This window comes from Balaenoptera musculus, chromosome 21 (assembly GCF_009873245.2).
Source record: "Balaenoptera musculus isolate JJ_BM4_2016_0621 chromosome 21, mBalMus1.pri.v3, whole genome shotgun sequence".
NCBI lineage: Eukaryota > Metazoa > Chordata > Mammalia > Artiodactyla > Balaenopteridae > Balaenoptera > Balaenoptera musculus.
The window spans coordinates 19,431,276-19,719,633 of NC_045805.1; the positions used below are offsets into that span (position 1 = coordinate 19,431,276).

General features: G+C 35.7%; 1 protein-coding gene across 3 annotated transcripts; it reads right to left on the minus strand.

Moving 5' to 3' along the window:
• Nucleotides 1-44,415: 44,415 nt before the first annotated feature.
• On the minus strand, nucleotides 44,416-237,038 carry TUSC3 (tumor suppressor candidate 3). 3 transcript variants are annotated; one of them, XM_036838911.1, is made up of 11 exons: nucleotides 236,689-237,038; nucleotides 169,283-169,452; nucleotides 152,939-153,056; nucleotides 148,916-149,056; nucleotides 144,870-145,010; nucleotides 123,787-123,876; nucleotides 75,139-75,202; nucleotides 64,184-64,258; nucleotides 60,543-60,633; nucleotides 53,734-53,796; nucleotides 47,040-47,333 (listed from the first exon to the last, which is right to left on the minus strand). In XM_036838911.1, exons 1-10 carry the CDS (start codon nucleotides 236,824-236,826, stop codon nucleotides 53,778-53,780), a joined length of 1,047 nt encoding a protein of 348 aa, XP_036694806.1. In that variant the 5' UTR covers nucleotides 236,827-237,038; the 3' UTR covers nucleotides 47,040-47,333; nucleotides 53,734-53,777. The 3 variants fall into 3 exon arrangements, with proteins under 3 accessions (XP_036694808.1, XP_036694807.1, XP_036694806.1); XM_036838912.1 differs by lacking the exon at nucleotides 53,734-53,796 and having other exon boundaries at nucleotides 46,863-47,333; nucleotides 236,689-237,037; XM_036838913.1 differs by lacking the exons at nucleotides 53,734-53,796; nucleotides 60,543-60,633 and having other exon boundaries at nucleotides 44,416-47,333; nucleotides 236,689-237,037.
• Between the last annotated feature and the right edge of the window lie 51,320 nt (nucleotides 237,039-288,358).

Here is a 288,358-nt window from a genome sequence, read left to right on the forward strand (position 1 = left end):
CGATTCTGTTTCCTTGAAATGGCAGGAGCTTTATTAGACAAGCATATGTGAGGCTAAGCCTGAGGGTAGAAACTCCTGGCAGCTGAGGGAAAGAGGAGGCTTGGTTTGCCAATGCCATCTGCTTAATTTTCCCAATAATCTAACACCTGCCAGCGAGACTCATCTCGTCTCCCCAAATAGCTGAAAATTGTAGAAACACCCAACAACAGCTTCTTTCAGGCCCCTCACTCTCTTGGAGGAGACTGACTTTCCAACTTACCTATTTGCTTTAAAACGAGGATGCCTATCTCTCAGCGTTTCCTGGGAGCCTACAGCATTCTTGGCACACTCTGAAATCAGTTTAATTAAACAACAGGCATCTGAGAGAAATAAACCTTTGACCTGGTAGAAACGTCAGTGAAGGTTACTATCCGTTTCCAGATAGGCGGCCTGGGTAAGAGCTGATTTGCTTTTAACCAGCTTTAAAATTTAACTCCCAAGTAAGCATTTGCCTCCCCCGCAAGAGTGGAAGGAGGCCTAGTGTAAAAGTCATCATGATTTAGGTTAGGGTCTAGTTTATTTGGATTTAGTGGAGTTAGTTTAGACTAAGTTCTTTCAAATCAGAATTTTCTCCCACGTATTCCCAACTGGTTTTCAAAGGTCCCCGCAGCCACGGTCTGTTCAAGCCGTCATCATCCTGTGAAGGCGGGTACTGGATAGGACAGAAGGGGACAGGTCAGACGGTTCAGGGGAGTTTGGAAGTGTTCTCCTGGAAGGTACGTACCCCTCCTGAGTTAACGCTTTATAAAAGAGAGAAAAGGAACATTCGAGGAACAGTGATTTACCTGTTGTGACTATATAACTCCATTCATCTCTCTGAATGGTAATTGGTGACCTTCCTTAACAAATGCTAGGGCTTATGAGTAAAATTCAACCTAGCAAGCATTAATTCTTGGAAGAATGAGAAGGAATTATATGAACTGTGTTTTTAGTATTAAGCCTGGGAAGTGGGTTCTATTTTCAGACACTCTCAGTCTGGCATAAAGGGGAATGACCAGTCTAGTGAGCGACATCTTTCGGTCAGATTGATTTTTGTTGTGTGTGAAGATCCAATGCAGGAAGCAGCTCTTACGAGATGAAAGCGTCAAATTCTAATATTTTGGAAATACATATTACAAGAGAAAGAAGTGATTGGTTATAGTGAGAAAAATACACAGCAGTCACTGATACTGGTCTCATTATTCTAAGAAAGGGTTTCATTGGCAGTATAAAATCCTTTAATGTATTTTCTCGACAGTTTTTATAAGACTTTGACCCAAATACAACAGGAAATATAATCAATGATAAATATATAATCTGGCAGGATTTCACACAGACCAAATCACCATCTACTTTGTCCATTGCCTTTCATACTTCTTGCCTAGTTTCATTGTCAAGGACTGGTTCTAATCCATTATTAACCAGTGCATTGATATTTCATTGTTCTGTAATTAGCGTGTATGATGCTGATAATGAAAACAACTTGCTTAGCTTACTTTTAAAACCACGTTGAAAAAATATCTCAGAATTTAACATTACCTGAATTAAAACAATAATTTCTAAGGTAATTTATTTTTCTGAGACATAACTGATAGCCTAATTTTCCCTCAGGAAAATAATAAATTAAGCCACAGAAGGATGAAATAAAAATTACATGAAATCTGAAATATCTGGAGAATGCCAAAGTTCGAAATCTTGAGATGCAGTGTGGTGGGGTGACTGGATAAAAAGACAAGCAAAACATAAGAATGTAGCAAATAACAAGAGACCAAAATCCATTAAGCTTCATGACTCCTATTCCACCTTCTCTGAATTCCATACCATATCTTTCTACCCTAGTCTAATCTGTAACTGGTTTCTAGTATATTTTGAGTGTATTTATATGTGTTTGTGTGTGTGAAGACTAGTCTATTCATGATATATATAGAAGTATATCATGCTTTTTTCTCTTTTTATAAATCAACAAAGAAAGAAGAAATTGTTACTCTTGGAAATCCTTGTGATGAAACAGGAATCACCTATTTTCTTATCATCCTTCTGAATATCTTCTATCCATTTTTAACTTCTACATTCTATTATCTTTCATCTTAAAGACATTAAAATATTTTTCCCTAAAGGTGATCTGCACAGGGACATAGTATGCCTTTAAGATAAATGTTTCCAGTTCATAAACATTTTGGGGGTAACATTTAGTAACTTACTCTTTCATTAAGATTGCGTCATAAGGTCTGAGTAAGTTTTGTTTCCAAAGATAGTTCACTTTTATCAGGGCCTACATTGGCTCTTGATAAAACCTGGCTCAAAAATATGATATGCATGAAGAAACATTTTAGACATGGTATGAAGACAGAGATGTTTTCAATTTAGGATATAAAAGACGTTATAAATAGTATGAGAATAACTTGAAGTACCAGATAAATGTGCTGCGTAAATACCAGTCAGGAGTTTAAAAATAGAACAGTATCATTTTTCCGAAAAAGTTTCAGGAGTCCAGCAGAGCTAGACTGTGTGCTGTCTCCTCATCCCATTTAATAATGCATTAAAAATTTTTGGAAGCTTATTCTGAATCATACGAGAAAGCAAGTTTAGAGCTAGAAGGGACCTTCACTATTACCCAACGAAATCTTTCCTTTTACAGATTAGATCAATGGCTTCTCAAATGTCTATCTGATTTTTTTTCCAAGGTCACATGTGTCTGGTTGTGGTAGAAATATGATTAAAGTTTTTTAACCTCTAGTCTAGAGTTGAATTGGTGGTGGTGGATTTTCTTATTATTACTATTCTAAAGATACTGTCCAGTAAAACACACTTAGCATTTTGGAATTATCTTTACAGGTTCTCTTTGCATAGATGCTTTGTTATTTCTGTTTACTTGGTTGTAATAATTATGCACATATAATTTTTTACTTTAATCCTTTTTCATCTAGCAGAGTTATTGAACATATTTCACATCATTATATCTTTATGAGGTTTTCTCTTTTTTTAATGAAAATCTATTTCTACAAGCATTGTAAAAGTAATATGAATGTGCATTGAAAAAAATCAGGTAGGATACCCACCAAACTATCAACAAGGGCTACCTAGTGAAGGGGAGTAGTAAGCGGGAGAGGATTTCACTCCTCACTACAAGTTGCTCTGCATTGACGGGACTCTACATGAGAATTTAGTACATTTGCAAATGGAAAGATAGCTAGGTAAACACATAAAAATTATTCTCCTTGTAACAATTTCAGCCAATTCAAAAATGGACGCAACTAACCATTATCAACTACCTGGTAGGTGTACACCTTCCCAAACCTTTGAAAAATATATTTAGGTGTAATATTTAAGTTATTACTTTAGAGTAGCAAAAGAATTTGGCAAAAACCCATCCAGACAATGAATAGTATTAAAAAATGTAAAATTTCTCCTACTCTCCTTCCCCTGTCAACCTTCACCCTGTGTCCCAAGTATCATTCCCATTAAAATCCTTTAATCATTGCCTGTTGAATTTTTTTTTTTTCCCCCTGATTACCACCATGTTTCTAAATGAGTTTATTTTCTAGTTCTTGATTGGTCATCTTGAGGTAGTATCAAGAGAAAAGCTCCCCCCACTTCTGAACTGTCTTTGCTCTTGTTAATCTAGTAAGATCCTGACAACTTTCTGTCTTACTGAAATCAATTTTTAAATATTTCTCTGTTGTTGGTGACATCATTTCTGGTTATCAAGCCTGTCTCAGATTTATTTTTTTCTGCATGTAATGAAGTTTCAGGGGTCTTTTGAGAGATGTGAAAGACATGCTTAGTCCACTATCATAAACTGGAGTACAATATTAATTTTTTAAACTATAACCATTTTATTGTATTAAAAGCTTATTAGTGCTGGTGGCCAGTGTAATTACAGTAATAGTTAATACAGAAATAATTATGTGTTAATTAAAATACGTATATTTTTAAAAAGCTCAAGAATATGTAAAGAATTAACACTTAATTACCACTGAAATTAGATTGTAATTCATGTAGTAACGTTAAATATTTTAGCTACTGGTGTTGGAAATTAGATCTTTACTAGATTAACACAGCATTATCCTTTTTTGGGAATGGTATAAAATAGTGCTAATTTGGTGTGAGGTAGTAAAATGAAGAGAATTCAAGGAACATTGAGGGTTTGGGGTCCCTCCCCCAGCCCCAGGGGCAGGTGGTGGTGGTGGTAGTTGTTATTGTTGTTTTTAGAAAATCCAAATTTACCCTCTAAAAATAATGTTCCTGACTGTCATACAGAGTGAAGTAAGTCAGAAAGAGAAAAACAAATATCGTATATTAAGGCATGTATGTGGAACCTAGAAAAATGGTACAGATGAGCCGGTTTGCAGGGCAGAAGTTGAGACACAGATGTAGAGAATGGACATATGGACACCAAGGGGGGAAAACTGCGGTGGGGTGGGGATGGTGCTGTGCTGAATTGGGCGATTGGGATTGACATGTATACACTGATGTGTATAAAATTGATGCCTAATAAGAACCTGCAGTATAAAAAAAGAAACAAACAAAACAACTAATACTAAACTTTCATTGGGTTATTTGTATGGAAATATGTTAATATAAATGTTTCAGACATTACATGAAATTTCTAAAAATCTTGTATTTGTATGGAAATATGTATGGAAATATGTTAATATAAATGTTTCAGACATTAAAAAAAATAAAAATAAAAAAAAAATAAAAATAATGTTCCTTAGTTGTTCCATGTTCTCTCCTTAGAAGGTAGAAACTATGCTCTTTGTAATGTTAATCACAACAAACATTAACTAAAATTGAAATATTGTAACTCTTTACATTTTTCTACAGAAATAGTACTAGATAAGTTTATTAGTGTTTTCTTTCATCTTGGTTATGCCACTTGAGAATGCAGCTTTCTTTGATAGTAGGATAAAAATGAGTATAATTAAAGGGAAATTCCATAAAATGGTAATTTTAATTAAACACTTCTGCTTGTGTAATATTTGGGGTAGAGGAATGGTTGAAGTTTACAGTAAAAATGCCAGGCAGCCTTAGTGTTGTAAGCAAAATTTTATATTTGAATTAGAAAAACTCCTTATAAAAATTCAGATCCTCATATTTTAGTATCAACTTTTCACCTGTTCTTTTATTCTAATACTAGAATGCCAAAAAAGATGTAGACAGTAAATTGAACAACCTGAATTCTAGGAGTTCTAACTCATTTAGTCATTAAATGTTGAAGTACCTACTGTATGCCAGGCACATGAGATTTACTGTGTACATACTACAATGATAAGTAAAAATATCTGTAGAGAGAATTAGGGATGGACAGTGGTATATAGATTAGGGAGCCATTTATCAAGGACTAGGTGACTGACTGGATGTGGCCACCCCATCTGCTTTTATACGTGGAAAATGGTGATATTTAGTGAGATATAATCACAAGGGCTCACAGATTAATACATATATTTTAAATATTTCAAGGTATATTATATATTTACAATATGTACAATATTTATACAATATTTATATCAACACATATCCTTTTATTTTGAAGAGTATCATTCTAAACTGTCAGAATGTTTACTTTCTTCTTAAGCCATGGAGATTATTTTGGGTTTTACATTAAATTTTTGCCATATACTAATTTTGAAGTCAGTAATTTAGGTGCCTTTTAGAAACAGCATCTACTAGGTCTATTGAAGCACCTTAAAACAGAGGAATTACTACTCTGTAGATCAATGAACTATAACAGAACTTTGTTCAAAGAGCTTCTGTAATAAAATGTCTTACTCAGTTGCAACAACAAACCCAGGATCTAAAAGTCACTATGTCTTCATTTCTTATCCTTCATAGTCATGGCTTTGTTTCTTTCCAAACACATGATCTCTTCCTTGACTGCACTCTTGCATTTATTCTATTTGCCTCTCTCAGGCATTCTTAAAATCCGCTTTGGGTATGTTGTCTTGCACTCAGATGACAGTTGAAGCCTGTGTGGATGGGATGCAGGAGAACACGGTCTTTTCCTTTCAGTAAACCTCAGGGTCATCAGATCTTCACCAGAGTACTGCTTGCTTTAGCTGTATGTGTCTGTGCCCTTTGACACTTGGCTCTTTTAGTCCCCAGTACATCTGAGCCAAAATAATTCAAGGGCTGATTTTGAGAGACTGTGGTCTAAAAAGTAGTTCTATAAAAATTGGTATTTTGTGGTATGATTGAAGTAATCCTTTTATCATTAAATAGTACTGTGATCTTGAGCATCTTAAAAAAAAAAAAAACTAAGTAAAAAACGTATTATAAAAGAGAACAAAAAATCATCCTAATTCCATTACTCTGTGACAATTATTTAACATCTTCATCTATTTCCTTTTTTTTTTTTTGCATATGTGCGTATGGACAACTCTCTTGTTAAATGCTTTAAAGAAATTCTTAAATATTAATCGAAGTGAATGCTCCATTATCCTTTATATTAAAAATAATCTAATTATAATTTTAGTTGGAATTAGGAATAACTGACTTCTCTATATTGCCCACTCTTCCTAGCCAGGAACAAGGGCTCTCCATTTATTCTCCTATAATTTCTCCTTACAAAGGACCCACATAATTCTGTTTAGGATCAAGTCCAAGTGTTCTTTTAAATTTTAATTTGGCATGGATAAATTTATTTTATTGAAGTATGGTTGATGTACAATATTATGTAAGTTACAGGTATACAGTTTAGTGATTCACAATTTTTAAAGTTTATACTGCATTTATAGGTATTATAAAATATTGGCTATTTACCCTGTATTGTACAATATATCCTTGTAGCTAAATTTTTTTGAATTTTTGAATTTTATTTTATTTATTTTTTTATACAGCAGGTTCTTATTATCCATTTTATACACATCAGTGTATACATGTCAATCCCAATCTCCCAATTCATCACGCCCCCCCCCCACCGCTTTCCCCCCTTGGTGTCCATACGTTTGTTCTCTACAACTGTGTCTCTATTTGTGCCCTGCAAACCAGTTCCTCTGTACCATTTTTCTAGGTTCCACATACCTGCGTTAATATACAATATTTGCTTTTCTCTTTCTGACTTACTTCACTCTGTATGACAGTCTCTAGATCCATCCACATCTCAACAAATGACCGAATTTTGTTCCTTTTTATGGCTGAGTAATATTCCATTGCATATATGTACCACATCTTCTTTATCCATTCGTCTCTTGATGGGCATTTAGGTTGCTTCCATGACCTGGCTGTTGTAAATAGTGCTGCAATGAACATTGGGGTGCATGTGTCTTTTTGAATTATGGTTTTCTCAGGGTGTATGCCCAGTAATGGGATTGCTGGGTTATGTGATAGTATTTTTAGTTTTTTAAGGAACCTCCATACTGTTCTCCATAGTGGCTGTATCGATTTGCATTCCCACCAACAGTGCAAGAGGGTTCCCTTTTCTCCACACCCTCTCCAGCATTTGTTGTTTGTAGATTTTCTGATGATGCCCATTCTAACTGTGTGAGGTGATACCACATTGTACTTTTGATTTGCATTTCTCTAATAATTAGTGATGTTGAGCAGCTTTTCATGTGCTTCTTGGCCATCTGTATGTCTTCTTTGGAGAAATGTCTATTTAGGTCTTCTGCCCATTTTTGGATTGGGTTGTTTGTTTTTTTAATATTGAGCTGCATGAGCTGTTTATATATTTTGGAGATTAATCCTTTGTCCGTTGATTCGTTTGAGAATATTTTCTCCCATTCTGAGGGTTGTCTTTTCGTCTTGTTTGAGGTTTCCGTTGCTTTCCAAAAGCTTTTAAGTTTCATTAGGTCCCATTTGTTTATTTTTGTTTTTATTTCCATTACTCTAGGAGGTGGATCAAAAAGATCTTGCTGTGATTTCTGTCAAAGAGTGTTCTTCCTACGTTTCCTCTAAGAGTTTTATAGAGTCCAGTTTTACATTTAGGTCTCTAATCCATTTTGAGTTTATTTTCAGTGTGGTGTTAGGGAGTGTTCTAATTTCATTCTTTTACATGTAGCTGTCCAGTTTTCCCAGCACCACTTACTGAAGAGACTGTCTTTTCTCCATTGTATATCCTTGCCTCTTTTGTCATAGATTAGTTGACCATAGGTGCGTGGATTTATCTCTGGGCTTTCTATTCTATTCCATTGATCTATATTTCTGTTTTTGTGCCAATACCATATTGTCTTGATTAGTGTAGCTTTGTAGTATAGTCTGAAGTCAGGGAGTCTGATTCCTCCAGCTCCATTTTTTTTCCCTCAAGATTGCTTTGGCTCTTCAGGGTCTTTTGTGTCTCCATACAGATTTTAAGATTTGTTCTAGTTCTGTAAAAAATGCCATTGGTAATTTGATAGGTATTGCATTGAATCTGTAGATTGCTTTGGGTAGTATAGTCATTTTCACAATATTGATTCTTTCAATCCAAGAACATGGTATATCTTTCCATCTGTTGGTATCATCTTTAATTTCTTTCATCAGTGTCTTATAGTTTTCTGCTTACAGGTCTTTTGTCACCCTAGGTAGGTTTATTCCTAGGTATTTTATTCTTTTTGTTGCAGTGCTAAATGGGAGTGTTTCCTTAATTTCTCTTTCAGATTTTTCATCATTAGCATATAGGAATGCAAGAGATTTCTGTGCATTAATTTTGAATCCTGCAACTTTACCAAATTCATTGATTAGCTCTAGTAGTTTTCTGGTGACATCTTCAGGATTCTCTATGTATAGTATCATGTCATCTGCAAAACAGTGACAGTTTTACTTCTTCTTTTCCAATTTGTATTCCTTTTATTTCTTTTTCTTCTCTGATTGCCGTGGCTAGGACTTCCAAAACTATGTTGAATAATAGTGGTGAGAGTGGACATCCTTGTCTTGTTCCTGATCTTAGAGGAAATGCTTTCAGTTTTTCACCATTGAGGATGATGTTTGTTGTGGGTTTGTCATATATGGCCTTTATTATGTTGAAGTAGGTTCTCTCTATGCCCACTTTCTGGAGAGTTTTTATCATCAATCGGTGTTGAATTTTGTCAAAAGCTTTTTCTGCATCTATTGACATGATCATATGGTTTTTATTCTTCAATTTGTTAATATGGTGTATCACATTGATTGATTTGTATATATTGAAGAATCCTTGCATCCCTGGGATAAATCCCACTTGATCATTGTGTATGATCCTTTGAATGTGTTGTTGGATTCTGTTTGATAGTATTTTGTTGAGGATTTTTGCATCTATATTCATCAGTGATATTGGTCTGTAATTTTCTTTTTTTGTAGTATCTTTGTCTGGTTTTGGTATCAGGGTAATGGTGGCCTCATAGAATGAGTTTGGGAGTGTTCCTTCCTCTGCAATTTTTTGGAAGAGTTTGAGAAGGATGGGTGTTAGCTCTTCTCTAAATGTTTGATAGAATTCACCTGTGAAGCCATCTGGTCCTGGGCTTTTGTTTGTTGGAAGATTTTTAATCAGTTTCAATTTCATTACTTGTGATTGGTCTGTTCATATTTTCTATTTCTTCCTGGTTCAGTCTTGGAAGGTTATATCTTTCTAAGAATTTGTCCATTTCTTCCAGGTTGTCCATTTTATTGGCATAGAGTTGCTTGTAGTAGTCTCTTAAGATGCTTTGTATTTCTGCAGTGTCTGTTGTAACTTCTCCTTTTTCATTTCTAATTTTATTGATTTGAGTCCTCTCCCTCTTTTTCTTGATGAGTCTGGCTAATGGCTTATCAATTTTGTTTATCTTCTCAAAGAACCAGCTTTTAGTTTTATTGATCTTTGCTATTGTTTTCTTTGTTTCTATTTCATTTATTTCTGCTCTGATCTTTATGATTTCTTTCCTTCTGCTAACTTTGGGTTTTGTTTGTTCTTCTTTCTCTAGTTCTTTTAGGTGTAAGATTAGATTATTTGAGATTTTTCTTGTTTCTTGAGGTAGGCTTGTATTGCTCTAAACTTCCCTCTTAGAACTGCTTTTGCTGCATCCCATAGGTTTTGGATCGTCATGTTTTTGTTGTCATTTGTCTCTAGGTAGTTTATTTTTTATTTTTAAAAATTTATTTATTTTTGGCTGTGGTGGGTCTTCGTTGCTGTGTGCGGGCTTTCTCTAGGTGTGGTGAGCGTGGGCTACTCTTCATTTTGGTGTGCGGGCTTCTCATTTCTGTGGCTACTCTTGTTGCGGAGCATGGGCTCTAGGTGCACGGGCTCAGTAGTTGTGGCTCACACGCTCTAGAGCACAGGCTCTGTAGTTGTGGCACATGGGCTTAGTTGCTCCGTGGCATGTGGGATCTTCCTGGACCAGGGATCGAACCCGTGTCCCCTGCATTGGGAGGCAGATTCTTAACCACTGTGCCACCAGGGAAGTCCTCTATGTATTTTTTAATTTCCTCTTTGATTTCTTCAGTGATCTCTTGGTTATTTAGTAATGTATTGTTTAGCCTCCATGTGTTTGTGTTTTTTAAGTTTTTTTCCCTGTAATTTCTAATCTCTTAGCGCTGTGGTCAGAAAAGATGCTTGATAGGATTTCTGTTTTCTTAAATTTACTGAGACTTGATTTGTGACCCAAGATGTGATCTATCCTGGAGAATGTTCCATGTGCACTTGAGGAGAAAGTGTAATCTGCTGTTTATGGATGCAATGTCCTATAAATGTCAATTAAATCTATCCAGTCTGTTGTGTCATTTAAAGCTTGTGTATCCTTATTAATTTTCTGTTTGGATGATCTGTCCATTGGTGTAAGTGAGTTGTTAAAGTCCCCCACTATTATTGTGTTACTGTCGATTTCCTCTTTTAGAGCTGTTAGCAGTTGCCTTATGTATTGAGGTGCTCCTATGTTGGGTGCGTATATATTTATAATTGTTATATCTTCTTCTTGGATTGATCCCTTAATCATTATATATATGTGTCCTTCCTTGTCTCTTGTAACATTCTTTATTTTAAAGTCTATTTTATCTGATATGAGTATTGCTACTCCAGCTTTCTTTTGATTTCCATTTGCATGGAATATCTTTTTCCATCCCCTCACTTTCAGTCTGTATGTGTCCCTAGGTCTGAAGTGGTTCTCTTGTAGACAGCATACATGTGGGTCTTGTTTTTGTATCCATTCATCAAGCCTGTGTCTTTTGGTTGGAGCATTTAATCCATTCACGTTTAAGGTAATTATTGAAATGTATGTTCTTATTACTATTTTCTTAATTGTTATGGTTTTGTTTTTGTAGGTCCTTTTCTTCTCTTGTGTTTCCCACTTAGAGAAGTTCCTTTAGCATTTGTTGTAGAGCTGGTGTGGTGGTGCTGAATTCTCTTAGCTTTTGCTTGTCTGTAAAGGTTTTAATTTTTCCATTGAATCTGAATGAGATCTTTGCCAGGTTGAGTAATCTTGGTTGTAGATTCTTCCCTTTCATCATTTTAAATATATCATGCCACTCCCTTCTGGCTTGCAGAGTTTCTGCTGAACGATCAACTGTTAACTTTATGGGAGTTCCCTTGTATGTTATTTGTCATTTTTCCCTTGCTGCTTTCAATAATTTTTGTTTGTCTTTAATTTTTGTCAGTTTGATTACTGTGTGTCTCGGCGTGTTTCTCCTTGGGTTTATCCTGCCTGGGACTCTATGTGCTTCCTGCATTTGGGTGGCTATTTCCTTACCCATGTTAGGGAAGTTTTTGACTATAATCTCTTCAGATATTTTCTCAGGTCCTTTCTCTCTCTTCTTCTTCTTCTGGGACCCCTATAATGTGAATGTTGTTGCATTTAATGTTGTCCCATAGGTCTCTTAGGCTGTCTTCATTTCTTTTCATATCTTTTTCTTTATTCTGTTCTGCAGCAGTGAATTCCACCATTCTGTCTTACAGTTCACTTGTCCGTTCTTCTGCCTCAGTTATTCTGCTATTGATTCCTTCTAGTGTAGTTTTCATTTCAGTTATTGTATTGTTCATCTCTGTTTGTTTGTTCTTTAATTCTTCTAGGTCTTTGTTAAACACTTCTTGCATCTTCTCGATCTTTGCCTCCATTCTTTTTCTCAGGTCCTGGATCATCTTCACTATCATTATTCTGAATTCTTTTTCTGAAAGGTTGCCTATTTCCACTTCATTTAGTTGTTTTTCTGGGGTTTTATCTTGTTCCTTCATCTGGTACATAGCCCTCTGCCTTTTCATCTTGTCTGTCTTTCTGTGAATGTGGTTTTTGTTCCACAGGCTGCAGGATTGTAGTTCTTCTTGCTTCTGTTGTCTGCCCTCTGGTGGATGAGGCTATCTAAGAGGCTTGTGCAAGTTTCCTGATGGGAGGGACTGGTGGTAGGTAGAGCTGGCTGTTGCTCTGGTGGGCAGAGCTCAGTAAAACTTTAATCTGCTTGTCTGCTGATGGGTGGGGCTGGGTTCCCTCCCTGTTGCTTGTTTGGCCTGAGGTGACCCAACACTGGAGCCTACCCAGCTCTTTGGTGGGGCTAATGGTGGACTCTGGGAGGGCTCATGCCAAGGAGTACTTCCCAGAACTTCTGCTGCCAGTGTCCTTGTCCTCACGGTGAACCACAGCTGCCCCTCGCCTCTGCAGGAGACCCTCCAATACTAGCACGTGGGTCTTGTTCAGTCTCCTATGGGGTCACTGCTCCTTCCCCTGGGTCCCAGTGTGCACACTACTTTGTGTGTGCCCTCCAGGAGTGGAGTCTCTGTTTTCCCCAGTCCTGTCGGAATCCTGCAGTCAAATCCCACTAGCCTTCAAAGTCCGATTCTCTAGGAATTCGTCCTCCCATTGCCAGATCCCCAGGTTGGGAAGCCTGACGTGGGGCTCAGAACCTTCACTCCAGTGCATGGACTTCTGTGGTATAAGTGTTCTCCAGTTTGTGAGTCACCCACCCAGCAGTTATGGGAATTGATTCTGTTGTGATTGTGCCCCTCCTACTGTCTCGCTGTGGCTTCTCCTTTGTCTTTGGATGTGGGGTATCCAAAAAATCATTGCCAAGACCTATGTCAAGCAATTATTTTTCCTCAGTGTTTTCATCTAGGAGTTTTTGGAATCATGTTTTATGATTAAGCCTCTGATCTATTTTGAGTTAAATTTGTGGGTGATGTAAGCTAAGGGTCCAATTTCATTCTTTTGCATGTGTTTACAAGTTGTTCCAGCACTTGTTGAAGAGACTATTCTTTTCCTTTTGGATGTTCTTGGATCCCTTGTCAAATATTATTTGAATCTAAATTCTGGGCTGTCTTCTGTTCCATTGTTCTATGTGTCTGTTTTTATGCCAGTACCATACTGTCTTAATTACTGTAGTTTTGTAGTATAGTTTGAAATCAGGAAGTATGATGCCTCCAGCTTTGTTCTTCTTTGTCAGGATTGCTTTGTCTTTTCAGGGTCTTTTGTGGTTACATACAAATCTTAGGATTTTTTTTCTATTTCTGTGAAGAATGCCATTGGAATTTTGATTGAACATAATCCCTATCTATGGATGGCTTTGCATAATACGAACATTGTAACAATATTAACTCTTCCAGTCCATGAACACAAAATGTTTTTTAATTTGTGTGTATCTTCTTCATTTTTTTCAGCAAAGCCTTGTAGTTTTTGTTAGTATACAGATTTTTCACTTACTTGGTTAAATTTATTCCTAGGCAGTTTATTATTTTGATGCTGTTGTGAAATGAGATAGTTTTCTTTATTTCCTTTTCAGATGTGTTGATAGCATATAGAAATACAAATAATTTCTGCATGTTGATACTTATATCCCGCAATTTTACTGAGTTGTTGCTTTAGTTCCAACAGTATTTTGGTTGAGTCTTTGAGATTTTCAATGTAAATAAATCATATCATTTGCAAACAAAGATAGTTTTACTTCTTCCCTTTTGATATGGATTTTTTTCTTTTTCTTGCCTGATAGCTCTGGCTCGGACTTCCAGTACTGTGTTGAATAAGAGTGATGAGAGTGTACATCCTTATCTTGTTCCTGATCTTAGAGGAAAAGCTTTCAATTTTTCACCATTAAATATAATGTTAGCTGTGGGTTTATTTTATGTGGAGTTTATATGTTGAGGTATGTTCTCTCCATATCTCATTTGTAGAGGGTTTTTGTAATGAAAAGATGTATTTTGTGAAATGCTCTTTCTGTATCTATTGACATGATTATGTGATATTTGTCTTTTGTTAGTGTAGTGTATCACAATTAATAATTTGCATATTTTGAACTATCCTTGCATCTCAGAGATGAAACTCACTTGATGGTGGTGTATGATCCTTTTAATGTGCTGTTGAATTCAGTTTACTAGTATTTTATTGAGAATTTTTGCATATATATCCATCAGGGATGTTAGTCTGTAATTTTTTTCTCATAGTTTCCTTATATGGTTTTCATATGAGAGTAGTACTGGTCTCATAAAATGACTTTTGAAGTGTTGCCTCCTCTTCAGTTTTTGGAGGAGTTGGAGAAGAATTGGCATTAATTATTTTAAAATTTGGTAGAATTCATCCATGAAACCATTTGGTCCTGGTGTTTTCTCTCTTGGGAGTTTTTTATTTTTTTACTACTTTGATTTCTTTGACCCACTGGTTATTAAGTAACATGTTTAATCTTCACATTTTTGTGTTTTTCTTCCCATTTTTTTCTTGTGATTTATTTGTACTTTCATATTTATTATGGTTGAAGAAGATGCTTGATATGATTTTATTCTTCTTGAGTTTGTTGAGACTTGTTTGGTAACCTAGCTTGCGATCTATTCTGGAGAACATACTGTGTAAACTTGAAGAATGTGTATTCTGATGCTTTTGGATGACATGTACTGTATATGTCTATTAAGTCAGTCTGATCTAATGAGTCATTTAAATCTGTTATTTATTTTCTGTCTGGATGATCTATCCATTGATGTAAGTGGGGTGTTAATGTCTCCTACTATTGTTGTATTGCTTTCAATTTCTCATTTTAAGTCCATTAATATTTGCTTCATTTTTCTTGGTGGTCTTCTGTTGGATAAATATACATTTATACATACGATATCTTCTTGGTGAATTGACCCCTTCATGATTATGTAATGCCTTCTTTCTCCTTTATGATTATGTAATTCCGTCTTTGTCTTTTGTTAAAGATTCTGTTTTAAAGTCTATTTTGTCTGATATGAATATTGCTACCTTAGCTTTATTTTTATTGCCGTTTGCATGGCGTATCTTTTCCCATCTCTTCACTTTCAGTCTGTGTGTGTCTTTTTCTCTGAAGTGGATCTCTTGTAGGCAGCATATAGATGGGTTTTGCTTTTTTGTCCATTCAGCCACCCTATGGCTTTTGATTGGAGTATTTAGTTCATTTACATTTAAAGTGATTATTGATGGGTATGTAGCTTTTGGCCATTTTGTTACTTGTTTTCTGGTTTTTTGCAGTTCTTCTCTGTTCTTCTTTCAGTCTCTTTCCTTGTGATTTGAGTTTTCTTTAGTGTTATAGTTGGGTTTCCTTCTCTTTGTTTATTGTATTTCTATTATAGGTTTTTGGCTTGGTTACAATGAGGGGTGTGTATATATGTATTATGTACATACATATAATCTACCTGTTTTAAACAGTTAGTTATTTAAGTTCAAACACATTCTAAAAGTGCTACATTTTTTACTAACTTCCCCCCACACCCATTTTGTTTGTGTCATATTTTGCATCTTTATTTGTATCCCTTAACTGTTGACTGTAGTTATAGTTGATTTTTACAATTTTCATCTTTCAACCTGTGTACCAGCTTAAGTGATTGATCCACTGTCTTTACCAGTGAGATTTTTTCCTTCATCTGTTAAAGCCTTTTCCTTTTCACTTAAAGAACACCCTTTAACATTTCTTGTAAGGCCAGTTTGATGGTGATGAACTCTTTTAGTTCTTGTTTGTCTGGGAAATTCAATATCTCCTTCAATTCTGAATGATAACTTTGCCAGTAGTGTATACTTGGTTGTGGGTTTTTTCCTTTGAGCACTTTAAATATATAATGTCACTGTCTCTGGTTTGTAAAATTTCTGTGGAAAAATCAGCTGATGGCCTTATGGGTGCTCCCTTATATGTGACTCTTCGTGTTTTGCTGTCTTTAAAATTATCTCTTTATCTTTCACTTTTGCCATTTTAACTATGATATGTCTTGTCATGGATCTCTTTGGGTTCATCTTGTTTGGGACTCTGGCTTCCTGGGCTTGGTATATTTTCTTTGGTTAGGGAAATTTTAGCCATTATCTCATCAAATACGTTTTCTGCCCTTTCCTCTCTTCTCCTTCTGGGACCCCTATAATGCAAACATTAGTACACTTGATGTTATCCCACAGATCATTTAAACTACCATTAAAGGAGAAAACAAACCTTTATTTTTGCTATTCTGATGGAGTGATTTCACTATTTTATCTTCCAGTTTGCGTATGTGTTCTTCTGTATCACCTAATGTGCTATTAATGCTTTCTGGTGTATTTCTCATTTCACTTACTGTGTTCTTCATCTCTGACTGGTTCTTTCTTATATTTTCAAGTTCTTTGTTAGAGTTCTCACTGTGTTCCTCTATTCTTTTTCTAAGCTCAATGAGTATTTTTACGACAATTTTTTGATTTCTTTTATCAAGCAAATTACTTACCTCCATTTCATTGGGTTTTTTTCCTGAGGTTTTATCTTGTTTATTTTGTTTGTAACATATACCTCTGACTTCTCGTTTTGTTTGACGTTTTCCTTTGTCTCTATTAAATTAAGCAAAGCAATTACCTATCCCACTCTTGAACGCATGTCTTTGTGTGGGAGCATCCTTATATAGTCTCTGTGTGCCCAGTAGCTTTGGTGGGAGAGCTGGATCTAAAGTGAGCATGGGCTGCATCTTTCCCCAGGGTGTGCTGGTGGCCACCACCTTGGTAAAGTGTAAGCTGGAGCCACAGGGGCTAGAGCCAGAACCTGTTGCAACCCAGGGCTTCTCCTTTGATATGATGGTGATCATTGCCCTATTGGGGGTAGTGACGAGGCAACAATCAGGAGCAAGCTGCAGCTTCTCCCCAGTGCAAAAGCAGTCTTCACCTTGTCCTGAGTGAACTCCTCTTCTCCCTGGCACAATGGTAGTTGCTGCCTTGGCCAAGGGCAGAGCCAGGGCCCAAGGAGCTGGAGCCAGAACCCAGTGCAGGCTTGGGGTGCACTGGGGTAGTCCTGGCAGGCCAACCAGAGAACCAGGCAGTTTTTAATCTGCTGCCTCTGTGCTAAAACTGGGAGCAAGCAAGTCTGTGTGTGTACTCAAGAGCAGAATCTCAGTTTCCTGCAATCCTCCTGTAAGTGTCACTGGTTTTCAAACCAACCAAGGAGGCTTGTCTCTCCAGTGCTGGATCTCAGGGCTGGGGTGCCCAACGTGGAGCTTGAACCCCTTGCTCCTTAGGGAGGATCCCTGAGGCTGTGATATTCTCCTCCTCTTCCAGATCGCCCACTGGGGATGTGGGTCTCAACTATATTACTTTTTCTCTCTTACCAGACTCCGTGTGGTTCTCTCTTTATAACCTTGGTTGTAGAAGAGCTGTTCTGCTAGTCTTTATGTTGATTTCAATGAGACTCAATATATGTATAGTTGTAGTTTTGATGTTTGTTGAGGGAGGTGAGCTCAGTGTCTTCCTACTCTACCATCTTTATCCCACCCCTCTTAATGAGTTTTAAGAGTTCTTCATGTATTCTAGGTTCAGGTCCTTTATCAGATACATGCTTTGCAGAGACTTTTTTTCTGGTCTATGACTTATGTTTTCACTCTCTAAAGTATCTTTTGAAGAGTAGACATAGTTTTTCTGTTTTTTCTTAGTATTAATAAATAAAAATAAATCTTTATTTTTTTATTGAAGTATAGTTGATTTACAGTGTTGTGTTAGTTTCTGGTATATAGTGGAGTTGATTCAGTTATATATTATATATATCTATATCTACACATATATATATATTCTTTTTCAGATTCTTTTCCATTATAGGTTATTAAGGTATTGAATATAGTTCCCTGTGCTATACAGTAGGACCTTGTTGTTTTATCTATTTTATACATAGTAGTGTGTATCTGCTAATCCCAAACTCCTAATTTATTCCTACCCCTCCTTTCCCCTTTGGTAACCATAAGTTTGTTTTCTATGTCTGTGAGTCTGTGTTTTGTAAGTAAGTTCATTTGTATCATATTTTAGATTCCACACATAAGTGAAATCATATGATATTTATCTTTGTCTGACTTACTTCACTAGGTCCATCCATGTTGCTGCAAATGGCATTATTTCATTCTTTTTTATGGCTGAATAGTATTCCATTGTGTTGATGGACCATTTAGGTTGCTAGCATGTCTTGGCTATTGTATATAGTGCTGCTATGAATGTTGGGGCTCATGTCTTTTTGAATTAGTTTTCTCTGGATATATGTCCAGGAGTGGGATTGCTAGATCATATGGTAGTTCTATTTTTAGTTTTTTGAAGAACCTCCATACCATTCTCCATAGTGGCTGTACTAATTTACATTGCCATCAACAGTGTAGGAGGGTTCCCTTTTCTCCACACCTTCTCCAGCATTTATTGTTTGTGGACATTTTAATGATGGCCATTCTGACTGTGTGAGGTGATACCTCTTTGTAGTTTTGATTTGCATATCTCTGATAATTAGCGATGTTGAGCATCTTTTCATGTACCTATTGGCCATCTATATGTTTTCTTTGGAGAAATGTCTGTGTAGGTTTTCTGCCCACTTTTTTGATTGGGTGGTTTGTTTTTTTGTTATTGAGTTGTATGAGCTATTTGTATATTTTGGAAATTAAGCCTTTGCTGGTTGCATTGTTTGCAAATATTTTCTGCCAATCTGTAAATTCTTTTCATTTTGTTCATGATTTCCTAGACATTAATTTTAAATGAAGTCCAAGTTATTAATTTGGTTTTTTGCAGATCATACTTAGTGCAATATCTATGAAATTGTTGTTTAACCCAAAATTACAAAGATTTTTTCCTAAAAGAGTTATATTTTAGGTTTTAAGTTTAGGCCTATGATCCACTTTAAGTTAACTTTGATCCATACTTCACACCCTACATATAAATTAATTTTTAGACGTATGGATATCCAGTTGTTCAAGCAACATTTGCTGAGACTATCCTTTCTCCACTCTGTTGCCTTTGCACTTTTGTCAAAAATCAGCTGTTCATATCTGTGGCCCTAATTATAGACTCCATTCTGTTCTGTTGATACATATCTTTATCTTTGTCCAAATATGTCACTATTTTGATTACTGTAGTTTTATATTAAGTGTTAGAATCAATACTTTTTTTTTCTTTACAGTTGTTTTGGCTATTTTAGGTCCTTTGCATTTTCATACCAATTTTGTAATTAGCTTGTCAATTTCTACCAAAAAAAATAGCCTCCTGGAATTCTGATTCAGATTGCATTGAATTTATAGATATCTGGAGAGAAATGACATCTTAACAACATTAAGTCTTCCAATCTGTGAATGCAGTGTATCTCTTTAGATTTTCTTTAATTTCTCTCAGCAACATTTTAGGGTTTTTAGTGTAAAAATCTTATATTCCTTTCATAAGATATATTCATAAGTATTTCATGATTTGATAGTATTGTAAATGGCCTTTTGCCTCATTTCTGATGTCTTTTTTTATTGCTTATATGTAGAAGTACAACTGATTTTGGTATATTGGTCTTGCATTCTACGGCTCTATTAAGCTCATTAGTTCTAATAACTTTTTTGTGGTAAATTTTCTGGATTTCTACCTAGGCAATTATATGATCTTTGGAGATAGTTTCATTTAATCCTTTCTAATCTGAATGCCTTTTTATTTCATTTTCTCGCCTAATGGTATTGGATAAGACCTCTTTCTAGTGTATTGTTGAAGATAAATGGTGGGAAAGACCATTCTTGTTTGTTTCTGATCTTACCAGGAAAGCATTAAAACTTTAACTGTAAGTATGACATTGACTGTATGGTTTCTATAGATGCTCTTGACCAGGTTGAGGAGGTTCTCTTCAGCCTAGTTTGGTGAGAGTTCTAATCAGAAGTAGGTGTGATTTTTTTTTTCCCCAGTGATCTTGAATTTACAGATGTTAAAACATACAATGACTTTTTTTAAAATAATTTTTTCTAAGATTTTTTTTTTTTTGATGTGGACCATTTTTTTAAAGTCTTTATTGAATTTGTTACAATGTTGCTCCTGTTTTGTTCTGGGTTTCTGGCCACGGGGCATGTGGGATCTTAGCTCCCTGACCAGGGATCGAAACTGCAACCCCTGTACTGGAAGGCGAAGTTTCAACCACTGGACTGCCAGGAAAGTCCCATATATAGTGACTTTTATGTTTTTCAAAAATCATATTATCTTTTAAAAAAATATTGAATTTAAAAAATAAGGTTTTTAAATACCATTTTATCTAACCCTGGGAGTTGAGCACTTTTTATTTCTCCGCCTCTTCTTAGTCATTACCAATGTGAATTGTAGGGATAATGTATTAAGATTGTGATTACTAAAATTTTAATGTACTTACTGAAATTTTAAATGTATTAAGGATTTTTAAAAATCAATTGGTTTACTTATTTACAACAATGATTACACAACTTTTTACATTGCACTGGTATCAATATTTATTGATCTCTTGTGCCTTCTTGTTCAAGTTCTTATATTTGATTAATCATATGGTTGAATAAAGAATATTTTTTGAGTAATTTTTTCCATGAAAAGTAATAGGCAATACATTTTGCCCTCAGAAATTAAAGCTGTCATACAATTAGATAGACATAGAATTTAGGGTAACTACATGTTCCTTAAAACTCTAGAGTGATACTAGTTCAATTTAATCTCTTACTTAATGTTATCAGGTCTTAAAATTCTTTGCAGTTATCTGTTCATTTTAATTAGTTTTCTTTTCAGGCTATAGAATTCCGCCCCCCACGTTTGTCTTGAAATTAATGATTTCTTGAGGATGTATCTTGGGATTAGTTTCTTCTATTAGCTTATTCTGTAACATGTTAAATCATTTAGTCTTCAAACTCAGATTATTTATTTAAAGTCTTTTTTTTTTTTTTTTTTTGGCTGCATTGGGTCTTTGCTGTATGCGGGCTTTCCCTAGTTGCGGTGAGCAGGGGCTGCTCTTTGCGGAGCACGGGCTCTAGGCGCGCGGGCTTCAGTAATTGTGGCACATGGGCTTAGTAGTTGTGGCTTGCAGGCTCTAGAGCACAGGCTCAGTAGTTGTGGTGCACAGGCTTAGTTGCTCCGTGGCATGTGGGATCTTCCCGGACCAGGGCTCGAACCCGTGTCCCCTGCATTGGCAGGCAGACTCTTAACCACTGCACCACCAGGGAAGCCCCAGATTATTTATTTAGTACAGGAAAGCTTTCTTTTATGATATATTTGATTACTACTTCAATTTCAGTTATGATAATCTTCCTTAAGAGTGTCTATTATTTTTTGACTGAATATTCATTTCTTTTTATGTCTTTGCTCACTGTTTTAATGTCTTCATTCCCCTTGGGAATTCTTACAGTCTCAAATTTTTCTCTACCACACTGAGTTAATTTCCTACAGATTTGCCTCTATTAATCTCTTTAATTTAGTTTATAATTGTTTTTTTCAATTTTTTTCCTACATAGTCTCACCACTGCCATCTCCTTTTGATCCTATACTCTATCTTAATCATGTCCCCTTTCATCTTACTTTACACTGCTATGGACATGATCCTTTTTGTTGTCTGCATCTTATCGAAAACACAAATCAGCTTTCATTTTTCTATTTTTATTTACTAGTGAACATATTGGACAGTATAGCATGAAAATTCAATTAATAAATTGACTAAGTTGAAATTTGGGGCATTTGTGCAGCTCTTTAGACAAATTCCTTGAGTATGTCAAGGATCTGGCTAGTGTCAGAGTGTAATCTACAACAATATCATGAAAGTTTTTACTACCACTCTTAAATTCCAGAAGATCCATCAGCATGTCACTGAAATAATGAATCCCCTATTCAAGAATCTGCACCACTACTTCCATTCTTTATGCCTCTAATCTCTGTCTCATAATCTGTCTAGGGGATGCTGAGATTCCAGGTTCAGAGTAGTCTATACCTGTTAGTGTACAAAGAAGAGTGGCAAAAGGCCAAGATTGATGGAAATATATGGAAGGCAAAGATACTTCTTCTATCTCTTGAAACTCTTCCAGAAATGTTCCCTCCCAACTCCTGAGAGAAATTCTTGGACCGATAGAGACCAAGAATTCCAAAACAAAGTTGGTGCTCACTAGACACTTGCATTCAAGTATAAATAGGAATAGGAGACAAAAGACAGACCATTCGAACAATTTTTAGCATCTGGAAAGCAAACTTTATTAAGGAAAATTGATTGCACATGGATAAGAAAAGACTGGAAGGGAATTTAATAATTAGAAAGAAATGATTTATTCTCCCTTGCCGTTGAGAACAAGGGTAAAAGAAATTGGCTTAGATAATAAAATGTTTTGTTTAAATATCACAACCTACTTTTTTATGTGTGGCTTTTATTACATCTTTCCAATATAAAAGTGACTCTTCTGAATATCTTTAAAAATAGATGATAGTTGTATGTGTTTGGAATTGCTTATCTAAAGGTGAGTAATAATACTTTATATAAACTACTACTCCCAGTGTTTCAATATAGCCTTTTCACTTTTTTGTGATAATATACTTCTTAATGGACAGTTTTGTCTTGTAAATTTGATGTAATAGTTCTTTCTATGTAACAGAAACTATTCATAGGCTCCATATTATTAAATATTATTAAATTTCTACTGATTTAATAATAGAAATCAAGGTTCTTTATTGGCAGTACATTTTCTAATTACAGGGCTTTGCTAGGGTTGCTACCCTATTCTTCTCCATCCTTTTCACACTCCAAGGATATAGCCTTTATCCAAGGTCCTGGTTTCTCACGCTGGAGATATATGGGTTTTTTCCTTGATCCCATGGATCATGGTATTTCTTTATGGAAAACCTCAAATAGTATATACCATTACTCTTTTTCTACAAGTATTATGGAGAAAAGATAATGCTAAGGGTGGACTACTCCTAGTAACTTCGCAGGATGCATATGAGCATAACTGAAACAGAATATCCCAACCCCAGCCCTACTCCTGAAACATTATTAAAACTAGCTTTTTGGAGAGGTAATGTTCTAGAGCCCTGGGGGTTTAATATTCAAATAGAAGTAATGTAAACTCAGAAAAACAAAACTTTTAAATGCCTCATTCTTTATTCATTGTTTGATATCTAACAACCCAAAGCAGAGTAACATGCATAAAAAGTTTCTTGCTATAACTTGCATTCCCAGATAATCACCTTTTGAGGCCACTTATAGTCCCCTTTCTATAAGGTGAAGTTATATTTTGGGAAAAGTACTTTTGGAAATACACACGTCTCTTTTTTAGTATAAAAATCTAGGTAAATAATGATTTTTTAGATGAATGGCATAAGGTACCTTTTATACTGTGCTCAGTGTGGTAATGATAAATGTTGGCAGCAGAATAAAAGAGAAAAGATGGTTGCATTTATAAAATCTTTGTTCATAGTTTTCTTCTTTGAGTCAGACCTGAATTTAGTCCCCTGGTGTAGTAGATAATTAGTCAGTAACATCTAATACAGTATTAGAGCCCAAAGATTTCTGCCTTGTCTTTTTGTCTGTTATTCCCAGCACCCTAAAAAGACACCATTATCGAGGAAGATGGTTTGTTACTGGCAACACTTTCTCTTTCTCACTTAAGGTTGTTACCTTAGTGCTAATTATAGTTTCCAGAATGAATACAGTAAACCGACTTTTTATGGAAATCAGTAGCTTTGGTACCTGAGCAGTGACTCTTAATTGGGTGGGAGCAAGAGTTTTGTTAGCCAAATTTTTTTGCCTGATTGTATTGGGCTCTGAATCTCCGAAGTGAGGACACATTGGGATTGGTGGGTAAGGAGAAGGAAATGGTGTTCTTCAAATGCTCTTTTTGTTTGAGATTTAAATGCTGTTTTTGTTTGAGATTTAAGCACAGACTCCTTGCTGATCATTTCTAATCTGGTCCATCTACACTGAAGTTAGGTGAATTCCTTCAAGAAACTGACAAAACTGTATATCAGTAGCTTTACTTTTTCAGAACTTTCATGAATTTATACTTTCTGTGTCCTTATATATGTGTGTATGTGATACTTTAAAAGGGAATTTCAGAGAGAAGAAAAGAGGATGAATCGGGAACAGTTAGCCAGTAGGCATCACAGCCCATCCATCTTGGAGCATTTATTTTCCTCTGTGCTGTAGGCAACTATCAATACAAAATCTGTAGTTATACTTGCCGTATCAACTATAAGAAGCTGAAAGGCTCAAATAAGATAATATATGTGCAAAAATTTCAGAGTTAGAGGCGCCATATAAAAAGTTAGTATTATTTATTTATTATAAATTTATTTATTTATTTATTTTTGGTTGTGTTGAGTCTTCATTGTTGCGCACGGGCTTTCTCTAGTTGCGGCGAGCGGGGGCTACTCTTCATTGTGGTGCGTGGGCTTCTCATTGCGGTGGCTTCTCCTGTTGCAGAGCACAGGCTCTAGGTGCACGGGCTTCAGTAGTTGCAGCATTTGGGCTCAGTAGTTGTGGCACACGGGCTCTAGAGCGCAGGCTCAGTAGTTGTGGCCCACGGCCTTAGTTGCTCTGAGGCATGTGGGATCTTCCCGGATCAGGGCTCGAACCCATGTCCCCTGCATTGGCAGGCAGATTCTTAGCCACCGTGCCACCAGGGAAGTCCCGAAAGTTAGTATTATTTATATACTTTGAATCTGCTCGAGTTGTGGGACTCTGTGTTTCCTCCTTGACCCACTAACATCTAGCACAGCACAAGACTAAATTTACATATTCAAGCTTATATTTAAGCAGCATACGTAGAGATGTAAGATCTTCTACCCATTAATTTTTGTGCCCTGTCACCAAGATAGGAGAAAATTAAATCTCCCTTCATAAGTAATGAGGATTGAAGTAAAGGGAATAGGGACTATGGGAAAGCCAGAGGCAAGTTATGCCTTTTTTCATGTTGGGAACAGCTTGGTAACACCTCTCACCCTGCAATAAGTGTGTGATGGTAATCATATTACCTTGATTTTTTTCACACAATAAAGGCTTAATCTCACAGAGATTTATAAAATTCTTTTGGAAGACATCACTTTAAATGATCATAATATCCAAAGAAGGCCTTAAAATAACGTATTTTGCAATGGTAGAGTGTAAGACCATTAAGAAGAAATATTTAAATGATAATATAGCTCATTGCCAATTAGAGACAATAGGAATGTGGCAAAAAATACTACTAAAAGGCCCCCGAAGAATGTTAAAAATGGATTTGAATATCTAGCACAGTGACACTAAATGTTAAAATTTCTTAAACACCAAATAATGATAATACAGAGAAGGTTAAAAAGCTGCATTGAACCTTGCAAATATGAATTCATGGGCAAATAACAAATCTAAATCCATGCGTTTTGAGATAGGACTGAAATTTGAAAACAGCATATTGACACATCAAGTATTGCAAAGATGCTTCAGAAATAGTATTCCCTAAGTATCAAGCAACAGTCTTCTCTCCCAGAGGAATGGCAAGCCACGTGCTCACACTTTCAGGAATTCGTCCTTTCATAAAGGAATCTAAAAACATGTGCTAAATATAGCAGTGCCTTCTTCCTTAGGGGTCATAGAAAAAAGTGTAGCTACATGATCATAGGTGAAAATGAGGCACCAGAAATTAAAAAGCTTTATGAGAACTTTTAAAAGCTTCTCTTTATGAGAATGAATTTTTTTCATAATCAGCTGAAAAGATGCTGATATAAAAGCAATCACCAGTGAAGATATTCTTCAAGGCTACTGTCCCTTGCGTAGTGATACACTAAATGTGCTGTACAATGCAGAAACTACCAGGCATTTGAAAAGCAGTGAATTAGAGAGGCACATCTTTTCTATATCTAAAAACCGTATAGTAAAATTTCAGAAGAAATAAAGAAAAAGAATCGAAAAACAATCTCACACCCCTCCCCACCATTTAACTTGATTTCCTTTTTCTACATTGGTTTATCTTGTTTTCTGCCCATTTTTCTCATGTTTTCCACACTGATCAACCTCTTTACTCCTATACAAAGGCACAATACAACAGGGAAAAAAAAGGCACATTCATAAGCAATGCCTCTTTTCTATAAAAGAATTTTGCCTTTTTACCATTAAGAATATTTTATTTATATATACATATGTGTATATCTGTAAATCTACCTTTTTGGTCATTACGTACCTAATTTAGACTCTGAAAGTCCAGATGACGGGACCATGTCTTCTTGAATAGCACTGGTTTTAGGTTGCCAAAAAAAATTTTTTTTTTTTTTTTTTTTTTTTCACACACACACACACACTGTATTTTATTTTTACAAGAGATAAATAGACTGACACCAAGCATTGTACATGGATGACCACAACAAAAGCAACAATGATTGCAATTACCAAACATGAAACACACTCATACTATGTCATAATATTGACATTCAGTCCAGTAATCCTCCACTGTAACAGCTCCTTTACTTTGCAGTGAAAATTGATTTGTATATTCTTTGCCTCTGAGTCCTTGTGGGATTTTTTTTTTTTTTTAATTCAGACAGAAAGTCACAAAAATTATACTCATCCTCATCAGTTCACTCAGTCCCATGTAATTAATTTTTTTTTCATCTTGATCTTTTGTTAGCACTTTTATGAGTTCATCAGTTTTTCATTAGAGTTCTGAAAATGCTTATTCATTCAGTTCAGCAGTACAGTCAGTTACCAGAAACCTGTACTTGTCAGAGTCTTTTCCATGAATTTCTTGAAGATGAAACCCTTTTATAGGAACATATTTGCAAAATCATCAGAGTACACCCAGAACTGTGTGTAAATGACAAAAGACTTAAAAATGACCACGGTTAAAGATTTGATGAAAGTTCATAATAATGCAGTTGACAAGAAAATTAGTTATTTCTGAGATATACATTTTAAAGTAATAACTAGGATTATGACTTATAACATTATACCAGAACATATAAGATTTTTAGAAATTTCATGTAATGTCTGAAACATTTATATTAACATATTTCCATACATATTTCCATACAAATACAAATATAAGATTTTTAGAAATTTCATGTAATGTCTGAAACATTTATATTAACATATTTCCATACAAATAACCCAATGAAAGTTTAGTATTAGTTGTTTTGTTTGTTTTTTTATACTGCAGGTTCTTATTAGGCATCAATTTTATACACATCAGTGTATACATGTCAATCCCAATCGCCCAATTCAGCACACCACCATCCCCACCCCACCGCAGTTTTCCCCCCTTGGTGTCCATATGTCCATTCTCTACATCTGTGTCTCAACTTCTGCCCTGCAAACTGGCTCATCTGTACCATTTTTCTAGGTTCCACATACATGCATTAATATACGATATTTGTTTTTCTCTTTCTGACTTACTTCACTCTGTATGACAGTCTCTAGATCCATCCACGTCTCAACAAATGACTCAATTTCGTTCCTTTTTATGGCTGAGTAATATTCCATTGTATATATGTATCACAACTTCTTTATCCATTCGTCTGTTGATGGGCATTTAGGTTGCTTCCATGACCTGGCTATTGTAAATAGTGCTGCAATGAACATTGGGGTGCATGTGTCTTTTTGAATTACGGTTTTCTCTGGGTATATGCCCAGTAGTGGGATTGCTGGGTCATATGGTAATTCTATTTTTAGTTTTTTAAGGAACCTCCATATTGTTCTCCATAGTGGCTGTATCAATTTACATTCCCACCAACAGTGCAGGAGGTTTCCCTTTTCTCCACACCCTCTCCAGCATTTGTTGTTTGTAGATTTTCTGATGATGCCCATTCTAACAGGAGTGAGGTGATACCTCATTGTAGTTTTGATTTGCATTTCTCTAATAATTAGTGATGTTGAGCATCTTTTCATGTGCTTTGTGGCCGTCTGTATGTCTTCTTTGGAGAAATGTCTATTTAGGTCTTCTGCCCATTTTTGGATTGGGGTGTTTGTTTCTTTGATATTGAGCTGAATGAGCTGTTTATATATTTTGGAGATTAATCCTTTGTCCGTTGATTCGTTTGCAAATATTTTCTCCCATTCTGAGGGTTGTCTTTTCGTCTTGTTTATGGTTTCCTTTGCTGTGCAAAAGCTTTGAAGTTTCATTAGGTCCCACTTGTTTATTTTTGTTTTTATTTCCATTACTCTAGGAGGTGGATCAAAAAAGATCTTGCTGTGATTTATGTCAAAGAGTGTTCTTCCTATGTTTTCCTCTAAGAGTTTTATAGTGTCCAGTCTTACATTTAGGTCTCGAATCCATTTTGAGTTTATTTTTGTGTATGGTGTTAGGGAGTATTCTAATTTCATTCTTTTACATGTAGCTGTCCAGTTTTCCCAGCACCACTTATTGAAGAGACTGTCTTTTCTCCATTGTATATCTTTGCCTCCTTTGTCATAGATTAGTTGACCATAGGTGCGTGGGTTAATCTCTGGGCTTTCTATCTTGTTCCATTGATCTATGTTTCTGTTTTTGTGCCAGTACCATATTGTCTTGATTACTGTAGCTTTGTAGTATAGTCTGAAGTCAGGGAGTCTGATTCCTCCAGCTCCATTTTTTTCCCTCAAGACTGCTTTGGCTATTCGGGGTCTTTTGTGTCTCCATACAAATTTTAAGATGATTTGTTCTAGCTCCGTAAAAAATGCCATTGGTAATTTGATAGGGATTGCATTGAATCTGTAGATTGCTTTGGGTAGTATAGTCATTTTCACAATGTTGATTCTTCCAATCCAAGAACATGGTATATCTCTCCATCTGTTGGTATCATCCTTAATTTCTTTCATCAGTGTCTTATAGTTTTCTGCATACAGGTCTTTTGTCTCCCTAGGTAGGTTTATTCCTAGGTATTTTATTCTTTTTGTTGCAATGGTAAATGGGAGTGTTTCCATAATTTCTCTTTTAGATTTTTCATCATTAGTGTATAGGAATGCAAGAGATTTCTGTGCATTAATTTTGTATCCTGCAACTTTACCATATTCATTAATTAGCTCTAGCAGTTTTCTGGTGGCAGTTTTAGGATTCTCTATGTATAGTATCATGTCATCCACAAACAGTGACAGTTTTACTTCTTCTTTTCCAGTTTGTATTCCTTTTATTTCTTTTTCTTCTCTGATTGCCGTGGCTAGGACTTCCAGAACTATGTTGAATAATAGTGGTGAGAGTGGACATCCTTGTCTCGTTCCTGATCTTAGAGGAAATGCTTTCAGTTTTTCACCATTGAGAATGATGTTTGCTGTGGGTTTGTCATAGATGGCCTTTATTATGGTGAGGTAGGTTCCCTCTATGCCCACTTTCTGGAGAGTTTTTATCAGAAATCAGTGTTGAATTTTGTCAAAAGCTTTTTCTGCATCTATTGAGATGATCATATGGTTTTTATTCTTCAGTTTGCTAATATGGTGTATCACATTGATTGATTTGCGTATATTGAAGAATCCTTGCATCCCTGGGATAAATCCCACTTGATCGTGGTGTATGATCCTTTTAATGTGTTGTTGGATTCTGTTTGCTAGTATTTTGTTGAGGATTTTTGCATCTATATTCATCAGTGATATTGGTCTGTAATTTTCTTTTTTTGTAGTATCTTTGTCTGGTTTTGGTATCAGGGTGATGGTGGCCTCATAGAATGAGTTTGGGAGTGTTCCTTCCTCTGCAATTTTTTGGAAGAGTTTGAGAAGGATGGGTGTTAGCTCTTCTCTAAATGTTTGATAGAATTCACCTGTGAAGGCATCTGGTCCTGGACTTTTGTTTGTTGGAAGATTTTTAATCACAGTTTCAATTTCATTACTTGTGATTGGTCTGTTCATATTTTCTGTTTCTTCCTGGTTCAGTCTTGGAAGGTTATACCTTTCTAAGAATTTGTCCATTTCTTCCAGGTTGTCCATTTTATTGGCATAAAGTTGCTTGTAGTAGTCTCTTAGGATGCTTTGTATTTCTGCGGTGTCTGTTGTAACTTCTCCTTTTTCATTTCTGATTTTATTGATTTGAGTCCTCTCCCTCTTTTTCTTGATGAGTCTGGCTAATGGCTTATCAATTTTGTTTATCTTCTCAAAGAACCAACTTTTAGTTTTATTGATCTTTGCTATTGTTTTCTTTGTTTCTATTTCATTTATTTCAGCTCTGATCTTTATGATTTCTTTCCTTCTGCTACCTTTGGGTTTTGTTTGTTCTTCTTTCTCTAGTTTCTTTAGGTGTAAGGTTAGATTGTTTACTTGAGATTTTTCTTGTTTCTTTAGGTAGGCTTGTATAGCTATAAACTTCCCTCTTAGAACTGCTTTTGCTGCATCCCATAGGTTTTGGGTCGTCGTGTTTTCATTGTCATTTGTCTCTAGGTATTTTTTTATTTCCTCTTTGATTTCTTCAGTGATCTCTTGGTTATTTAGTAACGTATTGTTTAGCCTCCATGTGTTTGTCTTTTTTACGTTTTTTCCCCTGTAATTTATTTCTAATCTCCTAGCGTTGTGGTCAGAAAAGATGCTTGATATGATTTCAATTTTCTTAAATTTACTGAGGCTTGATTTGTGACCCAAGATGTGATCTATCCTGGAGAATGTTCCGTGCGCACTTGAGAAGAACGTGTAATCTGCTGTTTTTGGATGGAATGTCCTATATATATCAATTAAATCTATCTGGTCTATTGTGTCATTTAAAGCTTCTGTTTCCTTATTTATTTTCATTTTGGATGATCTGTCCATTGGTGTAAGTGAGGTGTTAAAGTCCCCCACTATTATTGTGTTACTGTCGATTTCCTCTTTTATAGCTGTTAACAGTTGCCTTATGTATTGAGGTGCTCCTGTGTTGGGTGCATATATATTTATAATTGTTATATCTTCTTCTTGGATTGATCCCTTGATCATTATGTAGTGTCCTTCCTTGTCTCTTGTAACATTCTTTATTTTAAAGTCTATTTTATCTGATATGAGTATAGCTACTCCAGCTTTCTTTTGATTTCCATTTGCATGGAATATCTTTTTCAGTCCCCTCACTTTCAGTCTGTATGTGTCCCTAGGTCTAAAGTGGGTCTCTTGTAGACAGCATATATATGGGTCTTGTTTTTGTATCCATTCAGCCAGTCTATGTCTTTTGGTTGGGGCATTTAATCCATTCACGTTTAAGGTAATTATCGATATGTATGTTCCTATGACCATTTTCTTAATTGTTTTGGGTTTGTTTTTGTAGGTCCTTTTCTTCTCTTGTGTTTCCCACTTAGAGAAGTTCCTTTAGCATTTGTTGTAGAGCTGGTTTGGTGGTGCTGAATTCTCTTAGCTTTTGCTTGTCTGTAAAGCTTTTGATTTCTCCATCAAATCTAAATGAGATCCTTGCCGGGTAGAGTAATCTTGGTTGTAGGTTCTTCCCTTTCATCACTTCAAGTATATCATGCCACTCCCTTCTGGCTTGTAGAGTTTCTGCTGAGAAATCAGCTGTTAACCTTATAGGAGTTCCCTTGTATGTTATTTGTCGTTTTTCCCTTGCTGCTTTCAATAATTTTTCTTTGTCTTTAATTTTTGCCACTTTGATTACTATGTGTCTCGGCGTGTTTCTCCTTGGCTTTATTCTGTATGGGACTCTCTGTGCTTCCTGGACTTGGGTGGCTATTTCCCTTCCCATGTTAGGGAAGTTTTCGACTATAATCTCTTCAAATATTTTCTCTGGTCCTTTCTCTCTCTCTTCTCCTTCTGGGACCCCTATAATGCGAATGTTGTTGCGTTTAATGTTGTCCCAGAGGTCTCTTAGGCTGTCTTCATTTCTTTTCATTCTTTTTTCTTTAGTCTGTTCCGCAGCAGTGAATTCCACCATTCTGTCTTCCAGGTCACTTATCCGTTCTTCTGCCTCAGTTATTCTGCTATTGATTCCTTCTAGTGTAGTTTTCATTTCAGTTATTGTATTGGTCATCTCTGTTTGTTTGTTCTTTAATTCTTCTAGGTCTTTGTTAATCATTTCTTGCATCTTCTCAATCTTTGCCTCCATTCTTATTCCGAGGTCCTGGATCATCTTCACTATCATTATTCTGAATTCTTTTTCTGGAAGGTTGCCTATCTCCACTTCATTTAGTTGTTTTTCTGGGGTTTTTTCTTGTTCCTTCATCTGGTACATAGCCCTCTGCCTTTTCATCTTGTCTATCTTTCTGTAACTGTGGTTTTTGGTCCACAGGCTGCAGGATTGTAGTTTTTCTTGCTTCTGCTGTCTGCCCTCTGGTGGTTGAGGCTATCTAAGAGGCTTGATGGGAGGCTCTGGTGGTGGGAAGAGCTGACTGTTGCTGTGGCGGTCAGAGCTCAGTAAAACCTTAATCAAAAATTTTTTTTAAAATAGTTACATGTGTAATTTCTTTGTGGTGGTAAAAAAAAAAAAAACCATAAAATTTACCATTTTAACCATTTTAATGAGTATATTCAGTGTATTAATTACATCACAATGTTGTTCAACAATCATCACTACCTAGTTCCAGAATATTCGTCACCCCAAAAGAAAACCCTAAACCCATTATGTAGTCACGCCCCATGTTTCTCCTGCCCCCCGGCTTCTGGCTACCACTAATCTGCTCTCTATCTCTATAGATTTTTCTGTTGTTGGCATTTCATATAAATGGAATTGGCTTTTTGTGTCTGGATCCTTTCACTTAACATAATGTTTTCAAGGTTCATATGTTTTAGCGTGTATCAGCAATTCATTCCTTTTTATGGCTGAGTAATGTTTCATTGCATGGATACACCCATTTTGTTTATTCATTCATCAGCTAATGGCCATTTGGGTTGTTCCATCTGTTGACAATTATTAATAGTGCTGCTATGTACCTTCATGTACACATTTTTGTTTGAACATCTGTTTTCAGTTCTTTGGGGTATATACTTAGGAGTGGAATTGCTGGGTCATATGGTAATTATATGTTTAATTCATTGAGAAACCATTAAATTGTTTCCAAAGCAGCTTATTCATTTGACATTCACACTAGTAATGTGTGAATGTGCGCTCCCACTTTTCCACATGCTTGCTAACACTTGTTCTTTTTCTTTTTAAATTGCAGCCTTTCTGGTAGGTGTGAAATGGTATCTCATTTTGATTTTGATTTAGCATTTGCCTAATAACTAATGACATTGAGCATCTTTTCATGTGTTTGTTGGCTGGTTTTGTATCTTTGTCCTAATGTTTACTAAAGTCTTTGCCTATTGTATTAGATTCTTAGGGCTCCTGCAACAAAGTACCACAAACTGGATGGCAAAAAATGACAGAAATTCATGGCCTCCATGTTCTGGAGGTTAGAAGTCTAAAATGATGGTGTTGGCAGGGCCATGTTCCCCCCGAAATCTTCACGGGAATCCATCCTTGTCTCTTCTTAGCTTCTGGTGGTTTGCTGGCATGCTTAGCATTCTTTGACTTGTAGCTGCATCCCGCCAATCCTCCATATGGAATTCTTCCTTTGTCTGTCTTCACATACTTGCCTTTGTCTAAGGACACCAGTCTTACTGTATTAGGGGTCCACCCTATTACAGTATGACCTCATATTAACAAATTACATCTGCAGAAACTCTATTTCCAAACCAGCCCTTCCGAGGTACTGTTCTTAGCACTTTCATGTATCTTTCTTGGGTGGAACACAGTTCAACCCACAACATCCATTTTTATTTGGGACTTTATCTTTTTGTTATTGACTTGTAAAATTCTTTATATATTCTAGATATTAGATCCTTATTAGATTTGATATGCAGATATTTTCTCCCATTCTGTGGATTGTCTCTTCACTCTCTTGAAAATGTCTTTTGCACAAAAGTTTTTAATTTTGCTGAAGTCCAATTTATTTTTCTTGCTTGTGTTTTTGGTGTCATATCCAAGAAACCATTGCCAAATCTAAGATCATGAAGATTTAATGCCTATGCTTTCTTCTAAGAGTTTCAAGTTTTAGCTCTTATATTTAGGTCTTTGATTCATTTTGAGTTAGTTTTTTGTAAATGGCATGAGGTAAGTGTCCAACTTCATTCTTTTGCCTGTGGGAATCCAGCTGTCCCATTATCACTTCTTGAAGAGATTATTCTTTCTTCATTGAAAGATCTTGGCACCCTTGTCAAAAACTAAAAGAACAGAGACTAGAGGTATATTTTGGGGCTCTCAATTTTGTTCTATTCATCTGCATGTTTATCCTTATGCCAGTGCCTATTTTGGGGACCTTGTAGTTGTCAGTACCAATATTTCCATTACTGAAGCATTGAAGTAAGTTTCAAAATTGGGACATGTGAGTCTTCCAACTTTGTTCCTCTTTTTCAACGTTGTTTTGGCTATTGAGGGCCCCTTGCAATTCCATGTGAATTTTGGAATCAGCTTGCTTATTTTTGCAAAAAGCCCACTGGACTTTAATAGGGATTGTATTAAATCTGCAGATTGCTTTGGAGAATATTGTTGTCTTAACAATATTGTTTTCCAATACATGAACACAGGATGTTTTTCCATTATTTAGGTCTTCTTTAATTTGTCACAGCAAAGTTTTATATTTTTAGGTCCTTGATTAAAATTTATTCGAAAGTATCTTACTCTCCTTGATGCTACCTTAAATGGAACTTTTATTAATTTCCATTTCAGATTGTTCATTGTTAATGTATAGAAATAACTGCTGATTTTTGCATGTTGATCATGTATCCTGTAACTCTGAAATCATTTACTTTTTAAAAATTCTTTAGGATATTTTTAATATATAAAGATCATGTCATCTGTTAATAGTTTTATGTCTTCATTTCAAATTTTGTTGTCTCATTTCTTTTTCTTGCTGAATTGTTCTGGCTAGAACATCTAGTACAGTGTTGAATAGAAGTGGTGAAAGGGGGTGTTCTCATGTTCCTTAAGGCGAAAGCTTTAATTAAGTCTTTCATTATTCAGTATGATGCTACTGTATATTTTTCACAAATGTCCTTTATCAAGCTGAAGAAGTTCTCTTCTAACTTGTAGTTTGTTGAGACTTTTTTTTTTTTCAAACTGTCACAGATAGTAACATTTTTTTTTTTAATTTTTAAGTTGAACCTAACTTCTTTTTTTTTTTTTAATTAATTTATTTTATTTATGGCTGTGTTGGGTCTTCGTTTCTGTGCGAGGGCTTTCTCTAGTTGTGGCAAGCGGGGGCCACTCTTCATCGCGGTGTGTGGGCCTCTCACTATCGCGGCCTCTCTTGTTGTGGAGCACAGGCTCCAGACGCGCAGGCTCAGTAATTGTGGCTCACGGGCCTAGTTGCTCTGTGGCATGTGGGATCTTCCCAGACCAGGGCTCGAATCCCTGTCCCCTGCATTGGCAGGCAGATTCTCAACCACTGCACCACCAGGGAAGCCCGAGACTTTTTAAGAATGAAAGTGTATTGAATTTTGCCAAATGATTTTTCTTCATCAACTAGTAATACTGTGTAGCTTTCCTGCCTTCATTCTATTAATGTAGTCTGTTACACTGAATTTTTTTTTATCAGTTAAACCACCTTTACATTGCTGGAATAAACCCCACTTGGTCATGCTGTATAAAACTTTTAATATGCTGCTGGATTAGATTTGCTAATACTTTGTTGAGGATTTCTGCATGCAGTCATAAGGGATACTGGTCTATAATTTTATTATAGTGTCTTTTCCTGGTTTTAGTATCAGAGTAAACACTGGCCACATAAAATTAGTTAGGAAGTATTCCATCATCCATTTTTTGGGGAAGAGCTTAAGAAGGATTAGTGTTCATTCTTCTTCATTGGTGAATTCTACCAAATGTTTGAAGCCATCTGGTATTGCGTTTTTATTTATTGGGAGCTTTTTAAAAACTGATTTGATTTTCTTGTTATAGGTCTGTTCAGATTTTCTGTTATCTTCTTGATTCACTTTTGGTAGTTATGTTTCTATGAATTTATATCATCTAGGTTATCTAATTTGTAGTTGTACAGTTGTTTATAGTACTCTATAATTTCTGTAGGGTGTTAACGCTCTCAATTTCATTTCTGATTTTAGTAATTAGAATTTTTTTTTTTTTTTTTTTTTTACTTAGTGAGTCTGAAAAGGTCATCAAAATTGACAAACCTTTAGCTAAAGAATCAAGCTTTGGTTTCCTTGACTTTTTCAATTGTTTCTCTATTCTCTATTTTGTTTGTTTCTCCTCTAGTTCTTTTATTATTTCATTTCTTCTGCTACATTTCGACTTAGATTGCTATTCTTTCCCTAGTTCCTTAAGATCTAAGGTTACGGTACTGATTTAAGATTTTAAAAAATATAGGCATTATTGCTATAAATATCCCTCTGAGTATTATTTTCACTGCATCCCATAAGTTTTGGCATAAAGTGTTTTTTCTTCTATTCATCTCCAGGTATTCTCTAATTTCCCTTGTAATATTTTTTTCCTTTGACCCATTGGTTGCTTAACAGTGTGCTGTTTAATTCCACATAGAGTTGACCCTTGAACAATGTAGGTTTGAACTGCACAAATTGACTTATACACAGATTTTTCCAGAGTAAATAGTAAACAGTACTACATGGCCTGTGGTTGGTTGAATCCATGGATGCAGAGGAACTGTGGATACAGAGAGCTAACTATAAGTTATATGCAGATTAACCCTGGCTTGTTCAAGTGTCAACTGTACTTGTGAGTTTTCCTTCTGTTACTGATTTTTTTTTTTTTTTTTTTAGTTTCATTCCATTGTGGTTGGAGAAGTTACTTTGTATTATTTTGATATTTTAAAAGTTACTGAGACTTTCTAAAATAGTCTGTACTGGAGAATGTTAACATGTGAACTGGTGAAGAATGTGTATCATGCTGGTATTGGTGGAGTGTTGTATATATGTTAGAATTTACTGGCTTATAGCATTGTTTTTGTCCTCTATTTGCCTTTTTCTCTTTGGTTACCATTTGCATGGAATATCTTTTTCCACGTATTCATTTTAGTATATTTGTGTCTTTGGAGATAAAGTGAGTTTCTTATAGACAGCATATAGTTGGCTATATTTTTTTAAATATTAAAAACATTTTATGGACAAAGGTATACATGAATGAACAACATTTTTATGTCTCTCAAACCTTTCTGAATATATTGGGTTATATATATAAACTTGGTGCCTCTAAGTAGAAGAATATTAGCTATCAGTCTCAGAAAAGTACTTTTCTGCATGTACCATACCTTTTTAAAAAAAAAAACAAGGTAACATTGGTTTCTAACATTATATAATGTACACAAAAAACTTATAAATCAACTTTTATATACATTGCAGCGTGGTTACCACCAAAAGTTTAGTTTCCATCCATCACCATACAGTTGACCCCATTTCACCCTCCCCCACCCTGCTCCCTCCTTTCCTCTGGGAAGCATTAATCTGTTCTCTGTATCTATGTGTTTGTTTTGTTTATTCATTTATTTTTTATATTCCACATATGAGTGAAATTATATGGTATTTGACTTACTCTGTTGGACTTATTTCACTTAGCATAATAGTCTCAAGCTCCATGTCATAAATGTCAAGATTTTATGCTTTTTATGGTTGATTAGTATTCTATTGTATATAGGCATGTATATATGTGTGTGTGTATACACACACAAACACACACACACATCTTTATCCATTCATCCATCAATGGGTACTTGGATTGTGTCCATATCTTTCCATATTTTGGCTGTTGTAAATAATGCTGCAATGAACATAGAGGTGCATATGTCTTTTCAAGTTAGTGGTTTTGTATCTTTGGATAAATACCCAAAAGTTGAATATCTCGATCATATAGTAGTTCTGTTCTTACTTTTTTGAGGGACCTCCATAATGTTTTCCATAGCGGCTGCACCAATTTACATTCCCACTAACAGTATGTTTATGAGGGTTCCCTTTTCTCCACGTTCTTGCCAACACTTGTTATTTCTTGCGTTTTTGATAATAGCCACTCTGATGGGTGTGTGGTGATATCTCATTGTGGTTCTGATTTGCATTTTCCTAATAATTAGTGATGAACATCTTTTCATGTGCCTGTTAGCCATCTGTGTCTTTGGAAAAATGTTTATTCAGATCTTCTGCCCATTTTTTTGATTGAATTGTTTTTTGTTATGAGTTCTTTATATATTTGGAACATTAACTCCTTATCAGATATGACTTGCAAATATCTTCTCCCATTGGTAGATCTTTTAATTTTGTTGGTGATTTCCTTTACTGTGCAGAAGTTTTTAATTTGATGTAGTCCCATTTGTTTATTTTTGCTTTTGCTTCCCTTGCCTAAGGAGACATATCCAGAAAGATATTGCTGAGACCTAAGTCAAAGAGCATACTGCCTATGTTTTCTTCTAGGAATTTTATATGGTTTTAGGTCTTATATTCAACTTTAATCCATTTTGAGTTAATTTTTGTGTATGGTACAAAAAAATGTCTTTTCCTTCTTTATCATGTGGCTGTCCAGTTTTTCAACACCATTTATTGAAGAGGTAATCCTTTCTACACTGTATGTTCTTTGTTCCTTTGTTGTAAATTAATTGTCCTGCTGTATGTCTGGGCTTATTTCTGAGCTCTCAATTCTGTTCCATTGATCTTTATGTCTGGTTTTTTTTTTTTTTGCTAATACCATGCTGTGTTGATTGCTATAGCTTTGTAGTATAATTTGCAATCAGGGAGTGTGATATCTCCAGCTTTCTTTTTTCTCAGAATTCCTTTAGCTATTCAAGTTCTTTTGTGGTTCCATACACATTTTAGGATTTTTGGTTTTAAATCTGTAAAAAATGTCATTGGGATTTTGATAGGGATTTCACAGAATTTGTAGATTGCTTCAGGTAATAGGGACATTTTAGTAATGTTAATTCTTCCAATCCATGAGCACAAAATATCTTCCTCCTTCTTCGTGTCTTCAGTTTCTTTCAACAGTGTCTTAGAGTTTTTAGTGGACAGGTCTTTTACCACCTTTGTCCAATTTATTTTATTCTTTTTTGCTGTGACTGTAAATTGGATTGTTTTCTTAGTTTCTCTTTCAGTGAGTTCATTTTTAGTGTATAGAAGAGCAACATCTTTTTGTATATTGATTTTTATACCCTGAAACTTTGTATCCTTTTATTATTTTTATTGGTTTTTTGGTGGAGTCTTTATGGTTTTTTTATAGATAAGATCATGTCATCTTTAGTGACAATTTTACTACTTTCTTTCCAATTTCAATGTTTATTTCTCTGTCTTGCCTAATTGGCCTGGCTAGTACTTCCAATACTATGTTGAAAAAGAGTGGCAAGGGTGGGCATCCTTGTCTTGTCCCTGATCTTAGAGGGACAGCTTTCAGTTTTTCACTGTTGAGTGTGATAGCTGTGGTTTGTCATATATGGCCTTTATATGTTTAGGTACTCTTCTATACCTCTTGTGAGTTTTTTAATCATAAATAAGTGTTGAATCTTGTCAAAAGCTTTTTCTGCATTACTGAGATGATCATACGCTTTTGTTTCATTTTGTGGTATATCTTGTTGGTTGATTTGCAAGTGTTGAACCATTCTTACATCACTGGAATAAATCCCACTTGATCATGGCGTATGATCTTTTAAATTTATTGTTGGCTTTTGTTTGCTAATTTTTTTGAGTATTTTTGCATCGGTGTTGATGTCTGTGTTGTCCTTTTTCGGTTTTGGTACAAGGTAATGTTGGCCTTGTGAGATGAGTAGGAAGCATTCCCTCCTCTTCAATTTTTTGAAAGCATTTGAGAAGGATAGGTAGTAAACCGTCTTTGAATGTTTGCTAGAATTCACCTGTGAAGCTGTCTGATCTTGGACTTTAATGTTTGGGGAGGTTTTTGATTAGTCTTTCAATCTCTTTACTAGTAATTGGTCTAGTCAGGTTTTCTATTCCTTCTTGATTTAGTTTTGGAAATTTGTATGATTCTAAGAATTTATCCATTTCTTCCAGGTTGTCCAATTTGTTGGTGTATAGTTCATAGTATTCTTCATAATCTTTCATGTTACTTTTTTATCCACTATAATTTCTCCTCTACTGTTTCTGATTTTTATTTATGAGCCTTCTCTCATTTTTTTCTTAGTGAGTCTAGCTAAAACTTTGTCAATTTTATCTTTTCAAAGAAACAGCACTTAGTTTCACTGATCTTTTATATTATATGTTTCGTCTCTGTTTCATTCTTTTCTGCTCTGATCTTTATTTCCTTCTTCTAGTAACTCTGGGCTTTTTGTTGGTGGTGGTGGTTCTTTTTCTAGTTCCTTTAGATGTAAGGTTAGATTGTTGAGATCTTCTTGTTTCATGAGGTACGTCTGTATAGCTATAAACTTTCCTCTTAGTGCCACTTATGCTGTATCTCATAGATTTTGGTACCACAATTTCATTTTCACTTGTCTTCTGGTACTTTTAAAATTCTACTTTGACTTCTTTGAGCTCATAGTTGTTCAGTAGTGTATTGTTCAGTTTCCAGATTTGTGATTTTTTTCCCCAGCTTTCTTTATGCAGTTGATTTCTAGTTTTATTGGAAAAGATGCTTGATATAATTTCAATCATATTAAATTTATTGAGACTTGTTTTGTGTCTCAACATATGGTTTATCCTTGAATGTTCCATGTGTACTTGAGAAGAATGTGTATTCTACTGCATTTGGACAAAATGTTGTGTATAAGTCTATTAAGTCAATCTGGTCTAATGTTTCATTTAAGGCCACTGTTTCCTTGTTGACTTTCTGTCTGGATCATCTGTCCACTGATTTAAGTGGGGTGTCAAAGTCCCCTACTATTATTTTGTTGCTGCCAGTGTCTCCTTTAAGACTGTTAATAATTGCATTATATATTTTGATGCTCCTATGTTAGGTGCATATATGGTAATAAATGCTACATTTTCCTGATAAATTGTCCCTTTTATCATTATATAATGTCCTTCTTTGTCTATTGTTAGCTTTTTTGGCTTGAAGTCTATCTTGTCTGATATGAGTATGGCTACACCTGCTTTCTTTTGGCTGCTATTTGTTTGGAGGATCACCTTCCATCCCTTCACTTTGAGCCAATGTTTGTCTTTATAGCTGAGATTAGTCTCGTAGAGGCAGCTTATAGTTGGGTCTAATTTTTTTTCAATCCATAAAGACACCCTGTGTCTTTTGATTGGCAAGTTCAACTCATGTACATTTAGGGTGATTACTGATAAATGAGGACTTAGTACTGTTATTTTACTTTTTATTTTATGGTTGCTCTAAAACTCCATTGTTTTTCTTTGTGTTTCTGCCATTTTAGTTTGGTGGTTTTCTGTTTTTTGTCAGTTTCTTCTTTTTAATATGTTGTGCCTCTGCTCTAAGTGTGTTTTGTGGTTATTATGAGGTTTGTATAAAATGATAAACTAGCCCTTTGTCTGCTGATAGCATCTTCATTTGCCTATACGACTTCAGTCCTTTTCTTCCCCTTATGTTTTTGTTGTTTCAAACGATCCCTTTTTATTTTGTGAGTTTGTTACCAAATTGAAGTAGCTGTAGTTATTTTTATAGCTTTTTTTCTTTAATTTTTATGCTATAATTGTTTAACAACCTATCCTGATACAGAGTTTCAATTTTCTGAATCTGTCCATCTATGACTTTACTCAAAGTTTTATGTACTTTTGCCTTTTCGTTTCAGGTAGAACTGCTTTCAATACTTCTTTATAGGGCAGGTCTAGTGGAGATTAACTCCTTCAGCTTTTGTTCATCTGGGAAATCCTCTGTTTCCCCTTCACATCTGAAGGATAACTTTGCTGGACAGAGTATTATTGGCTGATGGGTTTTTCTTTCGATACTTCAAGTCTGTCACTCCATTCTCTCCTGGCCTGTAGAGTTTCTGCTGGGAAATCAGCTGATAGCCTAATGGGGATTCCTTCATAGGTTACTGTCTTTTTTTCTCTGGCTGCTTTAAAATTTTTTTCTATGCCATTGACTTTTGCCAGTTGTAATGTGTATCGGAGAAGGTCTTTTTTGTGTTGAGATAATGAGGTGTTCTCTTAGCTTCATGGATTTTATATACAGTTACTTCCCCAAGATTGGGAAGTTATCAGCGAATATTTCCTTAACTCTCTGTGCTCTTCTTCTCCCTCTCTTTTCCTTCTGGGATATCCATTATTCTCATCTTGTCTTTCCTAATAGAGTCAAACAGTTTATACAAAACTTCATTTAAAAAAAAAATACTCTCTTCTTCTACCTGAATCATTTCTGGAGTTCTGTCTTAGAGCAGACCTTGTGAAAGACAAAATTAGCAAACTCAAATTTCCAGTGCTTTCAAATATGTTCTTCATCTCATTTATTGAGTTCTTCAGCTCCAGAATTTATGTTTGGTTCTTCTTTTTAGAGTTTCAATCTCTTTGGTAAAGTGTTCCTTCTGTTAATCTGATTCTTGAGCTCACTGAACTGCCTTTCTAACTTTTTTTTGTAGCTTGTTTCTTCATGACAGCTATTTTGAATTCTCTCTGGTTGCAGTGTTCTGTGACTTGAAGTTTGGTTTCTGGAGAATTGTCATTTTCTTTTTGTGACTCTGTTACCATGGTTTTTCATGGTGCTTGATGAGTTGTTCCTCTACTGGCACATTTTGAAGTAGCAAATACCTTTCTTCTTTAGGTAAAGCTTGTCTTTTACTTTGATTCTAACAGTTTAACAGGTTGGTAGTTAGAGGCCTTTGTTTTTCAGTAGGTGGCCCTATAGCACAAGTTACTTGTTTCCTTTACCTGGTCTGCCTCTGGCTATATTTGAGAATCAGTACTTTTTATTTCATGGTGTCTGACAGGTCTCTTAGGTCTCATAGGCATTGCCCATTTTTCCTTCATTCTTTTTGTTTTGTTTTTTTTCCTCAGACTGGATCATTTCAATTGATGTAGTTTCAAGTTCACTGATTCTTACATTTCTTTTCTACTGTTGATTCCCTCTAATGAAGTTTTCAATTCAGTTACGGTATTTTTTAGCTTCAGAGTTTGTATTTGATTCCTTTTATAATTTCTATTTCTTTACTGATAGTCTCCATTTGAGACATTGTTTCAAATAGTTGTTTCCTTTAGTTGTTTATGGTTTTATTTAGCTCTTTGAGTATATTAAAGACAGTTATAGTCTTTATCTAGTAAGTCCAATGTCTGTGCTTCCTCAGGGATAGTTTTCTGCTAATTTTTTTCTTTCCTGTGAACAGACTATGTTTTTTTTGTTGTATGCTTTTATTTTTTGAAACTGGTCATTCTTAATACTACAATATGGCAACTCTGGAAATTGAATTCTGCTCCCTCTTCAGAGTTTTTGTTGCTTGTTGTGGGTTGTAGTTGTTTGGTGACTTTTCAAAATTGTTTTTGTAAAAACTCTATTCTTTATCATGTGTGGCCTATGAAGTTTCTATTTCATTAGCTTAGTGGTCAGATAGTGGTGTGATAGCTTTCCTTAAATGCCTAGAGACAAAAAGAAATAAAAGGAAACAAAAGAAAATACTATTCTGGTCTTTGCAGATGGACTCTGTGTTGTGGTGCCCCTTCACCACTTACCTAGGGTGTTTACAGTTCTGCTTTAGCCTTCACTTCCTGCTTGGGCTTGGGTGTAAAGATCAGCAAGAGGTGAAAGCTTAAGGTCTTTCCAGATTTTTTTATGAGGATGCATCCTGCCCTGGGTTATTGGCAGGTCCTTTTAGATTCCTTAGAATATGTGGGTACTTTTCAAAGCCCTTATTCCCCAAAGTATGCCACTCTCCAGTTTTCCTCTCAGGCTTTCAGCTCTGTGTCTGTTGTTTATCCCAGCTATTATCTTTTGCCCAGGCAGCAGCATGTTCATTTACCTTCAGAGTTTTAGAGAAACACCCTCTGTGTGTATCCTTTTTGCTACCCTGAGTTGGGTGAAACAAAGGCAAGACCCTTGCATCAGTTCTCCCAGGACCCTCCAGATAGGTCAGAACAAACACTGTTCTTTGGGAACAAGGTCTGTTCTGTTTCCTCCAGAACCCGGCACCCACACTAGGAACACAGGCTGCCATTTTTAAGAGGCTGACTGAGGAGGAGTGGAGGAAAAGTAAGATGAAATGCCATTAAGCTCTCCTCCTGGGTTTCAGTTGTTTTATGTTTGCTTGTTTGTTTGTTTGTTTTTTAGCATTTATTTGGTTCCTGTAAGCCTTTAACTATTTTCCAGACTGAACAAAACTGACTTCTATCAGTTTTTGCCAGTTTTTTTAGTGTTTCTATGGAGGGGGCAGGCCCCTAGAGTTCTTCATTCTGCCATTTTTGTTGACATATATGCATATTTTTAATGGAAGTAATGCACTAACATTTGGGTGAATGTGAAATGATTTTCCTATTATAGTCTGAATATGTGATCTTTATTAAAACTTTGTGTACTTACACTCTAGTTATGATATAAACGTTTGCATATATTTTAGAAATATAAGTAGATAAAGAATATGGAAAATTTAAAAATGACAGATGCTCATGAATTATATAAGGAAATTTAGGGGCTTATATGTACATACTTCTGCCCTTTGAGTGTAACTAGCTACTATGCTCATCCTTTCCCACTATTAGAAAAAGTACTATTAGATTATTGGTCAGACCCAGTATAGCTTCCTGCTGGCGTATGAAAAGCATCTTGTTTTAATGTTTTAAACTTAATGTTCCTCAGAGCCCACGGAGTTCATTAAGTTTCCGAGAGGCCACTCAAATGTTTTGTGCCTAAATGCTACAGCTAATGTGTTTGCCCCTGTCACCAGTCCTTCTTAAAACATGATGTTTATCATCTTTGGTATGTCATGCCTTATTTAGAATAACCACTCCCTTCATGTATCCTTAGAGAGGTTCTCATGACAGCAAGAAAGGGAATACTTGGCAAGCTCTTTGGTGACAAGATCTCATCTCCCCAAATTACCATGCTTGCTGAACTGTAACTGACAAGGATATTACTTCATGTGCTAAAAAAAAAAAAAAAATTATAGTAAACACACAGCACTATTGGGCTTATTCTTGTGAATATCTGATGCAAGGAAGAGTGTGCTAAGGAAAATGGAACACTTTATTCATCAGATGTTATTATAGATGAAATTTTTATATTAAGATTTAAATGGAATTTTACTCCTTTAGATGGAATTTTATATTAAGATTTTTCTCTCCAACTAAGTAGGAAAGTTAATTCCTCTTATTCTAACTGGAGATCGTTAAACATATAATACATTTTTAAGGGAGTCTTGCATGCAGTGAATCTAGCTGAAGTGACATTGGAGGATATAACATAGCACATACAAATTAATTTTTCAATTTAAAATATTTGGGAAAGGTAAAGATAATATATTTTGTATGTGATTTTCCACATGCTACATTCTGAAAGCAAACTACATTTGAGCCACTCTCTGTAGCACTTTCCAGTAACAACTTATTTTAAGGCAGATTTTTCCCTTTCCCTAATGCAACAATTGTCTATAGAGAAGCCACATCTTTTTAAACTGAAATTCTGAAAAAAAAATTGTTTTCATAGTTGGCGTATTTTTAATATTTGGAGAAAATTACAGAATGTAGGCTAGAATTTTTTTTACTAATCTGAGATAGGGAAGTTTTCCTTACCTCAGTCACAGTGTCTGAGAACTCTCTGTGGTCATGATTAAACATTTTATTAGGCTTTATACAGAGAGATTAGATGTGTGTTGTTAATAAGAATTTTGAGCTTTAAGGGGACAGACATAAGCAACTGTAATTAATAAACATTTACTCGACGTAAAACTTGGCCTCAAACTCCAATTTTGATGTTTGTACTGAATAAACTTTAGAAAACAGAAAAGTACTAAATGGATTAAGATTTATAGGTCAAATGCTCCCTAGGTGTAGACATTAAACAAATTATTATGATCACTTAATGGCTTTTCCATAAATGCCATTCCAATACTGAATTTATCAATCTGTGAACAGGAACTAGGGGAATGAATGTGATTTTTAATAATAGATTTTGGGAATATGTAATAGCGTTTAGTTCAGAATTTACTTCGTAATTTTTGCTGAATATAATTGTGTTTTGAAAAGATAGCTTTCTTCCTGCTAGCACACATACTGCCCTGGGATTTAACTTCATATACCCTTGTAGGCTTTTATATTTCCAATTCTTTACTGAATTTCATAGATACACAATGGGTAGGGTCACTGGATATACACCTGGGTCCTGGTTTGAGACTACATAGGTGGAACTCTCAACTAACAAAGTTCTCCATGGTCTATTACTAAGATCTTAATGAAAATTAGATAACGAAGCCTAAAAAAAAAGTTTATTGAGCTTACTAAATAACTGTTTCTAAATCCTTCTTTAGGAAGCACCACAGAAAATAGAAATTCAGGTTTGAGAGTTTGAAAGCCCAGTTACAAGCTCTATTTTTTCTTTGCGGTTTTCAGCTTCCAGTACTTAAATAAGTCAGATAAAATTTACATTTCCTGTCTAAATTCCTGTCCAGTTTACAGGGTTGATGTGAAGAAAAAACTACCGTAACATATGGGAAAGTGCTTTATAAACTAAAATACAATATACAAACATAATAATGGTTACACTCCTATATTTGATTTTCAAGAACGCGTCATTGAGTCCCTCATATTAGGATAACTAATCTATATCTGGGTTCGGGAATAAGGTTTTGATGGCAAGCTTCTTCCATATAACACAAGGGGAAAATGTCCATAGTGAGTTAGTTTTGTGGTTGTAAGTCTGGATTCTTGGGTGACACTTCTAAAGTTGGAGAAGAATTAATTCCTAGTTGTGGTGTGTTGCTTTCGTTGCCTGATGCCTTGAGGCATGTTGATTTAGTCATGTTGGCTTTACATTTATATTCTGGGAAGGACCTCCATGTCCCAGCGTAGGCATCTGAGCTGTTCATCCAGCTCCCTGTCCTATCTCCTTTATCTAGTTATGATGAATAAGAACAAAACACTATTTGTAACCATACATGTCCTTTATACTGAAACTGCAGAAAGTATAATTTTTCAGTACATCACATATTTTCATGCATACACCTGTCTCTGTACAATCCCAAGAATTAAGATACATTTCATAGTTTTCCTTTACTAACATTGTGGTTTTCTTTACTAGTGAGTGAACAGTTTAAAAGCATGAATTCATAACTGCACTGTCATTTATTTCAACCTATCGCATACAGTGAATATAATATGCTTGAAAAACACTTCAATGATGCCTTTGTTCTTTTCATATTAAATTTAACCATCCATGTCTATGAATTAAGTTTACTAGGAAAACTCACGTTTAAAAAAATTGTACAAGAAACAGCTGGATTATCACAATCAGCAAGGAAATGAACTCAAGTATTTGAACTAGTATGTCAGGAACACTTTGTCTTCATGGTAAACATTCACTTTATGCAAATCCCACTCGGCTTCATTTAATTAAAAAGCTGAAAAAGAAAGAAAATTCTGTGCTGAAAATAAAGAAAACACCATGTGCTTTTTATTCCATTCTAAATTAGTACATGTAAATATAAAATAAAAATGTCATAGTTACATTATTTCACCTCATTCTAATTTTTATATCAGGGCAATTTCTCTGAACTAGTTCCTGTAATGGGATCAGGCTTGTGGTAAGAATAGGTCAGGGGTGGAAGCAGTTGTTGATAAGAACTTGAACTTGTGGTGTTTAAGTTTGAGTAAATTCTTCTTCTTCTTTTTTTTTTTTTTTAATAGTTGATTAACAATGTTGTGTTAGTTTCAGGTGTACAGCAAGATGGTTCAATTATACATATACATCTATCTCTACTTTTTCAAATTCTTTTCCCATTTAGGTTATTACAGAATATTGAGCAGAGTTCCCTGTGCTATACAGTAGATCCTTGTTGGTTATCTATTTTAAATATAGCAGTGTGTACATGTCAATCCTAATCTCCCAGTGGGTAACTTCTGTGAGCCATTCTCATTGTTAGCTAGACCATTAGTTAAATCGGCATTTAAACTGACAGTGTAGGGGAAGAAAAGGGAATGGATTGAAACACATATTTGGAGTGGGCCATTTCAACGTCCTAAACAAAATATTTTTTTCTGGTTATTTAATCTATAATGCATTTCTTAAAATAACTAAAGACTTTTAAGGATTTTATAATTTCATTATATTGAACAGCCAAAAAAGAATGTATTATAAATCATAATAAAAATATCATCAGATTCTGATGAAACAACACAAATATGTATTTCTATATGTACATATAGAAATACAAGTAAAAAGTAACTATTTTTCCTTTCTTAACTTCCCTAAGCAAAACTTTAACCTATGAAAAGAAATTTAAGTTTGTAAAATCGTGAGTCAATTTAAATAACATTCTTTAAGCTTTTGTTGGTTATTCGTACCTTTCTGCTAACAGGTAGCAACTTTTTTTTCTAAAGTCTTGACAATATAACTTTAGGACAACCAGAGATGAACCAATTCTTAACTAAATATTAAAAAAATATATTAATGGTTACTATAGTTGAAAAGCCATGTAGTTGGGAAACTGTTCAAACTAGTAAGTTTAATACTTGAACATTTAAATTATAATATCCTAGGCATATGTTACTTCGTCTTTCTGAACCTCGGTTTCCTCATTAGTGAAAAGAACGGTTGTTTTGGATGATTTCTAAAGTTCTTTCCAGTGCTAATATTTTATAATTCTGGTGATACTGTATGCTAATATTTTGTAATCCTGGTGATACTATATGCTAAAAGTAAATATATGTATTATAAAACATTATATAAAATATTTAAACATATATTTTAAATATATGTTATCTATATTGGTTTACATTATATAATAAAGTAATTATGTAATACAAACTAAACTTTTTATTACTCTGTATCTGTTTCTGAGGAATTACTAAATTACAAGACAGAAATCATTGTGCTGATATCTAGATGCAACAAGACATTGCTTCTATTTTTTGAGATAATAAGTTATGACTTAAGTACTGCCAGGGTAACCAATGCCATGAAGAGTCAGAAGTAAAATTCCTCAGAACATTAAGATACAGATGCTGTTCAATCCACATAATCCTTAACAACACTGGTGGCAAAGCGGGTACATATGTCATGTGTAGATGAACACTTCGGCTTTCTCTGTCCTCAATTAAAAGACTGCCCTGAAGATAAAGCTGACTGAAGAATAAGGGTTAATGAAAAAAGAAAACCTGATCATAAAATATTTAAAACTGTGATTAAAGTTGAAAAATTTATAACTTAAAAGAAACTGAGAATTTATAGTTTCTTTTTTTGTGTGAAAAATAGTCTGCAAATTTCCAGCGAGGGAATACTAAAGATCACCTTTTAGCACTGCTAAAAGTATCACCACCATAAAAGCAAGAATAGTAATATGACCTTTATGGTCATTTTTTACTTGCTACCTTTCTGGTGCTGGAAAGGTTAAAAAGGTTCTACAACGTTTTATATGTTGCTACACTCACAGAGTAAAAGGATCTTTGTATTTTCTTAATATTGAAATAGACTAAGAATCCTTATTTACCAAGGTATTTGTTTACGCCAGGGTTTTTTCCAAACTGAAATATTTTTAGAAAACTGTTAAAATAATCTTTTTTTATATATTATTATGAAATGAGAAATACATATTTAATCTTGAACTGATCATTCTATTAATTGTACTAAAATAAAAGTTTAATCTAGCAGAGTACTATCTAATTTATATTTAAAATAATCTTTTTCATAAAGAGTTATAAGCATTTGTTCAAGACACCGGAAATACCTGAGGCACAAAAGTGTCAAATATTTTAAGATGTTTCTTAGAAAAGTATGAACTATTATTCTCCAGGTAATCATTCAATAGTTCATGTTTGATTTTTTTATTATATAAATGTCCAAGTTGTGTTCCAGTATGAATGTTTTATACTGATTTCATCACTCAAGAAATAAGTTCCCTCATTTCTATGTATCAGGGTCTGACATACTTTTTGCTCTTCTCACATTTACCTGTCTAATGTTGATGTATCATCTAACGGTTCTCATAGATTCATGCTTCTAATACTGTTTGGATATTAACTTTCCTAATAAGGCTTATTATAAAACATATACAATGCTTTTGTATCATACTTAAAAACTGCTGAATGCTAAAAACTGAATATATTCCTCTTATTTGGAATGTATTTTTCAGTGTTGCAGTCTGTTTCCTCAGAGGGAGAAGCTGCCTTGGGTGCCATAATCAACTTCTGTCCACCCGCCGTCATGAATGAATCTCATGACAATTCATGGTAGTCTATACATGCGTAACACTGCCTACCGTGGCTGGCTTATTCTCAAGTGAATACATGCATGGTCAGCCCTAACTCAGGTAGCAGTATAAGACGGATGCTACTTGGCAAGGGTATCGACCTGTACCCAGGAAGAACAGGTAGAGGCCAGGACCAGCAAATATGCCCCAGAAGCTCCCCTTCTCCTAGCCTAAAGGGATGCAAATATCCCCTTCTAGTGTGTAACTTTATTATCGCTTCAAGTACATCAGGGATGCCGAGGGGCCTTGTATATACAAAGTCAAAGCACTCCTCCCTTTAAGCCTGGCTCTCTGCTAATGCCCCCTCACAGTAGCAAATATTCAGGATGTAGATAAAAATGCAGTCCCTGACTTGCTGGGAGTGATATTCCAAAAGTTCATAAACAAGCTTATTATTTGAAATCAAGTTTTTCTAGAGAAAGATTATTTAAAGTAGTAACTATTTCCTCAAATTCAGGGCCCCCAGAAGTCAGCTTCAATCAGTATTCAACAAGACTTACTGATCATCTACTGTATAGAAGAATATTATGAATAGAAGGGTGTTGCAAGAAAAGGAATGATTGAAAGTCATGGCCGTTATGTTTCTTCTCTAGAGGAGAGAGACCTGGATACAATAAAATACAACACAGTGACGCACTTGATAAGATGGCAAAGAACAATTTAAACAAGCAAACGAAGGAAAAAACTGGGAACAAGTGAAATGAAGGGATAACAGCCTAAGCGAAAGGAGCTGATAGAGGAAAGATGAATTATGAGAACAGATTCCGTGTGTGCCTTACGGCTAAACCAGGAGTCCGCACACTGTGAAAGGCCTGGAAGTCAATATTTTAAACTATGCGGGCCGTAGGTCTCTCTCTCGGAACTACTAAATTAAGCTGCTCTAGGGCAAAAGCAGCCAAAGACAAGGCATAAACAAATGAATCTGGCTATGTGCCAATACAACTCTATTCATGGACACTGAAGTTTGAATTTTATATAATTGCCACATCACAATATTCCCTTTTTTCCAGTGATTTAAACCTTTCTTTGGCAGTGGGCTAGACTTGGCCCAAAGGCAGTAGTTGCTAACCCTGCTGTAAACCACAGGGTGCAGTGAAGGCTGTGCTGGAGGATGAAACAGATGGAACCGAACTTTAACATACCCCTTCCCTAGGTTCAAAATATATACAAGTCAAACTGCTGACATCCCAACTTGAGTGTTGGGATTATAAAACATTTTATTTTATTCAGTTTCTTGATATTTTCTAGAAGGAACCTGTATGAACTTTTCCTTCTTTCTGGTTAGCCATCACTGGATTTTGATGAAGCAGCAGCATAATCTGTGCATATCTTAAAAAAAATTCTGCATTACTCTCGAGTAAGTGATGGCTTATCGATGGTAACGACTAAACACGGAGATAAATTAGGAGGCTGGGTGATATTCTGAAAAAGATACTAGGTATATAAATTAGGACAGCAGCAGGGGGAATAGAAAGTGATGGAGGCCAAACTGACTCCAAGGTTTCTATCTTGTATGATTATGAGAATAACAGTGTCGTAGGGAAAATGGGCAGGGCAGGAGACACAGGTTTGGAGCAGAGAGTTTGAGCTTGGCTTTGGGGTTGAGGGTGAGGGGTTAATGTGGTATTAAGGTCTGTTTCTAGATCTCAGGAGAAAGATCAGGATTTAACATGTATATTGGGGACTGAGAAGTAATCTAAAAGGAAAAAGGAAGGTCCAAGAGTGCCATGTTACCAAATCCAGGGCATAACATGTCCAAGAGGAGCTAGTTAACTAAAGTCCTAGAAAGGTTACACGGGTTGCAGAATGAGAAGAGACATCTGGATTTGGTTATTGGGTGGCTACTGGAGACCCACATTACATGTAATATGTAATGTTTGTTCCTTTTCTCTTCCTGTGAAATATCTGAACAGGCACCAAATAGTGGTTTGCACTTTGTTTTGACTTCTCTTAATTAATTTATCTGCTCCCCAATGTTTTAAAAAACCAGAATGTATGCGGTGCTCTTGAATGAATGAATTCTGTCCAATTGGGAGCAGGTTAAATTCTCTACCAAGATCTTCAGCTGGACAGAATTTTCTTGTCTAATGTTCTCACTTCCTGTTCTCAAACTGGGAAAGAAGTCAGAAACCTCATGGTTATGTAATGGCACTCGGTCGCACAGAAATCACTTCTGTGGATAAGGGGCAGCGGCTCCGATTTCATCTTGGAGCCAAAGAAGTGCAGAAGGGAGGAAAAGCCTTGGTTCTTTACTCAGAACAAGGACAGGCCACTAGTGAACTCACTCCTGTTCCCCTGGCCTTGTAGCTAGTAGAACTTAATGAGTCACTGTTCTCAGGATTTTCTAACCTTTATATTCACAAGTGTTCTAAGGGGATGCAGGGAGAAGTAGTTATGGCTGTCAGCCAGGCCTCTTCAGCCAAAAGCCCTGGGGCTCTCTTCTTTGTAACAGAAAATTACCAAATCCAGAAGTCTTCAGGTCTGAAGTACATGATCTAAAATAAAGCCCTAAAGAAATTCAGGACTTTATTAGGAGTTGGGAAAGGGATCTTTGGGAATGGAAACCTTTCTATTGATATACCTACAGTTACGCAGGGTGAGAGCTGTCAAGTTTAACGACTGTTGAGGCCTCTTCTCTACAGCCTACAGAGCGGGGCGCTTCGGAAGAGTCTGGATAACATTATTGTTACTATAACTAGGTGTGGTCAGAGACGTGGATGCTAGGTCTGGGGGGAAAAGACCAATAAAGCTAGCATGTGGGGTAAGGTTGAGGGACAGGTGAACAACAGAACTTCTAGATCACAGGAGCTTCCTACTCTTTCCCTCCTTTCGGGGGTTGCTGAAGGGTGGAGTTTCTGCCGGCGTAAGAAAGTTGTGTTTGCACAGTGGAAATAACCCTCTAGAGCTTCCTTTGCTGTGTGTGTCTCTGCTCAGACCATGTGTTCTGAGGTCTGAGGGACTGCAGTGCAAAATCAAAAAGCCTGGGCTCTGAGTTTTCTATAAAAATCACTTTGGATTTATACACAGGTTCCTAGTATCTATTTCTGAATTACCAAATGTTGATTAAAAAATCAGTGCGTGTTTAGAAGACTTGTATTTTATTCTTCTGGATATTAAGGCTTATATTGTTTGTTAGTGGGAAAAGGCATTTGACTATGTTTTTCCTCAGCAGAATTAAACATATTTCTGTCAGTTGTTCTGCTTTCCTCCCTCAACTAATAAAACAGAAGTAACCAAATAGAATTATATTTTGTTTGAAGTGGTGGGCATATGCATGCATATGAATATTATTGTTTAAAAAAACATACTGTGTTTGTCAGTGGTTAATTCCATGGGTCAAAGTCTATTGCTGGAAAGTTTTATCTGAGGGCTTGTCCCTGTAGCAGCTAAGTACAACAGCGTAAGGCTGGGATACGAGCTCGCATAGTTCTAAGTTATCTTGCATTTGTAAAACAATAGTTGGCCACAACTTGTCTTACTTATGAGATAAATATTATGGTTGTTATCCGAAAGATGAGGAAAACTGAGGCTCAGAGAAGATGAAAAGACTTGCCTGAGGTTACAGTTTTAAAGTGCCATGGTCCAAATCACATCTTCTCACTCAAAGTCCAGATCACTTTCCAATACACCACAGTGAAATACAACAATATGGAGAAAATAGTCCTTAAGATTCGATTTCCATTTGTACAATAGTATTACAAAGATTTAGAACTGTATTCTTTATGTAGATAAGATAGGACACACACAGCGGTGCCGCTATAGCACTCCAGCTCTTCTCTGAACCACCTCTAAGTCTTTGGTCCTTTACGTCATTCTTCAAAGCTGGAACTCAGCATCAGAAAGGCAATCCCAGTGAAATTCTTATCAATGATACATATTGTGGATTGATCACCACACCATTTCTGTATTTTCTTTTGGTATGGCTCAAGATTGTGTTTTATATTTTCCCTACAGATGAAAGATCTACATCTAAGTAAGATGTAGAAAGGAAAGTGATATTGTTACATAGTGTACGTCCTGGGATTTTTTGCCTTGCTGTGCTTGTTCACTAGCATACTTTTCTCAAAATTCATTAGGAATATCTTTCATGTCTAGCTTTTATTCTGTACTTTCCCTTACTGAATGTCAACCCTTTTTTTGATTATTCATCATCTCTCAAAGTAACCAAAGCCATCATGAATTACAAGTATCTTGTTAAGACAATGGAATAGTTTCTATGTCCACTGTAAGCTTAATTAATACATATTTTTATATTTACTTTTGATGCCAGCCAGCTCAGGATCATTTTGAGGTTACAATAAGTATCTTTAGAGCCCAGGTTTCTGGAATAATGTTTACACACTCCACACACCCCTCTAGGTGTGTGGAACAACCCAACAACTCCATGGGGTATCATGTGATGTGAATTCCACCTTCTGGAGTTGTGCAATGTGGCAAACTAGTACTCTTCTCTCCACTATGTTTCTATCTTAATGGTTCCTGTTGCAGTTAGATAAGGAATAAATAAAAAATGTTTTTGAATAAACACATTCAATTAACAAGTATATGATGAGCACCTACTATGTGCACAACACTTTGGAGATATAAAAAAGGCATTTCCAAGGACCTTCTCTAAAATACCTTACGATACTCTAGGATGAAAAGAACTGCAACACACACAAGTTATATATGAATACTTAATGACAAATGTAACATGGTAAGGTGCTACTGAATAACCAAGTGCTGAAATGGCTAGTACAGGCAAGAGGTAGGTTAAGTAATTACTTCTGAGAACCCACTACTTTTCAGGCACTACAAATTGATTATATAATTTATCCCCTCAAAATTCTCAGATAGGTATTAATTATTATGCCAAGTTTACAGACGAAGAAACAAGCTTAACAAAGCTGTTATCCAACCCCATAACACTACTTTTAGAGGTGAAGAAAAATGAGACTCAAAAGTTAAGTAACTCCAAGTCCCAAAGTTAGTGAAGAGAACGGAAGATTCAAACTTGGATCCGTGTGACTGCAGAGCCAGAGTTCTTAACTAACATACAAAATTACATACTGAATTTCAACTCAGATCTTGTGATTCTAAACATTATTTTTCCATTATACCATACTACCTCTCAAAGACAACCAAAGATTTGTAAACAGGAAGCAAAGTGACAGAATTAGTAGAGAATGTTTCATGCTGTTTTCCTACTAAAACAGAGACTTGATATGTCAAATAGTTTTATAGAAATTTTTTGAAGAAAACTTTGAATCAAAGTGTGTCAGTGGAAAACAGTGGGAAAGTAATTACCCATAATGGAAGACTCTCATGTATGACCACTAGCACTTTACTCTTCTTAGAAAATGGAATAAGCCCTAAAGTTAATCTTTATTTAATACACAAGATGAATTCAGTGCTATCACTAGAATAAAATTCCTTCTTTTTCTGAACTATGGCTCAGATGGTAATTACATCAAATTCTTAATAATCTTTGATATTTCACTGATAATTTCAAGGGATTCGAGAGCCCAATGAAGTTCATCAAAAGGTTCAGGGAAAATCTGTTCTTCACCCAACTGAACCATGCAAATAAAAAACAACAGTTGCCAATCCCAAACTCTCTAACAACAACAACAACAACAAAAAGACAAAAAATAATTGTAAATCACTATATTGTACACCTGTAACTTATATGATATTGTACATCAACTATACATCAAAAAGAAAGTGAAAAAAAAAAAAAAACCCCAAAACAACAACAACAAAAAACCCCCAAAACAACAGTCGCTTAATCTTTAGCGTAAAAAAATCGTGCTTAGGAAAAATTAAATATAAATGTGTAAAATCTTTATATCAGAACTAATGAGAATAATTAGTATCAAAGAGTTATTGAGTAATTAATACTATGTACCCTTTACTAAGTACCAGGCAATGTGCTAAGTGATTTACATCATGTAATCTTTACAAATATCGAAGTATGTAAACATTTCCCATTTACAAATGAGAAAACCAAGGTTTAGAAAAGTTACTTAACTTTCCCAAAGTCACTGAGCTAGTAACAGGTAGATCAGGGATTTAAATGAGGGAAGTTTGCTTATTGAAACTTAAAGATGATCAGGGAGAATTTAGTGATGGCATGAAACATGTTGATACTGTGGGAAAAAACCCTTAAGACTAAAATGGGGGGAAGATTTAAGGAAATAGAGTAAACATGTAACAGACTTTTATCCCTTTCAGCAAGTACATAGACCAAAACCAAAAAATATAGCAGTGTGAAGTACTCAGAAAATAGGAAGCACATGAATGTTTAAGGTTTTGTGATGTTTAAAATTAAAATAAAAATGAAAAGCAAAAAGATCATTCCATATAGAAGAAATTAAAGGTTGTATATCAGACAATTCAAAATTGTGAGGAAATAAAAAATTAGTTTTAAAATAAATCTGGACATAGTTCTGTGCATCAGAGGCATTTCTTGGTACAAAGGTTATAATTCACAAACCTAAAACACAGATATCAAAGCCTACCAAAGGCTGGGACATTACACCCAAGAGAGTACTTTGGCATTGGAGCCAAAGCCCCTGGCTAAAGGTGTTTTTCAGTTAGTAGATGGTGTTATGTTCAAATATGCATTTTCAGTAAAGGACATCTCTCGTCTTATCCAAAGTACTGGTATTATCTAAAGTAGGTAGAAGTGGGAGGTTTTTCCATTCTTTTTGAAGAAAACTGTTTATTTGTCCTGGCAGCTCATCTCAAAGTCAAGGAAATGGTCTTGGTTGAGAAAGTCTTCTTTTTTTTTTTTTTTTTTGCAAGCCTACTTCAATGTATGTCTGGCACAAAGGATTGGATTGATTTAGCTCTTGGTCACCAGGGTTTATGATTCATTATACTAGGCACTCGCTCTCATTGAAGATGGACATCCACAATGTCTTTTCAGAAGTACCCAGGCCAGGACATACCTCTGGAATATGGAATACCTTTCCTCTTGCTATAATGATGGTGTCCAGTATCTCATTTTCTCATTCCCTACAAACTACTTTTATCCGATAGGAGCAATATTTGGTTTGTTTTTTATTTATCAAATACTATAATGCTGGTGCCACAGACACGTGCTTCTGGGAATGCAAAGTGTTCCTTCAGAATGTGGTACTATGTTCATAACTGACCAAACCTCTCCCATAGGATAATTCAGTGGGAAATCGTCTCTTTTCCTTTTTTATTAACATGTCATCTTTCAACTATTCCCAGAATTATTTCTCTTGTCCTTTCTTTCATTTATTCCCTCTCTCACTCTGGCTTTTGCTATCACCTTTGCTTTCTCTCCAGTGAACTAGTTGGACAGAAATTTTTTTCACTATACTGCCAGGTTTTTAGAACTTAGCTCAGGATTTATCCAAATCCCTGGTATATATACTCTCTCCAGTCCTTTTGGCAACACTTGCTCTTGATGTTAATCACCTATTTATTATCATAGTCATTCGTAAGAGAACTGATAAAATTTCTGAGAAAAAACCTTATTCTGAAGGACAATGATGCAGTGGATTAAAAACAAACCCCAAAGCGATACCTACCATTACTAAAGTAACTCTGGCATATATCCACGTGTTAGACTAATAAGAGAATAAAGCTTTTCAGATGCAAAGTTAGTATTTTTTGCTCATAATGCTCCCCTCTGCCATATTTTGTTAGCTCAGAGGGATGCTGTAAATGTAATGAAGGGAACACATATAACCTATTCTATCAACCTGACAAGGCAAGAGAATTTGATGATGAATGATTGGACAGGTATGAGCTAGGAGGGCTAGAAGGATTTATGGAAGCGTGATGAACGACACATCACTATATCCATGGAAAAGACAGAATGCAGAAAAGCAGATACAAACAGAAGTTCTTAAGAGGCTGAAGAGGAATATTAGAAAGCTTTGAAGTGATATGGGAAGAGATGAATAAACTAAAAGAATGATTTAAACTGGGCAGTGAAAGAGCTGGATGGCTAAGTCCTGCAACAGCGCAGCAGACAGTGGAGCTTGCAAGAGTGGAGGCCAAAGCCAGGATCCTGCCTTCACGTCTCTGTAATGACATGTCACAGTCTTTCAGCGCACTGGGTTTCCCAGGCTTTTTTGCTGAGCTCTGTTCTGATTCTGTTTCTTGGCAGCTCCTTTTAGGGGTTTTCATCTAAACTATGTCAAATTTCATATTCACCAGCCACTCTTGGGCGTGATTTCCATCTGACCTCTTACATCTCCACTTCCAGCCCCGTGAGGCCAGCTAACGGCAAGCCCAGTCCTTGTTTAGCCTGGTGGGCCCTCGACAGGGAGTGTGACTGTGGCCCAGTAAGAATGGTCGATGCCACACTCATAAAGAAATAAGCGTATACTCTGGTTCAGAAATGCTTACTATGAATATCTAGGGTGAGGCCTGGAATAGGTATTTTGAAAAGCTTCCCAGGTGATTTACATGTCCACTCCTGGTAAAGAATCAGAGGATTAGTGACTTATACTACTAAATGACAATTACTTCTTGGGAAAAAAGTACAAACTTAAACTCTTCATATCATAACAAAATAGTGCTGTCAAATGTAACATTATTCTATGGAATGAGAAAAACAACTTTTCTCTACTTGTTCTAATATAGCGATATAATGACTAGGAAAATCTAGATAGGGGATGATATTCTTGTTAGATTTTGATGCTCTGATGTATAAGGGAAGCTGGGATTCGCTCTTTACCTTCCCCTGTTTTCTGACCGTCAACTACATAGGTTTTTTAAGAATCGCACAACATCCCTTACTATACTTTACCTTTTATTAAAATAGACGCCTTTCATGGACACTGTAAATGCTGTAGGTTGAAATGAATTAACTGTTTTTGGCACCCTGAATAAAAACTTAAGAGAAATAGAAATACTGTTCTACAGATTCCATCAACAGAAAACATGCAAGTCAAACTAAGACTCCAGTCATACAGAACTGTGATTCTCAGTCTTAGGGTAGGGGAAAAAGAAGAACATAAACTGCATCTTTCTTGGGCGTACTTAATCTGGGATTTGATTAGTCTGATTTCACATTTTCAAAACCAAAATTAGATAGCCAGCCAATGTCAAGAATAAAATCAAGAAACTGAAGGCTTTAATTGCCTTTCTTATTACTCTTCTTGCCCTCAGAACTAATGTTTTTTAAAAATTCACTTACGCTGCAGGCAGGATTAAAGGTAGATGGCCTCACAGCTCAGATCTGATACTCACATTTCTTCCACTCCTTTAGTACATTTATTTTTAATGGGTGTGAGAAGCAGAGATTGGAAATGTGCCTCTGTCTATATAAGAAAACAGAGAGGTGGGGTTGAAGCATCTTACTCTTCATTATAAGCCCATAATCAGATCTCTGTCACGGGAATAGTTCTGTGCCCCAGAAAAAGCTATACATTGCTGCCATCACCTGTGTAGAAACATTCTCTTAATATAATTGCTCAGTTCACATGCAAAAGGGATGTAAGGTATGAGATTTTATTTCCTATCAATATATCATTAGTTCTACTATCTCAACAGAAAAGAGTTTTCAAAATCTCTGAGAAAAGAAATACAGCACATTTACTTATTAATTAGAGAGAAGGATGGGTTATTAGAAGGACTCCCTAGAGAAAGAGAAAGTGGAATATTGATTCCTTTGTGAGAAGCTGAGGAAGGAGTGTGGTCAAGAAATGAATCTGCCTAATTCATGACCTGGACGACTCTAATCTGATCTAATCATCAGTTGTATTTTGCTTTAGTGAAAAGTATAGTTTGGTTATAATACCATCATTTTGGAACGAATTTTCAACATCTTTCCATCCCCAATTATGAAAATATGTTGGTGAAAATCTTAGGAGATATTCATTATACAACTTCCAGTGACCAGACATTATTTTATCATTTAATTTTCCCTTTCAAGTTTGCTTTTCTTATTTGAAAAAAAGCTAAAACTTTGCAGAATTCAAAAGATGATGCAGTTTATTGGACACTGAACAGCAGATTTTATGAGAAAAAAATATTGCAAATGAAGTAAAAATCATGATGGACAGGCAAACCAAGACAAGAAGAAATTCTGATAAATTCCACAAAATTTAAAACATTTTGTTATATGTTTATGTACATATGTAATATGCATATAACATGCATCTCTAAAATAAAACTATACTATGCTAGGGAGCAGGAACCATGCCTTATATCTCCTCCATATAGTCTATGCGGAACACATGGCAGGTGCTCAAAAACTTGCTTAACAGAGTTTAAAGTCACTTGGCAAATAAGTTAGCTACTTTATATTAATCCTTAAATATATATTAACCATTGAAATTCTATTTATTCTATTAGTTAAAAATGAAAACAGTCACATTAGTATAATGATATTACCTGTAAGGGTAGCCGTGGTACTTGGAACGAAATATTGAAAGTAGAAAACTGAAGAAGAAGACCACCAGGCCTAATCCCACTAGACAAATGACTAGAAAGAGACAGAAAACTCCATTGGTCTAGACACACACAACCCAAATGTTTATATTTTTTAAATGCATTCAGTTAATTACAGTATACTTACATGTAACAGTTCATGGCACATACAGGTACAACAAACCAGATAATCATTATTTTCCACATTCTTCTCAATGAAAATGTACTATTTGGGGTATGAAAACAACAAAAGTGACTGATCTAAGTCTTCTGGTGGTTTTCTTCTCTTACAGAATTCCTACAAGTACTTAAATGCCCCCAGAGGGATCAAAGCAAAACACAACAAAATATGTGATAAACCGCAAACAAGATTATCAGCCCCTGCATTGTGAAGTACTGGCTATATTAGCAGAGACATTTGCATTATTAGAATGTGCAATATAATTTTATTTTCAGATGCCATGGAATATTTACAAAGAAATGTAATTTTAGGTTATTGGCTAGATTATTGCCTCAGTAAAAGCCTGTTACTTACAAATAACAGTTCGTCCCAGCGCGCTGAAGGCTAGGAACAAAAGCTTGGGGAGTGAGAAAATATGAACTCTGTGACAGTCAAAGCAGGAGAAAATCCCCCTAAATTGCTGGTCATAGTGTCACGGTATTACTGTTTGTTTGTTTTACAAAGGAACACACGGTATATGTTACAGCAGAATGTGCTTAGGCTGTGGTCTAGGTTTTCAGTATCACTTTGTCCAAGGCAAGTTGACAACAGGGAAATTTCTTTTCCTTTCTGTTATGGTTAGGAAGATTTTACTCTAAAGTAGATGACTAATCAAATATATATAATGTATATAATAAAAATGTATGCAAATACATATATTGGATTTTAATTAAATAAGATACATTGCTATTAGTAAAATAAAACATAAATGCTTAAAAATCTGAGCCAATTAAATGCAGGTATGTTTAGAATAAAAGAAAACATAGGTATATTTAGAGAAATAGAAATTTATTTAAATCTGTTCTGTAAATAAGTAGAAATTAGTTCTCTTAATAAGAAATAGCTAACCGTTTCTTAAGAATAAAACATTTGCGCGATACTTGTATCCTTTCGTTACTTTCAGGGAATTCTTTAAAAACACTGAAATATCTAATATAATTAATTATAAAAGAAAGGGGAAGACAAAAGAGATTAAACACACTAAGACAGAAGGAAACAAGGAAGATTAAACGGTTCTATATGCTGCTATAGTGATGAAATACGATTTTTAAAATATAATCTAGCATATAAATTAGACCAGGTTTAGTTACAATCCTGGAAATCAGGGAGTAGATAAGGTATGGCATTGTTAAAACATGGTCTAGAAATCTGTCAGTTTTCTTTCAACTCTGTAGGAATACCATTCTCTCAGTTTTGAGAACAAATTGCGAAAAGTCCTAAGTGCTTAATAGCATTGAGCTGCAGCCTCTGTGGCATTTCATTTCAGATAACACTCATGGAGGTGAACTTCAAATGAATATTGGCAGAAAGCAAAGCAAAAACAGTTGCCGAATACCACAAAAATGAAAAACACCTTTTTTTCCTTAAATTATGGAATGTCCAAGTATGACAGACACTAGCCACTAGACATAGCAACTGTGCTTAAAATAATCTTAGTAAACCCAGAATTAATGACATGATGCTTTACTTTATACCTTCCTACATTTGGCATTACCAAATACTTCTTCCTTTCCCCTGTCTTCTTCTCCAGAAGCTGAGTAAAACACTTTTTCACTCCCTTTGCCGCTTTTGGTAGCCTCATCTGATTGTGTTCGATGGGAAATAAGCCTCAAAATGTGATCAAGTAAGACAGAGTATATTACTTGATTCTATGCAGTGGAACAAAATAATGCTGCTCAAGTACTCGCACGTGGGGCAGAGGACCCAAGACAGGAGTCAGTAATGACCCAACAAACCACTGCAGCCCGTACGAGATAACATACTTGTGAGAAGAAAATGCTATGACGACACAGATGCATTCTGACTTGGGCAATAATAATCACAGTACTTGTATTATATCAAAAATAAAAATCACACTGGAATCAAAAGGGATTATTTAAAAATATATTTCCCATTCCCCCACCCCTTCTGTCTCTCCCCCCCCACTCACACACACTCACACACACACACATTCACGCACACACGAATAAATAAACTGGCAGTGGGTGGGGGCTGGAGTGATTATTTATATATATATATAATTATAGACCTGCGATTAAAAAATTACATATTTCTTACTATTTTAATATGAAGGATACATGATAAATATAGAAACACATAAGAATTTGTCCTTATAAATATTACTTGTCAGTCCCAAGAAAGTCACATTCATTATTCAAAACAAAAATCACAAAATGATGTTCTGAACAATGATTAACTAAAGAAAGTAATGCATTCGTCGCTTGTGTGGTTTCTTTCTAACAGTGTATAGATGGCATCATGGGAAAACAGAGGGTAGACTTAAGTGTCTTACATCCAAAACATTTCAACACTTAAGATACCTAAGAATTATATTTAAAAATCACTATGACTGACTTACATACATGTCGCCATAACTAAAATTCCCATAAAAAAATAAGTCTGGATTTTTATTTTAAACTTCTTAATAAATTATGAGTCTTTTCCAGATGCCTGTGTTCCTCACACATACTTTCTGGGTTTTAAAAAGGGTTCAGAAATGCAAAGCATATTGGGAAAAATCTTAATTATAGGTTTCTGGAAGCATAATCATAAACTCACATAGGGACTTTATATTAATTATAGAAAGATCTGTGGCAGGAAATACTGAATTTAAGGCTGTCTGTCCTTTCCTAACCTATGCTCCTCAAGGCAGAAGATTTTTCCCATGTGTTTTTTCCCTTTTCCTGCCAAAAATATGTTACTTTATAAACATGTATTCTTTTTCTACAACTCCCTGAGAGGAACAGTTCTGTCAAAGGATAAAACGTAGTCACCTTGTTAAGACATAGTGCTGGAACTTGGTAGAGTTGTAAATCTTGGAATATCATTGGAAAAGGCAAAGGCAGTGGAAAACATGGTATCATGAAATGCCCCCTTTCTAAATGTTGCTAAAAGGAGGTTTCGGAGGTAATCGGAAGTATAATATTTCAGGGTACAAGACCTATGCAAAAACTTCTCTGTCTGAGTCAGTCCTTGAATCCATACCTGATTCTTGTGGCACAGGGAACATATCATTAGCCAGTAAAACCTCTGAAGACTCTGCCCGCAGAATTTTCCACCTCTTCTTGTACAGTGGACATGACTACAGAGACTACAGCTTCAGCAGAGATGCGTCATAGCACCCCAACCAAGGGTGAATAAGAGCTCTTCTTTATATCCAGTTCCAAAGAAAATCACCCAGTCCCATTTTGGAAGAAATGTATTTTTAAGTATTTGCACACACACATCCAAGAAACAGAAAAAAGTAAGAAACACCACAACTGTCTTCAAACCAGAACATTTCTTTAGAAGTTCATTTACAGAGGACTTTTATCTATTTCCCATTTGATTTAAATGAAGCTTAAGACTAAAACAAACTTAGAAAAATACCAACACAGAGACTTACTCCGTCTTTTTCCAACATCGCCTTTGGATGTTGCCGCTTCATTTAGAAGAACCATCCCCATGGTGATAGCAGCATCTATAGTAGTTGTCAAGGAAACAGTAGAAATAGATGCAAATAAAATCTATTAATTTTTCTGGATCTGAACACAATGTGTTCTGTCCCAGAATGATTAAATTACAAACGCACACAGAGGTAAATGCAATTTATTCTCTTTATATAAGATTACCGCTCTTTGTGTATTTAATTAAATATGCCTTAATTTTTAGACTATATAACCTGAAACTTTGAGATTTTCAAGGTCTAATTCTAAATGCCCTTAAATTCCAGAACTTTCATAGTGCATAGGAATTTTAAACTCTCAAAACCAATAATGGTATTTCACATTATACATAAAGATATACACCAGTTACAATTAGAATGACAATTTATTGGCAATCATAGAAAATTAGAATATATTCAGCATGGGTCCAACCAACCAACCTCGGCTGGACGCCTCATGCATACAGGAGAAAAAGCCACTACCAGCCCCATGCAATACCATCCCCCTGCCCGACACACATGTATACCACTAAACTTTGAGGGAATCCACAATAACACAGAGGTTTGAAAACCTCTGAAATTTAGTTAATTACTAAGTTCTTTGTGTTTCAATCATGTCGTCATGGCCTGAAAGGACAAGGTAAGAGAATGAATGTTTTGCAGTAGCAGTATGTTAGTTTGTGGACTTTAAGGATTCATTATTCTTAAGGTGTTTTGGACAATTTACTGATATAAACTCTCTCGAGTCCAGAGTCATAGGAGGTTACCAATAATAAAATGATCGAAAAATTAAAAGCTTGTATCACTCAAACTGCTGATACACAGGGAATTTCGACTGCTTAAACTTAGTTCTGTGGAGCAGACTGATAGGACTGATGTAGATCCTTAATAAGGAATTAAATTAGGGTTCTCCTTTCATCTTTCTTTGGCAACACCCTTTTATATTCATGTAGAATTCTAATCTATACATTTATGTACATACTTGATCTACTGAAAATTCATAGAGTTCTGGATTATTTTAACTATCACAAAAACATTTTTTATAAATATTCAAAATATAAATGACACTTAAAAATGATTTTATATAGATAATATAAATGAAACAAATATTTCTTTTATGACACCATCTGCTCAGTAGTTTCCAAAATTCCTTTATAAAACAGGGGAAATCACAGTATGTTTATTTCTGGGGAAAACAAGTTTTAAAAATTTAAATGCTTTAAAATTTTAATGAGAGTAAAGCCATATAGTCAATATTCTCAGGATAAAACTGAATACATGAACATAATATACGTGTGTATGTGTCTTATTAGCACACACAGACATAAATATGCACTTAGGGAGAAGTTATTTTATTAAGCAAATTATATTTTATTGGATATTAACTATGGTCACTCAAGTGTAATATATCCCTGTTAATATATCTTCATACGTGTTATTTTTACTACTGTCCCTCTGTAAATTGCTGCATTATTATGTCATAAACTATGTGACCTACATGCTGCTCATTTGATTGCTTTTGAACTTCACACAAATTCAAACAATGTTGTTACATAATTGTAAGATTTGCATAAGAGTGTACCACATGTTATTGCTTCATCTTACTGATGGGCATTTGTTTCCAAATGTTTGCTATTTTAAATACTCCTACAAAGACTGTCTTTTTATATGTACACGTGCAATATTTTTTTCTAGGGTCTACACCTAGAGGTAGAGTCTTTGAGAGGCTGATATGTGTATTTTCAAATTTACTAGGTATGATCATATTCTGTAAAACAAGTAGTGTTAAGAGTTTCCATTTTTCTTACGTTGCCGAAGAAACGTTACGTTGGTATTGCTGAACTATTGATTTTATCAAATTGTTGAGTGGGGATGTGTATCAATAGTGAGTCTGAGTATCTTTCGATATGTTAATTCTTTTTTGTTTAATCTTTTGTATAGTGCTTATTTATTTGTCCATTTTTCCATAAGCATACTTGCCTTTTCTTATTAACTTAGAAAATGCTTCACTTTTTTCTGGATATGAATTGATTAAAGTGTTGCATATAGATTCTTCTACTTGTCTTCTAAATTGTTTAGTTATGCAGAAGGTTTTCATTTTAGTATGGTCAAAATTATTATTCTTTTGTGAGCTTTGGTTATTGTTTCTTGCTTATGAAATTAATTCCTACCCCTAAGTCTTAGAAATATTCTCTAGCTTTTCTTAATTGAAATATACAATATTATGTTAGTTTCAGGTATACAACGTAGTATCTGGACACTTAAATACACTAGGAAATGATCGCCACCGTAAGTCTAGTAACCATCTCTCCCATACAAAGTTACTACAATATTATCAATCATACTCCTTATGTTGTGTATTACATCCCCATGACTATTTTAAAACTGTAAGCTTGTACCTCCTAATCTCCTTCACCTGTTTTGCCCAACCCGTCACCCACCTGCCCTCTGGCAACCACCCTGTTCTCTGTATCTATGAGTCTGTTTTTGATTTGTTCTGTTTTGTTTTGTTCATTTGTTTTTTAGATTCTGCATACAAATGAGATCAAAAGGTATTTGTCTTTCTCTGACTTATTTCACTTAGCGTGATACTCTTCAGATCCATCCATGTTGTTGCAAATGGCAAGATTTCTTTTTATTTAATGGTTGAGTAATATGCCATTGTGTATATATATGTATATATATATGTGCATATATATGTGTGTGTGTATATACACACACACACACACACACACCATATCTTCTTTATCCATTCATCCATTGATGGTCACTTTGGTTGCTTCCATATCTTGCTTATTGTAAATAATGCTACAATGAACACAGAGGTGCATATATATTTCAGAATTAGTGTTTTTGTTTTCTTCAAGTAAATAAAATATCCAGAAGTAAAACTGCTGAATCATATGCTGGTTCTATTTTCAATTTTTTTGAGGAACTTCCATACTGTTTTCCATGGTGGCTGTGCCAAATTAGATTCCCACCAACAGTGCACAAGGGTTCTGTTTTCTCCACATCCTCGCCAACACTTGTTATTTATTAAGTTCTTGATGCTAGCCATTCTGATGGGTGTGAGGTGGTATCTTATTGTGGATTTGCGGTTTCTTGATGATTAGCGATGTAGAGCATCTTTTCATGTGTCTGTTGGCCATCATATGTCTTCCTTAGAAAAGAGGAAGTCCTCTTCAAGTCCTCTGCCCATTTTTTAATTAGGTTGTTTGCTTTTTGATACTGAGTTGTATGAGTTCTTTATTATGATATTACCCCTTATTGGATATATGATTTGCAAATATCTTCTCCCATTCAGTAGGCTACCTTTTCATTTTGTTGACGTTTTTTTTCGATGTGCAAAAGATTTTTAGTTTGATGCAGTCCCACTTGTTTGCTTTTGTTTCCCTTGCCTGAGGAGACAGATCCAAAAAATTATCGCTAAGACCTATGTCAAAGAGCGTACTGCCTATGTTTTCTTCTAGGAGTTTTATAGTTTCAGGTCTTTAATCCATTTTGAATCTATTTTTGTATATCGTGTGAGAAACTGGTCCAGTTTTCCCAACACCATTTATTAAAGGGGTAGTCTTTTCCCCATTGTACATTCTTGCCTCCTTTGTTGTAGATTAATTGACCATAAGTGCACAGGTTTATTTCTGGGCTCCCTAGTCTGTTCCATTGATCTATGTGTCTGTTTTTGTGCTTATACCACACTGTTTTTATAATATTACCATAGCTTTTTAATATAGTTTGAAATCAGGGAGCATGATACCTCCAGCTTTGTTGTTCTTTCTCAAGGTCGCTTTGGTTAATCAGGGCCTTTTGCAGTTCCATGCAAATTTTAGGATTATTTGTTCTAGCTCTGTGAAAAAATGCTATTAGTATTTTGAAAGGAATTGCATTGAATCTGTAGATTGCCTTAGGTAGTACGGACTTTCTAATATATCGTTAAAGTCAGTCAGGTAATGCCATTCTTCTCCTCAGAGCACTCTAATAGCTTTCCATCTCTCTCTCAGTAAAATCTAAAGACCTCAGAATGACCCCAAGGCTGTACCTGATTTATATCCTGACCCACTTCCTACACTTCTCTGCCCTTGATTGCTCTGACTCATGTCCTTGGTATTCTTCCAACAAGAGGAACCCCTCTGCCTCAGGATCTTTGCAATTGCTATCCCACTGCTTGAACACTCTTTCCCCCCAATGTCTATGTAACTCACTCCCTCACCTCCTTCAGGTTTTTGCTCCAATGACATCAGAGAAGCCTCCCCTGAACTCTGTACTTCTTTATCCTGCTTTGTTTTTCTCTGTTAACATTGTTTTTTAAAGAAATTTTAGATTCTGTATCTTTTTTATTCACTTATTGTCTCTGTCCTGTCACTACAAATGCTAGCCCCCAAAGGGTAGGAACTTTGTTTTGTTCACTATCTTACCCAGTACCAACTACTCTTTGAACTACTCTTTGATGTAGATACTGTAATATCATTATTATCCTCGGTTTACAAATAAGGAAACTGAAGCCACCAGAGAGATCCAAATAACTTGTGCAAAGCCACAAAAGTTGTGACTAAAAGTTGCAAACCAAAACAACAGAAGGAATGAAGTAGGATGATGAGAGGGTTAGATGAAAACGATGAGGGAGAAGCAAAGGAACAAAATAGCTAAATCTATTTTAACATAATGTGTAAGCATAAAATTTTATGTCAAGTGAAAATGTACATAAACAATATAATCTCATCTCTTTAAAAACAAATAATAAGAGAAATGCAGGGAAAGAAAGATAATAAGTTGAAAGCAACTGTCTTGGGGTAGTGAGGTTGTTGTGGGTTTTTGTTTTCTATTATTCATATTCTACATAGCAGTAGTTTGCAAACTTTTTCTCTAAAGGGCCAGAAAGTAAATATTTTGGGCTATGCAAGCTGTATGGTGTATTGTTACTACTCAACTCTCCTATTGTAGTGCAAAGTAATCATAGACAATACATAAATGAAAAGGTGTGGCTGTGTTCCAATAAAACTTTATTTATAAAAATAGTAGACAGGCTGGATTTGGCCCTTGCTGGTCCTAGTTTGCCAACCCTTGCTATAGAGGATCTAAGACCATGCCAAAGATACTATAAACTATTATGTCTGAGAGGAAGTTAGCTTTGCTCTTACGTGAAAATAAAGAAATGAAAAACTTAGTAAACCCTTGTGTTATGATCTTGAAGTAGAAATTTTAAAGCAAAGGGATTACTAGATACAGGTGTTATGTACAACTCCAAGATAAAATATTTTATTAGAAAGCAGCAGGGTCAGGAACCAAGTGTGAGTTTGTGCTCAGAATGTTTTCTGCTAAAGTAAATTTTCTAGGCTTTAGCAAGGAATGAGCTGTGAACCTACTTTAAACTTGATGGCTGTAATTAAGATACATGAATTAAACTAAAATGGCTTTACACTTGTCAACCCTCCTCTTTTATTTAAAGATACTTTTAAACTTAAGGACTTTGAGTATTGAGAATTATTTAGCTTAAGTTCTACTGTATCACTGAAAACAGTTTTGGCTAAAAGAAAGCCTACATAATACTTATCATTTCGGGAAAAAAATCACATTGGTAACATAAACATTCTTAGATAAAGGACTGATTTATAGACAGAGGAAGAAGCTTGAAGATTATTTGTCAGAGTTAATGTGTAGGTCTTCTTTCATTGGGTGGAAGGCTGAATGACTAATGAAAGGTCCTACAAATCTCTAAGAGATTCTATGTCTGACTCTGGAATAACAGATGCTTTTCTGTCATTAAACTGATGGGTGTAACCATTTGGCTATGCCTTATTAAAGAGTCTCAACATTAAAAGAGAATAAAAGAGATGTAAATATACACTAGATAAATTATAATGTTCCTGAGACTTTTTCTATTGTTCTGAGATTGTTAATGCCTATGCCTACACACACACACAAACACACACACACACACACACGCCCTTGTTCTACTTCATGTATTACTTTGCACATTTGCATTGATTAATATCATAGCAATATACACTCAACTACTGTGTACTCTCCAGTTTCTCTTTATCCTGTCAATCACCTTCTTACCACGAAAAAAGTCAAAATATTAATATGATCCTACATAAAACAGAAGCTGCTGTTTGTGTAAATTATATACAAAACCCAGAGGCAATGAGCATCCTACTGAACTGGTAACACATACATTTGCATTACATTATAATCCATTCTCAATTGCACATGATGTTGGGTTTACTGTTGCTCCTAGGAAGAGAATCAGGACTGTCAATTTAAAGATAAATGCAAACAAATGTTGAAAAAAAGTCAGCACATTATAGAAGACTTGGTCTTCTATCTAAATATAAAATATCAACTTGATTCCGTCATTAATTTTCTTCTATAGTATGTTTCTCCTAGGATATAACACATTAAAATAAAAGAAATATTTGCTCTCTATCATAGATTGAAAACAAATCAGAGTAAAATCATATTCTTTCATAATAAATGGAAAACAAATATTTTTCTCATAGGAAAAGCAAATATGAACCGTGTAAGAATACATATGTTTTTAAATATTTTAAAACTGTTACTATTGCTAGTAAAACCTCTGCCTTTTATTTCAGAACTTTTACTTCCAATTGACACTAATTTCATGTCATCTTCTTGAGATTCCAGAACTTAGAGGATATGCAGAATTAAGGGACAGGTCAGAATTTGTATACTTGGCAATAAAGCCAATCCTGGAACTCATGTGTCTTGTTTCAACTAGCACATATAACATATCTTGGTGACTGAAATTTCTTAGCAAGGTATGGGAAGATATTCATTATCCAGCCAACTAACCTTTCATCAATCTGCCCTTCACAGTTTGAGAATGCTCTCTCATTTTATGTTTTTGTACCTGTTGCACCTTCCACTGGAATATTCTCGCTCACTCATTCTCCACCTGGGGAGAAACCCTTTTTCTGCTGTATCGAAACCCAGCTGAAAAGTCCGTTCAACTTCTCCAGGCATCAAGTTGCTCCTTCCAAGCACTGATTATAGGATCTGTCATACCAGATTAAAATTATTTCTCTATCAGTCTACCTTCTTGCAAACAGCAAATATCTTATATTTTCATTACATAACTAAATGAAAAATTAAAAAAATATTTTACTCGGAAAAATATAAAGGATTATATGAGTTAGTCTTAGTTCATATATTCCTTATTAAAATGTCATAACATTTTTTATTCCTTTTTAAAATAGTTTTCTCTCAAAGACTACTTAGGACTGTTCCCCGCCCCCCCCCCCCAATAAGGTACTGAAATAAAACACTACTAAAAGGGAGAAAAATCTTACTAAATGTGAATCAATAACCTATGACATCAAATGACTCCATCTGTTCTTTCTTAGGTTTTTTTCAATAAAATTTTGTATATAGCAATTGCATCTAATGATCTCGCTTACTAAATTAGGAAGAGAAAACCAAAAGGCAGAAATGTTCTCTAAACAAAAAGCAACCACCTGGAATTTACCTTTTTTGTTCTTGTTGTTTAAAGAGAAAAAATATACATGCAAATTACAAAAAAATTACATGATAAGTTTAAAAAATATCAGTAGACTCTGCCAAGGAAAAGTAAATTCAGAAATTATTATATATAAAAAAAATTATTATATACTGGCTTCTAAACTTTTATTGATAATTTTAATGAGTCCACCATTTTAAAAGACATTTTCTCTTTTCATAGATATCTGTAAATAAAAATAACGAGCAATAAAGCAACAAATAGTTACTAGTAGCAGAAAGAAAATAGGGGCTTTTAATTCTATGTGTTACTGTTAAAGCAATTATACTCCAATAAGGACATTAAAAAAAAAAAAAAAAAAAACTACATGGAGGACTTCATACTGTTTGTGGAATTTCTTTGCATCCTAAATCTCAGCTTGATGCCAATGAGCCAGGAAATGAAACCTTGGGGAATTCCTGCCATACAATGGAATGACGGTCTCAACACACCTTTTCATTCCTTTTGCTAGGTACTCCTGATGTATTTAATAGGCTAACTGTTTGGAATAAAGTATACTGCTAAAATGCCAGCATGGATTGAAATCAGATAGAAAAGAAAAAAAGAGTCCATACAAATAAGTACCAAAAAGTTACCTCCAACACATATTCCCCCTTTTCTGCAGGTTCACTTCTGTGGTTTCAGTTACCCACAGTCCAAAAACATCATATGGAAAATTCCAAAATAATTCGTTAGTTTTAAATTGAGATTTAAATGTCATTCTGAGTAGCATGATGCAATCTCAGCTTCCTGCCCTGTCCCACCCGGATGTCAATCATCCCTTTGTCCAGAGTATCCACGCTGTATTCACTACGCATTCATTAGTCACTTGGTAGCCATCTTGTTACCAGATAAACTGTCGTGGGATCACAGTGCTTGTGTTCAAGTGACCCTTTTAACTTAATAATGGCCTCAAAGCACAGGAGTAGTGATGCTGGCAGTTTGGATACTCTCTTACTGTGCCTGATCTATAAATGAACCTTTATCATAGGTATGTATGTATAGGAAAAAATATAGTATATGTAGGGTTTGGTACTATCCACAGTTTCAGGCATCCACTGGGGGTGGTCTTGGAACGTATTTCCTGTGGAATTTGGGGGGGGATTACTGTACTGTGTTTTAACACAAATGTGTTTTACTTCATAAATTAACTTACATAATTAAAAGATAAATTAAGAGCAAATATGGCATTACCCTTATTATTTTTAATAAGGATGAGATGTTCCTAGAAATGTATTTGCACATATTTTATTTTCTCACCTAAATTCCCTCTAAATGTGCAGAAAGTATTAATCTCTTATCATATGAAAGTTGGAAAAGAGAAACCAAGTAGTTAACTTATCAAGATCACAAAATTTGAGAATGGAATTGGAAATACCTACATTTAAGTAAACAATCTGAGACAGACTAGAGCAAAAAATACTCAGTACCTTCTTAATTGTGAAGCCACAAAGCACATAGGTAATTAAGTAAATGCAAGGAATGGGTTACAGATGTGCACAGTTCCATGAAATGCACTCAAGTGTGAGTAGCCAAGGATGAAAGGAATAAAAATGTTGAGAACTGATACAGAGGAAGAAGATGGTTGATGTTGTTTGGTGAATTTCAAAAAGATAGTGTTTAGTTCCCCTCTAATAGAAAATGGAGTCTTATAATCTCATTTAAAGCTTCATTTCCAAGATCAAATCTTCCAAAGGTGTCATTTTACTATCTTGTTAATTACACATGATTAATGGGCTCAGTGAATCACACTCCAGAAAAATTAATCCATTGTGTTCCCAGTGTAACCTTTAGAATTCTGATAAATACCATAGGACTATGTTTTTGTTTTGTTTGTTTTGTTTCTGGTCATCTACGCCTTTGCCAAATGTTAAAAGAATCAACCAGTAAATGTTTATGCATGGTATCTGTGACCAGCAAAGTTCTGAGTGAGAAAGATGGGAAAATATAACGGGAAAAACCAAAGCCTTTAGTGAGTACTAGATGTTTTCTTTGTGCCAGCTATCTCATATTCCACAGAGAAGTGCCATGTGGTTAGTTTACTAACCCTGGTTTTACAAATGAGGAAGTTTGTGAGCTTCCTGAGAATTGGGAGTGCTTTTAAGAACCTCCCACTCCTTTCCTCCAGTATAGTTAACACAAGTCTCAGTATATCCTGGCACCTGATGCACTGCCCAGAACATATTATGCAAGTAAAAGAGAACTAAAGGTGGCATATATATATTTGCTAGGTGGATTAAAGAGTGCACTGTTATAGCACAACAAAGTAATAAAATACAAAGCTTTAATGCTATTAAAAGATAGTCTTTTCCATCCAGAATAAAATTAAAAACTTCAAGATGTCACGACTGACACTTATTCATGAAATCCTATAAATAATAATATAATATATAAAACCTGTACAACCAGTAGACTATTAAAAAAAAAAAGAAAACTGAATTCTAATCCTAGTTCTTCCTCCAACCTAAGGCAAGTCCATTAAATCTTGTGGGTTTTAGTTTTCCTAGCTATAAAATAAAGTTTTGGCCTAGGTGAGTTCTACGAATCCTTAAAGGTTTAAATAGTTATGGTTACATCAAATACTGGAAAATTTGGTCTAGACTGCTTCATTTGAATATGAATCTCAGTAACCAGGAGAATAATCAAATTTTATAAATGACACTATAAGCCACACTCTAAATCCCGATAATGACTCAATACTTTCAACACTAAATTTAACATACAGATATTTCCACGGGACTCACACAAATGTCAATGTTCCCCCAAAGTAGTTTTTTGCCCCAGAAGTAACCTTACTTCATTCTAGTAATATTTAGTTTGTTTTTAGATACATGAAAAGTATCCTATCCTCTCTTCTTTACCCTTCCACCTCTTTCCTATCCTGCTATCTTCTTTACCCTTCCACCTCTAAACCATAAATTGTACTGTGTTATCTGATTCATAACATTTAGTCTGCCATGTTCCAAAAAGATGTCGAATTATCCTAAATCTCCCTCTTCTCACTTACTATAATATTTAAGGGAACCAGTACTAAGATAGTTTTTTTATCCTGCTTTTTATATTATAGGACACTTTTTTCTCCCCATTAAGATCCTAAAGGGGAAAACCATACAAAGGTCACAAAAAACTCTAGCCAGAGATAATCAATGCAGAGCAAAAGCTATTCTTCAAAATTCAGTAGTCAGTTAAAAAAAAAAAAAGAAAATTACAGTCTATTAATGATTCAGAATTTAAAAAATTACAATGCAAGAAAAAATAATCAGCATAGGAATTAGAAAATTAGTCAAATGGTAAAGTTTAGAATTTAATGTCTTGAAAGTCTTGATATTAGAAAAAAATCAATTTGATAGCATGCAGCTTTGCTTTGTCCTTTTCAGTCCATCTGTGTTTTAAAGGATACTTAGTAGCAGAATAATGTGTGACTCTGCCACGAATTGAGCCTGGCTGCTCCCATGGATGTAGCTCTATAAAACAAGACAGAGAAGCGCAAATTACAATCCGGGCAAAAGCAGATGTTGGGTAGTTTTTTTCTTTGTATTGTATAGTTTTATGCCTTGAAGATAAACAATGGATGAATCTATGAATTAAGCCCTTATTTATAGTTTTGGAATAAAATAATGATTAGTTATTTTTGAATAAAATATTGATTAGTTAACTAGAAATAACAGATGAAAATGTTGGTGGCTGATATAACTGGAAACTGTAGAAAGCAACCTAACATCAGAAGTAAACTTAATATAATTTGTTAAAAGGTTTTACCACAAACACATATGCACAATGTAATGATTCTTCCAGAGTTACCGTAAAATGTACTTAATATAAGCATAAGGTACAAATTAGAGCAACTAAGTTTAATGACTCTCCATCCTTCAAAGTAAGTAGAAAATGACCTATCAAAAGTTATATGACTCTTTTCCACATTATCAAAGTTTTAAAAATAAGGAGATAGCTTTATCAATGCATTCATTTTATTAGAGAATTTCATAACCCCATTGAGAAATGTACAGTGTCCTATACCTAGTTAGAACTCTATTAGTTGATACCAGTCAGTTATAGAAATGTGACAAAAATCTCCATGCAGGATATTTTGCTGATTCCCACAGTATTTCTGCTTTAATGGAAAGAGTATTTAACTAGGAGTCAGAAAGTTATTCCATCTTGTCCTCAACCCTGGGCATGTCACCAAATCTCTCAGATATTCAATATCCCCTCATCTATAAAACTAGGAACTGGATTAGATGATTCCTACGATCTTGTGGAAGCATATACAGTCTTGTGTACATTGTCATCAATTCTGTCTTGGTATCTCTGCGCAAAGGCTGCTGTTGACACTCTGATCTAAACTGTCTTTGTTTCCATCTCTAATTTCTCAGTCATTTGTAGTGCAGCTGCCTCATCCAAAGGTGTGTTTGGATATATTTTTAAATCACAGCTTCAAGCAAACTGACTAAAAAATAGCCATTTCTGGTTTATTCACATTATAGCTTCTGAGGAATCCTATCATGTGTGTTTTCTTTTTATTCTATTAAATATTTACCAGTGAATGACAATAGTGTAGCAAAACAAATACAAATACTATAAGCCATGTGCCTGACATTACTTCATCTGATTAGAAACTAAGATCTTCAGAACTAAGAAATGAAGGTTTTATTATTCTAATAACTGTAACAGCATAGATAATAACAAATACAACCATACCAAGTACTAATAACAGCTACCATTATCAAGCACTCATTTTGTGTTTAACACAAGCTCTACATGCAATATCTCATTTAATTCTAATAACTGTAACAAAGTAGGTATGCTTTGGCATAAGTTCCTTACAAGAAAAAAAAAAGGTGCTCACACCAATCCCAGAGAGATGTGATTTTGAATTGTGATCACTGAAAAAAATGTAACTTATTTAAAAAGAAGCATTTATGACACCAAGAAAATGGCAAATGAAAACTAAGGTTTGATAGTGCCTGGTGTTACCCAAATGACAGTTTCAGTTCAAGGTCAAATCCACAAAAGCACTTTTGGTCCCTTCTTTCATTTTTAAAGTACATGATTGCAGAATGAACCAAGAGCTTGTCAACAGCTAAAGGAAACGCTGTTGTGATTATAATTTACCATCTACATGAATTCTTTTTGTCCAGTCTTTTCATGCAGTTTGACTCAAATTAGTTATGAAATTTTATTTGCTATTTTCTTTCCCCCTTCTTGCATGCGTCATGAAAAATTACCTGTGTGAATCCTTTCAGCTTTTTTCAGTCCCTTATTTACTATCTCCCAGTACAGGAAGAGCAGACACTTGAAATTTAAGAAAATATTTAAATGATAATCTCTCATTTGTCTAGCATATGACTCTCATTCTTTGCAACAGAAGTACTACAATAGCAAAAAAAAGAAAACATGATGATTTATTATCAACATAAAATCAGAATGTAGGATGAAAATCTTGTATTTTCTTTGGCAACACTTCCAAGAAGTCAAGAGTTGCCTCATTGCTCTTAATTACTTTAACCTTAAAGACATAAGTTTATTTAATTCTCATCCCTCCCACAAAAAAAAAAAAAAACACTTCTAAATAACAAATGGGTTAAAGAAGAAATCTCAAGAGACATTTTAAAATATTTCGACTAAATGAAAATGAAAAACAACTTATCAAAATTGTGGAATGTAATGAAAAGAGTGCTTGGGGGATATTCATAGCACTGAATGCATATATTAGAAAAGAAGAAAGATCTGAAATCAGTAATCTAAGTTTCCACCCATAGAATGTACACCACCAAGAGTGAACTCTAAGGTAAACTATACACTTTGGGTGATTATGATGTCAGTGTAGGTTTGTCCTTGGTTAAAAAAAAAAAAAACAACAAAAAAAAAACCATTTTGGTGAGTGATATTGATAATGGGAGAGACTATAAATGTGTGAGGTCAGGGGATATATAAGCAATCTCAGTACCTTCCTCTCAACTTTGTTGTAAACCTAAAACTGATCTTAAGAAAATAAAGTCTTTTAAAAAGAAAGAAAGAAAAAAAGTTAATCTTGGCTATTTAAGATTTGCCAGTAGAAGAGCCACTGCTTTCCTGATCAAAGCCTATAGACAATGAGGGATCCGTTTTTTATATATGATAGAATCAATATTTTTTTTTTTTTAACCATGTAACTCTAAATAAAGAAGATGCTATTTTAAGATATATTAGTTAGTAGGAGTGCAGTAATGACACGCTAGGCCTGAGTCTCCTTGGTATGCCCAGGTACCCAGAACTAAAATGAAATCATCTTTATTATTTCCTTCTCAGTTTCTTTCTGAGAATACTAACATCCAGGAAGAGATTCTTTTGAACTATTAAGATATACTATCTTATTTAGTGTTAAATTTAATAGAAGTACTTAAAGGCATTCTATGATCTTCCCACTGTATGGTACTACAATCTTGCTTAAGGTGGAACCAATTACTTGAGTCTTATAGTAAAAACAAAGTGTGAGAGCAGGCAGGTAGGCAGACGGGCAGGCAGGGGGGCTTCTGTTGGCAAATGGGAGTATCTGGGTCACCTGCTGGTGCACAAAACGAGTGGAAATCCCGAGGTACTTAGCACTCTGACATCCTAATAAAAGATTTCTCTATTTCTTGACAGTTACATATTCCTAGCCCTTTCCTTAGGGGTCCTCTTTTTATTCATCAAACTACATAAACTTCTCTGAGGTAGCACTAGTTCTTGCTAGGCTGCTACACCAAATGGCAGATGTGATATAGATCATACAATAGCTAGGCCAAGTCCTCCTGGATTTACCTAAAAGAAGAGATATAAATAGGTATTATCTATATCCAGGTGGCAAAGAATGCCACTGTGTTTGATTTCCCTAGGCTAGGAAGGGTATGATTGGTTTTAATCAAACCCTTCTCTACAAAAAGTTGTCAGCCCTGCTAGTACAGTGGCTGTCCTTATGAGCTTTACCTGAATTACAGTGCCAATAAGACTGGTAGTTCACATAATATAAAGGGGGGAGGGGAGGGGGAGAAAAAGTAACAAAACAGAACACCAAAAACAAAAAGCTCCAGTCAATACTAAGGAAATCCTCAGCAGAATATGCTGAAATAGTTCATTGTAATTGGCCCTCCCTAGAAGGTCAGCCAATGAGAACACAGAGTGCAGGGCTGGAAGACTCTGCAGATACTATAAAACAACCCTAAGCCCCAGACACTAGTAAGACAGCTACTGGGGTAAACTATGTTTGGAGAAGCACCTTGTACTTTTTGAACAAAACTGATAATATGACTGATGAGAGAGCTTCTCATATTCACTGTGCTTTCAAAATGTTGAGAGGTAAAAAATGTGACAACACAGTAAGACTAAGTTTCTTCCAAGTGTACGGCAAAAACTTAAAAGGGCCTACCTATGACTCAGCTTCTAAGTAATTTTAGTAATTAATATTTTCCTGAGAACACATTTCTAGACTTATTATAGATTTTCTTTTATTCACTAATGAAAGAAAACTTGAAATGCACAGTATAATTACTCTCATAGAATTTTTTTGGTAACTAAAGTAGTAAGTTCAAAATGAAGTTATGTTATATTCTTCATTTTAAAATCCAACAGAACAGCTTTTGATGTGAGATGAACTGAATATGTAAATCTACAATGCAAAAGTTTTGGTAACTGTCATATCAGATATATATGAAAAGTATAATTTAATAAAAATATGTGGGCTTTTCTCCTTTTTATCCTTGGAAAAAAAATCAACCATCAAGGAACATTACTATTCTCATGTCATTATTGTAAATGTAATCTAAAATGCAAGAACAACAACAACAAAACAACTAATGTAGCTTAAAATTTACATGATTCTGTGTTAAAAATAAAATCACTCATTTCATATCACTGAATATTTTGCATCTGTGATTGGTGTAAGAAATGCATTAGGAACAGAGTTTCTCTTTTGCCCTATCCTAGCTTTGCAAATAAATGATTTCCCCCAGGAAAGCCATTTAACCTCTCTTTAATTCATTTCCCTGGTACGGATCATTTTTTGTTACTTATGGGGCTACTAGGTGATAAAAAGATGCTATTATCAAGAAAAATCTATAAAATGCATTTTAAACAAGAAAAGGACCACTGTCTTTTGAAGCATAGTCTCTTATATTTTTCCTCTTTTTTGGCTTATCTGTGAAAATGGACATTCACATCTTCACTCTCAGTGCTCACATGATAATCTTTGATAATCCTATATATGGAAGCATCTTCACATGGATGAAAGTACCCTGGGTGGCTAGGCAATTACTTCTTAATAATGAATCTTTTAGCATATCTATTAGATCATCCTTTGATCACTGTTTGTACTTAGTATTTTTTCCTGTCACTGCCTCACTGATTGCAACATGAGTAAAACACTGCTCAGTCTGGGTCCCATTACATCATGCTGGACTACCTGCTGTGACAGTTTTTCTAGTCCAGTTCTTCAGATAGCTTTAGTCCTTGAAACTTCTCTTATATTGTCTTAAGAATGATACTCTCTCTAAAGTTCACCTAATGCAAACTGCTTTAAAAGTCCAGTGTCATCCATTTTCTCCGAATGTCCAGGATCACTGCATTCTGATGAGCAAGTCTGGAAAATCACTGCCTCTATATCTTTGACATCAGAGACTTTATCTTGACATTTGATGTGAAATATAGCACAATGGTATGATAAATGAAACCCATCTAAAAAATGAAAATGACGCTGATAAGGATTCAGATATTAGATGCATATAACACTGTTGACAGTACCACGGCTCTCCAGGCCTTGAGACTGGCTTTAACTAATGATGGGTGCTACTGGTTGAGCCTGCTCATCTGCCAAATGAGACATCAAATTCTTGGTGTGATTCTCTATTTCTTTAAGCTTAATATTTGAAGGCTTCAAATTAACGGCATTCATCTGTATATTTAATCAGTATACTAGCAACGTGAATCCAGGTATATGAGAAGTATTTTGCATGTAGAGGCTAATATACAACTTCTGGTTCTTCCATAAAAACTTTAGAGCACCAAACACAGCAGTCATCTTCAACAGAAGTACCACGCTGATGGCTGGGAACTCTGGCTAGAAACCAGGCTGCTAGCGGTGTGGGGTGGGGTGTGTTACGTAACCGACCTGTGGTTCCGTTTCCATATCAGTAAAGCAAGGATGTTGTAGTAATTTAAAGCTTTAGAAAAGTATGACATGAAGTAAGCCTTCACTAAGTGTTGGCTATTGTTGGCTATTTATTTATTCAACTGGTATTTATTGAATGTCTAATATGTGATAGGTACATTTCTAGGCACTTGAGATAAGAGTGAACAGAGCAAATATCCCTGGCCTCACGGGGTTTATAGTCTAGTGTTTGTGCACACATGTGTGTGTTGGGGGAGAGAGCCAGAGAAAGACAAAAAAACAATGAACATAAATAAGTACATAATACATATATGTATATATAGATAATATAAAATTAATTGTATACAGAGAACAGTATCAGCCATACTGATTTTGAGGGACGCACACACCAGGCAGAGGGAAATCATGGCCGGCGCGAAGGCCTTAAGGTAGAAATATGTTCAGGGAACAGAGAGGTCAGTGTATTGGTGAGGCCTTAGATTTTACTCTGAGTCACATGGGAAGCCTTAATAGGTAAGTTCTGAGCAGAAGAGTAATGTGAGCTGTGCTGAGAATAGACTAAAATGGAGTAAGGATAAAAGCAAAGAGATGAGATGGAGGTTACTACAGTAATCCAGACAGCAGATGCTGGTAGTTTAAAGCAGGTTGATGGTAGATGGTAACAAGTGATCTGACCCTGGATATATTTTGAAGGAAGAACAACAGCATTTCTTGTTTGCTGTGTGTTCTTACACAAAAGGAGATCAAAACTTTATAACAGATAGAATGTGTAGTAAAAATTTAGTTATTTCAAAGTTCAAATTCATAGTAAATATTATATATTACAGTATTTATACTAATATATAGAACATTCACATTCAATTGGGAATACATGAATTTAAAACAAAATCTAGGTATTCATGGGTTTATTAAAATAAAGAGGTCATTAAAAATGGTAACATGTACTTTAATTAGTAAGGACTCTATAATTGATATATAGAAAAGTTACGTTATTTGTCCATGACATTCTATTCTCTTTTCACATTTTCTCCTTTGGATGATTCATACTCTTAAATTCAACAGCTCTTTTGTATGAAAGACTCCTTCTCACACAGGTCTATAGTGTCACATTTTATGGAGTAACTACTAATTGGATATATCTACTTGAATATCCCACTTGAATGTCCTAACACTCGAAAACCAAAATTTTTTCAAACAAATATCAGTGTTCTCCGCACAAAATAATTTACCTTTGCCAGACTTGCTAGACTTCTATGTTCCTGTCAATAATGCAACCATTCTTCTAACGACCAGGTTTCAACTTTAGCATTTATGTCTGCATCAATCATAGAGCCAGTGAACACTTCCTATTCTACATTTGCCATTTTTCTGTTACCTTGACACAACTGATTGTGTCTGAATGTTTATTATATCATGCTTGGATTACAGATGCTCTAATCTTTACACTCCAATCTCTCACTTCTAGCTAAATCTTCGAAAATCACCACTTTCATCAGTCTACTGCCCACAAACCTTTGAAAATTTAAAATTGCTTAGAGGCCAAAGCCCTTGGCAATTAAGTCAAACACTTTTGAATCAATCAATTAATAAATCAAGCCAGAAACTATCTACTCAGTACTTAAGAGAGATACTGTATTCCATAAAATGAGAAAACAAGTAAATATAAAATGTGTTTTTTTTGCTCAAAAGGAAACATAGTAACATTTGCATAAAGAGATCTCTAACCATATAGACAAAATAAAATGAGGGCAGTGTACTTAAAACACTCTAGAATTAGTAGACCAAGATTTGAGTCTGGGCTTGAGTTGCCTCCTTTGTAAATGGGGATAATAATAGAATCTTTCTTACTGAGGACTGCTATAGGATTGAACAGATCAGAAGTTAATAAAGTTAGCTACTAAATTACATGGTATTTAGTAAGGACTATAATTTTGGCTGTCAGTTTAGCTATGTGTTCAGCGAGTTCTAGAGAAATATAAAAGGTGAAATTACTGTAGGGTGAAATGGAAGGAAAAGACTCCAAAGATGGTTAACTGTAAACAGGGTATTTCGATGGAGATTATGTTGAGATAAATTAGGAACACTGGGAGAGGATTTTAATCAGGTAGACTGTGACAAGGAAATTAACAGAGGATGGGAAGGAGTTTAATCTTACTGGGAAGGGGTATGGAAGTAGACATGATTGGGATGCCACATTAAGTCCATTTATTCTCACACTATTTCTATTAAAAAAGATTACAACTCAATGGAAAAAAAAATTATGGCCCCCAAACATCCTATCCTCGTTTCCACCTCTCTATGGGTTCTTAAGGCTGTTCCATTTTTTTTTCCCTGACCCATATCAAGGAATGATCTTTATTCTTACTGGGTAACCAAAATTCAGCTTGATTTAATGCCAACTCAAATTCTACCTCTTTTAATAAAATTTAATAATTAATTAATAAACAGTTAGTGCTCTTAAACTATAATACTTACTGTCTATAACATTTAATCTGTATCTTAATCACATATGGATTTAGAATGTTAGGATTCTGGACTTAAAACTCACATGAATAACACTGTATCAGGAAAAAGCATATATCATTTATAGAATACAGAATATTATTTTTCAAAAAGAGAACAGGCTTCAAATACTTGCTTCTACATATTTTAAAGCAATTTAAATACAAAACATATTTAAACCCTAAAGCGAAGTGTAAAATGATTGTAGAACTCTGTATATGTAGTGTAATTCAGGAATTTTTTAAAAATCTAGAGCATCTATTAATAACTCCATATTTTTTAACATCTTAGATGAAGCTAACATATGAAGTTAAATTCCTCAAAATAGCATAAAGAACAGTTAAACTCGGGAAATTTTATATATAAATCTTAGAGAAAAAGTGATGCTTGATGCTTTAAACAGCTATGAAGCGTGAATGTTATTTAAAATTAATAAAATCAGAGTTTACTCTTTTCAGATTGAGACTGAGCTCATTAAATAATGATTTTATTTTTAATAAGCAGTTTCTTGCCAATAAAATTTTTAACAAGTAAGTATTGATATTTGGTGGTTATCAGTATGTACTATAAGCATATAATTAAAAAAATCATATTTCTCCAGAGATTTCAAAAGTGTATTCCATCATTAGTAATTAATGTATTACAAATGTACTTGTGTATTAGTATTACAAGGGAGTATTTGTATGCACTTAATGAATTTTTTACATATAAATTGGTTTTTTTGTATATAATTCCATTTTAAAAACATTGGCTTTTTCTTTATAGATTTAAAAAATCTTACATGAGAGCTTGCAAATATCAAAATGCGAACTTACCTTCACATATTGAGAGTTTGTGACACTATAAATATATACATTATATAAAGACTAAAGCTTCTTTTAACTGTGCTTTCTCTCTCTTTTTTTAAAAACTGGCTAATTCATAAGAAATTCTTCAGATTTGTTCTTAATCAGAAATACACAATAGGGGGAAAAAGGCACTCACAAATTTTGTATTTGGATATTTAAGGCCAGTCAAAACTCATCTTATAGATTTAAGACTTTTGCACTTTTCTGTCAATTCTAAAGAGGTATATTTTCAAAGAAATATTATCTGGAAAAAATAAGCAGAAACAAATGAGAGTCTTTCCATCGTATCTGTAATAAAATTCTTCCATGAGTTTTCCACTTATAATCAGGAAGTACTTTTTTTCAAAAACAGCCAGCACTGCTGGGAGAAATTTGAAATGACTTTTTACAAACACAAATTATATACACACACATATATATATATATATATATATATATATATATATTTTTTTTTTTTTTTTTTTTTTTTTACAAGTGGACATGTGTGGAAAAGCTTAGAAAAGCAACTGGAAAGATCTGCACAAAATTGTAAACCACTGTTAACTGTGGAACAAATTTTACAAGTTGAGAGAGGAGTATTGAAAAAGGAGGCTTACATGTTTTCTTTTACATAGTTCTGTATTATTTGAATCTTTTACAACGTTTACAAAAATATTTGTGGATTATTTGGGGAACAACATGTTCTTTTAAAGAAAGGCAAAATTTTACTCTTACCATCAAGTAGTTTATAATATTCTAGAAAAGTAAGAATTGCTTGCAAATGCTGTGGACAAATCAGATTTTAAAAATGACTGGAAAATGTCCATGTGATTTAACAACATGGAAAGCCCTGGTGAACTTGGTGTGATTTTGAGGGGAGTGATGGGTGTACAGGAGCCAGACAGAAGGACACTGGAAGTGACCAGAAATGAAGTGAGTTCATGGGCACAGACAACCTAAGAGAATAGAAGAAACCAAATTCAATGATACTAATTTCAAGTTTGAGAGCTTGGTTTTGGGAAATGTTACAAGTTTTGATGAGGTTTCAAGTAAATAGTTCCCAAATGGGCAGTTTAAGTGGAATGAATAGGTAGGTTATAGAATTTAAAGAGAAAAAAATGATCATAGGAGGCCAGTGTGCTAAAAGAATAGACAGCATAGGTGTTCTGAACAAAGGGACTGAAAAAAAAAAAAAAGATTTCATCACGTCTGAAGACAGAAGAATAAATTAGATAACGTTTGAAGTCTTTTAAGACCCTCTAATCTTATTTTTCAATGAAGTTACTACGTGGTTGTCTTCAATATTGTAAAAAATATTTTCCAAAAAGAATATCAATGACACAAAGAATATTCAATCCTAAAAAATAAAAATGTAACATCATTTACATAAGTGCTGCAAATCAACTTAATGGAATTTTTTTCCTCTTGAAAATATTAAAAAAATCAAGGGCTGCACAGTTCTAATTTATACTACTTAAATGGAATTAATATATCATCTGGTGGCTATTGCAATGTTTTCTTTCACAAATCACAACAACATGTATTCATAAAGTTAGTTTCTTATTTATGGTTTCCTCTCAGTTCCTAAAAAAATAGTGAAAACCTGACTGTATCAAACTGGGGGGAGAAGGAAGGTATAAATTTAAAAACAAATTCTCAAATAGAATAACTCTGTCAAGTAAAATTTCGAAAGCAGAAAACCTACTCAGTAAAAGATAAAATATATTAGCAATTAGCATCATCTTTATGGATATGAACAATCAAGGTACTATTGTCCACTTAAAGATATTTTCTTGAACAATCTAAACAAAACTCAGTCAAAACTGTTTACAGATTTAATTTGCTTAGTAAACCAGGCCTGCACCATACAATAGTGTACTTATCTAAAGTTAAATTATCACAAACTCTAAAATTGAGTCCTTCTTTTAGTGAAGTATAGTTGACTTACAATACTGTTAGTTTCAGGTATACAGCATAATGATTCAGGGTTTTTGCAGATTATATTCCATTATAGGTTATTAAAAGATATTGGATATAATTCCTTGTGCTATACAGTAAATCCTTGTTGCTTATCTATTTTATGTAGTTTGTATATATGAATTCCATATATATTGAGTTCTTAATTAATGCTTAAAGCAATTAAAAAATATATGTACCTTTCTTTTCTTTAAAATGTAGTAAGGTGTTTTATAAGATAACCTTTTGGTTTAGAAAAAATAAATTATCAATGGCAAAATGCTTTGAGATTTTTATCCTTTCAATCTTCCAAATAATGTTTGAGAAAAAAAAAAAAAAAGCAGAATCTTCTATGCCTAGTGGACTAATTCTGGAACCCTACAATAGAAGGGGGAGACTCCCAAAATATGATCTTAGGGCTTAAGGAGTTCAACACCGAGGAGAAACTTACAAGAATTCTTCAGAAGAAAACTTTTATGAATTTTTATTATGAAGGAGAAAGCTGGTAGGGAGGGAAGATGACAAGAAAACAAAGGGAGAGAGAAGAAAAAGGAGGAAGTACCTTGGGAAATAATGCTTGTTACATCTGCATGACCAGGAGCAGGCCTGGACTGAGGCAGAAGTTCTGAAACTTCCTGTACATAAAACTCAGGAAACCCTTGACGGGTGGATTGAGGTGGATTAACTAGTGAATAAGGGGAGTGTGGAGCAGCTTCTGAAATGCAGGCTACACTATATTTCTTGATCTGGGGCTGATTATGTAGGTGTGTTCTCTTCATGAAAATTAAGCCACACACTTATGATCTGTGCACTTTCTTAAATTTATGTAATGTTTCTATTTAAAAAATCTAAGATGAACAAATAAGTAAATAAATTGGGAATCTTGCTACAAGGTACATTTCTGGATACCATTTTCTGGAATCTGCATTTTAACAAGTACCCTGGGGGTCTGTGCAGCCATTCCAGAACATAACTGGCAAAACAATAGCTGAGAGGTTCAAAAGTAATTTCTTCATCCTCTCAGCAACTGCTTTCTCCAGCCACAGGCATTTCTGGGTATTCAGCAAACCCGCTGATTTGAAACCCTTCTACTCTAGTTGGCCAGGAAGCAGCTGGATTACTGACTATAGACGTGGGGTCAGAACTCATTTCCATCCTTACTCTTTACTTATCTAGGCTTAAGGTGCACCTGGCCCTGTACTAGATACCAGAGAAATGAGAAAATCATAGTTTCTGCCTTCAAGAAGTTTATAATCTAGTTTAAATAACTAAACATTACCTAAAATACAAAACAAGCAAAAAATTAAGTGGCGTAAGTAGCAGCAAACAAAGCACTATAAAAGTAAGAGGAAGGATGGAGAAGCAAACAAGGCCTCTTGGAAGATAGCATCAAAACTAGATAAAACCTAAAGTAAAATGCCAACAGACAAGAGAAAAAAGAGGAAACGCTCCTGAAAGGGCAGGTGGGGAGCACTGTGGTAAAGACAGCACGGACTGGATATGGGCTACTGGGAAGAAAGTAGATAAAGATGAGGCTAGAAATGCAGGCGGTCCCTACCTTTAGAGGGGTCTTGGATAAAACGCAGAAATAACTATGCCTAATTTTAATTTTATAGGAATAAGAAAGTCACAGAGGACTTTTGAACAGAAAGGAGACGTGATTGTAAGTCACTTCAGGAAGCTGAATCCAGAAGCCACAGATTTAATGTACCGCGACAAGATGAAGGTAAGTCAACATGCTGTATCACGGTGACCGTAAATCAAGGCTACACAGAGAGATCTGGGTTCTCTTGCTGCTCTACTTGATCAAGCTGCTTAACCTCTCTGAGTCACAGTTTCCACTTGTGATTAGGGGATAATAGTGACTACTTCATATAAGGGTACTGTATACACTGAAGGAGGTAACATGTAAAGTTCCTAACATTAGAGATAGTTCGTTATTGTGGTCCTCGTCGTCATCCACTTTTTCACATCACTCAAGTTTTTCCTGTGCTCTTAGATATGGTATTTTTGGGTGGCTCACATGAGTTTGCCTGGAGCTAAATTCTGATGAGGAAAATAAAGGGTAAGGTAAAAGGGGGTAAAGTGAAGAAGGTATATAAGATACATGTAAGAAGTTCAGTATGCCAAAGAACTAAGACATATGTGAAATAGCCAAAAATATACAAAATACAACTTTTCTAGTAGTACTTGTTCTCATCCTCTCATACTTGGATTTGGGTAAAAGCTTCCAGATTGGCTTTGATCCCTCTAATAAAATAACAGAACTGTATATTGCTGTCAAGATAATACAACTAAAAGAAAACGTGCTTTCCCTCCCCCCGACCCCCAGCGGTAACCAATCTGCCTACCTGATGTTCCAAGATAGCTTACGTTGGTTTTACATATCCTAGATTTTTACGTATGCCTTTCCAAATTTAACACAGTCTAGTATTTGGTTGCCCTCTCTTTTCTAGTCAGGCTATATATCCTCTTTTGAACCAACTTAAATATGACTTATCAAATCTAAATTCAGTACCACTTTCTTTCTTTTTTTTGTTTTTGAATTTTATTTATTTTTTTATACAGCAGGTTCTTATTCGTTATCTATTTTATACATATTAGTGTATATATGTCAGTCCCAATCTCCCAATTCATCCCACCACCACCCCCAGTATCACTTTCTAAGTGAGGCTTCTTATAGCACTCAACTTGACATAGATCTTTTTCTAATCTTAAACTCTGTGGTATGTTTAAGTCAGAACTACTAAGTTTATACCTGATTATATGTTGATTTGAATTATTTTCTGCTTCACTTTTATTAGTCTCATGACTCCAAATGTCTGGTAAAGTTCTTGAAACAGGACCACGGTTGTGCATATTTATCTCCAAAATACCTAGGATAATGTTAGAAAGTGTTCCTAAAAAACTGCTGATGGAGACTTCCCTGGAGGTCCAGTGGTTGGGACTTTGCCTTCCAGTGCAGGGGTTTGGGTTTGATCCCTGGTCAGGGGGCTGGGATCCCACATGCCTCTGGGCCAGGAAACCAAAACAGAGAGCAGAAGCAATGTTGTAACAAATTCAATAAAGACTTTAAAAATGGTCCACATCCAAAAAAAAAAAAGTTAAAAAAAAAAACAACCTGCTGATTGACTGCTCAATGAAATTCTCCATCTAAAAATGTAATGTTATACCTCTCCTCTCCCATGAACATTCTTAGTCACGTCATAGGCTATCAACTTGCCTCCCAAGCCAATCTCAAAATAACCCCAGTCCTCTCTTCTTAATTCTACTCATTTTACCAGGTATAAAATTCTGTCATTACCAGTCTAGAGTCACTACCACACTTTTTGTTCAGGAACCCACCATCTGTTACCTCAGTCTTCAAACTAGTCTTCCAACCAACAGTTTTACATATCACTTCCCTAAAAAATACAAATCTACCCCTGGCCACTCAAAGACTTATAGGTTTCTAGTAGCCAAATGCCTACAGAAGACTGTCTAAACATCTTAGTGTAGCACACAAGGCTTTTCCAAATCTGTACCAAATCAAACTTCTTAGAATCACCTGAACAGTACTCAAAATTCACTCCATTTACTCTAAATTGATTACCTTGAGCCACCTAATAACTTTTCATGCCTCTGTGCCTTCAGGCATTTTCTTTATTATTGTACTTTGCCCACTGTAGTGGGTTGAATAGCGTTCCCACACAATTCGTGGCCACCCAGAAACTCACCACATGACCTTATTTGGAAATAGTGTCCTTGAAGATGTAATTAGCTAGGACTGGGATCATACTGGATTAGGGTGGGCCCTAAATCCAAAGAGTATCCTTAGACAGAGAAACAGAAGGAGGTGATGTGAAGGTGAAGACAGAGACTGAAGTGATGCCTCCACAAGTCATGGAAGGCCAAGACTTGCCAGGAATCACCAGAAGCAAGGAGAGGGGCATGGAGTGGTTTATCTCTCAGAAACTCCAGAAGGGAACCAACTCTGCCAATATCTTGGTTGCAGACTTTTGGTCTCCTGAACTGTGAGAGAACAAATTTCTGTTGTTTTAAGCTACCCAGTTTGATGTACTTTGTTATGGTAGTTCTAGAAAATGAATTCACTCAGTTATCCACTTGTCGAAATCCTACTGTAAACTTAAAGATCTGGGCTCTTTCATTTCTCTCTCCTCATCTCCTATAGATTCATCCAAGCAGTAAGCTGTTGCTCCATCTTTGCTCCCATAGAAATATATTGAAGCTTATGTCTGTCACTGAGTTGCATGGCTGTTGTCTATTTATGTCATTTCCCCTGTGGCTCTGGGAGCATGTCAAGATTGATTTCCAGTATTTAGTGGTGCTTGACATAATAGAAACTTTATGCTAAAAAGTACAGGCTGCTAAAAGTATAGGTTTTAAGAAATAACATAAGCCCTACAACTTATAAATTTTATATTGTATTCAATACTGTCATTACAATGCTTATTACAGAAGTTCAGGGTAGATAAAGCCCAACACCTTAAACCTAATTTCAGATTTTTTAACATGTAAATATAAAGCTTTTGAGAATAGCTTGGCAAAAGCATTTTTCAGCTGTATATGCATTACATTAACCTATTATCTAGGTTCAGTTACTCTGTGCACACACTGTGAAAGTAGCTGAATCTCAAAGAAAATAACACCATCTTATGTAAAATTAGGTTAGTCTGACAGACTTTTAGTGTAATAGTAAACAGTGGTGCTAAAGCTTTCAGAGACATAACTTGAAAACAAAATTAGTATTCAGAAAAAATATGGAGTCTAAAATTCATGAAATACACTTCTCTTATACTTCACAAATGAGGATTTATAATTCATACGATTCAACGATCAGGACTAGCGTTCTTCTAGTTATCACTGTTTAACGTTTGGACGGCTGAATCAATTTCGTGACTTCACCTACGGCCTAATTTAGTGGACTAAAGAGTAGAACAAAGATGATGACCATATATGCTTCTCTAGAAGTACTTTTGTTTCATGAAATGTTGAAGTGGTTGTACAGTGCAAGCAAGGGTGTTCCGAAGATGTTCATGAACAGATTTTTGCACAATCAAGGGTTCAATGTGGTTTGTGTTGCATCCATGCAAAAGACGTAATTATGATTTTACTGTCAAGTTATGAAATATTTATCATTGTATTAACATCATATTACCAACCACATTTCATAATATAAGCAATGTAAAATTGCTTACACTGTAAAAACAGTGGTAATAGTGATATCTTTTCTCCACTTCTGCAAACATAATTGCAGAATGGAAGCTTCTTCTACTGACATTTCAAATGCTTTTTAAGTATTCACATGATGATTCTGATATCTGTTTGATAAGTACAATGTCATGAAGAAAGTTTGAAGAATAATTTCTTTATAAGCTTACTTGGGAACCAGTATTTTATTACATAATTAAATGTTTTTGTTAGAATATATATCATGAGAAATCTTTGTTCCATTTCCTGAGGAAAAAGCACCCCAAAATAGAATGCTGTTTATAAGAAATAACATTTTCTTCTTTTCATTTGCTTCCTTAACTGATGTATTGATAAAATAAATGCAAAGAATAATACACTAAGTTCTAAAATGAAAATAAGCAGCAGATATACAATTATACATCAGAAGATACCATAAATATATGGTATAAGGTATATACATGGTATCTTTTTAAAATTTTTATTTTATACTGGAGTATAGTTCATTAACAATGTTGTGTTAGTTTCAGGTGTACAGCAAAGTGATTCAATTACACATATATATGTATCTATTCTTTTTCACATTTTTTTCCCATTTAGGTTATTACAGAATATTGAGCAAAATTCCCTATGTTATACAATAGGTCCTGGTTGGTTATCTATTTTAAATATAGTAGTGTGTATATGTCAATCTCAAACTCCCAATTTATCCCTCCCCATCACCTTTCCCCTTTGGTAACTGTTAAGTTTTTTTCCAAAGTCTGAGAGTCTGTTTCTGTTTTGAAAATAAGTTCATTTGTGTCTTTTTTTTTTTTTTTAGATTCCACACATAAGCCATATCATATGATATTTGTCTTTCTCTGTCTGACTTGAAGTTCACTTAGTATGATAATCCCCAGGTCCATCCATGTTGCTGCAAATGGCATTATTTCATTCTTTTTAATGGCTGAGTAATATTCCACAGTATATATGTACCACATCTTCTTTATCCATTCCTCTGTCTGTGGACATTTAGCTTGCTTCCATTTCTTGGCTATTGTAAACAGCACTGCAATGAACACTGGGGTTCATGTATCCTTTCAAACCATGGTTTTCTCCAGATATATGCCCAGGAGTAGGATTTCTGGATCATATGGTAGCTCTATTTTTAGTCTTTTAAGGAACCTCCATACTGTTCTCCATAGTGATTGTACCAATTTACATTCCCACCAACAGTGTAGGAGGATTCCCTTTTCTCCACACCCTCTCCAGTATTTATTGTTTGTAGACATTTTGATGATGTGATTCTGACTGGTGTGGTAATATCTCATTGTAGTTTTGATTTGCATTTCTCTAGTAATTAGCAACGTTGAGCATCTTTTCCATGTGCCTTTTAGCCATCTGTATGTCTTCTTTGGAGAAATCTCTGTTTAGGTCTTCTGCCCATTTTTTGAATGGCTTTTTTTTTTTTTGATATTGAGCTGCATGAGCTGTTTGTAAATTTTGGAGATTAATCCCTAGTCAGTCATATCATTTGCAAATATTTGCTCCCATTCTGTGGGGTTGTCTTTTCATTTTGTTTGTGGTTTCCTTTGCTGTGCAAAAGCTTTTAAGTTTAATTAGGTCCCATTTATTTATTTTTGTTTTTATTTCCATTATTCTGAGACATGGATTGAAAAAGACATTGGTGTGATTTATGTCAAAGAGTGTTCTTCCTGTGTTTTCCTCTAAGAGTTTTATAGTATCAGGTCTTACATTCAGGTCTTTAATCCATTTTGAGTTTATCGTTGTGTATGGTGTTAAAGAATGTAGTTTCATTGTTTTACATGTAGCTGTCCAGTTTTCCCAGCACCATTTATTGAAGAGACTGTCTTTTCTCCATTGTATAGTCTTGCCTCCTTTTTCATAGATTAATTGACCATAGATGTGTGGGTTTATTTCTGGGCTTTCTATCCTGTTCCACTGATCTCTATTTCTGTTTTTGTGCCAGTACCATACTGTTTTGATGACTGTAGCTTTGTAGTATGCTCTGAACTCAGGGAGTCTGATTCCTCCAACTCCGTTTTTCTTTTTTAATATTGCTTTGGCTATTCAGGGTCTTTTCTGTTTCCATACAAATTTTAAGATTCTTTTATTCCAGATCTGCAAAAAATTGCCATTGGTAATTTGATAGAGATTGCACTGAATCTGTAGGTTGCCTTGGGTAGTACAGTCATTTTGACAGTATTGACTCTTCTGATCCAAGAACATGGTATATTGTGCCATCTGTTTGCATCATCTTTGATTTCTTTCATTAGTGTCTTATAGTTTTTGGAGTACAGGTCTTTTGCCTCCCTAGGTAGGTTTATTCCTAGGTATCTTATTCTTTTTGATACGATGGTAAATGGGATTGTTTCCTTAATTTCTCTTTCTGATCTTTGTTGTTAGTGTATAGAAATGCAACAGATTTTGGTGTATTAATTTTGTATCCTGAAACTTTACTGAATTCATTGATGAGCTCTAGTAGTTTTCTGGTAGCATCTATATTTTCTGTGTATAGTATCATGTCATCTGCAGTGACAGTTTAACTTCTTTTCCAATTTGGATTCCTTTTATTTCTTTTTCTTCTCTGATTGCCGTAGCTAGGACTTCCAAAACTATGTTGAATAAAAGTGGCTAGAGTGGACATCCTTGTCTTCTTCTTGATCTTAGAGGAAATGCTTTCAGTTTTTCACCACTGAGAATGATGTTTGCTGTGGGTCTGTCATATATGGTCTTTATTATGTTGAAGTATGTTCCCTCTATGCCCACTTTCTGGAGAGTTATCATAAATGGGTGTTGAATTTTGTCAAAAGCTTTTTCTGCATCTATTGAGATGATCATATGGTTTTTATTCTTTAATTTGTTAATATGGTGTATCACATTGATTGATTTGCATATATTGAAGAATCCTTGCATCCCTGGGATAAATCCCACTTGATCATGGTGTATGATCCTTTTAATGTGTTGGATTCTGTTTACTGGTATTTTGTTGAGGACTTTTGCATCTATGTTCATCAGTGATACTGGTCTGTAATTTTCTTTTTTTGTGATATCTTTGTCTGGTTTTATTATGAGGGTGATAGTGGCCTCACAGAATGAGCTTGGGAGTATTCCTTCCTCTGCAATTTTTTGGAAGAGTTTGAGAAGGATGGGTGTTAGCTCTTCTCTAAATGTTGGATAGAATTCATCTGTTGAAGCCATCTGGTCCTGGACTTCTGTTTGTTGGAAGATTTTTAATTGCAGTTTCAATTTCATTACTTGTGATTGGTCTGTTTATATTTTCTATTTCTTCCTGGTTCAGTCTTGGAAGGTTGTACCTTTCTTAAAATTTGTCCATTTCTTCCAGGTTGTCCATTTTATTGGCATATAGTTGCTTGTAGTAGTCTCTTATGATCCTTTGTATTTCTGTGGTGTCAGTTCTAACTTCTCCTTTATCATTTCTAATTTTATTGATTTTAGCCCTCTCCCTTTTCTTGATGAGTCTGGCTAAAGGTTTATCAATTTTGTTTATCTTAAAAAAAAAAAAAACAGCTTTTAGTTTCATTGGTCTTTTCTATTGTTTTCTTTGTCTCTTTCATTTATTTCTGCTCTGATCCTTATGATTTCTTTCCTTCTACTAACTTTGGATTTTCTTTGTTCTTTCTCTAGTTGCTTTAAGTGTAAGGTTAGGTTGTTTACTTGAGATTTTTCTTATTTCCTGAGGTAAGATTGTATTGGTATAAACTTCCCTCTTAGAACTGCTTTTGCTGCGTCCCATAGGTTTTGGATCATTATGCTTTCATTTTCATTTGTCTGTAGGTATTTTTTGATTCCCCCTTTGATTTCTTCAGTGATCCATTGGTTGTTTAGTAGAATACTGTTTAGTCTCCAAGTGTTTTTTGTTTTGTTTTGTTTTTTAGTGTATGTCTGTATTATTTTAAATTTTTATTTATTTATTTATTTTTGGCTGTGTTGGGTCTTCGTTTATGTGCAAGGGCTTTCTCTAGTTGCGGCAAGCGGGGGCCACTCTTCATCGCGGTGCGTGGGCCTCTCACTATCGTGGCCTCTCTTGTTGTGGAGCACAGGCTTCAGTCACGCAGGCTCAGTAGTTGTGGCTCATGGGCCTAGTTGCTCCGTGGCATGTGGGATCCTCCCAGATCAGGGCTCGAACCCGTGTCCCCTGCGTTGGCAGGCAGATTCTCAACCACTGCGCCACCAGGGAAGCCCCACATGTTTGTTTTTTATAGTTTTTTTTTTCTTGCAGTTGATTTCTAATCTCATAGCATTGTGGTCAGAAAAAAAGCCTGATATGGTTTCAATTTCCGTAAATTTACCGAGGCTCGCTTTGTGGTCCAGCATGTGATCAATCCTGGAGAATGTTCCGTGTGCACTTGAAAAGAATGTGTATTCTGCTGCTTTTGGATGGAATACTCTATAAATGTCAGTTAAGTCCACAGGAGACCCTCCAACACCAGCAGGTAGTTCTGGCCCAGGCTCTTATGAGGTCACTGCTTTTTCCCTTGGGTCCTGGTGCACAGAAGACCTTGTGTGTGCTCTCCAAGAGTGCAGTTTCTGTTTCCCCCAGCCCTGTGAAATTCCTTCAGTCTAACCCCACTGGCCTTCAAAGCCAGATTCTCTGGGGGCTCCTCCCCCCATCAGGCTGGGGAGCCTGATGTGGGGCTCAGAACTTTCACTCCAGCGGGAGAACCTCTGTGATATAATTATTTTCCAGTTTGTGGGTCACCCACCTGGTGGGTATGGGACTTGATTTTATCGCGGTTGCATTCCTCCTACTGTCTTGTTGTGACTTCTTTGTCTTTAGATGTAGGATATCTTTTTAGTAGGTTCCAGCATTTTTTGTCGATGGTTGTTTAGCAGTTAGTTGTGATTTTGGTGGGGTTTTTTTGTAAAAAGAGGTGAGTTCATGTCCTTCTACTCCGCCATCTTGTCCTTATCAGCTATGTGGTATCTTTTAATAGTCATCCCTGATTTCCTGAAAATTCAGAGGCACACTGTGTACTCCTATGCTCAGTCAGGGGAATTGAGACAATAGGAGGTAATGCTCCTGTCTCTAGACGAGAATCCAGTTCAGTTAGGTACAAAAGATAACTATTTCTGTTAGACTCAGTACTGAAATCTGGGAGAGATTCAACCATGTACAATATGAGCATCTGAAAAAAGTGTACTTAATTGTCATCTAAAATTTAAGTTAATGACATTTAAGAAAACAGAGAGTAGGCAATGGAATGCCTTGAAGTTCATCTCTGTTGAGTCACAGCATAGGGATTCAAGCTTTATGAGCAAGAAAGGGCATATGGAGTTTTACCTGATTATAAATAAGATGTGGAACACGACAAAGGGGATGACAGCAGAAAGAGAAGCTATAATATCTAAGAAATATGACTGACTGAACATGACCCACCTGCCATCACCACTGGAGTGAAGCAGTACTACACAGAGAAGAGGCATGAAGACCCTGTTTTTCCTAATCTATCACACAGTCACACTCAAGGAGGTCAGAGTGCAGTCTTCTGAGAAGGATTTACCAGAACAGGCTATCAACACTTGAAGGCAGTTTGGCAGTTCTATCATATTACCCCAAGAAATGGTTACATGAAGACTTTGTTCAAAGTTTATGTAAATTAATATATATGGCAGTAGTGTTAGGTGATCAAATCTAATGTAACAAATATTCATCTTGATTTCTAAAAATAGTTTCACAAAAATGAATAAATTCTGGATTACTTTTCTACAACCATTTAAGACGACTTCTTAAATATTAATGTTTAGAATATTTAAACATTTATAGTTTGCTTTTGTTCAAAGTAAATCTTTTCTTTTTTAAAACATGTACACCACCATGAAGCTCTACTCACCATAAAAGCCAAAGAAAATATTCCAGCAATATTGCTTTATATCATCAAAATACTGTCTCTGCCCTCCTTCTTTGGAATAATTATTTTGATGATTATGGCTCTAATCCCTGCCTCTAAGAAGGAACGCATGACTCTGAGAAAAAAGTCAGGCAACCAGGACATTTTAAATGATCTCTGGAGAGATGGGTCATGAAAATATAAAGATGTAAATAATACACTAATGAAATAAAGCCATAAACTATGAGATGTCAACTTGCTATGTGGCTTTGGGCAAATTATTTAACGTCTTTGGTTCCCAGATTCTTACCTAAAATTTAAATGACTGGAGTAAGGATTCTTCCCATTACAGAATTCTATGGTAAAAGAGTTAAATCACATAGGAACAAACAATGTTCATTCTCTCTATTCCTAAGCATCATAAATCTGCAAAAGAAAAAGAGAAGGATAGAGGATGAGAGGAAGAGGGACAGATTGGGATAGAGGGTGAGTGCGATAAGAAAAAGGAAGGAGCAAAGGGGAAGAGGAAGGAAAGGAAAGGAGATTTCCTCTAGCTGGCATTCATGCCTATCTCGGTACTGTTCTTGGAGTGTTTCTGAATGAAGGCGCACCATTTGTGATGGGAAAATTCTGATTGTTAGTGTCCTACACGCTGCAGAGCGTTTTGCTTCTCTGATCCCTAGTCACTGTGAAACCAAAAATACCACCCTATACTTCCAAAGTGCACTTCTGTGTGGGGGAGGAGGACACATTTCTGCATGTGTCTTGTGGAGGACCAATATTAGAATCCACTTTATTAGCAGCCCTAAAGTGAATGAAAACTAAGAACCAGTAAAGCTGCATGGCTGTCTTTTCAAAAAAAGTGATTCTTTTAAAATGTCAGTTCATCTCACCCCTCTGCTTAATATCCTCCAGTGGCTTCCACCCCACTTAGATGGAAGTCCAGAGTCCTCGCCATGGCTCACATATCCCTACAAGGGTACGTACAAGGTCTGCGAGCCAACCCACACCCCCAGGCCTACCCCTGCTATCACTCCAACCTCAGCCATCATGCTCTCCTTCACTCTCATCACTATAACCGCACTGGCTTCCTTGCTAGTCCAGAAAAGTGTTAAACATGTTTCCACCCCAGGGCCTTTATATTTGCCGTTCCTCCTTCCAGTATTAGTATAAATCACTTTCTCACTTCTTTCAGGTCTCTGCTTAAATGACCCCTTTTCAGACAGGCCTTCTCAGAATGCTATGTAAAAAAGCATTCCCCCCAACCTCCTATTGCTTGGCTTTATTTTTCTCAAAGGGCTTATTACCACCTGACACATTTGCTTTTTACTGTCTGTTTCCCCCAACTAAGTGGAAAGCTTTTGGAGGTCAGGAGCTTCATCTCTTTTGTTCGCCACTTAACTGTAGTGAGTAGCCAAGATCACTTAGCAGCCTGATTAGAACAGTATTAGTAGACACTCCTTAAACTTCTGTTGAATGAATAAACAAGTGAACAAATGGATATGAGGCTGCCAAAAACTTATTTTCAGTATCACTAATATAAAATACACAATGTTAAAAACAAGACTGAAACTTCAAACTCTCCAACTCAAGTGCAACCCACAGTATGCGAAATTTGAAGAAATTCCCATTTAAAATAGATCAGAAAAAGAATGAGTAGTGTAGGGTAGTTGGAATACATTATTTATTTTAACCCCTATTTCGATTGTACTATATCCTGTAATTAATTAGGCTCCAGTCACATATCTCTTTAAAGTTTACAGCTATACTAGTGTCCCCTGCTATTCCTTCTACAAAGTCCTTGAATTCAAAAAGAGTTTAGAAAGATGCTTCCTTCCCTAATAACAGCAAGCCAAGCAAGGAGAATGACATTTTGCCATCATCTGGGGAATCAACAAGCAAGAATCTCAGCAGTTCTTCCTGGTACTAGGGTCTGAATGGAGCAAAAATAATAAGAGCATCAGTGCTCCTGCCTTTGCACAGCTGTTTTCAAAGAAGGACTAGCAGAGTCAGATGTGTGGTATCTCTCCCTGCCTAAGAGTTAATCACTGAAGAACAGAGATTTCTTTAAAAATATAAGAAATCCAAACACCACCTATTCATTTGGGCTTCTACTGACAATGCTTTCTAATCTCTCTTTCTCAAACCACTAACTCTTTGAGGGGGCATTCCTTCAGAAATACAACTAGATTTTCTTTTTCATCTTGCAGAAGCATGGTTTTTACCATGGTTTTTCCTTACACCAACTCATTACAAAAACGTCCATTCACTTTTAGATGGTACAGATCTGAAGCAAAGAGTAGCTATTCTCTTTTCAGTTAGTAACTAGGGACAGTGTACTTCCAAGTATCATGCACATAAACAGGTAGTTTCAACTCATCTCTCTGGAACCCCATTACCTGTCATCCTCAACTGTCCCTAGTAATGCTGCAACCAAATGAGCCGTGAGTTTAAGTGTGATGAAGCTGTTACTGTTAGAAAGCTCTGAGAAAGTTAGTTTTGTTTTTGTTGTTGTTCTTTAAGTATGTAAGTCTGGTACCCAGAAATAAATACTTCTCCTCCTCCCTGTTCAGAACATATTCAAACTTGAACACCACAGTTAAGAGCAGCACTGACAAACGAGAGTAAAACAGAGGACAGTAATTAGGACAGTGAAGACTTACACTCTGCCCCATGGTAACAGCTGAAGGAACTGGAAATAGGTTGCCTAGAAAAGAGTCCAGAATGATAACCCACCTCACATTTGTTCAGCTGATATACAGAACTTAGAAGGCACTTATTCTGTGAGATTTCAGCAGGTGGGGCGGTGAGTATTAGTATTAGGCATTTCAAAGGAGCAGTCTTCAAACCAATATAAGAAATACCTTCCCAACAAATAAAGCTAAAATTGGTTGTCTCATGAGAAAGTTAAGTTCCCTCTCATCTAAATTGTTTAAGAGGAGGCTCAAAAACTATGATTTAATATGGATCTTATAAAAGGGATTCTTACTCAGAGAATTCTGGCCTTGATAAACTTCTAGAATCCCTTCCATCTATAAGATCTATAAAAAGTCTGAAAATTAAATGCCAATGTGAAAAGTCTACAAAAATAAGCCCCATCAGCCCCTGAAAACAAAATCTCTTTATTTTTACTCCAAATATACCATATTGATTCCTTACCTAACGGTTCTCCCGTTCTCATCACATCACTATTACTGTGGTTGCAGCCTTAATAACTTGAAATTCATCAACAAACTTTTAACTTATCCCTGAGAACTGAGACCATCTGTGTCAACATGACTTAGTAGTTTGTTCAAAGAAATCTTTGCCTGGCAAAGATAAGACTATAAACCAAAAAAAACAACCTCACTGTTTGCTTCAGGTAGTTCTTACAGATCAATTTATCAGAGACAGTAGTCTGCACACCTGAACAAACAGCTTAAAGATTTTCACCTCTAATTAATGCACAGAAATCTCTTGCATTCCTATACACTAATGATGAAAAATCTGAAAGTGAAATTAAGGAAACTCTCCCATTTACCATTGCAACAAAAAGAATAAAATACCTAGGAATAAACCTACCTAAGGAGACAAAAGACCTGTGTGCAGAAAACTATAAGACACTGATGAAAGAAATTAAAGATGATACAAACAGATGGAGAGATATACCATGTTCTTGGATTGGAAGAATCAATATTGTGAAAATGACTATACTACCCAAAGCAATCTACAGATTCAATGCAATCCCTATCAAACTACCAATGGCATTTTTCACAGAACTAGAACAAAAAATTTCACAATTTGTATGGAAACACAAAAGACCCTGAATAGCCAAAGCAGTCTTGAGAAAGAAAAACTGAGCTGGAGGAATCAGGCTCCCTGACTTCAGACTATACTACAAAACTACAGTAATCAAGACAGTATGGTACTGGCACAAAAACAGAAATATAGATCAATGGAACACGATAGAAAGCCCAGAGATAAACCCACGCACATATGGTCACCTTATCTTTGATAAAGGAGGCAAGAATATACAGTGGAAAAAAGACAGCCTCTTCAATAAGTGGTGCTGGGAAAACTGGACAGCTACATTTAAAAGAATGAAATTAGAACACTCCGTAACACCATACACGAAAATAAACTCCAAATGGATTAAAGACCTAAATGTAAGGCCAGGCACTATAAAACTCTTAGAGGAAAACATAGAACACTCTATGGCATAAATCACAGCAAGATCCTTTTTGACCCAGCTCCTAGAGAAATGGAAATAAAAACAAAAACAAATGGGACCTAATGAAACTTAAAAGCATTTGCACAGCAAAGGAAACCATAAACAAGACAAAAAGACAACCCTTAGAATGGGATAAAATATTTGCAAACGAGGCAACTGACAAAGGATTAATCTCCAAAATATACAAGCAGCTCATGCAGCTCAATATCCAAAAAACAAATAAATCCAAAAATGGGCAGAAGACCTAAATAGACATTACTGCAAAGAAGATATACAGATTGCCAACAAACACAGGAAAGGATGCTCAACATCACTAATCATTAGAGAAGTGCAAATCAAAACTACAATGAGGTATCACCTCACACCGGTCAGAATGGCCATCATCAAAAAATCTACAAACAATAAATTTTGGAGAGGGTGTGGAGGAAGGGGAACCCTCTTGTACTGTTGGTGGGAATGTGAACTGATACAGCCACTATGGAAAACAGTATGGAGGTTCCTTAAAAAACTAAAAATAGAACTACCATATGACCCAGCAATCCCACTCCTGGGCATATACCCTGAGAAAACCATAATTCAAAAAGAGTCATGTACCACAATGTTCACTGCAGCGCTATTTACAGTAGCCAGGACATGGAAGCAACCTAAGTGTCCATCGACAGATGAATGGATAAAGATGTGGCACCTATATACAATGGAATATTACTCAGCCATAAAAAGAAACGAAATTGAGTTATTTTTAGTGAAGTGGATGGACCTAGAGTCTGTCATACAGAGTGAAGTAAGTCAGAAAGAGAAAAACAAACACCGTATGCTAACATATATATATGGGATCTAAAAAAAAAAAAAAAAAAAGGTTCTGAAGAACCTAGGGGTAGGACAGGAATAAAGATGTAGATGTAGATGAAAGACTTGAGGACATAGGGAGGGGGAAGGGTAAGCTGGGACAAAGTGAGAGAGTGGTAGTGTATATATGGACATATATACACTACCAAATGTAGAACAGATAGCTAGTGTGAAGCAGTCGCATAGCACAGGGAGATCAGCTCGGTGCTTTGTGACCACCTAGAGGGGTGGGATAGGGAGAGTAGGAGGGAGACGTAAGAGGGAGGGGATATGGGGATATATGTATACGTAGAGCTGATTCACTTTGTTATACAGCAGAAACTAACACAACATTGTAAAGCAATTACAATGCAATAAAGATGTTAAAAAAAAATTTAAAAAAAGATTTTCACCTCTAGGTGTCCAGTAAACCTAAACTATTCTGTAATAATTTTGCCTAATTCAAATCAGCCACCTGCCTGGAAAAGCCCACCCTAAACCATTTGAGTTCAGATCGCAAGATCCTATAAATAGCCTACTTCTACTTCCTACTTCCGAGATACTGCAAAGGGATTCTTACTGCAGCAAGTTCTGATACATTTAGCTTTGCTTTATTAACGGTTGTCTGATGACACTGTGGGGGGTTATGCATCTCCATGCACCAACCATCCCTTCACCCCCAAAACACCTACTGTACAACTAACTTCCTTCTTAAAACATTACTTTTTAAGAAACGATTTATTTATTTATTTATTTTGGCTGCGTTGGGTCTTCATTGCTAAGCACAGGCTTTCTCTAGTTGCGTTGAGCGGGGGCTACTCTTCGTTGCGGTGCGCAGGCTTCTCATTGCGGTGGCTTCTCTTGTTGCAGAGCACGGGCTCTAGGTGCACGGGCTTCAGTAGTTGTGGCTCACAGGCTCTACAGCGCAGGCTCAGTAGTTTTGACGCATGGGCTTAGTTGCTCCGTGGCATGTGGGATCTTCCTAGACCAGGGCTCGAACCCATGTCCCCTGCATTGGCAGGCAGATTCTTAACCACTGTGCCACCAGGGAAGTCCCTAAAACATTACTTTTAATATATTGTTCTATAGCTTAAAAATTTTAATAGTAAAACTATATACACACACACAGACGCTCATAAATCATCTTCAATCTCAAAAACACTGTTAAGTAAGACTATATATATTACAGATATATACTCTGTAATTTTTTTCTTAAATTTTTAAGCACAGGCAAATTAATCTACGGCAATGGAAATCAGAACAGTGGCATCCTATGAGGGACTGGGGTGTAAATGGAAGCAGGCCTGAAGAAACCCACGGGGGGATACCAATAGTCTGTATTTTGATTGTTACAGGAATACATCCATGTATGAAAGCTTATCAAGTTGTACATTTAAGATCTGTATATTACATTGTACACTTTACTTCCATAAAAAATTTGTAAAAGTCAATTTTAAAACTTGTGGTTATGGACGAGATGGAGTGGATGTACTTCTCCTCATTCCTCGTGCCAACTACTGCCCCAAACCCTGGATGTTACTTACATATAAAACAAACATAAGAAGACTCTGAAAGGTAGGGAGAAGAACACATACAGGCTAGGGACCTCAGGAACCAAAGAACAATACAAGTTCCTTGGGGTTTCTTTGTACTTCTTACGTCCTGGAGAAGCCGGGAAGCCAGAAACATTAATGGCCCAGACAGAACAAAAGCCTGCTCCTTCTAGCTAAAAAAAACCCAACAACCAGGAAAGGGGCAGCCTCACAGTGCAAAATCATTTAGACAGACAGTCTCATGCCATGTCACACCACTCTTTCTGCACAACCTCCCATGATTTCCTATTGCTCTTATGATTAAGAACAAATTACTACAAGGCTTTTAAGGTCCTTCATGATACAGCACCAAGGTATCTTTATAGGCTCAGTTCTCAACATTCACAGACACTAATCACATCAAATTACTTTCTCTTCTCTGAATAAGGCATATGGCCTTTGTTCACTCTGTCCTCTCTATCCTGAATATATTTTCCACTTGTCCTTTAACTGATAAAATTTTATTTTTCCTACAATACTCAGCCTGAGGGGAAAGGTCTGTCATTCCTTCTTACTCCCTGCTCACATATCACTTTGCCTTTATCATGATTATAGCTCTTGTCACACTGTATACGAAATGGACTCTATATTTTCCTGCATCCTTGACTAAATTGTGAAACTCGAGAATGCGAGAATTAAGCCCAGAATATTGTTACAATGCCAGAGCAACAGAGAGTGAAAAGCACACAGAAGTTATTTGTTGAACTGAACTGAAATGATTGAAATGTAAATATTTCTGTGGTATCACATGATAACTTCAATTTTTTCTGACTCAGTGCCACTGGTTTCCTAGACTTCGAGTTTATTTGGATCTGAGTGGATTTGGATACTTAAAATACCGTCACGTAGGCTTACTGCTGTCACTGCAATCTTGTCCTTTTTTTTGATCTCAGGAACATGCAAAGGACAAGGTATTCGATTTCTACAACTGATAATGGATTCTGTTAAATTGTACACTATAAGTAGATTGTGATGTAGAATGCCCTTTATGCTGACCCAAATCCTGCTTATAAAGAATGAGCTGGGATGATCTTTTATATGGGCTTTGTTGTTTGTGTAACTCTTGCTTCTATGCTATTTGTTGCAAGGACAACCATTTGGTAAAGAAAAAACAAAAAACAAACACCCATTTTATAAGTTCTATTTCTCCTCTAAGTGCTTTATAAAACACAGAATTAGCTTTTCCTACTGCCTTAGTTACTAATAGAAAGACTATACTCTGAAAACCGCACTAAATCTAACAAGCCACAAAGTATTCCAGTGATGTGTCACACTAGTCCAAGAGAGGGAAAAAAGCCATGCATTATCACTATCTAAAATTCATTAGAAAATCCAACCTTAATTAATAAGGAAGTAAGTTTTATTCTGAATTTAATCTTCTTTCTGGAGTAAGTAGCACTAAGTATTTTCTCTGCAGTATTTTTTCCAGCTTTACTGAGATATTAATTGACATATAACATTGTATAAGTTTTAAGATGTTCAACCTGTTGATTTGATACACTTATACTGCAAAATGATTAACACTATAGCATTAGCTAATAACTCCATCACATCACATAATTACCATTTCTTCTCTGTGGTGAGAACATTTAAGATCTTCTTTCTTCGCAATATTTAGTTATATAATACGGTATTGTTAAGTATGTTCATTTCACTCTGCTGTAAATGATATCCCCAGGATATAAGATATTCTTATAAGGTAGACATATAAGATACATACCTTATAACTGAAAGGTTATAACCTTTGACCAGTATCTCTGTATTTCTCCCACCTTCAACCCCTGGTAACCACCACTCTACTCTGTTTCTCTAGGTTTGGCTTTTTTAGATTCCACATATATGTTATACCATACTGTATTTGTCTTTATCTGTCTGGCTTACTGCACTAAGCATTGTACCCTCAAGGTTAATTCAAGTTTTCAAAAGTGGCAGGATGTTCTCATGGCGGAATACTATTCCATTTTATATATATACATATGTATATCACATTTTAGTTATTCATTCATCCACTGACATACATGCAGGTTGTTTCCCTATCTAGGCTTTTGCAGATGTATACCCAGAAGTGAAGTTGCTGGATCATATGGTAGTTCTGCTTTTCATTCTTTGAGGAAACCCCATACTGTTTTCCATAGTGGCTGCACCAATTTACATCCCCACCGAAAGTACACAAGGATGCCTTTTTCTCCACATACCTCGCCAAAAACTTATCTCTTTTATTTCTGATGATAGCTATCCTGACAGGTGTGAGGTAATATCTCATCGTGGTTTTGATTTGCATTCCCCTGATGAGTAGTGATACTGAGCCATCTCTTCACGTACCTTTAGGTCATTTGTATGCCTTCTTTGGAAAAATGTCTGTTCAGTTCCTCTGCTCATTTTTTAATCAGGTTGTTTATGTTTTTGCTGTTAAGTTGTATGAATTCTTTATACATTTTGGATATTAACCCCTTATTGGATATAGAATTTGCAAATATTTTTCCCATTCTGTAGGTTGTCTTTCCATTTTGTTGATGATTTCTTTTGCAGAAACTCTTTAGTTTGATGTAGTCCCACTTACTCTGCTTTTGTTTCTTGTGATTTTGGTATTACATCCAGAAAATCATTGCAAAGATCATTGTCAAGGATCTTTTTCCCAGTGTTTATTCTAGGAGTTTTATGGTTTCAGGCCTTAGGTTTAAGTCTTTAATCTGCTTCGTTTAATTTTTGTGAGTGGTGTAAGAAAGGGGTCCAATTTCATTTTTCTGCCTGTGCTTATCTAGTTTTTCCAACACCATTTATTGAAGAGACTATCCATTCCCCTCTGAGTATTCTTGGGTCCCTTGTCAAATGTTAGCTGATCGTATTTTCAGGGTTTTATTTATGGGCTCTCAAATTCTATTCTATTGATCTATGTGTCTGTTTTTATGCCAGTATCATACTGGCATAAAATTACTATAGCTTTGTAGTATAGTTTGAAATCAGGAAGTGTGATGTCTCCTGTTTTGTTCTCCTTTCTCAGAATTGCTTTGGCTATTCAGGGTCTTTCACAGTTCCACATAAATTTTAGGATTTTTCTATTTTGTGAAAAATGCCATTGGAATTTTAAAAGGTATTGCATTGACTCTATAGATGGCTTTGGATAGTATGGACATTATAATATTAATTCTTCTGGTCCATGGCCATGGAATATCTATTTCTTATGCTTTCTTCAATTTCTTTCATCAACGTCTTCAGTTTTCAGTATACTGTGTATATAGATCTTTCATTTCTTTGGTTAAATTTATTCACAAAGTTTTTTGATAGTATTGTTAATAGGATTGTTTTCTTTCTTTCTCAGATATTTTATTGTGAATATATAGAAATGCAACTGATTTTTATATGTTGATTTTCTATCCTGCAGTTATACTGAATTTGTTTATTAGTTATAACAGTTTTTTTGGCAGAGTCATTAGTATTTTCTATACACTTTCTATACATTTTCATACCATTGACAAAGAGTTTTACTTCCTCCTTTCTGATTTGGATGCTTTTATATTTCCCTTTCTTGACTGATTACTGGCTAGGCCTTCCAGTACTACACTGAACAGGAGTGATGAGAGTGGGCACCCTCATCTTGCTCCTGATCTTAGAGAAAAAGCTTTGAATATCTCACTGTTGAGTACGATACTGGTTATTAGTCATATGTGACCTTTTCCAGGTTTTTTCCTGTTATTAATAGTTTCACAGCACTGTAGTCAGAAAAGATACTTGGTATGATTTCAGTATTCTTAAGTTTGCAAAGACTAGTTTTCTGACGTATCATATGGTCTCTCCTGGAGAATGTTCCATGTGTGCTTGACAAGAATGTGTATTCTACTGCTGTTGGATGGAATGTTCTATATATGTCTGTTAGGTCCATTTGGTATAATGTATGGCTCAAGCCCAATGTTCCCTTCTTGATTTTCTGTCTGGATGATCTATCCACTGTTGAAAGTGGGGTACTGAAGTCCCCTACTATTACTGTACTTTTGTCTACTTCTTCCTTCAGATCTGTTTACTAATATACTGCTTCAAATATTAGTAAACTTAATGATCCCCTTATCATTATATTGATATAAAGACCTTCTTGTCTCGTTACTGTTTTTGGCTTAAAGTCTGTTTTGTCTGATATAACTACCCCTGTTCTCTTTTGCTTTCTAATTTCATGCTATACCTTTTCTCCATCCCTTCATGTTTAGCCTGTGTCCTTAAAGCTAAAGTGCATCTTTTGTAGGCTGCATATAGTTGGTGTTTTATTTTAACCATGCAGCCACTCTATGTTTTTTGATTATTCAATACATTTATATTAAAAGTAATTATTGATAGGTAAGGACTCACTAATGTCATCTTCCTGTTTTCTGGCTGTTTTGTTTTTTCTTTGTCCTTTTCTTTGTCTTGCTGCCTTCCTTTGTGAATTGATGGTTTTCCATAATGATATGCTTTGATTCCCTTCTCTTTATCTTTTGTAAATCTAATGTAGGTTTTTGCTTTCTGGTTACCATGAGGCTTATATAAAACATTTTATATATATATATATATATATAATTATATATATATATATGTCCATTTTACACTGATGACAATTTTACTTTGATCACATACAAAAACTCTAATCTTTTACTCCCCCTTTTGTTTTTGATGTCACATTTACATCTTTTTATATTATTTATACATTAACAAATTGTTAAAGCTATAGCTATTTTTAATACTCTTGTCCTTTAACCTTTATACTAGGGTTAAGTATCTAACACATCACCATATTACAGTGTGATTCTGAATCTGACTATATGTTTTCTTTTACCAATGTGTTGTACATTTTCATATGTTTTCATGTTACTAATTAGTGTTCTTTTGGCGAAGCTTGATGAACTCCTCTCAGTATTTCTGTAAGGTAGGTCTAGGGATGATCAATGCCCTGAATTGTTTATTAGGAAAAGTCTTTATCTTGCCTTCATTTATGAAAAACAACTTTGGTGGGTAAAGTATTCTTGGTTGGCAGTTTCTTTCTTGTGCACTTTGCATATGTCACTCTTTTTTCTCCTGGACTGCAAGGTCTTTGTTGACAAATCTCTGATAGTCTTCTGGGGCTTACCATGTATAAGAAAATTTTTTTCTTACTACTTTTAAAATTCTTTGTCTCTGATTTCAGATAGTTTTGTTACAATGCATCTTAGAGAAGATCTTTTAAATTGAAATTTTGGGTTTACCTGTTAGCTACAGAACTTGGAAGTCCAAGTATCTTCCTGTATTTGGGAAGTTCTAAGCCATTCTTTTTTTTTTTTTTGGCCACACTGCGTGGCTTGTGAGAACTTAGTTCCCCAACCAGGGAACCTGAACCTGGACCCTCAGCAGTGAAAGCATGCAGTTGTAACCACTGGACTGCCAGGGAATTCCCTATTATTTCTTTAAATAAGCTTTCTATCCCTTTCTTCTCCTTCTGGGACTTCAATGATGCATACATCATTTCTCTTCATGGTGTTCCCTCAGTCCCATAAGTTCTTTATTCCTTTTCATTCTTTTTTCTTTTTGTTCCTCTGACTTGATAATTAAAATTGATGTGTCTTCTAGCTCACTGATTCTTCTGTTTGGTCAAGTCTACATTTGAAGCTCTCTACTGAATTCTTCAGCATTGTATTCTTCAGCTCCAACATTTCTGTTTGGTTCTACTTAATGTTTTCTATCTCATTGTTGAACTTCTCATTTTGTTCTTGTATCATTTTCCTGGTATTGTTAAATTATCTGTGTTCTCTTCTAGCTCTTTGAGCATCTTTAGAGCAATTATTCTGAATTCTTTGTTGGCAATTGCTGGATCTCTATTTCTCTGGGGCCAGTTACAGAGGTTTACTGTATTCTTTGGTGGGGCCATGTTTCCCTGATTCTTTGTGATCCCTGTAGACTTACAAAGGTGTCTAAGTATTTTAAGAAGCAGTCACTCTTCCAGGCTTTATGAACTAACTTTGATAAGGGAAGCTTTTCACCTGTGGGTGGGGCATAATAGAGCATGCTGTCATCCTGGGTCTAGTGGTCCAGACCACCAGGTGCGGGGCATGTGGTGGCACCAGGTATGCATGTGTGCGTGCACATGTGTGTGTGTGTCTGTGGTGGGACTCAGGCATAATACCGCTTCTGCTCAGGTTGCCGGACATGGAGGTTGGGGTTAGCAGGGAATCTAGGCTTGCATCTTGCCTCACAGAGCCCTGAACTAACTGCCACCGTGGCTCCCAGGTTCCTGTGAAGGTGGGGAGGGACTCAGACGGCTGGTGTCTTACACTTGTGCAGATGCAGAGGACTGTGATGGCTGCTGGTGCAGTTCTGGGGCTACAGCAGGGGTGGGGAGGAACTCACGTGGCTAGTGTCAGCAAACATAAATACCTGTGGAGTGAAACATGGCAAAATTTGATGGGGGTCCCTGGTGGCTGTGCTGGCCATTGGCTTCATCAGTGGCAAAATCTGCTGAGCCTGTCCTCAGAGCAGGCCTCTGTGAAATGCAATTATTAGCACTGCATTTGTGCTAATAATAGTCCCTGCTCGTCCTCCTTGATCCTAGTTGGCTCTGTAAGTCTCAGCTTTGTTGGTGTGGGTGGTGTGAAGCTGAAGTTGCACAGGGCCCCAAAAGGATGAAGAAGCTGTTTGCTCACCCCACTCTTCCTTTTTAGGCAAGGGGAATTCTTTCTAGCTAGGAAGTTCCTTCCTGGTGCTGAACACTGCCAGCATGGGGGTGGGATGATGCAGGCAAAACAAAGCTGTTTTCCTTCTCTTCTCATGAGATTATTTACAGGTGTTTTGTTCCACTGTGTTGCTAAAACTTCCTAAGTGGACTTTCTAGGTTTTTATTTGTGGATAGCAGTCCAATAATTGATTTTTATGAGGTGCATGGGGGACTGGGAGCCTAGGATCTCCTATGTTGCCATTAGCACTTTTAAGTCATTAATTATCTCAGATCATATTATCCCTATTAATGCTAGATTTTATGATAGACTTTGATTACTGACAGCTGGAGACTTAAACACCAAACAACTTGGATTTTTTTTAATAGCATTAATGAAATAGAAAAAATAAGGGAGCTATGAAGGTTTGAAACTTTCCAGAACCATGGTGAACGTAGGAAGTGTTTGGAAAAAAATACAAAGAAAAAAATTTCTCTAAGATGAGGATGTCTTGGGACTTCCCTGGCCGTCCAGTGGTTAAGACTTTGCCTTCCAATGCAGGGGGTGTGGGTTCGATCCCTGGTCGGGGAGCTAAGATCCCACATGTCTCATGGCCGAAAAACCAAAAACATAAAACAGAAGCAATACCGTAACAAATTCAATAAAGACTTTAAAAATGGTCCACATCAAAAAAAAGATTAAAATGAGAATGTCTTTAGTAATGACTTAATAATCAGTAATGAAGTATAGATTATAACTCGGTGAGGAGTTATTATAATTAAATGATTGCTAGTTATATTTACAGTGTCTTTTAATAAACCTGTTTTTAAAAATACGTTGAAGATGATCCATGCTTTCAGAACTTAATATATTAACCAATAAGCAAATTTATTGGTTATTACAGGAATCATGGTTTCTAGTCAACAAAGCTAAAATATAAACAATATAAGAATATCATGAAGACGTAACATGACAACAGATTCTTGTGAGACTTGATGTAGGACACAATAATTTTGTTTCTTGGCAGAAATAAAACGTGGCTTTTCAGAGTAATTGCTTCTTTGGGAGAGAATTAAAGCAGCTTTGCATTATTAACACAGCAGCTCTGCTAGTACATCCATTATAAAATTCATTTTAGGCATGAGGCTTATTTAGAATATTATAAATTCAACAGTTTTTTTTAATGTTACACTCAGGGATAAAATAAAAGATTAGATGTTATAGTAGAGGCAAGCAATATTTAAAAATTGTTTTAAAACATTTTATGGTATAGACTTTGTATTTCAATACACAGTTTGGGATAAACCCAAATCAGACAAGTCCAAACTTTTCAAATAGATTAAACTTTAGTAAGGTAAGAAATAAACAATTACAACCTGTGTAAGTAAATTATTAATAGACTACTAGATATAATTGTATAGCTAGAAATAATTTCATAAGTAATCATTTCTATACTGTATATAGTCAGTGGTCTCCTAGTTAGTGAGTATAACAAAATTAATTTAAAGCACTTATTTTCTCCGATTAACCTAAGAACAAGCAAATAAAAAACAAAACAAAAACTTTGACACTTTATAAATAGCTAGGAGAACACACACAGCATTATCGGCCCAAATACAGAATAAAATGTACATAATCCATCAGGTTTGATCATTTTGTGTGTGTGTTCTTTGGCTAGTTTATTCATTCATTCATTCAACAAGTCTGTATAAGTCTTATAAAGAGAATTATACAGATAAGTAATATTCTAATTCTGTGGCCAAGGTAATTTCATTTTATTAGTGGAGATGATTATGCAAAAACTATATAAGACTGAGAAAAATGAATATGACAAATAACTACCATGGCCATTCAGAATTGCAGAACTTTATATTCATCCAGGAGCATAAAGAAATGACTTCATCCAAAAAAGCAGCACTTCTTTGGATGAGAGAGGAAGAGGGTTTTACAAGTATAGAAAAGGAGGAATGTCATTCCACAATTATAATACTTACAATAAAAGGAAATGTATTATGTGTACATTGTTAACAAGAGTTAACAGAAAATAAAATACCTCTGACTCATTTTTCTACCTGAGTCCTATTCTAATACATCCTTTAGGCTATTTTATTATTTAGCTAAAATGACAACAAAAGTTTAATAATATTTAGGGGGAGGGAAGAAATGAGTAAGAGAGAATGTACGGAAGGGGAGAGAGAAAGAGATCTACTGTTACTTCAAAATATTCAGCATGACTCCTCCAAGATAATGGGACATTTCTCCAATGCAGACCTATTGTTTCTTCCCCTTGAGGTTATTAATTATTCATAAACTATAGCATAATTTGGTCTACAGCATGACCAAATCACACTGTGGCTTTTTTTTTTTTTTAATATAAGAGGGACACAGTATATTTGATTCTCTGTTTTGATAAATATATGTGACTCATATGATGTGGTGTTTAAGGCTTTATGGGGAAAAAAGGTTACTTAAATATACAGAAACACTAAAACTTATTTTAATGTAACCTAATATGTAAATTTTACACAAATTTTCTCATGGCTCCTAATCTTTATATCTAAAGGTGATGTGATAATATGAATATTGAAATAATTTTTGAATGCTAATTTCATCCAAGTTTATAAAAAACTTACTTAAATCATTGATTAGCATTTTAAAGAATCAAAATATAATGATGTTGGAAAATATGCGATGAATAAGAAATATTCTGAGTTACTGAAATTTACATGGTCTTATTTTGAAGTTGTGGAGATATACCTCTAAAATGCTTTTTTTCAAATTAGAATGTATATGCTTATTATGTTTAATATAATTGACTCAGTTTTATTCATAGTATGAGAATAATTTCCTTGGTTTATAATGACCATAGGGGTCTATTTAGTCCATTATTCTTTCCAATGTACTAAATAATTTACCAAAATTGGAAAAAACTTAAATAATACAAACCAGTTAGCAAATAACTTATCCCTTTCTCTGTGGGCAGGTCAATTGTTCATGCCTTTGCTTTTTTACTATTTTCTCTGAAATCACATTTATTCTGGATTCTCAGAATGTTTAACTGTATTAGATTAAGTTTGACGTCGTAAAACACATTCTCATTTTGTAGTTTAGTTTTATAATCCCTTTGGGTATGTGCTTCAAGGTTTTAATTACAAAATACAAACAAAGCTCAGGAGGGAAACCACTGTTTTTCAGACATAGTTAACATTTTTGAAAGGCTGAAAATATAACTTGAGTTCTTATTTGCAAAGAAAGATTTATTCATCTATTCAGCTTTATTTTTATTTAATATCTGCCATGTGTGAAATGTTTTGATAGGTGGTAAGGATACAAATCACATGGTCCTTCTTAATTAATTGCCAGGGTTGTTTGTTAGTAGCTAAACAGTTGAAAAGGAAGTAAAGGAGCAGTTTGGGTTGGATTCAGACGTTGGTAAAGATCAGTGAGTTTAGGATCAAAAGTGCATACTGTGACGATGAAAGTGAAAACCAGGTTTAGAGAGGGCAGAGAGAAGCAGCAATAGATGCTAGAGATAAAGGCAAAGAGTCTTACCAATGGCCAACTAGACGCAAAAAATTTAAAAATCAAAAGAAATAAAAAGATAAGGCAAAGCTTCCCAAGAGAGAAGATGCAAGGTCACAGCAACAGAGCAACCATGGTACTGAGGCAAAATTTTAAAACAGCTCAGTTTCTAATACCACACAATGCAATAATAAGCAGAACTTTAATGACTGAGACTTTGGGCAAATCCAGATCATACTGCATCTCTCCACTAGTCTATCAGCTCCATGATACAGCTGTACTACTAGGGCAGATACAGTACCTGGTATTGAATGGGCTCTCAACAAACATTTATTGGATGGAAAAATAAAGGAATGAATAAATGAAAAGGCAGACTCTCAATTCCAAACTCTACCATAAATTTTTTGCATACCTTTACCAATTATTATTATCTTTCTGGGTTTTTTTGTTTAAAATTTTTCATTATATGTTGACATTCTCTTTGCTGGTGGTATGAAGATTATGATAAAACTCCTGAATATCCTAAATAAAATAATTGTATTTAGTTTAAATAAGCCTATACAATTTTCCACTTAGGACTAAAATATGTCCCTCAAAGAGCTAGTATATGCAAAATCCCTGAGGCATGAGAGTGTACAGCACTGGAGAAAGTGTAAGACTATTATGGCTACCTGAGACATAGAAAAAGTGCTACATTAACAATAAATTCTCGATTAAGCAGCATGCATTTTTGCAACAAAATGCTTTTGCATGTGCACGTAGAACACAGCTCTTAGCTACATTCACAACTGAAGTATAATGCAGTGAAAAATTTTGGATTATACATGGTAAACCCATAGCAACCCTCAGGCAGCAGCTAAAAGCCAAATCTTAAAAGAAAAAAAAAAAAGACAATATATTTATTTAGTTGGGAGTTATAATCTAAGCACAAGTTTATTTCACTGAATGCATCTCATTCAAGATTTTTTTTAACGACAGAAAATGTCTTTATGTCCCATGTAATCATACAGTTACATAGATTCCCTTTAGCTACACAGTAATGACTGTTTTTGTGATGCCTTTCACGCTGTGAAGTAGACCATTAGTACTTGACTTGTGCCATTACATAGCAACTTAAGAGTAACAAACAAACTTGCAAATCAGCATAGTAACATACTGCCTGCACTATTAATTTTCTTTACATTCTCTATATTCATTTACATTTAAGTTCAGTGTGGTGAAACTTACTCTGATAACATCTGTAGATCCTTGTAGACATGTGTTACTTCACAATTAATATGTGAAAATGTGAACAGTCACTGATATTACAAATACATATAATTTTTTAAAGCTAATAGCTAAGTAAAGACCCAACAACATACTCCACAGTCTTTTAAGCTTGTCTGATCCAATTAGCTCAGTTCAGAGAGAAAACTGAACTACTGAAGCTAGAATCAGAACTTCAGAGCTGACACAGGCCCACTATATATCAATTCTGTTGATGGCCACAAACTATGCACTACTCAAACCAGTGTTGATCCCAAGGTGACTGAGGAGTGGGGATGGGCAGCTGAGAGGACTGTAATGTAAACCCCTTCCCGAAAATACAATTCAAAACACAGGCCCCGTTGACAGAGCACCAGGAACAAACCTTCTATAAAGCAGCAAATAATCTGTTCACCTACATAAGAATTGTTAAAATGTACAACAGGATAAAACAATTTCTGATAGATATTCTTAAGTAAATATGTTTTTATAGTTTTCCCTACAGGATTATCTACAAGACAAATATGATATTGACTTAAAAAATTATTCACAATTGGTGAGACATTTTGACTACTTGTTGCTATTGTTTTCAGAGCGTGGTATCTTAAAAACACCAGTTGAAAACTATGTTTCTTCATGATTTTTTTCCTCTGTTTTGGAATCTACTAACAAAGAATAAACTCTTAGCATATTATGAGAAGCTGTAGTAGACACATCTACAAGGGCACTGCCCGTGCACCAGCCTGACTTCCACCAGCAGCACCTGCATTTCTGTGCCTGGGTGGCTTTCCTGAACACCCGAAGTCCACCAGTGCAGTGAAAGTAATGCCTTCCGCAGAGAAATAGCACTCAAAGAGTGACTGATGAGAGCTGGCATATAAATATCGGTACCTCAGTTTCCCTCGCCACTTGGGGGGGAAAATCGCTGTATGTGTTCCACAGCAGCTCCCAGAGATCCCCAAGCAGTATTAAGCTTCAGTGGCCCACAGCGCTCATGGGCTGGATACGGCATCTTTTTTGACTGCCTTCCCTTCCTGAACTCAGTTTCCCACTCCTTTCTCACGTTTGCCTCACCTCCAGCATGAGCTACTTTCACCTGAATTGTTGTCTTTGGGTCTGTTCTGGGAGGGACCCAAACTAAGACAGGAGTGTTTTCAACTTTTAAAAGCGCTTATACATCTATGATTATATTTTATCTCACAAACTACAAGGTAAGAAAAGCAGTATTAGTCCCTCTTTTCTTATATTAAATGAGTCTTAAGTAACTTCCACCCCCAGCGACACAACTGCTAAGAGGCAGAGCTTGGGAAGAACTCAAGCCCATTTTCTTCCCATCTGTTTCTCTGCCTGTACACTTCAGGACAAGGCATAAACATGACTCCGTGGGCCTAAGAGTCATTTTTACTCTCTCTTATGTAAACATCTCTTTTTAAGCATATATAAAATGTCCAAGATTAAATAGCGTTTACTAAGATGGATTAAAGTAAACAGTTATACCCAAAACATTTTCATATCAGTTATATTTAGTGATGGCGTTCAATATATACAATCCTCCCAAACATTAAACCACAGGTCAGTGTGATCCGAAGCACTCACAGGTTGCTTCAATTAAAAAAAAAATTTTTTTAAGAAAGTCATCCTTTGGGTATAAATGCTAGATGGGATGGCTTTCTTGTCTACAAAATATGTAAGAAAACAAAATAATTATATTTAAGATTCTCTGGAGCTTCTCATTTTCGACACTGATGTTTGAGCCTGGTGCTTCCCTGCTGTGAGCAGTGTCCTCTGCACTGCAGCATGCCTAGCGGCATCCCCGGCTCCACCACTAGTTGCCAGTAGAGGGCAGGTGCCCCCACCGCTGTGACAACCAAAACCGTATCCAGAAACTACCAAATGTCCTCTGGGGGTGCCGGGAGGAGGGGGGGCGGGGAGCCAAATTCATCCCTCTTGGTATGATAGGCGTTTCACAGCCCAAACATCCCTTCACTACTTCATGAGAGCCAGTCTATAAGGGCTACTTCATGAGACAGCCAGTCTATAAGGGCAGTAAGGGTCAATGTGGTGTTGGGACAGAAACCACTTATACCTACCTTGAAATTTTACAAATGAGGAAAAGTTGAAGTCCTGGTAACATTTACCTAACGTTATAGGGTTCCAAAGTTAGCAAGAGTGGAAGAAGTTAACAATGGGTGTGAAGCTTACGCTTCTGAAACATTACTTAATGCTGTTTCACAGAAAGGACCATGGCTTTTCACGTTTGGGGCCAACAAAGGAATCTGTTATCAGCTTGTCTTTCCCACGAGCAGCTCAATATAGCCCTGACAGCATGAGGCAGAACATGAAACCTCTGGTAAGATGAGAGGAGGACATGGGAAGTAAAACAATATTTCTGGGGAATAAGTAAAATAAACGTAAGCATACTGATGGCAACTTAAAGAGAACTCTGAGGAAGTTCATAAGCACAAAGAAACTATATGCCAGTGTCCATTTCAGTAAATTCAGATGTTAACAGAAGTTCTCGCATGCTTTGCGATTTGGGTTTAATTAGCTTTACTTTGTAATTCTGTTGTTGGCTTTGCATTTTGATGAATCCCTATCAGTATTTAACAAGAAGGAAGGCAGAGGTGTATCATACCACCATCTTAACTCTGAAAATCTCTCTTCACTTCTGTTTCACTGTCATCTTTTTATAGCATCATCTTAGGAATGTACATAGACCCATCCCCTTTGTTAAACTGTGCGTATGTAGGTTTAAATCTATGGTATTTGCTTGATGCAAGAAAAGGCTAGTCAATTCTCAGTGGCCTTTTAAGCTCTCTGCGTATATTATGAATGACTAGCCTAGCTTTTAATGTTCTCATCTCATACTTCTCCTAACTTTACAGCTTAATGCAGCAACATTCTCTTTAATCTCTTACCTATAGGGAGACAGTTTACTTAACTACATAGTGTGTTCTTTCTCCTTGACATGAAACTACAAGGGGTTGCATTTATTGATACCTATTTTTTATAATTTTCTAAATTTCCATAGTGAGCATTTATTAATTTTATGATCAGAAAGTAAACTTTAAAAGCAAAAGTTGAAAGAGGAAGTCAAAGTGGTCATATTTCAAAGAATAATTAGAGGAACCAGATAATAGAAAAATACAGCCTGGAAGCTAATGACACATTCTAGGCTTACACCTGGCCATGTGTAGCTTTAAGCCTCTAGGGTCTTATTAGGCCTTAGTCATTTTATTTAAAAGGATTATGTCTGTCAAGGTTATGGAGGTTTCATGACATTTCACCCATATTTAATTAGTCAATCTCCCTGCAGAAAACAGTAGGTATCATTTCGGATTCATAGATTGCTCAGGGCCCTCAGACTTCTTAGAATTTCTGTCAAAAATTTAAAACAGATTTTAGCATCAAGATCCAAACATTAACCACTGTTACTAACAATATTTATGTCTAAACTTTAAATATGTATTTTAAATACTTAGTCTAATTATTATCAACTTAGTCTTCGAATGACTCTCGATCATGTTACAAGATCCACCATTCTAATTCTGGCTTCTACTACTTGGACTATTATTTTTCCTCATTTGTAAAATACCTGCTCTCTGACCTCACAGTATTATGCTTAAAAGGTATAAAACTAGATGTTACAAAGCCAAATCCATTAAAAACTCCCATATACAGGAAAAACAGCAAATTAGGCAATTTAAAAAGTTTGACACAAAAGAACTCACCACCATCCAGAATTCTATTTAGAAACCAACTTCAGAAAAAGGGGGGGAGTGGGGGGGGAGAACAGCCCAACAATTTCTAGGAACCATATAGACCTTCATGGTACAATTTTAAAGTATTTACAAAGTTAAGTTCAGTTTAACATTGAAATAATTCTTCATAAACAGTTTTAATACAAATTTCTTAAGCCATCTAACATAAATAGTTGAAGCCAAACATATTTTAAAAATTAATTTAGAAAAAATGAACAAAAATTAGAATCCAATTAGCTGATATTTATGTGTAATAGCTAACTAAAAATAAGTCTTTAAAATGTAAATGGTTATTCAATTATGTTACAAATATGAAAACCACAGTAAACTTACTGTTTCATATACCTTACTCCACTAAATGTGCATTGGTCATCAAGAATTAATGCCAAATTATAAAATTCCTTTATAAATATTCATAAGATACTCACTTTGTCATTTTATTCCATACCACTGAAAGAGATAAATAGCCTAATTATAGTTATTCTCAAAAACACAAATCCTACATGGTAATTTCTTTTTGGAAATACAGGTTAAAATATGAAGAAATTACCAAGAAGGATAGTGCTAATTTTCAAGTTATATCTTGAAATTTAAACACATCTATTATAAAGAAAACCATTCACTATTATTATTCTAATGGACAGTCATTGTTTAAAGTATAATTCTGTACCAGTAACCACTTGATTTTAAAAAGAAAAGTTAATCTTCTATTTTGTTCCAGTAATATGAAAACACATTATTATGCAAATCAGTTCATTAAAACAAAACTTAATTTTCTGTTTCAGTGTATGTTGACATTATGCATATTAAAAAGCAGGAAGGGAGGTTTTGCTAAAATACGTTAAAATGCAAAACAAGAAAAGAGCTATATACTAATGGGCAACATTCTCCTGCCCCTTTAACCTGCTTTTGTCTATACTGCTTAGTAAGTAACATCTTAGTAATTAACATCTCAGATCAGTCCAAAACCATATCCACATCTCTGGCCAAGAACACACTCAAGCGATTGATTGTGTAGCAAGAAGCTCCTATGTTTCCAAGACTTTCGTGATTTTTTTCCTTCAATCCTAATACTTGATTCAAATATAAGAAAAAATATTTTTTATAAAATATGAGGGTGAAGAGTTTGGGACAAAATTCATTTCTTTAAACAACTTGGTTACAGGTTTAAGTCTCATCATTTCTGTAACTTTTGATTAAGGTGCTAAAAAGCTAAAATACATACATTGAAAGCCAGATGCACGTATGAAGGAAAAGTTTTTTTCTTTTAAAAATATAGAAAATTCTGTTTTCTTAATGTGTTCCTCTGGGCCATCACAGTACCTTTTCCTAAGGGCCATGCCAATCTCTACCTACAAAATAGTAATACAACAATGTGGAGGGGGGGTGATAAAACATTTTCTAAATCAATAGAGAAAATTTTCTTTCCAAATCTAATCTAAACCTTAAAATAAATGTTCCTGTCACATTAAGGTTACTAACTGGTTTATGTGGAATTAACAGTGACATGTTGATCCTATTATCCTTCAGACTAGTGACAAAAAAATAAATGGAAAGAATTAAGATAATACAATTCAAGAAACCAAATCTCCTAGTGTGAGTCTTTATAATCATTTAATAAAACATTTATTGAGGACAAGCTGTATGTAAGTGTAAAGATGAAAAAATAGCTTAAAAGAAAACTCCCTATGTTAAGAATTTGACTAATACATGAAATATTAAAAATTATTATAAAGGAATACAGAGATTACATAAATGGGCTAACTACATATTTATAAATGTGTAAAGGGAAGAAGAATTTCTAACGTAATTAAGGAATGCATTTCACAGGGATGGCAAATTAGGTGGTATTTGAAGGATGGGCATGATTTGATAGAAATTCCGGGAATGGAAGCAGCAAAATAAGGCATATATTTAGAGGACAAGGGACAGTACAAATACACTAACACTGAGTTTCTCTGCAAAGGAGTAGAGGTCTTAGGCTGAAAAGGAAAATTACAATGGGCAAGTAATGGAGAGCCACTTAGGATTTCCAATTTAACTGGTAACTCTGGTCCACACATATTAATATTATCACTATAGTCAAAGTATGCTTTAGGAATATTCACCTAGTGGCCTAAAATACTCATTTGTGAAGTCTACTGCCTAGCATATATTCAGTGAGCAATAGATGGCATCCACGTTGTCACTGTTACTGTAATCAGTGCAAATTTTTTTGGAGCTTACTCCAGTAAACATGTGAGGGGATTAGAGTCTCATGATTTAGCAAAGTAATGGCTGAAATGGTAAGAAGATTACAGTGAGAATGAAGAGTGACAGTATACAACACTTTAAAATATGCCACTTTGGCCTAAGAATTATTTTAAGCTGAAGGCACTGAGAAGAAGCAGATACTAGAAAAGTTCTCTGCCTTCCCCAATCTGCCTAAAAGCAGGACATAAATTCACAACGGTGTCCCTCCTCCTTTCTCTACCAGCAAGGACATAGGTAGAGACAATCTACAGGTAGAGACAATCCCTGGAGACAACTTTAGATCCTTATCAATGGGGAAGGCAACCACAAACTTAAATCTGCACACTACACCTCACTTTTGCTTATCTTACTTTTCCTGGTCACTTCCACCACTGGCTTTCCCTCAATACCTTTCTTTCTGTCTGTAACTGAAGATGGCACTTAAGCCTGAGCTCTAAGCCACCTCTGAGAGTTATTCATTTTTCCCTATCTCCCATGTATACATGAGGTATACATGTTAATCAATTTGTTTGTTTTTCTCTTGTTATTCTGTCTTTTGTTACAGGGGCCCCAGCCAAAGACTCAGAACAGTAGAGGGAAAATTATATTTTCTTCCCCTACATAAGCTAAAACATTTCACAAGAATGTTGATGAATTTTTCATATACTTTAACAAATGTATTTAAGCAAATAATAAAAAGCAATGCTTAATATGTTTATTTGCCTAAGGAATATTATAAGAATATTAAAAGGCAGTAATAAAAATTTTATCAATTTCCAAAATTTACACTTTTAAGTATCATTAACACAATAGTGATCAAATCTTTGTGTCAGCCCCTCTTTATGAAATAGGAACATATCAGGGACCAAAGTGGATAAAAAGCCATGCTGTCAAGTGCTTATACCCTACTGGGGTCCTGGCAAAAGACAAACAAAAGTAACACAAAATAAGTAAATTATATAACGTGTTATAAGTAATAGAAAAAATTTAAAAAAAGGAAGACAGTGAGTATGGGTATTGGGGAGGAGGATGAGAGAAAAGGACTACACTTTTAAATAGGATGGTCAGGAAGACTTGAGAGATAAGGGGACAATTCATTGCTTGATAATTACTTCCAATTTTTTTCTGTAAAATTAATTTTGAATATTAGACATTCAAATCACTTTTCTAAGTAGTGACAGATTTAAAAAGTACATAGTACACATAACAAAAGACATGTCTGATTTACTACAGCAGCTGATTATCCAGAGTCTAACTTTGACTCCATATTCTTGACACCTATAGAAGAAATCTGAAAATGTTGACAAAAGTATGAGACCAAAATGGTTATTATATAGTATCAGTGACTGTAACTTAGCAACCAGCCCTTAAAATCTAATTGAGCCATCAGGGTACATACAATAAGTAAAGTGAATTATACCCCTATATTACAGTTCCACAAAGAAGTTCAAAGAAAGTCACAAACAATTTAGTAAGAAGAAATAACTTGTTAGCTTTTTTAATATGAAAGATATTTGAAGTACTGTAAGCAATGAAGAACAAACCTCATAAGCTTACATTATACATTTATATTTATAGAGAAATTATAACATGATTTGCCATGGGATAACTTTATTCCATTCAGAGCCACAATTTTCAGAAATTAAGAATTTATTACCATTTTAGGTGTGATTCTGGTACTGTGGTTATGATTTTCTAAGAAAACCTCATATTTTAGAGATACCTACTGAAATATTTATGTTTGAAATGAAATGATATTGGGCAGTTATTTCAAAAGAATCCAAAAGCGGTAGGTAGTAATGGTTGGTGTGTTGGAGGTTAGTAAAGCGAACTGGGTGGGAGAATAGATGAAACAAGCTTGGTTATGAACTGGTAATTAAGTTTGGTGATGAGTGCACGAGGGGTGTCATTTATTCTTCCCTCAAAATCTGTATAAAGAAAAAGCTAGAGAAAAAAAAGCACATTTTAAAACAGTAATCTTCACCAACCTAATGCTAAGCCTTAAAGACAGTATTCTGCAAAGTTGATCTATGACAATATTTCCCACCCACCAAAAGGAAAGGGAAGGCAGCAAAAACAGTAGCAGTTACTAATGTAAACTTTGCTACTGATTTAACTATACACACCAATTTCACTTTCAATTTTCTGGCAAACAGTTCCTGGCATCCTAATACCATGACTTCAGGGTTCTTAATGATCTTCTGAACTGAATTAAATTTATCATTGCTGGGACACTGGCTACAAACTGTTCCTATTTCCTCTTTTGGCATTACATATTATTGCCATAGCAGTCTACAAAGTTGAAAAAATAATTTATGTGTATATTTGATAAGCAGGTACACTGACTGAATTTTTTTTAATCCACGCTAAGCAGTCCCACCCTAAAAAATATATATATGCGCATGTTGTGTATATGTACATGGTGAAGGTAGTAAATGAGAAGAGAAAGAACATATATTTAGATTTACAAATAGAATCCTTTCTTACTAAATGCTAAACTTAATTTCGGATTCCTATGTAAACAGGATTAAAGTTCATAATACTGATGCATAGAACATGCACTTACCACTTGTCCATTGTGTGGGTTTTTATGAGCATATGGTGGTCCACGGATATGATTCCACATCTGGCCAGAAGTCATAGCAAAGACTATACACTGAAAAAACAGGGTACAATATTACAACATGTAAACTGAAAAATAAGAGAATACTGCATTCTTTACAAAAAAAAGGGTCCTGAAACTGTCTTTCAAATATCATGTAACAGCTCATCCATTAAGATCATTTTCATTTACTAACTATGGGACCTTCAGTAAGTTACTCTTCTTCTGCTTCTCAGATTTGATATCTATAAACTGGGGATACCAAGTATGCTGATGACATACGTTAATGATTAAATTGGGTAACATATGTAAAGCATCTGGCATGGTGACTGATAATCTGATATGTCCTTACTAGAGCTAGTCAAAAGTATAGGTAAAATATGATGTTTTAGATATAGCCAGGAATAATTCACAGAAGCCATATTCCTGCTGGATCTAGCAAAAAAGGCTGCATTTGGAAAACTAATCTTAAAGATCCGAGACATTAAAGAGATGGTGGGGGAGGAAAGAGTATGAACCAGAAGTCACAGTCAATCACTATAACTTATATGTAAGCATGTTTTGTTTAAATCATACATGCTTAAATTTACAAACATGGGACATCTTTAGGACTGAAATATGTCTTCAGGTTAAAAACACTTCCCTACTGTCTCAGAACTTGCCCAAGCTCACTCTTTATTTGAACTGCCCACCTCTGGTAGGCAGATTCAAGGTCAGAATGAGCAATGTGTGACCGGGGATCTAAACATACAAGATTTGCACAATTTTTAAAGGAGAAAAGAGGATACAAAAGGGGAAAAGTAGGATGAGGCAAATTAATGGAGGATTTTTAAACCCAGAGAATAAATCTGAACTCTGTTTCATAACTTCTTGGGAACCACAATATTTCAAAAGAAAATAAAAATGATATAACAGGATTATAGAGATTAATCTGAATCCCTTCCACACTTTCTTGAGAATAACTCTGAAATAAACTGAAACCTCTTAAAAGTCAGATTTGACTTGTATATAGATTTTGCCTAGATTGAGATATTTCCTGAAAGTCAAGATTTACAAAATAATTTCACTTTAAACTTAGAAGGTACATTAGAATTTAGGCCTGAAGTGAAACAGAGAATGATGCACCACCTAAAAAGTCATTTAAAAATGTGAAATTGTTACGTGAGAAAAATAAATTGTATATCTAATTTATAGGAGTATCGTGTCAGTGATTTAGAGAATATATTAAAGTTGATTATTATGTAGATAGATTATAATATAGTATGTGAAAGGCAGAGTATATTTTAAAATCCAGAAAAGATATTATCTAGTGAATAAACACATTTATAGTATAAGCAAGTGACATTTTTGTTTTTAGTAGATACTCAGTAATACTAGGAGTTCTATCTTTTTTGGGATCTACCCTCATAGTCACTAAATCAGCACTGAAACTGTATGTATTTCTGGTTTTACTTTTACCTGTCTGCCTATTGCTTCTCTGACTTCTACTGCTTCACATGATATTCCTATTTCCAGCTATGGTGGAAAAAAATGCATGATCAAGTCTGTATTTTAGAAGGATGGTACTAGTCACAGTATGGAGAATAGACTAGAGAAAAGTATAACTTGAGGCAGAGAAATCAGTTTGGAGGCTGATGCATAAAAACGCTTGAGACTATAGTGGCCAATGTCATGGTAGTGACAGAATTGAGAGATTTGGACAAACAGGAGAAATATTTAAGAGATGGAATTCAATAGACTTTGGTGACTGATTGATGTGATAGAAAATAGTCAAAATTAACCTCTGGGTTTCTGATTTGAGCAACAGTGTGTAGTTAGGGGTGACACCCAATGAGATACAGAATAAGGCAGAAGCATGTAAGGGTGAAAGGGAAGAAGGTAACAAAGATTTGGAGTTCCCTGTTTTAATTATTATTATTTTTTTACAGTAGGTCCTTGTTGGTTATCTATTTTAAAAATAGCAGTGTGTACATGTCAATCCCAAATTCCCAATCTATCCCCCCCCACTCTTCCACCCAGGTAACCGTAATTTTTTTTTTGAAGTCTATGAGTCCGTTTCTGTTTTGAAAATAAGTTCATTTGTGTCATTTTTTTTAGATTCTACACATAAGTGATATCAAATGATATTTGTCTTTATCTGTCTGACTTACTTAGTATGATAATCTCCAGGTCCACCCATGTTGCTGCAAATGGCATTATTTCATTCTTTTTAATGGCTGAGTAATATTCCATTGTATATATGTACCATATCTTCTTTATCCATTCCTATGTTGATGGACATTTAAGTTGTTTCCATGTCTTGGCTATTGTAAACAGTGGTGCAATGAACATTGGGTGCATGTATCCTTTTGAACCATGTTTTTCTCTAGATTTATGTCCAGGAGTGGGATTACTGGATCACATGGTAGCTCTATTTTTAGTTTTTTAAGGAACCCCCATACTGTTCTCCATAGTGGCTGTACCAATTTACATTCCCACCAGCAGTGCAAGAGGGTTCCCTTTTCTCCACACCCTCTCCAGCATTTATTGTTTGTAGACTTTTTGATGATGGCCATTCTGACTGGTGTGAGGTGATATCTCACTGTAGTTTTGATTTGCATTTCTCTAATAATTAGTGATGTTGAGCAGTTTTTCGTGTGCCTCTTGGCCATCTGTATGTCTTCTTTGGAGAAATGTCTATTTAGGTCTTCTGCCCATTTTTTGATTGGGTTGTTTGCTTTTTGGATATTGAGTCACATGAGCTGTTTGTAAATTTTGGAGACTAATCCCTTTTTGGTTGCATTGTTTGCGAATATTTTCTCCCATTCTGTGGGTTGTCTTTTCATTTTGTGGTTTCTTTGCTGTGCAAAAGCTTTTGAGTTTAATTAGGTCACATTTTTTATTTTTGTTTTTATTTCCATTACTCTAGGAGGTGGATCTGAAAAGATATTGCTGCAATTTATGTTGAAGAGTGTTCTGCCTATGTTTTCCTCTTATAGTATCCAGTCTTACATTTAGGTCTTTAATCCATTTTGAGTTTTTTTGTGTGTATGGTTTAAAGAATGTTCTAGTTTCATTTTTTTACATGTAGCTGTCTGGTTTTCCCAGCACCATTTATTGAAGAGACTGTCTTTTCTCATTGTATAGTCTTGCCTCCTTGTTGTAGATTAACTGACCATAGGTACATGGGTTTATTTCTGGGCTTTCTATCCTGTTCCACTGATCTATATTACTGTTTTGTGCCAGTACCATACTGTTTTGATGACTAGCTTTGTAGTATAGTCTGAAGTCAGGAAGCCTGATTCCTCCAGCTCCATTTTTCTTAAGATTGCTTTGGCTATCGGGGTCTTTTGTGTCTCCGTACAAATTTTAAGATTTTTTTTATCTAGTTCTGTGAAAAATGCCTTTGGTAATTTGATAGGGATTGCATCAAATCTGTAGATTGCCTTGGGGAGTTCATTTTTAAATGGGTTAACTCTAATGTACTTTCAAAACATCCATTTCAAAACATCTTTGGAGAGTGAGACGTCTAAGAGACATTTACATATATATCTAATGACAGAGGTGTAGGGAAGAAAAACTACAGATCTGGGAATTGTCAGCACATAGTTGTTCACTGAAGTCATGGGAATGGATAAAATTGCTCAAGAAGAGTAAATAGGGTGAGAAAAATAGAAGGCCTAGAGGGCTAGAAAAGAACACTGATGAATACTTGTAAGTTCATAAACTCATAGACAGGAGCCTGCAAAGGAATCTGGGACACAGAAGTAGGAAGAAAATGAAGGTAGGAGATATAGTGTAACAGAAGCCAAGGATAGAATTTTGAAAAAGAAGAATGTGGTGGTCAAAAATGGTCAAATGCTGGGGAATGATCAAATACAAAACAACCTGAAAAGACTTATTTTTTCTTGAGTATTCATTTGAGACACTATAATACTTAAAAACTATAACAGTTAAAAAGAAGTTAAAAGACAGTAGTATCTATCCAATGACCTGCAACACTCTTAAGATCCACCACTGGTATGTTTAAAGTACTTTGCCCAGCAGTATATCATAGTAGTTAAGGACGGAGTCTCTTAAATTAGAACACTTGAGTTTCAGATCTGTCTTGAGCACTTGGAGAAGTTCATCGTTCTGGGCCTATAACATTAGGATTATATTAGCATCAACCTTTTTAAGCTATGGAGGTTTAGTAAGTTATTATTATTCCAATGCCCTCCACAACCTGGTCCCACATTCCTAAATAGCACCGTGCCCCACACTCCTTAACTGGCTCTCTATGCTTCTTCAGGTCACTCTTCTTGCTCCACCCCCTCCATCCAGGAAGCAGTGCCTACGTTTACATCTTGTTAATGTCATACCTGCCCAGGACTCCTACCTAACCAACCTCTCTACACTTCAGGTCTATGTATGGTTCTCTCTGAAGCCATTCCAGTTTAATTTACTCATTTGACAATTATTAACTGGGCATACTAAGTATTTACTGGATACTAGGAATATAGCAATGAATAAGATAAAGATAGTCCCTGCCCTTCAGTGAAAATCCTAAATAAGTGACATGTGCTCTGAATCATAAAAAATAAGTAGGTATTTCTCATTCATTCATTCAACATTTATATACTGAGAACCCCTATATATTCAAGAACTGTTTCAGAAGCCAAGAATAAAACAATGAACAAAAATATAAGGGGGGAAACTCTCCTCGTGGAGCTTACATTCTACAGGGAGAAAACAGACAGTAAAAAATTAATTAAATTATATGAGAGACAATGATAAATGAACTGAGGAAAAGTAAAGCAGTGAAGGTGGAAAGAAGTCATGAGAGAAGGGGTTGCAATACTAATAAGTGGTTGGGAGGGGCCTCTCCAAGGCAGTGGCATTTTCAGCAGAGATCTGATGATGTCTAAAAGCCATGTAAATACTTGGGGAAAGAGGGAAGAGCCAGTGAACCAGGCTCTACTGAAGGACAATGTCTGGCATATTTTAGAAAGAGCAAAGAAGCCAAGAGGACTGAAGGACAGTTGATGAGGAGAAATGGATAAGGTTGGTGAAGCAGTACAGGGCCAGATCCCAGAGCCTCCTGGGTTGGAATTTTGAAAATTAACTGTATGGTGGGTAAAGATGGAAGCTAGGATATAGTTAAAAGGCTACTGCAATAAGTGGATTAAGAAATAATTAGAGCTCAAACAAGGGTGGTAGGTATGGTGAGAAATCATTGGAATCTGGACATATTTGGAAGGAAGAGTCAACAGGATTTTCTGAAAGATTAGATGTGGGGTATGGCAGGGAAGAAGTGGTGAAGGAAGACTATGAGGTTTTTGACTTGAACATGAGAAGTCAAAGGCTATGGGAGAATTAGGTCTGGGGCCTGAGATGGGGAGTCTGTCCTGTACCTGTTCATTTGGAGACACCCAGCAGACTTCCAGGTAGAGGTGTAGCATGAGCAAGTTGGATTTATCAGTCTGGAGTTTACAGGGAAGATCTGGCCCCAAGATAAAATTTAGAACTCAATAATAGTTAGGCAGTATTTAACCTTTAAAGCTGGACACCAATTAAGTAAATATAAATAGAGAAGATGACCAAGATATGAACCCCTGTTAACACCAAAATAAGTGCAGAAGATTAAAAATGAACGAGCAAAGATGATTAAGAAGTAGCAGTCAGAGAAGTAAGGAAAATCACGAGTGTGGCCTCCTGGAAGACAAGTGATTCTGGATGAAGAGATCAGTTCTGTAGATACAGAGAGAGCAGTCATATGAAGACCCAGAACTAAAAATTGAATTTATTTCCCTGGAAAATATTTGTGCCCTTGACTAGAGCATTTTCAATGGAACAGTGAAGCAAAAGCCTTATGAAAAAATAAGGAAACAGTGTAGACAACTGTTTCAAGGAGTTTTGCTCTAAGAGGGATCAGGTAAATAGAACAATATCTGGAAGGGAAAGTGGTGTCACGTCCCTTTAGGATGAATAAGGAGATGTTTGCATTGCCAAGGAGAATGATTCAGTAATAAAAGAAAAAATCAGGATGATAAAGAAAGAGGGGAGAATTGTTGGAACACTGCCATTGAATAGATGAGATGCGGTAAGATCTAGTACACAAGTGGGGGTGTCAGTCTTAGATAAGAGCAGAAAAGGTTCAAGTAATACAGCAGTACACAGACTCCAAGGGGCTGTGCGTAGAATGCAGTGGCGGAAGGAGATCTGGGTACTTAAATGGGATAAAAACAAATCTTATTTTTCACTATCTTCTAAATATATCATTTCCTTCAACTATGAATGTAGTTGACAGACCACAATAGTTTTAGCAGCACCTGTGATTTTCATTAGTGAGGGAAATGCAAGTATCTTCATACTATAACATTTTCATATTATAACAGTAACTATCTCAAAATATTGTTTATATTCATACTACTTGAAAACTATGGTAGTTATTAGATCCACACTAGGTTTGGTGATTTAATGCATTAATAGGAAACATATATATTCCAATATTATACATTTTACTTACACATAAGAGAAAATGCTCAAATTTTAAAATGAGATGTTAAAATTAAATAGCAATAGCTATACTATCTATGGTTTGTTACAGAAGTTTTAAAAAATTCATCTTAATACATGATTTATTCAAAATTCCAAGAAATGGTTCAATAAAAGAAAAGCCGGCTTAAACATGGTGTTTAAAGACGAGTCATTTCAAGTAGTGACAGATGTATTTACAGTATTTATTTATAATTACACACAGAGCTGTGGCACTTCTCACAACATAACAAAATACTAAACAAACATAAACTTCTAAAATGCAAAATGGCCCAGATTTATAGAAACTCTTTTTCTAAGTAAGTATAATTGATATTTCCTTTTTTGATTTTAACAATTTAAATGTCCAGTACTTCACTGCTCTCATTAGTTTGGAAATTTAAATTTGTGTAATTAATTTAACTACAATTTTATTTTTGTATCTATTTACTAAAATATTCATGCAAAAAAGGACATGATTCATAAGGGTACATACAGTTTAATGAATTTTTACACGAGCATACCCTTGTAACCAACACTGAGATCAGGAAGTGGAATACTATTAGAAAAACAGGAGTCCACTGATGCCTCTTCCTAATCATTACCTGCATAACCCTTCGAAGGGGTAAGGATATTTTCTTGAAAATGCTGAATCATAGAGTATGTGTATACCAGGCTTTAGTGGACTAACCAAACATTTCTCAGAACTTTCGACCAAATTTACACTCCAACTAGCAGCGTTTCAGAGTTCTGGTCCATTCACATCCATACCAACAACTGGCATTATCTCTGCATGTGTGTGTATGTTCATCTTGGCTATTCTGGTAGAGGTGTGGCAGGCCATAATGTAGTTTTTTTTTTTTTTAATTATTTATTTATTTATGGCTGCATTGGATCTTCGTTGCTGTGCACGGGCTTTCTCTAGTTGTGGCGAGCGGGGGCTACTCCTCGTTGCTGTGCGTGGCTTCTCACTGTGGTGGCCTCTTGTTGCAGAGCACGGTCTCTCTAGGCATGCGGGCTTCAGTAGTTGCGGCTTGCAAGCCCTAGAGCACAGGCTTAGTAGTTGCGGCGCACAGGCTTAGTTGCTCCGTGGCATGTGGGATCTTCCCGGACGAGGGCTTGAACCCGTGTCCCCTGCATTGGCAGGTGGATTCTTAACCACTGTGCCACCAGGGAAGCCCTATACTATAGTTTTATTTCACAATATCCAGATGATTAACAAAGTTGAATATGTTTTCATATGTTTACTGAAATTTGAACGTTTTGGTAAAGTACCCAGCAAGTCTTTACTCCTCTTCAAAATTTGATTATCTGACTTTTGCTTATTGTTTTCTAAAAGTTCTTTATATATATAAAATAAATAAGTATACACATGGCAAATAATCTTTACCAAGCTTGTGACTTGCCTTCCTTTTCATTTTCTTAATGGTATCTTTTGGCAAACAGAAGTTCTTAATTTACAGCAGTTCAGTTTACCAGTTATTTCTTCCATTATGGTCTGTTTCAAGAAATCTTTGCCAATCCAGCAATCATAAAGATAAATACCTATGTTTTCTTCTAAAAGTGTTAATGTTTACATTTCACACTGAGATGCACAACACACTGAGATTCACAATTCACCTTTTATTTTATTTGAGCTATAGCTGACATACAACATTATATTAGTTTCAGGTGTACAACATAATGGTTTGATATTTGTATATATGGGGAAATGATGACCACAGTAAGTCTAGTTTAACATCTGTCATCATACATATTTATAGACTGTCTTTCTTGTGATGAGAACATTTAAGATCTACTCTCTTAACAACTTCGAAATATGCAGTACAATACTGACTATAGTTGCCATGTTGTACATTACATCCCCAGTAGTCGTTTACTTTATAACTGAAGTTTGTACCTTTTGACACCCTTTGCCCATTTCACCTACTCGCACTACACACCCCCTCTTCTCTGTATCTCTGGTTTTGTTGGTTTTTTTGGGGTTTTTGCTTTTCTTGTTTTTGTCTTAGATTCCACATATAAATCTTTCTTCACTCAGTATTGGGTTGGCCAAAAAATTCGTTCGGTTTTAAGTGGGCATTTTTCAGTTTCACCAAGAACTTTATTGAACAACGTATTCACTAACTGAACGAACTTTCTGGCCAACCCAATATAATAATGCCTTCAAGGTCCACCTATGTTGTCACAAATGGCAAGATTTAATTTTTTAATGGTTGAATAATATTCATTGTATTTACCACAGTCTTTATCCATTCATTGATGGACACTTAGATTGTTTCCATATCTTGGCTATTGTAAATAATGCTGCAATGAACATGGAGGCACATATATATTAGTTTTTTTATTTTCTTCTGATAAATATCTAGAAGAATGCTAGATCATATAGTAGTTCTACTTTAATTTTTTAAGGAACCTCCATATGCTATTCCACAGTGGCTATACCAATTTACATTCTCACCAATAGTGCATGAGGGTTCCCTTTTCTCCACATCTTCTCCAACACTTGTTATTTCTTGACATTTTAATAATAGCTGTTCTTACAGGTGTGAAGTGACATTTCATGGTGGTTTTTATTTGCATTTCTCTGATGATCAGTAATACTGAGCATCTTTTCACATGTACCTGCACCATCTGTATCTCTTTAGAAAAATGTCTATTCAGATCCTCTGCCTATTTTTTAATTGACTTGTTTGTTTTTACTACTGAGTTGTATGAGTTCTTTATATATCCTGGATATTAACCCCTTATCAAATACATGATTTGCAAGTAGTTTCTTCCATTCAGGTTGCCTTTTCATTTTGTCGACCTTTGCTATGCAGAAGCTTTTTAGTTTGATGTAGTCCCACTTGTTTATTTTTGCTTGTTTTGCCTTGGTTTTTGATGTCAAATACAAAAAATTATCACGAAGAAAAACGTCAAAGAACTGTCAAATACAAAAAATTATCACCAAGAACAACATCAAAGAGCTTACCACCTGAGTTTTCTCCCGGGAGTTTTATCGTTTCAGGTCTTACATTCAACTCTTTTATCCATTTTGAGTTACTTTCTGTGTATGGGGTAAGAGTAGGGGTCAAGTTTTACTCCTTTGCATGTGGCTGTCCAGTTTTCCCAATACCATTTATTGAAGAGACTGTCCTTCCCCAATGTATATTCTTGGCTACTTTGTCATAAATTAATTGACCACATATCTGTGTGTTTATTTCAGGGCTCTCTATTCTGTTCCATTGATCTGTATGTCCATTTTTATTCCAATACCATTATATTTTGATTACCACAGCTTTGTAATAAACTTTGAAATCGGGCAGCATGATGCCTCCAACTTTGTTTTTAAGATTGATTTTGCTATTCAGGGTCTTTTATGGATCCATAAAACTTTAGGATTTCTTCTATTTCTGTGAAAAATGCCATTGGAATTTTGATAGGGACAGCACTGAATTTGTACATTGCTTTGGGTAGTATAATATTTGGTAGTTAATGTTAACAATACTAATTCTTCCAATCCATGAGCATGGTACAACTTTCCATTTATTTGTATCATCTTCAATTTCTTTCATCAATATCTTAATAGTTTTTGGTGTACAGGTCTCTCAACTCCTTGGTTAAACTTATTCCTAGGTATTTTATTCTTTTTGATGAATTGTAAATGGAATTGGTTTTTTAATTTCTCTTTCTGATAGTTTGATATTAGTATATGGAAATGCCACATAGTTCTATATATTGATTTTTTTTTTAGCCTGCAACTTTACTGAATTCATTTACTAATTCTAGTAGTTTTTTGGTGGAGTCTTTAAGGTTTTCTACATACAGTATTATGTTATCTGAAAATAGTGATGGTTTTACTTCTTCCTTTCTGATTTGGATGTCTTTTTCTTGCTTAATTGCTCTAACTAGGACTTTGAATATGTCAAATAAAAGTGGTGGAGTGGACATCCTTGCTTTCTTCCTGATCTTAGAGGAAAAGCATTCAGCTTTTCATCACCAAGTACCATGTCAGTTGTGGGCTTGTCATGTAGGGCCTTTATTATGTTGAGGTATGTTCCCGCTATTGAGAAATCTTATGATAAATGGAGTATAGAAGTTAGGTGGTCACTCCATGTACTGGATCTTCACATTGAGGCTTACTTGTGACTTTATAATAAGCAAAAAACTCAGACAACCACATTCAAATGCAAAAAGAAGAAAGGCAGGTCCATCTATCTATGAGTAATTTTAAAATGTTCTTTGAGTTTATCGAGAACATTACCTATCCTCCTTAAAGAAAATTAAGTGCTAGATTTATTAACAAAAATATACAGAAATTACCTATGTCTAAACGGACATACCTATCTTCAAATGGGCAAATGATTCAATTGCCTGATGGGAAAAACTGTTTATTCAAACAGTTACTTCACTGGAAAAAAATATTATCAGCAATTAACTTGGAAAGAGAACAAAATAATATGCCACAGAGATCATACCTATATATGATATTACATAGTACATAATTTTATTCAAGAAAAATCTGAAAGAAAAAAGGGCTTATTCCACTCTATTATTTGAAGTCAGAGCAGTCACAAAAAAATACATTTCTACTGATACACCATAATGTATAGACACCAAAGAACCTTTCAGGAATTGTGAAAATTGTGTAATAATATATATTCATCTTGAGCTTTTAAGTTTTTCATAAAACTAACATAATTAAACTGATATAATTTCTTTGAGACAGAAGAAACATTAAGGTATGTGAATCATCCTGTAACGCAGAGCATCCTCGTTAAAAGGCAGAAAACAGCTTCTATCCTACTGAGATTTACTGTAATAATAAGGTTTGGGTTATTAGACCTTTTAAATGATGTTTTATCTTTCATGGTTTTACTCGCAGATTCTTAGGATGTTTTTCTTTTATGTTTTTAATGAATGTAACTACTCCTCACACTCATATTTCTGGTTTGAAATGACAGCCATCTCTGAAGAGCATTAGCCTCCCATGAAGCTCTGCATTTAAGGGCTACAAAACATAACATTTTAACTCATTTTGATATTCCTAGTCAGCATTTCTTCCTGAAGACTGTAAACTATATAGCTATCCTACACTCCCTGAAGTTATGTACTGGTGTAGTTAAATACTTTACTCAACCATTCTCCTTAAACTCACCATGAAGCAGGTACTGTGTATACTTATTGTCCATCATCCTCCATCTTTAGGGGGTGGCGGAAGTTTGGAAAGCCAAGTGAAACCAAAACAGAACCAATGTATCTTCAGCTCCATAAACAATCATCAGTACCTATTAAATAGCAGTTAACAAGCACTTTTCCCCTTAGGAAGCACTTACGAATACTCCTTTACCTATTTTTTTTTTTTTAAACTCAAAACCAGGAAGCTCTAATATCTATGTATGTTTGTTTCAACATTTGCATATGTTACCTCCCCTATGCCAGGAAATTGCAAGCTTTGTCTCTAGCCTACACCCTAAAGCACTATGAATAGCCTCCTCTCCTCAGTATACACTTCATTCTTAATCCCATGAGTCATAAACAATAATATGAATATGATAATGAAAAAGAAAAAAATTACCAGCCATAGAATACAGTCTACTCAGAACTAAGGACTCATAACACTAAGTAATCTCAGAAGTACTTCTGCACAGGTTCAGTGGTAAGACACAACTGCTAATTGTAGGCAGACTTGGTCTTTACTAAGAAGTGAGCATGTGGCTAGAAATTCTCTACCGAATTGTGTTTCTCGTTATCTTCCTTTTGCAGATCAATTTTTTCATTACAGAAGTGGTCTGCTGTTGTATAGTTCATTACTGTTTTTATTTTAGGAGCTTTCATTTTACTGTGCAATCCAAGGCTTTCATCAGGGTTTCTACAAATCAGATGACAAGGCTTTGCCAAAAATTATTTTAAAATATATTCTCATTTCCAAAGGAAAATGGGATATTGGTTGCTTTTAATAGACAAATGTTTAAGAATCTTAATAAATGGTTCAGCATTTTGGATAGCCTCTTAACTTTGTAAGGATATCCCAAGAATAGGATTTTTAAAAGACTGGAATTGAACAAATCCAGTTTTTCACTTAAAAAGTTTTTTCTTTATAAACAAAAATCAAGTTTGGGGTGGTAATGGTGACTATCAGACAGAAAATGGTAAAGGAGATTCAAATTATTTATCTGACCTCATTGTTTAAGTGACTTCAGAAGCCATCAGCAGATAAGAAAAAAACCCCACAAATCTGTATAATTCAACATTTTATATTCAGAGTAGTTTTCAAATGTATTGTTTGAAAACATGTCTGTTCTCTGCGTCCTGTTACTGACATCTGAAAGGCTGCCACTGGGGAGCAGATATACCTGCCAAGATTTCCTTCTCAAGTATGTGTTTGTGAATGTTTGTTAGAATATCTTCTGTTATGCCAAGCTCATTAGCTTTCAAGGATTGAAAGAAGAAAAACAAATCTGCATGATGTAGCATGGTGCAAGAAAATTGATTGTTGAAGTACTAACATTTATGCATCACATAAATGTTCTTAGGCATTTATTTATAGTCCTATGGCTCACATCCGACATACAAGACATGTGCCCAGATTTAGAGAACCCAGCACTGTGAAAAGAATACAGAACTTGAAGTCAGACACACACACAGAATCAAATCCCAGTTAACCATTTTCTAGCTGTGTGAGCTTCTGCAAATTGAGTTTACTGAATCTTAGTTTCCTTGTTTGTAAAATGAGGATAATACAAATTCCCTTTCATAGTTATTGTAAGGAATAAGCATATAAAACATACCCCAAAAGAAAGGAGAGATGCAGTAAACGGTAATGCCTGTTATTACTAACTTTCAACAATAATTTTGGGGCTCTTCTCAAGGAGAGAGAATAATAAAGGCATGCTAATGTCATCTGAGTCCACTTCAGCCACAGGATTACATCTTAAGTAGACAGTTTTTTAGTAGACTGAAACAGTGACAAAATTTGGTATATTAATGTTGAAATACTAAAGGAGTTTTAACTTTCCAACACTTTGAAAGAAGTGCTGTATTTTTACCAAGAAAATTTTTATCAAGAAACTGGGTAGCTTTACTGAATGAAGCAACCTGAGAAAAACGCTTTCAAACTTAATGACTACAGTGACTGAGATCATCCATAGTATCCAATTATACTAAATAGAGTATAAACTAATTAATCTCTTCTAACTCAATTATCAAAAAGTGAGAAAATATTAAGAAACTTTCCTTGAAAACTCTTATCTTCCTTACTCTAAAAAATCCAAACTTAATCCAAACTTCAAATTCGTACTTCTCTATCTACCACAAAGCCATAGAGGTTCTCTGTGAATTTCTAGACTCTAGCTATTATTACAGATGATGGGTGCTTTAAGGTGATTTGCTTGGGCTGCTTATTAGTCTATCCTATCACATCCAAGTCAGTCATAAACACCACTAATTCTTGGTTGAAAAGAAAAATGGAAGGATGCAGGGCTATTGCAAGAAGGCAAAAGGAACAAACTGACACTTAGCATTTGTATGCATATATATTAAACCGTTTCATTTTTGATACTGTTTACAAATATTTTATACATCTTTTGTTACTTTTAAGTACCATTACTTTTCTTCTTCCTACTGGGAAAGAGACTATATTTTCAATTATCTATCGAAATTGTTTACTAATGATTTTTGGAGACTGACTTTGAATTCAGAAAACTGTTCAACTCTAGTATTAATTTCATTATTGGTTCTCCATAAATTGTGATGAAATTTCCATATGGACAGTCATACCATAGGCAAATCATATCTTAAGTAAATCTCTTTTTTTTACACTTTTTTGTTCCCTGTATTTCTTTTTACTAGTGGTCTTAGTCAAAGTATAAGAACAGAAAATGATGAAAAGCAGGTGATTGTAGGCATCATTTTAAATTATCACTACTAAGATATTTGCTAGAGATTTTAAGATACCCTTAACCTAATTAAGAAAGTTCACTTTCTTAATTCATCATGAATTAAGAAAGTTCACTTTCTTAATTCATCATGAATTAGCTAAATTTGGTTGGTAACACATTTTCAAAAAACTTTTTGCTTCTATGTTCATAAGCAGGATTTGCCATATACCATGGCACACTTTGAAGGTGGTGAAAGTAAGCCTTTGCAACAACTACTGGCACATGCAGAAAGCTAGTCAACTCTGCAGGACTAGGAGAAAGGACACAAACTAGAGCATTCAGCACCACCCTAGGGAAAGTGAGCAAATGGGAGGCTATCAGCCCCCAACCTAGCTTTACAAGATTGAGAGAAAGGATACAATCTTGTGTATGCCCACAAGAGGGAACAAGAAGTGTGGAACAGGCTTATCCACAGAAAAGATCTGAGAAAGCCTCAGGGTCACTAACATGACTGAAGAAAGGAATTTCTCTCCCAAAGCCACCTAATTTTGGAGGAGGTAATGCAAGACTTCAATTTCAAGGGACATGACACCATCAAAGGAAAACAATTTTCCAGTGACCAACTAATAAAGAATTCAAAATAGTTGTTTTAAGGAAGCTCAGCCAATGAGCTACAAGAAAACACACAAAGATAAGTCCATAAAATCAGGAAAATAATACAAAATGAGAAGTTTAACAGAGAGATAGGAATCATAAAAAAGAGCCAAATAGAAATTTGGGAGCTGAAGAATATTACAAATAAAATGAAAAATGCCATAGAGAATATCAACATCAGATTGGATCAACTGGAAGAAAGAAGCTGTAAAGTAGAGATCACTTGAAATTATCCAGTCAGGGGGAACAGAGAAAAGAATAGAAAAGAGTGACAAAAATCTACATAAACTATGGGATATCTCTAAACGGAACTATCTGTGCATTACTGGAGTCCCAGGAGAAAAGAAGAAAGGGGCAGAAAGTTTAACAAATAATGGCTGATGAAAAGAACCCCCAAAACAGAATTAAATCTGCATTTTCACAATTAGGAAACAAATACAACTGTCACTGAACAATGCATTTTTTTAAAGTTTTAGTTTAAAAATATGTATACAAATGTATATTTACATAAAGGTCTTTATAAACATAGGAAAAAGTCAAAGGACTGCTTTGCTTATTAAACGTTATCCCCAGGGAATGTCCCTTCCTGATGTAATTGAGGGAAAAAAGATAGTTTTTAACAGCAGTAAAGTTACTAAAAAGTAGACTTGTTATATTCAAAACTACTCTCTAAGCATATTTGCTAAAGACAAACGTGAACAATCTTGCCCTAATTTATTTTCTCCACTTTGCAAAATACTGTTCTCCCAGCCTAAATCATCTCCTCCAAGATACACTATAGTAAAACTGTCTAAAATCAAAGACAAAGAGAGAACTTTAAAAGCAGCAAAAGAAAAAAAAAAAAAAATCCCTCATATACAAGGAAAACCCCTTAAGGCTATCAGTGTATTTCTCAGCAGAAACCTTGCAAGCCAGGAGAGAGTGGAATGAAGCATTAAAAATGCTACAAGAAAAAAAGAAAATGCCAACCAAGAAAACTTTACCTGGCAAAGTTGTCCTTCAGAGATGAAGGATAGATAAACACTTTCCCAGACAAACAAAAGGTAAGAAGTTCATCACCAATCGATTTGCCTTACAAGAAATACTGAAAAACATTCTTCATGCTAAACACACTGGTAAAGGCAAGTATATAGTCAAATTCAGAATACTCTAAAACTGTAACATGGTACTATGTTAATGACTTAAATCTAGAACAAAAATTAAATAAAAACAACAGCTATAAAAAAGTAAAATTGTGACATCAAAAACAAAATGTGTGTGGGGAGAATAAAAGGTAGTTTTTGTATACAATCAAAGTTAAGTTATCAAGGTAAAAGAGACTATTATAAGATGTTTTATGTAAAGCCTCATGGTAACCACTAAGAAAAACTACAGCAGATGCACAAAAGAAAAGGAGAAGTGAATCAAAGCATACCACTACAAAAAATCATCAATTCATAAACGAAGATAACAAGAGAAGAAGAAAGAAACAAGGGAACTACAAAACAGCCAGAAAACAATTAATAAGATAACATTAGTAAGTCCTTACCTATCAAAAGTTACTTTAAGGGGCTTCCCTGGTGGCGCAGTGGTTGAGAATCTGCCTGCCAATGCAGGGGACACAGGTTCGAGCCCTGGTCTGGGAAGATCCCACATGCCGCGGAGCAACTACGCCCATGAGCCACAACTACTGAGCCTGTGCTCCGCAACAAGAGAGGCCGCAACAGTGAAAGGCCCGCGCACCGTGATGAAGAGTGGCCCCCGTTTGCCGCAACTAGAGAAAGCCCTCACACAGAAACGAAGACCCAACACAGCCAAAAATAAATAAATTAATTAATTAAAAAAAATAATAGTTAACTTTAAATATAAATGGATTTAATTTATCCAAACAAAAGGCATAGAGTGAATGACTGGATAAAAAAGGAAGACATAACTATATGCTGCCCTCAAGAAACTCACTTCAGCTTCAAGGAGACAAATAATTTCAAAAAAAGGGATGGAAAAAGATATTTCACACAAGTGGAAACCAAAAAAAATAAAAAATAGAGTAGCTATACATTCATCAAACAAAATAGACGTGAAGGAAAAAATGATTGCAAGTGACAAGGTAAATGAATAAAATAAAAAATGAAAGAGGAGACATAAACTCATACTACAGAAATACAAAGGATTATAAGAGACTACCATGAACAACTGTATGCCAACAAATTGGATAACTTAGAAGAAACAGATAAACCCTTGAAACACAAACCTATCAAGACTGAATCGTGAAGAAATAGAAAATTTGAACAGACTTATAACAAGTAAGGAGATTGAATCAGTAATTAATGACCTCCTACCAAAGAAAAGCCCAAGACCAGATGGTTTCCCTGGCAAATACTACCACATATTTAAAGAAGAATTAATACCAATCCTTATCAAAGTCTTCCAAAAAATTAAAGAGGGAACACTCCCAAACTCATTGTATGAGGCCAGCATTACACCGAAATGAAAAGATAAAACTACAGATCAATATCCCTGCTGAATATACATGAAAAATTCTCAACAAAATACAGTAAACCAAATTCAACAGCACATTAGAAGAATCATACACCATTAACAAGTAGGATTTATCCCTGGGATGTAAAGACAATTCAACATCTGCAAATCAATCAATGAGATATATCAATTAACAAAATGAAGAATAAAAATCACATGATCATTAATGTTGATACACAAAAAGCATTTGACAAAATTCCACATCCTTTCATGATAAAAACTCAATAAATTGGGTATAGAAAGAATGTACAACAACATGATAAAAGCCAGATACAATAAGCTCCCAACTAACATCATGTCCTCTAAGATCAGGAACAAGAAAGGTTGTCCTATCATCAGTCTTATTCAACATAGTACTGAAGTCCTATCTAGAGCAATTAGGCAAGAAAAAGAAATAGTGGACATTCAAATCAGAAAAGAAGTGAAACTGTCTGTTTGCAGATGATATGATCTTATATACAGAAAGTCCTAAAGACTCCACCAAAAAAGGGTTCAAACTAATCACTGACTTCTTCACTAAAGTTGCAGGATTCAAAATCAACATACAGGGACTTCCAAGGACTTCCCTGGTGGCGCAGTGGTTAAGAATCTGCCTGCCAATGCAGGGGACACGGGTTTGAGCCCTAGTCCAGGGAGATCCCACATGCCATGGAGCAACTAAGCCCCTGTGCCACTGCTGGGCCCGTGTGCCACGACTACTGAAGCCCACGCGCCTAGAGCCCATGCTCCACAACAAAGAGAAGCCACTGCAATGAGAAGCCCGCACAACGAAGATTAGCGAAGAAAGCCCACACGCAGCAACAAAGACCCAACACAGCCAAAAATAAATAAAAACAAAACACAAAATCAGCATACAGAACTCAGTTGCATTTCTACACTAATAATAAATTATCCGAAAAAGAAATAAAACAATCCCATTTACAACAGCATCAAAAACAGTTAAATTCATTCCTAAGCATTTTATTAAGGAGGTGAAAGATCTGTACATGACATTCATGAAAGAAATTAAAGAAAACAAATGGGAAGTATCTTGTGTCCAACTATAGATATCCAACTACCTAGATTGGAAGAATTAATATTGTTAATATGTCCACACTACCCAAAGCCATCTACAGATTCAATGCAATCACTATCAAAATTCCAATGGCATTTTTTACAGAAATAGAAAAAACAATACAAACCACAAAATGATCCCAGATAGCCAAAGCAATCCTGAGGAAAAACAAAACCAAAGCTGGAAGCATCACATTTCCTGAAATCAAACTATATAACATAGCTACAGTAATCAAAACAGAATGGTACTGCCATAAAAATCACATAAACCAATGGAATAGAATTGAGAGCTCACAAATAACCAATGCGTATGCCATCAAGAAATATTTGACAAGAAAACAAAGACTATACATCAGGGAAAGGACAGTCCCTTCAATAAACAGTGCTGGGAAAAGTGGATATTCACATACAAAATAATGTGAATAACTACTTCCTATCTTATACCACTCACAAAAATCAACTCAGAATGGATTAAAGATTTAAATATAAGACCTGAAACTGTAAAACTCCTAGAAGAAATACAGGGAAAAAGCTCCTTGACATTAGTCTTCACAGCAATGTTTTGAATATGACACCAAAATCTTTTCATTTTGTTGATGAGCTTTATAGATTCCCTTTACTGCTCCTTAAGCCAGAACCAGAGATATCTTCTAGATATCTTTGCTCCACATGGCTCACTTTCAACTTTCAAGCTGAACTGAGTTTAAGTCAAGAAAAACCAAAAGAGTAAACAAAAAATTATCAACCCTCAACATCTTCTAATTAGATGTCATTTTGAAAGCTGATGTTCTTACCTGATCTACCTGCTGACACTTTTTAAAAACATCAAATACTTGAGCCTTGCATTCTCTCCAGGTTTTATAGTTATATCACCAGGAGAAAAAGGTTGGCATATGCATAATGCCATCTTACCTATAAACAGAGTGTCATTTTTTAAAACCATGATTTCTGTCTTATAACTGAGTAGCAATAATCCTTTACATATTCTATGTGATAGCACAGTCTGCTATTGCATTTTGATCCAAACTGACAATTTCTGTCCTTTGATCAAGGTACTAAATCTGTTTATATTTAAAGTACATAAGTATATTGATATGATATGACTGATATGATAGTATTTAGGTCATTTTTTAAATTGTACTGGGTTTCTTGTGTTTTACTCCTCTGTTCCTCCTTTCATTCCTCCTTTGTGTTAATTATACATACATATTTTTAGTATTCCGTTTTAATCACTATCTTAGCTTTCCAGCTAATCTCTTTGTATTATGTTTTCAATTGTTCCTCTGAGGATTACAATATGTGTCTTAAACTCAGCCTAATCAATTTAAAGTTGATATTGAACCACATCGGGTAAAATATAGGCACTTTTCAACAACATAGCTCAATTTATCCTTTAACATGCTATTGTCATGCACACACACACAACAAACCCACCAATCCATCAATGCAGTGTCATATTTTGCTTTAAACAGTCATATGTCTTTAAACTATAAAAAGCAAAGAGAAAAATATTAACCCACTATAATTAGGAAAGCTCCATTTTCTAGTAAGAATTTAAGTCTATTTGCATAATATAGATATTATGCTACCATTTATATTATTTTACACCAATATTTTTAATTAGTATAACTATTAAGTATCAGATATATCACTGAATATATTTTATTTATATACTGTTTACATTTCCATTTTATTAGCTAATTATTTTTTTTTAATTTAGCACAATCATAAAGGGAAGAAAAATCCTTTTAGTACAAACTGAAATAGGATCATGTTCACCTGGATTCTCCTAATAGTATCCTAACCAAGTTTCCTGATCCCAGACTTACCCTTCAATTGATTGCCCACTGCTACCAAAGTGATCATTCTAAAACATAAATGATGTCACACACTCTAGGAAGCCTGTCATGACCTTCATCACTCAAGATTAGGTGACCTTCCTATGATACTTTGTGCTTACCTCCATCACAGCATGCGTAACATTACACTGTATTTGTCTTCTGATTAGTTTGTATCCCCACGATGAATTACGTACAGGTAGGGTCTACGTCTTACCTTTACACCTCCAGTACCTAATAAACATCAGGCACATAGTAGAGACACAAGAAAAGAGTTGCTGGAAAAAAACAACTGAATGAGTACATTTCCAACTGCTTCAGTTTGTAAGAGTCTCCAAACTACTAATTCTTCGTATATTTCTAAATGTATTCAACATACATTCATTTAGCACTTGTAATATGCCAAGTACACATGGAAAGACATTACATTTTAATAGTGAAAAGTAGAAGGGAGATAGCACAGTCTAGACTAACAGTGAACTTAAATTATATCACCTTAAGTCCTAAAGAGCTAATTCCTCTCATCCAGACTTGATTTCCATTATAGTAATAATAATCTGGCTCATTTTGTTAATATTATACAACTTATACCATTACACAAAGAAATAGGGTAAATGTGTTAACATACCAGAGATACCATGGCCCAACCAGTCTTGTTATAGATGAACTCCAAGTTGTTCCTTCTTAAGTAGAGCAAACCACCCACAAGTGACACTAACAAGGCCAAAGCAATGGTGCCAGAGTAGTTGGGTGGTCTGAAGACACGAATCTGCAAGAATACAATGAAAGTTTTTAAAGTTAAAGGAAAGTATTAATCTTTTCCGTTGGACCATATTCTGGTCCTTCCAGTCTTTAACACAAATAATTCAGCAAGGTGTTACCTTACTTTTCATACCTGGGAATAACATTCCTTTTGCTGTTTATGAGTCAAAAAATACATGCCTTAAAACATCATGGCTATGTAACACAACTTGCTCTTCAGGTGCTTTTAGGTGAATACAGTTAAATATATGCAAAACCTACTTATATTCATCCCAGAGCTGTTCTGGTTCACCCATGGAACATGGGATCATCTGGTAAAAAGTAGAGGTGAGATGGGGGGTATAATACTTGTATTATTTCAAATTGGAACTTTTTAAAAGGTTTTTTTAAATAGCTTTATTGAGCTATAATCCATATACCATACAATCCACCCTTTGAAAGTGCACGATCCAATTTTTTTTTTTTAGCATATTCACAGATATGTGCAACCATCACCAGAGTCAGTATCAGAACATTTGAATCACTTCAAAAGGAAATCCCATACCCTTTAGCATTCACTCCCTTACTCTTCGCACCCTCCAACCTTAAGCAACCACTAATAAATCTACTGTCTGTCTCTACACATTTCCCTATTCTGGAATTTCATATAATACATAGTCTTTTGTAACTGGCTTCTTTCACTTAGCGTCATCTTTTCAAGGCTCATCCTTGTTGGAAAATGCGCCACTGCTTCATTCCTTTTTATGGCTGAATATTCCATTGTATGGATATCACATTCTGTTTATCCATTTATCAGTTAAGCAATTGATGGGTATTTGGGTTGTTTCCACCTTGTGGCTATTATGAATAATGCTGCTATAAACATTCTTGTACACGTTCTTGTGTAGGTGTATGTTTTCATTTCTCTCAGGTAGATACCTAGGAGTGGGATTGCTGGGTCACATAGAAACTCTATGTTTAATGGTTTGAGGAATTGTCAAACTGTTTACCAAAGTGGCTGCACTATTTTGCATTCCCACCAGTGGTGTATGTGGGTTCCTATTTCTCCACTTACTTGCCAATGCTTATGACCTCATTTCTTGATTCTAGCCACCCTAGTGGGTGTGAAGTGGTATCTCACTGTGGGTTTGATTTGCATTTTGCTGATAACTAATGATGTTGAGCATCTTTTTTGTACTTATTGGCCACTTGTATACTTTCCTTGAAGAAATGTCTGTTCACATCCTTTGCCCAATTTTTAATTGGGTGGTCTTTTTATCAGTTATAAGAGTCCTACATATATACTAGATATGATATAAGTCCCTCATACGAAAAATGATTTGCAAACACTTCTCCCATTCTTGGGTTGTCTTTTCAGTTTTTGATGGTGCCTATCAAAGCACAGAGACTATTTTTTTTAAAGTAGCTGTAATTGAAAATCATAAACACGATTTCACAGATCTTGGTTCCAATAACATTCCCCATGAGAGGAAACCAAGGCTCCTAGGAGAGATGGCTAACTGAGCAGTGGGTAGAATAGATGTGTAGATACAAGATGATCCTGAAACATATTATGTCAGAAAGTAAGAAAGTGTTTAAAAGAAAATGATGGAGACATGTTACAAGGACAGGGAAGCCAGCATGAAGGGACACCCACTAGTCAAATCTAGAACAATTCTGGCACCAAAACATTTAAGCACAGTAATAACTTACAAACCACTGGAGGAAAAAAAAAGCAATTCACAAGTCTGTACCAATGAGTAAGTGATAAAGAGGGGAGGACTCTTGCTTACAGTAGAATGCCATGAGCCAACTAGAAATATGGACAAAGTGCTAGAACTGGAACACCATCATGATAAAATCTGGATCAGGCAAGGATCATCAATGGATGCTAAATATTGACAAAATTTTGATGAGGAGTAGGATATTTGCATGATCTTAAGGTGTCTCCACATAGATAGCTTACTAATTAGAAAGGGGGGGAAGAACAGTAATTATATAATGGAGAAATGAAAGACACCTTGATAAGATGTTCAAAATTAACATCACCGATGAGGGACAGAGGGCATCATGGGCTATACATGTAGTTAGAACAAAACATGACCTCTGTGGTATTGTGGTCAAGAATGCATTAGCAGAATCCAGTCAAAAACAAACATCAGGCAAATCAAATGAGGATCATTCAGTTCAAAAAGTGGGAGAGGATTATATTCTTCAAGATGTCAATGTTTTTAAAAGACAAAGATAAGTTATGGAAATGTTCCAGGTGTTCCAGGTTAAGCAAGGCTAAAGGACAAGTAAATGTAATACCTAACTCCAGACTGGATCTTGTACTGAAGGTGGGAAAATATTATTAAAGGATAGTATTAGGTCAACTGACAAAGCTAGAATATGTACCATAGCTCAAACAGAAATATTATACCAATGTAAATCTGTGAAGGTGATAACCGTACCATCTTCATGTATTTCTTAGGAAATGCAATGCACCTTAAAATGGTTCAGAAAAAGACTGTGTGTGGGTGTGTAAGTATGTGTGGAGAGACAGCATGGGGGAGAGGTAAGAGAATGAGAATGGCAAAGCAAAAGCTGTAAAAAGTCAACACTATGTGAATCCTGATAAAGGGTATACACTGAAACTATACTATTTTCATTTGTGGAACTTTTTAATTTGAAATTATTTACAAATAGATCCACATTTGTAAAAAAAAATATATCTACTAACAATGTGTAAGTATGATAATAGGTTAGAATCATTTCTGATTAAAATTTAGTATTTCTTATAAAGAATTAATAGTACTTTTCCATATTACCTTTAATATTTTGTACCAAATAAATGATACACTGTAGAGCTGAGTATCTGCCAAAACATTTCCAAAAAAATGATGAGTTAGGAAGTAAGTTTAGCCACTGAAATATCATTAATACCTATATTATTTTATTTACAATGATGGTAGTATAATATGAGAGACATCTTTCTCAACTGAGAATAAATGTGTTTACACTTTATGGTAAAAATCAATGTTTCTGTATTACTTCTAAGGTAAATATAATTTTAAAATAGCTGGTTATAATTGTTCACTGCAGAACATTCTGGTGACATCAAGCGCTCCACACAGACATGAACTATCATCAACATTTTTGTTCATTTACTTGCTGAATAAACTGTCTATACATCTACACTCATATTTATGCTTTTCTGAGTCATACTATAAATACTATTTTTCTAACCTACTTTTTCACTTGTTATACCTTAAGCTTCTTTCTACATCAAATATTCTTGCAAACCACTGTCTAGACTCTGGCACATTTAATCAGTCTCTTATTTTTACACATTTGATCTCTTTACGATTTTTTCCATTAAAATGAACGTTTAAAATTTTCTTCCTATGGTTAAGAATTTAAATCATTCCTGATTATATCCTTAAGTTAAATTCCTACAAGTGGAGTTGTTAAATTCCATAAAATAAAGACATGACACGTACCATTAGAATAGTTACACCAATTTATAGTCCCAAGCACAGTATATGTCAGTGGCATTTTCTCACATGGCTCATGAAAAAGTGGGTATTATCCCATTTTTATTTGCTCAAAGGATAGATAAAAATTATACAACTGGCTTTTTAATTAGAATTTCTTTGATTACTAAGACCGCTGAGCAACAGCCAGTATATTTTTTAGCCTGTGAAATTACTTTGTGCCTAACTTACGTATTAATGGTTCCCTGATATTTTAAGAACCATTATTTTAAAAACCATTTAAATTCACCTAACTCAAAGTTTAACTTACAGCTATCAGATGCAGTTTTCTTGAAGCAAGGAGAAATGTTCCATAGAGAAATCGGAAAAAAAAAAAAATCCTGTGGCCTTATTACAATGTTCTACCAAACCACGCTAATTAACCTATTATTAAAACTGGTAGGGAATAAGAACATACATGAACATCCGTTCTGTCAGCAATCCACTTTGCTAGTTGCTCAGCTGCAAATCCAATTCTTTGAAGGTCAAAAGTATCAGCTCTCTTGGGTCTGCCTTTTGGAGGAAAATGCATAAATGTAGGAGCAGAGTTCATGTTGAGCTGTAAAACATGAGATAAAACATACTAAATACAATATCCCAGCAATCTTTATATATCCTTCATCTGACATTTTATGGGGTTTTTTTCCTGCATGAATTTTGGAAAGATAGCGTTTATTATGAAAATCCAAGTGGCTTTCCAGAGCTTAACTACTGTTTTTATTCATCTTAATATATTGTTGAATAGAAAAGAACTTAGGAATTAGGCCAAGCTTGCTGAACCTTCACATTTAACATGCATCATTCATATTCTCAGCTGCATCATCTATTTCATCGGCCATTTCCTTCTTTATTTTCTAGAGTTCTACAACTAAAGAATGAAATGATTCAAAGTGCAAAATAGAAACACTGTAATTTGGTGGTACAGGGACTGTTTTCACTTCTTAAGCAAGCAGTTATTAAAGAAAAAGGACCAGCATTTGATGAAAGATATAAATATATCATGTAATTAATTTCAAGTATATTGACTTCTCTGTTAAAACTTTAAAGACTTTTGTTCAACTCCTCTATTATTTCAACTGTCTCAAAATGGTTATATCTCATAACTATTTTCTAAAGGCAAGCTCCATTTGAAAAGTATACTGAATAAAACACTATTATAAACAATATAATAGCTAAAAACAAATATGAGGTTAATTTGCATTGAGGAGTAAACTGCAAAACATACATACAGATTAAATTCTTGCTGCCCAAGAATTATGAAAAATGTTTCAAATGAAAGGCAAAGAGATTTTTGGCCCTGACTTCCAATATATAGTTCAGCATTCCCCAATAATGAGAATAAAAAGCAAATTGAAGTAACAACAAACATCAGATCATGCTTGCTGTCATCAAGGTAAAGATACAGCAGTACCAGCTGTGGGCCTGCATGTTACGGACATTTAGTAATTTTTATTAAATTGAACAAAACACAGTCACCAAGTCCTCTCTTCCCTGTGCTTTCTCCCCCTCCACACTTTGTTCACGTGTTTCCTGACAGATGCACAAGAGATAGTGACAGCCAATATGTAAGTGTAAGATTCAGGGAGAGGAAGTCCCTGCATTAGAACAATCAGAAACTCCACGCTAAGACTTCGCATCCTAGAATTTTAGAGTTAAAAAAATATAACTCAAAGCTTTCATCTTAATTAAAATATACAAATTCTCAAGGCTACACAAAGCAGGGTACAACACACTCCTGATTGCTAGTGCAGAGCGCCTTCTAACACATCATTAACTTGTTGGCCTGCTGTCAGACACTTAGCCTCAGCCATCACATGGGAATCACATATAATTTACTTTCCAAACAAGTCTCCAACAAGCCAGAGATTGTCAAATTTCTGCACTTGTTCTTAATATCATATCCAGACACCACAGTGACAGTGTTGACAGTGCTTTAAGACATCAGTTTAGAGAGAGCACTTCAACAAAATGTGATTCGGTAGTTAGCAAGAAAGAAAACATACGCATTAAGAATCTCTTAGTAGTTCCCAAGTAAAACAAAATATACACTTCCCTATTTTTGTAGATTATAATTCCCCATAAAAATCATTAGCAGCTATAACTTTTATGCACTTCTGCATTTTAAAATGAAAACTCCCATTGCTAAGCCAGGGGCTAGGTTTTGGAAAAACAAAGCAGTGCTATGTTTGGAATTCTGCTGATTCAAAATTAACCTGAGGAAATTTTTCAATTAAAAACAATCTTGACTTCAACTCTCATATCTATGCCAAAGTTAAAAAAAATGTTTAAAGCATATAAAAGAACTCAACAATTATATCTAACAGTATATCTATATGTTTATATACTGGCAGGCTATACAGTCAGTACCTAGCACAAAGGAAGGATTACTTTGTCCCACAATTTTGTTTGGTTTTCTTTAATCCGAATTAGCTGCCAACATTTTAAAGATAGAGAAATTTCATATAAAAATTCATTATTTGGGTCTCTACTTGAAAAACAGCTCTAGCTCCACTGGCCTGCATTTCTCCACTAGAGAGAGAGCTGAGATGCATCTCCCTCACTGGGTCGGCTGGTCCTGTCCAGTCCGCTGTAGCCCCACCCATGCCAGTGAAACCAACGGTCAGCTGCATGGCATTCTGCTGATTTTACTTCTTACAGCAGTTAGGAAAAAAGTGAAATTTGAGTGTTTCCATTAAATATTTATTTTTTTAAAAAAGACCAAGAAAGATTTTGTTCTAATAAAGATAGGAGGGAACATATTTAATTATTCAAGTGAAGAACTAATGTTTTTAATATACTAAGTATGTACATAAACAAAGATTCCCATAATGAAACTAAACTCATGTAACTGGTTTCCCTCATTCAGCTTCCAGGCCTGGCCAGGGTAGACGTTTGGGCTTGAAGCCTCTGCTCTAGCAATCAGACTGGACCTGGGTGACTGTTTTCTAAGATGGCAGAGAGGATTCATGTGTATACTGAGTGAACATATATATTCATTAATACATTAATGTACAATTATTAATATGTACATTCATGTATATACCATAATGCTATATATATGGCACTTCCATCTAATGATCTCTAAGGCCAAGTCTCCTGAGATTCTACACAGACCTATAAATTACATGAAAAAATATTTGGATGTTATAGCACTGTAATTTACTTTTACACGGTTATTTGAAATTACACATTTATGTTTATGTGTTTTTCTTTATTTTTATATTATTAGCTCCCTAGTCTATAAGCTCCTTATGGGGAAGAACTATGTATGTTTTTCTCACCAGTTCAATAATACTTCCTGAATAGATGGACAAAAGAAAACATACCCAAAAGGTAAAACAAATTTATAAGGAAAAAATAAATGACGAATACTAATAGGAAAGCCCAAGGGTAAAGGGTATTGAAGGCAAAAAGAGAGAATTTATCCTATTTAACTAGAAACTGTCAAAGAAGAATGAATTATCAATCTGGAAGCAAGTAAGCAGCAACACTTACTAATGGACCATTTACAATTAGCTTGAGTCTTTACAGAACTAAATACTTTTCCATGATGTGGTAAAGAACTGCACCAGAGTGTCACATGTGAGAAAAATAAAATAGACCAAGATACCCAAACTAATCAATGCTGGGTATGGCACTAAGTTTTACATTTGAAAGGCATGATCAAGTAGTGATAAATACAAGAAATTAATAACTGCAGGGTAACAGTAGGGATCAAGAAGCCAGACAGCTGAGCTCAAATTCTATCACCATTTTATTTTATTATCTCCATATACTAACTCTGTAACCTTGGACAAGTGATGTTAACCTCTCCATACCTTAATTTCCTCATCTATGAAATAGAGATAAAAACAACATACTTCTCTTTGGATTGTTATGAAGCTAAATGAAAGAAAACACACGAAGTACTTAGAAGAGTCCTTGGACTTATAAGGACTCAATGTTAGCGATGATGATGTAATCACGACAAATTCCAATAGGACTGGTATCCTTATAGGAAGCAGGACGTGAGTCCCATTGGGTTAGGGTCCCATCCTTATGACCTCATTTAACCTTAATTACCCCCTTAAAGGCCTTATATCCCCCCAAAACAGCATAAAGGTTAAGTAAAACGTACACTGAATCTTACATAAAATTTCACAAATTTATGCAAAATACCACCCAAACCACATACAATTAAATATCAGAATAAGGCTAATGCATGTAAACTGCCACTGTATGCTGAAAAAACATACTTCCTCTACAATGGAAAAGTCAAAATGTGTTTATTCACTAATGGCAAAAACTATGTACTGATAAAGATAACATTGACTGTAATTACTGTAATCAGATCACATAATTAATAACTAATTGTATTCGCTGAATTGTATTTTTATCTGGCAAAGATGCAGCAATCATAACTAACTCTATTAAATACGTTATTAAAATGAAACTCTTTTACCTGCTGAAAAACATCTGTCCCCTCATCGTAGTCCACCATACTGAAGAAGAGTTTGTTACAGAAAGCAGAGGAATAGCGCCAGGAGTTCGCCAGTATTTGATATTCTTCGTTAGCTTGCCTGATAAGGATAATGGGACAGAGTAGAAACATTATGAGTATTCCAACATTAACAAAGCTATTAATGAAACAGGTAATTCTGGGGCAAGAGTTGGCCTGTTTTAGTATGGACTGCAAGCTAAGAGTAGATTTTATAGTTTAAACAGAGGTAAAAAAATAAAAAGAATATTCCATGACATGTAAAAATTATACAGAATTCAAACTTTATCATTCGTGAATAAAGGGATACTGCATCACAGCCACACTGATTCCCTTACTTACTGCTACGTTTGCTATTACGCTACATAAGGGCAGAGCGGAGGAGTTCTAATAGAAAGTGTGTGGGCAAAGAAGCCCATCCTGACCCTTTAAATAAGAAGCCCGACAACTCTTATTACAGGGGATAAAATCATTTTGTGCCGTTTCCTATACATATAACTTAAATCTTCTGATGATTTTTAGTAAAAGGCACAGAGCAATTTTTAAGAATTTTGGAATTCACTTTAACGGAGAAATAAAAATCATGGATATATGTTTTAAAACTGTAAATACAGTTGTACTGCACCTTTATATATTCCATCTATCTAAAAATGCATTTACATTCACACCTAAAAGTAAGCAAAAATTTGAGTAGCTAAACCAAATGCCACAAACAAGCTCTTCTCTAAGAGCATATTTACTCCTATTTTGAATTTGTTTCTATTGGACATTTTGTTGATATGCCAGATACTAAAGCTCTACTTTTAGGTGAAGGCAGGGAGTAGAAATAAAGAAACGGTGTTGCTAGAAGGATGTAGGTACAGTCATGGAAAAAGAAGCAACAGTGATTGCTAAAACTTTAATTTTAAAAAGAGAGAGAGGGGGCTTCTTCCATACGGTTGACTATTCACAGGAGATCTGGGGAGTCTCTCCCAAAAGAAGTATAGATATAAAAAGGTATAACCCCACAGTCACAAAAAGACTTGGAGTGAAGTCAGCAACAGATAAGCGATTTCAAGAACTATCTGGAAAACATAAGGCTGGTGGAAACGTTTTGATGGAGGAAGTTACAATCTCAGAGAAGACTGCAGTACAAGGAGAAGCTAGGAAAAATACTGGATTAGAAGCAGCAGAGATGCTGGGTCTGAGATTTCATCTTGCTAACGAGCTAGCCTGTTACCGTTTCATGGATGCTGGCAGAAGCCATGAGACTCCTGGGTTAGAGACCTAAAGGACTTTATTCTTCGTGTTTGTTTGCATCAGTTCCCCATGCCAAGTTCATGGGGTGGCACAAAAGGCCCTTCCTGAATACCTGCACACACAGTTCACTGTGTTACAGGAGAGCCATACTGAGTTTGGAGGACTTACTGTTTTTATAGCACATGATGATAAACCCCATGCTTTGTTCAGTGAAACACATAATGTCACTCCTCAAGGCTTGTCACCGCACACACAACCCTTTGCATTCTTGGCATGCCCAGCAAGAACATGCAGGATCATCAGAGCCCATGGCAGGATGATCATACTGTTGCTTTTCCCAACAGTATTCACAAAAAAATAACAATGCCATATAAAAAAAAAAAAGAGCAAAGAAAGTAAAAGAGTGAGCACTTGTAAATAGAAAATATGATTTCTCAAATTAAACACCAATATTAGAAGATAGAGTTAAATCAAATTCAAAGAACAAAAAGGACACAGGTGGACTACATTGGTGGGAGGAAGGAGAAAGGGACCTAGGCACATAATCCAATAAGCCCAACCTTCAAACAGAAGGAGCCCCAGGAAGAGAAGAGACAAAGGAAATTTTCTGGAAACATAATACAATTAAAGGAGACTAGGTATTCAAACTAAAATTACTTCCCAGGTTCTGAATAAGAGGAATAAGAAAAGACCAACATATTGTGATATTTTAGAACACTATGGATAAAAAGAAGATCCTAAAAACTTTCAGGAAAAAAAAAAAAAAGTACTTAACAAAGGCAAACAGTGAGACCGGGATTGGACTGGTTATTAGCAGCACTACAGGCTGGCAGATAACAGAGTAACGCCTTCAGACTTTTGAGGGCATGTGATTTTCAATCTAGAATTGTATATCAAGCCGAACGATAGATTAAGTTTGAAATAAACACGTTTGAAGAAATGTAAGTCATATGAAATTACCTTAGGCTATAATTGATAGAAATGGTAAAAATGAGAGTGTGATAGAAGAACTGTAAGGAAGGTAAAGGGGCAACTAGAAATATGATGCAGTAAGAAAGGTGGAAGATGTGTAAGAAAGCTGTGATCCAACTACGAAGCTATGAAATACAAATCAGGACAGGAATTTACTTGGACTTCAAGATGAAGAGAACCAATTCTAAGCAACCATTACAATTAGAAAGAGTGGCACGATGTCCAGACTATCGTTAGGCACATGTGGTCCTGCGACAGGAAAAACAACAACAACAAAATGAATCTAAAAGGCAAGGTCCAAAGAAGAAGAAAATGAAAATGTATCATAATCTTGATTGCTAGGTGATGGGAAAAGGTAGTCATTTTGAACATTTTCTTTTGCGTCAGGGCGGGGGTCATAAACAACAGCACTGTGGAAAAGGAACCATAATAAAAACCTATTACTTTGCAATTGACGCTATTTCTGTGGAAACAGTAAGTCAACCTACAGACAGAGCACAGATGTAATGACGGTTACAGTACAGAACGTAAGAGCTATCAACTATGACAATACAGAAGTACAGGTAACAGGATTTGGTAGGTAAAAGGGAGGGAGAAGGTGTACTTGCTAATCGTCGACTTAGGGAATCAAGAGATATCACTTACACTTATGAACAAGAAATAGAAGAACGCTATTTACTGTTTACAATAATAAAAGAAAACTATAAAAACGATAAGGGGTGAGATGAGTTAAATCCTCACCTATTAGAGCCAGAAATGTAAAGATCAGGTCTACTGCATGAAATATATAAGACTAACGTTTAGAGGTATGAAAAAAACACCAGAAGAAAAAAACACAAAGGAAGAACAGTGATTGCCTGTGGCTAAGTCTGCAATTAAGTGAGTGCAAGGGCTAGGGACATTCTAGGCCCTTTTTTAATAACAAGGAGCACATAACAGTGCTATGATTAAAATATATTTAAGTGGGCTAAATATGAACAAGGCTATAATCTGAGGTCACTTAGCATAAAGACCTTAAGGGCACGTTTTAAGAGAGCACAGTACAAAAACCGACCACTGTGAAGATCAGCCTGAGACTGCACTGCGCTCACTAGGCAGAAACTATATTGTATACATTCTGAATCTGTTCAATGAAATAGTCAAAAACTTTTAAAACTTTGGTGGTTAAATAAGATTTAACCTGAGCACCTAATAGCAAGAAGTGAGCTAATCACCAAGGTCTCTGCTTTCATGGAGTTGACGTTTTAGTGAGGAGACATATAATAACCAACCAAATAAACGAAAATCATTAAAAGGTAAGATATACACTGAGAAAAAAAATTACATGGAATTGTATTACAGAAAACAATGGAGGATCTACTCAGATGACACAGTCATAAAAGGCTTCTCAGATGAAGCGACACTAATGCTCAAATCCCAAGGATGAGAAAAAGCCATCGCTGAAAAGAGCTAGAGAATGAACGTTTCGGGGAACAGGAAGAGCAAGCACGAGGGCTAGGAAGGGAAAGAATTTAAGATGCTGGAGAAATGAGGCTGTGATATAAATGAGAACATGCTCTCTGTTTCCTGGAGGCATACACGCGGATTACATAGTTTACACCCTCCCTCATCTATTTAAAACAGCGCCTCACGGCTCCTCTTCCAACCCTAAATAAAAGCAGAGTTAGGACCAATAGGAGCCCTAAAATCTGATTTGATTTTTGTCATATGGAATATAATATTACAGGTAATTAATTATTCATCACTGATTTTCAAAGCAAAAATGTATAGTAATGTCTCACGGTGAATTGGCACTGACGATTAAGTAGATCTGAACGTCTCTGTACTAATGAACCTTAAGAGACCAGTGCGTCCTTAAAAAAAATCATTAAAACGATAGCATAACAATTAAGAAAACAGTTTATTTTTACACAAAAGAGCATCTTACACAAAAGCACATTTTAACTTTTAAAATGAAACTTAGGGAAATGGCACATCTGCAAAAACTGGCAATCTTATGATAATGATGCTCTGAGAAATGAAAATGCTTCATTTTGAAAAATACACAGGAAAAATACTATCAAATTTTGGTATTCAACATATGTATATAGTATCTTATGGAATGACATAAGAGTGGGATAATCTTGAACTTTTTTCCCCTATAATGTTATAACCTACCCCAGACCTACTGGAGTCTACTAAGTATACATTCATTCACTCATTAATTCACTCCACAAATATATATTAGTGCCAACAATGTGTCAGGTAATGAAGGACTGAATAATAAGTTCAAGGGCCCTGACTTCAAGGAGAATCCACTCTAGTGAGAAAAAGATGCCTCATACGAGTATACACAAAATGTCAGATAGTTAGAAATACTCTGAAGAAAATAAAACAAGAAAATGTGATAAGTGGTATTGAGGGGTCAAAGAGGATGAATTCATTTTGCCTTCAAACTCTGTTTTCTACACCATCCACTTCCTCAGTTTAATTTCCTAATAATCAACTGTGGGTTCTATCCTCTGTTCCAAAGTCCTAAAGAGTTCCCCACTGCCTATATAATGAAGACCATGGGCAGAAGAGAAGACAAAAGCCCCTATCCCCTGGCCACAATTTACATCTACAGTCTGTATCCATAGGAACATACCACACGCTCAAAGGGTCTCTCCGTTTTGTGACACCCTGTGTTCATTCTTTAAGCTTTAAATCATTAAATCCTCTGCTTAAAATGTCCTCCCTTCTTTCAAAAGCTTGCTCAAGAATGCCCCTCCTTCAGAAGCCACTTCAATTATCTATAATGCTTCGGGCAACTGTCAGAAATGGAAATTCTCAGCTTCTGTGCAGCGCTGTTTATTGTATGCATATACTGTTCTGCTTATGCATACTATGTTTATGCGGTGATTGTTCGGTGGCTAGGCCTTAGTCCAGAATAGGCATTTAATAAAGGTTTGATGATGAATAATATACTTTCCTAAAGAGTCAATATATTACATATACCCTAAAACTAAATAATACTAAATTAGAGATTTTGAATTCTGGACAGTCTGACTAAAAGCCCACTTAGTCAGATTTATGTCACAGGTTAATGTCTCTCTTAAGGCCAATTTGCTTCACAGTATTGGTGGTCTTAGGAAGAAAAAAAGAAACACCTTAAATCTTTGTACCATCACAAATATATGGTATTTGTCAAAGGAACAGTGGTCTTGATTTGAAAGATTATAATGACTAAATCATCTCCTAACGTCATGTTCCTAAATCAATTTCATATGAAATATAAAATCTAGATCTTAATCATCAGTGATGTTTATTCAGCGTTTTAATATATGCTGCAATAATAAAAAAAGTATACCTCACAGTCTCCGCCTTTAAGAAGCCTGTCAGAGAACAGAATAGACACACACTAACACACAAGTAAGATACATATATTGAAAAAAGAATGCAGATTGTAGATGCTATACAGCATACAGAAGAGAATGGGATCACAGTGGATTGGAGCAGCTGGACAAAGTGTGAATGTGAAAATATTCAGAAAAGAATGGAAGGACTAAAATTATAATAATCAAGGAAGGACAGGAAGAGAATATGAAGGCAACAGAAGTAGTATAATCAGAGACTACCCAGTCTGAAATGTATATTATGTAGTCAAATAACAGAACTAAGTTTCATGTTAGAAAATAAGGAAAGAATAGACTGGAAGCTCTCTTCCAGGAGAAAGATAAATAAGATCTTGACTTTATTCTGTAAATAATGAACAACTCCTACAAGTGTTTTGAAAGAAGTGGATTATGCAAAATACTAATTAAGAAAGCTGTATCTGGCAACAGTGTGCATAATGTATTAGAGGAGGAGAAAATAAATGTTTGTAAACCACTCAGAATGTTACTATACTGGTCTAGTTGGGAAAATATATGCGGCTATTAAAATACTATATAAATGAAGATATGACCTATTTCTTACATATTCTCCTTTAGAATCTAGAGCACCAAAGCAACGAGCAAAATTTTCTACACATCTTGCTTCTAGTTAGGAATCTATCTGTTGGCATAAAGAATTCCAGGGGAGCTAAGCAAATTACATTTTTTCAACACAAATACAATACTCAGAGAAAATTTACTACTGACAAGGTAAATGGGGGCTTTCTTCTGTTGAAGGTAATTTAGTAGCAATAGGACTAGAGACCAGATCTGGTTGTCACTAGAAATAATTCAATAAGCCTGAGAAAAACATATTTCAATGTTGATGATATCTATTTAGGGTAAAAAAGACTGGTTAGAAGGAATATGCCCCAATAACATAAACCCTGTTCTCTAAACTTAACTACTCCATCATCTCTTCTCTCTCCATATTCCAACTTCTTCATGCTTAACAGGGGCTAGAAGAAGCCTAACTAATGACATAGAAAGTGACTGGCTTCTTGCATATGTTTGTGTCAGCTGAGACTAATGAGCAAAGGTGTCACTAATGCTTATTAGAACCCTTCAAACTTCACTGCCATCTGAAATTGAAAGTTGAAAACCACAAATGCTCCTAGCACTTAAATAAGCACATTTCCAACACTGTTAGCTAAAAAAGTATTATTCTGTTTTAATAGTTCATAGGAACATTAGAGACGTAACTTTATGAATGGAAGGAACACTGTAAATTTTTCTAATCTATTAACATGCAGCCTGAAGAGGGCAGTCAAGCTGCAGCAAAGCATCCAGGAAGGCTTAAGCAGTAACTGCAGGGCACAGTTCTGGTAAAACTCTTATATTAAATCTTCTCAATTTTTTATTATGGAAACAAGAAAAAAATCAATCCAAATGCTATAACAGTTTATAATCCTTTTTAAAGGGTTATGTAAAACTAAAAAGGATTATTAACTCATCCATAGTTGTATATATTTAATATAGCTCCCATGATGAATGTAGTTTTTATCTTTTATGGCCTTGAAGGGATTTTTAAAGAAATATGGTTTCTCTTTTTAATGTTAATCAAACTTCTTGTAAAATAAGATTCATATTAAAATCTCTATGTATGCCTTTTATTTATATTTTTATGATAAATTATACATAGATATAACTATATATTGCATGGATATTCCAAAGTGTATCTTCATAAAACCTCAAATTATTCAATCTCTATAGATAGTGATACAGAGAGAGAGATCTGGTGTGAGTGGAACCATCCATTACTTATGGTTCTGATACCCTGAAGAGAAAAAAACTGGTAAACAACACCCTGCACAAAGATTTCAACAGTGATTTCTCTCTGGTTGTGCTACAAGTATTCAGGACCCTACTGAATATACTGAAATATATTAAATAGACCCAATGCCTCTGAAGAGCTGAAGAATCCACAGTTAACTACCACTTTGTAACTGGCTCTGTGTAATTCACTACTTGCCAGATAAAGATATTGTGTCCATTACGCCTATGTTTTCTGAGCATCTATTTTTTTCTTTGGAAAACAGTTCTAAGGTGAACATGCGATTCCAACACATATATTACAGCAAAAATGTATATGAACGTAAGAGATATTAAACTGTATATAACATGCATAGTAGCAACTCAGTTTATGAGTCAGCAGAATTTTTGTTCTCTTAAGAAAAATGGTAACACTAACATACAAAAAAGCTTAAAAGGTTGTATGCTAAGAAAACTGACACATAGCTAAAAGAAGAAAGGAACTGTGCAGAAACTAGGAAGTCTAGTTCATGATTTGTTTTCAGAGATCATACTGGTGTTGTAATTCTAAAACTATTTTATATGCACTGAAAGGGAGAGCAAATGAGCAAATACACCAATATTGCTGGGATCCAGGTTTTCATTTTGGAGAAAGGAGATAAAACTATGGAATAGGGAAAATAGAGGAAAAACCCTACAATGTTAGCTTGGAATAGGAGATATCCAGTTAAAGTCATTTATATATGTGTGTATGCATATATGTATGTATGTATGTGTACGTATACACATACACACATCCTAGCTCTATCTACTAAAAAAGGCTGAAAGCAATGATACTATCCCAGCAGTAAACAGTATAACTTGCCCAGTTCTTGCTTTCTAAATATCATTTCCTACCAAAAAGACGAAGGACTCCTTGAAAAAAATGCTTCTTGCAGTTCCATAACAGGGAAAGTATATAAAGTAGGCTTAGAATATTTTGTTGAGCCAGAAAGCAAAGACTAACAGAGGCATGTAATGACACAGGAGTTGGTTTCCACTGATCAAATTTAGGGCAACTTGAACACTGAAGAAGAATAATCACAGCAACAGATTAGTAAATAAAAAAAAGAATCTTTGCATTGAGATACTCAGAAGGGCAAATGGAGGAAAGAAAAGCTCTCATTTATAGAAGAATACCAACTAATTAATGTTAAAGCAATGACAATGTTTAAAAATCACCCCTTCACAATCATCAATGTAATATCAAATTCAGGCAGAGATTATCAATGGATGTTACAATCACTGGGTAAAAAGTGCCAAGAAACAGGATAGTCACATTATCTCCAAGTGTCCCCCCTCTTAACCCATTCATCTCTCCCAAACACTTATTACAAGAGAAAGATATACTTGTACAACAGAAAGATGTGATGATCACCGCCTTGATCAAGTGATCGATCTCATCACTGGTATTTGAAAGAACTAACATTATGTGCCTCCTGATAGGATGCAATAAGAAGTACACAAATAACTGCTATAGTACTTTTTAAAAAAGCAGATTATGTCATTTAATTAATGCCATTTCACTTAAAAGTAATAATGGTATTCTGATTAGGTAAGAATGTCGTATTAAAATATGCAAACTGAAATATTTAGCAGTGGTATTTCAAGATGTCTACAACTTAAAAGTACATTTGCTGGTATGTGACTCATTTTTTACTTATACTTAAAAGAATGTGAACAAAGAAGAACAAAGAGCATCTGTCATCACCCACTTCCACAGGGGTTAAGTCGCAACCATTGCAGCCACCCACAGACAGTGTACCAAGAGGAGTTCAGGATGAAAAACAGGGTGAGGCGCCGTGTGCTTTGGATAAACAGGCCCTTAGATAGTTAGACACATTATCTCAGGAAGAATTTCAATGACCCGAGATTCTTGCATCTTCCCAGACATAGCAAAGCACTAAATCATTAACTGGATACACCTGTTCTTTGGAATTAGCAGTGATCTTTTACCAAGATGTGTGTCATTGCTTTTACCAAGACTGCATGTTATTTCCTAACCAAAAAAATTTATAAACTGGCCCCTCCCCTACCTCTTCAGAGCAGTTTCCTCAGGACTAACTGAGTGGCTGTCTCCCAGGCTATATATAGTCCCCAGTAAGACCGAGAATAAAACGTAAACTCACAATGCTTATGTGTCTTTCTTTAAGGCAATGAGCAAAATCAAATGTGGCAAAATGTTATAATTAGTGAAATCTTGGTAAAGTGTAGACTGGTGTCTTTGTACTACTGTTTCAATTTTCTGTAGGTTTGAAATTATAAGATGGGTGACTAAAGCTGGACTTTATATACAAATAATATAGAAAATAGAGCTCAGAGAATGCTACAGTGTCGCATAGATAATGAAAGTTCATTGAAAACATCCACTTATTCATTGTAAAAGAGTTGGGATTATCCAATCTGAGGAAGACACACCTAGGAGGAAATTTAATACAGTGAACTTAAATCACATCCCTTCGACCTAAAAAAATAATTAAACTAGACAGCATTCAGCAATAACCCTAAAACATCATTTATATTAAACTGGTCACGGATTCAGTCAAGTCTGAAACAGTCCTCACGTATTAGCCAAGCCAGGCAAAGAATGTGTGAATGGCATGAGAGTTTGCCAGTCTTTGACAAAGAAGTGAAATACTTTGTCCAGGTAGCCAGACATATTAGAAAAACTTAAGAATTAAGGCCACAGAGAAATATTATCCAAGGACTAAAGGAAACGATAAGGGTTGTAATCCCAAAACCATTTAGAAAGCACTTACCAGTGCATTAAGAGATGGACAGGGTAATTTTATCTATGAACGATTCTCACATTATGTGCTCACTTTAGAACTGAATCTCCTAAGAGATACGACTTCACTGTAATGAAACAAAAGGCTGATGTGCTCTTCCACATGGTCTTGGCCAGCTATCTCCACCTCACCAGCCCTTGCTATGAAATGCTAATCTGAATGAAAGCTTTTCATGATCTAATGAGTTTAAGGAATGCTGGCTGATGGATCCCTGCACTAAAAGATTAATAATCTTAGTTGGGAATGCAAAATGCAAATTACAGTTCACAGGGTAGAAGCAATAATGAATATGTACACTTAAGGAAAGCATTAAACTTACTAGCTCTGGAGTCACAAGTCCCAACCCTGACAGGTATTAGCTCTGTGACTTTGCGTAAATTATATAACCTCTCAGCTTTGATGTTGTCATCTAAAACATGGATTTTTTTTCAGTCCTACCTTTTAGAGTAGTGAGAATGACATGAGATATTATATATATATAAATGACCTAACACAGGACTGCCCAAATAGTTTATACATAATAAACAATCATTTTATTTAGAGAAGAAAAGATGTTAGCCAGTTAATATCTAATATATCAATGTAATAATTTATTCTCCCTCCTCTTTAAAATAACTTTGTAATTACTAATCATTTCTTCATTTATTTGAAGTCCAACAATATATTAACTTCCAATACATTACCAACCTTTGATTGTATGTGCACCCTGCTTGATTCTACGTGTACTTTTTGATTTTCCTTCATCTGGATGTTTTTTCTTACATCTATTGAACAATAGAAATAACCTTAGAAGAGGTTATTTTGTTCTTAGAATTTTTAGCGAATTCTGGAAGAGATGACTTTGTGGTAGAATACATCTAAAAGATTTAGTAATTATGGGGAATATTCCTTATAGTACAATTTGATAAAGGAAGTTTGGAGTTAACACTTACAGGAGGTGAGAATTGTATTGAGTAGTCTTAATTAACAACTTTATTTGGCCAAGGAGTTTGATGTGTGCACTGAGGAAGGTGAGAATTGAATCCTGAGATTTGTGAATAAACTGACTTTGTGAAAGAAGAGCAGAATGATCTGCTAAGAGGGCTTACAAGGAAGTCAATGGCTCATTCATCAGCCATTCAGCAAAGAAAAGCAACTGGAGAATCTTTAAGTGTGTCAGCTCTAGAAGAAAATTTCACTTTTTCTCAAAGAAAAAAGCAGAAAAAGTCTCACAAAGGAAAGCACTAATCTTTTAAACTTATACCTATGAACATGTCAATGATTCTACAGAATTATAAAAAAATTATAGCAGTATTATAGAAATGGTCCCAAATTACACTGACACAGAAGGACCCAGGAGAATTCAAGTTTTTAAACAAAAATGACTGCTGATGATAGAGTGCCTTTCTCAATGAATCTACAACTCCCTTTGAGGCACTTAATTTATAATACAGAATATAATTTGAATACTTTTTCTTGAAAATTTTTCTTGAAACTCCTCTTTACCTTTTCATCTTGGTTGTCCCTTTGAGATCTGTTTCATTCACTCTGCTCATATGGGTCACATTCGGTACTCTCTTGGCTCAATGACAGTAGATCTCAGACCACTTTTCAACCACGATTATTTAACAGATCCTCCTTTTAAATTTATATTACTCTATAATGTAAATCTATCAACCTCATCCAATAAACTCCAAGACATCCCTCTTTCAGCTCACTTAATATTTTTCCTCTCCAGTTCCATTAAAATCCTGAGTTATTTCGACATACATGTTTATAATCTAGATGTGACCCCAGCCTTATCATTCCTAAAGCTTCCCTATTATATCCACAATCATCTACATCATACTTCAGCAATTTACTCATTTATTTAATCAACCCTTTACAACTTCCTAATTTTCAACCCCGTCCTCCTTTCACACAAAACCTCTCCTTCACTCTTGTGAAAATCTAGCTTAATTGTATCACACCTAGTTTATCAGCTGTCCCCTGGCTTCTTTGACCCCCTAACCAACTTTTAACCCACAGTTATAAATTTCAGATATACTCTCACTAGCATTCTCAGAATATTTGCCGATTAATCCACTTTGTAGAATAAAGCAAACAGGTTAATCCCTATGGAGGGTGTTCTTGCTCCCAAATTGCTGAGTATTGGGGAAGAAATCATTTAACTCTAGAGATTCTTCACTAAAAATCTGAGTATTCTAGTTTCATAAAGGATCCTTGTCAATGCTATATGGTCATCCAATTAACTAATAAGGCTTCATCCATTCCCATTGTTCCTCAACGAAATTAAATTTTAAAAAGCTGTGAATCATGAACCTGCTTCGTAGCTTCCCTGTCTCTATACTGGCTGCACACTAGAATTACCTAGAGCATGTTTTTTAAAATGTCAGTGTTGACCCCCCCCAAAAAAACCCAATTAAACCAGAATGTCTAGGTATGGGAAGCACATATCTGCTCTACACTTTTTATTTGCCTCTAAACCTTCATGGCTCTTCCTTTCTCCTCTAACAACTTCACCATCATCTTGATCCATGAATTAACTTTTTCTAATAACTTCAATCTTTTTCTCTTGTAAATCTAAACTACTCTAAAATTTAAAAGTTTATTACAAAATAGGCTGTAATAAACAAGTAAATAAAGGTTATTTTGAGCTAAGCATCATTAAAAAATTGAGGGTCCATATTTAACCATTTAACAACATAATGAATTAAGTAAACTATTAAAGGATATACCATTTAACAGTATGCTGTGGTTTATGTTATCAAAATATATACAATTATATGTAACTGTGAAATAAATACTTGGATAATAAAGTCTTTCTAGGTTACAGTTGCAAAAAAATATAATAATCAATTAAATAGATTTCTTCATAACAGTGGTGAATACAGGAGATCAATATGTTCAATTTTTAGAAGCAAAGAAGTGATCTCCCTAAAATATAAAAGGTATTGTAGGATGCCAGAGGACAGTTTATATTTTTGTGGAATCTGAACTGTTATACCAAATGCCAACTAAGATGGTATTTTTGCCTCAGGAGAGCTTTTCAGCACCCCTTAGATAAACATAAAATACCCTGTCCTTAAGTGCTAACCTAATTCTGACAAATGTTAATGTCCACTTAAGTACTGGTCCTCAAATTGATAGGAGGGGAACTCAGAATCATCTGAAATAGTGTTTTTCAAAATATTTTGCTTTTCATCTTTTCTACCCACTTTGAGCTATGTCCCAACATACACTCATTATTAGATTGTGATAAAAATCTTTCATGAAAATTTCCAAACACTGAAATTACCTTTCTGCAAGCTAGTCTGAGAGAAACTGGTTTATTTTTTTCATTGGCCCATGTTACTAAAAATTTTGGTTTCCACTAAAGTTCAAAATGGTTTAGAAACCTAAAGTCTACAGATGAATATACAATGTGAAGAGTCTGAATGTGGAGCTACAAGTGTTTGTTCTTGAAAAGAAAGTGTTCAGCCAAGAAGAAACAGAAAACCTGAATTGTCCTTAACAACTGAGGAAATGGAGTATGTAATTTAAAATCTCCAGGTCAAGAAGATTTCACTGGAGAATTCTATCAAACATTTAAAGAAGAATTAACATAATTTCTAAAACTGTGTGATTTCACAAATCACTTCCAGAAAATAACTGAGGAGGGAACATTTCCCAATACATTTTATGAGGTATTAGCGTGATACCAAAATTGGACAAAGACAGTAAAAATAATGAAAAATATAGATCAATATCTGACATGAATTTAGATATAAAATACTTCAACAAAATATTAGCAAATAGAATTCAGCAATACATAAAAAGAATATAATACAATCAAGTGGGATTTATTCCAAAATGCAAAACTGATTCAGCGATTGAAAATCCATCAATGTAATCTACCATATCAACAACCTAAAAAAGAAAAAGCGTAACAACTGACTCCCCAAAATCTGACAAAATCCAACACCCATTCATGACAAAAGCTCTCAGTAAACTAGTTCCTCAACCCGATAGAGAACATCTACAAAACTCTTACACCTAGTATCATACTTAGTGATGAAAGACTGAATCCTTTCTCCCAAAGATCAGATCAACATGTAAAACATCAAACTATAAAACTTTCAGAAAAACACATAAGAGAAAAAAATAGAACTTTGTGATCTAGGGCTAGGCAAAGAGTTCAATTTGACAACAAAAGTAAGATCTGTAAAAGGGGAAACTGATAAATTGGACTCACTAAATTAAAATCTGCAAAAGACCTTGTTATGAGAATGAAAACACAAACTACAGACTAGGAGAAAATATTTAAAAACCACATATCTGGGCTTCCCTGGTGGCGCAGTGGTTGAGAATCTGCCTGCCAATGCAGGGGACACGGGTTCGAGCCCTGGTCTGGGAAGATCCCACATGCCGCGGAGCAACTGGGCCCGTGAGCCACGACTACTGAGCCTGAGCGTCTGGAGCCTCTGCTCCGCAATGAGAGGCCGCGATAGTGACAGGCCCGCGCACCGCGATGAAGAGTGGCCCCCACTCGCCGCAACTGGAGAAAGCCCTCACACAGAAACGAAGACCCAACACAGCCAAAAATAAAACATAATAAATAAATAATAAATAAAAATTAAAAAAAAAAAAACAAAAAACCCACATATCTGACAAAGGACTAGTATCTACAATATATAAAGAACTCTCAAAATTCAGTAAAAAAAAATTCAATTAGAAATAGGCAAAAGACATGAAAGATATTTCACTAAAGAGGTGAAACACAGATGACAAAAAAGCAAACAACAAGATGTTCAACACCATTACACTAGGGAAATGCAAAATAAAACCGCAAATTAAAACTATATACCCATGGAATGGCTAAAATAAAACAATGACGGCACTGATGCTGGTGAGGATATGGAAAAACTAGGTCCTTCACACACCACTGGTGGGACTGTCAAATGATACAGCCACTCTGGAAAACATTTTAGCAGTTTCTGATAAAGCTAAACATGCAACTACCATTGCAATTCAGCCATCAGACTCTCTGGCCATTTATCTCAGAGAAATGAAAACTTAAGTTCACACAAAGCCTGTACAAGAATGTCCATAACAGTTGTATTTGTAATAGCCAAAAACTGGAAACAATCCAGGTGTCTTTTAACAGATGGATGGTTAAACAAACTGCAGTACATCCACACCATAGGATATTACTCAGTAATAAAAAGAATGAAGTACTGACAAATACAACAACTTGGATGGATTTTGAAGGAGTTATGATAAGTAAAAAAAAGCCAAATCCAAAAGGTCATATACTATATGGTTCCACTTACATAATAGTCTTTACATGATGAAATTACAGAAATGGAGAATAAATTCAGGAGGTGAGGAGATGGGGTGGGTGTGGCTATAAAGGGCAACAGGAGGGATTCTTACTGTGATGGAACTGTTCTGTATCAATACCAATATCCTGTTTGTGAAACTGTGCTACAGTTTTACAAGATGTTAGCATTGGGGGGGTCACTGAGTAAAAGGTATATAGGATTTCTCTGTATTTCCTAGAATTGCATGTGAAACTATAATTATCTCAAACTTAAAAAGTTTAATTTAAAATAAGCACTGTTGTATATATATTTATACTTGTCCAAAACTTTCTTTGGTATGTTCCCACTGAAAAATATTTCATTCTCTTCAAATCATATCATAGGAAGAAATTTCTATATCATAGGAAGAAATTTCTCATCATTAGGGGTACTGAAAAGTAAACAGACTTCTTTGAGTATGTCCTCTTGATTAAACTATTTAATCAGAGTATGTTTAAGGGGGCTACTTCATTGCCCCTAAGATATATGTAGGTGACCTACAAGGCAATATTTGAACCAAATTCTATAACATATGTACCTTTACACAGGACATAAAGATAAAAAAATCTGTTTTATGATTACATGTGGATTGGTCAAGTAAATATTTTATATAATATAAAAATAGGAGCCTATCAAAGTCATTTCCTAGAAAACAATGACTTTGAGCTTACATTTAAATGCACATAATTATAGTTGACTACAACATTGAACAAGTGTTTAATTCTATTATATACATTTATCTTAACTCTAACAAACATATAATCATACAATAATAGTTTTTAATTTTTTAAATAAATACATTACCTGCACACAGAACACTGCCGCTGAGGTTGAAGAGCAGTGAACATAACAATCATAGAATAGTTTCGAGGTGGTGTCTTTATAAATTTTCGGAATTTGTCACCATTCATTCGGAAGATTGAGCGCCTGGAGCTCCATTCCATCAGCTGTTCTACTTTCTCAGCTAAAAGATTCTGCAATAAACATAGGAATTTAAATTTACACAGGGTTAAAATTCTTCAGTTTGTACTTCAAGTAAAAAGAATTACATGGGATTATATTTTACCTAAAATTCATTTCTGCTAAAAGTTCTTGTTTTGGTGAACACAGTCATTGTTAACTGACCATATATGCATAAAAGATTTCATCTATTTTTCCTAACAATTGTAAAAGTTTATAAAAATAGATATCAAAAGTAAAATAGACTTTCACTTCCAGAAAGATGGAATAGATACACTTTTCCCTAATCCCCCACCAAATACAGCTAAAAACTCTGGTCATATGAAAGACAAGCATAAGAAGGCTCTGAAACGTGGAAAGAAGAAGGAAGGCTGGCTGGCGACCCCAAAATGAAGAGCGCCGTGGTGGTGAGTGCCCTGAGTTTTGTTTCAGCCTCACCCATCCCAGACTGGTAGCCAGAGACACTGGCAATCCAAGAACACCAATGGACGCAAACAAAAATAACCCCAAGAAAAGCCTGCTCTCTTTACCCAAAGGACAAAAAAGGGCGACCTAGTAAGACAAAAACTAACTGCTCTGGCCTAGCCAAACACCACAGATGAAACACTGCCCTTCCACCTCCTCCCTCGCTAGCAAGGGCGGAATGGGAGCCTCAACCCAACTCTAAATTCCCCTGCAAGCATCAACATGCAGACAGCTTTGAGAGACCTCATGAAGACAAAACTGAGCAAAAGACACGTATGCACAAAAGAGCACTGCATGATTCTACTTACGGTAAGATCAAAAACAGGAAAAAATCTACTGTGCTAAAAGTCAGGATAGTGGCTTACTGCAGCAGGCACTGGGATGGTGGGAGGCGAGATGGTACCATGGAGCTGGGGGCTAGGAAGATTCTCTTCCAGGGTGGGGTGACAGTGAAAGTAACACTCTAGCCTCTGTACAGAACGCTCTTAATCTTTAGATTGTCCATTTTACCTGAAAAAGTCTGAGAAGTAAAAAACTCTACAGGGTTGTATTCCTACAAGAAATTTGTTAGCCTTGGAAAATCGAGAAAGGATGAGTGGTTGGGAGAGAAAGGCTTCAACTGTGCCATTTAAGAAGGACTAAGGACCTAGGCACAGATGAAATCTTAATTGATGAGACATATGACACCTAGAGTTACACCTGAGCACACTAAGCACAGTCTAAGAGTCCTGTACGAAAAGAAAAAGGGCTGCGTTCTGGTCACTACACACGAAAGCTTGGACAAGACACTTCACCTCTCAGAACCTAGGGACTCGGGACTCATCTATTAACATCTGACCTTCCAATACATACCTAGATGATTTACTGAGAGATGATAGATAAAAACCTTTGTAAATTATAAAGTACTATAAAATACAAGGCAGTATTGGTAGAAGTATTGTTTTCACTATTGTTAGATTAACAAAGGGTGATTTTACCACTATAGTCCTATATGTAGTCTACAATTCTTTTCCTGTCAAATTGCCTACATATTCTGAATATACATCAAAACACATGAGAACCACAGTTTTAATTCTGGCTATTACCGGAGAACTTGTGAAGAACATTATATTCAGATTAAATATTAGATGACAAAATATAATGAGATATTTTCAAATAAAAGTCTATCTTTCTCTAGTTACAGTCTCAGAATATTAAGTGCTTTAGACATGCTAAGCGCCATGCTATGGACATCACATATGCTATCTTATTAAACTCACATAGCAACCATAGCAGCACAGAGATAATAAGCTTAATCCACAGAGGATGAACCTGAAGTCTAAAGAACGGTAGCTCTCGCCACTGCCCTACCCTGAAGTGGTTTTACTTGCAACAGACTTTAAAAAGTACACCAGTTACCTTAAACCAGCAACTGACATCTCGAGTGAGCTCTCACTTTTACTCATCTGACAAGCCTCAAATCCCCCATTATTAGAGGAGAAGGTACTGCTGACCTATTGTTTGAGATAAAACACCTTACCATGGTAAGTGGTACAGAGATTTATTAGTTTGGGGTTTTTTTTTTTTTAAAGAAACATTCTAATTTTAAAAAGGTGGTAAGTCAATAATTTCTATATGTGGAGAAAATATTCTTAGTAAACCAAATACATGTCTTTCCACGTGAAAAAAAACATAATCAGCAACAATTTCTGAAAATACTCAACTATATTAACAAATCAGGTCTAGAAACAAAAAAATAAAAAGGGAAAGGTATTGTAAAACACAGCAGTCATGCACCTTAAAGATCTGTAGTAATAACAACAATAGCTAGCACTTATTGTGTGCTTACTATGTGCTAGACACTGTATGAAATGCTTTTCTTATATAATGAATTCATCAATCCTCGTAACAATCCTATGATGGGGGTATCACTGACATTTCAAGTTTAGAGACAAGGAAACAGAGGCACCAAGACATCAAGTAACCTGTCCGAGATTATAAAGCTAGTAAATGGTAGAATTGGGGATTCCCAGTCTTATTCCAAAGTACATACTCTAAATCTCTATACACACTGCAGGATCTTACAGGCTTTAGAGGTTACAGAAAAATTCTTGCAACCAACAGCCTAATATTCAAATGAACACATTGCATTCAAAATAAAAATGTTAAGGGAATTCCCCGGTGGTCCAGTGGTTAGGATTCCACTCTCACTGCCAAGGGCCAGGGTTCAATCCCTGGTTAGGAAATTAAGATCCCATAAGCCATGCAGCGCAGCCTAAAAAAAAAATTAAGTAAGAGAGTCTACATAATGAAGAAGGGACAACACTACTACATAAGGAAAGAGAAACCTCATCACATCTTGAACTAGCCACCTTTGCACAGAAAAAAAAATAAATGGCCTAGGAAGGTAGGTTTTAGGGCATCATGGTTGATTCAAACTTTCAAGAGTGTTTGTTGTAAAGAAGGCTAAGCTACTTCTCAAAGGAAAATGTTACAAGGTAATGGAGTAGAAATATTCAGTAAGGAACAGAAATCGGATTAATGTGGATTCATGCTTTTAAAATCTACTAAGAAAGAATCACAGGCTGAGCTACAGTCCACAAATAGGGTTTATTCTACGTTGCATTTCTCTGCGACAGGCGTGTGATTTTCTTTAAGGAGAAGGTTGGGTGCATCTGTTCCGTCAAAGTATTTCCCTTGTCAGGGCCATTTGTACCCCTCTTTGTTGGGAACTCTTCTGCACGCTACAGTTTCCCTTGTCCAGGACTACTTTCAGGACTTCACCACCTTCTCTGTTTGTGCGTCCCTTTCGGTCTCTTGAAGAGAGTGACGCTCACGAATCTCTCTTCCCACTGGAGAATGAAACCTGAAAGAAAATCATGCCCAAGGGAATTTTGTGTAGTGAAGGGAGCATGGAAACATCCATAATGTGGAACATAGTGCAACCTTTAAAAATTGAAAAGGCACCATATGTTCATTTTAAAAATAGAAAAGAATTTGATGGCTCAAGTTTAAATGATGATTCTGTATTTACATGCAGTGTGACTTGACCAAATTATTTCTCTGAATCTCCTCTTCATCTATAAAATTGAAATAATATCTCACAAATTGGTAAAATTAAATGAGTTAATGTATGGAAAACTCCTAGCACAGCATCCAGAAAAGTACAGGCACTCAAATTCTGTTCCCTTCTCCTCGGGTTAATTTCTATCAGCAACCTCAATCAGGTTGCTAAAGGAATAACTACAGAGGGAATTTTTTTTTTAATCTTATTAGTACTTCAATCTCAGGAGTTACCAAATGTTTTCTGAGTACTTAGTACATAGCAAACATTGTGCTAAATTTCTAAACATGCATTGTGGATTACTAAATACATGACCAGCACTATGCTAAGTTTATGGAAAATGAAAGTACAACAGATCCTACTCTCAAGGCTTTATAGCAAATAAGCTCTAGCATTAAAAAATATACTTTGCTTATATTGATGTGTTATGGTTGTGGCTTTGCTGTTAAATAAATGGCTTAGTGCCAACTCAGGAAAGGATGGCACACAAGATCTTATTCCTGTGAACACTAACTGATTGGTAGCAGCTAATTTAAATTCAGTACAAAGCACAGTTTTGAAATCCACACCGATAGTATCAGTAAAGAGGGTGTGAGCAGTTGAGTTTTGTCTGCTGCTGGCACAAGGCTGGGAAATAGAGACACAGATGCCATACATCTACCATTTCTAAAAGGAAAAAGAAATCTAAAACTTAGAATCTTCAAGGAAGAAACCCTGTCCTTACCTGTTACCTTGTAAAAATCATGGGCCAGCAGGTCCCACATATTAATGAAGGTAAGATACTCAGTCACACTAACTATAGGTGCCCAGCCCTCTATTTTTATCTTAATGTTTTATAAAAACTGAATTGTAAGGCAATTCACTATTAATAAACAAACTGGCATAATCGACATATGCCAGTCCCCAACATATGACATTACCCAATTTTTTCTCAATTCATGTTTTTTTAACCAATTCATAACAGAAATACAAAGAAATGGTACATTTCACTAAACAACATGATGAAATTGTTCATTCCAAAGTGAAGTTTAAACAGGAAAAAAAAAATCTCACTAATGCTTTTATACCCATATTTTTTTCCAGCATTTTATCCCTAGGTAAATTTTAATGATGACCAGATGCACCAAAACAGATATGTATGTGGTCTCTTGTCTTTAAAAACATCTGCCAGAGGGATAGCTATTCATGTGTCTGTTCTAGTCACCTACGTAGTATTTACACCTACATAGTATTTGTTCAGGTGCCATATACACTACTATGTATAATATAGATAACTAATGAAAACCTGCTGTATAGCACAGGGAACTCTAAAAAAAGAAAAAGACAAATAAGTATTAGGATATAATGTACAACATGATAATATAATTAACACTGCTGTATGTTCTATACGTAAATTATTAAGAGAGTAAATCCTAAGAGTTCTCATCACAAGGAAAAAAACTTTTTTTTCTTTTATCTTGTATCTGTACATGATGATGGATGTTCACTAGATTTACTGTGGTAATCATTTCATGATGCACATAAGTCAAATCATCATGCTGTGCACCTTAAACTTACACAGTGCTATGTGTCAATTATATCTCAATAAAAATGGAAGGAAAAAATAGCCACACTATAACTTGCTTACAGTAATTCACAGGACATAAATTTGGAATGAGAATAAGAAGTACATGTTGAAGGTATCTCTTAGTGACACACAGAAACTTCATGACCCTTCTGTCCTTCCCTGTATTTTATAGAAAGTCTCTGAGAGGAAAAGAGAGCTGTACTTTTCACAACTTGAATATCCAAGAGGTTCAATCAAGGCCCACTGACAAGGCACAGAGAAGCAGCCAGATGCATGTTTTCGCATTTGGGAGAAAAGTTAGCTTCAATTTCTACAATTATTTGATCCCCAAAATCCTTACTCGTTTTCTTAATATCATGCCATTCTTCTCAGATTTGAATAAAATATAAGGGGCAATGAATGCTTCCAGAAATCAAAATATCAGAGATTATACCACCCCATGTATTGATACATTACAAAGTGTTCACTAAAGATCACCAACAGCCTTAAGGGCACTCAGCCTTAAGACCACAGTGAGCTACACAATAGGACAGATACACCATTTTTATCAAAAATAAAAAATGCATACAGTACACATGCCATAAAGAGGGCAAAGATTCAAACAAAGGGTTAGTTAAGAACTCGGCAAATCATGGTATCTCTGCAGGAAATGTAATCTACACTCTACAGGAAAACCTCAACTATCATTACTTCAAAGGTGAAAAAGTGAGAGATTCAAAAATACATTAAATAAATCATACTGAGCGTTCCTTGATGTACTTAACATCAAGCTCTTTAAAATTAAAGAAAGAAATACTGGAAAACCCCAGACCAGTTCTTCCTCAGTGTAGATCCTAGAGAACCTGGCTGTGTGACTACAGAAAAGGGAACCCGGCCGGCTACCTAAGGCCAATACCAGCGCAGCTACAAGTTCATATGGGGGAGAGTGTTACGCAAGTTTTTAAGTCCAACATGTTAAAGATAGTATCTAATTCAATTCAGATCTGAATGAGAAATGTGGAAATAAAGTTATTTGTGAAAACATTTTTTCAAATGTTCATGCTTTTTTAGAAAGGAGAGAAGTTCAATTGATGGTGCTTCAATATTCAATTAAGTGAACTTTTTCTAGAGACTCAGTAAAAATATTTCCAGTGACACTCTTTTAAGTAGTGACTTTATTAACCTGAACTCTCCCCAGAAAATTTCCCTAGGAAAAGATCCACAGTTCCATGATTTTGTATCCTTTAAAGCATCCTGAGCATGGCTAGCTCCTGATTGGCCCTGAAGCTCCCTCTTATATACACTGTGTGTCTACTGAATGGAATCTGTAAAATTTTTAAGCTATAAACTAAGAATCTATAATTTATTATTCCTATTCAAATGTAACTTTAAAAAAAGGATTTCTAACTTCAGTTTATCATAGATTCTTTGCTCTATTTTTTCACTGCTTCGTAAGTGCAAAGAGTATTATAAAAGAAGCAACTGTTTCCTGAACTTGCATATTTATAGTATATATAATTGACATAACCATAAGAACTTAAGAATCACTGTGGTCAAATTTAAAATTAATAATTCAAGAATTTAATATCAATTTTAATTATTCTAGGATTTCCTAATTCACAAAAATAAAAGTAGTGCATTTACATAAACACATGAATATAAATTCTACAATGAAAAATATCAAAATGTTTCATTCCATGAGAAACTTAACTATCCCATGGCAGTAATAAACTTTAAGATTCCTAATGTTAAATGCCATTATACCTTAATTTTATTAGAGAAAACACACAGAAACTATCACATGGTGTTTTGAAATATTTTGTATTTGATACTAGTAGTAGTAACAACACTAGATTAATGAATGTATGGAATTATATAAATTCAGGTATACTAGGAAATACATCCATCCCCAAAAAGTAAGGCCCTACACAAAAACATTGATACAAAATAATAAATTATTATCAGTGTGATGTAATCACATCTACTTTAACATACCCTAAAAAATAATTCCAAAGGAAAAAATCTGAACATAGTTATGTGATTAACATCAATAAAAATAAAAAAGCCAGGAAATAAAGAGCATATTAAAACAATGAAATATTAGGGACTAGAATAATATATATGTGGTCTGTAACGAGTGAAAAAATTCTATTATAACATTAAGTGGAAAGATAGAAGGCAAAGTTTATACTAACTACAACTAAATAACTACTGACTATCTACAGATAAATAAATCAAAGTCATGTAAGTAGTCAAAAACTGTCTTTTTTAGAATTGGGAGTGATTCTGTTTTATTTTTTACTATAAAGTGAACACAGTTTGGTTTTTGTTTGGTTTGGGAGGAGGTTTTCTTAAACTCACGTGGGTTGTCTTTGTGACCTTTTCACTGTACAACTGCTGAAGTACAATACTCTCCTGTCAAGAGACAGCGTCATTAGAATGGGGACCATGATGTTTTCACTTGAAGGATCAAAACATGAAGTCATTTTAATAAGGAACAATCATGACATGGGCTAAATGAGCATCCCATTTTTATTCCACTATTGCATTAGTTTCTGAGACCTTTCCTGAACTCCTTCATATCCTTCTATTAGACATTTATTCTTGTATAAATATCCCACTGTAAAACAGGCGCCAGATACAAAGAATAAGAGTAGCTGTATGATCAGAGAAGAAAATCAACTTGAGGCTGTATAGAGCCATCGGGCCTTACTGCCTCAAGAGCAAGGATCCAGGCAGGATGGTCACTACCAGCATCAATGAGTATAGCAGATGCCCTATTATAATAATGCATTATATCATAAAATAACCTGCACTGTTCTAGAAGTGGTTGTATACAACTCTTCGCTATTAAGAGCAACATACTATGTGTTACAGCTGAAGAAAAGTTTTATTACAAGAATATGGACAAATAAAAACATTATTCCATAAATTGCAAAATGAAGAGACGACTTTTTTCAACAGGTTTATTCTTGAGTCATATAAATTTTTGATAGTAAAATTTGTGATGGTAAAATTATTAAAACCAAGAAAAATTAAATAGAATCCAACAGAAAGCAAGTCAAGAGGAAATCAAAGCTTTAAATGTACTTTAAAGATTTCCAATACCTTTTTCATTAACCTAAGTAGAATTTCATCTACCAAATTACTTCCAAATGGCAGGAGCAAGCCAAGTTTTTGGATAGAACAAAAGATCTGGTTTGGTTATTTCATATAAACGGTATACTATCAAAATTATCACAGCTACCTACTAACCGAAATCTGTATTATTAGCAGAGACCCCAAAACTGGGGGCATTAAAACCTCCAAAGAAACTAATTACATGGGGCTTTACGTAGAAAACACTGAGTAGTATTAGAAACAATATTCTAACCTCACACCGTGCCTCCCTTTCCGGAAAAGGGATACCTCTACTATCGTTCCATTTATCCCTATTATTATAGGGATAATAAAAGAACAATAGCATATTGAAATATATTATTTATTAAAAGTATAAAAATAATGTAAGGTAACAAACAAGTAAAAAAATTAACAAATTCAGTACAAATTAGACCCAGTCACAGAGGTGGGGGGACTACTTGAGGATAAAATCCAACCAAGAGATACATCAAAATAAAGAACTCAGGAAAGGAGAAGCTATGGATAAAATCCAACCACAGGTGACTCAAAATGAAGAACTCAGGAAATAAACTATGGTAAAAGACTAAATGTTGACTATAGTGTTTAATTTATTAAATACAAATACACTTAAGTATAAAACTAAGAATAATAAACAACTCCAGCAATTATTGTTATAGACAGTCTGACCATCTTCATTTGCCTAGGAGGACCCAAACTGTACTCGCTGTCCCTGCGTAATCATGAATAGTAGTACCTCCTTTCTCTCTCACAAATACCCTTGTCTGGATAAGTTATATGGTCGCTGAAGATTTATAACACTTGCATTACGTTTCAAAATTAAACAAAGTAATTTATCAAATATTTGGAGACAGGAAAGGGAATTTGGGAAGGAATGTAAGAGTACAAAGTTTCTACATCTTCTATAGCACACAGTTAATCAATATAGACTTTAATTAAAACACAGTACTATTTAAAATAGTAGTTAATCTGTGCATTTAGAAGGAAAGAAGGATACTTATTTCTGCAACTTACTTTAAAAAGGTGGACGATAAATGATAGCATTGGACACATGATAAAGCAAGCACAGTAAAATGCTGACTGTAAAATCTGGGTGGTGGGTATTTTTGAGTATTCACTGCAAAATTCTTTCAACTTTTATAAAGGTTTGAAAATACTCATAATAAAATGTTGGAGGAAAATGAAATTCATCCAACATTAATGACAGTTGTTTTTAGGTGGTTAAATTGTTTTGTGAAATTTTTTTGCTCTCATCTGTGAACATTTCTATTTTGCCTTTTGTTACAGGGTATTATTTTACAAATGTCATTTTATAACCACAATGCTAGTTCTTTAAATAGTTGCCTATTATTAGCTACTTATCAGTTTCTACCACTAAATTATTAAAATAAAGCCCAGAACTTAAAGCCCAGAACTGTGTCTCATTCATCGTGTCCCCCATGCCCAGCCTGATGCCTGCCTCATAGATAAATACTTGCATAACTTAAGTAATGGAACAATTTACTGGAAATGCAGAAACAGAATTAATATAGCTCTCTCATGGCTAACATAGTCCTTGGTCCAGACACTCTTTCCCCATCCCCTTGTGGCAGGAGAATTACTCTTTTAAAAACACTTGCTATTATGATCAGAGACAGCAGCTCAAGATGAAAGCTGATCATTAAAACTTGGAAGTGGTATGTACATAAGGTTCCATATGTTTAATGGTAATATTCATTTGGTAAAAATACTATGAAAACATTTTGTTTCCACTTCACATATGAATATAATGTTATATTAAAAACATCACTGTAAAATATTAAGGTAAACAATACGGATATACATTGGTACAATCTTTCATGGTCACACTAATAATACATATAAAATTTTAAAGTATGTACTGTTCAGTACAGCAATACCATTTCTAGGGATTTATCTTAAAGAAAGAATCAGACAAGGCACACATGTTTATTCAAAAGGATACTCACTGCAGCACTGTTTATAATTGCAAATATTTGGAAATAATATGTGTACTCATAAAAAGGAGATTGGTTAGATCATAATATGGTATGAAATGGAACGTATTATAGTCATTAACAAGATGAGACAAACTTACTAAAGGGATAGTCACAACTTACCTTTAAGTAAATCCAAAAGGACTACTTATCACAACACTACATAAAGAACTATTTCATATTTTAAAAATAAACGTGTGCTATTCACTCATTAACTTATTTTACATACATGCTAAATATCTTAAAGGATATATAGTGGATTGATAATGGTTTATTTCTAGAGGTGAAGATTACAGGGGTGTATTTATTCTACTTTATTAGTTTCTATGTTATTTGAAACGTTTACCTGTATTACTTTATAAACAATAAAACAACAGTTATTGCCAATTGGAAAGAGACAGTGAAAGAGATATCCAAAAAAGAATAGTTAAAAGACAAGAAAGTCTGATTTCTCCTGAAAGAAATGTGTAGCACAGCCAGGGACTGCCTCGATTGCCCTGCGCATCTCTGCAGTTCCTTACCAACCTTCCTATCTATGGACTGAGTCCACGCTCTTGGAAGCTATGTTCATTTCACTTCAATCTAATCCTTACTTTTTGGTCAGGTTGGTATTTGAGAAAATGAAGACGTTTCATCATATTCTAACTTGTGCAGTTACCATTACATTCATCCTTATTGACGAACACCTTAGTTCATTTCAGTGAAAATGACCTGGAGTATTTACCAAAAGTTCTTCTTCAATAACCAGGATTTTATGTATCTCTTTACTAAGAAAGTGAAGAAAGCAATCCCAGGTATTTCAGATCTAATTTAGTGAACCATTAGAGAGAAGAGATACAAGACACCAATATAAGCCCAACAAATAACACCATTTTCCTGGGTCTAGTAAGATAAAATTTTGAGCTTTTCTGGTGATAAACATGCCAGAAATGGACAAATTTAGGGCTATTAAGTTATTGCAGAGTAACACAGTCCTAACCACACTGACTGAGTTTCCATTCTGCTACCATAAACATCAACTGCTATTTAAAGGCTTACTTTTACAATCTAAATAGAAAAGCAAAAAGCAAATACTTGCATTAGTCACAAAATATCAATAGTACAATTATGTACAGGAATAAGCTATATGTACCTGAAGCAAATGAAAGAAGTTAATCCCCTTTCAACTAATGTGTCTGTACCACTTCTTTTTTTATTACAATGTTTATTTATAATCACTATAATAAAATATTTCATCATAATCATTATTTTAAAATGTTTGAGAACTGTTTTAATTCTGAAAAGTACAAAGAATAACAAAGCAAACACCTATGTACCCGCAATCTATAACTGATTATTATTGAGTAAGTTTGAGATTCTTTTTTAACATAAACATTTAAAACATTGCAGGTATATCTGAACTCTTTATCCCATCTTATTCTCCTCTCTCCCATTTAGGCAAAAGTATTATTTCTTTTAAATCTATCTTTATTATCTACAGAGACACACACAAAAACAGGTACATAAAATCATCAGCAATATGCAATATAGTTTTATATGTTTTTTAAATTAGCATAATATTCTTTTCTAATTTCATACTGAAACTTTTAAGTCGAAGTTTTGTTTTAAAAACCTATGCCTGTTGACCCATACAGGTATAATCTATTTATTTCCATTGCTGGAGAGCATTTATAAGAATTCTAACCATTTATAAGATTTTAAAAAATTCTGATAAACAATGAGCACTGTTCATGGTTTATAGACGCTCTCTGCAAGAGTTCTTAAACTGGGTCTCCACTGCTTCCATGATTAGAATTGGAAAGGAACTTGGAAAGGACGGAAAACATGTCTTCATTTTCACAAATCTCTAACTAAAATTTACGATTTCAATTACAAATGGAGACAACAAACACCACAGAATTAACAGTATCTGTGACTTTGTAACCAATAAAAATCAGGAGTATTCTCCTCTTCCATTCTACTTGTTGCTGATAGCTCTAGATATTGTTTATACTCCTCACTACTTTGAACTCAGTTATAAGACCTGTCATTAGATTCTTGTTATAAAATGACTTCACAAAAAAACAAACATTATTGCATCACATTTATATTTTGATAACAGTATTTCAATGAGGTTATTGTCTTTTGTATGTCTACGTATTTTATTCATTTAAAAATTATTCTGCAAAGAAGTGCATAGACTTTACCAGACTGTCAAATTCGCCCACAGTACATAAAAAAGGTAGTAACCAATCATAAGGCATTGCCAAATGGCTTATCCAAACTAATTATGCCAATTTAGACAATGTATGAGTTACTATTTTCCCACATCTTTATCAACCCTACAACTGTCAGACTTCTAAAAATTTCTTCCAGGCTGATGAGTAACAAATAGCATCTCAATATTCTTGTAATTTTCATATCCCTGATGATCAATGATATTATATGCGTTTTAATATTTTAATATGTTTACTAACCACTCAGGTTTCCTCTATGAACTGCCTTTATGTGTATTGTTGCAAAGATGAGGCAATTTGCAGGAGACCACAGAGATAGGTACTTGTGCTGACTGACTGCAAACTCTACACTGCAAATCAGAGACACTGTATCACCTCCTCATTCTACCACGGGAAACTGCCTCTAATAAGCTCAACAATACTTTTAACAAGTGAGTGTAAAATGTGAAGCTGTAAAAACTACAGTCCATTTGACAAATTGCGGGGAAATAAAACTTAGTAAATATTTTTCATCATATCTGTATTAAAGTTCATTTAATGGAGATTTCTTCCCAGAGAAATCAAATTTTATCATGTATTCCACACAGACTCCACAGGAGATAAGTCATTCTGTGTAAACAGCAGGCAACAAAACAATAAAATTACTAGTAAATGAAGTCCCATATAATCCAAATGGTTATGTAAAAGTAAATACTGATACTGCATTTCAGTTAATTCTGGAAACTACAAAACAAACCACAATAAACATAACCTATCATTGAATAAATTCTCATAAAGTATATGCAAACAAAGCAAATATATTCATAAAAACTGGTATGAAGCAAGCCACAAAATGCAATTCCTATAAGGTTGCAGGTAGTCACAGTGCGTGTAGAAAAACAAATTTTTCAGAGAGAAAAACTGGCCCAAAGCATACGTCAATGTAATAAATTGAAAGAATTCCAACATTATGTTCACACGTGTATTAAAATCAAATGTTTCAGTTAGTATAATGTGTATCACAGCTGAAAAAAATATAAATGAATCCTAAAAGAAATTCATACTTTAATGACTGGATCTAGAAATATGAGTAAGTTTTTATCTTCAAATCTAGAAAAATCATTCCCAAGGTCTCAAAAGCCATCATTCCTTCAGAAATTCAGGCAATCTCTTCATCAGGAGCCTTAACTCCATTAGAACCATCACCACTATCTTCAAAATACCACTCTGCACCTCTCTACTTCCTTCATAAAGTCTCCTCAGACTTAGCTTGAAGCTAACATTAAAGCAATGCCCCCCACTGCTACAGAACCACAGGTTTTATAAGTGGACAATAATAAATTTAAAGAGAAAGTACACCTGTAACTTATGTAATATTGTACATCAACTATACTTCAATAAAAAAAAAAAAGTTCAATGGACAAAATTTTAAAAAAATAAAATAAAGAGAAAGTATTGAGTTTAAATCTAAATTGTTACGGAAGCAACCCAAGTTCTAGTTCTGATGAGTTGTGTGGCCTGTGGCTTATTTTTTAAAAAAAACAAAAACTTCTCCATAGAAGGGGACCACAGCCTCGCTCTAAAGTGTTGGGTTACCAGGCTCCACCACTAAGTGGGAGTATCACCACTACGGGCTTTCTTGCTCAGCGGGCTAGCATCTCTCCCCAGATGCCTTCAATCTACTAACCTCTTACTCTAAGCACTTAGACCTTCCACCCCTACTATGAGTATACATTGGTCAGAGAATACTTCGGGGAAACATTTGTGTGTTGTTTTTTTGGGGGGGACTGGGGGTAATACATTTTATACATTTACAAATATAAAGTAGACAGCCACTATAATTAATGAATAAATACAAATACTGCTTATTAAAATAGTCCTCTGAAATAGATTAAGACCTCATCCTCATAAGAGTATTTCAGTTAATGAACCCACTTTAGGCCTGCTACCCATGGATACCATGGGAACAAATCCACTAATGACCTCCTACAAAGTTAACCTATAATTTAGAATTCTGTAGTGTTACAGACTTGTAATTTTAATTACTTCTCTTGATTTCAGTAAACCTGTTTTCCCTGCTGAAATGGGGAAAAAAAGGTATTTCCACTAAACACATAAGGTATTTAACACAGTGCCACACACATAAACTCTCAATATGAATAATTATTAAGAAATTCAGATTAGTCATTTCTATTGTTGTGAAGCAATTTCCCATTGATATTCCATTTATCTAATCTACCAGGGACACAGTTCCTTTATTAGCCAGTTCAACAATGCTAACAAACACTAAAAAATTTCAGAATCTGTAATATATAGCAGGTAGCTGAACCCTCATAGAGAAGGTTCAAGAATGTGATTTCAGTTCTTAAATAGCAAAACAATATCCCATACCTCATATCTCACAACCGTTGCTGAGTCACCTCCTCAAATATTCATGTATGTTTTTATCCCTCTCTCCTAACTGCCTATCCAATTCGTTTTAAACTGTAATCCATTAAGATAAAACAAACAGAAATAAAATAATACCTTCTATATGTCTAACAAACTTAAGAGTAAGAAAAACAATAAAAATTAAGGGAAACAAATTTATACACAAAATAAACTATAAGAATCATTATCCACCTCTAATTCTCCTTAAAGTTAATTATTAATAACATTCTTTTTATATTCTCTAGGACTACCTAAATCCTAATCAAACTTGCTTATCCTAAATACAAGGATTTTTTCCCTAATTGAATCATTCAACATTTTTCTTAAATACTATTACTACAGCAATATTATTTTCTTTTACTTTCATTGCAGATGTCAGTGTTCCCCTCCCCCACTGCCAGTTAAATGTTCTTCCATGGACTAACTATAGTTTTCTTTTTTTTTTAATTTAATTTTTATTTCATTTTAAAGTATAGTTGATTTTCTTTTTTTAATTTTTATTTATTTCTTTTAACATCTTTATTGGAGTATAATTGCTTTACAATGGTGTGTTAGTTTCTGCTTTATAACAAAGTGAATCAGCTATACACATACATATGTCCCCATATCTCCTCCCTCTTGCCTCTCCCTCCCACCCTCCCTATCCCACCCCTCTAGGTGGTCACAAAGCACCGAGCTGATCTCCCTGTGCTATGTGGCTGCTTCCCACTAGCTATCTATTCTACATTTGGTAGTGTATATATGTCCATGCCACTCTCTCACTTTGTCCCAGCTTAACTATAGTTTTCTAATAGCAAATATATTTAGACAACAAGTTAGAATTTTATAGCTCAAATGCTTACAAAACAATTTTTAAAACAAACACATTTGCAAGATGTATATATCCGCATAGATGTGTGAAATCTTGTCCTACCGTACTAAAACTATACATCTTTAAGAGGAAAGTCAGGGGCTTCCCTGGTAGCGCAGTGGTTGAGAATCTGCCTGCCAATGCAGGGACCATGGGTTCGAGCCCTGGTCTGGGAAGATCCCACATGCCACGGAGCAACTGGGCCCGTGAGCCACAATTACTGAGCCTGCGCGTCTGGAGCCTGTGCTCCGCAACAAGAGAGGCCGCGATGGTGAGAGGCCCGCGCACCGCGATGAAGAGTGGTCCCCACTTGCCGCAACTAGAGAAAGCCCTCGCACAGAAACGAAGACTCAACACAGTCATAAATAAATAAATAAATAAATAAAAGAACGTGAATTTCTTTTAAAAAAAAAAAAAAAAAAGAGGAAAGTCGGGACAGGGGACACGGGTTTGAGCCCTGGTCCGGGAAGATCCCACATGCCGTGGAGCAAGTAAGCCCGTGTGCCACAACTACTGAGCCCACATGCTGCAACTACTGAAACCTGCACGCCTAGAGCCTGTGCTACACAACAAGAGAAGCCACTGCAATGAGAAGCCCACGCACCACAACAAAGAGTAGCCCCTGGGCTTCCCTGGTGGCGCAGTGGTTGAGAGTCTGCCTGCTAATGCGGGGGACACGGGTTCGAGCCCTGGTCTGGGAAGATCCCACATGCCGCGGAGCAACTAGGCCCGTGAGTCACAATTACTGAGCCTGCGCATCTGGAGCCTGTGCTCCCAACAAGAGAGGCCGCGATAATGAGAGGCCCGCGCACCGTGATGAAGAGTGGCCCCCACTTGCCGCAACTAGAGAAAACCCTCGCACAGAAATAAGACCCAACACAGCCATAAATAAATAAATAAATCCAAAGTTAAAAAAAAAAAAAAAAGCAAATCTCTTAAAAAAAAGAGTATTTTACTTTGAATTAAATGACTTTGAAAACCTTGCAAACCTATTTTAAAATATGGAAATAAAAGAGGATGGAAAATCTACTTCAGTACTTCTACTTATGGTCCAACGTGCAATGGAACAAAATATGTTAGTTTTGATTAACTATAAAATAAGGCAAAATTTATAACAAAATATCACATCTCTAGGTTGTAATAAACGTAAAGGTCCTCTAACTCAATCAAAATTTCAGTAAAAAAGGAATATTATCATGAACCTAAAACACATACAAGCAAGAAAAGCCAAAAGAAAAACTTTTTAATTAACATTTGGAGGGTTGGGGGGAGGGGATGAGGTTTTGATTATAGTAACAAGAATTACATAAAATCTCAATTTATATTATACTCTCTGAATCCTCTCTTCAGAGTTATTCAGCCAGAAACTCTTGAAGTTTGGAAATAGCTAGATGCTCACAGCAATTATCTTAAACCTAGAAAAAACAACAACCTTATATGAAAACTACTTCGAAACTATCAACGATGGGCCACAGTGTTTCATGCTCACACTTGTGTGTGTGTACATATATACATACATAAATGTTGATCAATAAACATTATTGAAATTATATATTATTATTGAAAACAATGTTCAGTATCAACTAAAGGTATTTTCCCCCCATTACCAAATTAAAATGTCAATTGCTTTAAAAATCTAGGTCATACTTATTTCTGACAAATGATAAAGTATGAAATAGATGGCAAGAAATTAGGATTTAGACATAAACTTTCAATACATGTCCTTAATTCCAATGTCAGATATCTGGTCTTCATTTTCCAAGAACACATTCATGAAAGTTTTTCTAACTGCTATCAGTCTAATTTCAATGTTCAATTTCAATTTTATAAGGCTTGATCATTTAAAGAAATAATTAGCAGAGAATTTTATTTAACTCAAAATTCACTGTGCTAAAGAGAATAATTTAAAGAAAAAAAGAAACATGAATTTATCCAGTAATACCAAGCATAGTGACGAACTCAAACTAGTCAGGAACCCAGCACCTAATTGGCTCAAGAACAGTACAACGTTTACCTTCAAAAACAAGTTATCCAGATTATACGCAGACAAACCAAACGATATTGGTTCAGATCTCTTAGGCTCCAAGGGCCCCTGAGCCCCCGATATCAGTATAGACAACTCCTGGGCTGGATGAGAGAGACTTAAATTACCACCACTAAAATCTGCAGCAAATCTCTATTATTAAGTTAGCTCCTCTTCCCACTGTCATAATTCTGACCTTGAGCAAGGTGCTACCTCAACTCCGTATGTCACTTTTCATTATATTTCGGACCTCTTCCTACTGTACTACCCCTGGTGATAGTCTCAGGCAACAATTCTTTCTTCTGCTGAACTGAACCGAACTGATGCAGTTTCTCCTAGCCTTCCACAACTAATTATTTACTTTCAACTGCTGCTAACTGAGCAAGCTTTTAACTGGACTGTCAGCCCTGGCACCTACTGCACAGTCTCCATCACAACCTGTAGGCCAATTCACTGTGTTAAATTTAAAACTATCTTCTCTTACTTGAAGTGATAATTGAGTATAATTAGAAGGTATTTATTTCATGAAACATTCAGGGACAGGAGAAAAAGATTTATGAATAATAAAACTATGTTCAATCCCAATCATAAAACTATATCCACTCATTTAAAGTAATGTAAATCCTCCCAATGCCCACATCCTATATCACACTTTCAAAATCTCTTTACAAGTCAATGAAATTTGGGATTTTATAGGGGAAATATAACTATAACTGATGTATGAAGATATTAGCATAACAGAATACATAAAATTAAGGTTACAATTTATAGAGCATATTAATTGAAGTATCAATACTTTTTTAGCAAAACACTCTTAAAAACATGGTATATTATTATTCTTTCTGTAAGCAATTATGCAAATAAAATCAACTTCTAAAAAGGCATCTATTTTAGAAACTTCATCTCATTATTACACATAGATTATATGCTCCCAATTAGAACATGTGACTATAAAATGGAAAGGAATACTTAGGTTTTTAAATGCCTTTTGTAAACTCCTTCTGAGAAAAGAAATGTTATATTACCATAGGTGAGAGATTAGAAAACTGTCGAACTAAGTCTAGAGAATACTGGCTATCATCCTAGAGCTACTTTACACAGAACTTAAATTCTAAAGATCTTGAGAAATATATTAAAGATATACCCTTGAAACCTTTAATATTCAACTGGTCAAATTACAGTCATTCACTAAAATCACTAACTCTTTAAAGCATACCTTGAACTTATAACAGTGTCATTTTAATTCTTACAGCAAAGATAGGTGAAGTACAACTTGTAAGGATAAAAGAATTTAAGTCTACTTTGATTTCCATACACATACTAGAAAAGACCTCTACTTATTTTCGATAACTTTAGGGAAATATAAAGCTAAAATGAGTACAACATTGTATTGCACTCAGCTTAAAAATGACTAGCTCCCTTAAAAAGTTTCTCTTATCAACCTCACCATGCTTTTCAAAAAGCAACAACAAATGTAATACTTCCATCTCTGGCCAAGATAAGCCAACAGGGACTGTATTTACCCACCTACCTGAAACAAACAAAGGCAAACACATATATGAAACAACAGTTTCTAAGACACTGGACATCAAGAAATAAGACAGTGATACTTTGGGACAGGAGGCAAACAAGGTGAGCCCTATGACTATTCTACCACACTGCCCTGAAAGAGATCCAAGGCTGAGGCACATAGGTGGAGCTCAGGTGACTCCCTGACTTAAGGAGAAGGAGCTGGAAGTCCAGGTAACCAAGGCAGCTAGAATCACAGAATAGAGTACTAAAGAGAGCTGCAAAGAGAGAAACCTGGAGATCTACAGATGCCCCCCCTTAAGCAGCACTCACATGGGCCCAGCATAGTGCCTATTCCCACCAGCCAGACCAAAAAGCTCCTAATTCACAAGGCACTGGGTGGGGTACACAGAGGGTCTTGTCTTAGTAGTGAGGAATAATTATCCCTAAACTGAATGTTGTTCTGGTATTGCCTAATAAAACTTATAATCAAGACCCATAAGGATCAAAAACACTTGCATCCCAGAACAAAGCTCAATGATACTGATAGGAATACAAAAAAAAGCAGCATCCAATAAGGTAAAATTTTAAATGTCTAGAATCCAATCAAGTATTTCTAGGCATGCAAAAAAGCAGGAAAATACACTCTATAATTGGGAGAGAAATTAATCAAAACTGACCCAGAAATGACACAGATGTTAAAATTAGCACAAAAGCACATTACACTGTATTCAACATGCTCACAATGTTAGACGTGAAAGACCCAAACTGAACTTCTAGAGATGAAAACTACAATATCTGAGATGAAAAATACAATAGGTGGGATTAATGGCAGATTATACATGCAGAAGAAGATTACTGAACTTAAAGATGAAACGATAAAACTATTTAAAATGAAACAGAGAAAAGAAAATAACAAAGATTGTACAGAAAATCAGTGAGATGTGGGACAACTTTAAGTGGCCCAATAACTGTATAATAACAGTTTTAAGGATAAAAATATTTTTGAAGAAATAAATGGCTGAAATTTCCCAAGATTTGATGAAATCATGCATTCTAAGAAGTGCAAGATCACGTATGCACATATAAGAAGTGCAACGAATCCCAAACACAAGAAACCAAGAAAATTACACCAAAGTGCAGCACAAATTTCTCAAAACCAGTATCAGAGAGAAAATCTTAAAAATAGCCAGAGAAAAAGAAAGGCACATTAGATACAGAGGCACAAAGATAAGGATGACAGCAGATTTCTGTTTGGAAACAATGCCAGTGAGAAAACAACAGAGTGACATCTCTAAAGTACTGACACAATATATATAATCATCCAAAATGTTTCTTATATATAGATCTTATAATAAGTCCCAAAGTCTTTGTGCCAAATTTCCCAAATCAGGAAATTTTATGGCTCTAAAATGAAGCTCACTATTAAAAAAATGTTTTCAGGTTTGTTGCCCTTCATTCCTCAAACTTATCTTTAACATGTTAGTCAATAAACACACATCAACTCTGATTCTGAAGTAAATACCATTAGCACAAAAATAGCATGTTAACATTCATACCTTTCAAGAATAATGTATCACAAAAGCGTGACCCTGCACACCAGCATAGCTATTTAGGGCTTTGATTTCTTGAGATTCTCTTACCTGAGTACATGAAAGGACTGAAAATAAACAAATGCCTTGATTTTTGGGAATTTAAAAAGGGCTTTCTCATGTCGGGACACCTGGATTCAGAACATTATATTAAAATATATGTACATGTAACCAATGATTATTGTATTTTCATAAGTCACTTTAACAATCAAAAGTTCTTCAGCGAGTGCCTTCAATGGATACAATACTATACTATGCCAAATTCTGGAAGTTAAAAAATTAGATACAGTTTCTGGCCTCAGGAATCATACAAGTTGGGGAGAAAAAAACATACATGTACAAAACATCTCATAACATAGTACTATTAGCACATGACCAAGTTAGTGATATTGAATAATGAAAAGAAGAAGATCAATATTGGCTATAATAGTAAGGGACAACTTCATAGAGTAGTTTAATGCTTTCACTACGTCTTCAGAATTGGTAACATTTTGACTGATGGAGAAGAAAAGAAAAAGAGACAGCAGTCATTAAAAGGCAAGGATGAGAACAGAAAAGGAGGGACTGAATAATGATAACCAGTAGTGCACAGGGCATAAAGAATAAAAGGATGAAAAGGATCTTGGGTACAGAAAGAAGAAAACCAATGAAAAGCAACAGAGTGACTTCAGTACAATGGTGGAAACTGAGGAAAGACTGCAAGAAGTTAGGAAGGTATGGGTAGTAGAGCTACAGTAAAAAAAAAAAAAAAAGAAAAAAAAAGAAAAATCTAACCACAGGAATTGTAACTGTATTATTAAATTAACCTTTGGGAACAACAGGTGGCAAATCATAACTCAAGTGGATTTTGGTTTTAAACAAATAATGAAACTCAAAGAGCAGATGATAGTGTATACATAACTATTAATAACTTTAGAAAATATCTCTATGGAAGTATATAATAATGCTCTGGTCATGCTACTGGCCCGGTGAAAATGTAGTTTATACCATTTTAATAAGTGATAAACATTGTTTAAAAGCACATTAATACATAACGAATAGTTTCTGTTAATATTATCTATAGGCTAATAAATCCCAAAATGTTCATATCTCCGAGTCTGACCTTTCCTCAAACTCCAAACTCATAAAAATTGAGGCACACTAAAAGTTGAGTTCATTTCAGCAAAACTCAATTTGTTTTTCTCATATTGAGTTGTATGAGCTGTCAATATACTTTGGATGTTAACCCTTTAAAGGTCACACCATTTGAAAATATTTTCTCTCGTTTCAGAAGGTTATCTTTTCATTTTGTTGATGGTTTCCTTTGCTGTACAAACGCTTTAAATTAAGTCTCATATGTTTATTTTTGCTTCTGTTTCCTTGCTACAATTTATGTTGAAGAGTGTTCTATGTTTTCTTTTAGGAGTTTTATGGTTTCTGGTCTTAAATTTATGTCTTTAATCCATATTGAGTTTATTTTTTTTAATATGGTATGAGAAAACGTTCTCATTTCATTCTCTCATATGTAGCTGTCCAGTTTTCCCATCACCACGAAAAGCAACTTTCTAAAATCTCATTGTCAGTTAATGGCAAAACCATTTTTCAAGCTCAGCCTTCTTAAACAAAATCCAAGATTCTGTCCTGCCTCTATCATTGCCACCATAAAAATAACAAATTCTTCTTCAGCCAAATCAAATTTTATTAAAAATGTGTAATTTCAGTTCTCTCAGAATACACATGCAACTAATTCAAAGGGCAAAATTTACTACTCTTTTTAATTTGATATCAGGATAAACACTAATAACGGTGGGGGAAAAAAAATCTCAAGCTCTTCATTTGATGAATCAATAATAAGATGTATCTTCACAGAGGAGAAAGCAACAGAATAATCTACAAGTATTTTGGAAGTGGTGAGGGTAACTTTTCATACCCCTAATTTACTACCAAAAGACATATACAGAAATCAGCCACATATACTCAAGGAGTAGAGGTCCCCAAAAGAGTGAGTGTGTGACTGTTTCCCATATCAGTATCACCATAACAGCTGAAGAAACAAAATATCAAAATCTAAAGAAAACAGCTGTGAAAAATAACAAAACTACCATTGGGGTGAAGGAAAACTGACAAAATTTTTAAACTACCTGGAGGGTAGGTAGCTCTCATTTTCTAACCCATCTAGTACACATAGTTCATATACTAAATTAATAATTACATAACAAAGTTCTCAAGATTTAGAGAACCACATTTACAAGAACCTGATTATAAGTAATAAAACATTTTTGTATAAATTGAAAAGAAAATCCAGGATGACTAATTTTAAAATTCAAATATCCATAAATGTCATCTATCATCTACTTTATGATGACACAATAATATGTGGCTGCCTAAGTACTAAGTCAGAGGCTTTTAGCAGAACATTAATAGACTGGGGTCTAATCCAGACTTTAAATGGTAATCAGAAATTAGAGATACATTGTGAAGTGAAAGCTATCCCACCAACAAGAGCAAGTTTACCTTAACGAAGGCTTAAGTTTATTAGTTCTTTCCTATTCCTTACTAGAGACAGTGAGATTTTATACTCATTTGCTTCTACATGGACGTTTCCCCCAGCTTTTCCACAAGAGGTTCCAGAATCAGAAGAATTTGAATCATTCCTTGGTTCAACCATGAACTAACAGTGGAACAGTAACTACATTACTTAAGTTCTCTAAGGCTATTTGCCTCATTTGTAAGATGATAATAATGATGATGGTGATAAGTGACCTAACAAGAGGCAAATAAAATACTCAAATCTGTATTTTTCTTCTGTTTTTGAGCTAAATTCAAATTTACACATGTTGTCCAAGTGATCTAAGGCTGCGAGCTTGGCATTATACACAGAATCTGAATAGGACCTAACAAATACAGGTTGTAATAACATTAAGCTTACTGAACCAGCATACTACTTATGAATCTCAATGAAACAGCAGGCTTATTTTCTATCTCATGGAAAATGTAATAGTAATTTAAAATTTAATTTTTAATTACCCACTTTAATCTTATGTTAAATTAACTCTGCTCCATACTACACTCTTCCTTCCTAAGCTTCATCCTATATTTCTAATTGATCAATTTACGAAAATCAGCCCACATTCCAGTCATGTCCTTTGCTATTATCTCAAGTTCTTCTCAAACTTTAAGACGCACAAGGGGCTCAGGATCTTGCTACAATACAGATCCTGAAAATGTCTGGAATGCGAGCCTCAGACGCTACAGTTAAGCTCCCACGTGAAGCCGATGTTGCTAATCCATGCAGCGCACTTTAAAAGCAAAAGGTCAAAACACCTGCAGCCACAGGACGAGCACCTGGGTTCCAGGAATCTAATCATCCCAGGACCTTGGCTAACCCTTTAGCCCCCTGCCACCCCATCCTCACATCTTCATCTTGTTTTACTGGCTCCTTCTGGTGTTCTCCCTACAGACAAGTTCCAGCCTCTCCCATTTACAATAACAACAACAAAACTCCTCACTCCTTAACCCACAACATTCAGTCCTCATACTTACACTTAAAGTCCCCAGCAAACTAAAGATGAACGAGCAAATCTGATGGACACCCTTCTGGCTTTACCTTATTTGAACACAGCATCTAGCACCATTAATCATTCCCGCCTTAAGATGATTTTCCTAGTTTGAGACACCACTCGCTCCTAGTTCTCCTCATGCCTCCCCCTCACGACTTCTTCTCAGTCTTCTTCACTGCTGGTCCCCCCCCCACCAGCCCCAGAATTCCGCTTCCTCTGGCCACCTGCTTTCTTCATTCTATATGAATTCATCTGGGTGATTCCATCTACGCTCATGGCTTTAACTATCAGCTTAAACATTTATAACACCTGTTATGGATCCTAAGTCTATATACTACTCTCCTCAACCTTAAATGAAATTGCCAAGGACCTAAACTGCCATGTGTCTAAAGTTGAACCCATGTGGATCCTAACAGTTCCCACACCTGTATTCTTAATGCCAGTGAATTCACCAGTTGCCTAAGCCAGAAACACAGAATTCATTACACGTCCCCATTCTCCTTCATTCCTTATATCCCGGTAGCCATTCCACCTCCTAAAATGTTTGACTCTTATCTCCTTCTCTCCATTCCTTTTACCGTAACACCAGCGGCCTTTCATTATCTTTTCCCAACTAATATTTTCATAACCTTGATTGGCCTTTATTCCAAAAGTCTTATATTTAAAACATCTCCAACCCCAAATCCCTCCTCCACTACTGTGTGTTATCTTTCTAAAGTTAGATATGTAGTGTCTCACTTATCTGTATATTATCCTTCAATGTCTCCACATCTCCTACAATACAAATTTCAACTGCTTTGAATAACATTTCAGACCCTTAAAGCCTTGGTTTCCATTCATATTTGTCCAGCCTCACCTATGTTAATCCCAACAGAACTCTTAACTCTGTACGTGCAAAAGGCCCCACCATTTAAAATTCCCTGAATTCATTATATTTTCAGATTATACCTTTGTGAATCCTGTTCTCACCACCCGGGGTTCTCCATTCACCTCCCGTCTCACTCACTCACTCACTCTCTCTCTCACACACACACACACACACACACACACACACACACACACACACTCACTCACTCACTCCATACCCAACCTGCAGCCTTCATCAACTTGTCTAGCTCCTCCTTATGAGTCAAGACTAAATTCAATTACCATGCAGAGACATGGACTTATTCTTACGAGGTCATAAAGTGAATCTACCTAGCACTTATCATATTGTTTTTGTTAGTTTTTATATATGTCTCCCTCACTAAATAGTGTCTCTGAATAGGAGGTACCTTTAGATTCCCCCTAAACCTGTAAACTCCTGTAAGAGTGCTAGTACACATTTAATGAATGATCAATAAATTAAAACAAATAAAAGAATTATAATATAATTTTATATGTAATTGGAATCTTTTCCCACTTTTACAATATAAAAAGAAAACACACCCTTATTCTTGATCAGTTTGCCTTTAAGTCAATGCTTTGCTGAGATTAACAATTTTACAACTATTCAGTAATACATCAATACATTTGTCCTCTACTCAAATTAACTACAATATGTTCACAAGGTTCACAATTAAAAATATGTTAAAGAAATATTAAATAAGTTTAGCATCAATTAAGCATCTAAGTATATTTAGTTCCCCCAAAAATACTAGTTATGCCACAGTGTTTGATCACACTTCCCACGAACAGCTGTTTTTAACATTTCCTTACAAAATACTGCCGTTAGTAGAGCGCAATCTACTTACATCATTTGTTTTAAGATTTAATTCAGCTCACCTGCTTACTAAAATAGTCCCCTTCCTTCATCCCATTCCTGATTTTCCCCCTAAAACTGTATCCTCATTTAAGAAGAGTCTCTCCTCAATTAAGAGGGTTTTTTTTTTTTTGGTTTGGAACATATAAATGGTTCGTACTTCACGTACGTACTTTTTAAAGAATTGTCCAAGAAAGATAACAAAAAAAAAAATCCATTTTTTTGAAAGTCCATTACCATTCCCCTTCACTAAAGAATATAATTGGCATCAGAGTAGATGTAATTTAATTAAAACTCCCACACAATAAGGCATATACAGTATCCTGACAGTTGATCACCACAGGTGAACACTGAGTAAAATTTAGATTGTCAATATTGTAAATCAACTATACTTCAATAAAATAAATAAAAAGTTAAGCCAAGATTTTAAAAAGAGACAGAGAGAGATGTTACAGAGAAATTCTAAAGCATCTTCAGAAAAAAAAAAATTTGCTCTTCAACTTCCCAGGATGGGATGGTCACAGGAAAAGGGAAACCACATCAGCAGTGACTCTCCTCCTACCAGATATGGTCATTGCTGTTAACCTACTCAACTGACATTACTTAATGATTCCTGACTACGAAGTCATAAAACCCGTTTTAAGGATGTGAGGAAGCACAGCCCAGGATGTATCTTAATGCAGTATCATCACCAGGCTTTGTTTCATTCATAGGTGTTTGCAATTGGTATATGGAATAATCTTTTTTGGGGGGGTTTGGAGTGGGTAATTTTTTTGAATTTTATTACTGTAAGAATACTTAACATGAGATCTCCCCTCTTCACAAATTGTAATTCTATTACTGTTGACTACAGGCAAAATGTTGTACAGCAGATCTCTAGAGCTTATTCATCTTGCTTAACTGAAACTTTTTGCCCATTGATTAGTAACTCTCCATTCTCCCTCTCTCCCCAGTGCCAGACAACTATCATTTCACTGTTTGATTCTATGAATTTGACAATTTTAGATACCTCATGTAAGAGGAATCATGGAGTAATTGTCTTTCGGTGAACAGAATTTCATTTAGCATGCCCTCAAGGTTCATCCATGTTGTTATATACTCCTTTTTTTTTTAGGCTGACTGTATACACCACACTTTCTTTATCCATTCATCTGTTAATGGACATTTAGGCTGACTCTACACCTTGTCTTTGGGAATAGTGCTGCAATGAACATGGGAGTGCAGATATCTCTTTTGAGATTATGATTTCAATTGTTTTGAAAAATCCCAAAAGTGAGATTGCTGGATCATATGGCAGTTATATTCTTAATTCTTTGAGGAACCTCCATACTGTTTTTCATAGTGTCTGCACCATTTTGCATTGTCATCAACAATATGCATTTCTATACACTAACAACAAACCATCTGAAAAGGAAATTAGGAAACCAACCCCATTTACAATAATACCAAAAAGAATAAAATACTTACAAATAAACTTATCTAAGGAGGTGAAAGACTTGCATAATGGAAACTACAAAACACTGAAGAAAGAAATTAAAGAAGACACAAAAGGAAAGATATCTCATGTTCACAGATTGGAAGGCAATATTGTTAAAATGTCCGTACTACCCAAAGTGATGTATGGATTCAATGCAATCCCTATCAAAATCCCAAATGGCATTTTTTGATAGAAATAGAAAAAACAATTCTACAATGTAAATGGAGCCACAGAAAACCACAAAGAGTCAAATCAATCATGAGAAAGTAATCTTGACTGTCTTTCAAATATTATTTGAATAATATATTCAATAATCTTGATTGTCTTTCAAATGTTATTACATTGAATTTCAAGAACAGTTAAAATCTTAACTTCAACATATCAACTGTGTATACTTTAAACTCAAGAAATATTATGTAAAAAAAAGGGCAACTGTAAGAGGGTACAGATTATGGATGTTACTTTCCTATTTTTAATTTTTTAATATTGTTATGCCATTTATTAATAAACAATTAAAATAATTTTAATACGTACTACCAGTTTCAGTTGAGCCATTTTAGTGGGCCATACAACTGCCAAAGACCTGACCTCCCTTACCTGGGAGAAAATTCACCTTGGCGCTCCAGATATACATGGAACAGTGAGAGAGGAGGAGAGAGGAGGGCACATCGATCTAGACTATCAAATCAATCCTGGTATTCAGTGGAGAGAAAGATTTCACAGCTATATAAACCATAGCCTAGCTAGTTTGGTTTCAGTATATCCCACACTATCTCAAAGCTGAATTTTGATATTATGTTAACAATAGTTTGAAAACCACGGGAATTACAGAATGAGTAGAACATAAAATCAAGGAAAAAAAAAAGGTCAGATTCATCACCAACTAGCTTATGGCATTATTTAGTCACTTAGCCTCCCATGAGTTAATTTCACCATCTGTCAGATGCATAAAATATCTCTAAATGCTTTCTAGAATCAAGATTTCCAGAATGGCTGTGAAAGGAGCTTGGCAGACTCTCTTCCTCAGCAAAAAAGAAGGAAACTGGTGAAAATCATCAAAAACAATCATTTAAAGTCTCTGGAAATTGACCTAAGGGCATGCAAAATATTGAAAAGCATCTATTCAAGATAATCTACTGAATCCTGGTAAGAACAGCAGAGTGTGTGGCATCTGAGCCAGCCATGCTCCCATTCCCATCCCAGCTACGTGTTGCAAAAGTTCTATCCGGGGCAGATGAGTCTGAGAAGAAAAAGGAAGAGGCCCCTTTCCCTTGCCCAGCCCTGTTCACAGGGCATGAGGCGAAGGTTCTGCACGAGGAGGGAAAAACTGAGAAGACCAGGGACTACCTTCCCCTACTAACTCCTACTCATGGGTGGAGGGGTTACTCAGGGAGAAACAGCCTCCATCTCCCCAAGCCCAGCTCCAAGACAGCAAAACAGAGGCCCAGTCAGGAAGAGAAGCCAGATGTGAGAACTGGCAGCTCTGCAGCACAGCCTGGGGTATCACGTGAGACGCCAGAGATTATGTCGGCAAGCAATTAGGGGAAAATAATACACTGGTCAGAAGTTTAACAGAGGGATTCAAGGAAAGAGGCAGCCAAAAAAAAGCCCTGCAAAGATTATACTCACCTTCTAACCATCTGGAAAGCTGCATGTATACAGGCAGACCTCAGACATATTGTGCATTTGGTTCCAGACCATCGCAATAAAGTGGGTATCACAATAAAGGGAGTCGCACAAATTTTTTGATTTCCCAGTGCACATAAAATTTATGTTTACACTATACTGTAGTCTATTTAGTGTGCAGCGGCATTATATCTAAAAAAAACAACGCACATACCTTAATTTTAAAATATTATTGCTAAAAAATGCTAACCATCATCTGAGCCTTTAGCAGGTCCTAATCTTTTTGCTAGCAGAAGGTTTGAAATATTACAAGAATTACCAAAATGTGACACAGAGACACAAAAAAAGCAAATGCTGATGGAAAAATCGCACTGATAGACCTATTTGACGCAGCATTGCCACAAACCTTTAATTTGTAAAACAATGCAGTATCTGGGAAGCTCAATAAAACGAGGAAGGGACGCGTGTACAGTATACTGCACATGCTCAGGAACCATTAGAAAAAGAACTTGCCAGCTGCTAACCCCTGGCTAAATGCAAAGAAGACATGAAAACTCCCTTAACTTTGAAAACATTCCTCAAACCACACACAGATCCACTGGCAAAGGATGGAAGACTTCCTGGGTCTGGACTCTTAATCACAACCTCTAACCAATCACTGGCAATTCCTAGGTAGCCAAGCTTAAAAATAAAAACAAGGAGGAAAAAAACTAAGCATTAAAATCAGAGGTTGAATACTGCAGGGGAAAGAGACTCCACCGAATTAATCCAGGCAAGCCACTAAATAACTAAGCAAAAAAAATTAAAAGAACAAGAATAAGCTAGGGGACATGGGGGGTAGTCAGAATCCAGACCTGCTAAAATATCTTATCTAAATATCCAGTTTTCAATAAGAAGAAATATAGAGAAACAGAAAAGTGTGACCCTTGCACAACAGAAAGAAAAAAAAAAAAAAAAACAGGTGAGAGAAAAACCACCTCTGAATGGGAACAGACAAAGGTGTCAAAGTAGCTATATAAGTATGTTCAAAGCACTAAAAAAACACATTCGAAGGATTAAAGAAAAAGAGGATGACAATAACTCATCAAATAAAGAATAAAGAAACAAACTCTAAAACATAACCAAATGAACATCAGAGTTCAGAACATGTTTTCTACCTCCAAAAATCTAAGCAGGAGTAAACTGTCCTGACATGATTAACATCAAACAAAACAGTACTTTATTAACTCCAGGATCCACTGTGTAAGATGGCTAATTTGCTTTTTAAAAGCATCTAAACTAAAGTATACCACTTAACGTTGTCCTTAAGAAATAACATCATTCAGGCTATTTGCATTAGACATGCTTGGGACAGCCCTGGTTTATTCCTGTTGCCATGGGGTAACTCCTGTGAGCATCTCCTTTCATTCCCGAACAAGTTCCAATTCTGATGCTCAATTATATGGTCACCTAACTATATGTACCTTTACAAGTTATTTATAGCATCTTTAACTTTACTCTGTTTAATCTTTCATTATTTAATTGCCAGTTAAAATGTTAATATGAATTTTTAGAAACTTAAGATAGAGTTGTAGATATTTAAAGTGGTCAAAATGCTCTTCTTTATAGCATGAAGATATCCTCAACCAATTTGGGTACTCAGATAACAAAACAGAAATGTGTTAGGATAACAACAAAAAAAGAATTTATAAAAATTGGTTTAAGTCTCATTCTTCAGGAAAAAGAGGGTATTTAACTTCGCTCCATTTTCACACCCTGATAGAAAAAGGAGTGGATTCCTAATTACCTAGCAAAAGGAAGCTGGTCCATCAACAAATGAACTTATACTTTAGTCTTCCACAGTTAAGCAAGCAAGAGTTCTGCACATATCATTCAAAGACTCTGATGGTTGCTTTAATGGCAACTTTTGTGCTAACTAGGTTCAAATAAATGAAGAACCAAAGTATAATCATAATTTTTAAATTTCAACAGGGAAAAGAAAAACTAAACTCAGTCTCAAAATCTGAAATTTGTAATCTTATTCAGTTGCTATTATATCCATTTATAATTAATATCCATTGAAATATATAAATCATAAATTTCTGATTCACATTTATAACCCTTTCTTAGATTCAAAATTCATTTTAACGTTGGGTGTAAAAGTATATTTTAAAAGTCTAAAATATGTATCATTTCCACCAAAAATATAAATTATGTATTTGTAAAAGAAGTACATCTCAAAGGAATTTTTGAAATAAAATATTATTCCCTTATTTAATGAAACAATATATGCACACACACATTAGATATTTAACTTCTTAATGTTTCAATTAGTTGCCATGAAAAGATCATTGCCATTAAGAAGATAACAAGTTTGAATAATCACTGCAAAATGAAATCAAATTATTCCAGCTCAGTAGTTTTTTAATACCCCATTGGCCACTTATTAGGAAGCCTTAGTCCTTTTTAAAAGTGTTAAGAATCAAATACAAAAAAAGAACGTTAAAAATTCCTGTTATTTCCTAATATAGAGTATATGTTTATATACAAAAGATATGTACATATATACACACAAAAATTATTCAACTGATTCAATCTGTCCCATAAAATGTGCATTTAAAAAGACAATGTAGTATATTTTAAAAATCACTAATTGCTTTTGATGAGTAAGCTTACAGTAAATATAAAAATTTTCTAAACAATAAATTTTAAAAATGTTTAATAAAAACTAAATATTCTGTATGAAAAAAAATTCCCAAAAGTTAAGTTATCTTTTCTACCTCAAAATAACCTTAAAATATAATAACACTAGGAAAGTTAGTTCCAGAGCAAGAAACAATCCTTACAACTAGAAGTATAGACCTTTCTCAACTTATTATGGGGTAGGTCCCAAAAAAACCCATCCTAAAATGAAAGTATTATAAGTCGAAAATGCACTTCATACACGCAACCTACCAAACATCATAGCTTAGCCTTGCCTACCCTAAATGTGCTCAGAACACTTACATTAGCCTACAGTAGGGCAAAATTACCTAACACAAAGCCTATTTTCCAATGAAGTATTGAATATTCCACGTAATTTATTAAATAGGGTACTGAAAGTGAAAAACAGAATGTTTGTATGGGTACAGAATGGTTGTAAGTATATCAGTTGTTTACCCTGGAGATCACAAGTGGCTGCCTGAGAGCTGAGGCTCAAGGCCACTGCCCAGCATCACGAGAGAGTATCCTACCACATAACGTTAGACCAGGAAAAGATCAAAATTCAAAGTCTGGTTTCTACCTAGTGCGTATCGCTTTTCCACCATTGTAAAGCCAAAAAATTAGAAGTCAAGCCACTGAAAGTCGGGGGCTGTATGAAATTAGACATGCTTATTAGGTTCTAACTGGCTGATCCCTGTTTCCAAGTAATTTGCACCTAGATGAAAACCCATTTGGACAGAAAGTATAACATCTAGCTTAAAATAATATTTGATTGATCTGCTTCTCTATGGTGGTTGCAAAGGACTGAATATTTGTGCCCCCTGCCCCCAAACTCACACGTTGAAATTCTTATGCCCAATGCGATAGTATTAGGAGGCAGAGCCTTTGGGAAGTAATTAGGTCATGAGGGTGGAGCCCTCAGGAACTGGATTAGTGTCTTTACATAAGGGACCTCAGAGAGCTCTCTTACCGTCTTTCTGCCTGCCGTGAGAAATACAATGACAAGTCAGCTGTCTGCAACCCAGTAGAGGGCTCTCACCAGAACCCCAACCATTCTGGCACCTATTCAGACTTCCAGTCTCCAGAACTGTGAGAATTAAATTTCTGTGGTTTATAATCCACCTAGTCTATGCTACTTTGTAACAGAACCCCAAAACGACTAATGCAGTGGTATAAACCCGCCAAATTCTCAAGAGAAATGAGACAACATTAGTCACAAAACGAGCTCTAGCTCTTACGGAAAAAACTGTGAATAAAAACTCTAAAGTAAGCTCTGTGAGGCAGAGTTACCAGAAGAATTATCCACATATAAATTACTCTTGAGGCAGCGGAATGCTGCACTAAATCACATCTATTATCCAGGCCCACCTTAACCTACCTGCTAAGAGTAGGAAAGAACCTCCAGTTTTAAGAAAGGGCCTGAGCAAGGGAGACAACGTGATGAACACCAACGACCCGAGGGAAGAAAGGAGAGCAGGACGACAGTGAAACAGAGAAGAAAAGAAGCTGAGTCCCAGAGAGAGAACAACGCCTCCTGACGATTTTATAACCTATGCAGTTTTCCCATGCTCACCAAATTTATTTATAGTCATAATTGTACACTTTTGGTAGCAACAGTGGGAATGCAGGAGGTTAAATCTCTGTACACCTTGACGGTGGGGGTGGAGTGTGCACAAGAGCTATCAAGTGAGTGCACAAAAAACTAACAAGTGTCTAGGAAGCGGATTAACAGCTAGAACGCCAGTGAGGCTCTCTTCACAGGAGAATGCTGAACTTTCTAAATCCACCTAAGCCAGATAAATGAGCCCAAAAAAAAAAAAAAAAAAAAAACGGACTGGAAAAACTTCCAGGAAGAAAATATCACCCCAAAATGGCAATGGAAATAACTAAAATTACCTAAGGAAAGAATTGGTTTAGCCAGCTTCTTCATTCTCTACCTTGTACTGTGAAGAAAAGTGTTTTTTTTTTTTAATCCCTTATATTTAGAATTTCCAAGAAGCTGCAAGATGGCATGCACTTGGGAGAAAGATCTCCAATTTCTGCATACCTGTCCTGTGACAGCTTTTCTTCCAGACTATCTTTTCAATAAACGTTTGTAAAACAAAAAGCCTGGGAAGCTAGAGACAGAGTTTCCCCACTGGGTCGGAGGAGAGATTTGCTTCCTAACCAGAATAATAAAGATATTTCTCCTACAGAGCAAAGGCTGGACAGGTTTGCTAGCTCCCTCATTAAAAGACAGAAGTTTCCTAAACTCAGGGTTCCTCAACCGTGACACCGCCCCAGTGAGTACACGGCGTCCACCGGGGCCTGCCTCTGCATCACCCCACGGGACGGAAGGGGACGGCCAGCCCATTCAAACCTGAAGGTCATACTGTCTGCTGTGTCTGGAGTAATAAGCTACCTAAATCCATTTGAGCTCCCTGTCTCCTTCCAGAAGAATCTATGGTAGTGTGTGGCAAGCAGCTGTGGCAGCCTAGCAGCTGTCACTACACTGTTCTCTAGAAACCATTTAATTGCTTGACATACACAAGCCCTGCAAGGCTGAAGCTGTCATAACTTTGGACGCGGCTGCTATGGAAGGCAGTATAGCTCGGATTCTCTTGGTTCTCAAACAGAATAACCCTAAGCACCCCAGGGGTGACTCGACAGTATGCCAAGAAAAACATGATATACCATCCTGAAGCAGTAGTTATATTCAACTGAGAGTACAAAAAAGAGACAATTACATTTTTTAAATAAAAAAAATTAATAGATAATGGAATAGAAAGCAAAGGTTGCAGAATGCTTTAATATAAAACATAAGATCACAAAGACAATCTGAAAAATCAGGCGGCTTCATGCTGCACCTATAGATCCCCAGAGGAACGCATCCATTCTTCTGCCTCAGTATGAGGAGCACAGATAGTCATAGTTAATTAAAAGGAACAGCTTGGAAGTCAATTCTGAATTTCAATATTGGCACAACTGCTAGCTGCGTTATTCAGGGCAAATGACTTCAACTCTATTAAGCTCATCTGTAAAATAAAATTGTACTAGGTTGTTGTGGTGCTTAAATGAGGTAATATATATAAAAAACACTTAGAACATGGCACATAGTGGGTATTTAATAAACGGTAATTGTTATTGCTTTATTATAAATTATGTTGAAACATACCAACAAAATGTAAGTATTAGTGTCTGTTTTAAGTAAATCTAAGCAATTATGTTTTTAAAATAATTTTCAAATTTCTTCTTCCAAGCTCAAAACTACTAGTAGCTGCTGCTCAATGAAAAGTTTGAGATTTCTTCAGATCAATAAAGGAGGGAGAAAAAAAACATAAGGCTGTATTTGAATTGATGTAGTTCCATATGTTGTAAGTATAGATGACAGACTGCAAACCAAAGAGTACAATCTTTTAACCAATTTCCAAAAAGCATCATTATGAAGATGAGTGAACATTCAATAGATGTGTTTCAGCACTCAATATATGTGTGTGTAAAATATTGTTTTAACACTAGGAAAAGACTAAAACATGTGTTACCATGTTTTGTGAAATAAATAAATTACAGGGAAGACATATAATGTGCAAAATCAGAGCTTCACCATACTAAGAAAATTACCAAGACTTCAGTGTTATTGACAAGCTATAAGCAATAAATGAGTAATGATAATGTGGGTACATTTTTATATCTATGGGCCTTTTTGAGAAAAATTTTCCACCAGTATTTTGTATATATAATCTAAAGTTCATTATTTACAAATACATGGATGCAAATAAACCTCTATTTTTAATGAAAATCTTTTGCTTAACTGATGAAAAGGCAGAACTAGTAGGGTAAAATTTTAAATCTGAGTTTAAAAATTAGAGAAATAAGCAGCACTAAAGCAACCAGATCAACACACAAAATCCTTGTGCGGCACAAAACAGATAATGAATCATACACAGGAGTGTAAACACAGTGTTTAAATACAGAGAGAAAGAGAACTTTTTGATCAAAATTTCTATAAAATAATTCCAATCAATTGATGAAAACATTAACTGTGTATCCACTTTAAAACCCTATCCCACTTCTAAGGTGACACATGTCATAGCTAGCCCAGGGACAGTCCCAGTCTACTCCTGTTATCTCACCAAAATTATTAATTGCAGCTTTTTTCACAAGTATCCTGGTTTGGACAATAAATTATATGATTACCCTACTTCTAAATACCTGGCTCCTTCTGGCCGTAAGCTATTACCTTTGCCCTGGTGCAGATGTCAGGATAATTACACAGATATTCTGAGACAGGTAAACTCAACTTTGTGAGTATGTATAATGCTGTTTCATTATCATTATGCTATAATTTGTTATCTCAAATTCATATGGTGAAATTTCCTGATTCTCACCTCAGTTAGTCTTATTAAGGAGTATATATTTTGTATGAAAATAAATTGCCCATACATTTTCCAGTAGGTACCAAGAAAGACTATATAAATGAAGGTAAGAAATTAGTGACTAAAAGAATTAAGTTGCTTACCTATCATATAATACTTGTGCAAAATACAGAGGCATCTAGGAAAAAATATTTCAACAATTGTAAGGGTGCAAATACACTTCTGTTTCACTTATTCTTAATCATATATAATAGCAATAAAAGAAATTAAGAAATTTAATTTGTATTCCTAGTTCTCAATATTTGCTCATCCAATACATAAGTAATCATACAGTACTCTTCAAAAATGATTTACCAAAAAATTGTGGAGTCTACAAAGTAGACATACAGATTGCCAACAAACACATGAAAAGATGCTCAACCTCACACAGGTCAGAATGGCCATCATCAAAAAATCTACAAACAATAAATGCTGGAGAGGGTGTGGATAAAAGGGAACCCTCCTGCACTGTTGGTGGGAATGTAAATTGATACAGCCACTATGGAGAACAGTATGGAGGTTCCTTCAAGAACTAAAAATAGAACTACCATATGACCCAGCAATCCCACTACTGGGCATATACCCTGAGAAAACCGTAATTCAAAAAGAGACATGTACCACAATGTTCACTGCAGCACTATGTACAATAGCCAGGACATAGAAGCAACCTAAACGTCCATCAAGAGATGAATGGATAAAGAAGATGTGGCACATATATACAATGGAATATTACTCAGCCATAAAAAGGAACGAAATTGAGTTATCTGTAATGAGGTAGATGGACCTAGAGTCTGTCATACAGAGTGAAGTAAGTCAGAAAGAGAAAAACAAATACCGTATGCTAACACATATATATGGAATCTTAAGAAAAATGGTAACTGATGAACCTAGTGGCAGGGCAGGAATAAAGACACAGATGTAGAGAAAAGACTTGAGGACACACAGGGGGAAGGGGAGGGATGAAGTGAGAGAGTAGCACTGACATATATACACTACCAAATGTAAAATAGATAGCTAGTGGGAAGCAGCTTCATAGCACAGGGAGATCAGCTTGGGGCTTTGTGACCACCTAGAGGGGTGGGATAGGGAGGGTGGGAGGGAGATGCGAGAGGGAGGGGATATGGGGATATATGTATACTTATAGCTGATTCTCTTTGCTGTACAACAGAAATTAACACAACACTGTAAAGCAATTACACTCTAATAAAGATATTAAAAAAAAAAACTGTGGAGTCTAAAGCAGGCCTACTTGGATATATTTACTAAACAAATAGTTACATCTTCCTGAATGACTAAAGAAAGTAGTCAACCAGAGTGCTTTACCAGAAAACTATGAGGTTAAAGCCTGGAACGGAATATAAGAAAAAAATAAAGGATAAGGTAATCTCCATTTACTGAAAACTGGGAAAAAAATATAAAAATATATGACAAAAGTTTACCCAAATTCAGAAATTGGAATTTATTCATATATTTTAAAATCTGTATCATCTTCTTAATGAAAGCTGAAATTACACATGGCTTTCATATTTACCAAAATGACTTCTATTAAAAATGACATAAACCTAATTCAAGCTAGCTTGGACAGAAGGGGACTGTATAAGTACATATAACAAGGAAGGATGGAAATAAATCTGGTTTCAGGAATGACTACAACCAAGAACTTGACTGTGTTGTCGGTACTCCCTCCAGCCACAGGAGGGCAACAATTTTTATATGGTATGTTTATTTCTGTATTGGTGGCATCTAGAACAAAGACCAGCACTGAGTTAGCATTCAAATATTTATTGAGTCTGTGAAAATCTCTTTGTTTATCTGCTTAGCTTCTGTATATCAGCGTTTTTCATGCCAGAAGTGGTAGGCAACCTAAAATCCCATCCTTCCAATTTCATACACAATCAGCACGGCAAGCTACCAGTGCCATTTAGAAAATCTCAGTAAATGACTCTAGGTCACTCGCCCAAGCCTGTGGCAAATACAACAAGTGGGATGAGTGGTATGACCATCATGGCCTGGTAATATACTCACCCCTGTGGCCCTTAAAGAGGGGATTGTTAAGATGAAAACAAAGAGGAGGGAAAGGAGTGACAGCCTACAGAGGACAAAAATAATAGGCACCACACCTTCTTTACTATGTCCTTTCTTACCAGCAACAAAGAAGACAAACAAGCCCTTCATCTCAGCAATTTCACAGCAGTTTTCTGTTCTACGTATGCCACAGGAGCTCCTCCTTACCTAAGTATTCAATATGTGCACACAAAAAATACAAAGTTGCATAAAGAGGCAAAAAAGATCTATGGTATATTCACTAATGAACCATCCGTTTATAAAAGTAATGCCTATGCAGACATCCATCCTCATTTCACCCGAGCATCTATCCCAACACACCATGTCACACTATTTTTTGGTCATTATTACAATTGGCTGCAATCTTATAAATGTCAAAGGATTTCATCAAGTTGATTTTTAAAACTGATGCAGCAGAACTACTCAAATTATATGCAAAACCACTGACAAATGACTATCTGTCAGAATTATAATGAGTAACATATGAAAAGAGAAAACCAACTAGGAGGATGACATTAGGTACTTCAAAAGAGAATGATATGAATATCAAAGAACTGAGAGGCACCCCTGAGAAAAGTGGTAAACCTGAAAATATTTTTATGAAAATGACCTCCAGAATCATACTCCAAAAGTCAAGCATTAACTGAAGATGTCTGACTATGCTATCATATAATTTTATTGAGAAAACTCACACCAAAAAATATGAGCACTTACTCATTCCTTGTTCATTCTAATAAATCATGACTACTTTCAATTAAAAGCTAAATTTTAAGCATATGATCAATTGAATAAATTTTTTATAGTTTTAATTTTAGATAATTTCACTTCTTTAAAATACTGTTCATCATTTTCACTAGATTAATAAGCTGGCCTCTTTTCAATTACTATTTAATTTCAGTTAAGAGAGACATTGTGTACCTAATGCTTGCTACTACTTAGAGTGTTAAACAAATACTTAAGTAAGCACCTGATCTGAGCAAGATACTGGACTAAGTTCTATGGGAGATTTGAAGGTGAATAATATAAAGGACAGTATGCTAATATTTGAGAGAAGAATTTAAAAATGTGCTGCGATAGCACTAGGAGACTGATCAGTGGTGGCTAACTAAAGAAACAATAAGTTAGGAAATATTCTTTTTAATTGAAAAAATATTAAATTTAGTGCTCTTTTGAAAATAAAGCTTCCCCTACTGCCCTGAAGTACTCTTCAATTCTTTCATTAAAAGGAATGAAAAGATGTGAAAGCTGAAAGGCATATCTGATCTAGCTCAACTCTATTTTTTTTAACTAACAAAAGTACTGTGACCCAGAAAGTCAGAGTGGCTTAACCAAAAGGACAGTGTCAAGAGTTAAAAGAACTATGACTAGGGACTTCCGTGGTGGCGCAGTGGTTAAGAATCCGCCTGCCAATGCAGGAGACACGGGTTCGAGCCCTGGTCCGGGAAGATCCCACATGCCGCGGAGCAACTAGGCCCATGTGCCACAACTACTGAGCCTGCGCTCTAGAGCCCCCGAGCCACAACTACTGAGCCCGTGTGCCACAACTATTGAGCCTGTGCTCTAGAGCCCCAAGCCACAACTACTGAGCCTGTGTGCCACAACTACTGAAGCCCGCGCGTCTAGAGCCCGTGCTCCGCAGCAAGAGAAGCCACCACAATGAGAAGCCCACGCACCACAACAAAGAGTAGCCCCCACTCGCCGCAACTAGAGAAAGCCTGCGCACAGCAACGAAGACCCAACACAGTCAAAAATAAATAAATAAATAAATCTATTAAAAAAGAAAAAAAATAAAAGAAGCTTAGAATGCCACTGAGAAGTGCAGGAGAAACTAAGGTAAGAAAAGCAGCTACCGACAATCTCAGAGCATGGGATTCTCAAGAGCTCACCTGGAGCTCTTAGATTTATTTCTTGAAGGCTTCCACCAAGTTTCTTGGTCTGTAACAGGTAAGTGAGTAGTTGCGATGGGCTAAACAGTGTGCTCCCCTCCAATCCCTGCAAGATGTTCACATCCTAATTCCCAGAAACTCGGAGCATGTGACCTTACATGGTAAAAGGAACTGTGCAGATGTGATTAAGTAAAGAATCTTGAGATGAACAACAAGGTCCCACTGTATAGCACAGGGAACTATATTCAATATCCTGAGATAAATCATAATGGAAAAGACTATAAAAAAGAATATATATACATATATACATATATATTCAATATGTATAAGTGAATCACTTTGCTCTACAGCAGAAATTAACACAACATTGCAAATCAACTATACTTCAAATAAAAAAAGAATCTTGAAATGGGGAGATTATCCTACATTAGCCGAGTGGGCCCATTATAATCATTAGGGTTATAAAAGAGGGAGGCAAGAGGATCAGTCAATATAAGATGTAAGGATACAAGCAAGAGGTTGGAGTGATACAAGTAAAGAATCATAAAGAATTCAAGCAGCCTTTATAAGTTGAAAAACACAAGGAAATCGATTCTCCCCTCAGAGTTTCCAGAAGGAACACAATTCTTATTACCACACCTTGACTTTACCCCAGTGAGACTGATTTCAGACTTCCGATCTCCAGAACTATAAGATAATATATCTGTGTTGTTGTAAGCCAGTAAGTTTGTGATAATTTGTCACAGTAACAAGAGGAAATGAACACAGTGGCGTCCAGGACATTCCTGGCTGATGCTGCAAACATCTGCCCGTGAATCTGCCTCAACTACTTCTAAAGAACAGTGGCCTCTCTCCCTTTCCACCTTTCAAATCTCAGAGGCAAACTAACACAGACCCTCACAGGGAAGCTTGGGATACAATCCTGATGACTCTTCCAAACAGGGTAGTGGACGATCAGCACAAGCCAAGGGGCAATCTTTAAGGCCAGGCTAGAGATGACAGACGTCACTTCCATTCACGTTCCATTCACCATGACTTCGTCACATGGCCCTAAATAAATGTCGAGGAGGCTGGGAAATGTAGTCTAGCTTGTGTCTATTAAGAAGAAAAAACTGATATGGTAAACAGCTCTGGCACACAATTTAGAAAAAATGTAATAAAATCTGATAAAAATATGAAAGCCACAGCAGGAAAGCAAGATGAGAAGTAGCTCTCTAAAAGCTGTTGACAACTATGCTTAGGTATATGCACAAACACAAGCCACTATTAAAAAGATGTATGTATCTCTCAAAACAGTATAGGATAATACCATATAAATTGTCAATTTTATTAAGGCATTATCTTGATATTCTACACTGTTCTGACTTAGTAATAAGAAAGTAGACAATGGATTCCATAGTATTACTTTTTTATAATACCAGTCTGTTAGCAGCTGAATGAAGGTAAGGTGCTAATATGAATATTTCAAATGAGACAAGAAATCACTTTATTTTATTTTATGTTTTAGCGGATAGTGAAATGTTGAATCGAAACAACATGACTATCCCAATTTAGGTATCTTTCCAATATTCTCTATAATATTAATAAGTGCAATTTGGAAATGCAGGGTCCCTTGCTATGAGGCTAACAAAGATATATAAAGTAACAGCCATAAAAGTGGAAAAAACAGGGAGATTAACCAAGATGGCGGAGTAGAAGGACGTGCTCTCACTCCCTCTTGCGAGAGCACCAGAATCACCACTGGCTGCTGGACAATCATTGACAGGAAGACCCTGGACTTCACCAAGGAGGATATCCCGCGTCCAAGGACAGAGGAGAAGCCACAGTGAGACGGTAGGAGGGGCGCAATCAGAGTAAAATCAAATCCCATAACTGCTGGGTGGGTGACTCACAGACTGGCGAACACTTATACCACAGAATTCCACCCACTGGAGTGAAGGTTCTGAGCCCCACGTCAGGCTTCCCAACCTGGGGGTCCGGCAACGGGAGGAGGAATTCCTAGAGAATCAGACTTTGAAGCCTAGAGGGAATTGATTGCAGGACTTTGACAGGACTGGGGGAAACAGAGACCCCACTCTTGGAGGGCACACACAAAGTAATGTGTGCATCGGGACCCAGGGGAAGGAGCAGTGACCCTGGGGGAGACTGAACCGGACCTACCTGCTGGTGTTGGGGGGTCTCCTGCAGAGGCGAGTGGTGTCTCTGTTTCACCGTGGGGATAAGGACACTGGCAGCAGAGGCTCTGGGAAGTTCTCCTTGGCGTGAGCCCTCCCAGAGTCTGCCATTGACCCCACCAAAGAGCACCGGTAGGCTCCAGTGTTGGGTTGCCTCAGGCAAAACAACCAACAGGGAGGGAACCCAGCCCCACCCATCAACAGTCAAGTGGATTAAGGTTTTACTGAGCTCTGACCGCCACAGCAACAGGGAGGGAACCCAGCCCCACCCATCAACAGTCAAGTGGATTAAGGTTTTACTGAGCTCTGACCGCCACAGCAACAGTCAGCTCTACCCACCACCAGAGCCTCCCATCAAGCCTCTTAGATAGCCTCAACCACCAGAGGGCAGACAACAGAAGCAAGAAAAACTACGATCCTGCAGCCTGTGGACCAAAAACCACAGTTACAGAAAGATAGAGAAGATGAAAAGGCAGAGGGCTATGCACCAGATGAAGGAACAAGAAAAAACCCCAGAAAAACAACTAAATGAAGTGGAGATAGGCAACCTTCCAGAAAAAGAATTCAGAATAATGATAGTGAAGATGATCCAGGACCTCGGAATAAGAATGGAGGCAAAGATTGAGAAGATGCAAGAAATGATTAACAAAGACCTAGAAGAATTAAAGAACAAACAAACAGAGATCACCAATACAATAACTGAAATGAAAACTACACTAGAAGGAATCAATAGCAGAATAATTGAGGCAGAAGAACGGATAAGTGACCTGGAAGACAGAATGGTGGAATTCACTGCTGCAGAACAGACTAAAGAAAAAAGAATGAAAAGAAATGAAGACAGCCTAAGAGACCTCTGGGACAACATTAAACGCAACAACATTCGCATTATAGGGGTCCCAGAAGGAGAAGAGAGAGAGAAAGGACCAGAGAAAATATTTGAAGAGATTATAGTCGAAAACTTCCCTAACATGGGAAAGGAAATAGCCACCCAAGTCCAGGAAGCGCAGAGAGTCCCATACAGAATAAACCCAAGGAGAAACACGCCGAGACACATAGTAATCAAAGTGGCAAAAATTAAAGACAAAGAAAAATTATTGAAAGCAGCAAGGGAAAAACGACAAATAACATACAAAGGAACTCCCATAAGGTTAACAGCTGATTTCTCAGCAGAAACTCTGCAAGCCAGAAGGGAGTGGCATGATATACTTAAAGTGATGAAAGGGAAGAACCTACAACCAAGATTACTCTACCCGGCAAGGATCTCATTTAGATTTGATGGAGAAATCAAAAGCTTTGCAGACAAGCAAAAGCTAAGAGAATTCAGCACCACCAAACCAGCTCTACAACAAATGCTAAAGGAACTTCTCTAAGTGGGAAACACAAGAGAAGAAAAGGACCTACAAAGACAAACCCAAAACAATTAAGAAAATGGTCATAGGAACATACATATCGATAATTACCTTAAACGTGAATGGATTAAATGCCCCAACCAAAAGACATAGACTGGCTGAATGGATACAAAAACAAGACCCATATATATGCTGTCTACAAGAGACCCACTTTAGACCTAGGGACACATACAGACTGAAAGTGAGGGGATGGAAAAAGATATTCCATGCAAATGGAAATCAAAAGAAAGCTGGAGTAGCTATACTCATATCAGATAAAATAGACTTTAAAATAAAGAATGTTACAAGAGACAAGGAAGGACACTACATAATGATCCAGGGATTAATCCAAGAAGAAGATATAACAATTATAAATATATATGCACCCAACATAGGAGCACCTCAATACATAAGGCAACTGCTAACAGCTATAAAAGAGGAAATCGACAGTAACACAATAATAGTGGGGGACTTTAACACCTCACTTACACCAATGGACAGATCATCCAAAATGAAAATAAATAAGGAAACAGAAGCTTTAAATGACACAATAGACCAGATAGATTTAATTGATATATATAGGACATTCCATCCAAAAACAGCAGATTACACGTTCTTCTCAAGTGCGCACGGAACATTCTCCAGGATAGATCACATCTTGGGTCACAAATCAAGCCTCAGTAAATTTAAGAAAATTGAAATCATATCAAGCATCTTTTCTGACCACAACGCTATGAGATTAGAAATGAATTACAGGGAAAAAAACGTAAAAAGGACAAACACATGGAGGCTAAACAATACGTTACTAAATAACCAAGAGATCACTGAAGAAATCAAAGAGGAAATCAAAAAATACCTAGAGACAAATGACAATGAAAACACGACGACCCAAAACCTATGGGATGCAGCAAAAGCGGTTCTAAGAGGGAAGTTTATAGCTATACAAGCCTACCTAAAGAAACAAGAAAAATCTCAAGTAAACAATCTAACCTTATACCTAAAGAAACTAGAGAAAGAAGAACAAACAAAACCCAAAGTTAGCAGAAGGAAAGAAATCATAAAGATCAGAGCAGAAATAAATGAAATAGAAACAAAGAAAACAATAGCAAAGATCAATAAAACTAAAAGTTGGTTCTTTGAGAAGATAAACAAAATTGATAAGCCATTAGCCAGACTCATCAAGAAAAAGAGGGAGAGGACTCAAATCAATAAAATCAGAAATGAAAAAGGAGAAGTTACAACAGACACCACAGAAATACAAAGCATCCTAAGAGACTACTACAAGCAACTTTATGCCAATAAAATGGACAACCTGGAAGAAATGGACAAATTCTTAGAAAGGTATAACCTTCCCAGACTGAATCAGGAAGAAACAGAAAATATGAACAGACCAATCACAAGTAATGAAATTGAAACTGTGATTAAAAATCTTCCAACAAACAAAAGTCCAGGACCAGATGGCTTCACAGGTGAATTCTATCAAACATTTAGAGAAGAGCTAACACCCATCCTTCTCAAACTCTTCCAAAAAATTGCAGAGGAAGGAACACTCCCAAACTCATTCTATGAGGCCACCATCACCCTGATACCAAAACCAGACAAAGACACTACAAAAAAAGAAAATTACAGACCAATATCACTGATGAATATAGATGCAAAAATCCTCAACAAAATACTAGCAAACAGAATCCAGCAACACATTAAAAGGATCATACACCACGATCAAGTGGGATTTATCCCAGGGATGCAAGGATTCTTCAATATACGCAAATCAATCAATGTGATACACCATATTAACAAATTGAAGAATAAAAACCATATGATCATCTCAATAGATGCAGAAAAAGCTTTTGACAAAATTCAACACCCATTTCTGATAAAAACTCTCCAGAAAGTGGGCATAGAGGGAACCTACCTCAACATAATAAAGGCCATATATGACAAACCCACAGCAAACATCATTCTCAATGGTGAAAAACTGAAAGCATTTCCTCTAAGATCAGGAACGAGACAAGGATGTCCACTCTCACCACTATTATTCAACATAGTTCTGGAAGTCCTAGCCACGGCAATCAGAGAAGAAAAAGAAATAAAAGGAATACAAATTGGAAAAGAAGAAGTAAAACTGTCACTGTTTGCGGATGACATGATACTATACATAGAGAATCCTAAAACTGCCACCAGAAAACTGCTAGAGCTGATTAATGAATATGGTAAAGTTGCAGGATACAAAATTAATGCACAGAAATCTCTTGCATTCCTATACACTAATGATGAAAAATCTGAAAGAGAAATTATGGAAACACTCCCATTTACCATTGCAACAAAAAGAATAAAATACCTAGGAATAAACCTACCTAGGGAGACGAAAGACCTGTATGCAGAAAACTATAAGACACTGATGAAAGAAATTAAAGATGATACCAACAGATGGAGAGATATACCATGTTCTTGGATTGGAAGAATCAACATTGTGAAAATGAGTATACTACCCAAAGCAATCTACAGATTCAATGCAATCCCTATCAAATTACCAATGGCATTTTTTACGGAGCTAGAACAAATCATCTTAAAATTTGTATGGAGACACAAAAGACCCCGAATAGCCAAAGCAGTCTTGAGGGAAAAAAATGGAGCTGGAGGAATCAGACTCCCAGACTTCAGACTATACTACAAAGCTACAGTAATCAAGACAGTATGGTACTGGCACAAAAACAGAAACATAGATCAATGGAACAAGATAGAAAGCCCAGAGATTAACCCACGCACCTATGGTCAACTAATCTATGACAAAGGAGGCAAAGATATACAATGGAGAAAAGACAGTCTCTTCAATAAGTGGTGCTGGGAAAACTGGACAGCTACATGTAAAAGAATGAAATTAGAATACTCCCTAACACCATACACAAAAATAAACTCAAAATGGATTAGAGACCTAAATATAAGACTGGACACTATAAAACTCTTAGAGGAAAACATAGGAAGAACACTCTTTGACATAAATCACAGCAAGATCTTTTTTGATCCACCTCCTAGAGTAATGGAAATAAAAACAAAAATAAACAAATGGGACCTAATGAAACTTCAAAGCTTTTGCACAGCAAAGGAAACCATAAACAAGACGAAAAGACAACCCTCAGAATGGGAGAAAATATTTGCAAATGAATCAACGGACAAAGGATTAATCTCCAAAATATATAAACAGCTCATTCAGCTCAATATCAAAGAAACAAACACCCCAATCCAAAAATGGGCAGAAGACCTAAATAGACATTTCTCCAAAGAAGACATACAGATGGCCACGAAGCACATGAAAAGATGCTCAACATCACTAATTATTAGAGAAATGCAAATCAAAACTACAATGAGGTATCACCTCACTCCTGTTAGAATGGGCATCATCAGAAAATCTACAAACAACAAATGCTGGAGAGGGTGTGGAGAAAAGGGAACCCTCTTGCACTGTTGGTGGGAATGTAAATTGATACAGCCACTATGGAGAGCAGTATGGACGTTCCTTAAAAAACTAAAAATAGAATTACCATATGACCCAGCAATCCCACTACTGGGCATATACCCAGAGAAAACCGTAATTCAAAAAGACACATGCACCCGAATGTTCATTGCAGCACTATTTACAATAGCCAGGTCATGGAAGCAACCTAAATGCCCATCAACAGACGAATGGATAAAGAAGTTGTGGTACATATATACAATGGAATATTACTCAGCCATAAAAAGGAACGAAATTGAGTCATTTGTTGAGACATGGATGGATCTAGAGACTGTCATACAGAGTGAAGTAAGTCAGAAAGAGAAAAACAAATATCGTATATTAATGCATGTATGCGGAACCTAGAAAAATGGTACAGATGAGCCAGTTTGCAGGGCAGAAGTTGAGACACAAATGTAGAGAATGGTCATATGGACACCAAGGGGGGAAAACTGCGGTGAGGTGGGGATGGTGGTGTGCTGGATTGGGCAATTGGGATTGACATGTATACACTGATGTGTATGAAACTGATGCCTAATAAGAACCTGCAGTATAAAAAAACAAACAAAACAACTAATACTAAACTTTCATTGGGTTATTTGTATGGAAATATGTTAATATAAATGTTTCAGACATTACATGAAATTTCTAAAAATCTTATATTTGTATTTGTATGGAAATATGTATGGAAATATGTTAATATAAATGTTTCAGACATTACATGAAATTTCTAAAAATCTTATATTTGTATTTGTATGGAAATATGTATGGAAATATGTTAATATAAATGTTTCAGACATTAAAAAAAAAAAAAAAAAAAAAAGTGGAAAAAACATCTGAACTTAGTAATTTTTCTATTTTGAAACCTTGAGTAAATATCTGAGAGAGGAACAGTGATTTATCCTATAATGGGGTGAGTGGGAGGGAAACATTTCTATAAAGCAGTTAATGGAAGAAAATTTATTTTAAAAATATATTTCACTAAACAATTAAGTTTTAGGCAGATTGAAAATTTCTTTTTAATTTTTAATTTTAATTGTTAAGTTTCCCATGTGAAAAAGAAAATAAAATGTCTATTTCTCTTTGAACTTATTTATCAGTTTAACTGGTATCCTGAGGCTGCAAGATAAGCGAGCTGTTTAAAATAATTCTCATCATTTCCAACTACTTATTTCTGTGAATAACCATTTTCTCCTTACTATGCAATGTCAGAACTATGAGCTTTAAAAATCACTGAGGATGGTTTCACTCCATCCTCAGAGGTTCAGCTTGTTCTTATTCTTCCCACCGTACAGCATCCTCCCTTCCCAATTGCTCTTGGACCACAAACTCCAGCAGCAAACATGCAGACAATATCCTTACTTCACCAGCCTCCACCATTACATAAAGTCGGATTCCTGTAATAAATCCAGATATGGATACGTGCACACACATACATGCCTGCTCATCTTCTTGAGCTCCTGCTTTTCTGATTGAACTCTGATACTTCCATTTTATTATCACTTCAATTTTATCACTTCAACTTTATAGCCTTACCAGAAGTCTTGTATTAAATAATGTTGCCCTATACACTGACTATCATAACTGTTTATGTTGATTTTTACAAGGCACCACTTAAAAATACGGAAAAATCTAAAAGTGCAAGCTCACCTACTTTACTAGGTAGAATTCTAAAAAAATCCCCAGAGACCCATAACCCTTATATAATTCCCTCCTCATGAGTATGTACAAGACTTGTGAACGTGATGGAACAGCACTTCTATAAGTATGTTACCTTATACGGCAAAGATGTGCAAATGTAGTCAGTTAACTTTTAGTTACTCACAAGGGAGGTTATACTGAGTGGGCCCGACCAAATTAGATGAGCATTTCCAAAGTAAGTGAAGAGTCAGAGACACGAGCCTACTGGCCTGGAAGAAAGCAAACAGCCATGTTTTAAACTGACCATGGAGAGAGCCACACAGCTAGGACCTGAGGGTGGCCTTAAAGAGCCAAGAGAACACAGCCAGCAAGAAAATACGCAACTGGGTCCTTAAAACTGCCAGGAACTGAATTCTGCCAACAACCTGAGTGAGCTAAGAAGAGGATCTAGAGCTCCAGATGAGAATGCAGCCCAGCCACACCTGAACTTCAGCCACACCTGTGAGCCCCTAACAGAGAACCCAGACTTCTGACCTGTAGAAACTATGAGATAAAAAAAAATGAGTGTTATTCTTAGTCACTAAATTTGCAATAATTTACTATGCATTAATAGAAAACTAATACATTCACAAACCACCTTTGTATTTATAACCTATTTCTGAATGCTCCTAGTGGATTATTCATCTTAAGAGGAAGAGATAAGAGTGATGGAAACATAAATTGCAAAGCAGCTCTATTATTAGCTACACCACACTTTCTAAAAGATAAAGATTATTTTAGAAGAGACACTATACAATCTACAAATGATAACATCTCAGAAGAAAACCATGAGAAAAACAGCAGTTGGTAAATCACTGCAGTGCTTAACCTCATGCAATAATTCTGTAATGACACCCCTGGTTATAAGAAAATGCTGGGAATGGTTATTATCTCCAAAATCTCTAAAGCCAGAGACTCCTGCCTAGCTGTCATTGCAGCTGTTTTTCCATTTCTTTCTTGGGTATGAAAGATGACTTAAAAATCAATTCTTACCTCTTTTTCTTAATGGTTTGATCATGTATATCCAGAAATCATACATTACTGATGCATTTTAAATCAGAGGCCTATGAATGATTATGAATTCATATTGGCTTATATCTCATAAAATTATCCAGAGCTGAAACAGTCTATAAGAAATTTAGCTAGAGTTAATACTGTTAAACAAAAGGCTGCCATTTGTAAAAGATCAAGTGTTGCCAAATTTCTACAAGATCATTTAAGCAGAAGCAATATTCCATACATCTGTGAAATACTGCAAACATGAAAAAGTTTATCTAATTCATAAAAACGTCCTAACATCAGGAAATTGGTTTGAGACTTTGGAAGTAAGAGATGGAAGAAATGAAGGTCACCGTTAACTGCCTAACAATTTCTCATTTTAAAACTGCAATACTGTCACCTAATCAAAGAAAAAAGCTTACATAAAATTTTCAGAATTACAACTAATTCCTTACATTTTCTGTATCTATAGTGGGCATTCCCCTAATCTCTTAGCTAGATCCTCTAGAGCTACTAAAATGGAAACCATTCATTGTCCTTAACTTTCACTCAGGGACAAGGGTAAGGTTAGCAGCTCCTCAGATGGGTGTCCTCACATAAAAATCCCTGCTCCTTTATGAATCATACCATCAAAACCCAACACTCTCCATCTTGTTCAGGCACTGTCATCTACTGAACTACTGCTCACTACCCTTCATCTTTCTGTTATTCTGAGCATTGAATAAAGTCCACATAAACAGTCTTACATCCTAGCCTTTCAGCTCCTTATCCTCATCATTTCCAACGACGAACCTCAACTCCACTGCAGCCACTCACCACCAGGGTCTCGTCTGGTACCTCTGAAATGATAAACCGATGGAAGCCACTAATGACAAAAACCTACTCAACCAGTTCCCTCACCCTGGCTCCCCCACATCCTTCCGACCCTCCTCTCTCACTAGGGCCTTACTTCTTTCCCCTCTCGGCACCTGTGGTCTTCGCCTTCCATATCGTTCACCCCACAGCACATCTTCACCTCTCCCCCCACTCTTTCCATCTCACCCACCTGAAAACCTCCAACCCCGAACCCATCCAACTGCCTACATTTCTTGTCCCGATAGCTCCCCTTTTGAGCTCAGCCAGCGGGAAAGAAAATCAAATAAGGATTATATTAAACACATGATTTCCAAACTCACACAGCCCTTTCTGTGACTTAACAGTGCCTCTGTGTTTTCTGAGTAAAATTACCTATTCTAGCTATTTAAAATGGGTAATTCTAGGCAAACTACCTAACACCTCTTCCAGCTATTTAAGACTGTATTCACTGTTCTAGACCTCCCCGCCCTACCAGCTTATTCCTCCTTCCTAGTTTACCTTCCATTTCACAGAGAAAACATCAATCTCTGCCAACAAAAGAACAAATGTGCCTGCAACTGCGCCCGCTTCTTTTATCCATTTCTCCCACTGAAAGGTAAGAGAGGTCAATACTCCTTGGAACAATCCAAAGAGCTTAAATTACAGAGCCCTAACAGCTCCAGATCTCAGTATTTAAAAAAATACAGGTGGATTTCTCCAACTTATGGGTTGGCAGGGAGACTCTGCGCATCCTGTTCACGGAGGACCCAGACTGACGCAGCACCCACCGCGTCAAACGTTCCCAGTCACCGTGCCAGAGGGCAAAAGACAACGGCAAAGCATGTAATGACCCTCGGAGCTTCTGCCTAGAACTGACACATGGCACATCTGCTCACAACTCACGGGCCAGTCAGTCTTGGGGCCACGCCTGAGTTCACAAGAGTGGGAGAGTGCAATCCCATCACAGGCATGGAAGAAAACCCAAAACTACCTGAGAACAGTGCTGAGAACTACCACCACATTCCTGTAGGAAGCTGATCCCACCTGAGGGTCTCGCTTCCCACTCCTTGCTCCCATCCTCTCAGCCACCTGGCTCTGCTTCAGTTATCTTCCCTCTCCATGTCAAGCTCTTCTACAGCCACCACTCACTTAACTCTCCACCCATTCACAGCAAAAGTGCTTCATAAGAAGAGTTGGCTGTGTCTACTTCCTCACGACCCACTCATTCACTAACCCACTCACTCCCATCTAGTTTCCATCCTAGCACTACAGTTAGCTCTGCCTAAATCCAAAAGATTCTTTACAGTTTTTGTTTAGCCTGTCACTATTCATCTCTGTTGACCTCTGTCTTGCTGAAACATTCCTCCCCTGTGACATCCACAATCTGCTGGGTTTCTTCCTAGCTCTCCGGCAGCGCAGTCTTGGTCTCTTTTGCAAACTTGCCTTCTGAAGGACAGTGAAATACTGCCATCCCTGAGGGTCTGCATTTGCTCCTCCTTTTCACTCTGTATACTCTGGCGCGGGGATTTTGAACCACCACCAAAAACTCAATTCCCATTGATGCTCATGATTTCCAAATCCATTTCATCTTCAGCCCAGATCAAAGGTCCGTATCCAGACATTCCACTGCCTCTCAAACACCTGTTTAGATTTCACACAGGCATCGCGCACATCCTTAAAAGTGAACATGTTATCTTCCTTCCAAAATCTCTTCCTTCTCCTGTTTCCCATTTCAGTAAATAGAATTTCCCTTTTACCAAGAAATGTAGTCATTATTCTTACCTCCTTTTCCCTCATCCCACACACAATCAACCACCAAGGACTGCCTCATCTGGCTCCCAGAGCTCAAAAATCCAGTGATCGTTCTGCGTTCTCACTGCCACAACCTTCGACAAGTCATCACTGCCTCTCACATCCAGTTCTGCTGTAGCCTCTTGAGCAGACTGCTGCTCTTCCTCCAACGTCGCATCCCCACCTAAGCTAATTTCCACAGCAGGGCCAGAGCAACCCTCGAAATGTAAACCTCATCCTCACCTCCAAGATAAAACCCTTCAGTTCCTCCCACGGACCTCAAGGTCAAGTCTAGACATGGCTTGCATGTCTAGACAATGGCAAATCCTTTGGGATTTGACTCTGGCTTCCATTCCAGCCTCCACCCTGCCACTCCCCAACCTGTGCATTCTAAGCCGAGCCATGTCAACTACTTTGAGTTTCCTGAATTTGTTGTGTTTTTTCATACTTCTTGACCTTTACTAGTACTATTTCTTCTTCTTAGAATACTTCTCCCTTCATTAAGCCATTTCCTATGTGTATCTTCAGTTTTCAGCTGACCCCGATGTGTTAACATAACACCACGGCACCCAACAGTTCCCAGTTTATGCATCTCTCACACCACACTATAACTGCCTGTTTTCCTGTCTGAATCTCCTACAGGACTATGAGCTATAGGACACATCAGGGCAGTGGCTGTCTTGTTCACCACTTTACCTCCAAAATCCAGTATGGTGTCTGACATGTAGTATTCATCAACAAATATTTGTTGGAAAAAAGGAATGGTAGATCACATTTTAGAGGAATGTCAGTGACATGGCCCTTTATTCAGTAATGTGCCGTATTTTAGGGAGATGACACTCAAATATACTTATTTTCTATCATTTATTTCAATATTATTATTTCTATTTAAAACAATCAAAATGGACGTAATATGAAAAACATTTACAACGTATTTAAGAAACCAATAAGCAGACAAACAATCATAAAACATAACAGACTCATCTACTTTGGGCTTCTGTTCTGATTATGATGACACAGACAAGTAAGACTAGGAACTTCCCACACTAAAGAAGTTTAGATTTTAGTAACAAACCAGGAAAACAATGCAGAAAGGTCCCTGGGATCATCTACTTACCACGACATGATGGAATCCTGTGAAAATACAAAAACCAAAGGACTGCAATCTGTGTAGAAAATGCCATAGGGCTAACCTAACCTAACTTTACAAAAGTAGCTTTACAAAGAAAAGGGATACGAAGAAAAGGAAAACAACACCCTATTTCCCTCACCAATTCCGTTTTTAGATAATGAAATAGGTTCCTTCTATTCTGCTAATATGTATCTTGAACATTAGAGGCCAGTGCTAATGCTTGTACTCAGACAAATTACTACTTTTCTAAGTTTTCTTATCTATATGAATTACTGCAGATATAGCACCTATGCAGTATTTTGAAAACTATAGCCATGTACAAAAATAGCTTATTGTTTTAATTTGTGGCTTTGTAGATTACATATTTGAAACAGGCAAATATAAGGCAAGTATAAATCTAACTGCTATCTGATAGGCAAATAAAAAGAACTGAAATAGCTCTGCCACAATTAGTTTTAGTTATCCTCTGTGGATCATATAACTCAAATTGTTGAAAACTAGTATTAGTTAAGCTTCTTTACGATAAGGATATTGTAATCAAATAAGAGCAGAACTATTACTAAGATTCAACCTCTAAGACATAAAATTACCTTTGATATATAGAGAAACTACCATAAATCATTCTATTACCATATTTCATATAATCATACCATCTAGAAAGGATCTAAGCAAACGTTTAATCCAATAGTTTTTAACTTTTTAAAAATCTAATATACGTTACAGGTGCTCATGCCAGAAAAATCCATTTATGCCATAAATGAAAAACGTTTATAATTTCAGACAGCCAATGGGAAACTTTCCCTATTTTCCCCAGATTCAGACATCATGATCTTGTTCAATGTTCTCATTTTACAGTTGAACAAACTGATGCTTCAAAAGGTTAAGTGCCTTGCCCAAGAGCCCAGAGTTCATATCAAAGAAACTGGAACCCACGTATCATTTTTCAGAACTAACTTTTATAAAACCCTTGACATTTTGTAAAGTTCGCATTTTATTTCATTTCATCTTCAAAACAACCCCATGCGGGGAATTATCTCTAGTTTATAAAGAAGAAAATTGTGGTCCAAATAGATAATTTGTAAAGATAAACAATGGGGCTAGAATTCACATTACCTGCTTTTCTCATTCTAATTCCATTCTATAAGACTACCAAACAGTAAAATAAGAAAAAAGACAAGGAGAAAGCAAATGACAAAACCAAATTATACAGAGTGTCACCGGCTTCCATTAAACGCCAAAGAAAAGTGACAATTAAAATCAATAGCAAAGGGCTTCCCTGGTGGCACAGTGGTTAAGAATCCGCCTGCCAATGCAGGGGACAAGGGTTCAAGCCCTGGTCTGGGAAGATCCCACATGCCATGGAACAACTAAGCCCGCGCAACACAACTATGGAGCCTGTGCTCTAGAGCCCGTGTGCCTACAGCCTGTGCTCTGCAACGAGAAGCCACTGCAATGAGAAGCCCATGCACCACAAAGAAGATCCAGTGCCGCCAAAAATAAATAAATAAAACAAATAAATTTTTAAAAAATAAAAAATAAAATAAAATCAATAGCAAAAAAAATAGTAGAGGTGATAGTGGTGTTCTAATAATCTATGCTATCCATCATTCTGGTATAAAGCCATGTAAGGGTCAAGTCACAAAAGTCAAGGGTGGTGAGCTTTTGAAAAAAAGGAAATAGGAGTGATGTCAGCATAAGTCAGCCCTCATTTTTATCCTTCCCTCCCCTCAACAACAAAAATTCAGCATCCATCCAAAAGCAAAAGTACCTCTGTAGGAGTTGTGGGATCCAGAAACCCAAATTGAGCTGACTGGTGAAGTACTATACGTGTCAAAACAAACGTGCAAAGTCCGGAAAAGAGACCACTTACTCAAATGTGCAGATACCAATGTAGGGAATCAAGGATCACGAAAAATCAGGTAAATATGACACCACCAAAGGAAACTAATAAAGCTCTAATAATGGATACTAAAAAAATGCAGATCTATGAACTGTCAGACAAACCCCTTAAAGAAGTTTAGTGACCTACAAGAACATGCACACAGGCAACTAAATGAAATTAGGAACACAATGCATCAACAAAACAAGAAGTGGAATAAACAGAAATTTAAAAAAAAAAAACCCAAACAGAAATCCTAAAGTACAAAAATACAATAACTGGTCAGAAGAATTCAATGGAGAGTTTCAAAACCAGACTCAACAATGGAAAAGAAAGAATCAGTGACCTGGAAGATAGGACAATTGAAATTATCCAGTCAGAAAAACAAAAAGAAAAAAGAATGAAAAAGAGTGAAGAAAGCCTATAGGAATTATGGGACACAATGAAAGGAACAATGTTTGCATTACAGGAATTCCAGAAGGAGCAGAGAAAGAAAAAGAGACAGAGTATATTTAATGCAATAACAGCTGAAAACTTCACAAACCTGGGAAGAGAAATAGACCTCTAGTTCCAAGAGGTCCAAAGGACTGCAAATAGGTTAAACCCAAACAGGGCTACACTGAGCACCCGTCAAATGCTGTAAGAAGTCAAATAGGAAAAGTAACCATGATCAAATGGTTACTGCCACATCTTTAATCATTTGAAGAAAGGAATGATGACATTTTCTCAAGAGCCAATTTAGTAGCAGAATCTGTCACATAGGAAAATTAAGTATTCATGAAAAATTATGCATATCAAATGCCCTTAAAAGTTTCTTTTGTAATGCCAAATCAACTTATGCTACTCATGAAAATTCACTTTGGAAACATAAAACAAACCACAGAACATCCTGCAGTCATTCACCAATATCAGCACCAAAGCTAACGTTCATTAAGCACTTAAGTTCCAGGCACTATGCTAAGTATACTTTAGAGAATTATCTCACATAAGGCTCACAACTCTATAGTAGGGACTAACAAACTATCTCCACTTTACAGATAAGGAAATTGAAGCTCAGAGAGATTAAGTATCTCGACCAAAGTAACTTTACTAAGCATTTACCAAGTACAAGGCACTATGCTTGAATATGGAAATACAGATACAAAAATAAACCCACAACGCTTCTCCTCAAAGGGCTTGTAGAACAACAGTAACGACAGACAATAGGCAATAATTCACTTAAGTGCCATAAAGAATAAGCACAGACATCTATCTATCTGAGCACAGGGTAGGAATTCCTGATCCAAAACGGGGAAGAAGGGGTACCCTGCTTAAGTTAACACTGGAAGGAAGCATGTAACAGTGGTGAGATAGAAAACAGGAGAGTCAGACAAAGGCTCACTCAGGAAAAGCACTCAAGAGCACGCAAAGAACGCTGGATTGCACCCTAGAGCCATGTAGAGAGTACCCCCCAAGACAGCACTGGCTAGGAAGTCCCAAGGGACGTCTTCAGCTAGGGTGTAGGAAGGGGTGTTGAAGAAAGTCACGACTGAGTAAACGTTTGAAACTAAGTGAATGTGCCCGGATTTCTGGCTCTGGCAAAGAGATGTATGACAAGGCTTTCCTTAGCGTTAGGGACTGTAGGAGGCACTATTTGGGGAAGACAGATGGAACAGAAACTTACATACTTTCGTCATCCATGTAGGTTACAGAGTTCTGACTCTTGTGACTTAGGCTTCCCTTAGACTAATTTCATTTATTTAAACAGCTTCATAAAGAAACAGATGGCCTAATTTTATAAATTATGTTCTCAAAGGGGTCAAGTCTAAGCAGTATTAATAGCTTTGTTTTAGAGCTGCCAAACCGGTAATCATTTTGAAGTTTGCAAAACAAGTACCCGTGAAGAAGTTCAGAAAAGATCAGCCATGAAAAGACAGAGGAAATGATAGTGTACTTAAAGTAATCAAGAGGGGAGGGGCAGAGACAAGACAGCATAACTGAGCACGGGGATGCAGAAACAGCAACTCTGGAGGCGGGAAAACTCCCTCCTGGTCCCAGCTTTGTTATTTAGCCTGAAATCTGACTTTCCTGCTCTATCATTCTATAACGCAGTGTTTAAACACCACACACACACACACACACACACACACACACACACACACACACACACACACGCACGACAGTTACTATTCGCTTTATGATTTGGAAAACGCTCCAACATCAAAGCCTGTGACTCATGCTGCTCTCCGGAGGAAGCGATGCTGAGTGAGTGCCATGGTGATGGTGTTACACCTTGACTCAGCCACTCCTTCTCCCCATAAAGGCTCCAAGAGGAAAAATGCACAGGACACAAGTGCAAGACACAGCAAAGCCACTCCACTTTCATGAGTATGAGAAAAATCTTTTATTCCCTTTGAAAGCTTCCACGCTAAAAAAACACGAACCAATCAGCATTGCACAAAGCCTGATCTTTGAGGAAGGTCCCAGTTTTTCTTTGGCTTAATCTTAACTCAGATGTTAACTAAAAGAACATTATTAAAACATGATCATTTTAAAAATAAAATTAAGTATCTTCCTGAATTTTATTTCACATGTCTTTAAAATGAAACTACGTATCAATCTATTAGATACACAAAAGCAAAAGGAATAAGTATTTCTTAAAAACATTCAAATAGAAAACAGCATACAGCAAATATATCTTGGGCATACTTACTCTCTTCCACTCTGTTCTTGGGCTAATAGTTTTTAAAGCACATAATAAATTTATGCCCAATTTCCTTCCTACAACGTTTTGGACATAACTTTTGAATAAAGAATTTCAATTCATACAATAAAACAAAATTATTTTAATAAGAGGAACATGAAAATTCACTTCAACGACAGCGAAACATACACAAACTTCTTCTAATACTGACAACTGATCAAAGACTGGGGACAGCTATACATACTTAAATGGTCCTCCACTAATATTTAATAACTAATTCACAAAGAGGGTCCGGTTACTAAAACATAATGTAGAAAGAGTTCTTTGGGGTAAGGCTGTAAACTTACAAGTTGTACAGTCACGGGTAAAACCCTTAATCCAAGAGGACCTTCCTCGGTAGAATGCTTTCAAATACAAAAAATCAGAAATTCAATTTGAAATGTCTTAAACAATAAGAAAGCTTATTAACTCATACAACAAGGAGTCCAGAGTTGAAGCATTTACAAGGCTAGTCAAGTCATGCCATGAAGTACCCATGTTCTTCCTAATTTTCTACTCTGCCAGCATAAACTTACTGGTTTTGCCCTCAGGCTTGTACTTTTTGTGATTACAAGATGGGTTCAGCCATGCAAGCATCACATCCTCATACACATATCCAAAGACAGGAAGAAAGAATTACCCCACTTTGGGTCCTTTATGAAGAAGGAGGAAACTTCCAAAAGCCCCACATAATTGTATCATGTGCTCACCCCTAAACCAATAATTTGCAGGGTACTGGATAATCATGATAATCTTTGACTAATAAAAATGATTGCTTGGGGCTTGGGATAGTCCCAATTCCTCCTACTACTTAAATAAAACCAAGGTATACTGTTAACAAAGACAAAGGTAAGGCAAAGGAAACTCTGTCACAATCACCAAGATACTGTGATGATTATAAACAATTTAGGTGAAATGCCTGGCATTCTATCCTCTATTGACTCTCCTGTTTTTTTTCATTTCCTGAAATAAGCCTTATTTCCAACTCCCAAGTTTGTTAAATTCACTAAATTATAGGACAGTATCTCATTAAATTTAATATTTAATATGAACAGTAAGCAGATCTTACAATTTGTAATCAATCTTCTACCTTAAGTTTTACCACAAAAATCATATGAACTAACTTTCCAATGGTTTGCTTTGTTTCCAAGCAGAGAAGACACTGAACCACAATATTTCTCCAAAAGTTGAGTCAAATCATACTGACAGCAATATTAAGCCATCTCTAAAAATACACATCTAAAACAAACAGTTCCATTTAATAAAATCAGTACCACAATTTACCTGACCTATACTCAAGTGCCCCTTTTCATTAAAGATGGTTGAGTTCTCATAGTAACATACAGGGGAAAGAAAATTTCGTTTTCACTTCCAAGCATCAAACTAGTTAGGTATCTTCATATGAGCAACCAAAAATGTAATAACAATAAATGTTAGTAAAGACTTCCTTTTATTCTTAACTTTTTTCAATTCATTAATGGCTTCAGGATGCTATACTTCTAAGTTAGGACTTTTATCACAGATTGTGAAACACTCTGTAACATAAGCTCACTGTTGACACTGACCTTTTTCCTTCTGACATTAAACAGAGAGACAATCAGGCAAGCAGGTAGAGAGATAGACAGACAGATATCAACTACTATGAAAAAAAATACTGTCTATTTTTCTGAATAATATATTTGAAATTTTACTATTCAAACTAAATATTTATGTTTTACATATCTATGTATAATAGAGGAATCATATTTTTGCAAGATGCTCTCCTTAAATCTATGTACGACTCTGCAAGAAATTATGTGAAGTCAGCCTCTCTGTGTACAACGTGCAAAACATAAGAGCTACAAAGATATAGTATTATATATGGCAAGTGATTACTTAAAAAAAAATAAGGTTAAAATGTGTTCCCCATAAAACAGCACTGTTGAGAGCAATGAGAAAACAGATGGGCCAGATGGGCAGAGGAAAGGATTGAGAGTTCCCTTTTAGGTATGCTCAATTTTTTTTCTTTTTTGAATTTTATTTTATTTATTTTCTTATACAACAGGTTCTTATGCTCAATTTGAGAAGCTGCAGAAATCTTGCCAACGGATAGAATAAAAACTGGATAGAGACTGACGTAAATACTACCTATTTGGTCCACACATACGCATGCACACAGTGTTACATTTGTTCATGATCTAGCAGGAGAAGAGTTACTCCTATACTTCTATCTTGTAAATCTTCTATCTTGGCGAAATTAGCATGATGCTCCAGGTGGGAGTCTTATGGAAAGAAGCAATCATTACATGGTCTAATACACCAAACAAACCTGGAGACTACTAAGGTAGTCACAGGCATACTGATCACACTCACATCCAAACTCACTGACTATTTAAGGCTAAAGAGAATATGCACAAGTAAATGCAGCCCAAAACAGTTAACAAACAGCTGATGAATCTGTGGCTGAAGTTTCATGTTTCTGCCCTTTCCCTTTCTCTGTGTCTTCCACGTAGAAGAGAACACATATACAAGGGGCTGAACATGCTGGTGTTTTGTGTATGTGGAAGAAAATATCCTGAAGTGTTCCCTTCTGACCCAGGTTAGATCCCTTGCGTAGGCAGACGGTTCGTCACGGTTTCGACATAACTTGCAAGGACAAGTACTGACTGACTTTGTTCTAGGCTATCTTTTCAAGGATGTTTGTATAGCACACAGCTCTGCTAGACACTGTGCCTTCTAGAACAAAGATCAGGTTTGTTTACTTTCCAATTTAATAAAGACAGTGACTCCCTCTAAGGCTGAAGTCAAATACGTTTACTGCCCATCATGAAGGATTTGGGTTCCATAAGCTCAAGGTCCTCTCCTGCTCTGAAATTCACTACATTCGCAGGTGTCAGCTGGCCTGCGTCACCAGCACAAACGCTGATACTCTGGCAATTCTATTACTGTAATAAACTGTCCGCCTGTGACCCAGGAATCCCATGCCTTCTGCCATTATCCATGAAACTGCGGCAGGGTAAGCCTCAAAGTTATTGACAAGCAGTTTGGGCCATTTTAAGTGAGACCTGTCATTTCCAATTACTCTTCAAGGAATTACTGTACACAAAATCTAACTTAGCTAACACACCTGCCTGACATCAGCATGACAGGTATATATATGTATACATATCAATGTATAATTACTATGCATTTCTTAAAGTTGTGCTCATATGTTTACAAACTATTTCTTCCACCTAAGTTCTCTGCTTAAAGGTAAAATCAAAATCCATTGCTTACCTCCATCCTCTCGCTATCATTTGCTAAGACACTAAAGTCTCTATTTCAAGGCTGTGCCACTAAAGAGTAACTGGATATATACATCTCAGTGTAAAGTGTGCTTATAGAAGTTATCTCAGAGGCAACTAATAACACTACTTCTCTGTTAAAAAATATTTATGAGCCACTACCTACATGTTGTAGCCTATTCGCTAATCATTTTCTTTGCAGAGAGTATAAATTATTATATTATAGTTGTCCTTCAGTATCCAAGGGGGATTGCTTCCAGGACCCCAGCAGATACCAAAATCTGAAACTGCTCGAGTCCCTCATGCTACAAAATGGTGTGGTACAGTCGGCCCTCTCTGAATACAGGTACAAGACCCCTAGATTTGAAGGGCTGACAGTAGCTGCTTTTGATGATGGTAAAGTCATTAAGTCCACTGGAAATCATTACAGAATTTGAGCTCTTTTCATACAGTTATAAGAGGTCATTAGAGATTAAAACAATTCTAAATGAAGTTGATTAACTGATAAGTGTTAACAATATAAGAAACAGAGAAACTGTCAAAATAATAGAAACCCATGATGCATCAGAAATGCAAATGATATACTACTAAGAATCTAAAGTTTCCCACAAATCCGTATCACTTAACATGAGGATTCAAAAATCACTTAACACGACTGTATTCAATGTAATTAAGGAAACTGACCATAAAAATCTCCCATCAATTTTCTGTGCCTATTTAACTATTCCTCGACTATATTCTTAAATAAAGAATATGGCAAAACTATTTTTTGATGAATAAAAATGTCTTCATTTAGAAACAGATATATACCTATATATGTAGACACACATACACAAATCCATGAATACTATCAATTCTTCCATGATGTAAAATCTCCTCTTGGGAAGTTCTCAAGCAATGTTAGAGTTTGGAATTCTCAGTGTTTCATAATAAAATAAGTAATGAACATTTTATTCCATAAACTATATAATTTACAATTATTATAAAGTCAGTTTATTTAGCAGAAGAATTAATTTGAAAAAAAATTTTATCACATTTTAGGATCTCATTATCATGTCTATCTTTCATTTAAATGAAGAATATATAATAGCAGCTACCAAATTACTGATCATTTGTTATGTTCTAGGCATTGCACTAAACACTTTAAATACAGTCTTATTTAATCCCAATGACAACACTGAGATGTAAGTATTATACCTGTATTTCCAAACAAAAGAACTAAAATTCAGGGAAGTTAAGTGGTTTGATGTCAATTAGATAGGATACGAATTGTAACCGGACCATCAGTTCTATTCAAAAACCTATGGTGGTAACTATTACTGTCATAAATGTTACTTCCTTAAAAGCAACTATCGTCCAATTCCTGATTCCAGGTTCAACTTTAGATTTCCGTTTGGGTTCCCCAGAACAAAAGAATACACGATCCATGCCAAGTCAACTATTCCAGTACTTATGTTTGTAATATTTATTGTAGTAAATTAAGTTCCAGCTGTTATATTTTTCTGGCTCAATGGTGTCAAATCTCATACTGGGCAACAGGTTCTAAACTAAGCAAAAAAAAAAAAAAAAAAAAGCAGCAGCAGCCGCCACATATGATCAAAACAACTCTGGAATATCCCTAGAAAAGTAAAACACTTGTGACCTATATTTCCAAGAATGTTTTTCTTCCAGTACTGGAAGAGATCATAGTTTTTGAACTGAGTACCAGATACGAAACTAGACTGCATTTCAGAGACATGCATGCTCATTTAGTAAAGTATTAAAACTTCAACTATATGTTACTTTGCTCTTTTCCTTAAATAAAATGTGTATTCTACAATATCACCATGTAGTATTATTAGACTCTCCTATTTAAGAGAAATGAAAGTTTTGGAAGACATCCTTTTTAAATCCTCAAAATTTTCTCCCTAATTTTGCATTTTTAAAATAACCTTTATAAAAAATATTTAATGGAAATAGATGTTATCACAATTTATAATTATACTAAATTAACAAATGTCACATGTTAAAGTAGTCTTACAATTGGAGATGCTAAGATGCTTTGAAGATGTACACTTTTTAGACTTCTTTTTGGGGCTTTTTTTTCCCCTCCCAACTGAAAGTTACCATGGTTACGATGATCTCTCTAGGAGATAAATCATCAGAATTTGCATGGAGTTCCTCATTGTTTTTAATGCCCTCTGCTCTGGTAATCTACACACAAAAAAACTACTTTTCAAATCTCCTCCCTTTCTCAAGAAAAACTATGCCCACAGCAAACATCATTCTCAATGGTGAAAAACTGAAAGCATTTCCTCTAAGATGAGAAAGAAGACAAGGATGTCCACTCTCACCACTATTATTCAACATAGTTTTGGAAGTCCTAGCCATGGAAATCAGAGGAGAAAAAGAAATAGAAGGAATACAAATTGGAAAAGAAGAAGTAAAACTGTCACTGTTTGCAGATGACATGATACTATACATAGAGAATCCTAAAGATGCCACCAGAAAACTACTGGAGCTAATCAACGAATTTGGTAAAGTTGCAGGATACAAAATTAATGCAGAGAAATCTCTTGCATTCCTATACACTAACAACGAAAGACCAGAAAGAGAAATTAAGGAAACAATCCCATTCACCATTGCAACAAAAAGAATAAAATACCTAGGAATAAACCTACCTAAGGAGGTAAAAGACCTGTACTCAGAAAACTATAAGACACTGATGAAAGAAGTCAAAGATGACACAAACATATGGAGAGATATACCATAGTTTTGGATTGGAAGAATCAATATTGTGAAAATGACTATACTACCAAAAGCAATCTACAGATTCAATGCAATCCCTATCAAATTACCAATGGCATTTTTTACAGAACTAGAACAAAAAATCTTAAAATTTGTATGGAGACACAAAAGACCCCGAATAGCCAAAGCACTCCTGAGGGGAAAAAACGGAGCTGGAGGAATCAGACTCCCTGACTTCAGACTATACTACAAAGCTACAGTAATCAAGACAATATGGTACTGACCCAAAAACAGAAATACAGATCAATGGAACAGGATAGAAACCCCAGAGATAAACCCACGCACCTATGGTCAACTAATCTATGACAAAGGAGGCAAGGATATACAATGGAGAAAAGACAGTCTCTTCAATAAGTGGTGCTGGGAAAACTGGACAGCTACATGTAAAAGAATGAAATTAGAACACTCCCTAACACCATACATAAAAATAACCTCAATATGGATTAAAGACCTAAATGTAAGACCGGACACTATAAAACTCTTAGAGGAAAACATAGGAAGAACACTCTTTGACATAAATCACAGCAAGATCTTTTTTGACCCACCTCCTAGAGTAATGGAAATAAAAACAAAAATAAACAAATGGGACCTAATGAAACTTAAAAGCTTTTGCACAGCAAAGGAAACTATAAACAAGACGAAAAAACAACCCTCAGAATGGGAGAAAATATTTGCAAATGAATCAATGGACAAAGGATTAACCTCCAAAATATAAAAAGAGCTCGTGCACCTCAATATTAAAAAAACAACCCAATCCAAAAATGGGCAGAAAACCTAAATAGACATTTCTCCAAAGAAGACATACAGATGGCCAAGAGGCACATGAAAAGCTGCTCAACATCACTAATTATTAGAGAAATGCAAATCAAAACTACAATGAGGTATCACCTCACACCAGTTAGAATGGGCATCATCAGAAAATCTACAAACAACAAATGCTGGAGAGGGTGTGGAGAAAAGGGAACCCTCTTGCACTGTTGGTGGGAATGCAAATTGATACAGCCACTATGGAGAACAGTATGGAGGTTCCTTTAAAATTTAAAAACAGAATTAACATATGACCCAGCAATCCCACTACTGGGCATATACTCACAGAAAACCACAATTCAAAAAGACACATGCACCCCAGTGTTCACTGCAGCACTATTTACAAAGCCAGGTCATAGAAGCAACCTAAATGTCCACTGACAGACGAATGGATAAAGAAGATGTGGTACATATGTACAATGGAATATTATTCAGCCATAAAAAGGAACGAAATTGGGTCATTTGTAGAGACGTGGATGGACCTAGAGACTGTCATACAGAGTGAAGTAAGTCAGAAAGAGTAAAACAAATATCGTATATTAACTCATATATGTGGAACCTAGAAAAATGGTACAGATGAACCAGTTTGCAAGGCAGAAATAGAGACACAGATGCAGAGAACAAACGTATGGACACCAAGGGGGTAAAGCTGTGGTGGGGGGGGATGGTAGTGGTGGGATGAATTGGGAGATTGGGATTGACATGTATACACTAATATGTACAAAATAGATAACTAATAAGAACCTGCTGTATAAAAATAAATAAAATTAAATTTAAAATATAAAAATAAATTTTAAATATGTTGGCAAGGTTATAAGATAAAATATTTTAAAAAAGAGAAAAACTATGAAATCTAAGAAATGTATATAAATACCAAATGCTAGGCAAAAAAAATCGTTATATTTGTAAATACAGTCTTAATTTAACAGTGGTTCTTCACCAAACCTCTTACTATAACACCACCAAGAATTTCACTAAGGCCTATTTTTATGTTAAAGTAAAAAAAGTTAAAATAAAAAAGTTAAAGGGAAAATACTGAGTTCAGAGTTGTTTCAGGCAAGGAGTAAAGAGAAAGAGAATCAGAGTTACTTGCGTGTGAGGCTGTTTTTTCACTCTTGCTACCCAGCTATCAAGAAAGTTGCGGTAATATTTGAAACCCGAATTAGAGCCACGTGTATGTAAATAAAACTTCACCAGGAAAAACTATTTGCAATTAATATGGAGAGACACTCTCACTAAAATGACGTACAATTAGAAACCTTACTCACATTTCCAAAATAATTTTTTTTTTCTAATCCCACGAGATCAACCATCCAAGGTAGAGATGGATAACTGAAATTCACAAATAACTCTACAACTACTTTAAATACGGTCAGTTACTTCAATCCGCGTCCTCATCAGAGTTACTATAGGACTAAGATTGAAATCAGGTGATCTGAATTTCACAAATAAATTTGCGCAACCTAAATGTGAGGTTATCGGCACAATTATACCTTGAATTTAATATAAAAAAATACAGCTTTAAAAATGTATATAAAATACATTTATATTTATATTTATATTTATATTTATATTTATGTATATATCTCTTGTAAAAATAAAATGTAGTGTGTGTGTGTGTGAAAAAAAAAATGTATATAAAATACAGAATAACTTTAAACACGGTCTCAATATGATCTGTTGCCTCCTGAAACGGATAACGAAGGGAGCAGGGTAATGAACACAAGGGACAACTCGTTCCTATAGGTTTGAAATACTCCTAAAGGGTGTTTTCACATCCAACACACTCTTTTTTACTGACTCGACGGCCCCGAAACTCTGCCTTCAAGTAAGGGTCAAAAACGCTCCGTGTCTTAAAGGTGTGAGGTGCTAGGCGCACAAAAGACGATGCTTCGTTGTTTTTTAAGAAAGCACTGGGCAACCCCACTTTTGAAACTGTGGAGCCCAAAGGACTCGCGCAAAGGCCTCCCAACCGCTCCCCAAAACAGCCATCACCCACACCCGGCGGCCCGGCTGCCTAGCAACGCGGGAAGGCTGCCTAGGAACGCGGCCCGCCTGCCAGGACCCGTCCTGGCCCTCCCGGGAATGCCCAGAGGATTCATTCTACCTCCTTTTTCTTCTGTCCTCCACCGAGCTGGATGCAGAGAAGCAGCAGGAGGAGGAGAAAGGGAAAGCTCCCGGTGGGCAGATACCGCGGTCGCCGCCCCGACTGCCTCCGGCGTGAAGGAGCGCCCCTGGCACCCATCGCCGCAGGGACGTGTCTCCTCCACGCTCGGTAACCGTGTGCGCCCAGCTCCTACCGGCGCCCTACACCTGCCAGGCCAGCCGCCGGGAGCCCCCTGACCGTCCCCCGTGGATGCCTGCGGCCTTGTCAGGGAGCCGGGAAGCACCGGAGGACGCCGAGGAGGAAACTGACGGAGCATCCGGTTCACTGGAAGAGGAGACCTGGAAAGGCCCGGGATGGGGCAGGAAGTGGGCGTGGCGAGGGAGCGGGAGCTTCCACGCACGCCGCGCTGCGCTCTCGGCCGGACTCCACCCCGAGACCCCGGCAGCGGAGGTCACGGATTTCCACCTCGCTGGTCTGAACCGTAGGCTGTCCTGCCACTGAAACCAACACCGGGTCCCGGGAATATGCGAGAGTCCTGTTTATCCAACACTTTACCTGGAACCAGAGACAGACATAATTGCCTTCTTCGATGATGGAGAAGAGCTTTGAGGAATTAGTAAGGATCTGGCCCTTCTAGCTAATGGCACTCTCTGATCCCATTGGGACATTTTTACTCAACAGTAGTTCAAAGAACAGTGATATTGTGATAACGGACATCTTCTATTCCTGTCTACTTATTGTGAACATAGTTTCTTAGCACTTAACATAAACAAAAAGCTAAAATAAGAAGAAAGTGATGCCGAATATTCTCATTCTAGCAATAATTTTTATCCACAGATGCATAAACTAATTTTAAAAAACTTTATTTCTACAAGTAATGTTTTCCCAATACAATTTTGCTTTTCCTGTTTATTACTGTTTTCTCAAATTCATAACACATGTTATTTTGATCAATTGGGTACTACTAATAACTAATGATAACTCAGTGCAAAACATAAATTTTAATATAGCCTCATGGTCACAGAAGTTTGTTTATATCAAATTTCAATTTATACAACTCTTTGTCTGAATAGAAGAATGACTCTAAAGCATAAAAAAATCAATAAAAGACTTCCAAGCATAAAAAAATATACATTAGGATAAAATTCTATAAGATTATACTGCCTGTGGGAGAGTAAATTGGTTTAATCACCTTGAAAAACTGTTTGGCAGTACTTGCTAAAGCTAAATACACCTACCCAAGACCCAAAAGTTCCACATAAACATATAGTCAGCACCTGATTGTACCAATTTGTGTAGCAGCTTTATTCATAAAAGCCCCAAGCTGGAAAAAGACCAAATATCCATCACAGTAAAATAGAGAAATAATTTGTGATATAGTAACACTATATATCAATAAAAACAAACTAATGACACTTATACATAATATGAATGAATTTTACAGCATAAAGATCCAGACACAAAACTAATATATTGGGGTTTGTAGAAATAAACAAAGATCAACCAAATGAGAACAGGCAAAGGCAATTTATTCAGAGCTTGCAATAGCAAGTGAGTCAGCTGCCATCACCTGAGTTTGGGCAAAGACTCAAAGGCAGGCAGAAAAGTAGGAAACATTAGTAGTAGAAAAAGAGGAAGGCTTCAGGTGTGCTATGACTGGAGGCTGTTGACATGCGGGAAGCTGTAGGTGGGCTAACCAGAAGGGGGCACCTATGTGACTGTCTAGGGGCACACATTTAGCTTTCTCTAGTTGGTCTTAAGCTGGAAGCAGGGACAAAAATTAGGGAAGCTGTCAGTTACTAATCAAGCCCTGGCCATTCAGGATCAATTATTACAGAAGTTATTGTTTGGTTTCCTAGATTGTTATTAAAGCTAGCAATCTAACTTCCTACTAGTCCAACTTATAGCAGCCTGGCTTACTGGGTTATGATAGATAAGGGGTTGGTTTCCTGGGTAGGCTGCTGCAGGTTGTGGATCCAAGCTCTATTTTTATGTATGATCTGGCCGTTGTTGGTTATTATATTTATTATCCCAGATTAGAAGTCAGGACAGTGGAAGAGGACCCAAGGGAGAACCCTGGGGTGCTAAAAATATTTTACAACCTATTTCTTGATCTGAATGCTGGCTATTAGATGAGTGTACATTCTTCGTAAAAATGTATTGAGCCAGAAACTTATGATGTATTTATGTGTGTTATATTTCAATACAAAATTTACTTTTTAATAAAGAATTTTATGAAAAGCACATATTTAAAATCCTTGGAGGCAACAGAATGGAAATACAAGTTCAGGAGGGTAAAAATGTAATATAAAATATTCAACTGTTAAAAAGAAGAGCTCCTTCTTGTTTGTTAGTTTTGTAATGGATAATGATGACCATCATTTCCATACTTTGGGAATATTTAAAAGAATGCTGTGACTTATTTTTTAAATGTCAGTATTTATAACTTGTTGGAAATTTTATTCTTTGCAGCTATTTAAACTTATGATGAGAATTTTTAGATATTTGCGTTAAAATGCACAAAAGGATATCTAGTCTTCCATACTCTTTTAGAGGGATGTTATCAAAGCATTTTGAAGACCATATTTGTCCTGTTTCTGGCACAGAGCTCCTAAAACCCTTGGAATTTCCTAAGTGATGAGAGTGATAAAAGTCTCTTTTGTAACATTGATCAGGTGAGATTTGGAAAGCACCTAAGGGTGGTGCTAGTTGCCTGGAGAACTAACGAGGTGATGAAAGGGTTGAAGCTTTCAGTCTCAACACCTGACCTCTGGGGAGGGGAGAGCAGGGAACGGGGCTGGAGGTTGAATCAATCGCAGATGGTCAATGATTTAATCAATCATGTCTATGTAATGAAGGCTTGAGTTCAGAGAGCTTCTGAGTTGGTGAACAGGTGGAGATCTGGGGGGGAGAATGATGCACTTGGAGATAGCATGGAAGCTCTGCACCATTTATCTCATACATTTCTCTAGGCATCTCTTCTATGTGGCTGATCCTGATTTACATCCTTTTATAACAAACCAATAGCCTAATAAGTAAAATGTTTCCCTGATTCTCTGAGCCACTCTAGCAAATTAATAGAACCCAAGTCATTGGAACTTCCAATTTATGGACTATCAGTCAGAAGCACAGGTGTTAACCTGGGTTTGTGTCTGGAATCTAAGGAGGGGTGGCGAGGGTGAGGAGAGAGGAAGGGAGGTGTGTAGTCTTGTAGGGCTGAGGACTTAACTTGTGAGATCTGAGGCTATCTCCTATCTCTGGCATAAATAGTGCCAAAATTGAGTTCAACTGTAGGACACCCAGGTGGTGTTTGAGAATTCCTGGTGCTATGGAAAAATCCTGCCACACATTGGAATTGGGTGCAGAATGTTTTCAGTGATCAGTGTTGCTTTATCTTTCTTACTTAAAAACACCCAGAAATAAATAAATAAATAAATAAATAAATAAATAAATACCCAGCACCCAAAGATTATTTTCTAAGTAGCTTAATCATATGTCTAAGTCTGCTGTTAATGCAACTCTCTGATCATGGAAATGTTCTCTATTTGTACTGTCTAATATGGTAGCCACTGGCCACATGTGACTACTGAGCACTTGAACTGTGGTTAGTGCAATTGAGGAACTGAATGTTTAATTTATTTAATTTTAAGCAATTTAAATTTCAGTAGCTCCAGTGGCTATTATAATAGTCACTACTGTCCTGAATAGTCCAAGGTCTTGAAGTTAGTTAAGAACCTGGAATATAATCTTAGTTAATACATTAAGTCCTCATGATTGGCAACATTGTAAGAATTTCATAAAATTAAACATTTAAAAAGATGTCCACTGTTATCATTATGTATAAACACATATATATACACACACATATATATGTTTTCATATATTTTTAATTAAAAAAATAATCTACTTAAATCATAAATCATTTTAGGGAATTTAAACTGTGTGAAATTTAACCCTGATTTGTATAAATCTAAATATTGTGCTAATATTATTTTTATATGGTAAACTAAATTTAACAGACTCTTTAAATAATGCCAAAAGTTATTTCATATATTAGAACTAATATCTCTTTTTTAATCTCATAATTATAGTAATGAAGGCTAGTAAGTGCACATTGAAGCCTCTACAATTTTTAAAACAAATGTAACACAATAATGTTTTTCTTTTTTTTAAACAACTTTTAGTGTTTGCACTAGATATCCCCAGAGTGCATGTATACAAGCAAAATGATTTTTCTAATCTGTTACTCTTTAAGATTTCCCAAGCACAAGAAAAAGAGAGGGAGAATAACAGAAATAGAAAAATAAGAAGTGAGAAGAAGCCAACTTCCAACAAATATTAAATTATCACTGAAAAGAGCTAATTGTCTCCTCATTTGCAAGGAGAGGAGACAAAGTTTAGATGCAGGAAAACACATTTTGGCATATATACACAAAAGAGAGAAAGAGTGTTTGACAATTTCATCAAGCCATTCAGTTTAAAAGCCAGGGATTACTGTACCCTGAAGAAATGAAATGAAAGAGGAGTCTTCTACATTGAGTAAAATAATCTCTTTGTTGTAGACAAGACAATCTCCCCATGAGAGTTTCTTCCTCTTTTGTCCCAAGGGAGCTATCAAATGAACATCTTGCTAATGTCAAAAGTTCCCCCAGCAGTCATTGCAGTTTCACATCGTCTCTGGGAAATTTCACCAGTCAGAGGGTAAGTCTATCTTATATTTAGAAAACATAAAGGAAAGAGGGGTTTGGCTTGAATGAGTTGCAGAGTTAGATCAAGATGGCCCCATGAGAACTCCAGTGGTCAGTAAAATTGGTGTTTGTGCAAACTTGTATCTCTGAAACTTGCCCTGATCAGGAGCCAGAAAACCGCCCCCGACTCTGGGCAGGTGAAACTACATAAATTATTTCTCATAAGACTGAGGGAAAACTCCTTACGAGTTTTTGAAATGGTGACCTAATGCATTTTTACTCAAAGAACATTAGTCTGTTGACACCTTCTGAACTCCTTCTTCAGCACTGGCTGAAAGACGGACTTATCAGGTCTATGTCCATCCCCTCCTTACAGACTTTTCTTCTTATAGAATAAACAAGCAGACCATAGAAGTGAATATGACAAGGCCAGAAAACAATTCACCGAGAAACAACATAAATCTGATCATATGACCAAAAAAGTCCCAAGAGAACTTGTTCTTAAGTAAACAAAAAACCCAATGCTGAAGAATCACAATGAAATAATAATCAGAGCTTAGTTCAGAGTGAAATTAACCTCCCATAAGTGGCCAGGGTGACACCTTGAACACTTGAGCAGGTAGAGGTTTCAAAGGGGCCCAATGTGCACCTTATTACTGAGTCTAGTGTCCTGGTCCAACAGTGAGGGTCTTGGCCCAACCTTAGTGGAACCTGAGTGTCTGTTAATATCCTCCAGCCAAAGAACACACTTGAAGCGGAACTAAGTTGAGTTTATTGGCTCAATGCAAACAAAGAAGATAGCTCATCATGAGGAACTGGGGGAATCTCAGTAAGACAGTGTTAGAAGAAACTGCTGTAGGATTTAGGCTTGTTTTTAAATTTTTTGGAAGGATTTTTTAAAAATATGGTTCTGCGCTGGATTAGGAACTGTCAGAAACAGGGGCAAGTCCATGATGGTGTCTCAATAATTTCTGTCTAGAAGGTTAGAGGAACAAAGTAGACCTAAAGATAAAATTGATCAGAAAAGGATGAGTCACTTATATCAGCTGAGATAGGGAAATGTTTGGTCATTTTTGTGGTTTGTAATGTGCTCTTCTTTTTGTCTATGTCCTGACAAGATTATAACGGGACTCGTTTTTGTCTTTCTCTGTCACAGTCACAGAGTGGCCTTGTCCAAGGTTGGTGTGTTCTGTGAAGTTTTTTATAATTCAACAGAGGAAAACTAAGGCCTGTTAGAACCAGAGGGATCCAAGCTGACTGGAGTCAGGAGCTAATTTGTTCTTCTCATCTTGAGCAAAATTATCTTAATTTGCTAATCAAAAAATCTATAGGATTCTTGTGAGGCTAAATTAAACAATACATATAAGGGAATTATTACAAAGCTCAGAATATATAACTTCTTAATAAATATTTGCTAGTGTCACGATTATCTTTTACCATTACATTGAAAATATGTTTCCCTCCTGCTGAATAGTAAACACTCTGAGGACAAGGACTGTGTCTAATTTACCTTTGTACTCCCGGCGCCGATTACCGCGGAGTCCTTGGGAGCATGGGCGCTGAAGCTAGACCCCTTCCTCTTCTTCTTAACTAGCTGTGTGATCTTAGGCAGATTACATCACCTCTCTGTGTCTCAGCTTCTTTATTTGGAAAATGAGGATAAGAATAAGACAATGAAGATGAAAGAAGTGAATGCATGCCAATAATTTAGAACAGTACCTAGAACACTGTAAATTCTGGGACTTCCCTGGTGGCGCAGTGGTTGGGAGTCCACCTGCCAATGCAGGGGGCGCGGGTTCGGTCCCTGGTCCGGGAGGATCCCACGTGCCGCTGAGCAGCTGGGCCTGTGCGTCACGGCTGCTGAGCCTGCGCTCTGGAGCCCGTGAGCCGCGGCTGCTGGGCCCGTGTGCCACAACTGCTGAAAGCCCGCGTGCCTGGAGCCCGTGCTCTGCGGCGGGAGAGGCCACCGCAGTGAGAAGCCCGTGTAGTGCGGCAAGGAGTGGCCCCCACTCGCTGCAACTAGGGAAAGCCCGTGCGCAGTGACGGAGACCCAACGCAGCCAAAAATAAATAAATAAATTAAATTAAAACAAACAAACAAACAAAAAAACATTGTAAATTCTATGTTATCTCCCACTGTGGTCCTAGGTGCTCAATAAATATTTAACTGAATCCAGACATGAACTCTACTAGATACTATAGGCATAGTCCTTGCCTAAGAAACATGGCTAGATATCCGGCAGGTTTCCACTGGAGAGATGAGCTGCTCAGTGAGGTGTCAAAGCATCCCTCTAGCTGCTGTGTGGAGGATAGACTACCAGGGAGCAAGAATGTGAACAGAGACTTCAGCCCCATATTCCTAACACTGTCTGTGATGCAATACAGGAGAATAAAAACCTTTTCCCCCAGATCTGTTATACCGATGCCACTATGTGTTACATAGAGGACAGTGTAAAGAGAAAACACCTACAACTCCAAGAAACACAGTTTGAAAAGCACTGTTTGGAAACATTAGGCATTAATATTTAATCCTAGCAGCCCTTTCTCATTTTCCTAAACATATTCATTTGTTAGATAGTATATCTAAGTAATTTCAGTATTTTTCAAACACTTGGCTATTTAAAACAAGCATTCTATGCTGAGTGTTTCTTAGAAATAGTCTAGAATAAAAATAATTTTTTATGTTATGATAAATTATACTCAATTATTTTTAAACTGTATCTTAGTAACTGAAATCTTGAAGTACTATGTCTACATAATCAACAGGAATTAGATTATTTTTATAGGTATTGTTAAACCTCAACCTAGTGCTACTTCCCATAGCATTAAAATATTCCCTTTTGGGCTTCCCTGGTGGTGCAGTGGTTGACAGTCTGCCTGCTAATGCAGGGGACACGGGTTCGAGCCCTGGTCTGGGGAGATCCCACATGCCGCGGAGCAACTAGGCCCGTGAGCCACAACTACTGAGCCTGCGCGTCTGGAGCCTGTGCTCCGCAACAAGAGAGGCCACGATAGTGAGAGGCCCGCGCACCGCGATGAAGAGTGGCCCCCACTTGCCGCAACTAGAGAAAGCCCTCGCACAGAAACGAGGACTCAACACAGCCAAAAATAAATATAAAAAATAAATAAATAAATAAAATATTTTAAAAAAAATTCCCTTTTATTCGTATAATTTAGTAGCATTTATAAAAATCCTTTGCATATGATCTTTTCATTGTTGTTAGATTTCTGCCCTAAAATAACTATCAAATTCAATATAAATTCATATTTAAAACACAGTATTAAGGAATAGTCGAGTAGAAGATCCACCAAATGGAATTATAGTACTAAAGACCATGCACCTGTACAATTACATTTTAGAACCTAATGTTTCTGTTTGGGATGTTTTCAGAAACATCCCCCAGCACATGATTTAATTATGTTGAATGTCTGGTTATCTCGAGCAGCATTTCACTTATTTGTTCAGCATGTTTCATGTATCAGGAGGGGCCAGTGGAGCATATGGTAGGGTCAAGAAATATCATTTCAAAGAACTGTGCATTGGTTAGTAACAGGGGGGCCACTGTGAGGACCAATAGGGAGGGCATTACTTTCTTAAATTCTTATAAATCAGATGCCCTGAGGTCAAAGTCCAAAGTCTGGCTGCTTTTTGGCAGAATGCTTCCAGAGTATTCTAGACTCACTAAGACAATGCAATTCATCTTAATGAAATTATATACAAGGAAGATAGGGATATGGACAAATGATTGAAGCTATTTAATTCATGCAATCTGTAGCAATTTTTTTTAAAGAGAAAAGAATCCAAGAGGGTCACAGGAGCGCGTGGAGAGTATCTCAGAGATTCTGAAATAATTGAAGAAGTGTTCTACAGAGCCAGGAAAACATTGGAAAGGAAACTATGAAGCCAGGTGAGCAGAAGAGATAATTTCACTCTCCTTATTATGGCAAACATATTGTCTGAGCTTGGACAGATGTGAGTTTGCTGCTGAATACTTAACAGGATTATTTTGATTTGTAGTTTTCATGGTTTAAAAATGCTGTAATTTGTTAGGATACAAGTGGCCAATTTAACTTATTTTTACTTCTTTTCAATTATCTCTTTTGAATTATATATAAAAGGTTAAATTGAACTTTAAAATGTAATGAGTAAACTATATACTGAATCTTCAGGTACATGGCTTTCTTCCTAATTTATTTCCTAAACTCACCAAATAAGGTACCTTATATGCCAATATTCATATGCCCAATAATTTTATTTCACTGAATAAATGTTCATTTTTTAACCCTGTCATTTTTCAAGGAAAGAAATAACGGGTAGTTTTTTTTTTTCAAACACCACGAATGCTGAGTTAAGTATAATTTTTTTCATATTGGCAAAATTAAGTATTTAACTGAAATTATAATCAGTCATTAAGTTTTATTTGTAGAATATTATGACAAATTCAGTTGATTTCCTGCAAGAGTTCATCATCTATTCGAGGGACTAAATTAGTTATTAAGAAATATGTCAAAGGATACTTCCTGGACTAATCAAAAAGCTAAAAATGTAAATACCCCAATTTATTAGTTAATGGGGTTTAATCCACACTGGTTTTATTACTAAAAGTCATTTTACTCATTAAAATTATATGTAAATGAATATAGGGTAGGATGAGGGGGAGCTTTTAAAGAAGGAGACAAAAAGCATTGTAACGCAGGGATTTATTTTGTGCAGTGATATTGAAGCTGTTTTTCAGGAGCAAGCTGCAGGGACATTCATGCTTCGCACACAAAGGGGCTGATAATACGTTAATTTTAAATTAACAAGAAATATATTTTCTTGATTATGAAGTAAAACAGACCAATAGTTGATATCAATGTGGAAATTACAGTAAACTTTCAGTGACCTCGCATGATTAAAATGGAGAATCATCAGTTATTCGAAATAATTTTTATTTATTTATTTATTTATTATTTATTTTTGGCTGTGTTGTGTCTTCGTTGCTGCGCGCGGGCTTTTTCTGCTTGCGGCGAGTGGGGGCTACTCTTCGTTGCGGAGCATGGGCTCTAGGCACACGGGCTTCAGTAGTTGCAGCACGCAGGTTCAGTAGTTGTGGCTCGTGGGCTCTAGAGCACAGGCTCAGTAGTTGTGGCTTGTGGGCTCTAGAGCGCAGGCTCAGTAGCTGTGGTGCACGGGCTTAGTTGGTCCACGGCATGTGGGATCTTCCCGGACCAGGGCTCGAACCCGTGTCCCCTGCACTGGCAGGTGGATTCTTAACCACTGCGCCACCAGGGAAGTCCCTCAAATTAATTTTTAAATGTTTCACACACTGCTTATGAATTCGCACAGTTAAAAATTCGAATATGATAAAAAATAGACTTAATATGTAAATTATATCAAACGTCATTTAGCAGTTATGATCCAGAAGCGTCTTCAACATCAAATGGTGGATTTATCATCATTATCAATATTTTATCTTTCTTTCCAATCCCTGCCGTGCTCTGTTTTCCTTAATGCTACTCCATTCTCACCCATCACTCAGGCTCCAAACCCTGAAACTCTAGCACTGGTCCTTACCATTTTACACAGGGACTCCTAAGAATACATTTCGACTACTTTCCCTCCATGTAGAATCTAATACACCATCAAAATGAACTTCCCCCAAGCGAAATTATATTTGTCACCCTTCTGCTTGGAAACCTTCATTGGCTCCCTAAAGTCAGTATGATTAAATTTAAATTCCCCTAGTCCCGTGTTCTAGCCTTTGTCTTTCCTACCTGTCTCTTGCTACTTTTCTCATTACTTTGCTACCACTTGCTTTCCCCTTACAGCCAAACACATCTAATTCCTCTACCCCCGCCCACTCCATGGTTTGCACCTCCGTCTTTGGCTCCCCGACTTTGGGGGCCCTTTCTATTCTACAATGCTCAAATTCCCCTTTATCATTTAAGACCCGGTGAAAGTTCCTATTTCCCCAAAAAGCCTTCACAGAATCTCTAGTCCACCTTGAACTCTCTTTCTGAATTCTCTGCCTAGTCCTATCATTGGACAATTATTGATACACTGCAGCAGTTCTCAGACTTTTTGAACTCAGGATACCTTTACCCTCTTGAAAATGATTGCAGACCCAAAGAGCTTTTGATTATGTGGGCTGTATTGATCAATGTTTGCCATGTTCTAAATTAAAGCTGAGAAAAAATTTAAACAATGTATTTAACAATAAAAGTAAGTCAATCGCTTGTTAACATAAATAACGTTTTTATTTTAAAAAACAGTAGTGAAAAGGGTGACATTGTTTTACATTTTTGCCAATCTTACTGTCTGGCTTAATAAAAGCCAGCTGTATTCTCATATTGATTCTACATTTAATCTGTTGTGATATCACACATCACATATATGATGTGATTTCATATAACTTCTAGAAAACTCCACTGCACACTCATGAGAGAATGATAGTGAAAAGGGTTTCGCCATGGAATGATAGGGACAGAGTAAAGGGACAGTAGGTGATTAAAGAGTTAATCCCACTAGGGAATTGTAAGTAGAGAAGAAAGTATGGGAGACCCCTGTAAGTTAAGAATCACTCAAGAAAGCACGTTTGCTTGCCCACAAAACCAAGCAGGCTTGCTTAGCAACAAAATCATGCATAGAAGCATGTGACATGCCCCAAAACAATGAAACAGTGGTGGCATGAGACCCACATCCTGCCCAGTGAGCTCAGTAAGTTAATGATTCCCAGGACACGGTCCTCCGTGCACACTAAAAACAAAAATATAAGGAAGAGGTGACATTATACTGAAACCTGAGATGATTTACCATATTTTAGTATATGTTACCGCCTTTTTTGCTCATTTCCATGGCACCATTCACAGTTCCAGTTTGACCATGTAAGGACAAGAAATCTCCCCCACCCGACACAGAGGAGGAACTGATGATGGAAGCATGACTTCTACTCAAGAATGAGGAAGAAGGTGGTCTTCTCCCCCTCCCCACTTTTCCTTTGATTAAGTGATTCCTTTAAGTGATTAAAACTGTAGCCCACTAAGTTCGCAGGGCAGCACTCCCTTGCCCACCCACTTGTATCTCTCACAAGCAGCCTATACTAATAAACTCTTTTCTTACCTGTCACTCTGCCTCTCTCTGAATTCTTTCTGTGCCAAGACAGAGGAACCTACACTCTACTAAGTCCCAAGATGCATTCTGTCGGTTTCAGAATTAAGCATAAGTTTGGGTATCTAAAAATGAGTCCTTCATTAGGTCTGTCTACATCTATATCTACTTGCAAAAAAAGTAAAAGAAAAAGAGAAGTCATATATGGTCACAATTATTTAAACACAGATTACCCTCTTTGTGGCTTTAAATCTCAAATAAACTTCCTTCCAATACTAATGCTAGGTATAGCTTCCACAAAGTCTATTCTTAATTTAAGGAAAAAAATTTTTAATATAAGTTTAAGCAAAAGCCACTGATTTTACATAAATGTAAGACATTATTTTTGTTATAAGTCCATAATATATTCCAAATTCAAAGGTAAATGATCTTAAAAATTAAGTCACAACTTACTCCTTTCCATTACATATGGTAACTGAGAATTAAGTCTATTAATTATCCCACAGTGTTCACTATTATTATGGCTGGATGGTTATACATTTATCGAAAGGGATTATTTATAGTAAACAGGCTTACTATTATTTTAAATGCTAATTAACTCCTATTTAATATTTCTACTTTCAAGAGCATAGTACTAAGTATGTGGTATGATCACAGCAGTTAACATAGGCAAAGAAAAAAGTGTTTTTATTGAAGTGTTAGGATTATGGGTTAGTTTACTAGGAAATACACTTAAAAAAAAACAGCTTTTTAAAGTCAATTATCTGAGAAGCAAAATATTTGAGAAGCTGGAAATACATTTACTATTTAATTGACAATTATTTAACATGCTACTCTAGGGAACATGGCACATTGATGGGTGATCTTAAATTTAAAATAAATGAAATAAGTTAAGTCTTGTCTCTCAGAGAGCTTACATATTTTTTGGAAGACAGAGCAAGGACTCATGAAAGTTATATAAGGAATAAGTAATAATACAAGTGATACTGCCAAATGTATATCGTGTAGTGGGAAATGGTAAATGTGAGCCCACGCCTTTATTATAGGACACTCAGACACCTCTGTGTGCCACTCCATTTCTTCACACCCTCCCCCGCTCAGCCATGCATTTGGTGATTACTTACTCCAGGTTTACACAGATGCACTGGGCAATGCTTCAACTCAGACTGTCTCACATAATTCTCACTTCCTGACTCAGGGTTTGCCTGATACTGTGGTAGAGATACCCACAGATGCAGGGGGATTAATGGCATGGCATAACCCTTGACAACTAGGAGATGAGAGCCAATGGAGAGATGGTTCCCTATTACATCAACCTGGCAGATAGTTCTGAGTCTTTCATAAAAGTCATAAGGATTGAGGATTGAGCATCAGTCTCTCAGGTGATGCATCTTTGTATTACTTTTTACCCTTTCCCTTTTCACTTCCACTGTCCCTCTCTCCTGCTACTTGAAATAATTTCCCAAATAAACTGCTTGCACATAAGCCCTGAAATAGGGCATTTGTGTGGATGAGCTTGAGGATCTTAAGCCATCAGAAGAACCCTTGAGTTTGGCAGATGTCATCCTCTTGCTAAAGGAAAGCAGCTTCCCGTTACCTGGAAACATTGCAAAAACCCTGCCTGAAGCCAGAGCTTCACAAGATGATGCTTTCTTCCTCACTGCCTCCAGCCCTATATCCTGGATCAGAGCTAAGCATAACTGGAATAGGAAATAGCCCCTGCTTTGGGAGGAAAGAGCTTGCACACCAAAAGTATTCACCATCTGGTTAGTAGGTAGCCAGGAATAAGTGGAACGCATGTGAGAGTGGAGCTTGAGCATGTTGGCCCAAAGTAACTAGAAGAACAGTCTTAATAGTGGAGTATTTACTAATTTAAGAGCATTTACCCATGACTTGGGGTGCAATGTCCCAGTAAAGCCACTTGGATCTGGTCCAAAAACTGGTGAAATGTTTCTTTGAAGCTTGGGCACAACAATGGTCTATAGTAAACGAGGTGAGGATTCCAGAAATGCCTTGGCAAGGTATTGCAGACGGAGTCAGAGGCTAGGGAGGTGGGAATAGAGAACATATTTCTCATTTCCTGCCCCAGTGGCATGGGTCACGTGCAAGACCAGCTAGCCGCTCAGCCACTCACAACTTGAAAGTTCAGGGAAATTAAAGCCCTGGATGAGCCTTGGCCAATGGGGAAGGGGAACAATGAGAAAGAGTAGTCAACGGCCCAAAGGGGACATCATTTTTGAGACACATTTGTAAAGTACCTCAGAAGGTCCAGTGGGATGATGTGCCAGTCTCCAAGAGATGGGGCCAACAGGAGAACACATTCTTTGTAAAGAATTTCTCTCTTCCCTGTTTCGTTCCCACTGCCCCTTACTCCTTTCCTGTGATTAATTCCCAAATAAATTACCTGCACATAGCCTTTGCTTCAGGTTCTACTTTGGTAATCGCTTTCATCATCTTATTGTAAATATTGGTTTAATTTTTTTCTCTCCCAACAAGACTATAAGAACAGGAATTTTCATTTATTCATTTCTACATCTACTAGGCCTAGCACATAGTAAAACCTTACTGTAATTTAAAAAAATAAATGACAGCATTTGTGGAAAATTTCCTGTGAGTAGAAGCAATAGCAGGTTGCAGGCTAGAATTAAATAGGTAGAGAGTAATATGAATGCATGAGCAAAATTATGGAGTGATAAACCCAAGAATCTTCTCTATTATTTCTATATCTCTGTATTTCCAGGTACATGCAATAAAAATTGTGTTTGTTATCATATAACACAGCGGTTTCATTCAATACAGAGGAAGGGATGTTTCATGGCATCCTATAGGACTCCTGATTTTATAGAAATATAGATTGATACCATTTAAATAACAAGTAGCTGTAGGTAGCTAATTTTTTTTTTTTAGAACTGTACCAGGCACTGGACCAAGTGGTTCACATGAATTATCTCATTGACAAATGAGGAAATGAAGGCTTTCAAAGGTTTCATATCTTACTCAAGGTCATAATGTTACAAGTAAAATCCAGTTTTACTGTAGCATTAATCTCAGTCTTCATGATGTTAAAGATATTTAAACATGTCTATCTACTCACAAAATCAGAAATCCTTATTGTCAGAGACCATGCTTTATTCTTTTTTTCTCTCTCAGTGTTGCCATAATGCCTCTCAAAAAGGGAGTGTTTGTTGAATTTGAATTCATCTAAAATGTGATTAACACAGATATCATGTGATTAAAGAAAAATTAGGAGATGAAAGGATAGCAGGATGAAGAGGTTAACTGGATCATACAAATCTCAGAATCTGTCTGAATCCAGTTAGGTATATAGGAGGCATAGAATATCCTAATTCTTTTATCCTTAAGTATCTCCAGGTTTTCCTTTTAAATACATTGAGAGCTATACTGGCTGTAACCACATACCAAGATTCCATATTGAACAGGCTAGTCAACAAACTAGAGAATTTTTATACATAAAAATATTTTAAAATAGAGCCAAGCATCCACTTGCCTTTGATGGTAGATGTTGACCCTTCTACAACTATAAGATCACTGAGTCTATTGTAGCTTCAAGGCTCTGTAATTTATGAGTAATAAACTAGTTGAAAGCCTATATAGCTACAACACAAGAACAAATTATGAAAAATGCTGATTATATAAAATATCCTCCTAGGATTAATACCAAAAGATATTAATGTCTTTACAGTCTTCAGTAAGTTTCAATTAGGGTTTTAGCTCCAAAAAAGTTTTTAAACTATCCTAAAATTAGCCAAAGAAGAGAATAAAATGCAATCATTATTCTCACACTCACGACTCCTACATCATGCTTCAGCAGTTTAATTAAAAGATGGCCGATAAATCTTATGTCAGCAGATGTGTGTATGAGAGTGAGTAGGAAGCCAAGTCAATGAGCCAAAATACAGGATGACACAACATTGTCGTAACAGTGTTTTGCTGTATAAGCAAATGCTATTTTGTGACTTATTTGCATAAGAGATTTCATTTATTGATTCAATTTTAGGATAGTCTTATAGTGTCATGAGCATATTTTCAAATAGAGAAGAGAGAACAATATAATTTAGATTGATTCTTTTTTAAATGGAATTATTTCTTCATATTTAGATGCAAATTTGAGCATAAAACTTGTGTTTAGCTTTACAAAAAGATGAGGGATTATTAGCATTGCTCACTTTTTTTCTTTCTTTAAAAATTTTATTGAAGTATCGTTGATTTACAATGTTGTGTTAATTTCTTCTCTACAGCAAACTGACTCAGTTATACATATTTTTCATATTCTTTTCTATTATGGATTGTCACAGGATATGAAAATAGTTCCCTGTGCTATACAGTAGGACCTTGTTTTTATCCATCCTATATATAATAGTTTACCTCTCTTAATCTCAACTCCCATTCCTTCCATCCCAGCATGGCTAATTTTAAGTACTCTTTTAAGTAATTACTAAAAGAACCCCTGAGTAAACCTCTAGTGACATAAAGATGTTTTAACCCTTTATTTTTCTCTCAAAATTCAAATTTACTGCCATGACTAGTAACCACTCCTACACATATTTGGTTTATTTAATGTCTCTTTACAATATTGGGGGAAAAAAAGAAAAGGATGTAAATATTGTAGCAACTGAGGGTATCTTTTGATAAGAAGTGACTTGATGATACATTAATCCAATTCAATTAAAGAAATTCTTCTATTGAATATTTAATACATATTGTGTGTGTGTATATATATTATCTCTATGTAATTATCTCTATATTAGATATATTATTATATCTATATGTTAATATGTTTTATCTATATAGTAACATTATATTAAAATAAGATATTATTATATAAATAGATATGTTAGTGTATTATATGCATGTATATATCTTTCCTCCATTAAGAGAACAAAGAAAGATTTGAAAAGGGTTTGATAACATTTTTTATATTTCTCTTTATTTTCTCTGTATTTTTCCACTTTTTTCTCAATATCACACACTATAAGGATAAAACCATAACATGTATAATTTGAGATTATAGTAAATAATCTGACACCAGAAAATTAAGAGCATATTTTGTTGTGTTAAAGACTTTCTTTCAAATGGTAAAAGGTAATAATTATAAAAATACTAACCAAATCATAAAGCTAGAAAAGATTTCAAGAGATTAGCACAAGCAATATGCTAAATGAAAGAAGCCAGAGATAAAAGGCCACACATTGTATGATTCCATGTATATGATTCCATGTATATCAAACCTAGAGAACGGGTAAATATATCGAGGCTGAAAATAGATTCATGGTTATCAGAAGGGAGAGTGGGGAATAACTGCTAATTCACAGAGATTTTTTTTTTTTAATTTTGCGGTTATGAAAATGTTTTGGAATAGATAGTGGTGATGGTAACAAAACTTTATGAACATAGCAATAACCACTAGATTATACACATTTTTAAAAGGGTAAATTTTATTGCATGTGAATTATGTATCAACTAGAAATAAAAATAAAATTTTAAATGGAGCCAAAAGACGGGACATCTACTCTTTTATTTCAAGATGACACACATCTTGGTGGAGATCTTTTGGTTATGTCCCAGGGGATAAAAAACAAACAAGCACAAGATTTGGAAATATATAATTGAAGGTGAAATATTTAAGATACGTCTGATGTTGAACAATTGTTTACTGTGATGTTTGGCAACTGTGTAACATGCACCATATAAAATGAAATATGAAGAAAGTCTCCCTTTGAGGTATATATTGTTGAATTTGATCATTTTGCTGGAAAGTACAATCATCTAATAGCTGTGTACAAAACTTAAATGTGAATATTGTGGCTTATTCTTGCCTCATAATAAATATTAGGATGTTCTCACAGTCCTTTATAGTGTAAGTTGTTATTCACCTTCACCCTAATAGGTGTGTGTGTCTATATATCTCCTCGTGTCTGACTTTGTGAGTATGTGTGCATGCGTGGTACATAGTAGCACAGGGAGGAATCGGGTGGAGGTCAGTTTGATGAGGGACAAATAACACTGTACTGGTAAGGAGATCTGAGTTATTTTAGCTTTGGGAATAACTTTTTAATGACCTTACACAAATCAATGTACTTCTTTGTTTTTAGTTTCCTCACCTCTAAAATAAAAGGATTGGATTAAGAGAAATTATGGCAAATAGGTATAATCTCAAGTGACAATTCTGAGCTACTGGTAGAGGCTCCCTGGAGTTCTTTGCTCAGAAGGAAGTCCAGGCTTCCAGGGAAAGTGGGAGTTTTGATTAATGACAGGTCACAGCTGAAAGGCAACAAGGGAACCTAAGCACTGATACCACGAACTAGATGATCTTTAAAGACCTTCATAGTTTTAAAGTTCATCACATTTTATTAAGATCTTTTCCCAGTTGAGATACAATTCAAATAACCATATTAAAAGAAGCATACAATTAATCAGCTCACTCCCTAAAATTAAACTTAAATGATATAAACATTCTAACATTATATACTACTGTTAAAACCACAGACTCATTTGGAAATATATTCTTTGTAATGGATAACCCACATTTTTATATTTTGCCTGATTGTCTATTACTCATCCTTTTTATTCTTCAACAAACAATGAGGGAATAGTGAGTGACCTTTCATATTTCATAGAATTAATTGTCTAAATATAGCCTGTCTAAATCAGAAGCATTATTGCCCTCTGGTTAATGGTAGTGTGACTGTGAGAGCAAACACGTCACATAATGAATGGCAGAACAGAGAGTTTCATTGAGGAACCAAATTCTTTCAGCTCCAATTTATAAACCTACCCACTTTAATTAAGAAAAGTAATCTGCATGGTAATAGAAACGCAAACCATTCTGGGGGGGAAATCACCTGCCATAGTACCAAGAAGCTATGTATGTATCAAGAGAAATACATAGAGCCCAAGTGTAACGTATTGTAAATGAATAATGCCAAGAAGTAAACAAAGTGAGAAGCAAGTCTGCAACAAAGGAAGCTAGTTAACAAAATGAAATTGTCAGTAATTAAGGTCAGGTGAGAACATTGGAAACATTTTAATCACTTGCTTTAAAAAGTTGAAATAGATCATGAATTCTGTGTATTGGTTGGCAATACATTCATCTGTAATTGTTTTAATGGCCACTCTATGCTGAATATATCAAGGACAGAATATAGGAAATACATATGAATTCTAAAATCAATGAAGCATTTCTGACTCAGTTAACTCAACCATGAAAGTCATTAACAATAGCTAACTATAAAAATCTATACTAACTTGACTTTTTATACATTCCTCCAAAGTCCCTAAAAACTTTTTAGGTGGATAATTTCACAAAATAGGAAATTCTGGGAAAGTTAAAAGGGTATAGTAAAAATTTTTGAATAGTACATTCCTTGTGTAATATACTACATAAATTTTCCTATTTGAAAACACTTAATAAAAACTTCACTGACATTTTGCTCTATGCTGATGTTAACAGGACAGCCTCCAATTTTGGTTTCAAATTCTACAACTAATAACGAACCAAGGAAAATGTAACATTTGGACATTTGCTAGAGTCAGGAAGATGCTGAAATAAGGGGGTAGAATTTGAGCAAAATACACACCTAGATTATCAATCTCCCTTAAACTAGTCCATTATCCAGAGGTCTTATTTTCATTCCTCAGTGGAGCCAGTTAGGGGAAAAAATAAATGTAAGTATGTTTAACGATTTCACTGAGGATTGGCAGCTGACAGAGATGGATTTTAAGAAGAAATTGTCCTTTAAAAAACATTAAGGTAGAAATTGATGGGCTCATCCTAAAATTCATATGGAAATGCAAAGGACCACTTTGCATAGATAGCCAAAACAATCTTGAAAAAGAGCAAAGTCAGCAGTCTCATACTTTCTGATTCCAAAACTTTGTAGAAAGCTACAATAATCAAGAATATGGTCTTGGCATATGGATAGACATGCAGATTACCAACAGAAAAAAATTTGATTCCAGAAATAAACCCAACATCTGTGGTTCATTGATTTTCCAACCAAAATTAAATAATGATATCATTTATGGAGTACTCACTATATGCCAGGCATTGAGCTAGAATATCTACATATTTTCTTCTTGTCTTAACCACACCCATGCAAGGTAGCTTTTATTATATTCATTTTATCGATAAGGAATTTGAGGCTGAGAGAGTGTAAGTCAACACACAAGTAAGTGGCTGAGTCATAATTCTGAAGCCAGATCCACTGATTCTGGAGCCTGATTCCAAAGGAATCATGAATACCACCCTATGTGATTACTTTCATATGTCTTTATAAAATAAATAAGATAAAGTGGCTTTTGAAAATATTATTATTAACATCAAATAAACAAAAGTGTAAAAATAGTTTAATAGGACTTCCTTGGTGGCACAGTGGTTAAGAATCCGCTTGCCAACGCAGAGGACACGGGTTCGAGCCCTGGTCCAGGAAGATCCTACATGCCGAAGATCAACAAAGCCCATGCACCACAACTACTGAGCCTGTGCTCTAGAGCCCGCAAGCCACAAAACTGAGCCTGCGCGCCACAACTACTGAAGCCCGTGTGCCTAGAGCCCATGCTCCGCAACAAGAGAAGCCACCACAATGAGAAGTCTGTGCACCACAACGACAAGTAACCCCTGCTCACCGCAACGAAGACCCAACACAGCCAAAAATTTTTAAAAATGTAAATAAATAAATAAATTTATATAAAAAAAAGAATTCTTTAAAAAATAGTTTAATAAACAAACATAGGAGGCTATTCCCTACCAAAAACCAAAACAAAACACAGCGATTGGGTCCCTTGTTTCAGATTAGATATTGTCTTCATATTTTTAAATAATAGTGTATAATTCTCAATTTATCTCCAACAAATTAAATAGTACCTTTTGATTCTCCCCATGAAAGACAAAGAAAATGGAAATTTTACTTCCAACCACCAACTCCCCATCTCCCCATCTATGGCCATTTTTAAAATGATTTTTTCTGAGATTTTTTTTTAATCCGTTATTATCAATTTATTGTTTATCTATTATGTAGTTTTCCTTTCATGAATTACAACAATTATACTACATTTGTAGCTACCAAGTTATTTATACTTAATCTATGTTTATTTGGATCTAATTCTCTTAATCAATTTTTATATATTATGACATCATTTGTGAGTTTCTAATTATTACTTAATATTTGGGTAGCTGTATTAAATTTTCAAGTAATATTTTCAGTTAGGTTCATGAGTATGCTGTCTGGGCAGGAATTGAATAACAGATGCACACTGACCAATTAGCCACAGATTTTGAGAAAAGAGATGTGATTGGTCATTGATCATAATATACATCTATTATTTATGTGGTGATTTGTGGACTGAAGAGCTATCAGCTAATTTTGTCCTTTATGCAATTATTTATAGTTAATATATAGGGTAACTGAAACTTGAACTGTGTTGCTAGGGGCCTGGTGTTACTTAACTAAAATGTAGTAACTGAAATTTGTGCATATCCAGGCTATACAAAGTGAGACTGCCTGTACTTGGTTGTAATATTTTTTAGATTGATTATTCTGTAATTTCCAAGAATAATCTTCTCTTCCTATTCTATAATTATTTAAGATAAACATATTATTTTTCTTTTATTAATTTTCAGGAATTTATTCTATATCCCTGATTTCAAAATTTGAAGTTAATAACAATGTAGTTCCTTAAGTATGCCTCTTAATAATAGGAATATATCCAGGTACCCTATATATTTTCCTACTAACTTATGCCTTACATCTTTTGAATATAATTGGAACGCGATTCACCTAGTCATCGCTTTTTTTTTTTTTTTAATTTTTTTAATTTGTTTATTTATTTTATGGCTGTGTTGGGTCTTCGTTTCTGTGCGAGGGCTTTCTCTAGTTGCGGCAAGTGGGGGCCACTCTTCATCGTGGTGCGCGGGCCTCTCAATATCGCGGCCTCTCTTGTTGCGGAGCACGGGCTCCAGACGCGCAGGCTCAGTAGTTGTGGCTCACGGGCCTAGTCGCTCCGCGGCATGTGGGATCTTCCCAGACCAGGGCACGAACTCGTGTCCCCTGGATCGGCAGGCGGACTCCCAACCACTGCGCCACCAGGGAAGCCCCTCCCCCCATTTTTGTTCTTTGTTTGTTTGTTTTGGTACATTTTAATACTGAAAGTTACACAAGCGTCATTCTAATCCCTGGAGGATGGGATCTTCCTGATGATGAACCTGGTGAAAGATGCATAAGTTCCTGATGACTATAAACTCTATTTTATGTTTCAGAATGGTGATCTAATCTCATTACAGAAGAGCTATCGAGTAGTGAGAGGTCAACACTTTTCTCAGCACTGACAGGACCCCTTGACTGTATAATGGTGAAGAGTTACAGGCAAGAATGAATCCCTTTAGGGACCAAAGATGACCTACATAGATGATCATACCATCTACCTACTCTAAAGTGAGCCCCATCAGTCCCTGCTTTCTGTAACTACCTTGTTCTGTTGTAATCTGTCCTTCAGGCCTCATAAATCCCGAATTTACTGTGGGAGTGTGGATGTTATCTCTTCCTAAATCAATAACTTGCCTGCCATGCAGCACTAATCTGAGATGTGCAAACATTTTTTGGTAAGCAGTGTAGAGCCGTTAGAGATTCAGGCATGCTCCTAGTGACACATTAGGATGATTCAACTATAAGCAGATATTAGGATTGATTGGAATATGAGAGATGAATTGAGAAATATTTTTTTTTGAGAAATATTTTTATAACTTTGAATATAAGAATTAACAACCTTAAGTTTTCTTATATTGTTTGCCTCAAATAGAAAAAAATTCATTTTATTTTCAAAAAAAGTGATACACACACTTATTAAAAAATTAATACCAAAAGCACTTTGTTAAAATAATGCAATTGCTTGCACCCAATGTCTCTCACCCAATTTTGGCCTCTCAGAAGCAACGATGTTCAACTCTTTCAGCTACTTCTTTGGGAATTCTTGAAGTATAATTGACATAAATAAAAGGAGTATTTTTAAAGCATAAAATCTGCAAGATTTTACATGTGTACACACTCATGAAACCATCACCATAATCAAGATAATGACCACATTAATCACCCACAAAAGATTACTCATGCCCCTTTATAATCTCTTCCTCCTGTTCTATCCCTTTCTCTCTTATACTGATATCTCTTTGAGGTTTTAACTTGAATTTCACTAGTGATTAATGATGTTGAGCATCTTTTCCTGCACTTAATTGAAATACATCCACCATCTTTCATGAGGATCTGTTCAAATCTTTTGCTGTTTTTTATTGGGCTTTTTTTTTTCTATCATAGAATTTTGAGAGTCATTTACATATTTTGGGAACAGTTCCTTTGTCATATCCCAATCCATGGCTTATCTTTTCATTTTGTTAAGAGTGTCTTGCAAAGGAAAAAGTTCTTAATTTTGATGAAATCCATTTTATTAATTTTTTATGGATCAAACTTTTGGTGTTATATCTAAAAAACTGTTGCCTTACACAAGGTCCAAAAGATTTTCTCCATTGTTTTCTTCTAGAAGTTTTATAGTTTTAAAATTTAGGACTATGATCTATTTTGAATTAATTTTTGTATATAGTATGAGATATTAATTGAAGTTTATTTTTTGCTTGTCAGGTCTAATTTTTCCATCACCATTCGTTAAACAGAATTTCCTTTTTTAATTAAATTGCCTTTGTACCTATGCCAAAAATCAGCTGACCATACATTTGTGGGTCTATTTCTGGAATCCCTCTCCTGTTTCATTGATCTATTTCTCTGTCTTTTCACAAATATCTCACAGTCTCAATTATTGTAGCTTTATAATCAGTTTGTTCCTTTTATTTATTTTTTATTTATTTTTATTTTATTTTATTTTTAAAATAAATTTATTTATTTTAGTTTTGGCTGCTTGGGTCTTTGTTGCTGCACGCAGGCTTTCTCTAGTTGCAGCGAGGAGGGGCTACTCTTTTGTGGTGTGCAGGCTTCTCATTGTGGTGGCTTCTCTTGTTGCGGAGCATGGGTTCTAGGCGTGTGGGCTTCAGTAGTTGTGGCTTGCGGGCTTTAGAGCACAGGCTCAGTAGTTGTGGCGCATGGGCTTAGTTGCTCCACGGCATGTGGGATCTTCCTAGACCAGGGCTCGAACCCGTGTCCCCTGCATTGGCAGGCAGATTCTTAACCACTGTACCACCAGGGAGTTCCCTATTTATTTTTTAAATTGAAGTATAGTTGATTTACAATACTATATTAGTTTCAGGTATACAGCATATTGAGTCAGTATTTTTACAGATTATACTCCATTTCAAGTTATTATAAGACATAATCAGGGACTTCCCTGGTGGTCCAGTGGGTAAGACTCCATGCTCCCAATGCAGGGGGTCCGGGTTCAAACCCTGGTCGGAGAACTAGATCCTGCATTCATGCCACCACTAAGAGTTCGCATACCGCAACTAAAGATCCTGCATGCTGCAACTAAGACCCAGCGCAACCTAAATAAATAAATAAATAAATAAAAGATATAATCAGTTTTTTAAATTACATAGTGAAAAATCTTCCAACATCGTCCCCGTTTATCAAAGTTGATCTTCCAGGTTCTTTGCATTTCCATATGAACTTTAAACTCAACTTGTCAATTTCTACAAAGTGCCTCCTAGAATCTTGATTGAGGTTGCATTAAATCTATAGAAAAATTTAGGAACAACTGACATTTTAACAATATTGAGTCTTTTTATCCATGGACACAGTATATGTCTCTAGTCATTTAGATCTTTTTTAAGTACTCTCAGCACTGTCTTGTAGTTTTCAAAGTATAAGTCTTGTACATCTTTTGTCATACTTATTTATAAGTTTTCATATTCTTGATATTATTATAATTCGTGGCATTGCTTTTTAAATTTCAGTTTCTAACTGTTCATTGCTAATGTATAGAAATAGAACTCATTTTTTTTTATATTGACTTTCATTTCTACAACCATGCTAAACACACTTATTAGTTCTAGTAGCTATTATGTATATTTCATCACATTTTCTACATACATAATTATATCATCTTCCAATAATGACAATTTACTTCTTCCTTTTCAATTTGGACGCCTTTTGTTTTTCATTCTTGCTTTATTGCACTGGATAGATGACCTTCCAGTACTATGTTGGTAATAGTGGACATTCTTGTCTTCTTCCTGAACTTAGCGGAAAGCATTCAGGCTTTCATTAAGTTTGATATTAGCTGTAAGTTTTTTGTGGATGCGCTTTATCAGGTAGAGGAAGTTCTATTCCTAGATTGCTGAATACTTTCTCAGGAATTGACATTAATTTTTAAAAAATATTTTTCTGCATCTATGGAGAATATTAAAGGGTTTTCTTTTTTAGTTTGTTAATAAGGTGATTTGCATTTATTGACTTTTCACAAACATGAAAACAATTTTGCATTCTAGGAATGAAGTTCCCCCCCATTTACATAATGATGCATAATCCTTTTTGCACACAATGTCAAATTAAATTTGCTAAGATTTTATTTGGAATCTTTGCAGCCATAGTCATGAGGGATATTGGTTCTTGGTTTTATTTTCTTATAGTATCTTTGGTTATGTGATCAGGGTAATACTGACTTCATAGAATAAGTTGGGAAGTATTCCCTCCTCTTCAATTTTCTGGAAGAGTTAGTGTAAAATTGGTGTCATCTTTTCTTCAAAAATTTGATAAAATTTACCAGTAGAGCCATCTGGCTCTGGAGTTTCCTCTTCAGGAATATTTTAAACTACAAATTCTTTTTATAAAAAAAGATATAGATTATTAGGTTATTTAGTTCTTCTTGAGTGAGTGCTGGTAGTTATCTTTCAAGTAAATTGTCATTTCATATTAGTTGTTGAAATTACTGATGTACATTTGTACATAGTATTCTCCCATTATCACTTAAATACCTGTAATTTCTGTAATGATGTTACCGGTCTTATTCCTGGTATTGGTAATTTGTATCTTTTGTTTTCCTGATCAGTCTTTTAGAAGTTTATCAATTTTATTGATCTTCACAAAGAACCAGCTTTCAGTTCCTTTGATTTTTTTTCTTTTCTTTTTTTTTTTTTCTGTTTTCTATTACTTTGGTTTCTGCTTTGATCTCTGCTATATCCTTACTGCTTACTTTGGGTTTACTTCTTTTCATTTCTAGATTTATTAAGGTTTGAAGCTGAAGGCTTTGATTTGAGGTCTTTTTTTTTTTCAGTTATAGGTGTTGAAGGCCAAAAATTTCTCCCTAAGTACTGCATTAGCAGCAGCCCATGCTTTTGATATGTTGTATTTTCATTTCATTCAGCTCAAAATAGTTTTTAATTTCCATTTTAATTTCTTTTTTGACCTACACATTATTTAGAAATATGTTATTTGGTTTCCAAATAATGGGGGATATTCCAGATATATATCTGTTATTCATTTCTAATTCAATTCCATTTTGATAGAGAACGTAGTTGGTATGAATGGGATCCTTTGAAATCTATTGAGCAATGATATACATTCGGAATATACTCTCTTGTAAATGTTCCATGTGCACTTGAAAAAGTATGTGTATTCTGTTTTAAACTTATTTTTGTTTATAAACTTAATCAGTTCAGTTGTTTTCCCAGGGAAAAGCAAAACAGAATCTGAGTTATAATGCCCTAGTAAATAACTTTAGTCAAGTAGAAATTTACCCTACAAGTTTCCTGAAGATGATCACCACTGTTGAAACTTTACTAAATAGGACTCCATTCCAACTAATTTGGAAACTTTCAGACATGGAGCTTCTCTTTGCCTTGAGGTTTGATTTAAATCTGACTATTGAATTAAACTGGAAACTAGATATTTAAGAAGACAGAGGATGAATCAAATCTTGTTACTCCAAAGCACATATAAAATAAAAAGATTAGGACTTCCCTGGTGGTGCAGTGGTTAAGAATCCACCTGCCAATGCAGGGGACGGGTTTGAGCCCTGGTCAGGGAAGACCCCATATGCCGCGGAGCAACGAAGCCGGTGCACCGTAACTACTGAGCCTGCGCTCTAGAGCCCGCAAGCCACAACTGCTGAGCCCACGTGCCACAACTACTGAAGCTTGTGCACCTAGAGCCCATGCTCTGAAACAAGAGAAGCTACCACAATGAGAAGTTCATGCACTGCAACGAAGAGTAGCCCCCGCTCGCTGCAACTAGAGAAAGCCTGCATCCAGCAACGAAGACCCAACGCAGCCAAAAATAAATAAATAACTAAATAACTAAATTGATAAAAAAAGATTAATTTTATTACTACTCGATATGTTTGAACTGTCAACGCTTTCTCGAATCTCCTGTTTAGCATCACATAAACAGAAAATAACTTGTTAAAATAAAACATATATACATATGCATGTTTTGATCAACTGAAACACAAGAAGATAGTCCCTTTGTGTATTCACATTCATCTCATTTCTAAATGATTAGTTCAGTTAATTTACAGAGATGGAACGTGAACTTCAAGATGATTTGCATTTTAAAGATGAGATGAAGCCCAGAGATATTAAAAATTACAAATCCAAAGTTTGTTCTGATGATACCAAATCTGATGTTTTTGCACTGTTACATCACAATTTCAAATTTCACAGAGCATTAGATTAAAAAGAAAAGAAACCTGACATAGGGTATTGCTGCGTATTTATTGACAAATAAGGACATTAAAAAAGAAAACAAAAGTGGTCACTAATGTTCTCCAATATCCAGTCTTCTCTTTCATTGGAAAAGAAACTTGATTTTTATCAGACCAAAGGATTTCACTCTTACCTGGGCCCTCAGTGTTCCTCAGCTATTCTTTTCTCTTTCCCCATTGGCTTCTTCTCCCATTCTCAAGACAGTTTATCCACATCATTCACAGCTTTCCCTAACTGTCCCTCTCATTCTGAGCCAATGCTCTTATCTTGAATTACAGCTCTATCAATCAAGACTTGTGCAACCTGGGACAGTTACATAATTTCTTAAATTTTCAAATTCCTATTTGGTAGAATAGAGTCAGTAACACTACCAACCCTGTTGGGAGGAATTAATTAAGGTAACACATTTAAAGCTCTATATTTATTTAATATAAAATGGGAAAAAGACAGTCTCTTCAAGTGGTGCTGGGAAAGTTGGACAGCTGCATGTAAATCAATGAAGTTAGAACACACCTTCACACCATGCATAAAAATAAACTCAAAATGGCTTAAAGACTTAAATAAGAGACAAGACACCATAAAACTCCTAGAAGAGATCATAGGCAAAACATTCTCTGACATAAATTCTACCAATGTTTTCTTAGGTCAGTCTCCCAAGGCAATAGAAATAAAAACAAAAATAAACAAACAGGACCTAATCAAACTTACAAGCTTTTGCACAGCAAAGGAAACTATAAACAAGATGAAAATTCAACCTATGGAATGGGAGAAACTATTTGCAAATGATGCAACTGATAAGGGCTTAATTTCCAAAATATATGAACTCATACAACTCAACAGCAAACAAACAAACAAAAACCCAATAGAAAATGGACAGAAGACCTAAGTAGACATTTCTAAAAAGAAGACGTACAAATGGCCAATAGGCACATGAAAAGATTCTCAACATCACTAATTATTAGACAAATGAAAATCAAAACTACAATGAGGTACCACTTCACACCGGTCAGAATGGCCATCATTAAAAAGTCTACAAATAACAAATGCTGGAGAGGGTGTGGAGAAAAGGGAACCCTTCTACACAGTTGGTGAAGTGTCAGTGGTACAGCCACTATGGAAAACAGTATGGAGGTTCCTCAGAAAACTAAAAATAGGATTACTATATGATCCAGCAATCCCACTCATGGGCATATATCTGGACAAAACTATAATGCAAAAAGATACATGCATTCCTATGTTCATTGCAGCAGTATTCACAATAGTCAAGGCATGGAAACAACCTAAATGTCCATTGACAGATGAATGGATAAAGAAGATGTGGTACATATATACAACAGAATACTATTCAGCCATAAAAAAGAATGAAATAATGTCATTTGCAGCAACATGGATGGACCTAGAGATTATCATACTAAGTGAAGTAAGTCAGAAAGAGAAAGACAAATACCATATGATATCACTTATATGTGGAATCTAAACTATGGTACAAATGAACCTATCTATGAAATAGAAACAGACTCACAGACATAGAGAACAGACTTGTGGTTACCAAGGTGGGTAGGTAGGGGAGGGATGGACTGGGAGTTTGGGGTTAGTAGATGCAAATTATTACATATAGAATGGATGGGCAACAAGGTCCTACTGGATAGCACAGGGAACTATATTCAATATCCTGGGATAAACTGTAATGGAAAAGAATATATAAAAGAATGTACATATGTGTATAACTGAGTCACTTTGCTGTACAGCAGAAATTAACACAACACTGTAAAGCAATTATACTCCAATAAAGATGTTGAAAAATAAAATAAAATAAAAATAAAAATAAGAAAAAAAATAAATTAAAAAAAAAAGAAAGGAAGTCTAGATTCCTAAACTACCTCAATGTTTTGCCTTTGGACTATACATTTTTCTACAATCTCACTTAATCCCATTTAACCATTTTGTCAGTTTTCTAAGGAAGAGACCTCCATCTCTAGTTTTAGCTAATCTGACCTTCTGCTTTTTAGATCGTATGTCCTCCTTCCCTCTTTGAGATCTTGTCAATCATCCATCCCTTTTCTTCCCCAGAGTCCTTCACTTCAGTTAATGGAATATCCTCAAATCTGTCCCATGAAGAAAGAATGCTCAGAGCAAGTTTCAGCTCATCCTTTATTACTGTGGCTCACATACTACCTCTTCTGTTAAGATTTATTCACCTCCCTCCGTTCTGTCTGGATTTACCTCTTTGTTAGGCAATTCCTCTCCTTTATTCCCTTTGCATGTTTATCACTTAACTGTAATTCTTTCTACCTCCCCCCATCCCCCACCCAGTATTAACTCCAAGAAGGCAAAGACTTATTAGTTGAACCTTCAGCACCTGTCAGATTCTCAGTATTTAGTGCTTGTGAAATAATACTTGAATTAGAATATGAGAGGTTATAGAAATCATCCTCATTTACATCTATTTTCTTTGTCTTGTCTTTGTTCTTATAGATTCCTTTGACTTCAAAAGAGCATTATTTAACTTTTGAAAAATTTGATAAAACTGAGAAAGGGCAAAAACTCTTAATTTTCTGTAACTATAAAAAGAGCTGGAATCTAAAAGACACAAGGAAAATGGATGTTTTCCCATTTTTTTTCCAGATCACCATCTGTCTGATTTTCAACAAATATTCCACTTTAAGAGAATTTTGGTAAGGCATGAACTATAAAGGGATCAGAGTTATATATATGGAAGATATCTGAAAAAACAACCACCAATAGACACTTCCTCCTCCCAATTAAAAAGGACCCTGAGGCCAGGGAATTAAAATATGCAATAGGAGAAATCATGTTTAAAGTGGTAAACTAAAGCTTACCTTATTATTCTTTCTGTCTGTGTAATGAATGCAGATGCCAAGTTCTTCTATAGTTTAAACGATATACTGTGTGTTCCAGCATGAGATGGGAGTTACTCTCTTTTTTACCCTCTCTTCACTCAAGGCATTTTTACAATCTTTGGTGCAGACTCTCTCACCTAGAAGCTATTGCAAACACTAGTACAACAGCTTGCTGTGAATAGGGATCATGAGTTGGTAAATTGATTTTTTAATTGTTTTTAACCTCTTCACTGTGTCCTATTGTTTGTGTGACCAGATTAGGCAAGAATATGTTCCTTAGGATTTTACAGAGATCTGTAATCAAGTGCTAGAAAGGAATATTCTCCTTCAACCACTGGAAGCCTATATCGAATCCTTTCATGTGTTTACTATCAATCCTTGCTTCCTTTGAGGGTCTAAAGCAAAAAAAAAAAGAGTAACTTTACAAATATAAAGTAGTGTAAAGTAGTGTTCCCAATTTGGCATAGGATTCATCAGTTAAAAATATAGTTTTTCTGGCCCCCCTTTTAGACCTACTAAATCAGATTCCCCATAGGAGAGGCCTGAGTACCTCTATTTTTAGTTGATGAGTCTTAGGACAGAGAAGTTTGGGAAATTCTGTGGTAAAGGAAGCCACAGAATGGGAAGGAACAACTAGTGTGGCAATGGAACAGGCAATCAGGAAATGGTCCGTTGTTCACTGCTGAAGACTTTACCAACAGGAATAATAATGTTGCTAAGATTATGCACCAGCAATTAACACTCAAATTGACTGATAAAGAAATAGACATGGTACATTAAGTACAGACCTAAAAATATGTCAGAAAACAACTAGACTTGGCACAATGCCATAATAACAGACAAACCCCCTGGATATCAGATTATCAGAATAACATCCTGATTCCTTCCTTCCTCCCTTGTTCCCTCCCTCCCTCCCTCCCTTCCTCCCTTCCTCCCTCCCTTCTGCCCTCCCTCACTTCCTCCTTTCCTCCCTCCCTTCCTTCCTTCCTTCTTTCCTCCCTCCCTTCTTCCTCCCTCCCTCCCTTCTTCCTCCCTCCCTCGCTTTCTCCCTCCCTCCCTTCCTTCCTTCCTTCCTCTTTCCTCTCTTTCTTTTGAACTGACAGTGCACTTTCACTTACTGACATAGATGTCTTCTTTAGAAGAAATATTCCTAAAATATTTTATCACAGAAAAGTAGCTGTGGCAAAGGACATGAATCATATAAGGAAACAGTTGCAAAGTAAAGCCAGTTCTCATGTTGATAACTGAGATGATTTATTCCAACTGATAGATATTTTGTAGGATTGGTGGATGGATGGAAGGCAATCTGTCCTATTTTCATTATGTGGGAGCCAGATTTCCTGACTCTTACCATATGGCAATAAGATTTTTATTATTTTGTTTAATGTTTAATGCATATTGAAATAGTATTGTTTAGGAAGTCTCTACCTCTTTTAAAATGGAAAACACATGAATTACAGAAAAGAAAAAAACAAACTTCAAAAATGTAGCTCAAATATTACCTTTAATAGAAGAATTTGGTTTGGCAACAGGGACATAGTCCCAAAGAAAGAGCAGTAACAATATGGTGTGATAGGAATGTATTTCCTTTTGAATAATTTAATAAACTGGTGTTAATAATAATGATGATAACTAATACTAATAATAACTTATCCTTGCTGAGGGCTTATACCTACGTTGTCTCAGGCATCATGCTAAGTAATTTACATGGATTAATTTAATTCTCACAAAACCTCTATGAATTGGGAATTCTAATGATCTCCACTATTTTACAGTCAAGGAAACTGAGGCTTACAAACTTAGAAAGCTGGCTAGTAGTAGAGCCAGCATTTGAACCCAGGCCTACATTATTAACCATTACTCTGTAGAATTAAAGATTTGCCTTTGCTGGAAGCATTGCGTGCCTGACTGAAATCTAGTCTGAAGTGAGCAGTGGATGGGGAGATAAACTGTGTGCTCTTTTCTACAGAAATTCTTTTTATATCCATGCCTCTTGGGTCTTATAACCCAGGCACATGAGGTTTTTGGTTATAAAGTGAAAGTTCAGTATTTAATCCCAAAAAGAGATTGGTACAGAATCGGTCAATAAGTACTATAATTATATGTTAAAATCAGATTAATATAATTTCCAAAAATGATGAGTTAGTAAACTGATATATTATTTCCTATTTTTGCTGTAACAAATTATCACAATTTTGGTGTCTTAGAACAATACAAATTCATTATTTCATAGTTCCAGGAAGTCAGGAGTCTACTGGGCTAAAATCAAATTGTCAGTACGGCTGGTTCCTCCTGGAGGCTCTAGGGGAGAATGCTTCCTTTTCCGGCTTCTAGAGGAAGACGCCTTCCTCCATCTTCGAAGCCAGCAGGATAGCATATTGAAATCTCTTTCTCTCTCAGACCTCTGATTCCACCAACACATCTCCCCTTCTCACTTTGGCCCTCCTGCCTCCCCCTTGTAAGGACCCTGTGATTATGTTGAGCCCATCAGGATCATTCAGAGTAATCTCCCATCTTAAGAACCTCAGCTTAATCACATCAGCAAAGTCTCTTTCCCATGTAAGGTAACACGTTCACAGGTTCTGGAGTTTAGGATACAGCATCTTTAGAGGGCCATTATTCAGCCTACCACAACTGGATTGATAAATTCAAAGACATTGTGTGTATATTTTATTTATCCTACAGAATTTTATTGCAGAAAAAGACTAATTTCTACTGATGGAGAAATCGAGGTCAAGAAAGAATAAGAGTGTTGAAAAATAGCTTAGGCTCTTCAAGTTTCTTTTAAAACCTTAAATTAGAAGAGAAAATGGAAACTATGTGACAGCATGTTTGCACACGAGCCAAGTGAAAATAAAAATAAGAGGCTGGCCTAGATAAGCAGTTGTGCAAAAATATACTCCCATTTCTTTTTCCATCCTAGATGCTTTTACTGATGAAACTTTTACAGTGATAAGATCATGCACTAACAATTCTTAAGTCTTTCGCAGAATCACTCAAAAACGGCAAATTTTATGCATCCAGTCAAATTTGCTGAAGCGTATGAATCCCTAGATTTAAAACTCACTCTGAGGGCACAGCACGGTAAATTTAAAAGACCCATGTCAAGGCATATTAGAGTAAAATTACAGACAATAGGGCATAAAAGGAAGATCCTAGAAATATCCAGAAAGAAAAATGGCTCTCATGCAAGAATCAATCTCAGAATGGTACCAAATTTCGCTAACACTGGAAGTCAATGGAGAAATACCTTCAAAATTCTGACTTTTCTAAACCCAGCTAAATTATTGACCAGATGAAAAACAGAATGAAGGCACCTTAAAAAATACAAGAACTAAAAATAGTATCTAACTTGCACTCTCTTTGGGAAGGTACTGAAAGATGTGCTTCTGCAAAATGTAGGATAAAGAAGAGATAGATAAAAACATAGCATCCAGGAAATGGTGATCCAGTAAAGGCACTCTAATAAAAGGAGGTTCCAATCAGGTTCCAGTGGTAGAAGGAGGGTGGAATTCTGGAAAGAGATCTCAGTGCTAAGAAGGGTGAGATAAATTATAGATTATATGATGTATTTGAGTTAGAAATATATTGCTTAGGTATTTGACAAATTAGTTGGGGCATTTGGGGGAAAACAGGAATGTATATATAAAACTAAGCAAGTGAAGAAATAATGAATATATAGACTCCAGCAAAAAAAAAGTACAAAGGAAGACACAAGCATAGTTCACTATTTGGCTTAAATGTGAACATTGTTTACAATGTCAAAATAATCTAAACCCTGCAACTTTAACTAAAAATTGTGATGTAACTATATTGAGAGGATGGATGTTGAAAAGATATAAGAAATGATGGCAGAAAGGAGTTCAATCCTCATAATAACATGAAACCAATAGACGATGACTAAAATTGAAATATCAAGAAATAGAATTATGAGCATAATTGTTTGGAAATATGGAGGTAAATACCAGAAGGAATAGATTAAAAGTGATGAGATACGTCTACAGATCAATACTGGAGGAAGGTGGGAACAGGTAGGGTAAGAGTCTGCTGTTATTAAATATGTTTTCAAATACAATTTGCTTTTTAACTTTATACCACAATAACTTTGACAGAAAGGAAAACTTTAAAAGAGTACTAGAAACAAATTAGTAAAGCAACCAGCATCCTATTAGGTATACAGTAAGCACTCAATAAGTATTCTCCGTCATTCTTATTGTTGTCCATTGCTGGAGGGAGAAGACAGGAGTAGGAGGAGAGGTGAGTGGCTTGCAGACTCATTGACACTTTGGGTGCCTCTGGGAGTCTTCCCTCTGGTTGAGGACGACGGCCACGCTCAACCTGGCTTCGTCTTCCCTGCTCCTAAATAGTGTACCAAGTTGAAAGGATGAAAAGAAAATCTACCACCATTCCAGATTCAATATACATTTACTAAGCAGCTACTGCTTTCAAGGCACTAGTGATTCAAAGATGAACATGACATTGTCCTGCTTTCCAATAACTGAAGACCTACTGAGCATAATAAAGGTGGCAAGTTTTGCTAATTGCTGAAGTGAAGTATAAGCAAAGTGCCACGTGTACACCAAAGAGAGAACAACTGGTCAAGATTTGCCTTCAAAGGTGGATTCATGGAGGAGGAGATACATATTTTATTTAGGTCTTGAGAGTATCTTCATAGATTTCATTCAGAAATGGAGAAAAGGTACGGCCAAGAAGACAAGTTAAGCAGAGCCTCAAAAGGGAAAAAAATGTGAGAGAAGCCTCATAGATTTTTGTATGAAGGCACAGAGAGATTTCAACAGTTCTATATCTGATTTGGTGATGTTAACATGGATGTATCTCGATCTGACAAAACTCATTTAATTGCACACTTTAATCTTTGCATTGTATTGTATAGAAAGTATACCTCAATAAGGAAAATACATTAAAAAATAAAAATGTTTAAAAATTTCAGACATGAAAAGAGAGACAGAAAGAGAGAGAAAGGAGAAAGGAAGAAGGAGGCTGGCTTGACATTGGAGAAATTGACACTGAATCCAGAAAGAAAGCATCAAGATGAAAGCAGCAATGGAACGTAGTGGTGGTATAATTGATAAGAAGAGATTTGAAACTGAGATGGGGCAGAGGTTAGGGAAGAGGAGAGAGAGTAATTGGGCAGCAACAATGAACAAACAAGGAAAACACCTAGCTGACCTCCAGGCCCAGTTTCCAAAGGTCTGTGGGAAAAAATAAAGAGGCACCTGGATCAGCTGAGGTTTAATTAGGTAAGCAGAAACACCACGAGTGATGTGGAAATGAGAGAATTTATTACATGGCTTAGACCTTACACGTTGGTAAGAACTGGAAAAGAAGTCCATGGAAAGCTCTAGTGTTTGCATCTGGGATGGCTAAAAGTCGCTGTAGGTGAGCGGGGCCAACAACTGGGAGAGAAACCTTGAAGGGAGGAAAACAAGTAGAAGTGGAGGATCAACCAGAACCTGTATATTTTTCACTATTTCCAACGTTGACAATGCAGGTGATCTGCAGAAGATGGGAAAACCTCAAACACCGGTTATTTCCAACGCTCCACTTAATCCACACCTGCACTTGTGCAACTCATCGAGGTTGGAAAAAGACAAAACCATGCTGAGTGATTTAACTTCAAATTCATGGCTAGGAGCCTCAGGAAGATTCCTTGGCCACCATACTGTAGTTTTCTGGTCTATGCACTCTCCCACTCTCCTAGAATACTATTTCATACCTACTCTTCTCTACTTGAATCTCCAACATTTTCTTATTTTCATTTTCAACTTTTGTTCTTACTTCCTACTTCACTGAGAAAATGGAAGCGATCAGAAGAAAACTTCCACAAACTCAACCCCACATCTATTTATCTATTCAGTCTCTATTCTTATGATCTCTTCCCTCTGGAAGCTGTAATCTTAAGGTTGAAACCTATCCTTTCAAATAAATCTCACCCCGTTTCTCTACTCGAATGCACCATCCAATAATTTTGCATCCCCTTTCCCAGATTACCAATTTTTCCCTCTTTAATAGGTCATTTTTTATCAGCATACAAACATACTTTTGTCCCTTCCACCTTAAAAAAAAACAAAAAGAGAAAACCTGTTTCAAGTACACTTCTCTTTTAGCTACTATCCCATCTACTGGAGCAAAACATTTCAAGAGACAATAACTATAGACCTGTAATTATTGCCTCTAAATCCTCTCCTCCCATTCTCTCTAGAACTTAACTGCAATTAGGCTTTAAATTCCATCACTCCAACAAATTGCTCTTGTCAAGGTCTCAGTCATTGGAAGACGATTCCTTATGGGTCTACAGCGTTTCTGTAAGTTTTGTGAGAAGAGGCACTGACTCTCTTTTCTAAAATATCTTTTAAGGATGTTTGTGTAGTGAACAACCTTGGATGATAGAAATAGTGTCTTTCTCTGGGACAAAAGTCAAGCAGGATTACTACTCGTTATAAAAGTTTTGGATCCCCTCGTTTAGGGATTTTTCTGCTCTGGTGTAACCCACTGCCTGTGTACTCATTACCTGGCCCTCTTTACGTCATCCTGTGGAAATTAGGGCTTGAGGACAAACACTGACACTCTGATTCATTTCTCCATCAAGTCTCTGCTCAAACTTAAACTTCTTAGAGATTTTTACAATGAATATCTCATTAATTTGAAAATAGCATCATCACACTTTTTAATCCCCCTTACCTTGCTCATTTCCCCCCCCCAGCACTTATCACATTTTCCACATTATATCATTTACTTATTTATTATGTTTATTGTTCATCATCTGCCTCCCTCATCTTCCTGGGGACAGAGATCATTTTCTCTTTTGTTCACTGATATATTCCTAGTGTCTAAAACAGGGTCTGGCACATAGTAGATGCTCAACAACTATGTTAAAACAATGAGTAAATTCACATTTATTCTTCCTAGATTTCTACTCCCAGCTTCTTTTAATTCTGCTATGAAAATTTTCTATGCACACAAGTCAAGCTTTTGAAAATTCATTCAAAACAAAATAGTAATTCTTAAGATTTAATGTAAGACACAAACATTGAAAAGAAATTGTCAAATGAACTTTCCAGCATTGTTTTTATTTTTCTCTGATTAAATTTTACACATTTGATAGAATTTGATGTAACTGCATGGTCATGAATACAAATTTCTACTTTCTTCCCCTCTGTTCTACTCTTTAATGAATATCCTGCCTGCTAAAGTACATCTAAGAATTTGCTTCACAGGGAATCCAAACTGACCAGCGATACCTGATGCCAGGAATGTTCTGAGAAAGCAGGTGCTAAAATGGGGTTTGGAGCTGCATCACTCACTGCCTGCTGGCAAAGAAGACCCTAGAGCTGGTAGAAGGTAGAAAACAGATAGCCCCCTACACTAATTGTTAAAACTTTTACCAGTAGTGAATTGGTATAGTATGCAAATGGAAGGACTGAATTAGCTGGTGTAATGTATCATGAGTTTGAGGTTTATGGGAGAAATAATAAGTTTAAAGAAAGTAAGATGCTAAAATGGCCTAGCCCTCCCTATTCAAATGAGCCACTCCTTTTGGCTTCAAGGTAATGAGGCTTCTTCCATGCAAGATAACGTGTTCCCTCTTCAGGATCTGTTCCTATTCCCCACTTGGTCACTGGGTCGATAGCTAGGCTTAACTCACGAAACAGCTCAGCGGGGAATGTGCTGAGCGTAAGTGAGGAAAATGACTCTGTATCTAAGGACACACAAGGCCTTGCCAGAAACATGCCAACAAAAGCCAGGAAAGTATGTGTTGGCTTGAACTCAGGGTATTTGATTAAGAGGGCCAGTGCATAAGGTTGGATAAAGGAAAGGTTATTAATTTGAGATCACTCTCCCAGAACACTGGATTTAACACTCTGGTAATGACCCTAGGAGATGGTGCAAATTTGCTAATAGGATGGCACCTAGAAGCATGGGGTAATCAATGGCCCATGCTAAGTGAGGATGAAGTGCCAGATATTGCTTTGGCAAAGAACAGAAAATGTGTTTACGGGCTCAGGGAAGTGGGCTGGCTATGTAAAGCCAAGAGGTGTACCAGGTGATTATGTGCCATGGGAAGACCCAGAGGGTACACCATGTACCAAAGCTGTAAGGAATGCTGTTGAGAGCGGCACCAGCGTCACTGGTATTAGTGGTGTTGGTTCTCTGTAGGACAAGGCTGATGATAAAAGAGGGTATTAGGGAACTAGGGTCACTAATAGCAACAGGACTATTGCTAGTGGATGACAGGACTTGGAGCAGTAGAGGAGACCTGGTAGGGTTACCTGTTGGAAGTCAGGTAGATGAAATTGTCATATTTAATTGCAAAGTAGGAGAAGCAGAACTTCACAAATTTAATAGAGCACGAAGACCCTAGGGACAAAATAAGTGAGCAGTAAACAAAGATACATTCAATCTGTAACAGCAAAAGAAACTAAAGGTGGATGATTATGAGTTCAAGGGCAATTTCTCCAACATAAAGCTCTACTGTTCTTCCCAGTTTCTCTACTGAGCCAGTTTTTGGATCTGGAGCCCACTGATGAAAGAAAAAGCTGCTTTCCCTGGAATAATGACCCTGAAAGATTATGGCAAGTGTACTTGGTAAAGGTTCCCATCCTTACCCAATAGGGACCTATTTCTTGGGTAGAATTGTACAGTAGAGATCGGGGAATACACAAGCATATCAAGGGCTACAATATATAGAATCTGAGTTATCACTAACACCTGGAGAATGAAAGCGTCATCACAGAATCCTGCTAGAAATGGGGCATGTATGGGGCAGGTGACCAGCTCCATCCAGGCGTTCATCAAAGTCACCTCATTAGAACAAAAGGCACTGCTATCACTCAGCAAATTCCAAGGGCTTTAGGAGCTCTGTGTCAGAAACTGGGGCCAAAGACCAAATGTTAGAACAAAAGATGCTCTTAATGCTTTTATCACTTAGGAAATTACAAGAATTTTAGGAGGTCTGTGCCAGGAACTGGGAACGGAGACCAATACATATATTTTCTATTATCTCACAGTTCTACTCACCTTTCTCTTCTAAGTTTCCCTCTAGAAGAGTGGTCTATTGGATTCTTGGAGGAGCTTTTCACAGAATGTGTATGAATTGTGACTCCAAGTAGCACAAGGAAAGGGCTGTAGCTGACACTGTGATGTGCTGCCCAGATCCCTCTTCAATGAAGTACTTATTACTCTAGCTGCTAAAAAAGCTGCTGGGAAGCTCTTGGCAGCCAGACCTCTTCTGAAATTGCCTTGACCCCAGAAAGCCTCCTTGTCCAAGATCACAACACTTCCTGATTAACCCACACCCAATGACAGACCTCAGACTGACTGTGGCTATTCTGAAGGGGACCTTCTAGCCCGAGAATCCCCCATGGGGTTAGCTGAGGGTGGCATTTGTCCCGCATTAGAATTCAACTTATCTCTCTGTTCATTTTTTCTTCTTCTTCTCCCTTCCACAGATACCCTTTAATAAATATCCTACATGTTAAACACCATCTCAGAGTCTGCTTCCCCCCCAAAAGTTAATCTGTAACAGATACCTTAAGTATCTATTGATTAAAAAATGATAAAAAACTATATAAATTCAGTAACCGTTTGAATAAATTTGTTTTCTTAATCAAACATATATGAAAATAGTAGTACATATATGCTTGTGTACATTCCTTATTCTGCCTGTGGCAGGAATATGAGTTTGAGAACTGCTTGTAATAATTCTTTAGTCCAGTAGAGATATACTGCCCATAGGTTGGAAATTGGAATAGAGGTGTCTCATTGTTCCATAGGTATCTTTCATCTACGGTACATAATTTCATTACCTGTTAGATAGAACACTACTCCATGTCACTCATACAATTTAGACGATAGACTCCAAATTAGACGATATGACATCCACATGACAACCATGAAGGACCTTCGATTCAAAATTCATCGACTATATATGGCACAGGAAGAGCACTTGAAGCAACACAGCCTAGTGGATACTGTGAGGACAGTACCGGTGGCCGAGAGCAGGGCAGCTCGTGGAACAGCAGGCTGGTATGGGGGGCTATTCTTGAACAAAGATCCAAGTATGTTACGAGTCTAAAGGGAAGGAAGTGCAAATAATACCATGTTGTGTAAATAGCAGCTGGACTTTAAATCAAAGGGCAAATTTTGTGGGCACAAATCACTGAAGAGAGTATGGCATATTTATTGGCCTTTTCAGTGAAAATCATTAGTATAGTCCTTCAGCTATGAAGGGCGATATTTAGACATTTTATATCTTGGTTTCCAAACTCAATCAAAATAATGGTTATAACTGGCTAATTGATTACCTAATTGATTGGCTAATTGATTGGGTAAGTAATTACTAGGAAGGAAAATTATAACTTTTATATTCTAGATGTAAAATTAAGGTTGATGTGTTGCACTCATCTTTTTTTTTTTTTTCACTCATCTTTTTGATGTGATTGTTAGTTAGCATTTAATATACAGTATTTTCTTTTCCTAACTGGATAGTTCAACTCCTAAGGGCAAGAACTACATTTTATATTTATTTAAAAATTTTATTAAACCTACCAGCACCAAGCATTCAATAAATATTTATTGATTCATTTTTTTAAAGTTGATGTCTCAAAGTGGGACCCATAGAATGTAGTAAATTAGTATGGAATCTGGAGTCAGACCAAGGTAGAATTTTTAGCTCTTTGATTCACTGTGTGACTTTGGATAAGTCACTTAACCACTCTGTCTTAGTCTGTTAATAATAACTACCTTGCAGAACTTTTATGAGGATTAAAGATTATGTTTACCAAGCACCTAGCACTGTGTGTGGAACACAGCAAAGGTTCAATAAATGGTAGCCACTGTCATCAGTTCTCTCTTTTTTACAATGTATTATAGGACTTGGTGAAGAGAAGAAAAATCAACTCCATTATTTTTGTACGCTTGTACATTTTGAATATTTTATATATATCCATGAGGATAAAACTTCATGGATATCATAACTAAGTGATATATTTAAAAATTTACATAATTTATGTCTGAAGTAATCTGTAAATCACTACATAAAATCTCCTACCCAATGCATTATCTATAATGTTCCTAGGACCACCCAGTTTCTGTTTAAACCCAGAAATAGGGTTTCTACCACCTCAAGTCTTCAGTTTTGGCGCAGTTCTTAATATTAGAATACTTCATCTTTAGGGACTTCCCTGGCTAGTCCAGTGGCTAAGGCTCCTTCCAATGCAGGGGGCCCGGGTTCAATCCCTGGTCAGGGAACTAGATCCCACATGCCGCAACTAAAGACCCCGCACGCCACAACAAATATCTCGCGTGCCACAACTAAGACCCGGTGCAGCCAAATAAATAAATAAATAAATAAATAAATATTAAAAAAAAAAAAGAATGCTTCATCCTTAAGGTGAAAACAAATTAGGAAGCTGGCAATCTTCCTCCTACTGGCCTTAATCCTGCCTTCTGGAACTGTGTAGAGGAGACTTTATTGCATACAAGGTCTTCAAAGAACAAAATGGAAAGAATAGTAATACCGAGAAGCTAATGTTAACTGTCATATTCATATTATTAATATGAGGGGGAGGTCAATCAGGGAAGACTTCGAAGTGTGGGCATTTCTTAAGTTGCTGCTAACTCCTATTGTACTTCATGTCATCACTCTGCCCAAATAGGATTCACATACCTCTCCTCTGTGTTCCCACAGCCACTGCACATACCTACAGACCGATGAGCCCCTAGATGGTGGCAAAGAGACTTCCATGTGGTGAGTACTCTACACATATTTTACAAATAAATGAATGAATAAGGTAGATTAGGGGTAGAGGCATTTCAGGAAGCGGGAACCATGTGGAAAAACCTGCAAGTATGAGACTGCATAGTTATTTGAGGTAACTCTAGGTAGTTATATGCAGTTAGCTGCACTAATGAATATTAAAGTTGTCAATATACAAAAAAAAATCATTTAGAACGGTTAACACATGGGAACTGCTTCGAAGAGAGACTTGGCATGTTGGCCCTGTTTTCTTTAGGTCATGTCTCTGGGTTGATGGGTAGCAGCTAAATATGCCTACGGTTCCCAGAGGATGCTTAGCCCTGGTTTCTCCACCCTCTGACTTGTGAGTCAGCTGGAGAGGGTACAGCACAGAAGGGTTAGGGACTTGCTTCCTAAGGATAGTCAGCCACATTTAGCAGAGTGTGTGTAAGCAGGGAGAGAACTCAGTGTGGGAGAGGTCTGTAATTCTACCTCTTCACTAGAAATCTGGCCTTGTCTTTGGATTTCCCAGAGACTCATTCTGATTTGTAATACAGATCTAGCTAATGAAAGCCTGAGAAAAATATCTCCTGCATTGTATTGTTTTGGTGAATTTCTTTCATTCTGCTAAGTAATATGAAACGATGTACTTTCTTTGATAAATATCATCCTTATTGCAGAAAAGAATGATTTTTTTTATCAGATATAAAACAAATCACTACCTCTCTCAGACAAAGGATGGACTGTTGTATAAGAGGAGGAAACCAGCATGCTTATTATGTATACTTGGGTTGTCCTGGGCTTATTAGCCCTCAGGTCCACTCCTTTCTCTTGCCCTGTAGGGCTGGCCTCTGTAGGCTGCATTTCCCAGGCTTCACGTCAGCAAGCCTGCAGCTGGGTGCAACCAATGGGAGGCACTGCTGGAAATTGCAGGGTGATATTAGGGTTGGGGAGGGAGTGGTGAAGAAGGAGAGGAGAAAGATGGAATGTTTTTCCTCCTCTTGTTTCTCTTCCTGGGGCAGCTCTCTGGTGGGGGCCATGCCTTCTCTGTGGTTCCAGCTCCTGGTGAACAGTCCTGCCACGATTCTACCTTCATGTGGTTGTGATTCTGGCTCTTGCCCTTTGATAATGGTACCTCTTTTCTTTGTCTCTCCTGCCTAGGGGTGGTGATGGTTTCATGTTGGTCCTAATATCTGATGTTACTCACCATCACCTATTTGGCTTTCTAGTCCTCCATCATCCATGTAAAAAAGAAATCTCTGTAATAGATTCCTTCTGTTGTAGATACTTTTTGAGGGCTCTTTCTTTCTGATTGAAGCCTCATTGATATAATGTCTTAGTAAAGCAACACAAAAGAAGACATCTTTTCTTCTCACTGTGTCAGCACCAACAGAATGACAATACTTTATAATATATGATCATCTAATCATAACGGAATTAATCTTTACTACCTTATATGCCTGATTTTGGGGGAATAGAATAGATTCTGATATAATGTATTTTGAATGGTTAGGAATCTTTAGAAACAATAATTGAAACTATGGGGGGGAGGAGTCTCAAAGTTAACATACTTATATACCCAGAAGAGGTTACCATAGTGACAGAAATATTTTAGAGATAAATGCATATATTCAAAGTTGATACTGAAGGAAAATTTTAAGTGACATAGGAAAAGGAAACTTCAATCAGGATGGGATACAAAGTCAAAGAAACATACAAATTGTCTACTTTAGATCTTCCCTTCCCAAATGTGTATCATTTTACAGATAATGAAACTGATGCTCAGAAAAATTGATTTTCTAGAGGCCACACTACTTAGTTTAGAGCTAGGAGTAGAATTCAAGTCACTTGAATTCTGTACCACTTTTTTTAAAAAATTTATTTATTTAATTAATTTATTTTTGGCTGCGTTGGGTCTTCGTTGCTGCACGCAGGCTGTCTCTAGTTGTGGCGAGCGGGGGCTACTCCTCGTTGCGGTGTGCGGACTTCTCATTGTGGTGGCTTCTCTTGTTGCGGAGCACAGGCTCTAGGCGCACAGGCTTCAGTAGTTGTGGCATGTGGGCTCAGTAGTTGTGACTCGCAGGCTCTAGAGCGTAGGCTCAGTAGTTGTGGCACACGGGCTTAGTTGCTCCATGGCATGGGGGATCTTCCCAGACCAGAGATCGAACACGTGTCCCCTGCATTGGTAGGCAGACTCTTAACCACTGTGCCACCAGCGAAGTCCCAAGGTCACCTGAATTCTGGATGAGCGCATTTTCAACAACTCCATACTGCCAATCTTCTTTTTAGTAGAAAATATCTATGTCAGCATATTGACTAGTCTAGTGACAAGAACAATAAACTAAGACTAGATAAGAAATTAGGTAAAGTTTGCTTTGAAATTTAAGGCAATGGTGCCAAAAATATGTGATTATTGAAAATATCTAACATGGAAGATAGAATTTAGAAAAAATAATAGGATGACTTGGAAAATGTTTTGTATGCAAATGTAGGAAGACAGAATTACTTAGGGAAATAAGTGCTTTAGCTTATGAAAGAAGAAAGATATGAAACAAGCTGAGAGGATTAAGATACACAAATAAAACTAAATAGATGATTAAATCAGGAAACTATTCCTCAAATATAGTAGGCAATGAAGAAAAAAAAAAGAGATAGAATTTTATTGCTCTGCCAGAGAAGAAGGGAAACTAATAACAGATAATGGTACAAAAACTGAAGGTTTTCAATGTATACATTCCTGACACTTCAGTTATTTAAAAATAAAAAAAAGTTAAAAATAAAATAAAACCCAACTATATGTTATGTTACTTTAAAAAAGCAATGACTCAGGCTTCCCTGGTGGCGCAGTGGTTGAGAGTCTGCCTGCCAATGCGGGGGACACGGGTTCGAGCCCTGGTCTGGGAGGATCCCACATGCCGCGGAGCAACTAGGCCCGTGAGCCACAATTACTGCGCCTGCGCGTCTGGAGCCTGTGCTCCGCAACAAGAGAGGCCGCGATAATGAGAGGCCCGCGCACCGCGATGAAGAGTGGCCCCCACTTGCTGCAACTAGAGAAAGCCCTCACACAGAAACGAAGACCCAACACAGCCATAAAATAAATAAACAAAAAAAAAAAAAAAAAAAAAAGCAGCGATGACTAGGTGAATCGCGTTCCAATTATATTCAAAAGATGTAAGGCATAAGTTAGTAGGAAAATATATAGAGTACCTGGATATATTCCTATTATTAAGAGGCATACTTAAGGAACTACATTGTTATTAACTTCAAATTTTGAAATCAGGGATATAGAATAAATTCCTGAAAATTAATAAAAGAAAAATAATATGTTTATCTTAAATAATTATAGAATAGGAAGAGAAGATTATTCTTGGAAATTACAGAATAATCAATCTAAAAAATATTACAACCAAGTACAGGCAGTCTCACTTTGTATAGCCTGGATATGCACAAATTTCAGTTACCACATTTTAGTTAAGTAACACCAGGCCCCTAGCAACACAGTTCACGTTTCAGTTACCCTATATATTAACTATAAATAATTGCATAAAGGACAAAATTAGCTGATAGCTCTTCAGTCCACAAATCACCACATAAATAATAGGTGTATATTATGATCAATGACCAATCACATCTCTTTTCTCAAAATCTGTGGCTAATTGATCAGTGTGCATGTTATTCAATTCCTGCCCAGACAGCAAAGTGTGTAGTTATGTTGCTTACTTGTTCCCCAATGATAAACCTACGTGACATTTTATGAAAATGGTAGTTGAAAGAGGGAATTAGCCAATAAAGATGAAAGTGCAGCAAAGAAAACAAAAGTGATAACACTGGAAATGAGATTCACACTGAACAGAAGTGGATTTATAATGCCTGGTAACGGTGATTTATAATTGCTGCCATTTGAAAGACTAGTTATTGAGCCAGAAGAACTTGGTGAAGGTGAAATTATAGACACAAAGGAGGAATGTGGTTGTGATAAAAATGTGTCCTAGAGGAAGCAATGCCGGCAAAAAACTTCACTTTCAAGGTACTCTTGGAGATATTTTCTGACACTGAAAGTGCAAAAGATAAGTAAATTAGCTGATCCAAACTTAGCATGGAGCATTATGATTCTTTAAGGCATAGAAAAGATGCTCGCTCCAGTCATAAACTATACTGTGAGAAGAAAGCAAGTACTGTTCAAATTAGTCTTGATAAGTTTTTTGCACAGAAATAAAACGTCTCAATTTTCTAATATTTTAAATTAAAATGTATAAAATACACACTTCTTTCACTCTTTTTCACTTCCCTCTATATTTATAGCCAACAGTAAGAGTTCTTAATATTGACAAAATTTTTAATGGTCTTTGAACAATCATAAATTTTCCCACAGATTTTTAAGATAGCTTTGCATGGTTTCAGCTTGCACAGTCATCTTCATGACTCTGCATGACTTTGCAAAGCAAGAACTGCCTACATTAAGCAACTGGTTCGTATGTACCAAGAATGATATAGTATAATGCCTAATTATTTTTGTGAAGAACAAGGTGCTCAGGATTAATGTTACATTTTATCTATCTCATTCCTACTATGGAATGAGAAAGGGATAGATACGTTAGATCTCATTTGACTGAACACTTAGGTGTATCTCTCATAAACACTGTAACACTTATGGGGTTATTGAGTATTTACTGTGTGTCCTCTATTACACCAGAAAGTGTGGAGAAAACTAAAGAAGTTTTTACTTCAGTGGCTTCATAAAATAATCATAAATATAAATGAGCACAAATGAAGAAACTAGAGAACAATTAAGTAGTGAACTATGTTCATTTCTGATACAGAGTGATTGATGTGGTGTTATGCTTCCTGGGGAACTGGGCTTAGGGCAGAGTGGGGATTTGAGTTAAGATGTGAATCATGAGACGGATTTGGAAAAGTGGAGACAATTATATTCTAAGAAGGAGATGCATTACATCAGCATAAGATCCTAAGTGGTTGTTGCCTCCGTCCATGTGCCTGGTATCCCTAGTGCACGGAATAGCAAAGGAGTTTGCTAGAATACACAAATAAATACTTGGGAGTCCACAGACGAAAGAGAGCATAGATCGTCTGGAGCCAAATGTGTTATCCTCTGTAGGTCAGTGCCCAGGTCAGAACAAGAGAACAATCAGTGTGAGAAAATAGATGGTGAATTTACCACTTCCCAAGGACCACACAAAGTAGATGTTCAATTCCAAAGGCTAGAAAAAGAGACAGGAATTCGAAGGATAGCATAAACTCTAAGAATACTATTTTTGTACCTGACTTATATTTACACTCCATCAGGAAATATATATTTCCTTTTAAGGAAGGCATCAATTTATAATTTCTAGTTGTATTTCGCCCAGGACCTGAAGGTGGCAGCATTGCACTGGTGGGTTTAAATAAATGGGGGGAAGACAGATTAGAAGATTAGAAGGGGATAAGACAATTGTTGACAGAGTATGAGAAAAAGGGCCAGATAAATAATCATACTATGAAAAAGTGGATGGAATAACACTTAGTTTTCAAATGATAGCTCGTAGAAGACGATACATGATTCTCTAATTAACGGGAAGAATGTCAGAGATAGTTTATCTAATATATTAGAGCAAAAAGGTCTGCACAGAGCTTTAATCATGTAATCATGAATAAGATTCTAGGAAATAAAAAGAAGTCACCTCCGAACAGTGAAAATCAGACTGGCCTTAGACTTTTTCACAGCAACATTCACTGCAAGAAGGAAATGAAGCAAAGTCTACTAACGAAAGAAAGTCTGACTCTAAAATAAGCATAAATGTAGGAGGCAGATCTCCTTGAACATGAAGATCTCAGGTAATAGATCAGGGACGAGCCCCCATTAAAAAAAAAAAAACTACACGATGGTAACACTCCCAGCCAACCAAGAGAATCCAGAAATGGAAAGCATGTGGCAAAGAGCTGGTGGAGAACACTGAATCCATTTAAGTCAAAAGCAAACAAACAATTCGAAAAGTTTGGGTTGCGTAACCAAGTATAAATATTAAAAATTTCACTAAAGTAGACATAATGTAACATATGTGACAGGATAGTGGGAGAGAAAAGAAGGAGAACATATAGCCATGCTCATCTCATCTTTTACAGTGGAGAAACAGCATGCAGTTAGAAATCACAAAGGTTTCCTTTATTCTTAACTTCAGAGGATTTTTTAAGGAAATAATAATGCATATCATTTAAAAATATTTAACTGAAAAATTTAAATGTATTCAACTTTACTCCAGTTTTTCTTTTGTGAACTGTAATTAACAATAAAATTTAATAGAATTTAACTTAAAAAGAGTATATATGGTATTAACACATTTCTCCCTTTTCCTCTCTCTTTTCTCCTGTTCAATATATATGAATAGAGATGGATCTTGTATGTTCTGCAAATGTTTAAGGTGGTTTTTAATCTGTGAGTGTTTGCAGTTTAAAATGATTTTTTTCCTTGACATTTTTTTATATGATTTGAATTTCTGTGTTTTGTACTGGTACTATTTTAATTTATTAAGAGTCATTGTGTAAAGTAATATGTACTCAAGGTACAAACTTTGGAACCCAAAAGAAAGTTGAAAAAGGAGAAAAAAGTCACTCATCCTACTATTTAAAGACACTGCAATTAAAATTGTGTTTCCTGGATTTTTCCAATTTTTTTCCTATTCCTAAGAATTTCAGTAGAGACAAATTTGTTATTATTTTGTGTATATTATGTGTTACTCTACCACAGCATTAATTTCCCATGTCATTATAAACTCTTCATAAGCACCCCTTTAATGATTGTATAATATTTCATTGGGTATATATACCATAATTTAGATTAAGTACATCTAATACAGTTGAAAGGGCAATTACACAAATAGCCTTGAATATGCTGTAGTGGGTCAAACATATGATTAAAGGAACAGTGATTGGCATACTAATATTCAACTTCTTTCTTACTTATATTAATTTTTAACTATGAAATCACCAGGAGAAGCTATAACTTTTCGTTACATGTCTTGAAGAATAAGGTCTTGGAGAGTGATGTTGAATGCACAAGACTCTTGGATTTAAGATGAAACATATAATTCATAAAATTTTATATATCCATTTTATTAATCAATAAAATAATTTAATTTCTTATTTTCAGAGCCAGTGTAAACAAAATGAGGGATCAGGTACTCAATTTTTACCCTTAGGGTATAAGGAATCACAGAGGATTTAATAGGACATCAATGATGTACATATATACAAATCAAAATAAACTGTATGCTACAAAAACAAATGATCCCCCGAATATTAGTGGCTTATATCAACAAAGATATATTTCTTGCTCACCATAGATATCCACAGAAGACAAGCTTCAGATAAGCTCTACATTGTCTTTACTCTAGGATCCAGACTGATAAAGAAGCATTTATCCTTAATAGTGCCCAAGGGAAAAGAGATCATGTGAGCCACAAGGTAGCCTTTAAAAGTTCTGCTTATATTTCATTGGCCAGACCAAGGACCAAAAGGTAAAGAGCTAGCAACGTATAATGACAACCGTTCCATAGGGAAGGGTACTGGAGTGAGGGAAAGTAGATTATTTGGCAGAAGAGTAGTTTAGTCATGTTATGGACTAACATGTATACTCCTCCCACCGAATTTATATCTTGAAGTCCTAACTGCAAGTACCTTAGAATGTGTCTGCTTGGAGACAGGGCCAAAGAAGTAATTAAGCTTAAATGAGGTTGAATGGATGGGCTGTAATCCAACTGATGGGTGTCTTTATGAGAAGAGGAGATTAGGACACACGGACAGACACGAGGGGCGTGTGTGCACAGAGGGAGAACCGTGTGAAGAGGGAGCAGGTGGGGGGCCACCTGCAAGCCATGGAGAGAGAGCTCAGAAGAAGCTACCCGCGCCAACCCCTTGATTGTGGATTCCTGGCCTGTGAGAAAATACATTTTTTGTTGTTTAAGCCACTCAGTCTGTTATGACAGCCCTAGCAGACCAAGGCATGTCAAGTATAACATATCTTCATGAAAGCTGCCATGGATATTTTACTGATTTGTGTAGCGTTATGGAGCCTAATTTGGAAATAGGCAAGAAGGAGAAAAATAAGAAAAAAAATAAAGCAGGAAAGCAAGGAGATAATTTAGCCATCATGTGATTTAGGACCTACAATTCTTTGACAATTTATATGAAAACACCATATGTGTATAACATACATTTCTCACTATACTTATTTCTTGTAAATTGTCCAATGTGAAAACTGAGATTGATTTTCGAAGTTAGTTAATTGATTGCAACTCGCTATTTGCAGAAGTAAACTAACTTTACAATAAAAACTTGATGTTAGGTTGTAGGCAAAGTTTTTTGAGTCTCCATCCCAGAAAACTTAAAAAAAAAAGGTGAGGTTGTGGGTGTGGGTGGTATAACCTCATAGACAACTAAATGGAGGCTTTCTGGGCAATGGAACTGGAAAATTCCAATTTTGGAGCACAACACAGAATAAATTCCTTTGTAAACAACATTTTACGAATATAAGTGAGCCCTGTGTTAAACCTTAATCTCTGAGGATTTACTGGCTTTGGTGATATATGTGCTCCATAGAGGGGAAAAAAATCACTTTAATCAATCAGTAAAAAGACCACAGTGTGTTAAAGTCAAAACACTCTGTAAACTTCTGAACTATTCAAAAAAGATAAGCTATAATAGAACACAAATGAATACAATACATTAAGAAATAAGACACATATTTTGGGTGATTAAATATATTTCCTAGGATTTACTGTAGGTTTTCAAATTATTATACTCTGCTCAGTGTTCACACTGAATTAGACATTACTAACATTTTTTTTTCTTTAAGTGGATTCTTTTCTTACATAAGAACATAAAACCTATTTGAAAAATCACACAATTACATAGTCATTCCTTGGGTACAGGCTGCACTTTGGTATGTTAAAAAAAAATTCACTTTATTCAGAATGAAATTTCTAAGTCGTAGCAAAAAAGTATTGTAGGAATAATTTTAAAGATATTTTTGAAAGCTTGATGCACAGAAAGCCAAAAAATACCTCATTATGTTGTTAAAATTCTAGAAGTTCTATTCTATTGAGCTCTAAATGTTCATCAAACTGAGTTATCCTTGTTAGAACAATCTAATTAGAAAGGAATATATTCCGGAAACACTTAAATCTATCGGGGAAGAGAATTAATGCAACTATATCATCTAGACTCTCAGAGTGCATACATCCTGTTAATGCTAATTATATTTATAAAATGCAAATTACTTTCTTCCCTTTGCTCTGTGTATTTATGTTAATGTGCACAATTTAAATGAAGGCAAAAACACACAAGCTGATAATGTTCATATAAAACTAAAATGATTAGTTTATTTTAAAAAATAACTATTGTAATGGTGCATATCTCCAAATACTCTAATGCTCCAATTTTCCAGTTTATTTATTTATACTTTTTCTTTCAACTCTATAAAAATGAAAGTATCTGTACAGGGTTAAATAGTTTCCGGTCTCTAAGTTTATCTAAGGGAATTTAACTATGACTTTTGGGATTTGGCTAAGAGGCTGAGAGATAAACGGAAAACTGACAGATGGGAAGAATAATATTGGTACTA

What these genes read in the sequence shown, in the direction of transcription:
- TUSC3 (XM_036838911.1), bottom strand. Translation starts at nt 236,826, where the DNA reads ATGGGTGCCAGGGGCGCTCCTTCACGCCGGAGGCAGTCGGGGCGGCGA. An exon ending in CGGCAGTGTTCTGTGTGCAG is followed by an intron (nt 153,057 to 169,282) that starts GTAATGTATTTA and finishes TATCCTTATCAG; the next exon opens with GCAAGCTAACGAAGAATATC. An exon ending in CGATGTTGGAAAAAGACGGA is followed by an intron (nt 60,634 to 64,183) that starts GTAAGTCTCTGT and finishes GTCTCTTTCTAG; the next exon opens with TCATTTGTCTAGTGGGATTA.